Genomic DNA, 237,209 nt, shown 5'->3' on the forward strand with positions numbered 1-237,209 from the left:
TGAGTAAAATTGACAATCCAGGAAAATGGCTAGGGTTCCCCAGTTTGAGAAGCAGTGGCTGTAAAAAATTTTAAAAACTTGATTGTGAAATCAAGATAGCCTCTTGAATGTAGTAGTTAATAGCACTTTAGTTCGACAAACCATTACCTCCAGCTTTATCACAGATCTATATCAGGTGTGTGAACGTGGTTTGCGAGGTTTCCACAGTACCGTGCTAAAAACGGCCGGCTCGCAGCTGCTCAGAGCGCGGCATGGGGGCCAAAGTCACCCTGGGTGTCGACATCCTGGAGGCATTAGCTCCGAGCCCTGTGCTGTCACCAGCAGCTCATGCTGCTTTCCTTCAGAACACCCGTTTTAAAAAATTAAAATTTAAAAAAAAGCCTGGTATATAGATGACCAGGTGCTATAGCCACACATGAAAAAACTTGAAGACAAAAATAGACAATACACGTGGTGGAGCTGTATTTCTGGACACAGAGGCACTGAAAGAAATACGAATACACCGCCCAGCCGCTCCCGTGTCTGGGTCTGCTGGGAAGGGTGGCGGCCGTTTCCTGAAGAGGAAAGAATTCAGACGAGACATTTGCTTTAGTCCCACCACTGGGTTTAACCGATGTGAGTTAATCACATTTCATTAATAATAAAAGAGTCATATATTTAAACTATCTTGTTCACCACCAGTATTGTATATGTTACAAATCATAATTTCTAAATCTTGGTTTATTTTATTGTGGTTTTGACTGTTTCTAAACAACTGTATATAAAAGTGGTCTCTTTTTTTAAAAAAATCATATTTTTAAATAAAACATTTTTATTAAAAAAAGTGGTATCAGAATTTTTATTCTTGGTCGCCTTTTAAGTCTTAACTCGGTTGAGACACCAAATTAAACCATGTACAGCTTTTAAATGGGTCGTTTTGATTTCATGGAGAACAATGATGCTTTAGAGGTATGTATGGTATGTTAATGGGCTCATTCTGATAAAGTAATAAAAACAGGGCAGTGCCCTCAGAACATACAGATTAAGTCTAACACGTTCCACATTTATTTACTCAGTCTTGACGCTGAGTCAGTCACGATTGCACTCGCTCCAGAGCACCCACAGGAGTGGGGCTCTGCACCAGCGTCACCGTGTCTTGGTCACCAGGGTTAGGTGGTCACTCCTGACTCCTCCTCGCTGTGTCCTTTTTGCTGCACCCAGAACAGATTTCCTTCCTACGAGTCATTATAAAAGTGATGCTTTAGTTAAAGTTTTAATGGGATGGATATTTAAATATTAAAGCACAAGCTGGTAATATTTTGTCTTAAATAACAAAAAGGTTTTAAGATAAACAGGCACTTCTCTAAAAAGTCTAGTTTTTTTTTAATGTAAGTGAGATCCTAATTAAAATTGACTTAATTTCATTGGGCATATAACGGATGCTAGGGTTTTTTAAAGTCCTTATTGTATATTTCCATTACCATTTAGTCCCTTTATACCTCCCTCCCCCCAGCAATCACCACACTGTTGTCCATGTCCATGAGTCCTTTTTCCTTATTGCTCAGTCCCTCCACCCCCTCACCTCCCCATTCTACCAGCTGTCATCTGACTCCATTTATGAGTCTGCCCCCATTTTCCTTGGTAGTTCAGTTCATTCGATTCCACATATGAGTGAAATTATACGGTATTTGTGTTTCTCTGACTCACTTATTTCACTTAGCATAATTTTCTCCAGGTCCAACCATACTGCCACGAAGAGTAAGATTTACTCTTTTATGGCTAAGTAATATTCCATTGTGTAAATGTCCCATAGTTGTTTTATCCACTCAACTACTGGTGGGCACTCAGGCTTCTTCCATATCTTGGTGATTGTAAATAACGCTGCAGTGAATGCAGTGGTGCTTATGTTCTTTTGAATTAGTGTTTTGGGTTTCTTCGGATATATTCCCAGCAGGATAACTGGGTCAAAAGACAGATCCATTTTTAATTTTTTGAGGTATATCCATCCTGCTTTCCACAGTGGCTGCACCAATATGCTTTCCCACCAACTGAAAAAGGGTTCCCTTTTCTCCCAGCACTTTTCGTTTGTTGGTTGATTGATGATAGCCATTCTGACATGTGTGAGATGGTATCCCATTGTGGTTTTAATTTGCATTTCTCTAATGATTAGTGACATTGAGCACCTTTATGTCTATTGGCCATCTGTATGTCCTCTTTGGAGAAGTGTCTATTCAGGTCCTTTGCCCATTTTTTAATTGTGTTGTTTAAGTTCTTTATAAATTTTGGATATTAAGCCCTTATCAGTTGTATCAGCAAATATGTTCTATTCTGTAGATTGTCTTTGTTTTGTTGACAATTTACTTTGCTGTGCAAAAACATTTTAATTTGATGTAGTCCCATTTGTTTATTTTTTTTTTCTTTTGTTTCCCTTGCCTGGGGAGATATATCCAATAAAATACTGCTAGGATCAATGTCCAAGATTTTGCTGCCTATATTTTCTCCTACAATTTTTATGGTTTGGGGTCTAAATTTAAGCGTTTGATCCATTTTGGATTTATTATTGTGTGTGATATAAGAAGGTGGTGTAGTTTCATTTTTCTGCACATATCTGTCCAGTTTTCCCAAAACTGTTTATTAAATAAATGATCTTTAGCCCATTGTATGTGCTTGCTTCCTTTGTCAAATATTAATTTACTGTAAAGGTGTGGCTTTATTTCTGGGCTCTCTATTCTGTCCCACTGATCTACGTGTCTGTTTTTATGCCAGCACCATGCTGTTTTGATAACTATGGCCTGGTAGTATAGTTTGATATTAGGCAGCATGATTCTTCCAATGTTGTTCTTCTTTCTCAGGATCACTGTTGGTATGCAGGGCCTTTTGTGGTTCCATATAAATTTTTGAAATACTGTATTTTGCTGTGCATAATGTGCACTTTTTGCCCAAATTTTTGAGGGGAAAAATAAAGGTGCACGTTATGGGTAATGCCTGAAATACCTTGTATCTGTTCCTGTGTTTTGTTTGTTACTTAAAATTTCTTGTACCATAATATATTCAAAAATAAATGCTAAAATTCCTTTATAATATAAAGAGCAAGTATCTAAATATAAATAAATAAATAATTGAATTAGAAAATCAAAAGATTTTTTTCCAGAAAGTTTGGGCCAAAAATGTAGGTGTACATTATACACAGCAAAATATGATATTCTATGAAATATGTCTTGGGAATCTTGATAGGATCTTCAATTTCTTTCTTCTGTGTCTTATAATTTTCCAAGTACAGGTCTTTTACATCATTGTTTAGGCTTACTCCTTTAGCATTTGTGAATGGGATTGTTTTCGTAATTTCCCTTTCTGTTAGTTTGTTATTGGCATGTAAAAATGCAACTGATTTCTGGATATTAATTTTGTATCCTGCTACATTGCCGAATTCATTGATCAGCTCTAGTAGTTTCTTAAGGATGCATTGTGAGGCTGGTTGATGTCCCTAGCATGTTTGTAAATTACCTGAGAGAAAACTTTGACAATGAAATAGCAAACCCTTGGATGGCAGCTTTAAAGATTGCAACACTAGCAATACTTACAGAGTCTGTCTTTAAAGAAAGGTATTTCTCAGAGCTGTGTGGACTGAGAACCATCTGCTTCAGAATCACCTGGAGATGCTGTCTTCTACTGAGAAAATTGGGAAGAAAGTAAAGGTAAGTTGGGGGAGCCATAATGAATTCAGGTCTGAAGAAGGGATGTGGAGGGCCATCCAGGTCAAGATATTCATCTGTAGTATATAAATCCGGGTCTCAAAAGTGAGACCTATGGAACACTGGTGCTATATTTCATCAAGGCACATATTTTTCACATTTTTGACATCTCTGAAATAGAGCTGCATCTTAAAAACAATGCTGTGTCATAGTTTAATTGCCTTTCTTAGTAGATCATAAAATAATTGATTACATACAGTATAAACAAGAGAAGTGGTAAGGGAGGGACCCCCTTACCAGGAGAAGATCCAATCAATGGAAAGAAGGTTCTATCACAGCATTTGGCTCAAATTTCATATTACCAATATTTATTTAATGGGCTAATAAAAAGTGAACTAACAAAAGATTCCAGTTTAAAAATAAAAATTCACTGGGTCGAAGTTGGCAGTTCTAGCAAGGTTGCCAGGTGATACAATGCATACTGAGGGTGAGCACCAGTAGAGTCTGAGTTTATCTTCAGTGTTTCAAAAACCACACTGTTCAGTACACATAAACCCAGAGAAATTTAGTTAACCAAAAATATATACATGTGTTTGTGCATGTATGTATATGTGTATGTATATGGATGTACATATGTGAATGTGTGTATATATTTATATGTGCACCTTCCAACTTTAACAATTGCAGACACAACTTTCTCATCCTAAACAAGGCAACATCATCTGGAACTTAAGGGAAAAGAAGTCACAACTTGCAATCAGAGTCTTTATAAGTAACTTTATTTTTAGTGACAGAAAGAGATAACTCCTTGCATGTGCAGCTTCCTATAATACAACACCTTTCTTCAAATGAATTATTTAGCTCCCACTCCCCACTCCCCAACCTTCAGCACCTGAGATCTGAAGAACTCAAATCTCAAACGTTTTAAGTGTATGTTCTATAATAGTGCTATCTAATAGAAATACATGAGCCATACATGTAATTTTTAATTTTCTAAAGGCCATATTTTAAAGAAATCCAGGGGATATTAATTTTAGTAGTATATTTTATATAACATTCAAAATATTTCAGCATTCTATTTTTTTAATTTTTAAAAGTATGTTTTATTGATTTTGCTATTACAGCTGTCCCATTTCCCTCCTTTATTCCCCTCCGCCCTGCACACCCCCTCCCACCCGCATTCTCCCCCCTTTAGTTCATGTCCATGGGTCATATATGTAAGTTCTTTGGCTTCTACATTTCCTATACTATTCTTAACCTCCCCCTATCTATTTTCTACCTACCATCTATGCTACTTATTCTCTGTACCTTCCCTCCCTCTTCCCCTCCCACTCCCCCACTGATAACCCTCCATGTGATCTCCATTTCTGTGATTCTGTTCCTGTTCTAGTTTGGTTAGTTTTTTTTTTAAGTTTGGTTGTTAATAGCTATGAGTTTGTTGTCATTTTACTGTTCATATTTTTGACCTTCTTTTTCTTAGATAAGTCTCTTTAACATTTCATATAATAAGTGCTTGGTGATGATGAACTACTTGAACTTGAAGCACTGGGAAGCACTTTATCTGCTCTTCCATTCTAATTGATAGCTTTGCTGGATAGAGTAATCCTGGATGTAGGTTCTTGCCTTTTATGACTTTAAATACCTCCTTCTATCCCCTTCAAGTTTGTAAGGTTTCTTTTCAGAAATCAGCTGATAGTCTAATGGAAACTCCTTTGTAGGGAACTCTCTTCTTTTCTCTTGCTGCTTTTAAGATTCTCTCCTTATCTTTAATCTTAGGTAACTTAATGATGATGTGCCTTGGTGAGTGCTTCCTTGGGTCCAACTTCTTTGGGACTCTGAGCTTCCTGGACTTCCTGGAAGTCTATTTCCTTTGCCAGATTGGGGAAGTTTTCTTTCATTATTTTTTCAAGTAAGTTTTCACTTTCTTGCTCTTCCTCTTCTCCTTCTGGCACCCCTAGGATTCAGATGTTGGAATGTTTAAAGTTGTCTTGGAGGTTCCTAAGCTCTTCTCATTTTTTTGAATTCTTGTTTCTTCATTCTGTCCTTGGTTGAATGTTTATTTCTTCCTTCTGCTTCAAACCATTGATTTGAGTCCTGGTTTCCTTTCCATCACTGTTGGTTCCCTGTACATTTTCCTTTATATCACTTTTCATAGCCTTCACTTTTTTCCTGTATTTTGCAACCATACTCTGCTATTTCTTTGAGCATCCTGGTTACCAGCATTTTGAACTCTGCATCTGATAGGTTGGCTATCTCTTCATCGCTTAAATTGTATTTTTCCTGGAACTTTGATCTGTTCTTTCATTTGAGCCATTTTTTGTCTTGGTGTCTTTGTTATGTAGTAAGGGGCGGAGCCTTAGGTAGTCACCATAGCAGGGTAACCCAGGTCACTGAGTTGTGGTGCTGTATGTGGGGGAGGGTCCAAAAGGGAACAATGCTGCTTGCTTGGCTCTCAGCCAGCTATCAGTCACTTCCCCCACAACCCGCAAGCAGAGTTGGCCCTTCTGGTGCTGGTTCCCATGTGGGTGGGTTTGTGCATGTTCTAGGACCCTGTGGGTCTCTCCAATGAACTCTCCTGTAAGGCTGGGAGTTTCCCCCACTGCCACCTCAACCCCCACAGGTGTTTTCAGTCAGAGGTTTAAGGCTCTATTTTCTGGCTCTGGAGCTCTGGGTTTTGAGGTCTGTCTCACTCCCCAGTTGTTCCTCCCTGTTTATCTGTACTCGAATGTGGGACCACCCAGTACACAAGCCACCCCTCACTGGGTCTGCCTGCCACTGTCTTGCTGCAAGTCCTTTCCACCTGGCTGCGCCTCCTACCAGGCTGGGTGAATGTTTCTTCTTTAACTTCTTGGTTGTTGGACTTACATACAGTTCAATTTTCTGTCAGTTCTGGTTGTTTTTTGTTTTTAAATTGTTGTTGTCCTTCTTTTGGTTGTCCAAGGAGGCACAGTGTGTCTACCTACACCTCCATCTTGGCCGGAAGTTTCAATTATTTTTTTAGTTTTTTTTTTTTCATACTAAGTCTTTAAAATCTGGTGTGTATTTCACATTTAACAGCACATCTCAATTCAGACACTGTTTCATACAAAGTGCATTATATGCCTGTTGTTCCAGATATACCAAAGAGTTTTCTAATAATTGAACTAAGGATAAGTTTTCGAATGTAAAGAAATTAAAAGAAAATATAAGTTAAAATTCAGTTTCTCAGTCATACTGGCCACAGTCTAAGTGTTCAGCAGCAATGTGTGGCTAATGGCTCACACACTACTCATCCCAGCGCTGGCTCAGATGGTTCACTTTGCCACCTGGTTGTCTGCAAGGCATTCTAAGAGTCAAACAACTCCTAAGTGATGTATGACACCAAGCTGACAGTTTAAAAACTGTCAGTAATACATCTTGTAAGTAATATATTCATATTTTTCTTTTTTAAAAAAATGCAATTTTACTTTTTTGTTTTATGTCACACATCTATTCAGGAGTAGTCAAGAAGATAATTTTACTGAGAACTTAATTTATACTCTTTTTTATCCAAAATTTTATTTTTTTGCACATTTTTTGTTGTTTAAGTACAGTTATCTCCATTTCCCCCAAATCACTCCTTTTCACCCCAGCCACCCCAGCCACCCCAGCCACCCCCACTTCCTACCCTTGATCCTACCCCACTTTGGTTTTGTCCATGTATCCTTTATACATGTGCCTGAAAACTCTTCCCTCTTTTCCCCCTTATTCCCTTCCACATCTGGTTACTGTCAGTTTATTCTGAATTTCAATGTCTCAGGTCATATTTTGCTTGCTTGTTTGTTTTTTTTTATTAGTTTCCAGTTATGGTGAAATCATATGGTATTTGTCTTTCACCACCTGGTTTATTTCACTTAGCATAATGCTCTCCAGTTCCACCCATGCTGTTGCAAAGGGTAGGAGCTCCTTCTTTCTTTCTGCTGCATAGTATTCCATTGTGTAAATGCACCACAGTTTTTTTATCCACTCATTTACTGATGGGCACTTAGGTTGCTTCCAGCACTTGGCTATTGTAAGTTGTGCTGCTATGAAGATTGGGGTGTATAGGTTCTTTTGAATTGGTGTTTCAGGGTTCTTACAGTATAATCCCAGCAGTGGAATTGCCAGGTCAAAAGGCAGTTCCATTTTTTAGTTTTCTAAGGAAATTTCATACTGTTTTCCACAGTGGCTGCACCTGTCTGCAATCCCACCAACAGTGCATTGGGGTCCCCTTTTCTCCACATCCTCCCTAACATTTGTTTGTTGATTTGTTTCTGATGGCCATTCTCACCAGTATGAAGTGGTATCTCATTGTGGTTTTAATTTTCATCTCTCTGATGGCTAATGATTCTGAGCATCCTTTTATATGTCTCTGGGCCCTCTGTATGTCCTCCTTGGAGAAATGTCTGTTCAAGTCCTTTGCCAATTTTCTAATTGGGTTGTTTGTCTTTCTGGAGTGCAGTTGTGTGAATCCTTTATATACATTGGAGATCAAACCCTTGTCTGAGGTATCATTGGCAAATATGTTTTCTCATTGGTTCTCTTTTCATTTTAATGCTGTTTTCTTTAGCCATGCAGAAGCCTTTTATTTTGATGAGATCCCATTTGTTTATTCTTTCCTTTATGTTCCTTGCTCTAGGGGACATATCAGTAAAAATATTGCTGTGTGCAGTATCTGAGATTTTTCTACCTATATTCTCCTCTAGGGCTTTTATGGTGTCATGACTTATATTCAAGTCTTTTATGCACCTTGAATTTATTTTTGTGTATGCTGTAAGTTGGTGATCAAGACTTTTTTTTTCATGTACTTGTCCAGATCTCCCAACACCATTTTTTGAAGAGGATATTTTTACTTCATTTTATGCTTCTGCCCCCTGTGTTGAATAGTAATTGACCATAGACACTTGGGTTTATTTGTGGGCTTTCTATTCTGTTCCATTGGTCTATGTATCTGTTCTTATGCCAGTGTCAGGCTGTTTTGATTACAGTGGCCTTGTAATACAGTTTGATGTCAGGTATTGTGATCCCTCCTACTTTGCTTCTCTTTCTCAAAATTGCCGCAGCTATTCGGGGTCATTTATGGTTCCATATAAATTTTTGAAATGTTTATTCTATATCTGCAAAATATGCCATTGATATTTAATAGGAATTGAGTTCAATCTACAAATTGCCTTGGGTGGTATGGACATTTTGATGATGTTAATGCATTTAATCCATGAATATGGTACATGCTGTCATTTGTTTGTGTCTTCCTTAATTTCTTTCTTCACTGTTGTATAGTTTTCTGAGTACAAGTCTTTTACCTTCTTGGTTAGGTTTATTCCTAGGTACTTTATTTTTCTTGTTGCTATATCAAATGGGATTTTTTTTCCTGATTTCTGTTTCTGATATTTCATTGTTGGTATACAAAAATGCCTTTGATTTCTGAATATTGACTTTGTGTCCCAATGTTTTACCATATTCACTTATTAGGTGGAGTAGTTTTTGGTGGACTCCGTAGGATTTTCTATGCACACTCTCATGCCATCTGCAAACAATGACAGTTTTGCTTCTTCCTTTCCAATATGGATGACTTTTCTTTCTTTTTTTTTTTTGTCTGATTGCTGTGGCTAGGACTTCTAATACTATGTTGAATAGAAGTGGTGAAAATGGATGTAGAACCTTTCATCCCAATGAAGCAGAATAAACATTCTTTTCAAATGCACATGGAACATTTTTGAAAATAGACCACATGGTAGGACACAAAACAAGCCTCAACAAATTCAAGAAAATTGAAATCATATCAAGCATTTTCTCTGACCACAAGGGACTGAAACTAGAAACCCACCTCAAGAGAAAAACTTGAAAACACTCAAATTCATGGAGATTGAATAGCATGCTATTAAACAATGAATGGGTTAAGCATAAGATCAAAGAAGAAATCAAAAAGTTTCTGAAAACAAATGAAAATAAACTCAAAACAGTCCAAAAATTTTGTGTCTGAAGATTTTTTTTTCAGAATTCAACTCTGTGTGTGTGTGATTGTGTGTGTGTGTGTACACAAAGTTTTGTATACAAAATTTTACATAGTATACATAGCATATGTATATAAGAAAGATCCTTCTATATGTACATGTGTATGTATATATATGTATGTGTTTATATATTTATATACATAAATATGCACATACACACCCATACATATAGAAGGATCACCATAAGTATGTATACTTGACCTAGTATCTTCAGATATTGCTACTTTGTGAGGATAGTCTAAAAACATAGATGTAGAAACCAGTGTAGTCTGGAACATTCTGGTTTTTAGAACCATGGGGGTTTGTGTGTTATCTAAAAAGCTACTTCTCCTGAGGCCACTTTACTTGATGACTGGAGAACCATAATAATGGATTCATCGTTTATCTGAGCTTTTACTTCTGAATAAGGACATCATTTGGATTCTTGTGCATTTATCCCAAGATTTCCCTTTATAGCACATGAATCAGTAATTATCCTACCACTGTCTAAGCCTTCCCTAATCACAAAAATCTTAGAATAATGAGATTTTTCAAGCTAGAAGAAACCTTAGAAATTAAATATTCCATCCTAAGGAGAAAAAAAAAACAGGTCAAGAAAGGTGATGCTTGAACTCCTGCAGCTAGTCAGCAGCTGTGTTAGAGTCTTTCTCCTTCCATCCCACGATCCAGCCTCCTCTATGAAATCCCACTTAATGTGTATTTTTTAAACTGTCAAGTTGGTGTCATAATCTTTGTGGCTTCCAGCTGGCTCTCTCTGAGTTAAGTGGTTTAAAAGAAATGTTCAGCTACTTAAATCATAATTATTTCATCCTCCAGTAAGACAACCAGTAGCTGAAGACATCCTCGCAGCCTCTTCCATTCGAGCTGGGCCCCCATCCATCACCTCATAGCTACTCACAAGGACGTTCCTTAGTCCTACTTCAGATGGTTTGAGAACACAATACCTTTTATTACCTTGTTTTGACTCTTTGAATATCTGTTTTAACCACTTATGTAGAAATCCTGGTCCCTATCCTTGGCATAAGTAGCCTCACATCATCATACCTTCCTTCTCTCATAAACCAAAAAACATTCTCCAGGCTCCTGGGAATTGTGGTTTTATTCACTGACTCTAAAAAGTTTGTTTTCTGGGAATTGGTACAAAGAAAGGACACTGTGTTGGGGTTGTGAAGTGAAGATTGAGGTTTAATGTCCTGGGATATCTTCCAGTAATAATTGAGCCTTTGATTATTATTGTCTTTATTCATTCAATTATTATATACGTTTCAAGTCCCAAGAAAGCTTTCCAGGTTAGCACCCTCTGCTTGGAAATGAGGACTACCAGAGACAGTACAATAAACAACCATGTCAAAAAAAGGGTAAATTGTGTCTAAATTTAAATTAACCAAGATGAAAGACAGTGGTACATCTAAATTGCAAATATATTTTTAATGCCAGAAAAAAAAGTCAGTAACAAATGCTGATGAAATAAATTCACTGAAAAATCCTATGTGAAATAGCTTTCTTTATTCGTATTCAACCAATATTTATTGAGCACCTTTTACCTAGCAGGCACGGAGGCTACAGACTTGACCCTCACCCTCATGGAGCTTACAGTCTGCTGGGAAACACAACCATTACATAAGCAGATATGTTAAATTACAAGGCTTGTGAAGATAGGGAGGTTAGAGGGCAGCACAGAGACACATAGCTGGGGGCCTTTAATGGGAGCGAGGTTCCCTGAGGAGACCATGTTTGATGTGACATCAATCCTTGAGAAATAATATTGTCTGCACAAATAATTGCTTATTTTCGACACAATTGTGGTTTCATTAATGTTATAGAATGCACTTGGGCTTTTGCTCATTATATATACTCACCCAGCGCTGATATCAAAATATCCAGCAACCAGTAACATAGGACGTGAGGCAGTTAGAATAGAAGCTAACCTCTGCTCTGGGGCAGAGAGCTGGAAGCTGCCTAGTGTGCTGTGCATTAACTGCTCAACCGTGGAGAGGTCTAGGCTTCCTGGGGAAGGGACTACAGTGAAGGAGAATGACTGAGGCCTGCAGCCATTTATCAACCACGATTGCCCCCTAGCACATACTGCTTGCTTATCTGTCCTGTGTGTACCAGGCTCCTTCTATTGAGAGAGTCTACATTAGAATTCAAACTTGACAGGAAAAAAAAAATCCCTTATTGTTTCAGATCATCTTATTGCACAAAATCAATCACTAAGAAAAAGCTTAAAATATTTTATACAATAAAATGAAGTTGCCAATTTTACAAAGCACTAGTTTTAAAGTATTGAGAACTAACATTTTTCTATATAGTGCTGAACATAAAGTTTGACATTAAGCTTGCCTGATATATTTTTTGAATAACATTATTTCGAGAATTTCTAAATTTAGGTAGTTTAAGAATATACTGAATTCTGGGGGTATGATTTCATGTGATAAGTTCAAATACCTCTTTCAATGTAAGAAAAAGGAAGACATTTTTAGCAGAAGGTTAAATGTATTACTGAATTCACAAAAAGCCAGCAATGGGCTAATACAAAAAAATTATGCTATTGCTTAAAAGGCAAACACAAATTTATGTCCAGAAGAAAAGAACAATTATATTAACTGAGCTTGGAGGTACCACTGTATTGTCAAGTATAATAAACTATTTAAATGAGGCCTCCATTTTTAATCTGGAAAAATATGATGAGGCTAATTTTCTGGTATAAATCCAAGCTTTGCTAACTCCAAACACATAATGCTTAAGAAATGCAAATCTTGTGCTGTATTTACTACATACTAAACTTTTACAGCCAATTTGAATTAAACACTGTAAATTCATGAATTTACTTTTGTTTTACTCTGATGTAAATATTAATGGACCATCAATCAATTCTAATGGAAGTGTGTTTACTTCTCCCTGGCTCTCTTCATGTGAACATTTCAAATACCTACAAATATTTATAAGATAACCTACTATAACGTCACCAAATGCAATCACTCTAAGAAACAGGGAAAGGGAAAATTGTTTTTCTTTGACTTTAATCTCAAACTGTAACAGAGTTTGTGCTGAAAGGTGACCTCTAAATCTCTTATATCCTCAGAAAAAAAGAATCTTACTTCCTGAAAAAAAGGGCAGTTTTTAAAATCATTGGATAAGAGCATTATCATTTAATTTGCACTTTCAGATTCATTTATGAGCATTGCTCTGGTAAAAGTTAATTATGGCACCAGTATTCCCATCTGAGCTCAGTTATCCAGGATCGAAAACATGTGCAACAAAGGGAACTGCACTTCCGAGTGGCTGTGCCCTTTCTAAAATCCAGGAGGAAAAGTGGCAAGTATTAGGACAAGCCTGGGCCAGGAGTCCCTTCCAGGGCCTTGCAAGAGCTTTTCTGGCAATCTGAATATATTCAGAGAGAATATTTTTTCAGTAAGCCTCCATTTGGCAGGCATATTTTTATCAAATAGATCGTTTAAATTAAACCTGCATGCTACAGAAATAACCCCCACTCTAAGAAATTTGCAAGTCTAGTCTTAGTATATTTGTAGGTTTTTCCTCCCACTTACTAATAGGGAGGCACAATTATGTCTTTTGAAAGTGGCATCTTATATTTGCTAGAAGCCATTGAGGCAGCATTGTGGAGGGACCAGCACAGGCTTTCCGATCTGATAGTCCAAGATAGGGATTTCTATTTAACCTCTCAGAGCTTCCTTACCTGCATATGTCACTGGGGAAACTACACTGCTTTGTAGGTTGTTGGAAGAATTAGGAATAATCTATGACAGCGCTGGGCACATAGTAAATGCTCAGTAAATAGTAGCTCTTGATTTGGTGTTTGTTTGTGGTGGTTTTGCCTGCTCTTCACCAGCAGGATCTCCCCAAACACCAGTGCCGTGGTAACCTAGACCGTTTCTCATGGCCAACACCAGTTCTCGGCCATGGAGGACTCTGCCCTCTAAGGGACATTTGGCACCATCTGGGGGCATATCTGGTTGTCACAACTGAAAAGGGAAGGGAGAAGGTGCTCCTGGCACCTAGTGGGGAGGGTCAAAGAGGCTACTAAACATCCTACAATGCACAGAACAGCCCTTCCTCCCCCAACAAAGTATTATGCAGTCCGGAACGGCAGTAGTGCTGAGGTTAAGAAACCCTGGCCAACACAGTAATCACAATAAATTCTAGAGGCAGAGAAACCATAGCAACAGTCAGAAAATTCATCATAAATTTCAAACTCTCCATAAAGGGAATGAAGGACAATCTTAGAAATAAGCATAAAATCAGTACAGATAACTCTTGAGCAGGTGCCTAGTAGGTGGGTGTGGGTAGGTGTGTTTGTGATTTATTTTGAGTTTGTCTTTTTTTTTTTTAACAGTACACCCACCCTTGCTTCAGATACATGCATGTGTGGTATGCTGAAGTCAGTGTTCCGTACTACCAATCTGGGATAACTGGTAACTTGCCCCATACAAAGGGGGTTTTCAGTAATGCCATGAACCTTCAATCCCGTGAATTAAAAATCTTGATATGGCTGTGTACATATCTAGACACTTAAGATCAATATACTCCATACTTTAGTGTATAAGAAGGTTTAACATGTTTAATGCATAAAAAGGTTTGTTGTATATGCTTCAATGCATACATTTTTAGGAAACAAAAGAAAAGAGAGTCTGTGGTATAAGCCAAACAGGAACTGTGCTAAAGCGAACTTTGTTTTGGAGGCCACGCCATGCGAGCCGACGGTATAACTTTAGAGTGTCTGTGGATCCTTTGTACTTTTGAAGCCCCTGTGGGTGATGAAAGCGACTGAACTGCTACCACAAATCTCACTTATTCGACCGGGTCCTCCCCACTCAACAACTTATTAGTGCACTATGGATTTTAAAGTAAAAACCTCATTTATATTTAAAAAAAATCATTGCTAATTCAGAAAGTCTTGTTTCTTTTGAACCCAAGTTAGTGAAATCATACAACTCTAATAAATTTTGGTGTCTCACTTGAGGAATGGTATTTTCAAACCATTGCAAGAAACAAAAAGCCCAGGGATTATCTGGGGTAGAAATAGGTAAAAAAAATGAGAAAAAAGGGTATAAAGTTTAGTACTAATCGATATTCTACTCCTGTCCCAAATGTCTTGAACAAACATGTATATATGGTTTTTCTGCTCTGGCAGGATGTAAAAAGTGTCAGAAAATATACTTAACTTATAATAAGGTAATAACTTGGTTCACTTTATACTACCGTATTTTTCAAACTATAAGATGCACCTTTCCCCCCACCCCCCCCCACCCCTGGCCAAGTTTGGGAGGAATTATGGTTGTTAATGCTGCTGTTGAGTTCTGTTTACATTTACATTGGTGAAATATTATGTTATTTATGTTATTAAATATTTTACCACATTTTTTGCTTCAATTTTTTTTCCCTATTTCCCTCCTCTAAAACCTAGGTGCATCTTAGAGTCTGAAAAGTACAGTATTTAATTAATTTATTTGAAATAGTTATTTGAAAATTATTCATAGGGGTAAATGTCTAATCTGGCAAATAAAAATGAAAAAGATTATTTGAACGATTGAGAACCTTAATTTTCTGCTTAATATGTTTTTAAAAAGTGAAAAGGATTGGCACTACGGAAACACTGTGTAACCACCCCAGGAAAGAAACTCTGGCCCTCAGACCACCACATACCAACTGGCAGTAAAGAAACACTCACTTACTCTTTGAGATAATATATTTGGGGGGGAAGAATCGACAGCATAGGCAAATCTGTGGTTGAGAAATCAGGTTTGAAGTCAGAAGAGGCAGCAATAGGGACTCAAATTCTCCTATGTGCTTAGTTCATAGGCGCAGAAGGGGACTTAAGGCTCCCAGGAAAAGGACGCCGAGGCGCAGCTCTTGATAGTCTACTCCTAAGCTCAGTGAGAGAACTTGGTGCACCTCAGTTCCCAGATACTAGGATCCGTGGGTTTTATAAAACCCTGGCATGGCCTCAGCAAAGGCTGAGGAGGAGTGACTGAAATCTACAAGGTGGGCAGAATGTTATCACCAGGTGAACAAGGTGAACATGAAAGAGGTGAGTTCAAGTCAAATGGAAGATCCTACTTTAAACAGTGGTCTGCAAACTTAAGAATCTCATCAACCCCATAAAAAAGGAAAATTTGTGTAATTTCCTTTTTATGTTGGTGAATTCATGGATTATTGATACATAATGAATTTTAGAGAAAACTGAGGTAAGCGGAGGATCATCTTCCAAATCGAAGCGAAGGAAGACGGGCATCCCCACTCTGTCGGAGGCACACAGCACAGAGCCCGGGTATGGGCGGATGAGGGCTGACTCCGTGTCCACCCTCGCCTTAACGCATTAATGCACCCTGGCCACGTGGCGGGCACCCGGCTGTCCGCACCACAGAGGCAATGACCATGTCTGCCTCAAGCAGGCAACAGCCTAGTGGGAGACTGTACACGTAAAACAGTAGCTAGAATCATGGACGTACTCCATTCTGTAAATATTTCCTCGAGTTCTTGATGAGGTCCTGCAGCCTATTTCCACCTTGTATTCACCCAACTGAGAGTGTAACAGCTACTTGCATTGAAAATGTCTTTCTTCAGGAATAGCTGAGGTTTAGATAAATCTTTGTAACTGTGAAAAAGCCTGAAATCCTTTAGTTCCAGCTCTTTGAGGAGGCTGTACCAGAACCGCACTACACTGCTGTCACTGCCACTGACCTCAAACCCGGGCCAGTGGAGATGGATCTCGAAGATGAGCTGTCCGATTTGCTCAAGGACATCTTCCAAAATAAGATTTTCCAAAACTTTCCATTCTGCACTTTCCAGATCTGCTTTGAGAACATCAATCTGTGAAAAAGTGATAGAATGAGATTAGCAGATTCAATAAACATTGTTTAAAATGCCATCTTGGTATCAGAAGCATTACTGTTTGACTACCATTCTAGAAAGCAGAATTTTTCTTTTCTTTTCTTTTCTCTTTCTTTTTTTTTAGTTATTGATTGTTTTAGAAAAAGAGAAAGAAACATTGATTTGTTGTTCCACTTATTTGGGCATTCATTGATTGATTGTAGCATGTGCCCTGATAGATCAAACCCACAACCTCGGCATATGGGGACAACCCTCTAGCTAACTGACCTACCTGGGCAGGGCCAGCAGAATTTTTAGAATTTTAGATTTAGAAGTCTTTTTCAAATGGCCATTTATGAATATCTAACCTCACTCCACACTGAATATTGATACACAAATGATGAAATGCCAGTCAGTCAGAGTGGACCCTCTTTCTTTCTGCCCAGTGGGAATGGATGCCTAAGAAGGAGATGCTGGAGCGTATCATGAAGCTCCATGTCCACAGCCTCCCCCAGAAAACTGCATGCTGCACAGGGGAACTCATGTGTGCCCAGACAGAATGGTGGCCTGCAGGGGGGACTGACAGGACCACTGCCTACAGGGACCACCTCACTAATCATGCCCCCTCCCACTTCACCAGGACTGGAAGCCAGGGAAAGAGTTCTCCGGTATCTGAATATTGGACTTGAAAAAAATTATTATTTCATGATTTCTTTTAAAAAAGTATATACAAGTATAACATTCTAAAAAGAAAAAGACAAAAATACCATTCTCTGTTCATCTAATGAATATAAGTTCACATTCCGGGTGAGACAGAATATAGAAAAAAGAGTAGGATGGGAAAGATTTTAATTAAATTATGAGAATAAGCTCCTTTTTGCTGGCTTTGTATAAAATCTATTAGAACAACAGAACTCCATATACCCCCAGAAAGCAATGAAAGCTAATCACTCACCAAGAGCCTATATGTACCTGGCATTATGCTAAGCATTTCATCTTGCAATATCCATTTAGTCCTCTTAACTGTTCTGCAAGAGTGATTCTCTTAGCATCCCTCTTCAGAGTTTAGGAAATCAGACTCACGGTGCCCCATCCCACCACACTGCTGGAGAGGCAGCGGCGAAATGTGAACCGAATCTGTGTACGGGGCCTAGATTCTCAACCACTACATGATGTTGAGTCCCCATAAACCACAAAAGGAAAAACAGTAACTCAGAGTCCCTAAAAGGCTGTTGGTTTGGAAAATAAGGTGCTATTGCAGAGAGAATGGGGGTCAGTGAGCAGAAGTATTGTTATCGACATTACCATTTTACATCTTCAGAGCACTTCCCAGCTTAAAGCATTATAATCTCAGTGAAACAGCCCTATCCGTAGACAAGGATTTGGTAAAGACGACTTTCTGTTGCCAAGGAATGGAGGGACAGTGGGAGTGGATAAGTAGACCACACTGAGGAAGGTGACAGCATTCAGACCAAACTGGAATAATGAGGATGGAGGGAATCGCTGCGATAGAGCAGAGGCCAGAGTCCCAAGAGGTGACAGCACACACAACCCTAATCAGCTCCTCAGGAAGCAGCGGACCAAAGTCTCTGATGCTCTGTCCATGCAAGTAAAACATCTTTGTGCAGCAGGATGGATAAGGAATCAGACCAACTCCGTCCCAGCCTCTCCTCTCCCAGCACATCTCTGATAAGTTTCTCAGATACAGCTGAGTCACGAGGCCCTCAGAGCAGTGATAACATTTCTTGTAGGATTTCAGAGTGGGATGGAGAAGCAGCATTGAGTTTAGACATAATTGCTCCAAGAAAATGGTCTCTGCCCAGCATCCTGAGATCCTGTGGGACATGCTTTCATTCTCTTGTGTTGGATAGCACCTGCTGGTCCATCAGGAATAGAGTGATAACAATGCCAATATTAAAAGAGGCTTAGGAAAGGCTAGATCTCTATAAACCAGCTGGTTGATTCAATGGCTCCAAAATCAAAGAGAAAAGTGTAAAACAAACACAAAACAACTTTCTTTTCTGAAAGGAACAGAGAAAAGGCAGATTCCATGTGAACATACACAAGATTAAAATAATTCTTGTCAATTGGACACAATAGAATTAATTCACCCTTTTTTTCATCTCTGCAGTCCTGACACTTGCTTGGCTTTGTTTAACTTTTGAAATCTTAAGCAAATATTCCTGAGTTAGGATAATTAAGCTGCCAAAAAAGATAATCAAAACTTCACACCATTTTTCTAATTGGTATAGAAACTATCCAAAACCCAAAATCAACATTTGTGGGGACGGTTCACATTGCCAAGAATTTCTTAGGTTCCTTATAGATTTATTTTTTACTGTGGTTTTCTGTGAGTTTGCATAGTTGAATGATCAATAAAGTATTAAAAGGACAGGTTAAAGTTAATCAGCCTAAAATTGTCCTAAAAACTATAACTATGAGGTGTAGAAGAATATACTTAACATATTTTTCCAAACATTTGTTTTAAATAAGCTGTTAATCAGAAGTTATGAGCAACTGGAAAATTACCAAGTTATTAGGCTAAATCATAGCAAATGTATGCTTCCTTTGGAAATCCAATTTTCATTCACAAAATGCTAACCCATTCTAAAGAGCAAAAAGTATAGTCAAACATGACAACATCCCCACCCCCTTTTGACTTCAGTGACTGAAAATTCTCCCCATCAGCCAGAGCTGCACGGGCTGCTCCAATGCATGCAGCCCTGGTGTGGTGTGGCGCTGAGAGAAGTGCAGGCAGCCAAAGTGCTGGGGATGAGGCATGGTTTTCTCTTACAGTGTGTTTTTTCTGTTTTTTGCATTCCAGAATATTCTATTACTGCTATTTTGCAAATATAATTTCCATTATTACTGCATTATGCACCCAATATTATTGTTATTATAGGCACTAAACATCTCTGAATAAGATATGCCAGTTTTAATATTCTAATAACAACTTTCAACAATTACGGCACTAAAAATCATGCAAATGACTATATTGGAATAGTCAAGTGCCAGTCCTAATACAGTTAGGTTAAATCGAGCTTATTGAAAAAAAGGAAACAACTGAGTGTTAACTCTCTGTAATCTCTGAAATGAAGACCTTCTTGGGTAGAAGGGTCTCAAAGAAGTTAAATGAAATGGCTTTTGAGTGTCATTTCAGAGGCATTAGAAGGGTCCTCTTATCAAAAATTATCTCCTTTTCTTTATGCCTGAAATACACATAAATCACCTTTCACAGACTTTTGAGGGAAAGGGAAATTTAACTTTAACTGGATTAAGTTGCGAGGCCATCTGGCAGCTTCCTCACTACAGGCACAAGTTTACCCCTGTGTTCATCCACCTGCAAGCAAGAGCTGAGAGGAAAGAGGGGTATAGAGAAGGGGCACCAATGCTTGTATTAGTTTGCTAGGGCTGCTGTGTAACAAAGTGTCCCAAACCGTGTGGCTGCAACAACAAAAATGTGTTGCCTAGGCTCTGGAGACTAGACGTCTGGAACCAAGGTGTGGGCTCCCCTGGGGACTGTGAGGGAGGGTCTGCTTCACGCCGCCTCCCAGTTCCTGGTGGTTTGCTGGCAAGCTTTGACATCCCCTGGCTTCTGCATGACTCTGATCTCCGTCTTCATGTCCACACTGTTACCCCGGTGTGTCCGTGTCCAAATGTACCCTCTTTATAAGGATACCAGTTATATTGGATTAAGGGTCCACTTTACATTAGTATGACATCATTAAACTAATTACACCTGCAATGACCCTCCAGTTAAGGTCACCTTCTGAGGTACTAGGACTTCAACACAGGGGTTTGGGGGATGCACAAGGCAGCCCACAACAGTGTTTGAGGTGGCTATCACTATAGAGCTTTGGCAAGACAGTATGAGTTTGGGAGCCAATTCCCCAGGCCAGTGCCTAGGGAAAGTGTGCTGGGCCAGGGAGCCGAGGGCCAGCAACCATTGGAGACAGTTATTGGCAACTTCCTGCCAGTTCCTACACCAGCCAACACTGACAGCTCCAACTTTGCTAAGTGTCAAACCCAGAGCAGGTCAGCAAGCCTCCAAGGCCAATTAAAGCAGCCATCACAAAACCCCTGTGCTACATACCCTGGTTCCATCTAGGTCACACAGCCAGGCCCAGCAGGTGCCGCTTGTCTTTGGCACTTTCCCATTCCTAGCTGCACCCCTCTTCCTCCTTCTGGAAATTCTTCAGGCACTCAGCATCCTCGTGCCCACAGCTCCCCATCTGAGCCTGTTCTCCTTCAAGGGGGCTGTCATGCAGGATAGGAGACTTTGTTACATGCCGGCTGGCTCTCAGGAGGGTAAAAATGGAAGCTGCAGCACCTGTAAAGGACTAGGTTAGGACTCACCAGCATCACTTCCACGGCATTCTATTGGTCAAAGCAAATCACAGGGCCAGTCCAGATTCAAGGGGAGGTGGAATAGATCCCAGCCCTTGAGGGTAGCAATGGCGAACACAGAAAAGATGAGATGAATTGTTCATAGCCATGTGTGCAGTTCATTGACCCCAGGGTTAAAAGCAATGTTACTTTACATACACATCCATGAATTAGAATGAACTGAAGTTATTACAGTAGACTTGAACCTTTACTGGACATAGGCAATAGTCCAGGAAAAATAAATTATAAAGCCTTTATTCATCAGAATATTCTTTAGAAAGGGAAATTAATTAAAACATGGCATTTACTATTAGATCTGGCTTTCCTTGAAAGTTGACAAAGAACTTAGATATCCAATGGATTAAGGATGACTAATAAAAAATACTGAAAAGGACAAGTAAATATGTGTGAGCCTTAGATAGTGTATTAATCTATTAGAGATGCTATAACAAAATGCCACAGATGGGTGACTTAAACAACGGAAATTTAGTTTCTCAGAGTTTGGGAGGCTAAACGTCCTAGATCAAGGTGTCAGTAGGCCTGGTTTCTCCTGAGGCCTCTCTCTCCAGCTCACTGACGGCTGCTTCCTCCCTGTGTCCTCACGTGACCTATCTCCTACAAGTGAGCACTCTTGGTATGTCTGGTTATTCTTACAAGAACACAGTCCTGTTGGACTAGGTTCCCACTCTCATGACTTCAGAACTTTAATTATGTTGATAAAGGCCCTGTCACCAAACACAGTCACATTGGAGGGTCAGTGCTTCAACCAATGCATTTTGGAGGGGACACAATTCAGTCCACAACAGATAGAAAGTAGGTAGGCACTCTTGCTATACTCTAATTAGAGGCAACCAGTATCTCTCCACAAAGAGTTTCTAAATGCATGCCTATTTACTGCTGCAGCAGCCTGGCTTCTGCAGAGCCAGCATTCTCTCCTCTGCACTGAATGGCTAACTCTAGTTCCGGGCAGTAAAAAACGTGAGCCACCTAATTCACTGAAGGTGAGCCACAGAGCCTATGGCACATTTTATTTTCCCAAGGATGGTCTCACCATTAACTCCCATCTCATAATATGGCCTTGGCACTCCTCCCATCAAGAGATAGGGCTGGTGTCCCCACCCCAAAGATGGCTAAATAGGGTGCGACCTATGCAACCATACCAGGCCCTGCATTTAGAAGGCAACTTGATTTAATGCTCTGTTGTCCTGGACTTGAAATTCTTAATAAGTTTTGAGCAAGGGACCCTGCATTTTCATTATTCACTGGGCCCCACAAATTATTCATCCTGTCTGTGACCTCCCTTGAGTTTTGCTGGCCTTGAGACTATTGACTAACTGAGTGTGAGAGAAGCGACTCTAAGTAACATCCAAGTCTAGGCATAAAAGGTGGTGCAGCTTCTGTTTTGTTCGCCAGCACGCTCACTTGTGGAAACACCGGCCGCCATGCAGGGTGCCTGCCTGCCCTGAGACCACCGCACTGTGAGGAGGTCTGAACGGGCCTTTGCAGGGAGACCACGCCAAGGCACCAGGAATCAGTATGAAGCAGGAGATGCCTGGACGACCCAGCTGCCGCCAACATCATCCGACTGCAGCCGCATGACAAAATCTGAGCCAGACCACCCAGCACATCCTGTCCCAGACACTGACCCCAGGAACTGAGACATGACAAAATGACCAGTTGTCATTGTTTCAAGAAACTTAAGTTTTGGTAGTGATTCATTATGTAGCCGTAGATAACTAGAACAGGCACCAGGTACTGTTTATGCAGATATTCTTTTTAAAAGTTACTCATATAGTATCACAGGCCATATATGTCAAAGCTGTGATTTCCAGAAATTAATATACAGGGTCCTGCAGAAGTAACACCATTGAGTGTGGTCAGTAGGCTAGATGAATGTCTCGCACGAGATGGATGGCAATTTGAACATTTCACCTACAATGTAATAAATAAATATACACACTCGTAATTATACACATTTGGTTTCCTTTATTTATTAAGTAATTATTAAATATCACACACATTTATTAGGGGCATTATTTGTGCTGGACCCTGTATATTTAACCAGAAGTATTTTCTTATTGAAAAGATAATACATGGTCATCATTTAAAAGTTAAAACTACAGATAGGCAAAAAGAAAAGGAATTAAAATACCCATAATCTAGAGTGTAAAGACAGTTAACTCTTTTTTTTAAAGATTTTATTCATCCATTTCTAGAGAGGGGGAAGAGAGGGAGAGAGAGAGAGAGAGAGAGAGAGAGAGAGAGAGGAGAGAGGGAGAGAAACATCAATGTGCAGTTGCTGGGGGTTATGGCCTGCAACCCAGGCATGTATCCTGGCTGGGAATCGAACCTAGGACATTTTGGTTCCCAGCCCGCGCTCAATCCACTGAGCTACACCAGCCAGGGCTAAAGACAGTTAACTCTTGAACACCTGGTGTATGAGGCTTTGTTTTTCTTTGCTGTAAACACACACAACACACACTGCAGCATGCACGGGCGTAATTCAACACGCATGATGTTCATATGATCAGAGTGACACTGTGTTTTCAAGCCTGCTTTTAAATTATCTTTTACCTTATTATTTTTATTGTTTTTTATGCTATTACAATTGTCACCCTTTGCCCAAATCTGCTTTTCTATTGAAGATTTTATTTATTTACTTTTTAGAGAAAGAGGAAGGGAGGGAGAGAGAGAGGGAGAGAAACATCAATGTGGGAGAGACACACTGATGAGTTGCCTCTTGCATGCCCCCAACTGGGGACCTGGCCCACAACCCAGGTATGTGCCCTGACTGGAAATCCAACCAGACACCTTTTGGTCGCAGGCCAGCATTCAACCCACTGAACCACACCAGCCAGGGCCAAATCTGCTTTTTAAAGTAACAGACCATGAACATCTTCCCAGGCCAATACATTTTCGTATAAAGTGTTCTCTCAAACACTGTCCCTCCAAGCTTCCGTAAGACAATACTCACATCCCACAGGAGTGAGGATCGTGGGGATGAGGCCCCAGGGTGCCTCCTCCATCCAACAGGACTGACTCCACTGTTCTCTTTCTTATATTTGGAATCTCTTGCAAGTTTTTGCTGGAAAAAGAACTTTCCTGCTTAAGAAAAAAAATTTGAAGGCCTCCACCTATAACCTGTTTTTTAAAACTTTTTTAAAACGAGACAAAATCCATGTGCCATTTAAAGAAAGAGAAAACAAATCAATTTTAACTACATGTTAAATCATCTTTTTATAACTTTTCATTTAAGACATTGTAATAAAAAGTGCTTTACCTATTGTTTTAAATTACATCTTTAAAAGAATATAGATTCTTTTCCACTCAGGAAATGTGTATTAAAACTTAAAACTGGCTATTACCATCTATTGTAAAGCTAATTAACCATTATATTAATAAAAAAAAAAAACCCTGGCTAACAGCCAAAGCTACATGAGTTACACCAACAAAATGTCAGTATTAACTACCCAGCCTTTCTCTCCGCTGACGCAGGAAAGGACTTCCCCCGGAGGCCACGGCAGACCTGCAAACACAGCTGCTCGCCTCTGCAGCAGCCGTCTGTCTGGGGCCAGAACCGGGCACTGCAGGGCAGCGACAGACACGGCCCACATTCTGTAAAAGGTAGATTCCTGAAAGGAGTATGGACATTGAGTTTCGTACTTGGGCTCATATTTCAGAGAGTATTATTTATTGAGCACTCATCTAGTCATTTATGAATAGTTTTAAAAATTTTATTATGATCAGTGATTCCCAAAACATCAAGCTATATTCATTCTCCATGTGCATTACAGTCTGGATCACTATTCAGTCATAATTTTAAACTTCCTATTTTTTAGATTATGAAAAATTTTTAATGATTAAAGCAAAGTAAATCCAAGCCTGACATGTCAAATCTACTTAAAGCAAGATATGTATATCTGTGCCTATAAAACTAAAGCTGAACACATTAGAAAGAGGATCATGCTTCTGTAGAAAAAGAGAAGAAATTAATCTGTCTTAAATGAGCAAGAGGATTAAAAGTCTCTTTAAGAGCCTTAGACTTTAAATACATTCAGTCCAGCCCAATTATCACTGTTGGCTGCCAGAACTGTAACATTACAAGGGTCTGCTGCCACCAGGCAAAGGGAGATAAGACTCACCCTGTGTATCATGAGAAATATTAAAGGCCACTCTAAGCTAATATATGACCGATTCTGAACTTAAAATAAAAGAAAATAAGTTTTATATAGTGATCAGCTCTCAGAAACAACCTCTGCAGGGGAGCAACACTGGGCAAATGAATTTAAAAAATAAGGAAAACACTTCCAAACAAAGACTTTATTTTATTTATTTATTTTTTATTTTTATTTTTTTTTTTTGCCTGTTCCAAAGAATCCAACCTGAAGCTGCTGAGCAAGACTCCTTTGGGGGTCAGGGGGCCAGGTACAGGTAATTGGTGAGATCTGGCTGGTGACAAGTCAAGAAGCCAGATGTCAGCAAGGCCATGGATGACATACAACAACAAGGAACCAAGTGCTGCAAGTTCAAGCAGGACTGAGGTGGCAGCAGGGGATTTTGCCAAAGGCAGAGGCAGCAGCAAAGCAGGCAGGCAGCAGCAGGACCAAGGACAGCGCCAGGCAGTGGCTTCAGTTCTTCATTTCTACCCTGCTTCCCTGGGCAGCTGAAAACAACATGCCAGTCTCTGACCTTAGATCGCAATCCTGTGCCTTAAAGCTACAGTGCCTTGTTAATTTATTTCTCTGACCTTACCATATTTATGCAAGCATTTTCAAGTATTTCCAGAAAGATGAGACACAAAACACAAACCTATATAAAGTATTTCTAAACAAATGGATGTGTAAACAAATAAATGACCAAGTAATCGCCCAAATAAAATGTTCTTCAGCCAGAAATGTTCTTGAGGTTCAATAGCAGGCCTTAGAAGAGGGACCAGGTCCATCCAGGAGCACGGCGAGGCCAGCGATGTGGCTTCAGCTACTTAAAACATCGTCCAAGTGCAACAAGCAAGCACTAATTTAGGGGGACACAAAATGAACCCACTGGGTTATTAGCTGTTTTTCAATATGCTGAAATATGAGCTAAAAATAACACTGTGCTGTGGGAAACTATGAAAGGGTCAGCAGAGAGTGAAGCCAGAGTTAGAAGATGGAGGAGAGGCGATGAGGGAACAGGAAGGGTCTCAGGCTGCAAGTCAGGGTCACCTTGACGTCCTCCATTTCTGGGCCCTGCATTGACTTCTAGGGAAGTCCATAGCACGGCTTCCACTCATTTGCTGATATGTCTGATTCCCTCCCCTCACTTGGGCTGTAAGTTCTTCCAGGGCAGGACCTAATTCTCCTTTAGTATCAAGTTTCTATGAGAGTTCCTGCCAGGCACTCCGTGTAATAGCCTCTCAGATCACAAGTCCTGTCCCTTCAGCCTCGGCAACATCTCACACCTGGCCCCTCTTTCCACACCTCACCTCCACCACCGTGATCACCTTCCTGAGACCCCACGGATTGAAAGGGAGGAGGAAGGAATCAGAGATGGGAAGTCAGGAATGAGGGCAGCCACAGATTCCATCATCCCATTTGGCATGAATGGTGTCAGGGTCTTATCAACACTTTATGAACCCTACACTTTAGCCCAAGGCAATTCTTTGCTGTTCCTGAAAATGCCATGAAATGTCCTGCCCTTGATCCTTTGTTCATGCCACTTTCTCCGTGTGGAACACCGAACAGAAGTTTCTGCTGGTCCTCACCTCTCCCCTTCACCAACACACAGGGCCCAGGGCTGTCCTTGAAGTGCAGGCTGAATATCATGTTCTTTAACATACTTTGACTGGGCTTATTTTAAAAATCCTTACCCTCCGGCTCCAAAGCAGAAATAATTATCTAAGGAGCCATTTACCATAATCTGAAAAGACTTGGAAATATATACAAATTGTCTTTCTCTTCTGGAATATTTCACTGGCATTAAACTGCAAGGCTCCCATCCCAGACATTTTCTACTTAAATGATCCCAGCCCTGGAATGAGAAAATAGAGAACATCCACACATGATTCCGTATGTGGCATTCATTTTTTTTGGTTGTTTTGTGTTGTGTATAATGCAGTGAATGGTCCAGATGTAAATGCACAGGAATGTTTAGGGATGCTATGGGGCGGAGCTATGTTGTCCTACACAATAGCCACACACCATGTGTGGCCATGTAAGTTTTAAATTCATTAAAATCAAATAAAATTCAAATTTCACTTCCTCTGCCACATTTCAAGTGCTCGACAGTCTTCTGTGCTAGTGGCTACCATGCTGCACAGTGCAGCCACCAGACATTCCATCATCACACAAAGTCCGACCAGACGGTGCTGCTCAGGGTGTCCCGTGCATCAGCATCACCTGGAGGGCTCGTGGATACGCAGCTGCTGACTCGGTAGATCTGGAACGGGGCCTGAATGTTTGCATTTCTACCAGAAGCCCAGCTGGTGGTGAGGCTGCTGGTCCAAGGACTGCACTTTGAGAACCACAGGACTTGGCTGACACTCTGGGTGAGCTGTTTGTGGTGTGTAGGCGCAGGAGTCAGCCTCAGCACAGGCCAGATTTTCCCTTCTCATAAACAGATGTAGAACGTATCTACACTCTGGTAATCTTTGGGAAGGTATACGATGGTTTTCCAGCACCGGCTTTTTTTTTTAATGAGGGTACAGTTAGATCAGACTTCCCTAAATAATCACCAAGGTGTCAGTGAGGCATATACTCCCTGGGACTGTGAGCAAAAATATGTTTGTGGCTATGAGCACTTTTCTAAGAATATTGAAGTTACTGCAACCTTGGCTCTGAGGCTGATGCCTCATCACATGAGCCTAGGGCAGGTTATTTAGCCTCTCAGTGACTCAGGAAAGATACCAAGGGCTACCTTGAGGTTAAAGGAGAAATTCACAGAAAGCACCAGGCACAGCGCTTAAAACACCGTATGTGCCCCATCCATGGTAGCTGCTACTCTTTTCACAAATTCTCAGTGAGGTCCATAGCCGCCTCTCCCAATTAAGATTGCCTTGTTTAAGCTAATAGTGAAGTGTGCCGTCTTTGCACCATAGCCGCTATGTTTTGGGAGATGATTCAGGGGAAGAATTAAAACTTGGCTTAGGAAATACACAGAGGTATTTCAAACACAATAGCCGAGAACCACCTCTGTACAGCACATTGGCAGGTGACACCAAAAACAGAGTTTCCGCAACTGCATTTCCATCTGATGTGAGGCATGAGAGACATACATTCCCTGTGTCCCAGACTGGACTTATGATCCATGAATGTTCATCAGTTATTTGTTTTCGAATCCTCAGCTTCTAGCACACTGCCAGGCACTGCCAAAAAATAGTTGACAGCACTGGATGGTGTGGCTCAGTTTGTTGGGCATTGTCCCACAAACGGAAAGGTCACCAGATAGATTCCCAGTCAGAGCACATACCTGGGTTGTGGGTTCGGTCCCCAGTTGGGGCACATATAGGAGGCAACTGATCCCTTACATTAATATTTCTCTCCCTCTCTGTTTCCCTCCCTTATCCTCTCCCTAAAAAAAAAATAGTTGAGACTCCCATCAAGATGGTAGTATCGGCAGACATGGATCACCACTTCACACAATCTCATCAAAATTACAACCAAAATATAGAACAACCATCACTCAGAACCATCAGAAATTGAGTTGAAGTCTGACAACTACAGAATTAATGAAAACACATACACCCACACTTGTAGGAGAAGCGCAGGTGAGAAAGGGGCTGCTGGACCCTCCCTAATGTGTGGTGAATAAAAATTCAGGAGAGATATCTCGGGAGCAAGGAGTCCCAGCCCCACACCAGGCCCCTCAGCCCACCAGGGTTCCAGTGCCAGGAAGATAAGTCCCCACAGTTTTTGGGTACAAAACCCAGTAGGGATTGAGTCAGTGGAAGAAACTTCTGGATCCCCCAAGCAGTTCCTCTTAAAGAACCCACACATGGACTCACCTACTCAGACTCGCTCCCCCTGAGCTCCAGCCCCACCAGAGAGCAGCTTGAAAGGCACCAGTGTTATTACAGGGAGGAACTGTGAAGTATCTGGCATCCAGGTAAGCAGAGGCCATTGTCCCTTTTCAATACCCGGCCCCCACAGAGCTGACAAGTTTGTGCCATATCTGAGACTCCGTCAACCTCACTAACACTGATTGACCTGCACTGGAGATCCCTAGAGACTCTGCCCCACCCAGTTACCAGCCCACCCAAGAAGCTTGTCCATAAGAATGGCTACTCTTGGCTCATGCTTCACAACTTCCTAAATCCTTTCAAACAGCAACGGCTGGCCTCAGTGAGCCCCAGGCCCAGAACTAGCAGCAGCCAGCCCACATTCACAGCCTGGCCTCCCCTGGGAATCTCCAAGCCCAAGGCAAGTAGCAGCCATTTCAGGTTGCTTTCCAGCTTAGGCAGAGTGGCCCCAGGCAGAACACAGGTGGGGCCTAACCTTGGCCTGCACCACCTAGGAAACCCCAGGGGTTAGCACACCCAGTGGACAGCTACAGACCACATCAGAGCACCACCACCCTGCCCCTGCACAGCTGATCCTCCACAGAGAGCAGAAGTTGCTGGCAAATGGTCATAGCCAGTTCTTGCTGTTGACTAGCCTGGATAAATCCCTCCCATCGATCTGCCATCAATAATCAAAACTCAATTACAAGAGGAGGGTGTACCCCACCCACACTAAAGCCACACCTCAAGAAGGGCACATCTTGAGTACCCAGGGATAACCCTTGAGATAACAGGGGAGACTGTGCCACTGGACCCTATAGGACACCTACTATGTTAGGCCATACTGCCAAGGTAGGGAGTCATAGCAATTCTATGTAGTACACAGAAACAAGCACAGGGAGGCTACTGAAATGAGGAGACAAAGAAACATGGCCCAAATGAAAGAACAGATCAAAACTCCAGAAAAAGAACTAAACAAAATGGAGATAGGCAATCTATTAAATTCAGAGTTCAAAACACTGGTTATAAAGATGCTCAAGGAAATTAGTGAGGACCTCAGCAGCATAGAAAAGATTCAATCAGAAACAAAGGATACACTAATTGAAATAAAGAACAATTTACAGAGAAACAACAGTAGAGTGGATGAAGCTGAGAATCAAAAGATTTGGATCATATGAAGCAAAAACACCAGTCAAAACAACAAGAAGAAAAAAGAATCTAGAAAAAATGAGAATAGAGTAAGCAGACTCTGGAACAATTTCAAGATGTCCAACATTTGCATCATAGGGTGCCAGAAAGAGAAGAGAAAGAACAAGAAATTGGAAATCTATTTGAAAAAAATAATGAAAGAAAACATCCCTAATTTGGTGAAGGAAATAGACATGCAAGTCCAGGAAGCACAGAGAGTCCCAAACAAGATGGATGCAAAGAGGCCCTCTCCAAGACACATCATAATTAAAATGGCAAAGTTTAAAAATAAAGAGAGAATCTTAAAAGCACCAAGAGAAAAGAAGTTAGTTACCTACAGGGGAGTTCCCATAAGACTATCAGCTGATTTCTCAAAAGAAACTTTGGAGGCTAGAAGGGATTGGCAAGAAATATTCAAAGTCATGAAAAACAAGGACCTACAGCCAAGATTTCTCGACGCAGCAAAGCCATCATTTAGAATTGAAGGGCAGAAAAGAGCTTCCTAGACAAGAAAAAATTATAGGAGTTCATCACCAAACCATTATTCTATGAAATGTTAAAGGGACTTATTTAAGAAAAAGAGGATCAAAACTATGAACAATAAAATGGCAACAAATACACATCTATCACCAATTGAATCTAATAAACAAACCTAGCAAAGAAAAAGAACAGAGACAGAATTGTGGATACAGAGAGCATTTTGATGGTTGCCAGATGAGAAGGAGGTGTGAGAGGAATGGGTGAAGAGGTGAGAAGATTAAGAAATACAACTAGGTAGTTACTGAATATATCCATGGGGATATACAGTACAGTATAGGAAATGAAGTAGCTAAAGAACTTATATGTATGACCCATGGGTATGAACAATGGTATGGGGATTGTCTAAAGGAGCAGGGGGTGCTGGGTGGAGGGAGGTAAAGGTAGAAAAATTGGGACAACCATAATAGCATAATCAATAAAACATAAAATATAAATAAATAAATAAATAAACTCTTTTAGTGATTGACCTAGCATTTACAATATATTGTCCATTTTTAAAAATTGAGTTATTTGTCCTACTATTAAATTATAAAGATTTTAATGCACCCTAAATAAAAACTCTTTATAAAAAATAAAAATAAAAAAATACTTGAGAGGTGGTTGGGAGGATGGACTTATAATGAGTGCTACCCCTGTTGAAAAAGCTAGTCAGAATTTAGCCTTCTGTGAAGAAGCAGTTAGCAGCAGTGCAACAGACCAGCCACCCACGTATCGGAAGTTACAGTCCCCACTTAAAAGTTTACTGTTCCTATTCAGCCCTTCCTGAGATGGTAAGCAACTTTCTAGTTCCGGGATCGCCACCCTTCCTCTGGATTCCCCACATATTTCCCTCTTGCCTCCTCTTTTTTGCTCGAGATCCTGGGTGATTCTTCTGCCAGAATTCTCATGACCCCCACATTGCCCTCTCCCTTTCTCTCTGGGCCTAGAAATGTACACGGCATGCACAAAGCAGGCACGCAAAATCACTTACTTAGTTCCTTGTCCTGAAAAAGGTAGGATTAAGGCATCATGTTCATGAAGTTGGCTCTCTTCTTCCTCTATCAGATACATTTGAAATTCTAGTACATACTTAAGAAGACAGATACTGACATTATTTTCACCACTCAATGAATTCTACCTATCTGTGTGTTTTTACTGAAAGCAGAGATGTTTTTCTTGAAGATGCAAGTCAAAACTCAGTCAGGCCTGAGGTGGGACAAGAAAATAAAGATATCTTTAGTCTCATAATGCTCCCATAATAACAATTTTAAGTCAAATGTGTCAAGTCTTTCACCCAAAAAAGAAATGTACTCTAATTGGGGCAGCTCCTGGCTTGGTGTAGCTTGAAGCTTATTAAATTCAAGGGACTGCTTTAGGAAAAAAAATACAAAATTATAAAATACAGGATTAGGCAAAGTCACTTCTGATTATGATCAAAACATAGGCACAGGTCCTGACCCAGGAGTAAAGAGAGGGTTAAGTGAAAGCCAGTATGGCTAAAAGCCAGAAAATAAGGCAAAAATAAATAAAGTGAGATTTTTAAAAACCTACAAGAAAAAAATATAAGCAGTACCACTTTTGAGCCTTTAAATTTATATAGCCATGAAAATGAGAGGAGAAAGAAACTTTACGCACACAAAGATCAGTACTGATACCATGTATGGGTATCACCCGTGCAATACTCAAAGGAATATGCTAAACACTCAGATAAGGTCATATCTAAAAACTTCATCTCAGAAAATGTGCTAAGACAATGACTTACAGAAATAAGTATTCACTGGCTCTCACTACCTATCACATGAAAGCCCCTAACATTTGCTTTGGATGTGCCATCCCTCAGAACATCTACCTCTTTTTTTATATTGTATCAACTGGTAACTTAAAAACACTAATAGCCAACTTTAATTTGGCACATGCTGTGTGCCCAGCCAAGCAGCATGCTCATCACTCTACATGCAAGGCCCCAAGCAATCCCCAACAAATGAAGGAAACACATCTTTTACTATCCTAATTTTTCAGATGGAGAAACGCAGGCCTATGTAGGTCACACAGCTTGTGAGAGGTGAAGCCAAAACCAAATCCAAACAGTTTCCACAGAAACCTGAGATTCAGAGAAGTTATCCAACCAACCCAGGTCACACAGCGAGTGAGTGGTAGAATCAGGATTCTAACGGGGTCTGACCTCAAGAAGTTCTCAACACCATATTCTTAAACTCTCACCATATTAATGGATCCAAACACAAAAATACAACATTGTCAAGGGTTTCTGGATTTACAGTTCCTTTTGCCAAAATGACAGACAGGAGAAGAGTAAACGTGGAGTATTTATTAATTTAATAAGTTTTTGTATTTTTATTTTTCAATTACAGTTTATATTCAATATTATTTTGTGTTAGTTTCCGGGGTACAGCGTGGTGGTTAGAGTCATAGATACAGGGAACAGACTAATGGCTGCCGGAGGGCCGGGGCTTGGTGCAGGGTGAGAAGCCCAGGGAGGGTTTAGTGAGCCTTTGCAGGGCTCCCGCAGGGGGTGGCCCACTTGCCGCCATCCTGGGGGCGAAAGACAGCATCGGGTCTGCCTTCAGACAAGGCACATGCATTTTAGCAGTAGTAGCTCATTTCTTCCATTGCAACTAGTGCCCTCTCCCCTTTATTTCATGTACTTTTTCTAGAATATTCATTTCATAGCTTCCCTATGACCAAAAGGCATAATTTGGGGCTGGGACAGTTTCTTTGTCACTTCATGTTTTACCAAGTATCATACAAATGAAGATGAATGCATAAAAGAAGAAAACCACCATTTGCATGTGTGTGGGCTAAAATAACTGCCACACAGCCCCTGTTCCTGCTGAAGAGTGGTTTCCTCCCACGAGTTCTTTCCCCGCCCCCGCCCTATGCACCAAAAGCGGATTATGTATTCTGCCCAATTCCTAATTCCAGAGTCAGGCCCAACTGGGAGGGATCCGGTCTACAGCCAACACCATACCTCATGTTAAATTGTCAGAAGGAAAAAAATTATTTGACACCTAACAGCCCATGAAACAAACATCTGACACCCCACCCCACCCCAGGCCTCTCAGTTCCCTCAAAGATAGACGGCAGTTTGGAATCTGTTTGTTTACTTCTGTTTATAAAAACAAGACTCAAAACTATTAAAAAATAGGAAAGTACAAAAAAGATATAGAGAGGCAGGAAAAAATGTTCAAAATCAGTCCCAAGAAGACATGACTACTAACATTGTGGTTGTATTTCTTTCAGTATTTTATCCACCTTTAAAAATAACAGATCAAACGGTGCTGCAAAATTCTGAAATCCGTTCCTCGTGGGGCTTGTCGTTGTTACTGTTGTTTCGCTTTAAAAGGCCATCTGCTTAATACGCATGTACAGCTCCCTCATTTTCTAGGCAAAGATAATTGCAACATCTTGACTTGAGCATTCTAGAGGAGTCTGCAAACAGCCCATGCTTCTTTTAGGCATCATTCAGTAGGCTGTCCTGGGACTTTCTAACCCCGTGGTGGCGAGGATGTGCCCACTCAGTTTGCCCTACATACAGCTACGTGACAAGATGAGAACTGACCTTCCTGAAAAATATGACCTCTCACTGTCCTTTCATGCTAATACGAATTTAGTGATAAGTTTGTATTTTTTCATGTTTCACAAGATATACTGATTTACACCTGGCAATGTCTGACTTGCACAAGCAGGTGGGATTGCAAATCAAAAAGAAAGGAAGGATGGAAGGAAAGAAGGGAGGGAGAGAGAGAGAGAGAAGGAGGGAGGGAGGAAGAAAAGGGAGGAAGGAAGGAACACAGCACATGTGGAGGAGTGGGGGAGTCATTTAAACGTTATCAAGATGAAAGTATGTAGGAGCCTCATCCATTTAACGAGGAGGAGGGGAAGACCAGACTCAGCTTGTCCTCTGACTGCTGTGCCCTGCAGAGGACTTCTGGTTGAGAAATCACCCCTGCACCTGCACTCACACCTTTCCTACTCCTCAGTCCCACAACGCAAACAGTCAAACGGCTGCTCAAGGCATCTTTCCTACTTGGTTTGATACAAATTGACATATGGGCAATTTGACAGATGATTATCTTTGAAAATCATTCAAATCCACGTACTTCTAAGTGAATCAGAGGGATCAATACATATAATGGATTTTTTTAAAGTCTCTGTGTTGGCCCAGAACAGAGACAGTGGAGGTAATTGTGAAAATTTTATGGGCTGTCAACCAGGGACTTCATCATCTTGCTTGATTTCAGTGGTGGGTGTTTTTGTAAGTATTAAATTGCAATTCCCAGGATTCTCTATCTTCCTTCTTTAAAAGAATTGCTGGTGCCTGGGAGGCTTCCACCATGGGGACATTCAGTTTTACTGGAGCTGGAAGAGTTTTCCAGATGGCATTTTTTTTTGAGTCGAAACAAAGGGTAGAGGCAGTGTCCCTAACAGGGTGTTGTCAGCCTGTCACACGGACACCGTCCCTTGAGTGGGTGCTCTGTATTCGGGGAGCGGGTGGTTTCAGACAGACATTGTTCAAGCTCTGAGTCATGTGACAGGATGAGAATCACTGTCTCACAGCCTACCCGTTTCTTCCCTGAAAGTGGAATAACATTTGACTCCCTGGAAAGCCACACCTCTTCCACAGCATCACTGTGGCAAGTTTAAGTTCCTTTATCTATGAATGATCCTCATATTGGTGTTTTTCATAAATGTCTAAATAGAGAAAATATATTCTACTTGTCTTATTTCTGATGAGAGAAGAAAAATTTGCAGCGTCTTGGTTCTTCTGAGGTGAGCTGCCAAATTGTATTGAGCTCCTCAGTAATGGGAAGTTTTAACTAATGAATTCCTGTTGGAAACAGCTCTTAATATTGTATCTTCAGAGAAGAGCACACATTTCCAATGTGCTGTTTCCATAGATCAGAACATGGTGAACTGGATGATTTCGACTGTGAGCATCTTGATCTAGGCTGGAAGCTGTCATCCAGACACACATTTGAACTTGAAAAAACAGTGTACAGGGAGGCACCAACAAAAGAAGAGTCCGTATTCCACGCAAAACATTTGGACTGTTTTTTAAGTCAATTCTCAGTTACCTATGGGGTAATTGCCAAATCCACATTTATAAGCAGTTATAAGTGCTCAGCTCATAGCTAAGTATCAAATATTTATTTTGAGCTATCTACAATTTGGATTAACTAGATCCCTGGAGGAAAATAATAAATTGCTGATAGTGCAAAAACAGCTTTCCTCACTTGTGGAGAATGTGACATATTTCTGTTTTCTTCATAGACAAAAATCCCAGGTCAAATTTGTTTATAGCAAGCCCCAGAGGAACTTTAAAAGGTTTTAGTAATAAATATTTCCTTTTAAAATGAATTATTAAATAGAGCTTTAAAATGTGTTGTACTGCAGCTTTAATTTTATTGCACTGGGATTTGACTTTCTTTCAAAAGTAAGTTTTATTAAAAAGTTGGTTGTAAAAATGAAACTGAGAAAGAAATGTATAAAACAAAGTATAGAAGTCTCTTATTTCTGCCCACATTTTAAAATTCTTGGCAGGACTCGATAGCCATGATAGCTATTGCTAAAATAGCGTGGCTGACTAATGCCTCCCTCGCCAGCCAGCACCGGCTCTGACTGATCTTGTTAACGCTTGCCCACTCAGTGTTTTCCATGGACCATGTCTACCCTCAAGAGATCTTAGCCTTGAATTGTCCACCTTCCACAATGTTCCCAGGATTATCTACCTCATTTAAAACCTAGTTAGTTAGGCCCCTTGTTTCAGGGCCTCTGCAGGTACAACTATGAAGTGAAATGCAAACCCCTTGACAGAGCTCACCAGGCCCCTCACCACCTGGGCCCGACCCCCCTGAGTGCCAGCCAAAATGTTTACCTGTTCTGGAATTTATAGTTCTCTTTCTCACTTCTATGCCCTTGCATTTACCGTGTCCCCTCCCTTCTATCTCTGATAAACTCCCATTCAACTTTCAAGAGCCCGATGAAATGTCATCTGTTCTGTGCCACCTCCCTGATCACCCAAGAAAAAAAGAGCTACTCCTCTTCTGTGTCTCCTATGGTTGCACTTAGTACCTTACTGCAGAATGTTTGTACAAATGTCTGTCTCCCCCTTTTGACCCTGATGTCTGTGAGGGCCAGGGCCCACATCGTTGCTTCCTCATCACTAGCTGAGTTCTGTTGAGTGAATACCTACAGTGTTCTACAGCATCCAGCAAAAGTAAACGACAAACAATAAAAATCCAGCCTCTCTTCATCTGTTGCATGGAATACAAAATATTTGAGAGTAGTGTGCACGTAACAAGGGTTAACATCCTGCGGCTGAACTGTAGAGGGAAAGCACCCTGTAAAACTCTGTGGGTAGCCCCTCCATAGCCTCATCCCAGTGGCAAAGAAGGCAGACCACACCCCAGTGTTTCTCCTTCCTACCTGCCTTCTGCCTTCCTCTTCCACTTCCTGTGACGTCACACCCTCAGCGTCTGCTCTCAGGTGCCCTCTGGCTGGCCAAAGCTCTTTATTATACTGCATATACTGAGCCACACACAAAAATTTTCTCCTTTACCACCTCAACCAACTTCCTTTCCCTCTGCCAAGTATCACGTGACACCTGCTCAAGAAACAAATAAGATTATACGATATATACTCAGGCAGTACACTCAGTCTTCCAGAGAGAAATATCTTTTTAAAAGATTAGCTGATTAACTCAAATGAACCCAACCAGCAGAATTTACTGAAAAGTTATTTTTTATTGGAAGGCCTCCAGAAGTCCCTTGGACTTTCTGGGTCAGTAGAGACCACCAGGCCCAAGATGGAAGCAACCAGAAGCCCATTTTCTGAAAGGATGCAGGAGTTTCCCACTGTGCCTTCCTCAGAGAGTCAGTGCCTGGAAGATCACAGTCTCTCAGGCTTTCCACTTTTGGCCTAGTGGAAAGAAATCATTAAAACACACACACACACACACACACACACACACACACACACACACACAGAATTAGGGCAAGGAGAGCAAGGAGAAGAGAGGAGAGAAAAGACATGTCAATACTGGGGGAACTGAAGAGGGGATACAGTGCCTATGCAGATGGCACTCATCGCAAAAGCCAAATAGAAGAATCAGAAATGCACCCACTGCAGCATTTTTTTTCTATTTAAAATGGTTTCCCCCTAAAGAAGCTGTGTCCTATATTTTGTTAAAAAAAATTACAAAAGATTGAGTGAGTCAGAAAGCCCAGAGCACTTTTCTTCCTGAAATCATGAAAGCCTACTGAATCACTGAAAATGTCTCTGCACTCCCCTTGCTTCTGGTGATATTTGTTTCCATCCCCAATTTGATCTTATTTCCCAGCCAGCCATTCCTCTTATTGCTACACACGCTGAGATCAAAGGATGAAGAGGCTGTTAACATGTGAGACTAATGTTACAGAGAGAAGAGTCGGAAAGGGCTCAAACCTCATCACAGAAAAAAAATTCAAGGGATCAAAACCATTTTCAGAGGAAGCCAAAACCAGAAATAGTAGCAACTCTAAACTTCAATTTAGGAGCTTGAGGGATGTTGTACCCCTCCATGTGGTTGCCTAGGAACAGGATTCATTTATCCTATGCTATCCAATAATTTCTTGGAAATTGCAATTCTATATTATATCTATGATTGTTATATTTTCCAAATTGGAAAGCACCTCCAAAATTCACTGTAAATGGGAAAGCCCCTCAAAGAATGCAGTTTAGGGGGGAGGGGAAGGGCAAGCCAAAGAACATGAATAGAGGACTCAGGGGCACAAACAGCAGGTGGGGATTGACTGGGGGACAGAGCAAGGGAGAGCAACATGGGAAAGGGTGGGACAACTGTAACTGAACACTAAAAAAAGGAGCGCAGTTTAAGTTACAGTTGTGGGATCTTTGTCAAGAAAACATCATAGAAAGCTAAAGCTCCTTTAGTATCTCTTGCTTTCCCAAAACATTAGCATCCTTCTCCTTGAACAGGAGATGTTCTTATCCATAATATCTTAGGCTTCACTTTGATTACTGAACCGTGGAGTCTTCTTATAGATAAGTGAATTTGTCTTGATTAGACACACTGTCTTAGTATGTCAAAAAATATAAACAGGAATATTCTAATCTGAATTAAGCCAGGCAAAATTATTCTGATTTTACCCCTAAGCATGAATAAAAGAATATCCTTGATTACAAATGTGTAAGAAGCAAAAAGCATGATTTTTTTACCCTTGTTGGGTGGCCCAGTTAGTTAGAGCATCGTCCTCTACACCAAAAGGTTGCAGGTTTGATCCTTGGGGCACATGACTAGGTTGTGTGTTCCATTCCCCAGTTGGGGTGCTTGCCAGAGGCAGCCAACAGATGTTTCTCTTCTCTTCCCTTCCTCTCTCTCTAAAATCAATAAACATATCCTCGAGTGAGAATTTTTTTTTAAAGAATGACATTTGGTTTTCAGTACATAATAAATTTTCTTAGGTTCTTGCCTAGTATAGGCCCAATCATGAGGGTGAAAAGTTTGAGTAATTGTCACAGGGAGGCTTAGTGAAGGTGCCATCCATGATACTAGCACGTTCATTGTTTAGAAGAGCAACACTGCTGGCCAAATCCCTGTCCTCTCCACTTCCCGTAATTCTATCAGGCCAGAGTGATGATTTCACTGAATGTGCTGAGCCTTCCGTTTCTGGTTCCCTTGTGTTGTCAGATGAATAAAGGGCATTCTGAGAGCTAACCCTCCAGTGGGTAGAATATTCCTCCTGCTTATGTTCCTTGCTAATGCTTTTGGCTTCTGTACACATTAGCACTTTTCACAAGGATCCTTGATGAGGCTAAACTTCCCCTCTTCACTTTCCTCTTTGAAACAGCCTGTGTTGACATCTAGATCAGGGAAAGAAACAGACCAATGGCTACAGAGGGTGTAATCATGTGATTTGGTGAGTTCAGTTTTCCATAAAATTTTAAGATCCTAGATATCCTGTGCCTGAGATCAGAGACTCTGTAACTCGAACACATGTCCTCTCGTAGAACCATCTATGAAATGATAGCTATCAGCTGAGTAGCAAGGTCTCAACTAACCGGGATTTAATCACAGGAGAAATATTCCTATTGTCAGGAAGCCTTGTCCTGGGCACTCTGGGGCTTGAAAATATGCCCCAGTAATTTTTTTTCTGCAGCTCAGTTTTAAGAGAGTTGAATGGTAACAGAACAGACTCACATAAAAATCTTATTTAAAAATCATTTTAAAATTTCCAGGAAAGTCCTAACATAAGTCCATGCCCAGTTCTACCTTCTACAACTGCATGAATAGAATGAAGTTCAGAATGACTTTACAGGATACTAGCTGCTAACTGTCAGTCTCTCACGTTGTCCCTGTTTACTAACGAGGGACTGTCAGTGACTGTCTCAGGCTCCGGTGGAACACTGGATAGAGGTGTTTGAACACTGAAGTGCTGAAGTAGATTAAAGTTAAAAACGAAGTCAATCAACATATTCTTATCAACTTCAGGTTTTAAATTAGTAATGTACATGTGTTACTTTATTCAAGAATGTACAATTCTGCTATGGAAAATGATATATCAAATGGGATAGGTGAAGCTTGCAAGATGTGACAAATAACTTATGAGCCATTGGGCCTAAATAAAATAAGTAGTGCAGACATGTGCTGGACATAGGAATAGAAATGCAGACTGAACACAGAATTGTCACCCAACCTTAAGTATGCATGAGGCACAAAAGTCACTCAATATTTATGAGACCTTAAATGGGCCACCCACTGGTTACACCCACTCTGGCCCCATGGACCCTCTGCCACACAGACTCCATTGCTCCTCAGAGACTAACTGGCGAGCTCACAATTGTGGCCAGACCCACCTGTCCCTGTGTCCCTCCAACTGAGCCTCCTTGCTCCAAATCTCAGCTCTGTTCTCTTAAACACACCACAAGGAGGGAAGGCTGGTGAGAGAGCAGGGAGAGGGGGAAAAGGGGAAGGAGAAAGGAGTGGGGTGAAGTGGGGGGGAGGCACAGGAGGCGGAGGGGATGGAGACTGACCAGGCCTCACAGTGCGGTCCTCCCACCGCACTGGTACCCAACCCTAAGTACATAAACCTACTCCATCTCTTTCCCCTTGCTTCTCACTGTGTGTTTTAAATGGGTTCAATAAACCATGTAATTCAAACATCTTAATTTGGGAATAGCTTGCCTGGTAGTTTAAATTTGGAGGCTACATTGCATCAAGGTAATTTCCCACATGACAAAGCTCATCAGTGTTTTTTAGGCCTTCATACTATCTGCTAATTGTCTGTCACCAAGGGCCAATGGAAGAAAACTAAATGAAAGGTGGCAACCAATTATTAAGGGGGAAACTGCAGTAGTCAATCCTGCTTAGTCTTGTAGCTTGGTTACATCTGATCTTTGTTGTGATTTTATATCACACACATTTAAGTAGTCATGTTTCCTCCTAGTAAAATTATCCCTAAATCAAATCATTAAATTACAGATACTGGTATTTCATAGTGTTCCCCGAAGAGTATAGTGTCTATAAGGAGAGGTGTGATCTCAAGATGCTCGGCTGGCTGAACAAGTCTCACCACCATCATTTAGAAAGATGCTACCAACTAACTCACTCATGTCACTGCACCTGCATTTATTTACCACACATTTCAGAGGGGCCAGGCACTGTGCTGTGGGCTGCAGTGGAGCAAAGGTAAATATGTATTTCACTATTGCAGGAATTTCAGAGCCCATTGCAGCGGTCATACATGGTATACTACAAAGATACACCGAGTACCCAGGTAATTGTGATAGAAGGAGCTAGCTGCATTTCATAAAGACATGCAGACAAGCCTTTATGGAAATTCAAAAACAGTCAGCAATCACATTTACTGGAAGAATCCCAGTAAAGTGAAATGATACAGACTCTCTTGAGGGTAATTTAGCAATGTGCACGGAAAGACTTAAGACTGCACATTTACGGTAGTTAAAAACTGGAAATAATCTACATGCCTAACACTTTGGGAGTGGTCACCTCCATTCACCAGGACATATGCAGCTCTTAAAAGTACATTGCAGACAGCTACTTCATAAGATGTTATGGGAAACGTATAAAATACACTCGGTAAAAAAAAAAAGGTATTCAAAACCTTTAAAAGGACAATGGAATATTTCTCTCCCATCATAGGATCCCCAGTACCTTTACCCGTAGACACCATTGTTTAAAAGTGCACACACCTCTATTTTTAATCAAATAACCTCTATTTTTATTCAAATAATGGATATCATACTATATCTATCCACTGTTGGGCACTTTGTTTGGGGCCCTTACCAATTTATTTTGGCACTTTTTCCATATTAACAAAATATAGATATACAGCATCTTCTTATACATTCAAGAAGTATGCATTTGTATGGGTTTTTATTCAGTCCCCTATTAAAGAACAATTACATTGTTTACAAAATTTTGCCATGAGAAACAATGTTGCAATGACTCTACATAAAATGTTATCAATAATATGTTAAAATGTTCAAGATATTTTAAATTTAAAAAAGGGCAAATGAACATCTGGTTTCCAATACCACACTTAAGGAACTTAGAAGTTGCTAAGTTCTCCAAGTAAAAAGGTACACAGACTGAAAAATCAGCAATTCGTCTTGGATCCGTATGAGGGGTCACACCACGCACATGGCTACCCCCAGGACTAGAAAGATAGGAATCAGAGGGGGAACACACGGAGTCTTGGCCCAGAGCAGAGGCCGGCAGGGGAGCCCCCAGGAACTGGCACTGGGGCGGGAAAACCAGGACCGTCCTTGACAAGTTGCTGGGGATGCAATACGGTCAAGTCTGAGAGTGAAAAACCCCAGGGGGACCCAGTCATGGGTGTCCTCACAATACTGTGAGATTTACCTCAAGGAATTTGGCCATATTTCCACAGCAAATATCAGAAACCCCCCCGCAGGCTTCCTGCAGAGAGAAGGGTAAAGGAAGCATTTTGAAATATGCCATCGTACTCCAATCTTCCTAACAAGGCCTGCGCTCCAGAGAAACTAGCTAACTGAACCCAATCGGTTGGGGTGCCCTAGCACCTAGCTGACCCAGGGAATGGGAAATACCCAACCCCAGCCTGTGCCAGCCATCCTGCTCCACCTGCAGGGGAGAAAAACCTAAGAAACTTCCGTGACGTTTCCAGAGGCATAGGCTCACTGAAAAAATGAGTCCTAACCATAGCATTTCGGGACAGGGACCAGCCCGGAGCAGGTCTGCCTCAGGCCGGCCTTGGTGTGTGGGTTCTTGACTTTGTGCAGGAAAGATTTCACAACATGAGCCTGGATCACTTTATGAGTACATATATTAAGGCTGGGGACAGTGGAACAAAGGAAGGACTCAGGCTAGAAGGACAGCAGGGAGCCTAGGTGGTGCTCTGCTTGGGCTCCCTAGAAACGTGACAGGAAAGGACCGAGCCTAGGCGGGACTGCTGTTGTTAGCTCGCTGGGGAGTCAGAGGACAAGGGGGCCATGGACACAGAGCCGGGAGGTAAGCCAGGGACCAGCTGCCAATGCCCATTGCTCCACCTGGTGGCAAGGCTCATGGGGACCCTTAGAGTTTGGGAGGAAATGAGAGGTCCAGGCCCGGGAAGGCGCAAGGGCATGCTTTAGAGAGAGCCAGCACTGAGGCTTTGTCCTGCGGGCTTTCTCTCTTCTTTTTCTGCAGGTGAAAATCTTAGGGGAGGGTTTCTGCAGAATATTCATTAGCTTCCTATGTGCGTCTTTAATGTGCTGATGCACCAAGAAGAGTGTATAGGGGAGTTTGGGATTATTCTCTGGTCTGCTTTACTGTTTTAATGTTATCTTGGGTCTGTTTGGCTCTAATTGGGTTTTTGTTATTTGTTCCCCTGACTTCATCTGTCCTTGGGTTTAGCTGGCACAAATGGCATTAATTGGGTCTCTGTTCTCTCTTTTCCCTGACTAGGGTGATTTAAGATACATATTTTCTGGTTAGGGAGGACAGGTATAAACCATTTGCTCTTAAGAGTCTTTGGTTAGGGGAGATAAGGTCTTGTGATTCACTAGCTGGATGTGAGCTGTTCAAATTGTTTGGCCTTGTTTAATTCCCTTGTCTCAGCTTCCCTATGCCCCTTGCCCAGGACTTCGCCCAGCTTCTTACTCTCCTGTCACAATAGGACCACAGAACATGGCACCCCCCCAACCCCACCCACCTCCCCCTTACTAAAGGTCTACTTACACCCCATTCCTTTTATGTGGTATATCATGTCTGGCTACTGAGAAAAATTATAAGCCATACCAAAACACAAAAAATACAATCTGAAGAGACAGACCCAGCATCCGAATTAGACATGGCAGGGATGTTGGAATTATCAGGCGGGGAATTTAAAACAACTGTGATTAACATGCCAAGGACTCTAATGTGTAAAGCAGACAGCGTGCAAGAACAGATGGGCGATGTCAGCAGAGAGATGGAAATCCAGTGAGAGAACCAAAGGAATGCTAGAGATCAAATACACTGAAGCTGAAATGAAGAATGCCTTAATGCACTTAGGAGATTGGACACAGAGCAGAAAGAATCTCTGAGCTGGAGGAAATTTCAATAGAAACATCCAAAACTGAAAAGCAAGGAAAACAAAGGCTGGTAGTGGGCGGGGTGGGGGGAGAACTAGAATCAAATGTCAAAAAATTTCAGGGCAACCACAAAAGGTATAATATATACATAATGGGAAAACCAGAAGAAGAAGAGAGAAAGAAATAGAAGAGATATTTGAAATAATAACAACTGAGAATTTTCCCCAAATTAATGTTAGACAGAAGGCCACAGAGAGAAGAGACCTAGAAAACATCAGGCAGGATAAAAACAAAATAAAACAAACAAATCTATACCGAGACATATCATTTTCAAACTATTACAAATTAAAGATACAGAAAAAAAATCCTGAAGAAGCCAGAGGACAAAAGACACCTCCACTAAAGAGGAAGAAGGGTAAAAACTATGTTCTTACCTCTCTTCAAACACCATGCAAGGAAAAAGAGTGGAGTGAAACATTTAATGTGTTGAGAGATAAAGACCACTGACCTGAATTCTATACCCTGCAAAATTATCCGTCAAAACTGAAGGAGAGCCCTGGCTGGTGTGGCTCAGTTGGTTGGAGTGTTGTCCCATAAACAGAAAGATTGTGTGTTTGATTCCTGGTCAGGGCACAAAGCTAGGTTGCAGGTTCGGTCCTGGTCAGGGCATGTACAGAAGACAACTGATTGATGCTTCTGGCTCACATCAGTGTTTCTTTCTCTCCCTCCCTTCCCCTCTCTCTAAAATCAACAAATGTGTCTTCTGGTGAGGATAATAAAAAAGTGAAGGAGAAATACAACTTTTTTAGACAAACAGAAGTTGAGGGAATATGTTGCCAATACACCTGGCTTGCAAGAAATGTTAAAAGAAGTTCCTTAGAGAGAATAAAAATAATATAGGTCAGAAACTTGAATAAATAAAGAAGAGCACTGAAGAAGAAATAAGTGAAAGTAAAACAAAAACTTATTTTTCTTATTCCTTTTTCTTCTTAATTGATCCAACAGATAAATTTTCAACATAATATCAACAATGTATTTGGTTATATATACATCTACATATGCTTATATATATATATGTTACATATGGATGCATTATACAAAGTTAACATGGACTTCAGGTGATTGTGGTGAGGCCATGCAGGTTCATCATTTGTAAGGAGGTACCACACTGGTGGGGATGTTGCCAGTGGGGGAGGCTATGAATGTGTGGGGGCAGGGGGTGTATGGGAAATCTCTGTACCTTCCTCTCAGACTAGAACCTAAAAGCGCTCTAAAAAATAAAGCCAACAACAAAAGGGCAGATGATAAAATAGCATACCCAGTGCAATCCCACTTTAATTTAGTTAAAATACATGTGCCACAGGGCAGAAGAGTCGGAAAGGAGAAACTACATATATAACTACTAGTTATCTTAATGGTGGAATTACAGGCAATTTTAATTTTCTTCCTTTTACTTTCTGTGTTCTATATTATATAAATTATCTACAGTGAACATATATCATTTATGTAATTGAAAAATTAAAGTAAATTGTTTAAGAACAGCTTTGCGGATGAGACATCCTTTGGAACAATACTTGGAAGAAAGGTGAAATTTTGACTCATTCAGATACAGAGAAAATATTAGCAATGAAAAGAATTGTGACTAAAGCTACAAGGAATGAGAAAGTTTAGGCAAGCTGGGAATACACTGTCTAGTTAGGTTAGAACATAGAATGTCTATCTATAACAAGGTGTTGGAAAAGAAAGAGGTCGGAACAATGAGACCTTGCCCCTCAGAGGAGGTGTTGCTACCTGACACAGCAGGTGCCCAGGGGAGGAGCAGTGAGGACAGAGGTGGACAATTGCACCTCTTTGACAGATAATTTAGTTATCCGGAATATTCCTAGGTGTTTAGCAGTTAGTACTAAATTTTATATGTCTCAAAAAAGAATCTAAATTAGCAGGCAGTTTCAGAGAGAGGATACTCAACCTAGAGGAAATACAATGTCATAAGTCAACTGTAGGAAAAGCATTAGAGAAACATTGTTACATAAAATACCTTCAAAGGCATCACTACTCACCACACAAATGGTTTCACAACAATATACTTAGTAAGCCTGTGCAATGTTAGTACTTATGCCCAAGAGATGGACATGGGAAAGATTTCTACCAATTCCATGAAGCAGGTAGACTACCTGAAATGCACACCAATCATAGCCATGGTTGTCGCTGAAGAAAGATTGATCCCAAGGACATTGAAAGGGTGTCTGGACATCAGGCTCACACTGCTGCTATGGTAAACACTGCCCAAACCCACTCCAGAATACTGACTCTCTGACATTTTCTAGAGTAAATGGTTCACCTGTTGGAAATTTCCCACTATTACTAAGAAAGCAGAGAGCAATAAAATATGCCAAATGGTCCATACCATAATACTCCATGGCAAGTGTTAAAATATTGGCCTAAAACAACCCAAGCCAACCCAACCCAACAACTGTTTAATAAACAGCTTCCAAATGGGGAGCAACCTGCCAGGCACCATGCTGGTTTCCGTATAGCCCTCTCTGTCTTTCATCCCAGCAGTCTTGCACAGAAGGTGTTATTGCCCCCATTTTACAGAAAAATAAAACGTGGCTCAAAGGGCTTCATTCACCTGTGCTATTCACACCACCAACAGGAGATGAAGCTGGCATCGGGGTCTTGTTGGCTGAGAGCCCATGACCCTTCCACCGAGCAACATAGCCTAATTTTGCTGCCTGCCCCCAAACAGCCTTCTGAAAACGTCATCGTCATTGTTTTCTGTGCCAGTACCACAATCAGAGCAACCTGGAGAAACCCTCAAGACCCGTTTCAGACAGATAACTGGGTCTCTCCGGCTCATCAGAGTAATAATGCCATGGCAAACAGCCAAGCCATTTCAAATTTCTAAGCAAAGAGCTGTGCCAAATAAAAGCAAAGAGCCGTGCAAAATCAAACACCGGACAGAATAATAACAATGTCTTTCATTGGTTTGGGGATCAGGTAAGCAGATTCCTTTAAGAAAAAAAGACATTTAAACCTCCAAATATAATGCTTATGCATTTTAAATATCTGAAATTCCTTTTAAAATCTCAAGAATGAAATTTCAATTTAAAATATCTATAAATAACATAGAATGGAGCACAATGTTACTGTTTGAGCCAAGTGAGAAAGAAGCCCTTTTGCTATCTTTATAGAACAAAACTCTTCAGGGAATAGAGGCAGTGTTCTGAGAACAGAAAGAACATTTTCTCCCTGAATGCTCACCACTCCCGAACATCACTACACGTTCATCTTACAACCACAGGCAACCTTCTTTTTTTCTCCCCCAAAGAAAAGACAGAAACATAGCTGGTGGAAATACTTCAACATCTCCGAATACTTGATGATATTCAGAATTAGGAAAAGAACATTACTGGGAAAATGTTTTTTGTAATCTCACCAGAGATCAATACAGGCAACCGAGGAAAAGCTAGTAACCTGTTAACAAATCCTCCTGCTGCTCTCCAGAGCCATCGTTGGAGAAAGGAGGGAGCTGAAGAGCAAGAAGGAAACCAAAGAAAGGGGTCTACCCAACAAGGGTCTGAAGGGCTCACCCACCCACCCACCCACCGAACACTGACAGGGTCCTTGCTATGGACTAGGCGTCAGGAATACAAAAATAAATGGCATGTTCAGTTGTTAAACACTCCCAGAGCACATGGTACTTCTTCTTTGTAGCACTCATTACAGAATCACATTTCTGTGTTTTTAGCAACATGTTAAATCTTAGGAGGTTTGTTTATGGGAATGTAGAATAGTACAGCCACTATGAAAAACTGCATGGGAGTTTCTCAAAAAAAAAAAAATAGAATTACCATTGGATCTACCGATTTCATTTCTGGGTCTGTATCAAAAAGGACTAAAACCAGAGTTTGGAAAGCCATTTGCACCTTGTTTCACAGCAGTGCTACTGGCAATAGGCAAGAGGCGGAAGCAACCCAGTTGTTCGTTGACAGATGAATGGATAAAACGTGGTCTATACCTACAAGGGAATATTATTCAGCCTTAAAAAGGAAGGAAATCCTATCACATGCTACAACATGAATGAACTTTGAGGACCTTATGCTAAGTGAAATAAGCCTGATTGGTGTGGCTCAGTGGACTGAACACCAGCTTGCAATCTGGAAGGTCACTGGTTCAATTCCTGTTCAGGACACATGCCTGGGCGTGGGCTGGGTTCCCCAATTAGGGGCATGTGAGAGCCAACTGATGATTCTCTTACACATTGATCTTTCTCCCTCTCTCTAAAAATGAATAAATAAAATCTTTTTTTGATAAAAGAAAGAAAGAAGCCTGTCTCAAAAAGACAAATACTACATGATAGTTGCCAAGGACCAGGGGAAGAGAGGAATTAATGTTTAATATATACAGAGTTTCAGTTTTGCAAGAAGGAAATGGTTTAGAGATTAGATGAACAACAATGTGAATATACATTACATTACTTAACTATACACTTAAAAATGGTTAAGAAGGCAAATTTTATGTTACATGTATTTTACCACAATTAAAATTTTTTAATTAAAAAGAAACTTGTTTATCTCTGCATCTTTATTATTTAAGTACAGGTCCTTGCATACAGAATATGCTTAGTACATATTTATTGGATGGATAGATGGACAGGTGGATGGACTGACTGAACATACAGATGGGAATGTGAACAGAAGTGCAAGATGTAAGCCAATAATTACTATGCCATGCGAACAAGAGAAATGGGCCCTGTAACTTGAAGAAGTTATTTTTACAGTTGATTTTGATACACCGTTTATCATATAAAATTACTTTGTTTTATCTACCAATACCACAAAATATTTTTTCAGTTTCTGCATATTAACAACTTATTTTTATTTTTGGATATCACAAAATTCAATCAGAATTCCTTAAAAATATTCTGCATGCATTTAACAAATCTGACAAAGGACAATATCCAGTTTACTCGCATTATAGGTTCTTCGAATTCCGCTTCAGCTGTAGCTTCTTGAACATTCATGGTAGATGTGCTAGGGTGCTCCGAAAAATGCTTTAGTCTAGATTCTAGACTAAATCTAATTTCAACTCCCTAACAGTTAAGGAGTAGTTATAGTTACACAGTCCTAAAATTATTTTGGCCCTTTGAAGGCAACTGCAAGGCTGACATGGCCCCCCAGTGAAAATGAGTTTGACAGCCCTGGTAGAAGGCTCTGCCCTTTCCGAAGCACATGTAGAATTTGAACACTGAAGACCTTTATTGGCCTCAGGAGTACTGAGGAAAGCCTCCCATCCTTTCAGCCTTTCCTCCCTTTCACTTGTGGTCTCCTCCACCTGATCATCTCTAGTTCCATGCCATGCTTGGGCAGTGATTTGGTGGCCACCAAACCACCGTCCGTCAAAGGCTTGAAAACAATAATCAGCTTCCTCTGGATTCCTGAAGGACACAGAGGCCACGCCATCTGGGTGTCTATCAGAAAGAAGGAGCTTCCTAATTTGTCCAGACTTTGAACACTCTGCTTGAAGATCTTCTCTGGTCTCATTCAGCACCAATGGATTGCCCTCAAAATCCACAAGATGACCACTCACTCATGGTGCATTCGGGATGGCCCACCCCTTCTCTTGGGTCTCCAATCCAAATGCTTTTGTTGCCAAGACAGCTTTTTCTTGTAGTCCTTGCAATCTTTCTTCTTCTTGAAGGCGCCATATTCCCCCTTCAGTTGAAACTTTGCTAACTCAACATGTAATTTGTAGCCTCTAATTTCATCTTCATCCAAAAGTTTTCATGTGAGATCCACATATTCTCTTTTCAAATAACAGTAAATCCCATCTCCTTTAAGATTTCCTTGATTATCTTTGTAAAGCTTGACCTTAAATGCTTCTGTTTGAAGATCTCTCATAATAATACCAAACCTTGACCTGAGCTATATAAATTCATCCACTGTAATGTCCGAAGGCAACCCAGACACATACACATTTATACTTTTGTCTTCTCCAATATGAAACCATCCTGATTTGGCCTTTCTCTTTTCCCCCCTCTTTTGGGGATCAGTGGGTTCAGGGACTTTTCTTTGTGGCAGTTCCTCTGTGGGCCTAGCATTGACACCTTGTGCATTTAAGGTAGAGCTTGATGCTCCATTGTTAGAAAAGCCATAATTGGCTGATGTGTAGCAATGAAATCCTCAGTGATCTTGGGTAATCAAGCCTTCTTGTCCAGGTCCCGTTCGTAGGGGGTGTCATCTGGCGGCTGCCCAAAAGACTTGGTTTCGCTACAGGCATCTTTCTGGGTGTCTCCATCCTTGGTGTCTCCATACAATTCTTGCATTTGCAACTGCTCGTCAAAGTCATTTTTCCCATCCAAGTTGCTGTGGCTCATTTTGACGACTTAGCCCACGGGTAGAGACCGGGCGTGCAGAAAGGCCAAGATGAAGCCAGCTCGCTCCCCCAATACCACAAAAAATTTTTAATACAAATTTAGTTCTATCTAGTTGAATGATTTTTTTCTTCTTACTTCTTTTCACTACAATATAGCCTGTTTTCTGACCCAGGTGATTCCTATTAACACAGGAAAATCCAGCACCCGTGCTCTTTCCACCACCTCTTGTAATTCAAAAGGGTAACGTGAAATAAAGCTTACACTCAGCACTGCAGAAGATGAAAGCAGGTGATAAGTAGCTTGCCCATGGATTATTAATCAGCTGTCCTCTGGGCACAGCATTAGGAAGCTGTGTCATGTAATAAACAGCAGACAAAAAAGAATAATCTCCCTTTTCTGGGTCTGAAGTGCAGGCATGTGCCATAAAACTAAACTGACATCTGTTAGCAGGCTTGTCACATGGATGGTTTTTTTCCTGCAGAATCTGGAATAAATTACATCTTAAAATAAAACTTGGAACAGAGAGGCTGCTTTACATAATTCCCTCTAATGGTGTGCTGTGAACTCATCGCACTGAGTTCTTATAAGAAATGTTGCATTATCATTTTAGGTGCAAAACTGTTGAATGCTGAGCCATGCTAGGAAATTTGTGTTTTTAAAATGGTCCTTATATTTTTAACTAAAAAGTGGCAAATGAAACCATCCTTTCCTGATATTTGTACAGGGTGGAAAATAAATCAGGTTTTACCTCCCAACGAAAGTATGGCCGCCTTTGCCCCAACCAACTCCTGCGGCCTGTGCCCGGTCGTTTGTGATGCCTGGGCACTGAGGGGAGCTGGCAATGCAGAGCAGAGCTCCCAAGGCCGCCGGGCGTGCTGGTCTGACCTCGCAGGATTCGCTCAGGGGGATACTCCCTCAAAGGGTTCACAAGTATGAAAGTAAGTTCTGAGAGCTTTTCCTGTCCAATGGCATGAAGCACTTTTTAGCACACACTGAGGAACTTGCCGAGCTGCACGACCCCGAACATCAGAGCGGTGCAGCACGGGACACAGCATGCCTCTGTCGACCACAGCGGCCTTTAGGAGAAGAAGCCACACAAAGGGGAACCCTCATGGGCATCTGAAGCTTATAGCCCCTCTGCTCCCTTGGGACTCACTTGGCTCTTAGTCCCCAAATTTTGTCAAAATGGCAAGATTCTCAGACACATACACCCACCTCTAATTCACAGCAAAGAAGAAAAATAAATGTCAGCTCTCTGGAGGCTAATTTCCTCCGTATGTGACATCTCCCTCTTTTGTAATAACACTGGGCCACTTTGAAAATCTCACAGAAGTGATTTTTGTCATAATGCTTTCTTTTCTATAAAATCCCAGTTCTTGTCTCATCAAAACTTCTCCTTCATTTCTCTCACTGACATGAGTTTATTTACTGGATAATTTTCTCAAATGGCAGTTGTTATGCATCATCATACACTGTACAATAGCAGAAACCGAGGCAGGGAGGACACAGCAACTGGGGAAGGAGACACGGAGGGAGGCTGCAGAATTGGATAGCCAGGCTCTGGACCAACTTTGTGTTTAAAGGGTTTTATGCACAGCAGGGGATGAGGGCTTGCAAATGGAAAGCAGAGCCACTGACATCCTCACTGCATGGTGAGGGTCATCAAAAGGTGATCTGCATATCACCTGGGTTAGAGCTGGGGGTAGGGAGTTAAAAATGCATGTTCCGGGGGTCCGTGCAGACAGCTAAATCAGAATCCCCGAGGCTGGTCCTGGGTTTGACATTTGAATCAAGTTCCCTAGGTGATTAGATTCTTTGCTCGTGGCCTGATGCTGTTATTTTTTGGTCTGTTTTCCGGTGTTCCGAATCCTAACAGTAAAATCTGAGAACCACTCATTTGCACAGGTAGGAGTGGGTCTCTGAATTCCAGAGCACCGTTCACACAAAACACCCGTCTTGGCTTCTGCCCATGGAAAACCTGGGGGGGAACACACCCAAGAGAACCCATACCGCTGCTGCTAATTGCAGATGGACCTCGTTCATTCTCAAGTGGACTTCACAGCTGATGGCATCTACCTGCTAGCTAAATACTGAATGGTGCGGAATTCATTAAGAAGGGCCCAGGCCTCTCTTGCTTCACAGCAAATCTCAGCATTAGATAAGAATGAAAAGGATGAAAAGCCCAAACTCATTTCCTGAACATTGAGGGAGAAAGTTCTTGACTCACTTTTCCAAGATGGCTTGTCCTTAGGGTCCACTGAAGATTGATGGAGACAGGAAAGATGTCTCTGCATTTCAAATTTCAATTCAGGACCGTGAATGACTCATTACTCCTCAATCGCCACTGGCTTATTTCACAGAAACACAGCACCGTGGTGATTTAAATTCTGCAAGATGAAGCTGCTTTCAAATACACAGAAAGACACCTCTCTCTGAAACGGACTTTAAACAAATCCAAACAGCAGACTGCACTGGGAGCTAAAAGAGTCACGCGAGCTTCTCCCTTTACGGCAGCACATCCTCTTTCCATGGAGTTTTCGGCCCCAGTGTTCTTCTGAAACATCCCTGACTAAGGCCTCTGGATGCTCAAGTGGATGTTTATTAATTCTGAAATAGGTTGTATAAAAATAAAGTATTCAAGCTTTGATACCTGCATTTTTTATAGGAAGGTACTGATGAGAAACTCAGGTTGGTAAGTATCACTTATTTCCTGAGTCTTTCCCTAACCGGTTGGGATGAGATTCCACACAAGCAAGGGTCTCTGGCCTGGAGCTGCACAAGACTGAGTAAGGAACACACATCAGAGAGCAGGGGTCCAGCTAACCCATTAATCATCCAGGACTCGGGCAGGTCTGGGCCTTGCGTTGGTGTGGCAGACAACCAGACAACATTTTTTATAAAGCAGCTTCCTCCCTGAGGAAAGAATGGTCCCAGGAAAACACCACATCTAGGACAAAAATCTGATGCAATAGGCTGGGGCAGAAATGGGAGGGAGAATGGTCTGGAGCACAACGCAGCATCTGTGCCTCACGCCACATGCCCTCCCTGGCAGGAGCTCAGGCTGAGCCAGGAGGACATCAGGGGAGCACCCAATGGCCTCAGGCTGGGCCTCTGGAGGAACACCACCCAGCTTCGGGCCCCAGCACTGCCATTTCCTACTAAACATCCTCCATGTTTCTCAGGCTGTGGTGCTGATCTTGCTACTCAGTGTATGGTCCCCAAACAGCAGCAGCAGCACCATCCGGGAGTTCACTAGAAATGCAGGATCTGGAGCCCCACCCCAGACTCTCCAGAAGGTTCACGTACACATTCAATGTGAGCAGTCTTGGTATAGAATATGATTTGGGGCAACATACATAAGAATTTAAAATCTTTCATTTGTTAGGGATTTTTAATATTTATTACAAAACATAACTAGAACAGTTGACTCCTGAGTCCATGTATATTATTTCTCCAGATAATTCTAAGCAAAAAAGATGAGTCAAGTCGACTTAAAAGTATGAAGGCAAGATGCCCCTGCCCCACGCCAGCACGAAGCAAAAAGGGGGAATTAGCAAAGAGAGAGAGAAACAAAAAGGACAAGGCAGGGCTCAAACACTGGACAGACAACTCTGAACCAGCACACCAAGCAGTAAGCAGGACTGAAGCCAGGACGTGCTGGGCTCCTGCCCTAAAGCAGGTGGCAGAGGTCCTAGGGTTGCACGACCTACAGGGGCCAGGAACTAGAAGTGTTCCCGTGAGAGAGCAGCCGAACCACATTCATTCATTAAAGCCGAGGGCTAGTGGGGTTTCCTGGGTCAGAAAGGGGCTTGAAATAAACTGCCGACAGCCACTGGGGCTCAAACTGCGGACAGCTAGTGGGGCTCAAAGCCAACTACTAGCCTACAGAGATGGGAGGAAAGAGGCACTCTAGCAAATAGCAAGTGAGCCAGACCCCGGGTGGTTCAGGGACTGAATATTCCCTGTCACACAGGGAGGAGCAGGTGCCCTCCAATGCTTATGTAAGACCAGGTCTCGAAGGTCACTGCAAAATCAGTAGGCAGAGGAGGGCGAGCCACAAACAAAAGGAAAAAGCAAAACCAAACCCAAAGCCTCTCATTGAAAATGAGCCAGCAAGGGCAAATTCCAAAACACACACAGAAATCAACTGATGAGAAACAGCCAACCAAAGCAACAATTGTGACATCATTTCATTTGGAGATTAAAGTAATTTTGTTGAACAATCTGACTAAAGTTTAAAATAAGTATGTTTAGAATACTCAGAGCAATCAAATAGAATAATACCTACTTTCATAAACATTCAAGCAGTGGTAATACATTTTTAAATAAAAATATGTAAAACTAAAAGAGAACAGATGGACAGGAAAAATACCAATTCAAAATCTTGGAAGTAAAAAATATCGTCATTGCAATTTCTAAAAATATCAATAAATGGTACAAATTCTAGCCTGGACATAGTTAAAAAGGAAATTAAAGAATTGGAAGTGGTACTGAGGAAGTCATCTGAAAGTAGAATGGTGAATGACATTTTAAAATATGAAAAAGCAATTAAGAGACAAGGAGGATAAACTGAGCAGTTCCAAAATATATCAAAAAGGAACTCCAAAAGTAGAAAATAAACAAAATGGAAAAGAAGCTACTGAAAATATTTTCACTTTTAAAATACCCACAAAATACAAAACTCAAAAGATACAGGAAGTACAGTCACTTATTCAGCCAATCAATTCTTCTGCCTGGAGTCAACTGGTATCACAATTTTCTTATGTATATGTTCAGAGAGTTTTCATACATATAAAAATAATTAAATGAAACAGTACAACGATAAAAATATATACACATTCTGCAACTTGCTCTTATTGAGGTATAATTTATATATAAAAAATTCATACATTTTAAGTATACAGGTGAGTGACTTTTGACATAAGTATACACCCATGTACTCACCAACACCCCAAAGTGTTCCCTTGTGACCATTTCAATAAACCTCCTATTCCATCACCCCATCACATATTTCTGGCTACCACTATCTGATTGCTAAAACTATAGAATAGTTCTGCCTCTTCACATAAGTAGAAAATCACACAATATGTAGTCTTTTGCATCATTTCCTTCATTCAAGAGAAAGTTTGTGAGATTTGTTCACGTTGTGTGTTGTGTATTGCTAAGGTTGTTTCTTTTTATCGCTGTGTGGTGTGCAATCATTCGTGGATACAATGGTATATGGTATGTTATACATGGTATATTTATACTATAACTTCTCTACCCATTAACCTGCTGATGGACGCTGGGGTTGTTTCCCGTTGGGGCTATTATTAATGAAGCTGCTATGAACATTCAAGTACAAGTCTTTGTGTAGACACATTTTCAACTTTCTTGGGTAAGTACCTAGGAGTGGTTTGCTAGGTCAATCTTTAGAAAATCTACATTTAACTGAATAAGAAGTTGCCAAACTCTTTTCTAAAAAAGTTACCTTACCATCCAGAAATGTTTGAGAGTTCCAGTTTCTCTACATCATCATTGTTGCTTAGTGTAATCAATCTTCAGACAATTTCAGCCATTTGGGATTTTGTGAAGTGGTATTCCATTGTGGTTTTAACTTCCATTTCCATAATGATTAAGGATAGTGAGTATCTTTTCATGTGTGCTTTGCCATCTCTGTATCTTCTTTGGTGAAGTGTTTGTTCAAATATTTTGCCCCTTTTTTATTATAAATTCAATAATTATATATGGGGTTATTTCCAAATTCTCTTTGTGTTCCATGGAGCTACAGGTCTATCCACCGACACAACACTCTCTGGAAGGCCATCACTTTATATTAAGTCTTGAAATCAAGCAGTGCTCTAACTTTGTTCTTTTTCAAAATTGTTTAGCAATTGCTTTGCATTGTAAGTTCCTTTTCGTAAAAATATATCTCAGAAATTGTTTCACATCAGTATATAAAGATTTGCTTTTTCCTTTTTTTCATGGGGCATTGTAAATAATCCTTGGAAAGATGTACACTCATTTATTCAAACATCTCCACGATGGCAGATATGTAGATATGTAGATAATTTTTTATCTTTTGCTATTTCAATGAGTCAAACAATAACCTTCATATATCAGTTCGCATGACCATATGGCACATTCACAGAAGCAGGATTGATGGATCAAAGGATATGCGCATTTGCAATGTAATAGATATTGCCAACTGCCTTGCATAAAGATGGTACCAATTTACATTCATGCCACTTTCTATCTTTGATAATTTGATGGATGAAAACATTGTATCTAAGTATAGTCTCATTTGCATTTCTCTTAATATGAGCAAGTAAGAACATTTTTTTCAGAGGAGCCATCTGTATTTCTTTTTCTGTGAACTGTTTTTTCCATTTTTATCCAATTTGGTATTAAGTGCTAATCTTTTCTTTATTGATTTGTTGAAGCTCTTTACATACAAGTGAAATTAGCTCTCTGCTTATGAAATGAGTTGTAAATATCTCCCAGTTTTTTATTTATCTTTTAATTTTGCTTTTGGTATTTTTACCATGCAGAAGTTTTATACTTATATATAATCAAATTAATCATCCCTTCTCCCATGACTTCCTTATTCCAGGATTATTTTATCCTTTATAGCATCAGCTTTTTAAAATATTTATTATTTGCTTTTATTTTCTTTGGTAGAAGACATCAAACAAAAATCAAAACTAATTTGTTTAACAAAAGCCTGCCCAATTGTCCACATAACTTTTACTGAACTAAGCTTTGGCGAGAAGAAAAACAAGGTCTGGAAAGAGGAATAAATAAGCTTTGGCAAGAAGAGAAACAAGTGCAGAAAATCAAAAAAGCCCAATTTAAAAGAGTGAAAAAGAGTCCAAATATGCCAGTGGTTACAAGAACTGTGAACACACCTGCTTACAGACAAGGATTATCAGATTGAATTTAAAAACACAATCCAGGCATATACTAAATGTCACTCTTATACACTACCTAAACTAAAACTATATTCAAAATTAAAAATAAAGGAATCTATAATGGCATTTCATGAAAATACTTATCCACAAAAAAAAGGAAAAAAAGCTGGAATGGCAAAACTAATAGCAAACAAAATAAATGTAAAGCAAAGATTTCATCACTTCTCGGCCTTTTGGCTAAGATCAAGTGTAAAGCAAAGATTTCTAGGAATTAAAAAGTGACATCATATATACACATGGCTGAAATTTTTTTGCTGAAAGGGTCTACCATTTTCCATTTCCCAAAGCAAAGCATGAGTACTCTTCCCAGCAAGCACTCCACTGTAGGGCAGTATCAACCTCTTGTTTATATTTGCTGACTGGATAAGCAAAAAGAAAAAGGAATCTTTCTGTAGTTTAATTTCAAAGCCCATATTCTCCCTAACAGAGCAGCAACCATGCAACAGAACTGATGTTGCGTGATCAATGGGGAGCCCTCAGCCCAGGGAAGCAGAAACTCCTCCTGTAAGGGCCCACAGGGACACTCAGCCACTGTGCAGCGTCCAGAGAGAAGAAGGGCCCTCCAACTCTTTCCTCAGCACTGAGCTGGCTGGAGGTCCAGCTCCACCCGGGTCGTCCCCCTTGGTCTACATCTACTCTGTATTCATTCTCAGCAGCTTATTTCATTTCTGCACAGCACAGAATTTACTTTCTATACACTCTCAGCAAAGCTGTTCAGGACCCCGAGGCAGCAAACAAGAATAGCTCCCAACAAGCATGCCGAAGGACCAATTGCCCTTCAGTTTCACACAAAACTTTCATTAAGAACTCTTGACTGGAGTCAGGTGCAGTTAGCAATTTCCAGAAAAATCTCCAATGTATTTTCCCTTAAAGCAGAGCAAGAAAATGGTTTCTATGAAATTCAGTAGAAAATTTACTGAAATTGATAATAAAAATTCTTTGAATTTATGAACAAATGACTCATCCATGCCAGGCACCTTGCTGGAGCATTTCACAGTGTGTTTTCTGATCTAATTCTCAAAAACAATCCATTTGGGTAGTATCATTGACCCAGTTTCACTGACAGTCTAACTGAGCACCAGAGAGTCATCTGCGCCTTGCCCAGTTCCAAAACCCAAAAAGAGGACAAGCCTCAAACCCAGACCAGTGCATCTGCAGGGAGCTCCGACGCAGTCCTGTCATTCATGTCATCAGCATGGTTCGGAGTGAAAAAAACAATTTATCATTAACCTGCCGGGATCATTTAGCATACTCTGTGTAATAAAGACCTTAGAAAAAAAGCACACATTATGATTAATATGTGCAGAAATTTCAGATTCAATATTTCTAGTCATATTCTGGAAAATTCTAATGTGCAGTTACAGCAACAAGCAATTCAGTAAAGACCGTTAATCATTTCAAATGGTGCTGGGTTCAGGTGATATTATTCCCTGACAGACTGGGCTCCTGGTTCCCGTGCTTTTGCTGAGGCAGCTGCTCTCATTTGATGCTTTAGAAAGATTTTTTTGATTTATAGTTTGAAGCTAAAATTACCAAAGAGTTTTAAAAGCAGTAAGAAAGCCATATGCATCTTTCTGTCATCATCTCAAAACACTTCCTTTCATTTTGCCTCCATTTTTGCCTGAGTGGCTGGAATCACAGGGTCTGATAAAAAGAAGAAAGATAACAGCTTACCATGAAAAACATCACCAAACAATATGAGATGTTTTAAAATCATGAAGTGACAACAACACAACCCAAACCCCTTTGGTTTCTATTCTCACTTCCAGAAAAATGAGTGAAGAAGGCAAGGCAAAGAGCACCGCCGTGTGTGCATGTGTGCATGTGCGTGCGTGCATGTGTGTGTGTGGGGGGGTGTTCTATCTGCTCTCCCGCCAGAGCCACGTCCTATTTACCAGGGCCTGTACCCATGCAGAAAAATGAAAACAGACTCTGCTTGCCACAGGCCAGAAACCAGGTTCCTTTTATCTGCCATTGCATAACTCCTAGAAACATGTTCCTCAAGGAAGTCATCACTCACACGGATGGGTTTAGTTTTGCTTTTGTAAAGCATTCCCCCCAAAGAAAAAAAGAATATCAGTCTCTTTTAAATTCTACAACAAGGGGCTTTTTTTAAGCAGCAAAAACATACTTGGCAATTTTGGGCCAGATCACTTTCATTATTACGGTTTTTTTTCTACTTTTTATTGTGGTAAAATACACATAAAAATTACCATCTTAACGACTGTAAGTGACATTATTCAGGTTTTTAATATAAATAAGTAGCTTTAAGAATACAAGAAATTTTCCAAAACATTTCTCTTTTCCAGGTATGTAAATGTTCCTGCTGTTTCAGGAGCCGTGAAGACTTCCTGCTGCATCCTCAGCATCAAGGTTTGCCTGCTTCAGCTCCCGGGGCGTGAAACAAGCTCAGATCGAGTGGGAACCTGCCGTCTGAACACTCGGTTTTTCCACAGGCAGTGTGACTTAGATAAATTACTTCCGCAGATCGTTTTTCAAAGTCTTATTTTATCCTCACATTTACCAAATCTCTTACTAACACATTATTGAAAAAGGCAAACTTGCTTTGAATTTCACATCTATTCAGTGTTTTCTTTGAAGAGTGGGGGTGGGTAGATAGGGCCAAGATGTAAAAAACATTAAGGACGAACAGAAAAACGCTTAAATGAATACAAAGAATCAGTAGTTAGTTCTTTGAATAATCTAGAGTTGACATATGAGAGAATCAAGCCTGTAATTTTCAGCTGTAAAAAAACAGCTCTATGAAGGTAACAAGCAACAAAAACAAGATAAAGTTCTGAAAATTGTTCTCACTCCTTTGGGTCCTGTTCACAGACCTTACCCCCCAAATCCTATAAATTTTTCATTAAGGCTTCTAACTATTAAATGCTAGTACTTCCCGTGGCAAAGAAAAATACAAATCAATAGTTAATCACATGTTAAAAGCACAGCAAATTCTTTGAAAAATTCTAAAGAAGCTCCTGCTGTTGAAATAAAGGCAGTTTTTTTGATGATGAAGAAGAAGAAGGAGGGGGGAGAGGGAGGAGGAGGAGGAGAGGAAGAAGAAGAAAAAGAAGAAGGGCGAGGGGGAAGAGCAATGCAGAGGTAATGCACTTTGATTAAAGATCAAGCAGTAAACTGAAGTTTAAAATTGAGCTCCATGTACACTGTTCCTCAGACATACCATTCTGGCATGTTGTAAATTACAGGGCACTTCTGGCTGGGAATAATAGGCCAAGATAGGCCAAGCCCAGAAAGGGCTGGTGGTCAAACATAAGTCAACTACGCTCAAAAGAATTTCTCTAGTATCTGCCTACAAAATGCAATTAGCTTAGCTCTACACTAAAATTTGCTTTTAAGAACACAGTTCAAAGTTTGAGTCTCTTTTCTTGCTATCCATTTACAATAAAATATTTGTAGAGATTTGACATCCTTTGAACATAAGTATCTCAGTTGCAACACGCATCATGTCCATTCAACTTTACAAAGTACATTTTAATCAAAGCTACACATATTTTCTGACTTTTAAGCGCCTGGAGACTCGAAATAGTTGTTACAACATGGAAAAACATGATACACAAGCGATCTGTTATCAAATGTAAGCCTGAGTCTGATTCCTTTTTGTATTTGAGGCCCATTTGACATAAGTAGTTTCCTCTGCCTGGAAATTTTAAATCAAGTACCAATCGGAAATGGTGCTCTGGAGTCTCTGCCAGAGTAGGCTTCTTAGTCTTCCTGTCTGGTCTTAGCCAAAACCTTACTTAGCACTACTCAGCTGCAACTAAATCTTTCAAAGCAATTTTAACATCTCTCTCCTTGTCAAAACCTTATATCTACAGAGCTGATGCTATAAATAATAATGGGTGATGGGTTAGGTTAAAACTGGACCTTCTAGTTACAAAATAGTACAGCACAGAGCATATGGTCAATAATATTGTGATATCTATGTACAGTGCCAGGGGGTACTGGGAATACTGGGAGGATCACTTTGTGAAACACATGATTGTCTAACCACTGTGCTGTACACCTGAAACTGGAATTCATACAAAATAATACTGAATATAAACTGTAACTAAAAAATAACATTTAAAAGTACTGAACCTTCAACTATCCAATTCTTGGTTTGCATTGTTCACTTTATTAAATTATGAAATCAAATGAAAAAAATCTCACCTTGTGATGCCCAAATTCATTCAAAATAGTTCCCAATTTTCTGGTGTTGCTGTGTAGTTTCTGGGCAGCAACAGCTGGATGGGGGTCGCGCCAGTTGATGGACAAGCGGTGATACCAAAGGTGCTGACTCTCCAGAATGTGAGCCGATTTAACACTAGGGTCGAAACGATGCACTTCACACCCGTTGTTGGCCATGCTGACCTCAAAATGGGTATCATCACTTCCCAGCCTATAGAAAAAGAGGAGGATGGAAATCAACACACAGACAAAAACAAAAACAAGAGAACACATGTAATAAAGTGAAAAACTGCTGGGTTGATAAAAATGACAGTTCCAAGGCCAAGTTTCTTAGTTATAGCAAGACTTCTATTTTAACACGTGGCTAACTATACATATTCACAAAAATTGCACTCTAACTGTACACAAAAAGCGTTATAGCTAAAAGCTTCTGGATGAAAGAAAGAAGAGAAACTATCTACTAAACAAACACAGACCAGAGAATCACATGCTCAAACATGTAGAAGAATATCTAAAAAAATGTTAAAGATGTAAACCATAGCAGCAGTGAAACAAAGACTATCCAGCTGTCTTCAGAGATTTCCTCATATATGTCGAAAACATAAGCCCTGGGGTCAGTTCCCGTAGGGACAGAGAGGTACCGTCTGCTGATGAGGTCATTTGTCTCCATTCTAATGGCCGCAGTGCTGTGCATGCAGTTTGACTTACAGGCAGCAGCTGTTTTCTTAGAAACTGCATTTTAAAACAGCATGTAAAGCAAAAAAAGACAAATGTCTGTGGTCCTACTGGATCTAGTACTCAAGAAGCAGAAGAGGCACCTCACCTAAAATTCTCACCAACAGGAGAAAGAATTTATATTTAAGTACCCAATAGATGGCACATTATGTGGGAAATTCATATACTTGCCAATTTTTAATTTGTTCAAAAGTATTCCTTATTTAGTGATACATATAAGGTTCATCACTTTGATTAAAGCATCAATTTGAATGATGAAATTAACTGAGAGAAGATTATTTTTTTAGCGGTGAGTATGCCTTCCCTGCCCAAAATTCTATAATTAGATGTGACTTAAGCTACCAATATCCCATGGAACACCTGTAAAACATCCACTGAACCTGGACCCAGTGCAGAAGTGCTCTACTCTCTTAGACTCTACAGTTGCAGATTATTTCATAATTTAGAAATATACCAGTTCTTTGGATAACAATCATTTACCTGGTTCTAGTTAACTATAAAGTAAGTTTTCAGTATGGAGATCCTCCCCTTAGACATTCTTAATACTCTCATTTGCCTCATCCTCTCCCTTCACTCCCACTGTGCTGCTCTCTCTTCACTGGGTCTGCCGCGCGTCAACTCTCTACCGTCCCCGCAGTTATAAGTCTCTCCGTCCTCTTGGCCAGGAAAAGACTCAGCACTCCTCCCACAAAACCTCCCATTCCTTCTACCCAAGACATCCTGTGTCCTACTTTCAACCTCCTACTGAACGCACACGGTTCACAACACTGTCATCTCCACTGAGTTTCCCACGTTCTAATCTGGTGTGGCAGAATGACTGCGTAAGAGTAGGAGAGACGGATGTGGCACTGTTTTAGGCCCTTGTTATTCCTTTTAAAATATTCCTGAGAGTACTAAGGTGAGTGTCCTCTATGTTCCCCGGGAATCGAAAACTCAGAGCATAAATACATAAAAAGATGGTCAAGATCATTAGCCAACAGAGAAAAACAAATCAAAACCTCAAAGAGATACCACTTCCCATCCACTAGTGGCTCTAAGGTGGCTCTTTTTTAAAGCTAGAATCAAAAAGACCAATAATACTGTGTTGGCAATGATGTGGAAAAGTTGCAACCCTCATACATTGTTTCCAGAAATTTAAAATGGTATATATCCAAGAGAAATGAAAACAAATGTCCACACAAAAACTTACACATGCATTTTCATGGCAACATATTCACAAGAGCCAAAAAGTATAAACAACCTAAATGTCCACCAACTGTTGAGTGAATAAATGAAATGGAGTCTATCCATACAATGGAGTACGATTTGGCACTTCAAAGGAATGAAGTTCTGATATGTGGTACAGCATGGGTGAACCTTACAAACTTTGTGTAAAATGAAAGAGCCAATCACAAAAGGCCATGTGTTTTATGCTTCCATTTTTATGCAATGTCCAGAACACGCAAGTCTATAGAGACAGACAGTAGATTAGTGGTTGCCTAGGACTATGAGGCGGAGCGGGGAAAGAGGGTTGGGAAGAAATTGAGAGTGCTGCCATTGGTACAGGCTTCTCTTGGGGGAGTGACAAAAATGCTGTAAAAATTACTACAACAACCAAAAAACATTGAATTGCACACTTTAAATGAGTGAATTGTGAGGTATGTGGATTATATCTTAATGAAGTTGTTAAAAAAAACTTAAAAAATAAAATCAGAGCAGCTGTAGAGAAAGTTTTAACCCACACCATTGAGGGCAGAAGGGTTGAAAGAAATATGAAAATTAGCATTTTTTCCTAGCAGTTTCAGTAGTCCATTCTTCATTCCAGCAGGGACCAGAGAATCTGGCAAATGATTATCTATCTTGATATAGATAATTAGATTATCTATTATCTAATTATTAAAGTGATTACAATTAGATCTATAAACAGCCAACTACTAGAGGGAGAGAAATTGGTTTTCCAAGGCATAAATGACATTGAATAGTGAATAAAAATATTTTATAATTATTTAATTTTCTTAAATAACATGGTATGAAATGCCAAGATTTATTTTTTTAATATATTCTATGATCTTACCCCTAAGGAGGCAAAAACTGATTTATGAGAGAAAAAAATCTTCCTCTTTTTACACATAAAGCACAGATACATATGGTACATAAATAGATTATAGTATATCTATGGTATTAAAATTTCATGGGACTGATTAGGAGACAAATTATCTAAAAGTGTCCTTGGTTCCATGATTTTCCGATTCCTCATTCATATACACTATAAGCGCCTGTATTAATTAAACTATTATAAGATGGAAATTTTGGCTCTGGAGTTCAGTCATTGCTCCTGACGGCAAGTTTGGTCGCTGGACTTCATGGCAATGGGAAGTCCAGGATTTCCTATGTGAAATACTGGCTCTAGTTGCCTTATTGTGTGTCATCTATCAAATCTTCTTCTGTCTGATGCTGAGAATTAATGTCTTGAAGCCAAATGGTGCATGCCACCCTCTGGAGCACTAAAGAAGAGATGAGAAATATTTGCCTGTGTGTTACCCCATCTCCAATTTTTCCTTCCACTCTCACGCCTACCCCTGAAACACAGTCTTCCATATGAAGGAGGAAATAGGGGACGTTTCCCACTTCACTGTAGGCACCGCCCTCGACCCCCCACCCACGCCCACCACCAGCCCCCACGGTCCACACAGGAAGACCGGCAGGCAGACTCGCCTGGTTGATTCTACTGCGGTAGATGACATATCCTCGGAATCCACGGCCTCTTGTCTCTCTTGTCGTTCCCCTTCTCCATAACATAATGTTCCTTTTCAGTGCCTTTCCTTTCTTAGTCCATGTAACTGACATGATCTGATTTTAATTTTCAACTGAACTTCACACACAGGTCACTTTCCCAGAAAAAAAAAAAAAAGCCTTTTACATTAACTATACTATAAAAAGCTTTGGCTCCTAGTCAAACATCAGAGAGAAGGTGGAGGTGACACCTGCTCCAGGCCTCAGGGGTACAGGGAAGGCAGGAGACAGATGAGAAGGCAGGGGGCTCGCCCTCCGTGCAGCCGCACCCGCTGGCGTCCTCGTGTCCTCGTCCTCTGTTAGGACGGAGACGACTGGGCACAGCAGTGGTGCTGCCGCCACAGCCCTGGGGCTTGGGGCACGGACTGCCTGGGTGTCGGGGAGTATGTCCCCTGCCGCACCCCCCTCTCTGCCACCTGCACTCGCACCCACCTCATAACTCTCCCAACACTCCCAGTGCTGGGAACCCACGCCCCTCATTTCTGGAGCACCACCCCTGCCCTGGGTTTCTTTCTTCCTTCAGCATCATTTGAGATGCTGTCAGCCTGGGCTTTATCTGCCCCTCAAGCAGGCAATTCACCGAAAAGTGGGGGATGCTTGTCTAGACCCTAAGCCCTGGGTAACGGTGTGATCAGCACATATATCCACAATCCCAAGCATCCTTTTTTAGGGCATAAGAAATATTTAGCTCCCAGTTTTCAATTAAGCATTTTCAGGTTTTGAATCAAATGTTGGCCCTCATAATCTATGCATTTCTATTCCCAGTAGAATTCAACTGTTCTCATCTGCTCTTTACAAAGTTGATTTTGAATAGTGAACATTTAAATGAAAATAAGAAACTACCCTTGCATGGCATAATGTAAAATCATACAGCAGAACTCTTTTATCTAATAGCTCAGAAGTATAAGGAAAGCAAAAAGAAATTTTACAAATTTCTCCAAAAACAGCCTTCCCAGTTTCATTTTACTCAGTTACATGCTTTCAATGAAATTATTCCAGGGTGTCAAATACCAAGCTGGGCTGCGGGTTCAGTCCCCAGTCGCCCACGTATGGTGTGCGGGCAGCAACTGGCCGAGGCTCCTCTCTCACACCGGCGGCGTTTCTCTCGCCCTCTCCCTCTGCCTCTGCCTTTTCATCTCTCTCCCGTCCTGGCCTTCTAAAATCAATATATGTATCCTCAGGTGAGGATAAAAAACCTCTCTCCTCTCTTCTTTGAGACATATATAATTTGTGACTTCAGAACTGTGTAACTTGAGTACTGGTGTATTTGGTGAAAAAAGTTTCATTACCTTATATTCACCCTTTTACAAAAAGCTCACTAAATCCATTCGTACATTTAGGTAATCTCAGGCTGATAACTGAATATCAACATTTCCCACAGTTTTGACAAAATCTCATGGTTTCATAAGAGGTTTCTTTTCTTTCTTTCTTTCTTTCTTTCTTTCTTTCTTTCTTTCTTTCCTTCTTCTTTCTTTCTTTCTCAACGTAAAAATATACACAGATTCACCATTGTCACAAAACATAAAAATTCAACAGCGGCCATTTGCCTTGGGTCACTCATCATAACCGAGTATGAAATTTCTAATATCCTTACTGTTCTTCCTTGTTTCTAGGTGCATTCTTAATTATTTTCCCTCTCTTTAAAATCAGGATGCTCTAATTCTAGCTGGATATCATTGACTTCACTAAAAGGATTCATCATTGTGCTGAAAATTGAAGTTGCCACCTTCTGACCTGCAGAATGAGAGACATGGTGGCCCTGGCTCCTCAGGCGATCAGCGAGTACCCCAGGGACATCCCACACAGGTGAGCCCGACGACGCGGGAGGAGCAGCATGGCACCTGCTGGGCACTGCATCCATTCATAACTTTGTGTTGCTGAAAGACCTTGGCCACCTGCAGGACTGTTTTTTGTTTTCTTCTGCTATAAAACATACTCACCCTAAAGAGTAGAGACGGCACCGCTTGTTGCGGATTTGATGAGCTAAGCCAAACCTGTCATCAAGACAAACCGACCAGGGCTTCTTCGCAGGGCTGGCGTTGGTGGCCAGGTGGTCTGTGCTCATGTGATCACATGCAATCTGTAGGGAGAGGACATCAATGTGAACAACTTAAAGCGTTGGGTGATAAATGGCAGGTAGGGATTTAACTGCTTCCCTGGTGCCTGAAAACCATAACAGGAGAGTTATGTCCTTCCGCACTGCTAACTAGCCCTTCCCCAGGGAAACACAGACTGCTGTAAAATGTGCAGAGGAATTCCAAGGACCAGATTCTAAATAACCTCGTGGAGACTATAGGCAGGTTTGAAGAGACAATAAGAGCTGCTATAGCCATATGCACAGAGTGCACACGGGGAAAGCAAAGTGGGGGGGCAGACGGCAGGGAAAAGGGAGGGGTCAGGAAAGTCTCTGCAGAGGTGTGTTCGTCTTGGAGGATGAACAGAAGCTGAGACCATGAAGGACAGTCCAGACATGAAGACCAGTGCTCCAAAAGCACAGAGGTCTGTCACCTGGTGTTCCTGCTAGAAGCTGTGAGAGGACCAGGCATGGGTCTCAGAAGGGTAAAAGATTGTGGATTCCTTATCCCAGGCAGATAGGGTGGAGCCACCTCTGGCCGGATAGGTAGCAAGTGTTATCCAAGGTAACAGCTGATAAGGGGTCTGGTGAAATTAATCCATAGTCCCTGCTAAGAGGGCAGGAGCTTCCTGATGCACTGTTCTAAGGAGTGTCTGCCTCGGCAGCGAGAAGAGCAAGGGCCCCAGCCTGAGGACGTTCTCCCTGAGCTAACTCACCCATCAACACTAGATAAGAAAAGCAAAGGGAACAAGCATCTAAGTCAAGTGGAAGCAAGCCTCTAGTTTCAAATGCGCATGAAGTAAACATTCTTTTTAAGGAGTTTATGACTTGTATTTGAGGCTGACACAGTGTGAATGGCTGAGGCTGCTGGAACCAAAGAAAATAAGTCTGGGGCCAAGGTATTTACCTTACTGAGCAAGCAGACTTCCCACTAATCCCTCAAAACTGTCGTGGTCGTCACAAACCACGCAGCAGCTCTCAACTGCCACGTCACAGACAGGCCACTCCAGATGGAAAAGGTGTTTTGAGGTTTACCACTTTAATTCTTTGGAAAACATAACAGCAAACCACTTTCTTCTCAAGAAGTTAGTCTAGGCTTGCTAACCCTTTTATTTAACTGATTTTCCAAAACTGTAATTTGAAAAGAGTTTATGTGTCACCTGTTCAACTAATACATCATCACCCTTACTCTTGTAATCTAGGGCTGGCCTGGCAAAATCACCCTAGCACTATTTATCAAGGACTACGACTGAGTCTTCTAGGATTTGGACATTTTAGAGTGAAGCTTAAAAAGTGAAAACCTATAGCCCTGGCTGGGAGGCTTAGTTGGTTGGAGTGTCATTCTGCACACCAATGGTTGCAGGTTCAATCCCTGACCAGGGCACATACCTACATTGCAGGTTCAATCCCTAGCCGGGGCACACATGGGTGGCAACCAATCTCTCTCTCTCTCTGCAATAAAAATGTGAAACCCTATATATTTATATTCTTTTCCTTCAACCCAATAGCTCTGTCTACAACCACTGATTATGATTAAAGGGGAAAAAATAATAAATGGAATTGAATCTTCTCCCAAGCAACCATTACAGAATACATTTATTAATTGGGTGTATCAACATATTCCTTTGTATAATTCATTCCTATTATTATCCCACAGATAAATGGAAATTATTCTTCTGCCTGCCCACCTCCTAGTCTCTGCCCACCCAATGGAGAAGTTGCTAATCTAATTAGTCAGAGCCTGTGTTTCTTTGGGCCTGTTTTTGCCGGTGGGCAAGTTACTAAGCCTTAACATTGACACCTCCATTGGCCCTCTGTTCATACCCGCCCTCCCGCAGCAGTTCTGTGGGTCCCCAAAGCATGCCTGGACCTCAAAGCTGAGCCATTTGCTCTAGGGCAGCTTCCTGGGGTATTTTCATTAAAGTGTCATGATGATGCTTATCTGCTGTCCTTCTTGGTGTATACCTCTCCCTACCAACTGCCTTAGCCACAGATTAGGATAGGGAAGTTCATGGGTTCTGATTTATAATTCCCTCCTCACACCATTAAAGCCAAATGCTGGCCTGTCCCACAGTGTTTCTCAAGGTGTGGTCCACCTTCATTCGGAAGGTAATTAAGAATGCAGATTCCTGGGTGCCACTCCAGATCTGTAAATTCAGAATCTTTGAGGATGACACATGCATCTTAACAAGCTCCCCACAGTGATTCTTGTGCCAGTGGTCCTGTGCGTTTACTGGAAGCCCTCTGTAGACCCCACTGAAATGTTCAGGCTGGCTTCCCCTGTGCTTCAGCAAATCAAGGGAAGAGACTACACTTAGGCCAGAGATTGGAACTAAAAACAGCAGCATCTTCAACCCCACTCCTAACCAAGATGGAGCAGCAGTATCGACAAGTAGCCAGAGGCCTCTAAGAATCAGGTAAGTATTAAGGGTCCAGATTCAGGGCTCTGGGGTTCAGCTGCTCCTCTTTTGCCAATGACAGGAGTAGAGTTTTATTCTATTAAAAAAAACACTTTAAGCATTTCTTCTTCCACAGACTTCATCTCGCACAGATATATCCCTATTGGAGGCATTCTTTTCCATTCAATCTCTCTGCTAATGTTCCCCTTTCCTCTCCTAGTTCAAAAATAAAGTAGTTTTCCCATTTTAACCATTTACTAACCATCTCGATGATTAACATTAGTTTTTGAAAATAACTAAGAGAACTTGGTAACATTCAGCTCCTAAAATTAATTAAATATTGATTTTTCCAACTTCCTTGTTAAGATTTATGGCTTGGGCTTCCATAAACCCTACTGCAAGCAACGTAAGTGGAGGCGGGAACTCCAGGCTGAGCTTCAACTCCAGTAATTACAGTCTCTCTCTCTCTCTCTCTCTCTCTCTCTCTCTCTCTCTCTGCCTCTCTCTCTCTCATTCTCTCTCCTAACTCCCCGTGTAATTTTGTCCATATAAAAGCAAATTAGCCCTAGACAAAGGAAAATAGACTCCAGGAGGAAAAATGTTTTCTAAAATGCTTGTTAGTTCTTTAACTTAAAGGAATTGAATTTATTTTTATTTTACTTCGTATTGCAAAAGCTTGCACAGCTGTTCTGCCAACCCAGAAGTAGTAGAAACTGGCAAAGGGAGCCCCTAAATTTGGAGACTTCTGGTAAGAGTCATTTCACTGACCAACTGTATATTTACGTAATACCATTATTTTCAAAGGTACAATCTCGAGAGTTGTGCTTTTGCAGTTTTTATCCCAATTTGTGTGTGCACGTGTGTGATAATAAATAAAATAAAGACTACTGTTATGAAGTTCTGCCTCTCCAGAACCTAAGATCTTATGTTGTTCTGAAGAATAGGTATATGGATGGATGATTAGATAGACAGATAAATAGATAGATGATAGTTTAACACATATTTTATTTTTTTTAAACAGCAACTGTTGCTTAGATTAATTTTGTACTGCAAGGCATGCTTGCTGGGGGCATATGGTTTGGGGGTTGCCATAGAAAGCTAGATCTGGAGCTTTTCCTTAGAACAGAGCACTGTGTTTATGATTTAACTGTTAGTTAACAGCAGCATATGAGCGACTTCAAAACTCAAAGATGTAACCATGGTCTTTCACATTAGAAAACAATACCTGATTAAACGAGCTTGGTGTTCTGTACACTTTACCCAAACACCATGTCCTCTGATGTTTCACAAAAATAAAGGCAGGGTCCCTGCCCTGACGGGTGTGGCTCAGGGAGTTGGGTGTCATTCTGCAAAGCAAAGGGTCAGTGATTTGATTCCCCATTGGGACACAATCTTGGGTTGCAGACTCCGTCCCTGGTGGCAGCACATGCAAGAGGCAACCAATCAATGCTGTTCTTCCTCTCTCTCTCTCCCTCCCTTCCCCTCTCTCTAAACATAAATAAATATAATCCTTTTTAAAACTGCAGGGCCTCAATCACGCCCTCAGAATCACCACAACACACAAGTCTAGGAGGGCCATCTCCACTGCAGTCTTGGGCCACGCCCCCCCCCACGCCCCCAGTGCCCTGTGCTTCTGGCCCCAAGCGCCCTGCTCTGCAAGAGCACACACAGTCTCCGGCACCCTGGCTATTTAGCAGCGGGGCGGGGGGGGGGGGGGGGGGGGGGTGGTTAATTCAGGTTTGCTGTTCCAGCCTGTGTCGAGCACAGTGCCAGCCACAAAGCAGGAGCTCAACAAACGTCTACTGAATTAAGAAAGAATAAATCAATGGTGAACATATCACACACCGGGCCTTGCTGCACACTTTTGGACACATATTTGAGGAAATAATTTTTTTTATTTTAAAATGCAGCAGAAGAAGATGGGGGTGGAATTTGCTTTAGTACCTTCAGAGGTTTAATTTCTTTTCCTTGCCCAATATGACTCACTTCTGCTAACTGAAAATTTTAGCTAATAGTGACTGTAATATTCTGCCACTTTTATAAATTTTCATTTTCAAAATGAGTTCTAAATGAAGCATAAGCCCCCAAAGCAGCTCAAAAGCTCTACATTACATAGAAAGGGAGGAGAGCACTGGGTAGTGAACAATTCTATTTAATAACAAGTGAGTGTCATTCTGACGCACTCCCACCTGCTGGTCCCTCAGTGACCCAGAAGTACGTAAAAGCACAGGACTTAACTGGGTAAAATGACTCCTGATTACAAAACTGTTGTGCAGTCTAGAACTTATCTCATTCTTTCTGGAGGACAATCAGTCTAGCCAGCTTCAGCAACCAAGTGTCTATTATTGTACTCATCAAGCTGAATAATCATTGCATTTCCATTTCTCTCTCTTTCCAACTTGTTAGCCTCCTGAGGCTGATATTACATTCCCAGGGCCAAACACAGTTCCTGGCACATAGTAGGTGCTCAAAAAATAACAATCCTACACTACTCTCAGCACAGTGCAAAGTCACCGAACTGAGAGGGACCTTAGCAATAATTTAGTATTCTTCCTTTTTGGGATCAGAATAGTGAGAAACAGAAGCAAAATAAGTGCCCAGGGTCACAACATTGTAGCATGCTTTTCTTATATATAACTTTTCTTCTCTTAGTGCATAAGTCATGGGGAAGATCTAAGAGGCTTGAGACAACCTTTTCATGCCTCAAGAGCTTCTTCTAAGTAAATATGCCTTTTAGAAGTTACAGAACATTAACCTGCAACACATATTAAATGGAATGTAGGGGCTTTCACTGGGTCAATTTATTTGGAGGGGTGGAGCCCATCGTTCTCAAATTCAAGTCATAAATTTAACATCTCTCATTTTCTTCGGGGGCCTTTACGGGCTTCTTAAAGTCGCAGGTAAGAGGTCCAGCTTCTCATCCTTCACATTAAACCAAACTGTAAAATTATAATTTCAGTACTTTAATTAAGTCTGTGTGAGTCCACCAAATTAATCTGTAGCAGCAAAATAAGATAAAAATTTATGGAAGCACAGGGACCAATTTGTCATCCCATTACTCATAATTAATTCAATGAGCTTTTACTTCCATGTCTAGGTGACAAATATTAAAATCCCTGATTGACCGCATCATATTAGAAATGGGACTTTCCTCTATCCCTAAATTAGCCTTCTAAAGATCTAGAAATATATTCTCTCCCACGGGTGAAAAATGGGCTTTGCTGCCAGTGCGATTTGGGAGGAAGAGTGGAGTGCCAAGCGCCAGTGGGCTGCAGGGACATGGGAAGAACTGGGGTCCCCAGTGCCACCCCAGCCCCAGGCGAAGCTCCCTGAGCCGGCCTCCACCTCCCAGGCAGCCCGAGTTGCTAATTCACCCGCACCTCCCAGTTCAGGCGGAGTTTCCCTCAGGCCTCCATTTCCTCTTCTGACTCTCCCCCCAAGCCCAGGCTACTTGAGAATGGAACCTGCTGATTAACGTGTCAAGAGTCATAGACTCTCCTTAATGGACAAGCTCTCTGCCTGCTCGGGGCACTGACTCCGCCTGCGGAACGAGGCGGGAGCTGCCACAACGTGTTAAGTCACTAACACAGGCCAGCACTCGGTAATGACTTCAAGTGCCCTGCAGAATAGACAGCCTCTGGATTCACAGGCTTCTCTTTGCGCTGCCTGCAAAGTCTCCTGTGCTCTCCGGCCTGGCACCTCGCTGTCGGCCAAGGCTCTGTGGCAGGAAAGCAAAAAGGCAGACTCCTCCAGATACCAAATGAGGCCTGAACGTCCAGATGAAGGTTCTGACACACTTGACTGCCTACTCACGGGTGCGAATCTGTCTTTTCAGATGTTTTCCAAAGCAATTTTCTAAAGTGGGTCCTTAAAACATATCAGGATGAATCATTAAGACATTTCAGGATGGAAGGGAGAGGATGCTGAAGTGAATGGAAGGCATCCTTATCTAATGCCTCCAAGTGAGTGGGTAAACTCAAGCAGCAACGCCTCAGAAACCACGTCCCTCTCAAGTCCCTATCACGCATCCCCGAATAACTCCCCACGCCCTCAGCGACAACCCCTTCTTTAAAAGGGGAGATCAGTATCTTTTGTGTCGTCTCCAAACTCCTTTGTACATGAAATACAACCTGGGTGGTGCTGATATATCTCAGGAACCTCAAGGCTTCTTCATCCAGGGACTGGGCAGGGCCTGCCCAAGGCTGGAGGTCTATGTGCCACCGGGGACCCTGCGGGAGAGAAAACACAGGTCGGTGTGTAAGGGGTGAGGAGTTGGAGGGTGGGGTGGGGAAGACCTGGCATACGAGACAGGCAGCAAGGCTGCCCCAGCCACCTGGAAAACAAACTCGTCCTCCGTGGTGGGGAACGGTTGCCCGGGAGCTGGTTCAGAGCTGCTGTCCTTAAGACCACATCAATCACCGGGAGATAAATGAGGCTGAGAAAGCCCAGCTACCAGGCTAAGCAGGAGATTGCAAAGACTTCCCTGGGGACGTCTGACTCTCCTGATCAAAGGCAAACTCCACTTGACCCCATGCAGCTCTCTGCTGCAGCTCTGTACTACACAGTGCTGCTCCCCTTCCAGAAGAAGCACTCCCTTATCGACTCTGGTTTCCAAAGCTCAGTGCGGCAGAGATATGCGCCTCCCTGAGGGTCAGTTTTGTTCTCTCAGCACCAGGAGGCCTGAAACCTTGGGCACTTGGGCACCTTCCCCAGCACAGGGAGACAGGTGGTGCTGCAGGGAGGCGCGGTGGCGCCACCCAGTGTCCCAGAGCCCCTGGCCTCTGGGATCTCGCACATGTAGATGAGGTGCCCAGAGCTATCACCAGCCGAGCTGGCAAGAGTGGCCTGCCAGCACGTGAGGCAGTCCCCACCTTTCATCAGAGGACTTGTGGGGCTCCTATGAGCACAGTGGCAGAAACAGGCCCTGAGACCCCTTTTGTAGCAAGAGTGGGGTGGTGGACGAAGAGCTGAGGGAAGGCAGTGGTCTAGAAGAAACACAAATGGGGATTCTGCCAGTCAACAGGAAGCAATAATTGGTGAAGTCCCAGCTAGAGCTCCAAGTTCCCCACCTACAGTTCTCACCACCTGGAAACTTCCCGGAGGCTCTCTGCGATTCCAGGGAGTGAGCCCGGCTCACAGTGGAGGGCAGGAAAGGGCTGGGGGGCCCGGAGAAGCTCAGCAGCTGGCAGGGTGAAGGCCTAGTGTCAGGAAACACTTGGGTGTCTTGGCACAGGGGTTCCTGCAAAGTACTTGGGGTGGTCCCCTAAACTCCCTTTTATGGTGAGGAAGGCAGCAGGGGAGGGTTCTGGAAACAAGACAAAGGGACCCTTCATGTATGTTCGTGTTCTTCAGTTAGGTATTGTCATGGGCTGAATGTCTGTGTCGCCTCCCCCAATTCATATGTGAAATGCTAATGCCCAACGTGATATCAGGATGTGGGGCCTCCGGGGTGTAATTAGGTCATGAGGCGAGCCCTCATGAATGGGATCAGTGCTCTTAGAAAAGAGACCCTACAAAGCTACCTCGCCCCTCCCTCCGTGTGAGGACACACGCAGAAGTAGGCACTCTACAGCCCTGAACCGAACCGTGTGTCACCCTGATCTGGGGCTTCCAGCCTCCAGAACCGTGAGCGATAAATTTCTGTCGTGTGTAAAACCACCCAGACTATGGTATTGGTGCATTGTTATGGGGGCCTGGACAGACTCAAACAAGTATGATGGCAGGAACTGCCTCTCGTCTGGGGTTCAACTGAAAGCAAGGAGAAGTGGGGGAGCCAGCAGGTTAGTCAGTGTGAGGGCAGGTGCATGGGCTGGGGGAGAGGAGTGCCCTCTGGACTGAAGGTCTGAGATAAATGCCAACTCTTCGTGAGTGATGAGGGGTTGTCCAGGCCAGGCGTTATCGACTCACTACACAGAGTCCCTGGGGCCCACGGTAGACCGTCCAGACAGATCTGCACTGCCTTGCCGAGGCCGAGTGCCCTGCAGGCCCTGCAGACTTAAAGAACCCTCCCTCATTTCCCATGGGCTGCGCCTTTCTCGGGAAGCCTTTAGACAGGGCCAGTTTCAGGGGCTTGCGACCTGCCCGTCTCGGGAAGGCCCGTGCTCAGCTTCATGCTCTGCCGGCACTGACTCGAAACTCTTAATTTCGAACAAGAGGCCCCGCATTTTTATTTTGCACTGGGCCCCACAAACTACACACTCAGAGTGCCCTGAGGGGCACCTTTTCTGTAAAAACAGCCTTTTCTTATAGCTATTCTTGTTCTGTGAAAGTTGAACAGGCGGACATTCTATTCAGAGAGAGCCTGAGAACATTCGCTCATATATCTTCCCAGTTAATGTCTTCTACCCGCCCTGTTTCTTTTCCTTTCTTGTGAATTTATTTTGGGGGGAATACAGGGGGGAGGTCAGGAAATTCCACTGCCCCCACACTTCTTTTTTCCTTCTCTGAATTAGGTGTTGATTATCATTTTGTCAAACAGTATTCATAGAGCGCCAGCTGCTCTGCTCCAGGCCAGGCCAGCACAGACGTGAGTATAACCTGGACTCCGCCCCCAACCCCAGGTGCGCCCCGTCTGGTGGGGGCGGTGCCTATCTATGTACAGAGTAACTTTGATGGAGAAATGCTGGAACACTAGGGGGCGCTGTTCTTTCCAGGAGACTCTTTAATTATAGAATCATCAATGATAAGCACATTCAAATACAAATGCCTCCTAGTTTTGCAGGGTCGCATTCTTTTGCATCAGAGGACAATGAGTGACTTCCCAAGTTGCCTCCTGCCAGCCTGTTTAGGCCTGGCGGTTAAAGCTTCCTGTGCCTTTGTCCCAGGACCACTCACAGGTGCCCCAGCATCTGGCCCCAGAGACTCTTGATGAAAATGGTAAGGTTCACCCATCATGGTTTCCCTCTAAATCAGGCCACACAGTTTCTGTTGCAACTCCTCACCTCCGGCTGCGGCTCACAAGCAGCCTTAGAGAGAAAGTAAACAAGTGGTCATGGCTGTTTCCAATAAACTCCATTCACAACAACAGGCAGCAGCAGGCTGGACTTGGCCCGCAAGACTGTAGTGTGCTGACCTCTGCTCTATTTGATTATAATTTGGAGGCAGACCAGCCTGGAAGACAGTGTTTATTTGAAATAAGGCAAAAGAGACAGATTATGATATCTAGATTATCACCAACTTTGGCATCTGGGTGACTCAGGCAAATACCAGTGAGGGTCGCTGTCGGATCAGTGGGCTCCTTCCAACTGGCTAATTTGGGAGGAATTTAATGGACTATCTACAAAGGTGCAGACAGGTTTTGAGGAAACCAAGAAAGAACAGTGTATTAATATTTGAGGCTGGCAGCACCAAAGAGCCCTTGTAAACCATAAGCCTGAAGGAACAAGGAGGAGGAGGGACTTTCGGAACCAGACAGGAAAACTATACAGAGAAGGCACGCAACAGAGGAACACAGCCCATCCTATCACACCCTGTCCTATTGCACAGCCCCCTAACTGTCAAGCCCAACAGGAAGGCAGAGGAGAGGGAGGCTGTGGTTGGTTGACACGGGTCAGTCTCCCAGGGCGCAGGGCAGGAGGATCAGGGTGCAGAGTGGATCTCGAGGGGCCGATGGAAGTTCTTCACAGCATCCACTGGTGAGTCAATATGGTGGAACTATAGAGCTATCTCAAGGATCCATACACAGTATCCTTCTTGCCATCTGCTCTTTCTTATTTCCAACTGAGCACTGGCCACTACACTATGGCTGGAACAATGAATAATATAAGGTGAGAGACCTAAGGTGGAGATATCCAAAGTGCTTTGGCTGAGCTGTTTAAAAAACATTCTGCATAAAGTAATGTTCTTATTGGAATCGGTCTGACAGTAATTTGTGATTATTTCCCCAAGGAAAATGCTAGCTTTTATCATCTCTTTCAATTATCATTCATCTTAGTTCTGTAGTGCACACATCAATATTTGTCCTTCGAAAAAATCCCACAAACAGAATTCTCTGAGCACCTTAAAACACCAATGGCCAGTCTTTAATAGAACAAGGCAAAGTATATTTTTCTTTTAAAAAAAGTATCATTATGACTTTGATAGAGCAGGCAGTTAGGCAGGCATGAGCAGAGCAGGAATGAATGGCCAGGTCCAGAATGTCACCAGGGCAAAAAGTTCCTGGTGCCTAGCAACAGGCAAAACTGGGAAAACAAGTATTATAGGCGAAAACCTCACTCCCAGGGTGGCCCTTCCTCCCCTAGCACGTTGCTAGTCATGTGGTTTAGACCCCTGCCCTTTCACATCGGTGGTCTTCTAGTTTAGACCCCTTAGAGGAGGAACAAGGGGCCGGAGAAGAGCCTCATAAGATGCCCATTCAAGCTCTCACATGACCACTTCCACAGGAATTAAGCCCTCAGGTCAATGAGGTTCTGATAGGCATCAGGTAATCTTAGGAACAAAGCCTCAGGTCTGCTAACCATACAGACAGAGTTTTGGTCAAATTAGGGATAACATCAAGGCCTCAGCTGTGTTTTAGCTCCAGGCCCAGAAAAAGCAACAAAACCAGACAAGTGAGGACAGCTGACAAGAAGACCAGGTGTAATGACTAATGTCCCTCTCCCCTAGCGCTGACCAATCAGTAGAGACCATGAACCTGAAAAGGCACACCTGGAAAGCCAATGAATATTCTATCAAGATCCTCTCTGAAACCTCCCCTAAAATTCCTGCCTTGGAAACAATATAAAAACTCTTAAGGCTCCCTCCTCTCCCCCACCAACCCTTCCCCCCACCCCCTCCACCCTAGCATGCCAGCGCCTCCCCCCACCGCCTTCTTTCCTCAGGGTACACTCTCTGAAGCACCCCCCACCCCGCCCCGCCCCGGACATTCCCCCTTCTTCCCTCAGGCTGTTGTCTTTGGTTTCTTTCTCCAAAGTTCCAAGAGCCCTTCTTTTGCCTCTGTAACTTATTTCCTGGGTCCCTGAAGCCCATATGGCTCAGTCCTTCTACTTCGGTGACTCCCTAAATTAATTTCCTTGCTCTGAATTCTTTCTTAGCCAAACTCAAGGACTGAGGTCTAACACACTAACTCTGGGGTTAGCAATTTAACGCAAATAATCTTCTAAACTCCAGGGTACACCGTTATCCATGTACTCCAAATATCAAGTGGCCAGAATGATGCTTCACCCATCACTGCTCGGAGGTAGGAACCTGGATTCACAGTCCTGTCTGTGCCCCCACCTCCTCTTCCGATAGTAAAGGAGCAGCTATGCAGAAGGAAGTTAAAGGTACTGTCATTTGGGGCTGGTCTGTCTGCCCCCAGCAGGCTTGAGCTCAACTGTCAAATGTAGCATACACAATGAGTTACCACAGAGACACCATGCCCCTAAGCTCCTGCAAGGATGGGGGTGGGGGCCATCAACTTGTTGGCAATTGTTGGTCCTGCCCCTAAACCATTCATACAAAGGAGTCCCTCCCCCAGCACGAACCAACTTCGCCAGGAGGACTGGGTCCAGATTTCTGAGGAAAGGAAGCAGCCCACCTTTTGTTTGGGAAGGCTTTGTCCAGGAAATGTGCACTGAAAAGTGAGCTGGTTTCTTCTCCTGAGGGACAAATATTTTGAGTACACAGAAAAATTTTCCATAAATTAAGGATGGCAAAAGATTCTATACCCAAGTAACTCATGTTATTTGGGGGCTATTTTGCAGACATCTGAGACTCTGCTTCCCGAAGGGTAAATAGTGATCACTGAGTCAGTCCAAGCCAGTTCACAGAGATAACGGACTCGCCTCAAAAAGAATGCAAAAAGCAAAGCCATGAGGCTTTGGGGTATTTTTATAATTTATGATTTCATCAGTAAATGTGTTTCTCAAAAAAAGAAAATGACTCCTTCAAACCAAAGAAACTGAATTCCAAGATCTTACTATTAAAAGATTAAACAAAGAATAAAGCAGTCTTTAAAAATACTCTTGCCGACCAGCCTACATTTATGCAACATGATAGAATTATATTAATTCAAGACCATAAACCCCAAACAAAACTTGTTGCATTAAAAAATTATAGAATAAAGCAGACCCACCCATGACCTAGAAAAGAAAGCCATCAATACTGCCTTCTGCAAAAGCTTGCTTTTTCTTGAAGTTTGGAATCACGACTCCTTCTCCACGGCAGTGTCCCCACGCCCTTGAATGGCCTCATGTAGCCTGTGCAGAAACTATCAAACTAAGAGCAGTGCCAGCATCAATTACGCAAGCAATTTTTTCTTTCTTTGATTTTGTATAAAAAACAAGTATAAAATAAACCAGAGGAAGGCTTGCAATGGTCCATTCCTCTGTGTTTTCAATGCTACAGTTCTTCAGGGGTGAAACTGTATGAGGAGCGATTTCAATGATCAGTTTCTTTATTGCGATAGATAATTACTAGAGTGTCTGGGATATTTTTGCAGAGTTCTGGTACTCCAAAATGCACATTCCCACAGCTAATAAGCTCCTGTAAAGTTTGAGAACCAGCCGTTTCTGCTGGAGGGATGGCTCACAACTGGTCTCCTGCTTCGTGGTTGTGCCCATGGAGAAGAACTAGGTTGTGAGTTCCTGACTCGAACCAAACAATATGCTGAGCATGTGCTGGCGAGTTGATGTTGGGGAGGCCTAAGCTTCTGGGAGAAACAAATCCGAAACAAGCCAAATATATTTATTTTGCAATTTCGTGCTAATTAAGAGCATCTGTTAGTGGCTAGGAAACAATGATTGAAGAAAATTGTTTATTCCTTTTTAGAGAAAGAAGGGGATTTGTGCCAGTTAGTAGGGGAGGAGGAGGCACAAAATGGTGCCTGTACAGAAATGAATCTGGCCACGGCTGAGAATTTGTGAGCATCAGCCCTTCGATCTCACGGCTGTCAGGCCTTTGTTGGAAAGGGACCAGGAGCTCCGAGAGGCTCTTGGGTGGCAGCTCACATGCTTCCCCTGGACATCCTCATGCAATTAGCCTTCCCTTGGAGGCGGCCTGCTTCAGAATAAGCAAGGGGCAGTTACACATTTTATGGTGATGTTTAAAATTCAGGCACCCCGTGCACAAAATTTATTTAATAAAAAAAGAATCTCAGCTTCAGTTCTGGGTATGATGGGTAAGCGCACGTCCACCCTATGTCTCCCACAGAATGCACCAATAAAAGAATGCACAGAGCAATTTTTCAAGGAATCTGAAAAGTAAATACTAGCAGGCAGATTGGAGGAAAAGACTAGAATTCAAAGTGCCACTGAACGGGTGGTGAGGTCACCGCTGTGTTTTCCTTCTGGTATCCTGCCTCCTGCCCCCCACACAAGCAGAGCCACCCAGACACAGGCACTGGCACAGACCTAGAGCCCCAGCAGAAGCTCTCTTGTTCAGGCCCAAGGAGGGAAGAGGTCTCCTAATACTGAGAGAGTGGGGGAAACCCTCCCCATTTCCCCCTCTCCTTTCTTCATTCTTTCATCCCAACTCCCAGGCAATCCCACTGTGGTAATGGAAGTCACAACAGCAGCCACAAGTACCTAGAACTCTGAGGACAAGGAAGCTTCCTCTCCAGTCTGAAGCCCAAGGCAGTGGGGTGAAGCCCCGTGAGTTCGCCCTGGACTTGAGCACAGTCATGGGAAGTGTGTGGCAAAGCATGGGGAAATGAAAGCCCAACCTTTCTGGCCAAAGGTTCAGAAAATGCAGGAAAATGTACAATACTGGGGAAACTGCAGAGAAGGAAAGCAACTCCGCAAAGTGGTTTATGAATCCCGGGCTCATTAATATGATCCTCGTTAGTATTTTGGACTCTGAGAACCAAGCTAACAGACAGACCTCTCCCGGGTGCCAGGCCAGTCACTGGGTGGCATGGAGGTGGGACGAAGCTGCAACACACTGCAAAGGCTTTGGAAGCAGAACTGATACTGAAACCACAACCCACAGAAGCTAGCTGGAACCTAAGGCCTGAACCCAACCAGGTCATCTGCCTGTTAGGACATATATATCAACTTTATCTGTAGTATTTAAACACAACTCCGAGTCTCATAATATTCAAAATGTCCAGGATATAACTCAAAATTACTCAGCATGAAACCCAAGACAAGGACTCAGGGGAATCCCAATCAGTGTGGGGAAAAGACACTCAACAGATACCAATACAGGCGTGACACAGATGTTGGAATTATTTGGAAAAACAAACAAACTTAAAAGCAACAAATCTGAAAAATGCTCCAAGAAGTCAGGGCACACATTCTTGAAACCAATGGAAAGATAGGAATTCTCAGCAAAGAAATAGGAAGTATAAAAAGCCAAATGAAAATTTTAGATCTGGAAAACCTAAAAATCTCCGTGGGTGGACTCACAAGGAAGAGTCAGTGAACTTGAACATAGACCAACAGACAGTATCCAATCTGAACAGCAAAGAGGAAAAATGACCTTGTGGGACACCAGCAAGAGCTCTAGCACACAGCCATCGGCATTCCAGAGGAGGAAGAGAAAGAAAACAGTGCACACAAAAAAGAAAAAAAAATTAAACATGTAATAGCTGCAAGAATCCCAAATTGGACAATAAATATAAACTTCAAGATCTAAGGATCTCAGCAAACCCCAAACAGAAAAATTCAAAGAAATTCGTGCCCATAGATGTCATGATAAAACTGCTGAAAACTAAAGACAGTAACAAAAAAAGAGATCATCTGTGACAGACCTGCTAGTGGGCCAGGGTCAGAATGGCTGGGAAGGACAGGACAGAGCCAGCCCAGCCCATAGGGGGCCTCTTACCCCACGGTTCCCTCCCTGTTAAGGCCGGGTCCCACCTCCTCAAGTCCATCTGCTAAATGTCTCTGGCAGCAGACAGCACTCATGCTGAAACCCAAATCCGGAGCAGTGTTCTGAATCCTTTTCCCATCAATCTGCCATCTCTTTATCATCAGAGTGTAGGCTGGTAGGCAAGGGACCAGAAATCAAATCAACTCTGACAAAAAAAAAATGCACTATAATTCAAGCAGACCCTGATAACTTTTAGGAAGGAATAAAAAAATGAAAGAAAAACAAAGGAGAGGGAGGAATACCGGTAAATGCTCAGCTCTGTATTTATTCTGTAAGTCACCCCAGTAAGTTGGGAAGAAATGCCGAATGAATTTGAGTTGGGTTTTGTTCTTAAATTGACATCTTTAAATTCAGTGTGTGTTCTGTGTGTGTCAAAATAGTCTAGGAGAATAAAACATAATGTATTTTAGGTTTTATCATAGACTGTAGAAAGGAAAGCCAAATTCCTGGAGCAGATCCTGTGAAATGCAGAGGTTTGCACTTGTTTGCATGACAAGGAAACTATACAGCATCTGAGTACATAGTAGGTGCTCACATGTCAAATCATGGATCTCGCTGGGGTAACGTCACCTGGAAAAGGAGCAAATCATTTAATTTGTCTTATGAAATGAAGGTTATATAAGAATGCTTCCCTAAGAAAGCAAGTAGGAATTTAGAAACGGCATTAACAACATTGTGAAGTACTTCTCTCTCTCTCTGTCTATCCCTCTGTCTGTCTGTCCCTCTCTCACACACACACCTCCACATATTGCGCACCCCATTCAAAACATACAAGGTACCCAGATTTTCTGGGACTCAGAATCCCATAAGTTTAACATCATCGAAATCAACATCCATCAGCTGAGTTCGTAGACTGACTTCAGAGAAAACTCCAGCCAGTTAACAGCCTCCCAAACATTTACCAGCTCCCGAAACATTAGCCCCTGGAGACAGAAGGCCTGCAGCACCCTCTAAACCTATCTCAAGGCTCCTTTGATCCTGAATGCTGCCAAAGCCAAAGGAGCAGTGGAGTTAGCAGGGGGCAGAAAACAGAAAACCCACCAAGAGGGAGGCAGAGGAATGGAGAAGGGAAACGGGGAGTGGGGGGCATGAGAGGGAAGAGGGGTTGCTCCACCAATACCTGCACAGCAATCTCCATGCTCCCCACAAGGTCATCTGGACTCAGGTTGGCCATAGGGGTGCCCAGGACCTCTTTGGGGGCTCTCAGCTCACATCAGTCCCCAAACGTCATACCAAACCATGTTCCTCAAGGCTTCCCTCTCTGGGATCCTCAGGCTGCTGGTCACATCTCTGCAGCTGCCCTTCATGGGCCTCTCAGCCTTAGAGCCTCTAACGAGCTTCTGTGGTGCAACATCGGGCAGAAAGCTCGTCAACAGTAAAGCTCAGTGTTGCTGAGCAGGTTTACAGGGGAAATATTTCAGTTCTACAAATGGTTGCATACAATTATGTGTGTGTGTGTGCATGCATGTAACTGTCAGTTTTAAGTATGTATACATTCATTCATTCATTATTAACTAATTCTTTTGCCATTTTTGTTTCCTACTGTCCATGTTGCCACTCTCTGGCCCTTTGGATTATTATAGAGTATTTGGTAGCCTGAGTGGATCCTACTGACAATTAGAGATAAGACTCTAGTTCTAGGACATTCCTTGCATGATTCTGTATTTATAGAACATTTTTCTGTCTGAGTGCACCATAAATTATAGTGCCTGACAAGTAGATGTAGTGCAGTAAATGTTTCTGTTTCATCTGTGGGAAGCTGCCAGCTCTGTAAAACAAGGCAGAGAGCCGGCTGGAAACTCGGACCCGAAAGCACTTAAGCCTCAAACCTAAATGGAAGGAAAGATCTACCACCCTTATCACTAAGTGGTCTTTTGCAGGAACGTGGAGAACTGCTGAAAGAAGCAGACCTTTCGGAGGCCAATTATTATTGGGTTTGCCGCGAATCTTCAAGGTTAGAAGTGAAGCTGCCGGGGTGGTGTCTGACCTTGGCGCAGTCTCCCTTCCCCATTCAGATGGGAAGTGACAAGAGTAAGAGGACAAATGGTACAAATAAATACACGGAGCCATGATGATCAAAATTTTGACTGTCTTTCTTTCCTTTTTTTTTTATTTAGTTGTGTTTATTCACATCCTTAATTTCAAATCTAAAATATGTACTCATAGTTTGTGGCTGAGATGTCAAAAACTCAAATTGGGTTAGATTATATTTCTTAATTATATGAGAAAGGAGGACTAAGATTCCTTGCACTAAGGAAAAGCCAACTTCCTTTCTCCCACCTGGAAAAACTTAAAAAGCAAGCAGGTTATAATACCCAGAAGACACACTATTTCTAGCTTTAAATTTTACTTGTATTGTACTTATAGAGAATCACTGTATTCAAAGATACTTGAAGATACTTTGTGTTGGTTTAATCTATACCAACTCCTTTGTAATTGAAGGGTGTGAATCTCAGAGAGGTTCACACAGGAAGGAGGATCAGGGATGCAACTCAGACCCAGACCCCTAGGCTGCTAGTCCTGTCCTTGCTCTGCTATGCCATGATGCCGCCACCCCAGGCCTCAGAGTTTCATCTTCCCTGTACCTAGTTTTCCTTTTATTATATACATTACATCCGCAATAGCAACCTCAGAAGGGATTCCGGATAAAAGCCACAATGGCTGTCTTGCACTGATACATCCATGCAATAAGTAATGCATGTATGAAATTCTTTATATAAAAGATAAGAATATACTAAAAAGTTCACCAGTGGTACCTTGCCAGGTGGCTCAGTTGGTTGGAGCACTGTCCCATACACCAAAAGGTTGTGGACTTGATCCCCTGCCAGGGCACATACCTAGGTTGTGGGTTCGATTCCCAGTCAGGGAGCATATGGAAGGCAACCGAATGATGTTCCTCTCTCTCACCAATGTGTCTCTGTCTCTCTCTCTCTCTCTCTCTCTCTCTCTCTCTCTCTCCCTTTCTCCCTTCCTCCCTCCCTCCCTCTTCAGTAAACATATCAGTAAATCAGTAAATCAGTAAATCAGTAAACATATCCTTGGGTAAGGATAAATGCAAAAGTTCACCAGTGGCTCTGAAAATGTCACGGATGATGAAATCTCAATGTGTTAGAAGGGAGGATTAGCGTATGTCAGGGGAAAGATTCAGGCCTTTCAGATAAATGGCAATGATACACCTCAGCTGACACTGCGTTCCTGAATAACAGCAAGAGATGGTCCCCGATTCCAACTCCTACTGGATGGAGCAGTAGCAAGAAACAAAAGTTTGTTATTTTAATCCCCCGGAATTTTGAGGACGTTTGTCACTGCAGCATAACCCAGCCTATCCTGACTGATATGGGCACCTCAAAGGCACTGGGTAACAGATGGCTGCCATTATTACAAACACACCCCCACAGAACTTTCCCAGTGCCATGCCATCCGAGACTGAACAGCAGACTAGAACAGACTGCTGGTCTGATGGAGATTCCCAGGTAAGGAAAGAAGAGAGTAGTAACTGAAGACAGAGATGAGACTCAGAGAATGGAGGAAGTGCTCAGATAAAGGCCAGAGGACACTCAGATGACAAAACAAACCCTTCTGTCTGGTCTGCTTCCTCAGTGCCGCCTGCCCCTGACAGACTAGGCCAGGGCTTCTTCCTCCCGCCCACAGCCCTCTCCCTCATTCCCCGGTCAGTTCAAACCCCAGGTTTTCTTCAGAGTGTGGGTTGAGCCCCACCTAGCTCCCCCAAGTATCCTAACTGCCAAGCCTCTACTACGTGCAAAATAAGCTATGCAGAGCAGGGGCCTCACAGCCAGCACTTGTACTTCTCATGTGACGCTCAAGCAAACGATTGGTAAAATCTGTTTCCGGCATGTCATTCTTGCTTCTCCAAGCAGACTACAAGCCTTGCGAGGACACCATGTGTTTTACTTGTTTTAAAGTCCCCCACAGAAATGACTCCAAGAGACATTTTTATATTGATTTAAATGTCAGGAAGGAAAGAACATGATATAATTCTTGGGATTCAGGACAACTTTTTTTTTATTACTCTGGCAGAAAGTAGGGAAATGTACTAACGAGGCTTTACAGTGACACTTTAATCTAGCTAAATATAAACACTCTTTATGTATTTAGGTGGAAATAAATTATTATAAACACTAAATGTTTTGGACTCAGCTTTGTTCAAATTAAAACAAAACCAGAGATGACAAGTAGTTTCGCAGGAGCCCTGAGAGAAGCCGTAGGAAAGCACTGTGGAGAACTTCAAACATTTCATTCAAAATTAACATTTGTTTTGATAGATGAAAAGTTAATAAATACTTCCATACCAGTTATTAAATTTAAGTGAAATCTGTGCATATTCTATACTTTCAAATTGTAAAGTTAGGTTTATCCAAATCTATTTGTGAAGAAGTGCACAGAGTTTTTCTGTAAAATGAAAGTTTGTTTTCATAATTCCAAAGACTGTTGGCATGTAACCCTATAAATATTTGTTCCTGTAAATTTTATTTGTTAACTGCAGAGAAACTAATTGGCCCTGGCTGGTGTGGCTCACTGGATTGAGTGCCAAACCTCAAACCAAAGGGTTGCTGGTTCGATTCCCAGTCGGAGTACATGCCTGGGTTGAGGGTCAGATCCTCAGTAGGGTGCACGCGAGGGGCAACCACACATTGATGTTTCTCTCCCTCTCTTTCTCCCTCCCTTCCCTTCTTTCTAGAAATAAAAGTAAATAAAAAAGAAAAACTAATTGTTCAGTAAGGGCGAGAACTGTGTTTCCACGGAAGGTTGGTCCCTGAAGCCCGGCAGACATGGCCCTTGTGATCACAGCCGCTCTCTGCTCTAGTCCGTTCGCTCAGCCGGTGCAGCACTGAGCAGGGGCCGCAAGGGTGAGCAGGGCATTCCTCCTTGTGGGAACTTACTTTACAGACAAAATTAGGTAACTCCACTGTACTTTAAAACATGGTGCACACTTTTGGTCTTCTTCAATATGTATTAGAATAGAAGCACTCTTCACCTGTCTCTACAAAACCAACTTGTCAGATTAACTGACCCATAGTACTTCCGCCACCCCGTACTCGTCTCCTGCTACCAGACTAGTTATATACCTTCACCAGGAGTCATTTAGTTTGTTCCCAAACCAGTTTACATCAGTTGTACAAGTTACTGAAATAATATAATTTAATTAAAATGTAGGTACACCGATGAAATCTGTGCATGGAAAGCAAACGATTTCTCTATAAAAACCAACTCTACTAAAAGCTAGGTGCTATTTTTAAATACTGTTGTGTTAGGTACCCATGAAGTAACTGTAAAAGAGAAACACAAAGCCGCTAAAATCCAGAGGTGTTCTGCACTGGAACTACTTCACAAGTGTCAAGTTCCAGCCCCACTTTGAAGAAACTAAAACTGAAAGTGGCGGGTGATGCAGTCTGGCTGGGTTTTTTTGAGAAAGGCCAGAATTCCAGCCAGGGGCCAGACTCACAACGAAAGATTAGCAAATAAATGTATATGCATTTGTTCTAAGTTAAAATAGACTGTGTGTATACTTCTGGTGATTCGCTCTTTTAACCATCACTACCATAACTGACCAATCGCTGCAAGCCAGCAACTTTGGAGAGGAGGCCTCTGCTCAGCTTGTTAATTACACGGTTGTGGAGATTCCACAGCTGCATAGTTAGAGACGGTGCAGCATTTCAATCAGCTCACATGCTAGACCAATGTCGGTGCGTAGCCGGAGAAACCCAAACATCAAGCAGGACTGTGGATGAGGTGGAAGACTAGAAGAGATAACCCATTACTTCCTTTATGTTTATTTTCACAAGAAGCTATACATTGTTCCACCTTTAAAGGGTTTTTTTAGCCTTCAATATCTTCACAGCATAGAACAAGAACTTATTTACAAATGACATAACATAAAAATCAATGGCAGGGAGGAACCATCAGCTACTACTCTGAAAACGAAACACGACTGTTCTTCAAGGTAAAGCTTAAGGAGATCCAGGGGACAGGAACTGGCCATTGGTAGAACTGCCCTTCTCAGCAGCACATCCCAGCACCAGGCCAGCCAGGAGCGACCCCAACTCTCCAGTCTGCTGCCAGGACTCTGGGTTCTACCTCCTGAGGGCCCAGCCCAGCAGCAATGAGGTGATTCCAGGAGAGAAAGGCCATGACACTGGCGGCTCTTAGTTAAGAGTGAACACCAGTGTTTGCGGCATCTACCCCAAGTTTAGGCATCGACCTTCCCAACCACAACTGACAGGGAGCCTCCCTGAGGGAGGGAAGGGTCCTTCGTGGGGGCCCTGCAGTAGGTGACACTGAAGTACCTGTACTCAGAAAACTCCCAGGAGTGACTCCGGTCTACTTTTGGATTAAGAACGTAGGGTTCACAAACTTCCCGAAATCAACTGCCAGTGAATGTGTCTGCAAACAGGTGCCTGGTGTTCTGGGGTGCTTGCCCGTGGCTTCCCGCACATCGTTTCTATCAAATTTCCAGAAATCAGAAAGTGTAAAGAACCACTGATCTGACCCCAGTGCAGGCCATCACGGCCGGGCCAGCCCCACAGCCCGGGCGGTCTGACAGGGGCCAGACACGAGCTCTCCCCACAGAGCTCCGTCCAGCCCCCGGCCCATCCCGTCCTCCTCCTTGCTCCAGCTTTCTCCGCTCCTGCTCCTCGGCTCTAGTCCATGTACCTCTCTCAGCTTCTATTTTTAAACTGAAAAAGCTTGGCTTCAAAATAACTATAATCTAAGAAGTCCTCAGATAAAAGACACAGAAAATTAAGTTTCCACCTTCCTTTTTCCTACTTCTGCCATCCCTGTAAAGTTTTGTTATTTAAAAAATTTCTTTTAAAACTTCACGGCACCTTTCATCTGCTTTTCCTGTTAAGTAAATGACTTGACCAAACATCTGGGCCTTTATTTTCATTATCAGCAACCTAATTTGCTTATATTTTTTAAATAACAAATTATACATCGGTAGAGTACTCTTGTTTTCCCCTGTCCTGTGTTAACACACCCCGTCACGAGACAAGCGCACAGTGTGGCGTGTGTTGAGTCGGCTCCAGTCTGCGCGGGTGGCTCGGCGGCGCGGACCCGAGCACGCCTCGTCCAGGAGTGAGGCCCAGGCGTTGGGGTTTTCCAAAACAGTTCTCAGTATCCAGGGCGCCCACACAAATCCCAGCACTTCAGTTTCAAAACTAATGTGGCTGTCTGCTCCTGATTGGGGTCAATATCCTCTAAGTGTACAACTAAGCCATTTTTTTTTTACTATTTCTGTACAAAATGAATATTCACTATTCAAAAACCATTCCCTATCATAATTATACAATCAGTTCAAATTTGTTCTTAAGAAATGTAAGTCATGTTTGAAATTCCAACCTGACAAAATAGCTAAAATTAAGCTCTAAAATATATTAGTTGACTTGGAATATATCTAAAATGACTTAATATCCAACCTAAAATCTAGAGTCATCAAAATATTTTTCTGAGATCCAGATTTCAGCATGGGGATAGCCAGAGTATACAACAGAAAAAAATACTAAATCTGACCTCAGCCAACCAGGGTTACAATGTCTATTTACCTTGAACCAGTTATTTAACAGATTCCCTCTTGGTAGAATGGAAAAAACACGAGTCTCACTCACACGGCTATTATGAGAACCTCCTGGGATAACAGCAGAGCCAGTCTCTGCAAGCTGGGAAGAGCTGTAGAAAAGCAAGGTATTGATATAAGGACTGTTCTCTTTAACACAATTGCCCTCCAAAGTGTACAGAATGCACACATCTGTACAAATGAGGTGACAAGGGTCATGTGGGTAAGAATGAAGACAAGAAAGAAGAGCGAAGGTAGCTGAAGTCTATGCAGAAGAACTCACTCATAAAAGGCACAACAGGCTGACAGATGCACGGCCACATCTTTTGACAAACCCCTGGTTCTCTGTGCCAGTGCTTTGTGCAAAAAGCTGACACACTAGGAGGCCAGCAAGCTCACAGTGACAGCAGCTTCAGGTTCGCACTTATCTGCTAAAGAGCAAGCTCCTGAGTTCCTAGTGCAGGGCTGCCCGTGTCCACCTCTGCAGCGGGGCGGCCGAATCTGAGAAGCTGTCGGGAGAGGGAGCACCCTGCAGTTCACCAGGTGAACCACTCCTGAGGGGCCGGGCCAGGTGCCTCCTAGAGAAGCAAACATGTGGACTCCACATTTCTGCTAAACATGTTCATCAGGCCGGGGCCCCAGGGCTCTCTCATGGTTGATTTACTTATATCTGAACAGAGCAAAGCATGTACTTTCACAATGGTCATCCAGGCTAAGGGCTTCTGAAAACTGTTTAATTGATATATAATTCACATACCATCAAATGTACCATCTCAAACAACTGGATGGATTTTAATATATATGCAAATTATGCACTGATCACCACTGTCTAATTCCAGAATATTTTCATCACCTGAGAAAGAAACCCCCATCCCAATAGCAGTCACTCCCTATCACTTCCCTCTCCTATGCCCCTGGATACTTCATTAAAATTGAGTGATGCAATATGCGGGCTTCGTGACTGTTTTCTTTCACTTGGCATGATATTTCCAAGGTTCATCCATGGTGCAGCATGCACCAGGACTTCATTCCTTGTCACGACTGAATAATATTCCATCATGTGGATATACCACATTTGCGTATCCATTCATCAGTTGATGGATGTTTAGGCTACTTCCGACTTCTGGCTATCATGCATAGTGCTGCCATAACCGCTTGTGTACAAGTCTTGTGTGAACATATGTTTTCACTTCTGTTGGTTATAAACCTAGAGGTGCTATTGCTGGGTCATTTCCAGGCAGTCTTGAACCTAATGTTCATGTTGGCACACTCGGTGTGAATCATTCCCATGACAGATGGATACAGTTCACCAGGAACCCCAAAAGTCAAAGGAGTAAATGAAAACATGTATGAAAGGAAAACGGGGTTCTGCATGAGACAACACATTGCTGCTTCCAGAATGCCACTAATAAGATGTTTCCCCTATATCATAAAACAGCAGGAGCCACAGCTAGGGTGAGGGTCTAGGGTGTTGATCTCATCATTAGGATTGTACCAAGTAGATCTAAGCTGGCACAATCCTAATGATAAGATCTACATGTAAATAATGGCTTCTACCTCACGGCACCGTGCTGAGCACAGTATGTGAATTGTCTAACAGCTGAGAGGATGGGACAAATAGATTTTTGAAAACAAACACTGATTGCAGCCAATTGTGCCTTCCTACCAGAGTGGTATACTCCGTCTGTAGCCAGGCCAGTGGGAGAGGGGAACACAGGAAGCTAAACTGTCTGAGTAAGAAAAGGACACGTATTTGGAATTTGTTTTTTGAAAGCTCAAGAGAGTCGTGTGGGCAGCAGGAGGTTGAAAACTTGAAAATTGAAGAAAGGAGTTGATGTGTAGATAAGAGAAGGCAGGATCAATGGTTCAGAACCTAAGATGAAAACACAGCCATTTCATATAATAAGGGCTTGGTGATGATGAACTCCTTTAACTTGACCTTATCTAGGAAGCACTTTATCTGCCCTTCCATTCTAAATGATAGCTTTGCTGGATAGAGTAATCTTGGATGTAGGTCCTTGCCTTTCATGACTTTGAATACTCCTTTCCAGCCCCTTCTTGCCTGCAATTTTTTTTTGAGAAATCAGCTGATAGCCTTATGAGAACTCATCACCAAGCCCTTACTATATGAAATGTTCAAAGGACTTATCTAAGAAATAAAAGATCAAAAATTATGAACAGTAAAATGACAACAAGCTCACAACTATCAACAATTAAACCTAAAAAACAAAAGCAAAAACTAAGCAAACAACTAGAACAGGAACAGAGTCACAAAAACGGAGATCACATGGAGGGTTATCAGTGGGGAGTGGGAAGAGGGAGAATGGGGGGAAAAGGTACAGAGAATAAGAAGCATAAATGGGAGGTACAAAATAGACAGGGGAGGTTAAGAATAGTATAGGAAATGGAGAAGCCAAAGAACTTACATGTACGACCCATGGACATGAATTGTGGGGAGTGAGGAGATGCTGGAGGGTAGGGACAGTGGTGCAGGGAGAGGGGAATAAAGGGGAGAAAAAATGGGACAACTGTAATAGCATGATCAAGAAAATATACTTTAAAAAAAAAAAAAGAAAACACAGCCAGAAAGAAATCATCAATGGCCAAGAAAACTTCAAGTAATCAATTTTCAGTTGATTTCTGTTTTGAACTGTGTTAACATCTCCCTCTATTACCTGGAACCTTTCAGTAAGGCCTGCATTGGCAGCCACTCTGGGAGATAAAAGGAGTGGGCTGTGTCAAGCAGAGAGGAGGAAGCAGTGGCCAGAGATGAAACACGGAGCTGGGCGCGGAATTCACAGACAGAGACCAGAAAATGTACGCCCCAGACACTATCAGAACACTGGAGGGGAGGAAAGGCCCCGGATCTCTCCACATGGCTCCAGCCATTCTAATTTAGCTGTTAAGGGAAAGGGTGACTCAAAAAGCTGGAAAAGACGGGGCCAATCTACTCAGCAGTCCCAAACTTGTGTTAGAAAAGGTGGGCGACAGGCAAAAGTATACAGACACCAAGATTTAAACCACTTTAATGCTCCCTCCAGGGCAATGGCCTCGTAACAAAAACGTAAAGACTTCATGATGACATTGCCCATGAAGGGTTAGAGTACAAAACATTTTTTCAGTGCGTCCCTGCTGGAAATCTAGGACCATTCTTTTCAGGCTGCAAGCGGGAAAACTCTAGCACAAGACTCTCATAGATTTGACTGGGTCCACAACAGGTCAGTGGTCACCCCCACCTGTGACAGTCACAGGTAGGTGGCCCTGAGCCCACTTCCACAGCAGGGGTTTGCTAATATTTTCTGTAAGAGCCAGATAGTAAATATGTTAGATTTGGTGAGACAAGAGGCAAAGTCAAGGATATAAGTAGGTATCTATACAACCAGAAAGAAGACAAGTTTCCACATTTTTAATGAATTCAAAATAACTGCACACATTTTTTGTGATATAGATCTACTAATGAGAAGAATAAAAAAAATTGGATAGTATTTTGCTTCATTGGGATTCAAAGTGAGTGTTTCCTAACATCAAATCAATTGTCAGTGTTCATCTATAGAATCCATTCTTAGCTCACGGACCACACAGAAATAGGCATGCGCCAGATATGGCTCCGAATTTCTGCGGTGCAGTTACTGCTGTCTGAAGCGGTGTGAATGCGGGCTGCTCTGTTCCAAGAGTCTGTAGTGTGCTAATGCCCTCATTCGGAAGTTAGAGACCTGGAGGGAACTTGGAAACCGTTCTTGAAAGATTCAGATGTTCCTCAAACACATCAGTCTAGTACCCAGTGATTGAAATTCTTTCAGCCAGTATTTGCTGAGCACCTACTATGTGTTGCTGCTATCCTAGGCACTAGGGATACAGTGGTGAGCAGGACAGACAAGCTCCCTACCTTCAAAGGGGACAAGACTGCAAACAAGAATTTAAAAAATTTTAAATGTCAGCATGGGAAAGCCATAAGAGAAGGTAGTAGGAGAGAGACTGGGATAAGAAGTTACTTTGAATAAATTTAGTAAGAATTCCCTTGTCTCAACTGTCATCCTTGTCAGTCCTTGTTTTACCAGACACTCTGCACTGTTCCCAGTGTGACAGGGAAGGCGTGAAACAGAGCGCTGTCGTGTCTGGATCTGCCCCCTGCTTATCGGCAGGATGCATCTTCTCTCCGTGCCCTCATGCTCCTCTTTCCACAGATACCTGTAGCTAGAAAGACAGTCTTTCAGTTTTCCTATTCTGTTAATTCCTGGTTAGTTTTCGGTCTGTTTTTCTTTTCCACTTTTCCTTACTCATAAAATTTTAGATAGTAATAGTCCTTTATTGGTGATATCCACTGGGAATATCCTCTCCAAGCCTATGGCTTATCTTCTAACTTTGTGGCGTCTTTGTTTACAGGAAGATTTTAGCTTGTAAACATCTGGTAACTAATCTACATTATGTGTGAACAGGTAGCTGCCTCTCCTGATGGGCAAATTGAAGAGTCACAGGTTTTGAGGTTGAACTTTCATTCCATCCCTGTCAGCTGTGTGTTGTCCAAAGATATAATGTCTCAGAGCCTCTGCTTCCTCATCTACAAAATTAGAACAATTCCTCCCTGGTAGATTCGCTGTGAGAACCACATAAAAGAACATATAAATGTGGCTCCCCCAGCGCTGTGGCCCCCTCTCTTGTACTCTTCTTGAAGGTCTTTTATTCCCCAAGTGCTGTGTGCAGGGTCAGTACTTAGATTTTGTTTATTGTGTTGGTTAAATTAAGTTTATTTTTAAAGTGCATATGAAGTGCCAAGTATAATTACATGCACTTAATTGACTAAAATGTGGAAGACAGGACCAAGAAAACAGTTTAGCAAGATTAAACTGTTTCTCTGGCCTCACTTGAACTAAAGAAGTAGCAGTTATAATAGTAAGTGGCACAATTAATGAGATTTGTAAACATTCTTTTGAGGGAAAGTTATATTTTGAAAGCTTAGAAACACATTTATACAGTCAACTCTAACACAGACAAAAATTATCTAACAGCATGCTGTAAAAGATATTTGTAATTAGTTTTCAGGGGAAAGAAATCACAAACCAATGTGAACAGGTAAGCCTCAACCATTCAATAAAAAATGAGTTTTATGGGGAATAAATTTATGGTGAAAATGTTAATAAAAATTTACTAGTTACTGCCAGCTTTTATTTAAGATTTTAAAAATGTATCTTCTAGCTCCTCTGATTGCTGAGCATGTTACATACATATGCTTTAAATTTAAGAATAAAAAGGGAGCTGCTAAAAATTGCAATGGCTGTTGAGCTTTCTACCCGCCCCCCCCACCAGACATGCATACCTGTATCTTTCTGATGCCCAGGGGCCTGCATCCCAGACAGCAACCCAGGGCTGAACAGACAACCTTCCCTTACTGCACCACCCCACAGGCCCGCACCTTCCCTTGCATGCTCTTGTTTAGCCTGCAAAGCGGCCCTGGGAGTGAGGTTCTGCTGCTCTTCACAGAGGAGAAACTGACATTCGGACAGGGCATCCCACTTGTCCACATCCAGGAACCCAGGGAGCAGAATTTAAACTTCTGACCTCAGGTGTAAAACTATGACACCATCTTCCCCCAAGTAGGAAGAATTAAACTAAAAACATGTGCTGTGATATTCATACAATGGCAAACGCCCTACAGCACAAATGCTGCCTCTGATATGTGGCCGGATTCTGAAAACATGTTTTGAAAGTCTTTCAACTTGCTCCAGCTAAAAACAAATGAGTGATCGCCATGAAGATGGACTTAAACATGGAGTTCGAGTCGCCTCACCAGAGGCCTTTTGCTCATTTGCACTCGTGGCTTTATTTATTCAAATAACTTGGTTTTCCTTCCCCCACCCCCCGAGGGCAGGGAGAGTCCTGCATCCCATCCCCACTCTGTGCGCAGACTCTAACATAAATCATGTCAACAAGAAACATTGCATTTAACAAACTGCAGGACGCATCACTGTGCTGTTTATAACCTGTAAATAGAGTCTTGTTTTATGTCACTGTTCTGCTAAATTCAGATGTCTGCTTCATTTTAAATGTAGGCCCCTGAAAGGGCTTCCCATGCTTTATTGAATACTGTTGAATGTGCATATTCAGCAAGACATTCAAGATGGCAAACCTGAAATATGACCTAGATGGTGTCCATTTGGGTACAGATGATGGTGGCTATAAGCACTCACCAAATACTTCCAGCTCTCTGACTTCTGTCCTCTTGCACTGGGTAGGGCCCAGCGCCCGGCTCTGGCCCTGAATTGTGAGCAGGAGTGCTGTGTGTGGCTTCCAGCCAGGGCATTTAATAAAGCCATGCAAGACCCTCAGGGCACTCACCCTTCTGTGGAGGTGACAGGCAATATTCCAGACAGTGACTGCACTGCCAGCCTGGGGTCCAGAGAGAGGACAATGACCACACAGAGCAGCACCTCATTCCTGCCAGCTCGCAGTGGATACAGAGCATGAGCAAGAAATAAATCTTTGATATGATGAGCCCTGAGATTGGAGGGTTGTTTGTGATTGCAGCATAAACTAGCCTCTCCTGCCCTTTACCCCAAATGGTGCCATGAGAGTGGGCTTGGTGTCTCTCATGATAAGTTAGCAGATTTGTGTAATTGAGTATCTGATGCGAAATGCTATTATCTTGTCAGGGAAAGGTCCCTAAGTCCATAGTTCACTTGGACCCCAATTGTCATGTTCCAAAATCTGAATTAAATAGGCCAAGCAAAATTGAAGAGGGAAAGTTACGGCTGTAACCTTCCCAACTGCCAGTTCTAATTTATTGATCTGTCCAAGTTCTTAGTTGTAAACAATAGAAACCACTCCGGCTGGCTAAGTAGAAAATAGACTGATTAACGATCTATTCACTTACAAAATCGTAAGCACAGAAACACCCCTCTACATGCCAGTGCAGACTGCACTGCCCCCCACTGGGCACGGACACCCCTGGGCGCTGGGCGCCTCTGCTAGAATCCTGGCCACTGTGCCACTCCGGGGACCTCGTGCCACTCGAGTTTCTAAGGTGCATTCCAAACTCTCACATAGCTCTTTCTGAATGGTGAGGCCTAAAGTGCAAGGAAAAATTGGAAAAAAAATTTCTTGGCTTTGTCTTGGGTAGGTAGAGAATTTCTCAAACACAGGAAAGAAATTCAAAGGTGTGGTCAGAAAGAATGATAACTACCCACCTCATCTGTGGGCATGTGTACTATGGGTAACTAAGGTCTCCAGAGCTGATGTCAGCCCATAACAAAGTACCCAGAGCCTTCCTGGTTTTCGCAGCTCTTCCCTCAGTTCTCTACCCCAGGACCCTTCCCATGAATCCCTGTTTTCACTAGTTTCAGCTGGGTTCCTTCACTTGCAACCCAGGCAGTCCCCAAACAGAAGTAATCATACTTAAAGAATCCCAGACTAGCCAGTTGCAAACAGGGCTGTAAATATTCAGATGCTCTGAAGAATATTTTAGGTGTGTGTGTGTGTGTGTGTGTGTGTGTGTGTGTGTGAAGTACTTTTCTGCATTTACAGGAAAAAAAAATCAAACAAAAAACACAAGACCCTAACCTTGGTTTGAGATTCCTGATTGGGATCTGCACACTGACTATATTTACGTTCTGTACTAAAATTCTTCACCCGCTCCTGTAAGCAGAGGTACAGCTTCCTGAAGCAGTGATGATATCAGTTATGTGAAAAGTATTTTAAAAAATTGGTCAGTGAGTAGCTTTTCCTGTCAACTGTTTTTGAAATAAAACCCCCTTAAGAGGCTGAAACTTAATAAAAAGAAAAGGCCTCCCAAGTAACTTCTCCTAGACAAACAAACAAAACACTGCAGCTGCATCAATCTTGAGTGCATATCCCACCTGAATAAAAATATCGGAAGTATGGTGCCAACTTAGTGCCAAATGCTACTTGGAAGTAAGGTTATCTGTAAGAATACATCTAGATAGAGAAATAGTTAATCAGTGAAGAAGTTCACACACAGAGAAGCACAGATGCTAGGCTTGGATGTTATTAAAAACAAAACCAATGTTCAATATTGCTAGCTATCAGAGAGATGCAAATTAAAACCACAATGAGATACCACTTCACACTCATCAGAATGGCCATCATAAACAAAGCAACAAACAACAAGTGTTGGAGAGGTTATGGAGAAAAGGGGACCCTAGTCCACTGTTGGTGGGACTGCAGACTGGTACAACCACTATGAAAAGCAGTATGGAACTTCCGCAGAAAACTAAAAATGGATCTGCCTTTTGACCCAGCAATTCCACTGCTGGGACTATATCCTAAGAACACTAAAACACCAATCCAAAAGAACCTATGCACCCCGATGTTCATAGCAGCATAATTTACAATAGCTAGGTGCTGGAAGCAACCTAGATGCCCATCAGTAAATGAATGGATCAAAAAACTATGGTACATTTACACAATGAAATTCTATGCAGCAGAAAGAAAGAAGGAGCTCCTACCCTTTGCAACAGCATGGATGGAGCTGGAAAGCATTATGCTAAGTGAAATAAGCCAGGCAGTGAAAGACAAATACCATATGATCTCACCTTTAACAGGAACCTAAACAACAAAACAAAGAAACAAGCAAAATATAACCAAAGACACTGAAAAAGGGTACAGACTGACAGTGACCAGAGGGGAGAGAAGAGGGAATTTCAGGGGAGAATGGGAACGGTTTACAGGAACAAATTTAAAGGACACATGGACAAAAGCTAGGGGGAGGGTGGTAATGGGAGGGAAGTGGGGAGGGTTGGGTGGGTGGGCTGGAATGGGAGTAAATGGGAGAAAACTGTACTTGAACAATGATTAAAATAAAAAAAAATAATTGATGACTATACATATATATTCAAATTTATGTATACATACATAAACTCTGGGAGATCACTACTATCTACTCACTGTCATCATTGTGAATAAAATATTTACTTGTTACAGTTAAAAAACAAAACAAAACAAAACAAAAAAAAACAGACAAAAAAACCCCTACACTCTATTTCTAGGTGTTCCCATCCAAGATCCTTTAACTGGACTCATTAAAATGATAGAATTAATATGGGAAAAGCAAAAACCTACGAGAACCATGTAATAATTATACCAAATAGTTAAGGAATGTCAAGAACTTGATTTCATGGGCTAACTTAGAGGTTTCCTCTTTCCCAAAAATGGCTTCGAGGACAGGGAGGTGGCTCTTGGGCTATTTATGGCTTGTGGCTTCAGCTGGCCGGACTGGCTAGACTAGGGTGAGTATCTAAGAGACAGACCTGGGAGTCAAGCAAGGGAGATGAGCCTTGTTATGGTGGCACTCTAGGGAGAAGGTCAAAGAAAGCTGGGCATTCCAGAGGATTCCAGAGCAGCCCTCCCTCTTCTCTCGAGCTGGACCACCGTGCAATCACCAAGTTCCCCTGACTGCGGAGTCAGCCGTGAAGAAAATGGAAGACAGCAATACAGTCCTGTTCATTGTGGATGTCAAGGCCAAGAAGCACCAGCTCACACAGGTTGCAAAGAGGCTCTATGACATTGACGAGGCCAAGGTCAATGCCCTGCCCAAGCCTGAGGGGGAGAAGAAGGCGTAGGTTTGACTGGCCCTGATTGTGATGCTTCGGTGTTGCCAACAAAATTGGGATCATCTAAACTGAGTCCAGCTGGCTAATTCTAAATACAAACATTTTTCACTGTAGAAAAGAAAATTTGTATAAATAGAACTATTTTTAGATGGAGTCAGAGCCGCCATCCCAGAGGAAATGTCTTACTCCTTGACACTCTGGAATGTCTGACTTGGGCAACATGGGCTTTGGACAGGGTCAGGCCAACACTGTTTTACAAACAACTGTCAGCAAACCTAACGGGCCAGCCGACCTCCCCTCACAAGGACTAATGCTTAAGAACATCTTTGGCATCAGGAACCAGCCGTGTACAGCCAAAGAGTAACTTAGCTTGTTGACACCAATAGAAATCCCTTTCTTCTATTCATGTAATTATTTCCCTTCCTTTTCTAAAAAAAAAAAAAAAAACAAAAACAAAAAACCCTTGCCTTCACCCTGTAACCAGAACACTATTTGGGTTTCTGCCTAAATCTGCGTTTTCCAAATAGCTATTCTTTGATCTCAAACACTTATTGCCTTTCACTTTGGATTTTATTTTTAGGGTTAGGCTGGTAGATTCCAGCCTTAGTGTGTGTCTCCGGGTAAATGAAGCAGGCTCTTATTGCTTTCTATGAATCACAGAAGAAAGAGCCAAACTACTTATAAGCACAAGGACTCCAAAGGTATCGCAGCACAGATGGAAAAACTCAAGTGCCTACAACCCTTGACAGTCTCCAGTTTAACTACATAGCTCCGATTCTCTTCACAGACTAAAAAGGAAACCCAATTCAAGAAAACTGATAAGGCTTTCTTTTCCGTGGGGAAAATGGACAGGGCAAATTGCTCTCAAAAACCTGAAAGCTCCACCGCCAATTGTTGAAAAACAATGGAGCCTCCACTGGCTGTTCTTTCTGCCCACAGAATGCTCTCAGAGGAACTGCAGGGTTGGGAAGCAGTGCAGAGGCCTATTCCCCATCTCAGGCACATCAAAGTTTTAATCAAAACCTGCCTTTCTCTTTGTGAAACTAAGCAGCTGCTATTTCACACCCACATATTGCTGGAGAGCATTCAATTACCCTCAACGACTTTGTTTAAAATGAAAAGGCTTTGCCTCCTGAGGACAGTGTGAGAGGATTGATTAATGTTGGGCAGAAGTGTAAGTACACAGAACAATCCTAAGTACTGGAAGCTACAGCTGGGCCATATTGTACAAGCAACTCAAACCTAGCTTCACGTTTTTGGTAAGGAATAAGGGCTTTTAAGGCAATTGGATATGTCAAGGGGTATACTGTGCTGTCTTCTTCCCTCTTCCTTTCTGACGATAAACACAGAACTAGAAAACTAAGAGGAAGATGAGAAGTGATGAAGAAAGACCAAATTTTGCCATATGGTTTTTCAGGAGAAGAGGAAACATTTTCTTTTTCTTTCTGACACATTGTGCCAAAGGATCCGTGACTAACAAACCAAGCCAGCACATTGCTGGGTTCTGTGGCTCTGTAACTCCGAAGTCACTTTTCTATCCAACATATTAAATGTCAAGAAAAATATCTCCGATGACAGAGAAGAAATTTCTTCAGGGAGCTTGGCCGCTGTATGAGCGCCTTCCCTGTGCAAATGAGCCACATATTTTGCTGCTGTCATTCAGGTGAGCTGCCAACCTGTAAGGGAAACATCTACCTACGACGACATAAAGATGCATAATCATGGAGAACTGTATCTTGGTCCTCTATAAATGCCCTCCAAAACAACTTTACCCATGTAATCATAGTACATGTCTATTTAAGAAAAAAAATCAGAAAGACACACACACACACAAAAAAAAAAAAAAACAGAGAAAAGAGAAGAGGAAGAAAAAGAATCACAGAGGTATTTCGATGCATGCATAGTATGCAGAACCAGGACACTAAGAGCTCTGACGGAATGCTTAACGCCTCTGCAGTATACAGGAAGGTGTGGGCTCCAGGCCAGTCCTAATCGAAAAGAGCAGTATTTCTCCATCATGTGTCCCGAGCCCTCACCTCATTTCACAATGCCCTGGGGTTAGAATCCCTGATGTGAAAGAGGATTTCATACTTAGAGCGCATTCTTGCATGGTTTGGTGAAAGAAAGGGAAAAGAATTACCGGTGAGGGCTACACTTCACTTCTCTTTCTTATAACGATTATTTTCTTTCAGAAAAGCATAAGCTATGATCAGTGTGGCAATATAATGACTGATTTTTTGTTTTTCTAACACCTGCAAAAGAAGCACATTGGCAAGAAGAAGCAGCAAACCAATTATTTCATGCAGGTTTTCATCCACCCAGATAGCCATGCTCAAAATAGATGGAACTTGTTCTCCTTCACCAACCAATCTGGTAGGTGCCTACGGCAAGAACCCAAGAACCTAAACAACATTGTGTGTCATTATTCTCAACAGACCAAAGTTAAGTAAAATAAAATCCAAGGAGTTTAACACATAACTTCCAAACTTTAACTACAACAATTATTTAACATTTCAGCACATCTCGATAGGAGGCTAAGAAGGAACAAGATTCGTGCCCCAGGGATACCGAGCTCTGTTCCCAGAAGTAGGAGAACAGATCAGACAAGTCTTTCCAGTTTTGAGGAACATTTTAATTCAAACTAAAAGCAAGTGGGAGGGAGAATGAAGCAAATTCAAGAGTCCTGCTATCTAGGAACTTGGGACGGTTAGAATGTATACCCTGAAAATAAGTAAGTAAATAAATAAATAGAGCTAGGGAGAAGGAAATCCAGGGAAATTTTTTCCTTAGGAGGCTAAAAATTTAATAGTTTAAAAATAGCAATAAACTCACTTCTGTCTTATATTTTTCAACCAAAGACATTTAGAGTTACGGACAACAGGTTGCAATAGATTCTTCTCTCTTTCACACATTGGTGCTCAGGAGTAAGCATTTACTAGATGTCACTCAGGGAAACACCATCCTTTCCATCAAGAACAACTCTGGAGACAAAACATTCGATGGGAAATGGATTACCAGGCCACAACACGCGCAAAGCAATCACAAATTGGGAATGCATTTCTGCTGCCATCTCAAACTGGGGGAAGATCAGCATGGAAGAAGGACCGAAATGGGGAGGTTTCCAGGCAACATCCTTGATCTGAATGTTCAAGGATGGAAAGGAAATGGGTTATAACAACAAATTACATATGGGAACAGCTGAGGCTAACGACTTGGGCAGATTAGTGAAAATTAAAGCTACCATTACCGAGTGCTTACAATGTGCCACACTCCACACAAACGTTTCCTGTTGCTTTTTCTAAGCTAATTTAAACAAAGCTGAGTCCCGGGGTGCAGACTCCGATCTCTCATGTTTGTGGCCCCCTCGCTCCCTAGTTGACCCCTACACTCTCATGGCTTCAGGGGCCCTGAACTGATGACACCCACATTTCTATCTTCAGCCTGGACATCTCCTCCAACTCCGGACCTGTACAGCCAACTGCCTGTTGGACATTTCCACCTGGATGTCTAAAGAATATCTCAAACTCACCGTGTTTAAAACCAAACTCCTGATTTCCATCCATTCCCCCTTAAAACAACAACAAAAAACTAAACAATAATGACAACGGAAAACTACTTCTCCCTCATCTACCACCAGAACACATCCAAAAGCGAACACTTCTCACACCTGCACTTCTTTCGCCGGCTCTGAGCCACCACCACCATCTCTAGCCTGGATCGCTGCAGCCTCCTAAAAGTGATGCGAGTGAACTTCCCCTCCAGTGGCCCTCGGAGTCGGTGCCCTCCAGACTTTAACACGTGGCACTGCCAAACTTTTACATATGTAGGACAGGCTCCAGGCACAGACCGTGTTGTCCAAAGGGGAGACCAAGAGTGATTCTTGGACAGGTGACAACAGAAACAACAGAGGATGAGAGCCGATGTGAAAGGGAGAGTGCAAGGTGGGGTTGAGTATATCAAAAATGGGACATCCAAGAACACCCAGAGAGACAAAAGAATCTGAACTGTAAGACATATCAAGTCCTAGGTCAAATGTTCCCTCTCCGTCAGCCTTTCTTGAGTGTCCAGGTAGAGTTCAAGACCTTGATTATAGCGTCTGTCACATTACCGGAGGCCTGTGCTGAGTGCCTCCCCAACTAGGCTTTGAACTCATTTTGTAACCCCAGCACCTGATGCAGCACCTGGGACCTGGTAAACCCTGGGCCAAAGTGCACTGGATGCGCAACATAGTATCGTGGAATGTGCATTAGGAGCATGGAGAAGGAACAGGCTGCATTCTTCTGCAAGACCAAGTTAAGACTTTACACAGGAAGTGAGGCCTTAGAGATAGAAAAAAAGCATTCTGTGTTTATCTAGGAAGAAAAATAACGCTGAAGGGACGACAGTGTGGTGGAGAAAGATGGACGACAAGGCCTGAGAGGAGGTGGAGGGAAGGAACGCAGAAGAAATAATTGGGGCATGGGGGTGGATGTGATATTGAAAAGTAGGTTAGAACTAGGAAGCTAAAGAATGCAGCAGACTCAAAGGAAGAGTTTTTCTCTCTACCCCAGAGGAGGGGTGGTGGGGAAGGGGGAGAGTGATGTTTAAAGCGAACAAGGGAAAGCCAAGCAACTAAGTACTCGGTTGGGGCTGATTCTTGGACCAGGCAAGCTCATACCTGCAGTTCTGAATCTTTTCATTCCCAAGTACCAAGTAAATTTCTGAGCTCCTAAAGGAGGCTGGGAGGCCAGAGGCTCAATCATCTGAGGTTAAAACTGGACTATTCAGTGAGGTGTGAGCCAAGAGGTTAATGAGGTAGGAAGAGCAACACTGTGGAGTGTTGTAAGACAAACCCAAGTTACTACTTGTCTTCCAGGTTCCAATGAACTCCCCATTAAATGGTGCTGGGGGCTCAATTTCTCACCCCACACCAGCCACCCTGCCATCCGCGGTGTAATTCAAGGGAAATTCGGCTGGACAGTGGACCTTCCTCACCGCGATGAAGGTAGTATTAAAGCAATTCGCAGTGGATACCCACCCAGCTTTGTCCAGGCCTCGAGGAGAGAACTGGGGAGAACACAGGATACAAAAAAAAAAAAAATCACTTCTTTTCTTTCAGTACCCATCACCCATACTCTCCCCTCACTCAAGTGTAAGGAAGCTCGGTGAGAGCAGGGCTTCGTCCTTCGCCGCTGCGGGCCCGCGGAGCAGCGGGGCTGGCACAGAGTGGACGCTCAGCAAATAGTGGTTGCATACTGAATGCGCTCTGCTCAGTTCCACTTCGTTATATTGAAGGATGCCACCGGTGGAGCCGCCGAAGAGAGCGCAGGGTTAAGACTATTTTGAAGGTCCCAGTGGGACGGCCTGCGAAGCCCCGTGCCGACGGCTCTGCAGGGCGGTCGAGAAGGGGATTCGAATCTAGGGCCCAAGACTGCGCGGTTTACAACTGACCTTCCAGCGGGGACGTCCGCGCGGGGCGCAGCAGCCCGGCTCCGGCGTACCGCTCCCGCCGCCCCGCGGCGGCGCTCGGCGCCCGCTGCGCACGTAGGTCACCTGCCTCCTGCTGGCGCCACGCGGCGGGCCAGGCGCGGGCCGCAGGTGTGCCGCGGGCAGCGGAGGGGCGGGATTCGGCGGGGCGCTGCGGGCTGGAGGTCGGGGCCCGGCGCGCCGCAGCTCCGCGCCGAGCCGCAGGCCCACTAGCAGCGCGGCGCCCAGCAGACACCGGCTCAGTGAGCTGCAGCTCCTCCCGGGCGACTTCTCCCTGGCCATGGCCGGGGCAGACCCCAGGGCTGCGTTCGGCGGCCCTCGCGCTGCACCCGGCCGACAGCAGGGTTGTGGCCCCCGCTGTCCTGGGCTGCCACTGTGGGAACACCCCCGGGAGCCAGGGCGCGGACTCAGACCCGCCTCCCCTCCTCCTGTCCAAGGAAGCCTCGGCGTAACCTTATCCTGCCCAAGAACTCCCCGACGCTGAGAGAGGCGAATCGCGGAGGGCCGGGCGGATCCGTGGGGCAAGAACCTGAGCCTAGCATCACCTCGAAGGTCCCTAAGGAGCCTCCCTCCACCCGGGCCTCCAGAGCCCGCGGAACTGAAAGCTACATTGCCAGAAAAAGCGCGTTCCTAACGGGAGGGATCCTGGGCCGCAACTTTATTTTCTAGTACTAGCATTGCTAAAGACACACGGGATAGGTGAGCCGCCAGGTTTTGCTACGAGGAGCAAGTTCTGATTGTCAAGCAGTTTGGGCCATTAAGGACAATATAAAAATATATTGCACTTATGCCCAGGTTTACAACTTCTCTCCCTCGAGAAAGAAGGGGGAGGAGGGAATAGCACTCGCTCAGTGCAGAATAATCAAATTAGAGTTATTCCATTTCTAAATTCTGCCTGAAGCCAGTCCGTGCTTTCTCTCCGTGTTATGAAATGTGTGGGGGTGACGGAGGAGAGAGAAAAAGCCTGCTAAGATAAGTGACAGCAGGGAGACAGAACAGAAGATACTGGCATGATGTAAATCAAATTAATTTAGCTACACACGCACACACACACACACACACACACACACACACACACACACACCTCCCTGCTGTCTTGCAGAGATACAGAGGGACAAATTTATCTTTCAGCAAAATGCTCCCCAGCTGGTATTTTCCTCACCACCTTGACCTTAATTAATCAGGCTGAACGCTCACAGCCTGAAGTCCAATGTTGGCTGTTCCATTTTCAATTGTTAATAAAATTCTTTCCCACAACCCTTTTACAGTTTGGGTTTTAGGTTTAGGTTTGGATTTGGGTTTGTTTTCTTTAGCGGTGGCCACGTTTGTTTGTTTTTTTTGTTTGTTTGTTTGTTTCATGCTTTACACTTTCATTTTTTCGTGTTTCTGTGTAGACTACCCCTGCTGACCTACCTACCCTCTTTACGTAAGAGCCAACAGAATGAACAAGAGAGGTGAAATGTGGAACCCCCTCCACGACACCCCATTTGATTTTCGGGAATTTTCTATAGGGAGCTTTCCTCTCTAAAACCCTTCTGGCTTAAGAAAGACCCAACTTATTCCTCGTCACTGTACAGAGCGCTTGGCCTCTTTCTCTCGGGTAACAACACTCAACCCAATCTAGTCCGTTCGCTGAGCACGTCCAGTCCTCTGGCTCCCGCGTGTTTCATGATGACTGATTCCTTTTCCCTTAGATGCAGCCCTCCAGCCACTGCAGATGGGCTCTGTTTTAAGGAATCCAAGCAAGTGCGTTTTTCCTGACACAGGCTCTAAGAAAAAAGTTGACGCCCTGCGTCTGTTTAAATAACATGTGTGGCAATGCCAGCCGTGCGATTTGTGTTGAATGGAGATTCTGCCTCACAGAAGCTGTTAGGCCTCGGACAAAGTACTCCACCTCTCAGTTTTCGGCTGGATAAATAGACCTATGTATCCGGTAAAATTACAGAGATCACATAAAGTACCATATGTTTAGTACCTAAGTAATACCTGCTCCACAGATGGTAAGTAATAGCAGTTATTTTTATTACTTACCATTAAAGAAAATCGTGGATGTTATCATGGAAAACATAATTTAAGCATTGGTTCCAAGGGGGGTGAAGCTAACAAAGTAAAAGGACATTTGTAAATGACTTTACACAGGCTTCCCTGGAGTTAGGAGGACCCAGCAATGAAGAAACAACCCTTAAGACTCAAGATCCCACAAGTACACTCTATTAAGTTGCAGTGGTATTTGAGGCATGATTTGTATTTGCTTGATAAACCTGGGTCACTGGTGTCTGATGTAGACTTCAGTAGAAGCTTTATTTTTTCATGCAACCTACACAGTGTCACTAACTACAGAAGCAATCATTTGAGGGTTATACCACTAAGTTATGCCCTCTGCTCATCTGTTGAGTTACTCTCCAGAGGGGAAAAATGAGGAGTATCCTATATTAGTAAAATGGGGATATTTAATAAGACTTTGGACTGGGGGATGGAGAGGGAGACACTAGAACAGTGTAGCTCTTTAAGAGAATGGGCAAAATGACCTCATATTTTCCCTTCTGTCATGTCTCTGGTTCTCTAATAATGTTTCCATTATGAGGGGAAAATCTAAATAAAAATGCAATATTTAAATGCCCTTTTCCCTTTTGCAACAGTCTGTATGTGTGTATTACTAATAAAAAGGAATTGTTTATACGTATATAGCATCATTAACTTTCTAGGAAGAAATCTCCCACTTTTAACTTCCACACAATATTTCCCTGTGTCATGGATGAGAATGAATAGTGAGATGGGTCAGTTAGTAGGCTAGAGAGGCAAATCCAATCACCGTCGTAGCTGAAAAGCAGTCTTTCATGCACGACCTTTGCTTTTCGCATAGAGTTGAACTTGTCTTGGTCGTTTCTGGATATGTTTCAAAAATGCAGATAATCATTAGCCACTGAGATGTACATTGGTTAATTAAACTTGCAGGTCAGTAAATCACAAAAGCAGTCTTCATTAGATCATAAATTACATCCTCCTTGAGGTTTCAGCCAACAAAATGAGTAAAACAGAACATTTTTACTGCTATCTCCTAGACACCAGACATTGCAAATTGCACACATGCTGTAGTGCACTGCCTCTCACACTGGGTTAATTTCGCCTCTCAGGGACTTTTGGCAAATTTCTGAAGACATTTCTGGTTGTTACTATAGGAGATGGCGGGGAGAGGATGCTACGAGCATCTAATGAGTAGAGAGCAGGGAGGCTGCAAAACATCCTCCAATGCAAATGATAGCTTTCTGCAAAGAATTATCCAGTCCAAAATGACCAGAAAACTGAAATTGAGAAACCCTGATGTTATACAACATAGATGTTAATGTAGCGACTTTTTTTAAAGATTTTATTTTATTTTTTTTAAAGAGAGGGGAAGGGAGGGAGAAAGAGAGGAAGAGAAACATCAATGTCGATGTTCAAGAGAAGCATCTATCAGTTGCCTCTCAATCCCACCCCCAAACTGGGGACTTGGCCCACAACCCAGGCAGGTGCTCTGACAGGGAATCAAACTGGCAACCTTTCGGTCTGCAGGACAGCATTCAACCCACTGAGCCAACTTTTAATTCCAGACTGTCCAGAGAGAAAATAGGCTGACAGTCAAGGATCCTCACCTCCACTAAGTAGTTATTTCTGCTCCATGATGTGAAGTACTCAGCCTGAATTAAAGTAATCAGATTTAGGGAGGAATAGAACTGGAATTTCTGGCATTAATATCTGCCTTTACCCCACCTATGCCCATCATCATTTCCCCATGTGGTGCATGTTCATCGTGGAAAATGCACACAAGCAACAGAAGATATTGGCAGTCGTTTGCACAGTGTGATTTAGAGACAGCCACCCTCTCGGACATTTTTCTATGCATATACATTGTTTGCAAAAATGAGATCATATTCTTATGATGTCTAGAATTTCCTTTAAAAAATCCAGTTGGGAGGTAAGAGATAACTTGGGGAATAAATGAAGCAAGAATGGCTGAGTTTATCATTGTTATAGCTGTGTGATGGGGTCACAACTCTCTATTGTTGTGTTTGAAATATTTCATAATAAAAATGCCATTAAACAGTAGCTTATTGGCCTACATTAATTTTTTATTGTAGCAACATTGGTTTACAACATTATATAAGTTTCAGGTGTACAATGTTGTAATTTGACATCTGTATATTCCATACCATGCTCACCACCAAAAGTCAAATTTCCATTCATTACTATGCAATTGACTCTCTTTACCCATTTGGCCCTCCCTCCAACCCCCTTCCCATCTGGTAGCTACCAATCTGTTGTCTCCCTCTATGAGTTTGTTTTCGTTTTGTTTTGTTTGTTCATTTGGGGTTTTTTCCACACATGAGTAAAATCATAGGGTATTTGTCTTTCTCCAACTTATTTCCCTTAACATAATACCCTCAAGATCCATCCATATTATTGCAAATGGCAAGATTTCATCTTTTTTTTTGGCTAAGTAGTATTCCATTGTGTATATGAGTGTATTCCATGTCTTCTTTATCCATTCACTTGTTGACGGACACTTAGGTTACTTCCATGTCTTGGCTATTGTAAATGGTGCTGCAATGAACATGGGGGTACACATAACTTTTCAAATTAGTGTTTAGATAAATACACACAAGTGGAATTACTAGATCATATATATTAGTTCTATTGTTAATTTTTTTGAGAAACCTCCATACTGTTTTCCATACTGGCTATACCAATTTACACTCCCACCAGCAGTATATGAGGGCTCCTGTTTCTCTGCATCCTTTCAAACACTTGTTATTTCTTTTATTTTTATGAAGGCCATTCCAACAGGTGTGAAGTGATATCCCATCATGCTTTTGATGTCCATTTCCTTAATAACTAGTGATGTTAACACCTTTCATGTACCTTCTATGGCATTTTTAATGGCTACATTTACCATGATTTAACCAATCTTCCACTGTTAAATGGTTAGATCATTGCCAAGTTTCATTTTATAAACAATGCTGTGATGGACATCTTTTAGCTCAACCTGATAGGTCAGATGTGGACTGTGAGCGAAAGAAAGCAGTCAAGGATGATACCAAGGTTTTTCCAGAGTATTGGAAGAATGAAGTTGCCATTAACTGAGAAGGAAAGGACTCAATTAAAAATGATTTGGGGTGGAAAATTAAGAGCAATTTTGGTGGTCTTGTTAAGTTTGGGACTCCATCCAAGCTCGGGAAGATGTCCAAGTGGAGATGTCAAATAGGCAGTTGTGTTGAAAAGACTGGAATTCAGGAGAGCAGTGAAGGCTGGAAACATACACTCGGTCATCAGCACGTTGACGTTTAGTGAGGCAGGGGAGAAACATTTGAGGACTTAGCCCTGGGTCCCCCAATATAAAGTCAGGAAGTTGAGGAGTAACTTCCCTTACTCTACTTCCTTTGCTGTACTGGAAACCGAGTGAAGAAGGTGTTTCTTGAAGGGACTGAGAGGTCTAATAAAATGTGGCCTGAAAATTGCCCAGGATGTTTGGTGACACGAGGCCTTGTTCATTATCTGTCCCTACTAGAACGTAAATTCCATGAGGTCAGGACTTCGTCTGCCTTGATAATTGCTGTACCCCTAGTTCCTAGAATAGTACTGGCATGCATATTGTATTCAATAAATAATTGTTGAATTGAAGAGTGAAAAATGAATCAAACCTGTGTGCATTCATTATTTCATTATGTTAAATTTTAAGAGTAGAATCACTAAGTTAAAGCAAAATTATAGGTCTTTTGTTGTGAAGTGCTATTATTAATTTTTAATGCATAAAAAATGCTGTATTACTTTCATTTAAAGACCATCAAATATTCCTTTGTTTTCAGTGGGAAACCTCAAAGGAGAGCTTGAGCCAGCCTCTGACAGGCAGATAAACGAGCAGTTTATTTTTAGTTTCCCCTGCTCCTTCTATCACTACACTTGAACTCTCCTCAAATGCCCACCCCAAACTGCATCCCACACGGGATTAGTGTTCACTTGACTGTCAATTAGTTTCCTCCTCCCCACCCTGAGGATGTAGCTAAATATTAAGATACTAGATCAACATCACTTAAGGCCCCATCAGAAATATCCATGTTAAAGGAAGAACTTGCCAAGATGAAAATTTTCAAGACCTAGAACAAAGTTATATTAGAATGACAGACACCGGACCCACTATTTGTGGCTGGGAGCCCTGCCTAAAATCACACTACTGCCTAGTCCACAACCTAATAAAGCTGTCTCTGGGCTGGTTTTGTGGAAAATGCCTGGGGAATGGCTTAATGCCCTGGCCTGCTTGGGAAAGAGAGCTTGAGCCTTTCTTGCCTCTTTTGAATCCCTAACACAGAGTTCTTCATCCGGTGACTAGCATTTACTTTATCCTTCCTCTAAACAGACAGTTTTTCAAGCATAAGGATGGGGTCTTACTCACCTATGGACCCCCTGCAATGCCTTACGTGAATGGGCCTCTCTCATGTCTCTGGAACTGTGGACAAGCAACAGATATCACACTCAACCCTACGGAGATCAGACACCAGAGAGCACATTTATTGCAGCAACCCTGCTGTTCATCCATCCTAACCAACAAAGAACCATACTCAAACCTGTGATGCCTCACAAGTAACATCTCCAACCTGGTCCATTTTTTCCCTCAAGGAATAGGTGAAGAATTGGAGAATGCCCCATACAAGCCATTGGGGAAAAGAACTAAGGTGAAAGAGGTGGGTGGGTATCCGGGGAGCAGCTGTGGCAGCTGGTAGCTCCAGAAAGTTCCTAGAAGATGCATCTCTCTCCCTCTCTCCCTCTCTCCCTCTCTCTCTCTCTCTCTCTCTCTCTCTCTCTCTCTCTCTCTCTCTCTTTCACACACACACACACACACACACACACACACACTTACTTTCCTGGATTCTGAAAAGACCTCTGAGGCATTTTAGATAGGCTTATCCACACACATTAACTCCCACGATGAGAAATTCTTGGGTTTTATGACAGTAAAATAGTTTAGGTTAAGAATGAGCAAAACACTGCCCAGTCCGCAGGACCACCTATGGAGCACTCCCCTCCCTCCCAGTCAGCGCATCTGATCACCATGACACATGCCAGAAATAATCTCCCAGCTACAGACCACTTTGAAGTCAAAGGCATTCCTGGTTGAAATTTTCCCAAAGTCAAGGGCTTAAAAACCCTTTTAAGGTCAGAAAAGATCACCAGGAAACTGACAGGATAAAGTGAAGCACAGCATGCCCAAGGGCAGAAATCTCAAGGCGCTGTCATTGCAGCTTAGCTTGTGAATATATTAAAAATCCTGAGGTCAAAAGCCATTTTACTTTCTCATCGCATCACTGCTCCAACCCTAGGGAAAGCATAATAACCACATTATTTTCAGATCATAACCAGGGGCTCTCAAGCTTAAGTGTGCATGGGAACCACCTGGGGAGTTATGTAAATGTAGGTTCAGAAGCCCCACCTCCAGAGATTAAGTCAGAGGTGAGTCCCCAAGATCTTTATCTGAGTAAGTTCCAACGTGTAGAAGCCTTGGCACAGAGGTGCCCCAGCCACGGTGATGGCTGTGGGGCGGGGAATGCAGGAAGCGGTTATTACAGGGTGTTTGTGTGTCCATCCATGGATGGCTGCACATGTTCTCTCTCAATCCTCTAAATGTAGTTGCTAACAAAGTTTTAGGCATGAACAAGGGGTTCCCATATTCAAAAGTTCAGGAGCCCCCTTGACGCCCATTCTTTTCTCCCTCGTGACTACTGATGGAAAGGCGAAGGGACTTCAAAGAGAAGAGACTCCTTCCTCTCTCCCCCTCTTCCTTCTTCCCTTCCTACCTTCCTTGCTCCCTCCCTCCCTCCCCTGTTTGCTCTGGGACTTTCCAGAGCTCTTGAATGAAGTAGAAGGGAGCTGGGGTCATCCACAGTATATTGTGCAGCCAGAGTTGTCCCAGGCTTACTCTAAGTACGGCCATAGTGCTACACAGAGATCTGATCAGATCACTGGGGAGGACTAAGGAGGAGCTGTAGGAGGAGGTTGCCCAATTAAACGCTTAACAGTCTAGGACAGCGTTTGCCTCCAGAGAGCATGGAATTATGGGCAAGAAGATCTGACATAAAAGGAGGGCAGAGACTGACTCTCAGCTCTCTTCCTTGCAGACGCCTGGATGGTTGTGCTGCAGCTGCCTGCGGATGTTATTTTGGATGGTCGAAAGGAACTCTGGGCACAGCCTGTGATGGGGCTGGCCTGGCAGGGGGTGGCAGGGTTATTCTTTGGGTGTTTTAGAGGGAACAGGCTCTGAGGCAGAAGCCTACCATTCTTCCAAAGTTGTATACCTTTTGTATTTTATGTTGTTTTAGTTTGTAAACTAAAAGTTTAGTCTCAATTGATAGGCTTAAGTGATTAAAGCTATAACTAAAGAGTTAAAGGTTTTAGCCTTAACTGATAGGCTTAAGTGGCTAATGAGTGAGAAGAGCTGCTATTCCAAAATTACATAGCTTTTGAATAAAGACTCCTTTCCTTTATCACCAAACCTCTGCCTTTGGAATTTTGCCTGGAGGGTGGTGGCAGGCAGCAGGACCCCACCTGCTGTTTGGTAACAGCCACACCTTGAAATCTGCAACATCCTGTGTTGACACCCTTCAGGGCCAATTAGGTCCATGGTATTCGTTCAGACGGAAAAACATTCACAGAGCCATTGGGATGTCTGGCCTGCCTTTATTCACGGGTGGGTGAGCTCTGCACGCTGCAAGCTATGTGTCTCTCTGCATGTCTCATGTCGTGGACCTTGCTCCCCAGTGTGGCACCCAGCGTGGCCCTTGCATGTGTCTCCCACCACCATCACCCCAACAGGGAGTCCCTACCTGTTTAAGTACTAGAGTGGAACAAAGCCAGAAAACTGCCAGAACATTACATAACATAACAGAACATAGCTCTGTGCATGCGAGCCCACTTCATGTTATAGGAACGGTTTATTGGACCCAGTCTCAAGGCTAAGAGAGCACTAGTTCCCCCCCAAGGCTGTGGGAACACTGCTCCCCTAGTTACCCAGATACCTGGGCAAAGAAGCCAGACTGCCTCCACTTACCCTACACAGCCTCTCTGGGAGACAGTGCCCTTCCACTCACTGTGGGACCCCCGAGAAGTCTGGGAGACGTAGACTCGGGAAAGCAGACTAAGGAAACTAAGGCGAAAGGTCAGCCGAAACAGAAGACCAGAGTCTCAGCTTGGCTTCTCTCCATTCAGCTGCTCACTGGCCGTGTGGCCTTCACCAACCTCTCTGTGCCTCAGTTTCCTCCTGTATAAACTAGAGACAGTAACAACAACTTTCTCATAGGGCTTTTGTGGTCATTGAAAGAGGTAATGTATTCGAAGACGCAGTGTGGGTGTTGGTGTCGTTCTTCTGGCCCAGAGCAAGTGCTGTCACATGTGATGTGTGGTTACTGGTATGCACAAGAGAAAAGACGTTTGTTTTAATTTCGCCCTGGTTTCGATTCCTCTTACCCTCAGGCTGAATCGTCTGTTGGGGCTTGGGCTGAGTGGGTCTTCACTCCACTGACATAAGAGGGGAAATGAAAACCATGGCTCCACTTTGGTGTTGCTGCTGAGCCCACAGTCTGTCTTTTAGAATCACTGCACGCCAGGGCCTCTCTCACTACGGTTTCCACTGTTACTACGGGAAGCACACTGATCCGACTTAGCCAGAGGGTCTTTTCCTTGTCCCTTCGATCGATTGGCAGTACTCTGAACCGTGCCCTTCTCCCCTGCCATTCTGATTTCTATGGTTTGGGTGCCGTGCAGCCACACCACTTTCCTCCCAGTTACCTTTCTCAGCCTGTTTGCTCCGCTCACTTTTACACTTTGTCTCTAAAGCAGGCTCTGCACACTGCGCTGGCTCCAGCACCTGTGATTCCCTGGAACCCGCCCCTCAGAATAACAGCCACAGCCTGATCACTGGACTATGAATTTGCACCCTGCATGTAAGACACATACCCAAATGCAGAGCACTCATCCCTAACACCTCCGGGAATGTTCATTCTGCAGAAGGAGAATTTCCAGAGAGCAGACTCCTCCCAGAGGGGATAGAGGCCAGGAGCTCTCCCTCCTCACCCCCTTCCTCAGTAGCTTAGGGGGTTGCTCAGAGAGGGAGAGGAACCCTGTCTTGAAGGAATGCGGCCGTTGCTGGGAGAGAGGCAGGAGAAACGGCTCCCTGTCACAAAGGGCGGCCGGGAGGAAGGCAGCTGTAGGCCAGACGGCAGAAGAGCGGAGCCCAGTTTTGGTGTCTGGCTAATATTGTGTAGCTGCCATTAGGTGCTTTGACTGAAAAGTATGAGATCACTGGAACAGGCTTTTAATAGCTGCAGTTCTTATTGTAATGTCTTTGTGGGTTTTTAATTCAGCCTTTAGTGTGGGGAAATTGTATGTAAAAATCAGGAAACAAATCCCCATTATTGACAGAACTTCCGCCGATCAGGAACCGCAGCATGTAACTGCCTCTGAGCGGTTGTTTACCAGCCTCAGTCCCACAGCAGATACAGGGATGGGGGGACATGGGTGGTGACGCATTTATTTTTGGCTCCCATGTGGTAACCAGCTTCTGGCAGGGAGAGGAGCTTGGGGGAAATGTGTGCAACTGCGGATTTCAAGAACCCTGCGATACTGGACTTGGCATACAGAGACCCAGCCTTCAGGTGCCCTACATGCCAGCCGGCCTCTCCACTGGCGATACCCCAAACACCGCTGCACTCTCCTGCCTCTGGACCTTTGCTCGTGTATTCCTCCCGCCTCGAAGGAGCAATAGCACCCTGCCCCAGAGGTGAGAAGATCTGGGCAGGTTTGAAAAGAGCAAGCTGAGCAGTTTGGATTGTATTTAATGGCTAATGGGCAGTCATTGATGGTTTTTTTGAGCAGAAAGCACTGGTATGGATTCCAGGTTGAGCCTGCTCCAGACCTTCACAGACCTGGAGAGTGCAGATTATGTCACTGCCCCACCCCCACCTCACGTACTTCAGAGTAAAAACAGTAGCAAACAGTAAAACACAAAACATCAGCTATATTCACGTTGGAAAAGCTTGATTCTACATCTTCTGAATGTAAAATTCTGAAGGCAAAAAGAGGATTCTTTTCCAGGTCTTTCTCTCCTCCTCACCACTCAGGACTGACACAGATCTTTTTCTTTACTGTTGAACATTCTCCCGGAGATGGACTCGATTTTATAAGGTTTGAACACAGAGGTCCAACAAAATAAAGTGGTCATTGCCCATCTACGCATTTTCTTCACCCAAAATTAGATAGGGGTGTACACAGCACCATTGTTTCAGGATAAACCCCCTCACGTTTGCTGCGGCCTCACAGAAGGCACTGAGAATAGCCTCGCAGCGCCGCTTCGGTGCATCTGATGTGTCTTGAAACCTTTAAAAGCTCCACTAGTGAAATTTTAAGGGAGTCTTCCTTTTGTATAGTGTATTAGGTTAGAGGCCTCCTGAGTTTGGAAGACAATAATGAAAACAGTTTGCAAAGCACACAGTCGTGTTCAGATTCAGTTTCAGCATGGGGGGAAATGATGAGCACTGGAGACCACATAGGACAAAATTCTTCATTCTGCCTGTCAATTTCACAAAGGGTCCTTTAAAAAAACAATTAAGCTAAATAACTGTCTTGTGGATAAGAAATAAAAATCAAAACTAAATCCACAGCCTGTCACAATCAGAGGAACCCTCTCTAACACAGAGGTCTTCACCTCTGCGTGGACCGCCGTGCTGCAACAAAACACAGCTCTTTCTCTGCAGCACGCTTCAAATCCCATGTGAAACAAAGGGGAGAAGTTCCATTATTTTTCGGGCTTTAACATCTCAGGATAAATTGGCTATTCATCTATTATTTATCTGCCATTGTTAGAAATTAAGTCTTTGTTACTGAAAGGGGAAACTTAGCTGGCTGGGCAGGTCAATAGAATTATTTCTCTTCTCAGACAATAGAGGGTAGGAATATAATGATTAGCAATGTCTTTTTTAAAAAGTCTTCCTTTCATTAGTATTTCATGATCCAGAAAAAGGCTTTTTGAATTTATGAAAAAAAGACAGCTCCTAAGGTTCAACAGCTTTGTGTATCAGAGAAATTTTCTGCAACCCTGAAACCTAAGTACCTACCAAAAAAAAAAAAAGCATATTCTTTGCACAATCTACACTCAGATCCACAGGAAAGCCTTCATAATTAACGCTCTTTGACTCCGTGTAGGGCAATGCTAAGCCCTGCGTTACTGCACTGAGGGCTGTCAATGGCTGGAAGATCAGGGAGAGAGGGAAGAGCTCCGACCACAGACAGCGCTCCAGCACTAGGAGCAGCAGCTCTGCTCTGAGTAGGCAGACTGCGCCGACTGGCTTCACGCTTTGGCCCCACGTGGTTTTTTTGGAAACTACTTGTCACGAAATTTTATGATCTGTTAAAAAAAAGTGTAAGAACATTCCTTCTTACCTACCTTACAAGGACGGTGGAAAGACTATAATTAGACAGTTGTGAAATGCTTCAAATTCTCCTAGGAAAGCCTGCAGAAAAGCTTTGTGGATAAACACGTGCACTGGAACTCCAGAATGGTGAGAATGCCCCCATCTCACAGCCTTCTCCCGTTAAAAGCCCAGGGTTCTGCTGACCAAGCAGTCAGTTCCCTCGCCCCTGAATAGCTCTTTAAAATCATTTTACTTGAAGCCCCAAAGTATTTCATACATGAGTGACAAAAAGAAAAAAGAACTGCACCGCCTATCCAAACCCTTCCTGGATTAGTCAGAAGAGAAATTCCAGCAGCCATGCCTTGTTTAGGAGAGAAATATTCCCATCATCCCCGCCCTTTCTATCTTCAAAACACATTTTCCTTTGTCTCCTTCTAAGTGCAAGAACTAGCAAATGCACTGCCTACTGTTTACAATCAGTACATATCACCATACTCTGTTCTTTCACTTAAGCCGTAATGGGAAAAGCATGGCCCACCCTCAGAAAAACTGTGTCTTAATACCTCCGTGCTCTGCACATCAAACCTCAGCAACAAACACTTCCACCTCCAACAAAGACAAAACATTTGTGTGTTTCCCAAACATTCCCACCTTTTACTCCACCACCCTGCCCATCCCCAGTGCTACATTATCAGAATCAACTTTCATCTAAGACCTGATACACATTCACATTAAGTTGTAAGTCACTAGTATCTGCTGAAGCAGATACGCCTTCCTAAATATTTTCACTTCATATGCCTCTCCTTTTCGGACTCTGACATACCTTCTCTTCCCACAACCTATGCCCAGTGAACATAGCAGAAGGGAAATTTCATTACTGTTTTTTTTTTTAAATCTGTATATACATCAAACTAAGAAGCTTCTGCAAGGCTAAAGAAAACACCAACAAAATGGAAAGGGAACCAACCGTATGGGAAAACATATTTGCCAATGATACCTCAGACAAGGATTTGATCTCCAAAATATATAAAGAACTCACACCATGCCACACCAGGAAGACAAACAATCCAATTAAAAAATAGGCAAAGGACCTGAACAGACACTTCTCCAAGGAGGACAGACAGAAGGCCCAGAGACATATGAAAAAATGCTCAGCATCACTAGCCATCAGAGAGATGCAAATTAAAACCACAATGAGACACCAGTCAGAATGGCCATCATAAACAAAGCAACAAACAACAAATACTGGCGAGGTTGTGGAGAAAAAGGAACCCTAGTACACTGTTGGTGGAATGCAGACTGGTGTAGCCACTGAGGAAAACAGGATGGAATTTCCTCAAAAAAGTAAAAAATGGAACTGCCTTTTGACCTGGCAATTCCACTGCTGGAATTATTACCCTAAGAACCCTAAAACACTAATTCAAAAGAACCTATACACCCTAGTGTTCATAGAAGTGTTATCTGCAGTAACCAAGTGCTGGAAATAGCTTAAGAGCCCATCAGTAAGTGAGTGGATCAAAAAACTATGGTACATTTACATGATTGAATACTATGCAGCAGAAACAAAGAAGGAGCTCCTACCCTTCACAACAGCATGGATGGAACTGGAGAGCATTATGCTAAGCGAAATAAGCCAGGTGGTAAAAGACAAATACCATGTGATCTCACCCGTAAGAGGAACATAATCAACAAAAACAAACAAATGAGCAAAATAGAACCAGAGACCTAGAAATAAAGAACAAACTGACAGTGACCAGAGGGGAGAAGGAAGGGTGATAATGGGAAAGAAGAGAAAGGGACAAGCAATGGAACATGAATAGAGAAACCATGGGCACAGACAAAGGGGGAGATTGACTGTGGGAGTAGGGAGGATGGGGTTGGGGTGAGCAGGGGGAAAAAGGTGGGACAACTGTAACTGAACAACAATAAATTTATATATATATAAAAAGTTTAAAAACCTGTATATAATAACAGAGGTGTGATGTGCATAGGAACAGTTTGGATAATGAAAAATAAAAGGACTTGGGTTAAAGAAAGGAAATCCTAAGAGTGGAATTTCAGCTGAAATTTGAAGGCAGGGAACCCAGGCAGCAGAGGGCATCCCCCGATGCTCCTCCGGCACCTGGTGTGGTGGGTATATAGCATTCAGTTGCAGATAACAGATGCTACGTTTACGTTAATGTAAGCCGAAAAGTACTTATTTCCCAGTATTTGTGGCTGCCTAATCAGGGAAAAGTAGAGGAAGAGGTAGGTGCTGACTGAGCGTGTGTTGGGGAAGCAGCTGCCCCTACTGTCAACTGCAGCAGCTGCGGAGCCACAAGGTGTTGCCGCCACCCACTCCAGCGGTGTGGGGGTTTCTGGCCCCGCCTCTTTCCACACTTTGCTCCGTTCCAGGCCCACGCTTCATGCAGATGCATCAGTCCAAAGGAGCCTAAGCCACAAGTGGAACCCTAGCTGAAAGAGAGTATAGGAAATAGAGTTTTTACTTTTCAAGACTCTGCAGCACATGCAGAAAGGCACATTGTAAAGAGAAATGTGCTGAGCAATTCACAGAACCTACTCTTGTATTCCTAATGAGGGAAGTTCCAGTAAAACTGAAGACCAATCTGGAAGTAAAATACCTTTATTATAACTATTCCATGAAACATTTTTTGTGTGTTTTCCAGTTTTCCTAGTCTCTGTTTTAAAAAAGCTAAATGCAATTTACTTTTTCTCAATGACCCAAAATTATAGCCATAAATATTAATTACCGTGCAGCAAAGAGCAGCATACGTACAGTATATACACACATATACACTCATATGTGTACATATGTACATTAAATGCATTCATAACAAAATAAGGAGGAATACAGTCTTTGTTCCTATAACTGGTCACAAGGTCAAAACTGACAGTAGTAACTACCTTCTTCTACTACCTCAGCTGTGTTCTCTTCAGTAAGCCCTGCAGCTAGTCCCAGTTCTTACCTGGCGGGTGACATAAACCTCCATTCCTGAAGGGTCTGGACCATTAGTAGTTTTGTAGTTCAGCTTGTAGTTTTCCATTGGCCTTAATCACAAGGCATGGGTAATACTAGGAGACACCCTAAGGGACCTTCTGTTTTCCAGACATACTCTTCCTTACCTCCTTGTGGAGCAGTAGTCCAATCTCCCCTTGGTAGTCAGATATCAGTCACCCCAGCCAGCACGCTAACTCCCTTCATTGCCTATTGATTCAGAAGTATGAGGAGCCCAACGTGGCTGGTGATAGTCTTTACTTCCAGTTCAAAGGAACCATTGTTGCGTCTCTTCGTAGAAGCATTCCTCCTTCTGGAACTAAGACTTCTAGGCCAGTGAAGCGTTTGGCTGTGGGAGCAGTGTGCAAAATTTTGCTGGTAGGTCACTAGGTGCAATAGTGAGTGGTGCCACTCCCATTTTTACCCCTTGCTTCCTGGACCCATGAGCTCCGGCTGGCAGAGAGATAGCACCAGGCACTGGATACTGACTCAGAGCACAGACAGCCTTCTGGAGAACCTTGCCCCAGCTCTGCAAGGTACCTAGCTGGGGCTACACCTGAGTTTTCAAAAGGCTGTTCCACCATTCTATCACACCAGCTGCCTCAGGATGGTGAACAACATGGTGAGAACAGTGAGTTCCCTGAGCACAGGCCCGTTGTCACATTTCTTTTGCTGTAAAGTGAGTTCCTTGATCAGCAGCAACGCTGCATGGAATACTGTGATGGTGGATAAAGTGTTCTGTAAGTCCACAGATGGTCGTTTTGGCAGAAGTATTGGGTGCAGAGCAGGCAAATCCATACTCAGAATGAGTGTCTATCCCAAGAAAAACAAAAAGTGCCCCTTTCATGGTAGAAGTGGTCCCATGTAATCAGCCTGCCACCAGGTGGCTGGCTGATCACCGCAGGCAGTGGTGCCACCAGGGACTCAGTGTTGGTCTCTGCCACTGGCAAACTGGGCTTTCCACAGCGGCCACAGTCGGCTTGGCCTTGGTGAGTACAAGTCCACGTTGCTGAGCCTGTGCACAACCTCCATCCCTGCCACCAAAGCCACTTTGTTCATGAGCCCATTGGGCGATGACTGAGGTGGCTGAGGAAAGAGACAGATTGTATCCACAGACTGGGTCATCCCGTCAACTCAGTTATTAAAGTCCTCCTCTGCTGAGGTCATCCTTGGGTAAGCATTCCCATGGCAATAAGTGTCTTCTCATTCTGTGCCCATTCAGAGAATTCAACCCACATGCCTCTTCCCCAGAGTTCCTTGTCACCAGTTTCCAGTCGTGTTCCTTGCAAGTCTCTGGACATCCAGCCCAACCATTAGCCATCACCCATGAATCAGTATCTAGTCCCACATTGGGCCATTTCTCCTTCCAAGCAGGTTCATTGCTTGAAGTTCTGCCCACTGGGAGATTTTCCTTCACCACTGTCCTTCAGGGAAGTCCCAGGAAGGGGCTCCAGTGCTGTGCCTGCCCACCTTCAGCTGGTGCCTGCGTATCGTGCAGAACCATGTGTAAAGCAGACCTAGGTCTTCTCTTCCGCTAATCATTGGGAGTGCCCATGAGGCCACAGGTGAGGGCTGGGGGCAAGAAGGCAGCATAGCATTCAGGCCATTCTTCACGTAACTTACTTGTGCCTGCAGGACCTGCTTGGACCCGATCACTTATATTCCACTTCCATCTCATGATGGAATGCTGCTGTGTGCACTCAATAGCACGGCTCGGTGGGTCGGATAACACCCAGGTCACGCCGAGCAGCTCAGGCCACATGGTGACTTGGTAGCCCATGGTCAAGTCTTCATTCTCTGCTGAGGTCCAGTAGCAAACCAAGAGCTGCCTCTCAAGAGGAAAGTAGTTATCTGCAGATGGCGGCAGGGCTTTGCTCCAAAATCCTAAGGGCCTGTGCTGGATTCACCAACAGGGGCCTGGCAAAGGCTCCAGACAGCCTCCCTGTCTGCCACGGCCACTTCAAGTACCAGTGGATCCGCTGGGTCGTACGGCCCAAGGGGCAGAGCAGCTTGCACAGCAGCCTGGGCCCGTTGTAGAACCTTCTCTTGTTCTGGAACCCACTCAGAACTAGCAGCGTTCAGGTCACTCAGTAAACGGGCTGGGGTAACACACCCAAATGGAGAGTGTGTCGCTTCCAAACCCAAAGAGGCCCATAGATGCTGTGCCTCTTCACTGTGAGAGGGGCCACATGCAACACCTCCTTCACCTAGAAGGAGTATCTCGCTGTGCCCCACACTGCTGGACCCCCCAAAATTTCACTAAGATAGAAGTCCCCTGAATTTTTGTCAGGTTTATCCCACCCTCTGACATCTAAATGTCTAACTAATAAATCTAGAGTACATTTATTAGAGTAGATTTATTCCTGCTTCTTGATCACGAGGTCCGATCAGCATAGTGTCATCAATGTAGTGGACCAGCGTGATACCTTGTGGATGGGAAAGGTGATCAAAACCCCTGCGAACTAAACTGTAACACAGGGCCAGAGAGCTGATGCACTGCTGAGGTAGGACAATGGAAGTAAGGCTGGGGGTGGTTTACAGGCCTGAGAGCTGATGGTGTAGATTCCAGTTGCACTCCTCATGAGATCTGACCAGACAGTCAGTTCCATATTCCTCAGAAACCTCACTTTTTAAAAAAAAGTTTTTGTAAAAATTAATTTAAAAATTTTTAATAAAAATTATTACATCAAGGAAAGAAATGCAGTGGGGGCCCTGGCCAGGTAGTTCAGTTGGTTAGAGCATTGTCCCCATATGCCAAGGTTGTGGGTTCAATCCCCAGTCAGGGCACATAAAAGGAGCAACCCATAAATGCATAAATAAATAGAACAAGAAATCAATCTTTCTCTCTCTCTCTTCCCCATCCCCCCTTCCCTCCCCCTTTCTCCTTTCTCTCTAAAATCAATAAGTAATTTTAAAAAGAAAGGCAATAGGAAATGGAGAGTTTCAGATTCCCCCAAAAGTTATTTTTCCTATAGTAATTTCAATAATAAGGATAACTTTTATAGCTATAAGTAAAATCTAAATACCATGGAACAAATGCAGCATTTAGTGACTTCTAGCTTTTAATTTAACATTTGTCTTTTTTTTCCCCTATTACCAACTGGAGACATTTTATATATCATAATCTCCTTTATCATTATTTACCCATTGTTAGGGTAAACGAAGTCCAAACTACCCAAGCAAAGCTCTTGTGTTGCTCAGGCAACAGTTTTTCTTATACTGGAGCTAGCTCCTGGGTATATTGTTAGTTCCTGGCCAAGATCTCATTTAAACCAAAGGTGCCCTTAGTAATGCAGATTATGTTCTTTAATTAATAGAATGGACTTATGGCCAATTTGTACAGCAAAACCTTATGCCATAAGAGCAATACCTGTATTTAATTTCCTGTCCCTGAATTCCATCATGATATATTTTATTGTAATTTTTATTTCCCTTGAGCACATTTAAGTAGATTCTCTCCTTTCCACCAAAACCCTTGTCTACCTTAAATACAAGTGGATTCTGCCCTGGCCAGGTGGCTCATTTAGTTGGAGCATCATCCCGTACACCAAAAGGTTGTGTGTCCGATCTGCAGTCAAGGCACATACTTAGGTTGTTGGTCCCATCCCCAGTCGGGACGTACTTGGGGCCATCAATCAATGTTTCTCTCTCCCTCTCTCTCTCTCTGTCTCCCCCATCCTCTCTCCCTAAAATCAGTTAGCATACCCTCAGGTGAGGATTTGAAAAAACAAGTGGATCCCTGTGATGGGAGAACATTTCAACTGTTCACTGGACAAGGGGTCTGCAAACTGCTTCTGTGAAGGGCCCGAGAGGAAATATTTCAGGCTTCGGAGCCGTACCATCTCTCAGCTTCTCAGCTCCGCCACTGCAGCCTGGGAGCAGTGAGACCACACGTGGGCAAAAGTTCCAACAAAACTTTACTCACACAATGAGGCATTTGGCCAGAGGGGCTGTGATTTGCTTTGCACTAAATTATAAGTTCCATGTGGGCAAAGACATGCCTGCGTTAACACTTTATGTCCAAAGACTGGCACCCCCAAAATATCAAGCCTGCTATTAAAAAAATTTTTTTGTTGAGTGACTGGGTGAGTAAATTATCAGTGCCACATCAATGAACAAATCATCCCATCTTAAATGTGAAAAAACTAGTAAGTCTTATTCAATACACTCTCTTTTGGGCTTGCTGATTGATTTTCCTTAAAACTGCAAAATCTATCTCCTGATAAAATCTCACAGTTTGAGTGTACTGGAAAGAGTACATTCGTGGCCTGGATTCTCAGGCAGTTGAGTTATCTAAACGGCTAGAAGGAATAAGAACAAAAAAATTTTCTTAGGAGCAAAGCTAGTATGTCCACACCCCCACCCACGTCCACACACCTCACTGGCAATGCTCTGCTGGGACCGTGCAGGAGTGTAAGGCCGCACCCTCTGGTAAGGGAGCTGCTTGAAGCCCTGTCTCATCCCTGCTTTCTGGTCTCTGCAGCTTCCAGGCATGTTGTGCCTGGGATTTGGCTCCTACTAGGAGAGGAACAAGATAAAAGATAAAAACATCAGGCGTGTGTCAGGAAACCTTCTGATGAGAATGGTTTCTGGTGAGTTGATGCCTTGTCTCAGGGCCGGCCCTTCCCGCTCTGCCCCTTGCCCCCTGCTGTTCACCCACCCACAGCACTTTCAATGCATCTGGTCTCCCGTGGCTTGCCTCACCCTTGCTCCCACTCAAACATGCGTTAACCCCCTACAACAAAATCCTGTTTGACTGGACCAGAGGTCTTCGACCCTGACTGTGCATGGGAGTCACCTGCAGAGCAAAACAAAACAAAAACTTGATACTTGGACCCACCCCCAGACCAAAGGAATTTGAATCACTTGGATGGGGACAGTAGACATTGACATTTTTAAAAATCTCTCCCCTCACCCCCACCTCTGTAATTCTAATGTACATCCAGGATTCAGACACACTGGTCCTGATATTTTGCATCAGAATTACCTGGGGAGCTTTTTAAAAATATAGATTTTAAACCTAATAAATCAAAGAGCCTCAGGGGGTGGTCAGACTGTGATTCTCTGCTTCTCTCTGCCTCCTCTTTCCCGCCGGACTTCCTCTGTATAAACCTGAACAACTGGGACCATCAGCTCAAGCCCTCATGTATCCAGAGCCTGCCATTACTAGGAAATGGAATCCCTTCGTGCAAATTCTTAAGACTCTGCCTGACTTAACCCAATTTATAATTTGATACTTTTGGCAGAACCTGCTAAAACCTTGAACTTTGCCTTATCAACAAGCCAAAAGACTACATTTCCAGTTTCCCTTGAGCCTCAGTGTAGTCCTGAGGCTAAATCTTATGCAATGAGATATAAGCAAATGTGCTATATGAGTCTTCTGGGAAGTTTCTTTGGGAGTGGATGTGATGATGTGATGGCTGGAGCTCCTACTGCCATCTAGGAGCCATGCACACAAGAGCCACATCTTTGAGAGAGCGGAATGTGAGCAGGAACAGCCCGGGTCATTGATGAAGACCTGACACCAGCCCTGGACTGCCTACGTCTTTTATGTGAGAGAAAAATACATGCCCATTTTTTTAAAACCTAAGGTGCATACCCAAGGATATGTTTATTGGTTTGAAAGAGAAACATCAACTGGTTGCCTCCCATATGCACCCCAACTGGGGGTCTAACCCACAACCCAGTTATATGCCCTGATTTACCTGAAACTTTTTGGTGTACAGGGTGGTGCTCCAACCAACTCAGCCACCCAGCCAGGACCATGCCCATTTTTTAAAGCAACTATGTGGGGGTGTTTCTGCTACTTGAAACTGAACCAAAACCTTACTGATAGTTTCCTGTCATCCAATAAGCTGTGACCAGAGAGGCGGGGCAAGGAGACACTGACCAGGTAATAAATCTCCAGGCCAGAGCACATTTCCCAGGAAAGGGGGCCTGCAGAGTAGACAAGCCACAGGGCATACCCACCACAGCTCCCGAGTGCCATTGCCAGACAACTTGGGTCTGTACAGAAGGGAAATGCTGGAATGCATGGCAATCTTTGGCATGGGCTGCTGCCATGGAACATGTACCAGGGTGAAATTACAATTCAAGGGAAGTGGGTTCTGGGTGGGGGGTTGTGGGGACCGTGGCTTCAGGCCAGGGTGGCAGGTGCTCTGAGCAGATGAAAGTCAGTTGTTCCGCTAATAACTGGAGAAACGCTGGTTACAGTTTTTCAGGGATCTGGTTAACTCATTTCCTTTGGCTGCTTACAGCTGTGATTTATAGGCCGAGAAGCCAGTTGGGATAATAAAGCCCCTAGGCCTCGTGGCAAACTGCGCAGATTTTTCAAGAAGAAAGAGGCCACTTGAACATCTCCATCGGCTTTTCCTGAGTGCATGATACCCAGGGAAAACAGGTTTCTGATGTATCTCCATTACTCACAACCCCAAGAAGAAAGATGAGCGGAGTCAAGAAACATCACTATGCCATGATTTAAAAAATGAAGTGTTACATTCACTGCAGATACCTGACATGTTTTGAGAGACCCGGAACAGATTTCCCAGAACTGCAGCTCCCAGCAGACACTGGTCCCACCATCATTTTTTCCCTTTTCTCTAAAAGCTCTTAAGGGGTTAAGAAAAATTGGTTCAATTATCAATTGGTTTGAATGATTCTATTCAATAAAAGGAAGACTATAATATATATAATTTTATTTTTATTTTAAGATAAACAATAAACAATTATATTTCATTGGTTATGCTATTACAGTTGTCCTGATTTTTCCCGCTTTGCCCCCCTCCACCCAGCACCCCCCACTCCCTCAGGCAATCCCCCCACCATTGTTCATGACTAGGGGTCATGCATGTGAGTTCTTTGGCTTCTCCATTTCCTATGCTGTACTTTACATCCCCATGGCTATTCTGTAACTACCTATTTGTACGTCTTAATCTCCTCACCTCTTCACCCATCCCCCACACCCCCTACTATTTGGCAACCATCAAAACGTTCTCTGTATCCATGATTCTGTCTTTGCTTCTTGTTTGTTTTGTTTGTTTTTTAGATTCAATTGTTGACAGATAAGTATTTATTGCCATTTTATTGTTCCTAGTTTTGATCATCTTTTTCTTAAATAAGTGCCTTTAACATTCCATATAATGTTTTTTTAAAGATTTTATTTATTTCTTTTTAGAGAGAAGGGAAGGGAAGGAGAGAGGCAGAGAAACATCAATGTGTGGTTGCTCTCATGTGCCCCCAACTGAGGACGAAGCCTGCAACCCAGGCATGTGCCCTGACTGGGAACTGAACTGGCAACCCTTTGGTTTTCGGGCCCACACTAAACCCACTGAGCTACACCATCCAGGGCTTATATGAAAATGGTTTGATGATGAAATCCTTTAGCTTTGTCTTGTCTGGGAAGCTCTTTATCTGCCCTTCGATTCTAGATGATAGCTTTGCTGGGCATCTGCTATCCGACCATCTCCTACTAGGCTATGGTCTTCTGTTCAACTTCCTAAGTGAATAAATCCTGAAAGTATGTACATAACCTCTCTCTGCTGACAGAGCACTGTGCCTGAAGCACTGGTGCCCTCAAAGCTGCCGTGTTGCTCTGGGTCACAGGAGCAACAGGTCTGAGCTCAGCCACAAACGCTAGACACTATGTCAAACACAGGGACTTAAGAAAGAAACCAGTTGTTCTCCACGTTCAGAAGAAAGGAATGTAATGGTCTGTGATAGAAAATGAGGAGAGAAAACCCCATCAAAGTATAGACCATTCTCAGGCTTTAGCACAGACCACCAAAGACATCCACTTGGACAGGAAATCTTTGTTGGGGGTAGGGGATGGGGCAGAGAAATAGGCCAACTGAGTGAGAAAGGCAATGGCTATTTACTCAGAACTTGCTAAAGCAAAGGTGCAACATCACTGCAAGGCAGGCAGAGGAGTTGGGAGCTTCAGAGTGAAAAGTGGGGAGACTTCAGGTGTGCCCTGCAGGAGGCTGTCATCCTGGGGAAGATGCAGACCGGCTAACTAGAATCACGGTGTCCCGTGTGACTGGTTAGGACAGCATATTGAGCTTTCTCTGGCTGGTCCTGCATTACAAATGGGACAAAAATTAGGGGACCTGTCAGTTATTAAGCAAGTCCCTCGCCACTTGGAGCCAATTGTTTCAGAAAAGATTGCTCAGCTTTCTGGGTTGTTACTAGTGATAACAGTCCGGGTTCCTCCAAATCTGATCTAGAGCAGGGCAATGCTTAGGACTGGTTATTGTAAATAATGGTTTGGTTTACTGGACAGGCTGTTGCAGCTTGCAGCCAGCGTTTTCTTTTTACATATGGTCTGGCCATTGTCTGTATGCTGTCTCTTATCTTTCAGACAAAGACAGATCCTGGCCTACAGGCAGCGGACGGACCTACAGCCTGCAGAGCGATTCCCAGTGTTTCTAGAGACCCGTTTTGGGAGACAGCTAACTCCTGTTGGCCCCCTTGACCGGAAGTGCCTGAAGACATCCCTGCTCCTGTGAGCACATCCCCAAGACGATGCTTCCAGGACGGCGAGAAAGGACGGAGAGGCTAGGGGTTGAGGTGGCAGTGGGGCCCTGTGAGGGGGCAGGGAACAGTGCTCAGGGATTCTCAGCCCTGGATGTCGGTCAGAACCCCGTGGGCAATTCTGAACAAATACTGATGTTATGGCCCACCCTCCAGAGCAGGGCGGCATCACTATTTCTCCAAAACTTCCCAAGTGATTCTAACGTGCAGCCTGGCTTGGCAGCTGCTGACCGAAACCTTCGAGAGACACGGGGAGCAAAGACTGACCCGTCAGTGAAAGTGAAACAGGGCGACGGCTGTGACCACTTTCTCGAGAGGCCTCCAGTCTTTCCGTCTTGTAGTGTTGGGCGCTAGAAACATGAAATGCAGAGGGAGACCAAACTCTGAAAGTAGCAAATAGACAATGCCATAGAGTGTGAGCCTACCTGCATGCCACGAAAAATGCAGTGGGATCGAACGAAACGGGGGCAAAAGTAACAAATTCAAAACACTTCAAATCATGACAAAAATGATGGAAGTATGGCCTATTCCAAGCAGCATTCTTCATTTTTACTTTTTACCATTACGATGTATTTTCCTGCTTTAAAATGCCATTTTATCATAGCATATTATTTCTCATAGATTTCATGTAATGAGAGGGTGTGCTCGTGTGTCTGTGTGTATTTTCAGTCTAAACGTGTACATTTGTCAACTACTTTACCCGGAATTCAGAGCAATAGGCATTTGGGGGCATATAAACTCAAAAGAATCACAGTATTCACTCAACACACATGGTATCCTGTTTTTATTTTTAGTCATTTCTAAATTTTCAAATTTACCAATTTATCTGAATTTGATACAATACCGCCCCCTGGTGGAAATCTATAGAAAATAAACCGCATTCCAAAGTTTCTCCTTTCCCTCCCTCCCTCCCTCCCTCTCTCTCTCTCTCTATCCCCCCTCTCCCCCCCATCCCCCCCCACTCTCCACCTTTTATTCTCTCCCAGCAGGATTTTCTCTCCAAACAAAATTAGATGCAAAACTCAATGAACAAAACAATAAAAATAAAGTTGTCCTAGGAGCTTTCTCTCTCCAACATTGTCACTCAGAATATCCAAAATAAAACCATCTCTAAATGTACACCATTTCCCCCAAAATTAAAATTAAATTTAAAGTACCTCTGTTTCTCTAAAGCGTCTTCATCTCAGTAAATAGCACCTCCTGTACCACTCCCCTGTGGGAGTCCATACCCTCCTGAGGCTTCACGATGCACAGGAACGGATAAAAGCTCGGGGTGGTAGGCCTAAGTCAAGAAACCGGTTAGATATATCTGATTCAGCAATTCCCAGACTCATTTTATCACGAGATGCATTTCCTTCCTCCACAGTACTTTTTAATGACTTGCAGAAAACTCAGGTTATATTTCATTCAGAATGATTGTTCCAGCTTAATTAGCAAATTAGCTCTTTGGCTGCACGTGCTCTTCAATCTTCAACACCGCCCAGGCGCAGTCAGCCAAACAACAAGCCCGTGTGTGACCCTCGGAGAGCTGACCGCAGGTAGCTACTGAATTGATGCCAAGTCCGCAGGTAACTTCATCTGTGTCTTCTACCAGGAACACCGGGAATTCCTCTGTCAGGAGCTGTGCTTTGTCTTCCATTAAATGTAACAAACTTGCACTGCGTGACCACCGTGTACTTGTATTTACAGGGATCACAATGTTCATTCAGCACAACCTGTGAGCATCACGGGCAGCTCAGTGACTGATAGTGAATTCAGTGATTTCCGTACGTTATCTCCTCCTGTGGATTTATGAGCAAAACTGTCAAAATCCCAACAGCTTCCAGCATCCGTGTAAATTAGCACAGGTCCTTGGACACCAGATCTAAAAGTAATCTTTTTTAATCATAATCTCTATTTTTAACAAAAATAGAGCTTTATGTCCTATGCGATTAGTACTAGATGTAAGTCTAGTACCAGATTAGTACTGGGCTAGATCAGTACTAGTCCTAAATTTACTCATACAGATTGTATCATTTCTAATTTTGAAAGGAAATTATATTTTGATCAATAGTCTCCTGGGCCATTTGCTGTCATTTCACGTCTCTTACAGCTTTGACTTGGAAGCGGGGGTCCTGAGGGTTTGCACACACTCACTCAGCAGCCTGGCGGCCTCCAGAGCAGTGCCCCAGTGCATGCAGAAGCCCCCACCCCCGTGGCCGTAGTGGTGGACCACAGGCAGCCTCCGGCCATCCCGGGCTAGAAGCTCTGTCTGCAGCCGAACGCCTGCCCTGGAGGGCCGCAGGCCCACCTTCTCCTGTATGTCCCAGGCTCCCTGGAGGGAGGGCTCCAGAGCACAGCATCGGGAAAGAATATCTCTGCTCATTTCTGCATCTGGGGTCAGATTCCAGTCTCCCTTCTGCCTACATCCACCCAGGGTTACGTTGAATGTGCCGGGGTAAACATAGGTCAGCCCACTCCCGTCTCGGATGAAATGCTTCACCCAGGGAGCCTGAACTTTGAGCACTTGGCCCCTCACAGGGAAGATCTCCGAGTCTCCTGCAAGCTGTCTGCTTCCGAGGCCTGAACAGTTGACCACAACGTCGAAGGACGGGCGAAGCTCCCACAGGTCTTCTATTCGCCGGGTGACCATCAGGCCCCCACTTTCTCTTACCCTGGGGAGAACAAGAGACCAAGAGGTGAGCTTTAGCAGTAGCTTCCTGCTCCACCTCTTACAGGCACAAGGAGGTCAAAGGCTGGCCATTGACCGCTTCCCATTCTTGGGAACTGGGGATTCCTAAAGTTGAACCTAAATAAAAACCTATTTCAAAAAGTCAAAGCTAGGGAAATTATAGGTAGGGTGGGGCAAAAGTAGGTTTACAGTCGTGAGTGCGTGAAACACAGAGTTTATTCTTGTGTTATTATTTATTAATTATTATATTATTTTCCATGCAAACAACTGTAAACCTACTTTTGCCCCACCCTGTACTTTGTGTCCAGTAGGGTTTCTATATCATTTTAGTTGCTGAATAAATACCAAGCTAATCTGGTACTTTAAATACCCAAGTATTTCTTGTTTATGTCATTCACTTAGCACCTTAACTAACTGCCTTGGACTTTTTGTCACATGGTGTTAACTCTCGCATGTTCCTCTGTATGTGTCTGGTCTCCCTAACTAGACGGCTGGCACAGGGGTTACCTGTCCCTCCCCTCATATCTACCACAGGAGGTCAGCATGAGAGGCTAACCATTAAGCATCAGTTCTGTGTTCCAGGCATCCCCGTTAGAACTCAGAATTATTCTTCTCACTCAGAAAAAAATAAGGGAATTTACCAAAGCCTTGGAATTTGAGCAAATTACTTAAACTCATCAAAATTGTTTCCTCAGCCATAACCAAGGGACCAGAGTGCCAAACTCACAGGGTGTCTTTTTAAATGACAATATGTAAAAATTCTATAACTGTAAACATCCTTTTCCATTTCAAGGGCACCTTGCTGGCTGAGCTGTGATAAAAGTCCACCCTTTGCCTGGACTCTTCTTAAATCATCACAGCGGACAGGTTGTTGGGAAGCCCTGTGGGGCTTGCTGTGCTGGGTCCCTCCCAGGTCCCCACCCTCAGGAGGAAACCCACAGAATGTTTCCAGGGACCAGTCACCTGCAGTGTGACCATGTGGTGATACTCAGTCATTGTTGTACGTCCTGTGGCCAAGGCATTAAGATAGCACAGAAGTGTAGGAGGAAACTGTACCTGGAGGCCGGATGTTGAATTAGGTGACCAGGCACCTACAAGACTGCCTTTATGACCATAGGAAGTAGTTATTCTGGAGGTTTTGAGTGACATGGTTGGGGGTATAAAAGCTTGGGGACTTTGTTCTTGGGGCTTCCTGCAACTCAGCAAGACCTCACCCTGGGCAGGGAAAATACCATTGCCCCAAGTACCCACGAGGAAATGGGGGGGGGGGGGTGGCAGGACTCAAGAAGCTGCGCTCACTGAAGAGCCCCAGCCCAGTGTCCTCCGATCATCACCCTAAAACCTGAGTGTCCGTTTTTACCAAGGCTGAAAGCCAGCTCTCCTCTGGACCACATCAGCTGGACCCATGCACAGGGAGAATGATTGTCTTTAGGGCCCTTCCTTGCACTCCCTGGGAGTCCCACTAAGCACTTGTTCACTCACACACACACACACACACACACACACACACACTGCACCTCCCTGGACTAAACGGGAGTCCCCTCTTTCCCTTGAACTTGGGAACAGAGGCAATATCCTGCATCCCACCTGCCACCCCTTGCCCCAGCCCAGGCTGGTGAGAGAGGAATCCTGAGCAGCACTAAAGGGGTAGCTGAGGTTTCTGGTGTGGGACCCATCCGAGGAGAAGCACAGGGGACAGGTAGGTCCCTGGCGAGCTCCAGTACAGACGGATGGGGCTACTTGACAGCAGCACGCGTCAGGGGGCTGCAGGAAGGAGGCGGGACCTTGGAGTGAGAGGTCGGGGCAGGAAGGGGGCGGAGTCAGCCCAGCAGGGTCAGACAAAGGGTGCAGCAGAGTCAAGACCCTGCCTGGAATCCTTGCTCGTGCACCTCGAGTTCGCTGCTGAAAGTCAGACCCTAATTGTTTTTGAAATCTAATGAGTAGAGACTGGGAAAAAGACTCTGGTTGTCATTTAAATTTCTAAGCGCTTTCCATCTCGCCCAAGGTTAGACATTTTAACGCTCCTCTGTTAACATTCTAACGGCTCGTACTTTTATTCTGGGAATATTATCCAAATACGTCTCTGAGTTATGCAAATAAAAGGAAATCTTCTTCCAAGGACCTGAGACAACTTTGGGGCAAAAAGTCACAAAATCGGCTGTGTGAAGGCCAGGGGCTTCTCTGCAGACGAGATCGCTTTCAGAAAATCTGTGTCTGGGCCAAGGAGGGTGGAGGGAGGAGAGAGGAGGTGACGGCTCAGCGTCCATTCCCCCAGCTGGCTCCTCAGACTGCTGGAACTTTCTCCATGAGGAGAAGGCCAGAGGCTTTGAAGACTGATTCTAAGAGGACAGGTGAGACGCGGGGCCGAGCAGGGCTGGAGCTCGGGGATCAGAGCAGGGATGTTCCCCATTCCCCGCCCGCCCCGCCTCCCCGACCTCCTGGAGCCCAGGACCAGAGACTGCTTGAGGCAGGGTCTAGAGCGTAAAGTTTGTTGGGATGAAAAAAAAAAAAAAAAGCACTGAGTTCTGAGTCACTATCTGAGGATAACCTGGAGAAGAAAGAAACAGTGAAGAGCTAGAAAGCAGTTGCTAATGACATGGAAGGGCAGTGAGACAGTTGAGAGGACAGGGTCAAGGACGGGGGGGGGGGGGGGCGGCAGGAGGGGGGCCTGGCCCGGCGAGATGCTGTGTATTATGTATGTATTATTACATGTAGTCAATTAAAAAATGTAATCAATCCTTGCTTCAAGCCCGAAGCATGACACCTTAACCGCGATCAGTCTATTTGTCTGAAAATAAGGGGGAACAAAAGGAAATTAATTTTAAAAACCTCAGTTGGCAAATAGTTCTGTGGTATTGCTTCCCAGGAAAAAGTGCACTGTTTCTTCACAGGGACACTTGAGGCTGCTACTCCTAAAACAGCTCCTAATAGTTAAAATCACATAGAGGAGTCTTTTGCATGTGTGGGGATGTAAACAATTTGCACTCAGAGGACCAACGGTAGTGTTTAAAAAAAGTGACTAGGTTCGTTAAAAATATTTTTATTATTATTTTTGTAGCATGATTCGGGATTTTCTTCTACTTTCTTCTACTTCTAAAGCATGTTATTGGCTCAATGGAAAAATCTGAGCGAGATCTGTAGACTTGAGAAATGTACCTATGTTAATGGAACGCCCTCATACTGATGACTTGACCTTGGTTATATAAGAGAATGTGTTGGGTTTGAGAAGTACATACTCAGTATTTGGGGTGAAAGGGTGTTATAGCTGCAGCTCACTTTCAAAATGTGTAGGAAAAATGTATATTTGGAAGAGAAGGATGAAGAAATATGATAAATTTAAGATTAGGGGAATCTAGGTGAAAGATACGTGGGACTTCTTGCATTTTATAGATACTCTAATTTGTCTAATTTATAGATAGTCTGTTTGACCCAAGACATTTTCTCATCTGATGCCCAAGTTCCTTGTTCATTCCCTTGCAATGCATATGCTCATAAAGTCAAATGCATTCTACCTCCCACTTCTCAGAATCCCCATCCCTGCCTTGGCCACTCCACGAACTTGTAGGAATCGCTGCAGGCCCTGTTCAGGTCTGGGGCAGCCTCTGGTCTCTTTGGGAAAGGGGATGTGGACGAGGCCCCTGGGGTTCAATGGGCGGGGTGGGAGCAGCTGGCTCGCTTAGTCAAGGAACAATTTCACCTCTGCCGCCACCTGAGAGTAGCTGCAGAAGCCCCCGTGGAAAGGCCACAGTTATGGAAGCCCCCTGAGGCTATTCCCTACTACACCACGTTGCCATCAACAGAAAAAACAAACACTATCACTTTCCAGCTTCCCAGCTGGTCCCATCCCACTTCATCCTTGCATAGCCAGGGAGAAAGGACAGTGCTCCCATTAGACCTGTGCTGGGGTCATCTCTTCCCCTTGCTCCTCTGGTTCAGGAGCTGGGCAGCGGATGCTGGCAGGGGGAGGAAATACCTAAAGGTGCGGGGAAAGGAAGGCTGTGCTCTAGGAGGCCTGGCGTGTGTTGGGCACAGAGGAGCAGAGGTCTATTGTACACCGGGAGGGACCTCTGCAAGTGAGACATTTATAAGGCAGGGACAACCCCATCACATTCCTGATATAGAATCCCTATTTCAGTGCAACTGCTGAGGGAACTACAGGAGTTTCTTTCATAGGCACTGCTGTGGGTCAGGCCAAGAGGGAGAACAGAAGACAGAGGAGATAGGAGACAGAGGGCTCTCCCAAGGACAGTAGCAGAGGACTCACTAGATGAGTGGGAAGGACAGCACAGGGGGAGAAGCCCCATGTGGTCAGTGCTGTGGTCAGTGCAGGCCTGAGTGGGGCCACAGAATGAGGCACAGCCTCCTGAAAAGTAAGCAATGCACCTCAGTTACAGGGCCCCCCAAGACAGACACGGGACACCCAGCCTTCTGGATGTCATCAAAGGCAGGGCAGTCCTGATCCAGCTGGGATGATTTATTTAGTAGGATGCCTGGCGAGGAGACAGGCTCAGCTGACCTACTGCCTCGATGATTCGTTTCCTGGAAGGGGCAAGTAAAAGGCAGCAGAATATGACTCCGTTGGCCAAAGACATAAAACATGATCTGCTTGGCTGATTAAACCTCAGGGTTTTTGTTTGTTTGTTGTGGATTTTATTGGAGACATATATTTTGAGAGGGAGATGAACCCGTCTCTTCTTTGAAAAATGATAATGATCTGATGTGTGGTTAAAAACATTTTTTCCCTTTTCTGGCTCGCTGAGTGCAATGCCTGTTTTTGAATCCGAACAGCGTGCCCGAACATTCACATTGTGTAGAGGGGGCGCAGGAGGCAACAAAACAGGCCTGGGGTGTGGGGGACAAGCAGGAGCTGTGCAGCTTCCGGTGGAGGAGAGGGGGTGGCAGCCCACAGAGGGAGCCCCTGGGGCGTGGGCACACCCTCACCCCCCACCTGGCCTAAATCCTTGTCCTGAAAGGTTTGCCTGGGGATTAGAGGAGTCCCTGCCCCACAGAGCCTCCCCCAAGAGGAAAGGGGACTGTGGCTCCTCCCTTCTTCACCTTGGCCTTCTGGCCAGATGCCAGGCCCTGAGGGCAGGGGGACAGCCAACCTCTGCAGAGGAGGCCCCTGCCAGTTTTCCATGCTGGCCCCATACTGGGCTGCAGGGGGGCATGAGGGGTCAGGGACCCAGGGGAGCTCCCAGGGGGTGGGGTGGGTTGCTAGAATTTCACGTACCAGTCCATTGTCACAGTGGGCACATATCTCAAACAAATGAACTAAAAAAGCCCCCCACCCCAGACTTGGGATAAGAACACCTCCTCAGGCTTCTCCTCCCTGACTCTGTCACCGAAAACACAGCAAGCAGCATGCTCCAAGGCCCAGACCCTAGCTTGCTGCTCACCAGGTCTGCTGGTGTTGCTCAGGTGGTGGCTGCTGCTCACACAAAGTCCACTCACTTGGGGTTGTTTTAAGTAAAGTGAGGGCAGCAGGCTCTTCCCCATGCCTTTGTCCCACAGTTAGAGATGAGAACTGAAAATAAGGTTATTATGGAGATAAGGGGCCTGTTTTCTAGGAGGGGATACTTTAGAAGCAAACAGAATAAATCATCCAGATGACAATACAGTTGAGCCTTGAACAAGGCGGGGGTTAGGGGAGCTGACTCCCATATAGTCAAAAATAACTTCTGAGTCCTCAAAACTTAACCATAGTCTTTCAGTATCCATGGAGAATTGGTTCCAGGACTTCAGCAGACACCAAAATCCGCGGATGCTCTAATTCCTTACATAAAATAGCAGAGAACATTGCACAGAGCCTGCCCTCTGCATCGGTGATTGACTGGACACACAAATGCAAACCTGGGGATATGGGGCATGCAGGGGAAAAGGCTGCATATAAGTGGTCCCATGCACTTCTGCCCCTGTTGTCTGAGGGTCCTCTGTATTGGTTTTGTGTGAAATGGTTGAGGTGGGCCCCAGAGCCAAAACATTCATTCTCAGCAGAATGGGAGAAGAGCTGAGACTGTGGCCATACTGGGGACTGGCCATCACCCAGAGTCCAGTATGGGGACAAGCCCACCCACCACCTCCCAGGGAGAAGCTTCTCACTGCCCAGGGCAGCCCCAGGCAAACTCCTCAGAAGAGGGGACAGGGACACTGGGGGTGACCCTGCCTCCACCCTCTCTTACATGACAGCCCATCTGCCGCATCTCCAGATGTCCTGAGCTTTCAGGCTCCTTCTCTGCCCCTTCAAAACTCCCCATCTTCCAAAGATCGTTTCTATTACAATGAAAGCCACGTGCCCTCTCTCCCAGGGAGTTTCTGTTAAAGTCTTCTGTCTATATTGAATAGCCAAGGCTTCAGTGAAAGATTAGGAGAAACTCCTCACACCCTCACCCCATGAATGATTACTACTCCCAGGACTCAGAACCCACCCTGGCTCATCTGAGCTGGACCTTTCTTCCTCTGGGTCACCTGGAGGACCCTACACTTGCCCTTCTCCAGCCGTGCATGAGAAATGAGTAGGTGGGCAGAACCTTTCCCTTCACTTCCAACCTGTGAGCTGGGGACGCAGGATCCCCCATTCCCTCCCCACTTCCAGGTCCTGCATCATCTCCTCTGATGGACAGACAGACTATGCCACTGTGTGCACCCCTGAGCCCAGGGGGTGGACGAGGGAGAGCTATTTTCAGGGGTAAGTAGGGCCGGAGCCTGAATGTACCAGCTAGGGTGCCTCCTGGCATGCCCCCAAGGCCCCTGGCTGCCGTTTTCAGGTGCAGCACTCCCGGGAATCTAAGAATTCTAAATGTAAACTTGGCCTTCCGATAAATGCAAAGCATATTTGTTAAGGTAAAGAGATAAATTATATCTTACTTAATGGTTCATTAGCTTGGTTGAGAACTTTTAAATATTTACACATTCTCATGTGGGCTTCTGTTTTTGTTCCTGTCCCAGGCTGGCTAGGCAGAGAAGCTTCTGTTTGATGTCAGGTGTGCTCTCTAGATACACACCCAAAATTACAGGAGAGGGAAACGTCAGAGGATGGAGGGGAAGACAGGGAAGGGAGAAAGAGTAAAGTGCTTTATTTCTGCACTGAGCCCATAAATTTAAACTGTGACATTACTTCAGGTTTCCACTGAAAAAAAAAATGGAGGCAAATAGTCATAAAAAAATGTTTTTCTTCTCATAATTGGGATGTATGGAATCTTGTTGTGCGTTAAAGTAAGAAAACACCTTTTAAAAAGGATACAGGCATGTCAAAAACACCCAGGAGCAACTCCAAGGAGCTCCCATTGGCCAAATCTTGGACAATTTAAACATCAAAATAAATAATAAAAGTAATAGACCAATCTATTGAATAAAATAGGAATCCACGAGTTCATCCTGATATAAATAAATACTTAAATAAATAAAGATAAGAAAAGAAAAAGTACTATTTTTATAGTAGAAAGCAAACTAAGTGTGGAAGGACTTAGAAAATTATCACTTGTCAGGCATTATTATGGTGATGCTTCAGCAAGAAGAATCAACAGATGCTAAAACCAGTGAGTGAAATTTAGACAAGAACAGCACACTTACATACCCTCAAGGTATAATCTGACAAAGCGTTTAGTAATTACAAAAGACAGAAAGAGCAACTTCACAGTGGAGAGGCCTTAACAGGCCAGGTCCTCATAGTTAATGTCACCAGAAGATGACAGACACGCTGACACCACGCATTTCCTGGTACGGCACAGTAAGAATTTGACAGGACCTCTATGGTGTCCTGCCAAAAATTCGTAACTGCAATGTAATCATGAGGAAAAATCAGGCAAACCCCAAGTGAGGGACATTCTGTAAAACAACTGGTCTAATTTCATGACCTTTACAACTGTCGAGGTCATAAAAGACAAAGATGGACCACAGACTAAAGAGACAAATGCAATGTGTGGTGTGTGATGGTGGATTGGATTGTGGATGAGAAATATGTGCATATTGCTATAAAAAAAAAGTTATTGGGACAATTGGCAAAATATGACTAAGGTCCATAGGTTATAGTATTATACCAATTTAAATACCTGGGTTTTATCATAGTACTGTGTTTAGGTAAGAGAGTGTCCTTGTTCTTAGAAAGTACATATGACAATGTTTAGGAGTAATGTGGTATCGTGTCTGCAACTTACTCTTTGATGGTTCTGGAAAAAATATGTATAAAGAAGCCAGAGAGAGACAGTGATAAAGCAAATGGTAGAAATCCAGATAAAAAGGTTACAAGATTCCACTCACTTCCCTTATTTCTGCATCCCCGGCCCTCCCGGCCCTGCCTGCTGGCCAGCCCCACCCCGAGAAGCCCTCGGCCAGCCCCTGACAGTCTCTGCGAAAGAACTCCCCGGGGCGGGGGGGCGTCCCTCACCCACCTCTTCCCAGTCCGCCAGAGACCACAGAGCACCAGCTAGGTTTTCGTAGACTTTCCAGAACACGGAACCCAAGGGCCAAGAAGAGGAAGCCGAACAATAGATTTGGGGGTAATTATGAAACTTCAGCCCAAGAGGGCTAAAAATGCCAAAAATTATAATAAAACTCTCCAATGACACCTCATCTTTTATACCCAATATTTTGTACATGGTCCTCCATGTTGTTTTTCATCATAATTTTACAATTAGGCAGCACATTGACCGCAAAGCTCTGTTGCTTGAGGCGTGCTCACTGACTTCCCTGCGCGAATTCAGGATAAAGCACAGGACTCCGCAACTTTGCGTCACTAGCATCAGCACTTCCAGTTCTTCCCACTCGTCTTTGTAACAGAAGGACAAAAATGCAACGCTGCCCAGGGCTGCCACCCAGAAAAGACAGCGATGCTGCTAAAACCCGAGTGTCGGCTGAGGAGCGACACCACCGTGTGACGGTTCAAAACGTCCGTTTGCCAGCTGGTGATTCAGGCCCAAACCTCACCCACACACGGTGGCTTATGGGCCGGTGAACAAAGCACCAAAATGTGAGCTTTGTGAAACTGGGACTTACAAAAGGAAAAGGACAGATATAAATTACTGAGAGGTAAGAGTCAGAAGAGCGCTTACAGAGCTACAAAAATATAGCACGATGCTCCTGACCTGTGTTCAGCGGACGTAGGTTTCCTCCTCCCGGCCCCCATTCAGCTCTCCTGAATCCGTACTTACCCCTCACCATGTGTGTTACTGAAATTATTAATCAGTGTAAATATAAACACACACACATACATATACATCCTGAACTAAGGTGGGGAATGCTGGTGGGAGCGGGTACAGGGTGGAGGGGAATAAAGGGGAGAAAAATGGGACAACTGCAATAGTATAATCAATAAAACATATTTAAAAGAAAAAAGAAAATGATCGTATTTTATCTTTCTTTTTGACCAGTTTCTAGGTGCACACAGGTGTTCAACACAGAATTGTGGAATTAATGAATTATCTGAATCAGTTATTCTATATCCTGTATCTGGCCCAATCATTACTGCCCACTTACCTCAAGTCACTCCTCTAACATTGTACAGTAATTCACAGTGTTCCTGTTCACCCACCAAATACATAGATTTAGAGACTGAAAAAGCCGATGTTTCACAATCCCCAACTGCCTGCAATTTCCTGACTTAACTATAGAGAGATTTATTTTATGTTTTTCAAATAAAGATGTTCTTGATGTGTCTCCTAATGAAATGGAAATAGCACGTCCTGAAAACCAAGCCAAAATGCAAATTCAAGGTATTTGGGCCTAAACTTGGTGAGGAAGCAATTACGTAATTTAAGTAAGCCCTTAGTTTTAGAGTTCTTATTTATTACAAAAGAAAATAATGAAGCTATAAATATCTTCTCACTGATGAGAAAAAATATTCAAAAATAATTTATAATAAGCATAGGATTCTCTCATTCAAAGAACTAGAGTAAATCATCTCATATTTTAGACAAAAGCATATTTTCAAACTTCTCCCACTTCATAGACAAGGAAACTAAGATACTATTTCCATAAGCAGGTTTTCCTGGTGTGCGGTGTGGCGGGGTGGGTGGGAACCAAACTGTGCGTCAAGTGGTAGAAGACAGACACGTCACCACCAAAACGATGTGACCCACGCCTGGGACTCCAACACCGTCTTCAAACTGCTCACGTCCAATGCCCTGACTATTTGTGAGCAACAAGACACAAGCAAGAGCCTCAAGGGACCACAGAGAACTTTCAGTATATGTTTTATGAATAGCAATAGAGTTACCTATGGCTATGCCAGATGAACAAGACAGCAAAGATCCGTTTAAACTGACCTTTTCTGCAGCCACGGGAGGTAGGCGGAACCTTCACATTTCAGGGTGGTGAACGCCTGACCGAACGCATGTTCGGGAAACTTCCTCAGCTCAGCCTCAGTCATCTTCCGAAACCCCAGAACCACGTCCGCCCAGAACGGTGCTTCCTCAGTAGGAATGCTCCGAAATATCTGCCAGCTCAAACATATTAGGGGAATTAATTTCCTGAAATTGGGTGAATTAACACATTTCTGGTGAACCGCATGTGACACTCTCTAAAGCACTGGAAAATTCACACTTCTTATACACATAAAAAGAAAAGGATCTATTCTCCCATTCTTTTGGGTTCCTATAACTCAGTAGCTAAATTTAAAATGTTCATGATGGGGAGGAATAAGACATTTGAAAAGTTGTGTCTTTTAGAGATTGAATTTAATTTTCTTCTTTCCAAAAAACTCTTTCGCAGATTTTTTTACTTACTTACGACTACATGTATTTGAGGAAAGGATATTTTTCTGCTTTGCATAATGCTTTACATAAATTATAAGCAAACCATCAAAAGTTTAAAGGCTGGCCTCAATTCTGAACAAAATACCTAAACTGGAATGAGCAATGGTGTGGGTGCCGGAGGACAGTGTGTAAATTCTGACGTATGTTGTAGGTCATGCATTCATTAAGGTCTTGAACAGAGAAGCCAAGAGTTGTCCGGAGGAGCCCTGGCACCAGTAAGTCATGGTTGGGATGGATGAGGCTGTAATGGTCCTTCCAATAGCTGCTGGGCATATGTTTGGTTTATGACTGTTGGATTGTTTTCATCAATGGGAATAAATGTTGTAAATCATGCTTGCTCTAAAATAGCCAGGAAAATCATGTGAGTGCTATACATGCTGGTGATGTGATATTAATATACCAGAATTTAAGTAATTCACAATTAAGTGATTACTTCAAAGCAGTCCTTGTGGAAGGCATAAATGCTTGCTGCAGGGCTACAGTGGGTGCTCTTTCTGTCTCATCTGCACACTCTCCCTGGGCTGCATTGCCCTCCTCCATTTCTTCACCATCATCTGTAGGCCAGACACTCAGAAGGCTACATCTCCAGCCCACTTCTCTCTCATGAGCTCCAAATCCAGACCCAGACCCACGCTTCCTGCTCCCCATCAGATGTCTACCTCCATGTCTCATATATTCACTGCCCCCCACACACTGCCCCTACCCTCCATGTCTCATGCATTAACCCCCTGCACACACTTCCCCAACAGCTCTATCCAACTCAGAAAATGGGACCCATCCACACAGGTGCTCATGCCAGAAACCTAAAAATCATCCTTGACTCTCCTCTCTCACCCCCTGCATGCCATCATCCATCAGGGTCCATCAGTATCTCCTCTTAAGCATTTCTCAAATTTACCCACCCCCTACCCTCACCATCAATAGCTAATCTATCCCACCATCATCTCTCTCCACAGATCTGTTCTCACACTACAGATGGAATATTTTAAAAATGTAAATATGGTCAATTACTTCACTGTGTAAATCCCCTCAGTGGCTTCCCATTATGCTGGAATTTTTCAATCCCTCCACCACACCACGGTCACCCCAGACCCAGGTCTGGGCGTGCGCTTTTCCCTCTACCCAGAGTGCTGCCTCCTCTGTCCCCTTCACCTCTACGCCTCACCAGACTAACCTACCCACACCTGAATGGTCTTCACCAAAACCACTTTTTCCCTAGTGGCGACTCATAAAACCCCAGAGCAAGTTTATTCTCCAGATAAATGCTTCCATAGCACCTGCCCTTTCCCCTCGGGAATGTGTGTCTCACCTGTAACTCAGCAGAGTTAGGGCACTCCCCACAGACCATGAGCTACGCAAGGGCAGGACCGCATCGGTCTTTCTCAAAAGTTCACTCCACACATAGTTATTGAGAATCTACTATATGCCAAGCAGTATGTACTAAACTGCCCATTTACATATCCCTGATACCTAGGACAGGACCTGATCTGATGAATGCTAAAAAGTTGTTTTGGAGAAATGAACAGATGAATAAGGATATATACTAAAGCCACAGGTGCGCAGGACACCGTGACCTGGTCGTGCTTGATGGACCCAAATCCCGTTTGGAAGCCAGTGGACTAAAACTCATTCATGTGGGGGAAACAAATAACTAACTCTCTTTTAGAATAACTTAAAGTATGTCCTTTTTAACATCCTCAATGGTGACAAAGTCTTATTCTTGAAAGGATATTTGAATTTTGAACATAGCTGTTTTTTAAAAAAATTACTTAGAGCCCAAGTTTGTGAATTAGACTGGACCACATTGGCTTTGGACAAAAACAAAGTGTTTTTATAAGTGGCTATATATTGACAAAAACCTTTTTTCTACGTGGCTCATCAGCTGACTTTGGAGACAGGTATAGTATCCGTCCATCTTCAGAAGGCAGAGAAGTGAAAGAATTCCCCACTGCTTCCGGCGAAGACTGTGGGGAATTAGTGAGTCAGCATCCTTCGGTGTTTGTGGAGGTGAGGGCGGGCAAGAGGCGGGAAAGGGCAGAAATCCGCCTGAGGCAGGTGTGTGCACCAGCAGAAAATGCCAGCACACAGCCTGATCTCAAAAGAGGAGAGAGGACACTTTGTGTTTTATCTTGTTTTTGTTTTAGAAATAGCACAGAAGGTGCAGTGGACTTCAGAATTTAGCAAAAGGACAGGGATGAGTATAAAGGACACATGGACAAAAGTTAGGGGGGTGGAAGTGGGAGGGAGGTGGGGAGCACTGGCGGGGTGGGCTGGGATGGGAGTAAAAGACAGAAAATTGTACTTGAACAACAATTAAAATAAAATAAAAAACCACTAATACTAAAATTCACAATAAAAATAATATGGAAGATGCTTAGAGAAAATTTAAAGCATATAAAAAAAGAATTTAGCAAAAGACAGCATCTCCCCACTCTTCTGATGGCAGAAGGGCATGACTGCATCACAAGGCAGGGCAACCGGACAACACACAGGTTCCGTCACAAACTGAAAGTGATAGAATGGTTTGTGGTCTCAATGTAATGTAAGAACTTATTAAAAGATACTGTCACATGTCAAGTGCTCATTTGTGTTAGAAATGTTCCATGGGATTTATTTTTAAACTCCTTGTTGAACTGTGTGCCTCCAGCAATCAGATATGAAGAATCAGATGGGACTGTGATAACCATTTCAGAAACATTTTTTCCCAAGTGGCACTTCAAAAGGTGACTTCGGGGACCTACAAAATTCACACTTTTGGAACACAGCATTCTCCAAGGACAGTAAATGTGTCAGATGTCCCCGTATTTTCAGGCTCTGCACCCATTCCAACGTCCCACCTGTTCACGTCCCATTGGCCACACGACCCTCACATAACCCCCTCACTGCTTACCTGACATATTTTTGTAACTGTAATTGCAAGTCACTGCACAATCCCCGAGGAAACTCAAAATAGTATTTGTGATGGGGAACTGTAATGGTTGTTTATTATTTAAAAATCTAATACTGTAATTTGTCTTTCTTGAGTTCTTTGGAGTAAAGTCTAAAACGTTCCTCTAAACCCTCCCACATCCAGGTCAGTGCTCCACTCGCAGCAGACTCTCCATGCCGACTGATGTCACACTCTGAACTCTGTTCGGATCATTCTGAATTCAAAAACAACTTCAGCTTTGCTCTCTTACCCAGACACGAGATGAATGCCAGCTTCTCCAGCTTCTGCAGAATTGGCGACTGCAAATAAGTGGTCAAAGGTCTCTCTAAACCACTGCTTCTGCTTGTGAACGGGTGTGTCTGTAATCACGGAGAAAAGCAGAGTGGAACAGAAAGGAAAATAATGATAATGGCGATGCTTCAGATAAGCTCCTTCATTTGGATCAAGTACCACACAGTGGAGGATATATCCGCAACCAAACTTTTGAATATTGACATATGCTGTAGTCATCTGTCCGTGTAATGATTGACCTACAAAGTGGAAACCAGTCAACTGGGGCAAACTCCAATAGGTGAGCCTGCTGGCAGGTGGACTTGGGCCCCACGTACATTCTGGAGGTCCTCGAAGGGTCTGTAACCCACCTGAGCAGAAGTCTGTCGTGGCTGAGGCATCTAGCAGGCCATACAGTTCAAACGGTGGGAGAAAAGGAACCCAGGGCCACTTTCCTGGAGACTGAAAACATGGCGGACGACCAGGGAAGATCAGTGTGGGGGGCCCAGCTCTACCAGGACAGAGAACGGAATGCATATCCATGGGAAGCTCAGAGAGCTCGCCCTCCTGCTGCAGGGAAGCAAGACCTGTATTATGAAGTTAGCTCCTCGGGAAGCGCTCCCTGCAGCCCCAGCCAGGGCTCCCATTTCTTCCAGCCCCGCCACTCCATGAACTCATGGGCCAGCTTGGAGCAGCACCTCAGGTCAGCAGGGTCTGCTGGACCACGCTGGGCGCCACCGCTGGCAGAGTCCTGTGGACCAGTGCTCCCTATCCCCCAGCCCTCCCAGCCAGAGCACCAGAGATGGGACCAGGACGCAGCTTCCGGAAGGGTGCCAGGCCTGTCAGGGAGGAAGTAAGGGTCAAGGTTCAAGCCCCCAAATAAAAATGTCCAATGCAGGTACAGAGAAATCCAACTATGGGTAAAGCATTTGGCCCTCTGATTCCTGTGGAAGAGTCATGAGGGAAAGTCCAGGGTCAGGCCAGAGACCAGAGTGCAGTAATTCTGAGGGGTTGCCATGGGGACAGCCACAAAGGAGATGAGAGAACTGAGGCAGAGAAGATTCTGGATGAGCTCTGCTTGGAGGGATGTCCCTGGAGTTCACAGAGCAGGTGCGCAGGCCCCTGGAGTCATCCTGCTCCCCAGACAAAGCCCCCAGGTCACTGAAGGCATTTCTTTCTGTAGCAGCATTTAAAATGCATTACAGAACCCACAAACATTTCTTTAGGGGTAGGCCTGGGCTACCTTTAAACATGGGCCTCTGTGAAATAACACTGCATTCCAAAAGGGCAGACTGGGCTGCCAGTGTAGAAATAAGGAAGAAATAAATAATAAGCTGCAATGAAAACTAAATTTGACCTCTAAGGATCAGACCCCAACAATCACAGCCAGTGTATGGGGCTGTACTGAAATGCATTCCCCCTGTTCCCACCCCAAAAGTTAAAAACAAAATAGTGGGTGAGATCCGCCTACTGCAGAAGTCATCCCAAAAGAACCAACAATTCCAGTTCAACAGTGGGCAGAGCAAGCCTGGTGAGCTAACTCATGTTAAAGTGCTGGGAAAAGGAAAATGTAGCTAGAATGGAGGAGTAACAATAGCAAATACGGACAGAGCACTTACTATGTCCCAGGCACCGCTCTAAGTGTTTTTACCTAATTAACTCACTTAATTCTCACACGACCCTGTAAGACCGGCATGGTCCCCATAGGGTGATGATACTCATGAGCGCAGAGGACATTTACCACCAGGCCTGGTCTGAAAGAAGCCCAGAGAGACCAGAGTCTTTATCCAGCAATACCAGAGAGAGGCCCCTTTGCAGGGCCCCAGCCACTCTGCCAGAGTGTGAGCTTGGGCCTCGGTGGCCTGGATGAACTCTCAATGAGCCTCCTTTGAAGATGATTCCATGACTATCAGGTTACCTTCTGGCCACTCACCTGGGCCTGGTACAAGCAAAGGGGCTTCTGGAAAGGGGACACAGAACCCTGGTTACACAAAAGGCACCCAGAGTGAACTGGCATTCTGCAAACACATCAGGTGCCTGTGCTGGCTCCCTGCAAGGCAGCACCCAGAAGATACATCAGCATCACAGGTGCTGAGAAAGCCACATTTCTGCAATGCCAACGCCACTGCACTCCCTCCCCACCCTGGCAAATAGTGGGTTCATTCTCTGTTAGATGAAACAGGGGGTCTCTGGGCTGGGAAACACCAAGCACAGGTGAAGGCAGGGATACCACACAGAAACCGGAGGGTTAAGGAAACACATGTCATCCAAATGCTAAGACCCCAGCCTTCTTCCCCCGCCTTCAAGGATGAGGCCAGCCCAGGCTTCACCTTCCCCAGCCAGGGGGCTAGAAGACTGTTCTCTGAGGAACATGCTGGTCAGAGAAAAGACTTAAACTTGATGACATCACAGGTTCCCCAACTAAACAGCCCTGCCATCTCTCTCCAGTGAGGCTCGAGGCAGCAAGCCCTACACAGCGCTCAGAAATTCCCACTGGCTACTTAGGGCCTCACTCTGGGCTGTCCAGCAGGTGGGTAAAGATGACCGCTGGCCAAGGATAACCTGCAGCCTGGAAAATGAGAACACCCAACAGCACAACACAACTTGGGACAACAGAAATTTTTCAGGGAGAAGAAACTTTTTAAACTATGATTACTATCTTCAGAAAGATAAGAAAAGTTACTACAACTATAGAACACGAAAAGGATGCCATATCAAAGGAAAATTCAGAAAACAAAGCAGAGCTTCGTAAAGTTAAAAATGCTGCAGTTGAAATTAAAAATTCAACAGCAAGGTAAAAAACAAAACTGAGAAAAATTCCCGGAAAGTCAAATAAAAGAGAAAGAGACAGAACCAGGAGGGCGGAGGGGACGGCGCCGAGAGAACGGGAGGACCGCCCTGGAGGCCCAGCGCAACAGCGACTCCACGAGGAGAGACAGAGACATTGAGGGGAGAGGTGGGCAACGGAGTGATTCAAAGACTGCTTCCCGAACTGAAGAACGTGAGTTTCCAGATTAAATAGTCAGGGCGATATTCAAAGTATAGATTGCTATTTTTAAATTAATCTTGTAACCACTTGATTGTTTAAATTATGTGCAGGTGTAATTTTGATAAAGAAAAAAATTAAAATGAAAGGGAAAAAGGGCAGTGGAAATGAGAAGCTGGAAAGAGTAAGCATAAAATTGGCTGCAAAATGATTTTGTTTGCTGCTCAATGCTATTTCTTTTCTCCCATTTCATGTGGAAAATCCCAAATAGAAAGGATACGTGGGCATGTTTTTAAAAAGCAGTGCATCTTTAGGCCCGAACACACACTGACTGATGGGTTCTATACTGGCTTAGAAGTGAGGGTCTTAGTCCCATCACATACGGGTGGGTTCTGGCTTGATGATCATAACTCGCATCAGTGGAAGGACTTAGAGTTCCCGACTGTGGCAGTGATTAGTGCTCTTCACCAAATACTTTCGGCCATCCGCCTCCTGGGAGCCTTACAGAACTGCACTTTCTGGCCTCCTAAGGCTTGAGAGCATGTGGGTAGTGCTGGCCAATGAGCTCCCATCACAGGTGACAGAAGTGACTTCCTGGGCAGAGCGCTTATTGGGGAGGTGAGACCCCTGGAGTTTCTTCCCTCTAGGTACAGATACTGATGACATTCAACATAGCGGCTACTCCATCATCTTGGGTCCCTACTGATCCCTTGCTGATGCTCAATCAACACACAACATACACCATGAGCAAGAAATAAACCTTTATTTCTTAAGCTGCTAAGACTTGAAGGTTGTTCTTGTCTTGCAGCATAACCCAGCTTTCCCTAACAGATGGACCAATAAGATGTTAAAAGTTCACATCACACTTACATGCACATCCTGCTGTCATTCCCAACAGAATTCCACAGACATCATTCAACCTGACGTCTGCCATGTCTGACAAAGGAGCGAAAATCCCTCTCACCTGGATACTCGTGGGGAATAAGTATTCCGGCTGCCACGTCACTCGTGGTGTCAGGCGAGAACTTGTCTGCAATGACCGTGACGGAGCACCGAGGGGCCAGTGTGGATATGCACAGAGCGGTGGACAGTCCCATCACACCTGCCCCCACCACGGCAACCCGGGCTGCATCCATGGGCCTGTGAGGAGAGACGGTGTGAGCTGTAAGCCTCATGTCAGCAATTATTCCACCCAGCACAAAGTCTGGCCCTGAGGGTCCTTTCCTGAGGTCCACAGCCTCTCAGAATAAGACCTTTCCTTTTGGCATTTCCTGTGGGATAAGGAGAGCTCCCTGGGAGCTCTCTTTCTATCAAGTATCGGCATATGAGCAGTAAGGTCTCAATGGAGTTGTTTGTTTTTTTTTGTCTGATGATTTTTTTAAAAGAACTTATTTATTTATTTTTAGAGAGGGAAGGGAGGGAGAAAGAGAGAGAGAGAAACATCAATGTGCGGTTGCTGGGGGCCGTGGCCTGCAACCCAGGTATGTGGCCTGACTGGGAATCGAACCTGCGACATTTTGGTTTGCAGCCCGTGCTCAATCCACTGAGCTACGCCAGCCAGGTCAATGGAGTTTTAGACAGAATTGCAAAACTAGCCTGGAGTTGCCTTTAAAGCACACAGCAGGTAAGTAGGTTTGCATTTTGGGGGAGATTTCCACTCATTCTGCCCCCTTTCCTAAACCATTTTCCCTGTGGGCAAGACCTAGGGGAGGTTAGTGAAATAAGCACAGTAGGAACAAGAAGCAAACATAACAACATTTAACATAAAGTTTAACGACTGAACCTCGGCATCTCCTCTGCCGTTCCCCACTCTAACTGGGGACCAGCTCTCCCAGCTGCCTTTCCTGACTCCATCACTGCTCTCCCACCCCCACAGGGCCACCCTCAGTCCACCTCAACACCAGAAACCCCACCCACTGAGGGCAGGCTTCTCTGTAACCTGGGGAGTGACTCCCGGTCTCCTCATCTGGACTCCCTCCTCTGTAAACCAGGCCACACAAATTCTTTATTAGTCTTTATAGGGGGTAAATAAGAGAGACCCACTGAGGTTGCCTCATGAAGAGGGCTCTTTCTGTGAGTCTGTCTGGAAATGCAGCAGCCTGAGCTGGGCAGGAGCCTCCACAACTCCCACCCCACCACCACTGAGCTCTGTTCCCCTGTCAGCTGCTGTGTCCACCCAGGCTCTCCTGCTTGTCCTCCCACCTCTGTTCCTGTTCTGTCTAACTTTCCCTGTAGGTCTCAGGTTGAAACTCCAGAGAGAGAAAACGTGGTTAGCCCAGGTGGTCCTTGCCATTCCTATCAGACAGTATCCTAGCACCAGGCCTCCTTATTGAGCTAAACCAGCCAGTACAGTTGCCCTTCTCTGTCTGATCTGCAGTAGCCAGGGCATGTGATACAAACCGTGGCCACAAAATTCACCTTTCCTCAGGAGGGGGCGGGGCGTTCCCTCTGCTGGGAGCTGTCAGCAGTCTCCTCCGGCCCGGAAGGTCTCTGACATTTTAAAGTCCTCCAGTGAGGTTTGCTGCATGTTATTTCTATTTCTCAAGCAGTATATGCATTTCCTCGGCCATTAGTTACTCTGACTGCTCCCCAACAGGCTGGCTCACTAGGAAGGAGCAGGACTGCCAGGGCAGAGGGAGAAGGCAGGGCCCAGGACAAGGGGCAGACCAGTGGAGGGGGTGAGCCCGAGGAGTGTGACACACATGTGCCCCAGAGGTAGAAGCTGGCCACCTATCCCCTTACTGGCTTTCCTCTTTCACACTGACCTCCCTGCCCGACCACTTTCTCAACATAGTTCTCATAAATTAAGTTGAGGAGGAAAAGTAATGTGTGGCTGAGCATAACCAGCTACCAGGGAGAAGAAATGTGAACCAGCAAAGGGGGTTCAGCCTGGCCCAGCAGCTGTGAATCACTGCCACCTGATCCCACTGAGACATGCCCACCCTGGGAACTCCTCGAGTGCTACAGCGTGACCCCTGAGCCGCAAGCAGGAAGATTCTGGTACCTGTCTCTGGAAAAGCAGCCTGGAACTCACTGGAAGCTGTGGCACCACCACTTGTTTTCCCAGTGAGAGGTTGGGCTAGTGCCCTGAGAGACAGAGGGAAAGCAAAACTGCCTCCCATTGGGGCAGTTATTAAGGACACTCCCCTTAATCTCCATTGGTCCACACGCCTGTGTCTCTGTCACTTACTTCCCTGGAGAAAGGAGCCACTGACTTCATCTTGTAAATCGTGCCACTGAGGCTCTGCCAAACCCTAGAAGTGGGTCTACCCTTAGCAGCTCTTCTCTGTCTAGTTCACAAAACCTTCATCTCGCCGCCAGCTTGGGATTCCTCCAGCTGATTTGTAGGCACGGTAAATAAGGGGTGAACCTGTCCAACTTCCGGCAAGTTCAGCCAGAAGCAAACCCTGGTTTCCTCGTTTGGCTGCCTCGAGTTAGCTGCAGTCTCCCGTGGGTGCCTGGCTTTGCCAGGTCAGCTGTGCTGGGGGAGGGGAGTGAGGGGTGTGAGGGCAGAATAATGTTGATCGTTTAAATGATAACCTGATTGTAGTTAGAGAAATTATTTAGGGGATAATCTAGGACAAAAACCAAATGATTCTTTAGTCCACATATTTAAATATTTGCTGAGCATGTGGCAGACACTTTACAGTCAACAAGTTTGTTTACAGGGAAGCAGTTTGAAGTATCAAAATAATAATATTGCCTTAGCCATTTGCTAGGCACATGTGTGACACCATTAACACAACCGCCTGTGAGGCAGCTACAACTATTATCCCCATTCTCTAGGTGAGTAAACGGAGGCTCCAAGGGAGTAAGGAAGGGCCCAGGGTCTCTTACATGGCAAAGTCCAGTCTGAATGTCAGATTCCAAGGCTCAAGGTCACCAAAGCACCTACTTAGGAGCCACAGAAGATCTGTTTTACCTTGAGCAAGTCACCTAACTTCTAAATTTCAGTTTCTCCATTTGAAAATTGGGAATGAACTAAGATTTCTCTTATAAGTTGTGAACATCTGCTGAGGTGAGGTATGTAACATTGTTTGTAAGGTGGGAGGTATGCTTTATTGAGCACCTACTATAACATCAATCAGCAAACATTTATAGAGCAGCCACTCTGCCCAAGGCATGTTGCCAGGACTATGAGAGATTCAAGGATTTCTAAAATGGCCTTGTCTCCCTCAAGAAAGAAAACAAGGCAGAATAAGACTATTAGGTAGCCTAATAGTCTTAGGCTATTAGGCTATTAGGTCCCCTAATAGGTTGCATTCTAACTGTAGGCGCTGTGAGGACTCGGGGGAGAGGGAGTGTGGTGGACCTAAGTGGCCAGTCCAGGATGGACAAAGGAGAGGAAAGCAGGAAACACTGGGAGGGGAGGTGGGGGGGCGCCAAGTCTCAGTGGCAGGACGTTCAAAGGGAGCCGAGGCAGGGGTGGGTGTCTGCACGGGGAGGTCTGCGTGAGAGCGGGTGCGGCAGGAGCGCCCTGGGTCTGGCCGGGAGGGAGGACTGCATCTGCAAGGTGACGGCAGTCGCGGAAGATACCTGCGAGGGCTCCTTCTTCTCCCTGCGCAGGCCAGGGCTCTCCTTGCCTCTGAAAGGAAAACGGGGAGGAAACATTTGAAACAAAAGAAAAAAGAAGGCTGTGTGTGTATACCGCTAACAGGCCCTTTGTTTGCTGCTGCACGGAACTACAGCAGCGTGACTCAAACGAGAGCTCGTTCAGAAAGCTGACAGGAAAGCAGACTCAGGCGTCACGGAGCGTGAGAGTTAAAGGGGGCCCCGGGGACCATCTAGTGGGACCTTATGTCATCATTTCACAGGCCAGTGGCTGAGGTCCAAAGTTGAAGTGATCTCCCCGAGACTGCAGGCAGAGCACACCTTCTCACTCCTCCCCAACGCCTTTTCAGAGACTTTTGCCCTGGCTCTGCAGGAGCCCGGAGCCTCACCTGTGCAGTGCACCTGGGCCTCCCTGTGCACCCAGCACCCCGCTGCTCTGCACTGCGCTGCATGGCTGTCAGTGTCTCGGGAAGTGTTGGCCTCACTGCTGTGTCAGTCTGTCAGTCAGTCCACAAAGGGCCTCAGCCAACGGAACCTGAGCTTTTCAGAAGGCTGTCGAGGAAGCGAGGCTCCAGGGATTCAGCTGCGTATATGCTCCAGGACGGTGCAGGGAAAGGCAGAAGGGGTGAGCTCCAGGCGCCCAAGCCTCTGAAGCATGGTGAGCCCTGGCTGAGCACTCGGAAGCTGGGCAGAATCCATAACTGAACACTTTCCCTATAAAGTGAACGTACCTATCGGAACATCCATAAAAATCTCAGAAGTCTGGTCCCTAACTGGGGTAGGTGAGCCGAGGGAGAAGCAGGGAATGAATGAGGGAACGAATTCACTTAGGGAACTGGTAGTTGTCGGTAAATACTGGTACCACGTGGGCTTGAGAGAGAAAACGAGCAGCCCTCCCCGACCTCCGGTGAATTTGGATGAGACGTGAACTCCCACGTGTCCCAGACACTCTGCTGGGAGGAGGGACCAGAGACTCTGGCTTCCACCAGCTTAACAATCTTAAATGAGAAAATAGTCCTCTGTACCGCCTGTAAGAACGCAGTACCCTTTCACACAGGCCATTTTACAGAATGAACTCTTTGTGTGCAGTGTTTTCAGTGAGTATTTGGTAGGGGTGAGAGAAGGGGGACAGATAAGCCCCTCAGCACTGAGCATTCAATTAAGTACATTGAAAGTATATTTTTAATATGAACTATCCTAACTACATACCTTTTAACAGCAGTTCGGAGGGGAGGCGTGCAGATTCGGCTCCCACGGGGTCTGGAGTTGGTCACATTGTAAAAGCCCTCTTTAAGAACGTACACACGCATCGGACAGAGAGGAAAGAACGTCTGTGACCACTCGGACGTCATCCGACAGAGGGGACGTGGGATGGAAGGAAACAGGAGGAAGGACACAGTGGTCTTCACTGGTTGCAGCGACTATATCTTACTTTTGCAAATTCACAAAATTCAGATGGTTCTGGTGATTTTTATGCTTTTCTCACTGGACATTTACTGATACCGAAATACATACACGGGTGTTATGGGCTAAACACTTGTAGGGCTCGATGAGGTGATGAGGACCCTCACGGTGGGACTAGTGCCCTTATAAGAGATAACAGAATGCTCGCTCTCGCTCTCCTCCTTTCCTCCCTCCTGCATGAGCACAGAGAAGTCGTATGAACGAACACACAGTGGGATGGTGGCTGCCTATAAGCCAAGAGGCCTCAGAAAGCAATCTCCCTTGATCTTGGACTTCCAGCCTCTACAACCGTGAGAAATCAATTTCCTATGCTTCAGCCACCCAGTCTGTGGTATTTTGTTATGGCAGCCTAGCAAACTAATACAAAACATAAAACAGAAAGTCAAAAAATACCAAATATTAGCTTAAAAGAAAAATCTAAAGGACAGAAAAACAGGCTGAAGATGAAAAAAGAGACAAAATAAGAGATGAGAGGAAGGTTGTTTTCCTCTCTTGTTTTATGGTCCTGTGTGTTTTTTTCCTTTGCCTTACAAAAGGGAAGGGTGTTTGGTTTCATATCTTATTGTACAAGTGGAAAGACCAACTGAGCAACTATCCAAGGAACTGAATTAATATAAAAAGTCTAAAGAATTCAGGTCAAATCCCTCTCGCCTTTTCTCCCCAAACAGTGATTGTTAAACGGCATCTTCTCTACCTAATTGTCTTCGTCCTTTTCCTGCCTCTCTGCAGACGACACTGACACTTCACTGATTCTAATATGCTGGACATAGGCATATCCAACAGCTAAGTTTCAAGAGCAAAGAAAAATATAATAAACTTCTAAAGAAACCATAGTAAAGAAAAACCCAAAACCTATGGTAAATTTATCTGACATATACTCCTCTAACAGAGATTAGGCCATAATTTTGCAGTTGAAATGTTTAGGATATTAAACTGTTTGGGGAAAATATGGTTTTAAATAAGGCAAGAGAACAAAATTTAATGCTTAAAAAAAAGAGTAAAAAGCTTCCTGTATAATAAGTGTAGATTTTCTTTAGAAGGCAAGAATATTTAAATTTCTTTTTATACCAGCAACAGATCCTCATGATGCTTAAAGTCAATTTCCAGGATGATCTGCAGACTTTAAAAATTGACAGTGTTCTAAAAAGCCACAGCGTCTCTGTCCCGTGAAGAAGACCTGCAGAGAGAATTTCGTAAATTCGGAGAAAGTAAAAATGTCCCACTAGGATGCTCTCTCCCAGCCTCCAGCAGATGCATATCTCTTACCTGGACCAAACATGAAAACATTTTGCCCTGGCTAGAGTTGCTCAGTGGATTGAGTGCTGGCCTGAGAACCAAAGGGTTGCTAGTTGATTCCCAGTCAGGGCTCATGCCTGGGTTGTGAGTTGGGTCCCGGGTGGGAGGTGTGAGAGAGGCAACCAATACATTGATGTTTCTCTCCCTCTCTTTCTCCCTCCCTTCCCCTCTCTCTAAAAATGAGTAAAATCTAAAAACAAGAAAACAAAAAAAAGTTTTGGCTACACATTCAAGCCCTCTTCACTCTTTACTGGAAAGCAAGGCATATATATATATATATATATATATATATATGCTAAACTATAAACATTTTTGACAGGGAATTACTAAAAAGACTTGAATTTAGAGTTATGGTTCTCATAACAAGGGAAGGAAAATCAGAAATAGAATCTTCAAGGGGCTTTGGCAAAAGAAACACACTTTCAGATCCAGTTAAGACGGCAGAACAGAAGATGCTGTGCTCACCGCCTCCCATGACCACAGCAAAATCACAGCTAAATAACGGAAAATGCACCTGGAGAACCATCTGAGGACTAGTTGAACAGAAGTCCTATAATAAGGCCATGAAGAAGCAGCCATATTGAGACCGGCGGGCGAGGCAGAGTTGCAAAACGGGCTGCCCCTCACTCACACGTGGTGGTTGACAACCCTAAGGTGGTTAAAAACCCTAAGGTGGTTGAGAATCATGCCTGCATTGTTAATTAATATTTTACAAAGGAGGTAGGAAAATACAACAGGATAAAGACAGTCTATTCAACAATAGGTGTTGGGAAAATTGAACAGATACATGCTAAAAAGTAAACTAGACAAGTACAAGAGTAAACTCAAAATGAATTAAAGACTTGAAGGTAAAATTCAAAACCACAAAACTAGAAGGAAACACAGGCAGTAAGCTCTCTGACATCATTCTTAGTAATATTTCTTTTGATATCTCTCCTCAGGTGAGGGAAACAAAAGAGAAAAATAAACAAACAGGACTTCCTCAAACTAAAAAGTGTTGGCCCAAGCAAAGAAAACCATAAACAAAACAAAAAGACAACCTCCTGAATGGGAGAAGGTATTTGCCATGATACATCAGATAGAGGGTTACTATCCAAAATTTATAAAGAATTCATACAATTTAACACCAAAAAACCACACACAATCCAATCACAAAATGGGTAAAGGACCTGAATAGACCCTTGTCCAAAGAGACATACAGGTGGTCAGCACACATGTGAAATGATGCTCCACTAATCATCAGAGAGATGCAAATTAAAACCACAATGAGATATCACCTCACACCTATCAGAATGGCCATCATCAACAAATCAGCAAACAAGTGTTGGTGAGGACATGGAGAAAGGGGAACCATGTGGCACTGTTGGTGGGACTGCAAATTAGAGTAGCCACTGTGGAAAGCAGTAGGGAGATTCCTCAAAAAATTAAAAATAGAACTAACTACCTTATGACTCAGCAATTCCACTTCTGAGTCTATATCCAAAGAAACCCAAAATACTAGTTTGAAAAGATATACGCATCCCTATGTTCATTGTATCATTATTTACAAAGCCAAGATATGGAAGCAACCAAAGTGCTCACCAATAGACAACTGGGTAAGATGATGTGGTATATATGGGCAATGGAATATTACTCGGCCATAAAAAGGAATACAATCTTACCATTTGCGATAACATAGATGTGCCTAGAAGGTATTATGCTAAGTAAAATAAACAAGACAAAGACAAAAAATGTCACTTACATGTGGAATGTAAGGAACAAAATAAATGGGCAAATAAAACAGGAAGACTCATGGATACAGAGAATAAACTGCGGGTTGCCAGACGGGAAGGAGGTTGGGGAGCTGGATGAGAAAGGCGAAGGGATTGAGATGTACAAACGGATAGTCACAATGTGGTCACAGGGATGTAGAGTGCAGCACAGGGAATGTAGTCAATAATATTGTAACAGTTGTGTATGGTATCAGGTGGGTAGTCGAATAATCAGGGGAAACACTTCGTAAATTATATAAATATCTAACCATTATGCTGTAACCTTAAACTGATATAGAATAATGCTAAATGTCAACTGCAATTGAAAAAGAAAAGAAAAGAGAAACGCACTCTCACGTGCACCCTCTGCCCAGGCGCCAGTCCCTGGGGGAGGAAGGGCCCTGGCACTGACCCGAGTGGGGGCATCCCCTCTGGTGGTGAGGGGGGAGGGCTGAGAAACAGTGACACAGAAGAACAAGTGTGAAAAAACATTTCATGGCAATAAGAAAGCAGTCTAAAAAATGAGCATTCTCATCTCAGCTTTTATTTCTTTTACAAAACAACTTTTAAAACTTTCTTACAAAAAAATTTAAAAGACATAAAAATGACATGCAGGATTTGAGAATAATATTTCTCTAACACAAAGGCATTAAATAAACAATATTTCAGGTGCTAGAGAATACATGCAGCACATTTGTTCACCGGGACCAGAATCCCCTGAATTAACCTCTTCTGTTTTTGTCCGGCACCAGGATGGTTCGTGGTGGGAAATAATTCACCTCGACTGCTGTTTCTTTTCTGCATCCAGTTTCATGGCCTCCTCCCAAGTCGTTGCCAGAGGCTGCCCGAGGGTTTCTGGAAGCTTTAGTGTTAGGATTCCACTCACTAAGGCCAAAATCCCAACGAGCAGCTGGAAGGAATTTTAAAAAATAGTAAGTGATACATCAAGAAATAAATGTCCTTGTCAGAGAATGATAATTCTGAACCTTTCTCGAAAGAAATAGAATTGAATTTGACATATGGACATTTTTATTCTGTGGTGAGACCTTTAGTTACTTAGGCTGGCCTGGGAATTCTTTAACTCATGGTCTGTGCTTAATCTGGTCACTCACTAATTCATTCATTAACCACTGTGGAGCACCTACTCAATGAATCCCAGGCACTGCCTGCATTGTCACTCTTGCAGGCACTGTCCTAGGAGCTGCTACACAGAGGGAAAAAAAGGCCCGTCCCATTTTCCCACACTCCATTCATTGTGTTGTGGAGAAACACAGCAAGTGAGCCTTGGTTGGGACTGCCTGGTCAGTGACTATCATAACCAACCCTGTCCCTCGGGCCCCAGGAACCAGCATGCATCGGCACTCACTGACGGCGGGGAGTGGATGAATGCAGACATGTCTGCACGAATGCACGTCTCAGGGAGCCGCAACCGACGGGACTGAAGGGGAAACAAAACAAGAGCAAGGGAAACTAACTGCTACTTTGGAGAGGGGGTCCATCTGATTTCCTATTTATAAAAATCAATTATGTCTTTACTTCCCAAATTTTGACACATAAAAGGCAACCCTTGAGAACAGCACCAGGTTTTGTCTTTAAAATGCAAATCACATTAAAAATTAAAGTATACGTATCTGTTCTATGTTGATCATTATGAAGATGTCGGGTGCATTTCAGAACTAAATCTTTATACAGTCTGTAAGAATGTGTTCCATCCTTACATAATTTGAATTCTTGTAGCAAAAAAATACTGCCTGGGAAGAGCCCAAAAAAGTAACCCAAGACATGGTTTTTCTGATAAATCTGCACCCTTGGGGCTTGCACAGCCTCTGAGAGTGAGAAGGATGAAACAGACAGGCCACTCACTCTGACGTGAAGGTACGTCAGTGACAGATGTGACCTGGGAGGTCAGCTCTTTATGTTGTTCTGCAGAATGCTGATGATCTAATTCTCAGAAATACCTGAATAAGCCTAGAAGCAGCAGTGGTGACATTCCAAAGGATGTGGGAAAGAACTTCCTGGTGCCTCAGACACAGAAGACACAGACACTGATGTCTGAACCCCGAAGAGCCCTGTGTCAAGGTCTGAAAACCACTGAATAAATCTAAACAAGAAACGGAATCAAATGGAAAATCCAAGACAGAACTGGATTTATTTTTTTTCAGCTCGGTAGTAACAACAATAGGCAATAAACAAATCCGTAGCCCTGCACTCTCCCCTCTCACTCCAGGCAGGAGGCCTGGTCTCCGACAGCCCCGGCCAGCTCCTTCCACCCCACAAACACTCCTACAACATCCCCTCCCCTCCTCTCCCTCCTTCCTACCCCCCTACCAGGAGGGGCCTTCCATCCTCTCCAGATCCCACTGCCTCCCCCTTCCCCTCCCTCCCTCTCCCTCCCTCTCCCTCCCCTCCCCCTTCCAACTCTTCTTTCCCCCCCCACTTCCACTCCCCTCTTCGCCTCCTCTTTCCCCCTCCCCCTCCCCCTCCCCCTCCAATTTTCCTCCATCAGCAGCAACCCCTCCCCGCCCCCACACACACATATTTTTTACCTTTTTCTTGACACTGGCTAGTAAAAATAAAAGTTCTCAAGCCTCTTATAATCTCCAAGCCCACTCTGCCCAGTAACTCACTACCTGTGTAGCCTTGAGTAAGTTACTTTTCTGCTCCTCAATTTCCTTATCTGTACAATGTAAATAATGGTAGCCATCCCAAAAGACTGTTGAAAGGATTAAACGACACCTACAAGGTACATAAAACTGCATCTGGCCCATAGTAACTGGTCAATAAATGTTATCTTTTAGAAGAACCAAAAGAGGCCCTCTGCCTGGCCCACCACCACTGCTCCCCTCTCTCAGCCCTCCCAGCCTGGCCCACGCCCCCCACCCGAGGAGCTTGCTCTTCCCAGGCCCCTGGGATGTGTTCCTGTACTGCTCTTTCTTAGCCACTGTCCTCTCCTGCCTTCCTCCCCTCCCCTCCTCCTCTGGGGTGCTCACCTCCCTGGCTGCTGTGCCTCAGTCTCTGACCTGGACTCTTCCTCCATCACACCTTAACCACTCCCCAGGCTCTGCCCTTCAGTCTTCCTCACTCCTTCCTCCCCTTCCTATGAGCTGACTCCCACACCTGTACTCCAGTGGGGGCTGTCCCCTGCCCTGCAGGCACCTCACACTCATTGCATATGGTCCTTCCCCACCTCAGCCCAGCCCTGCTCCACAGTTCCCTCCAACCCCAAGAACTGCTCTTACATCCCTCCAGTTCCCCCTCCACCACACCCAACAGGTCATCAGGTCCTGTGGGTGCGACTTTTCCATCCTATCCTCTCAAACCCACCTTTGGTCCAAATGCTCTTCCTTTCTGACGTCCCCTGAGACCCCTGTCCATCTCTCTAGACTTACAGTACCTCCCACAACCCACCCTGGGTGTGAGCAATAATACTTGCATCCAGATCCAGACTGGCCAGGTTCCTTTTCCCTCTAAGCCTTCGCCTCTCTGGTCCCTCTGTCTAGAGTTCCCTTCCCCACCAGGCTGATTCTTACCGGCTCCTCCAGGAAGCCTCCCCTCTGGGCCTAGCCCGGGCCAGCATTTCCCCACTCCAGCCTTCATTTCTGAGGCTTGTGACAGTTCGCTCTTCTGCCTTCCCCACCAGACTCTGGGGACAGAGGCTGTTCCTCTCATGTCTGCCCCTTAGCACCTAACAGAGAGGTTAGTTCAAAATCAACACTTACTAAATCTTTGCCAAGTGCATGGATGAATAAAAAAATGGTATGAATTAGGTGTCCACTTTTCTTTAGATTACTGGCAAATAATGGTTGATAATAAAAGCATCAGAACGAGTGATTTCCATGTGCTCCCTTTCGAAAGGGAAAACGTACACGTATCTGCTAGATCAGCATTTCCATTCCTCAAAATGCAAGCGCTGGCTCCCAGGCAGCGTGGCAGCCATAAATAAGCTTAATGAGAAACTGAATAATCTACTTTACCCATTAAAAAACAAGCAACATCTGTTGTCTCCAAGGGAAGCACATTCACAGAATATTTCCGTGAACATACACAAGGCCCTGCTGACAGAGGCTGTCTAGGGAAAGGGGGACGGGGCGGTCAGGGTCAGGGTGGAGGAGGAGACTAGTTCTCTGCAATCCCTTCTGTACTGTTTGTTGGTTTAACAGGGTAAAAGGTGTGGTATTTGGGTTTGAATCCAACACTGTACCTTAAAGGTGAGTGACCTTTGGCTGATAATGACTTTCTGCACATCAGTCTCTCCACCTATAAAATGGGGACAGCAATAAGCAGTATCTGCAGTCTATGAAGACCAAGTTCTGTAAAGCACTTAAAGAGCGTGCCCCATACCAAGCACCATTTAAGTACCTGTTACATAAAATTAAAAATCCATTTTAACTAGTCCTTAATTGACCCTTCTAGGAGTCCTTTAAAAAAATCTTTATTTGGTTTTAGTAAATTTATAGCAGTTTGCTTTGAGAGATTTAACTATCTTCTGTGTGTTTCAGCTTATCGTTTTAAAAAACCTCTCCCGTTTTTATATTTTATTTATTTAATGAGGACTATCAAGGGCTGGCACAAAGGAGATGCTCCTAGAAAGGTCGATGCCCTAACACGGCCCCCTCCGTGCAGATCAGACAGCCCGAGTCATTTCACCGCCCCGCAGTCAGCGGGTCACAGGGTCACAGAGGCCGGCGCCCCCACACGAGCCGAGCAAACGTGCTGCGTGCCGCTCTGGGGCGGGAGGGAGGAGCCCGGGCCAGGCCAGCAATTCCCGAAGCACAGATGGACACCCACGGACGTGTGCAAGGCGACTTTAGGCAGGATCACACACTTCGTCTCACTACTTGTGAGATTCTGTTAATGTGTTTTAGAAAAACACATAACTAGTATAAACACCCATGAGTTCACTGTTACTGTTTTAAAAGTCAGTCTATTTAAATAGTAAGTACATTAAAACACGAGTGGCACACAAGGTGAGGAAACGCTTTGCCGGACCCAGTGGTGGGGGTACAAAAGGTCCCATCCTGAAAGAGCCCAACAGTTTAACCTGGAGGGGTGGGGGGGCACCAAGACACACGTGCGAATAATAAAGGCACTGGGCGGTGAAAGGGACCCACAGGGAGTGCCACGCAGACACAGGAGAGGGGCAGTACTGAGATCCCAATGGCCTTCCTGGAGAGGCGGGTCTTCTGTGCGTCCTCAAAGACACCCGGGGGCTGCCTCCTGCAAACGCCCACACTGCTTGGCCCCCCAGCAGTCCTCCGCGGAGGCTGTGTGGGAGGGCGAACCGGGGAACCCGCTCCGGGACAGCCTCACCCGCAAGTTTCTGGCGAGGCAGCGGCTGTCCGGGAAGCCTGGGAGGACCCTGTGAGAGGGACTGTGTCATGCCAACAGCCCCGGACCTCACGGAAGTACCGAGAGACCCACTGCCCTGACTCGTCTTATGGGCCTGGTGGCCCCTCCAGGCTCTGTCCCAGGTGGGCTTCACGCTCCTGAGATGTATGAGGCCTGACAGTTCTTGCATTTACCTCTTAAAAAGGAAAAGTCGATGTCTGTCTATCTATATATCATTATAAAATATGATTTAAGTATTAAAAGGGCATCCAACAAATGCAGTTTAAGAAGTAATTATGAAGCAAGTGCATCGCACTCTGAATCGCCCACAACAATACCGTGCCTGCATCCCAGAAGCCTCTGCTTCCCACCTCTACAAGGTCCCGGTCTAGTCACTGAGCCTCATCTGTTTTCCTGCTTTTAATATCTCTGATATCCCTTTCATGGCTACCTCGTGTCCCTGCAAAACTGTTCCCATTCTCTTAAAGAGAAAGAAGAAAAAAGAAAGAAAGAGGAAGGAAGGAAGGAAGGAAGGAAGGAAGGAAGGAAGGAAGGAAGGAAGGAAGGAAGGAAGGAAGGAAGGAAGGAAGGAAGGAAGGAAGGAAGGAAGGAAGGAAGGAAGGAAGGAAGGAAGGAAGGAAGGAAGGAAGGGAAAAAGAAAAGAAAAAAGAAAAGAAAAAGAAAAAGAAAAGAAAAGGAAAAAAAAAGAAAAAGAAAAGAAAAGAAAAAAGAAAAGAAAGCCCTGGCTGGTGTAGCTCAGTGGATTGAGCACGGGCTGCGAACCAAAGTGTCCCAGGTTCGATTCCCAGCCAGTGTACATCCCTGGGTTGCAGGACATAACCCCCAGCAACCGCACATTGATGTTTCTCTCTCTCTCGCTCTCTCTCTCTCTCTCTCTCTCTCATCTCCCTCCCTTCCCTCTCTAAAAAACAAAAATAATAATAATAAAATAAATAAAATCTTAAAAAAAAAAGAAAAGAGAAAGAAAGAGAGAGAGAAAGAAGTTAGTTTGGCAAGATGGGAGAGAAGCCCTCTACAGAGGTGTTTAGGAGGAGAGTGGGCTGGGGGGAATGTGCAGGGGAGGGGAGGTGGGTGAGGAACCAAAACAGACTAGGTTAGATGGGCCAGGATTTCCATCTGGAAAGGACTTGAATCAAGCAGAGTCTGGATTTTACTCTGAAGATGAGGGGGCAATTGGAGCAGAGCTGTGGTTGAACAAACTACTCTGGGGTAGGGGCTGGATCACAGGGAAAACACTTGGGAGGTGGAAGTTGATGCGCAACTGAATCAGAGGCAGCCATCTGGGTTGGTTTTGAGAGAGAAGAGCAGGATCTACTGTCGTGGGTTGGGAAGAGAAGGGGTAAAAACCAGGGCAAATGAAAAGCTGATGCTAACGTGTTGTGCTGCAGGCCACTGGCTCCTAATCCAAAGTGGGAGAGGGAGGAGGAAATTTAGGACACCAGCCACTTCGGTTTGGGAAGCAGTTAGTTTGCTGTAAAACATTCAGGGAGAATAATCCATGAGCCTGGTGGAAACATGGGTTTGTAGCTGGCAAGAGAAGTCAGAATTTAGGAAAGGTGACCCACCCAGAGACTGGGAAAGACTGCTGGGGGCGGGGGGTGGGGAGGAGGGTGCTCTTATTTAAGAGCAATCAGAAAAAGAAAGAGGAGCACTGAAAGAGGCCAAGAAGGAACAGCCTAGAGAAGCTACAGCACAGTTCAAGTTTGAGAGGCACCTTGGGAGAGGAGGGGACAGCAGACCCAGGGCTCTCCTCTAAGTCACTGTGGCACCTTGGGCCACCCCTCACCCCACACTCTTGTCCCTTCCCTATGTAAGAGGGTGCAGCCAGGGGCCGCCAAAAGAAGGATTTGTAATGGGGTCCAGAACTCAGGGTGTCCAGGAAATATTACAAAGATGAGATGTCCTCACCCCCACAAGTCTGAGCTGGGGATGGGACCCAGGGAGCAGGGCCATTGAGAATTGTTTTGAATAGCAACAGCTTTGCAGATAACCCCTAGAGTGGTCATTTAACACATCTATAACCTTTAACTGGTTTCATAGGTATGTTAAATAGCTTTGGCCATGCTCTGAGCCAAGGAGAAGGGAGTGGCTTCCACCCAAGATGTTATTGGGAGGCAACTTCCTCTAGTTACAGCACCTGCGTGAGAGCTTGGAGATGATTGGCTCCACACTACAGGGCCACACCTGCCCAGACTTACTATGGAAGCCCAGAAAAGCTGGAAAACACAGGAGTGCTGGCAGGTGTAGCTGATTGTGGGAGGAGTCGGAAATGGGGTTGCAGAGGAAGATCAGCGCTGGGATTTAAACCCAGGTGCGGCAGCCATGATGAGAATCACCACTCGGCTTTGGTAGGGGAGAACCACGCGACTTTGGGTCTCCCTTTGCCACACAGCTTAGGAAGCTGGAAAGCAAGATGTAGCAACGATAGCAGAAATCTCCCTTAGCAGATTGGAAAAATGCAGGAGAGACACTGCAGGAAGGAAAGGGGTGAAAGGACTCTTGCTGGTGGGCCATGAGAAGGTGCCATGTGGTTTTGAAATAAGAACTGGAGATCCTGGAGACACACCTGATGGTGCTGGGAACTGAGGGAGGCCTACCATCCGAGCACAGATTACTGGGAAGAACCGGGGGCAGCCTGAGCCACAGACTTCTATTTCTTTCCCTGAGATACGATACCCCAGACCAGGCAACAGGGGGAAGTAAGGACTGTGTGTGTTTGTGGGTGTTTTAAGGGACTTTGGGATTTTGACGAAGACATTAAGTCATTGCTTTTAAGTCTGTATAACTTGAATAAATAATTCCTTTCCTTTTCACCAATCTCTAACATGGAGAGCTATAATTCTCTGGCGACAGGCAAAGTGAACCTAGTACAGGGGGACCCCAGGAGAAAGGGGGTCCATTCGGTAACATTGTGGGACCCCCCTTCTCTGGTGGCTAATCAGGGAAAATCATGGGAGACACATGTGTAGTAGCTTTAAAGTAATACAACTACTTGCACATGAGCAGTAAAAGCCCACCAAAACTAGCCAGGAAGGATCCACCCTATAAGAATAGAGTCCCTCCAGCCCGTGAGGTCAATCTCTGCTTGGAGTTGGCCTGCTCCCATGTTCTCTGCTATAAACTCTGGGTGTTCAGTTCAATTCTTTGTCCCAATCACCAAGAACCTGGTTACCTGTGCCCACCTGTGACACCTACTCCACCCATTCCTCAACTCTCCCATCTTCCTCCTGACCAGGGGGTCTGAGGAAACCAAGAACAGCGTTCCCCAGGACTTCCCAACCTCTCAGCACCCACCTGAGGAAATCTACAAACACAGCATAACTGCTTTCACTCCTCATAACCACACAAAAAGCTTATACCACCAGAGCCAGAAGGAAAAGGTGTTTTATATCTGAACGCCACAAATAGCTAAACCTCTTCATCAGGCACCACAGAGTCCTCCGGGGAACAGGCAGCTTCCAGAATTCTCCTTGACCAGGAGGCATGCGGTGGGAAAGCAGGGGCAAGGGGCTGGAGGTGATGACAGCCTGGGCATCCAGATGGAGGACCACAGGCTGGGCTGGGCAGGCGACAGAGGCAGAGGCACTCAGAGACCAGAGACCAGAGCTCTCCCTGGGTGGTCCCAGCTTCATGCCCTGGGTCAGTAGTATTCAGCTCACTGGTGGATGGAAGGCAATTGGCCAACAAGAAAACAGCAGTTACCACCCTACTTACCACGTGGTGAGCTGTTAATAAGGTTTCTATAGACCCCTATCATTGAATGACAAATTAGCCTCCCATAAATAAAAATACAGAAGGCAATTAGCTGGTCTGCCTTTCTGCTCTCTCAGTAAAGTTCTACAAGCCAATTAAATACCTGAGGCATGAAGGTCCAAATGCCGGAGAGGTAAAGGGAGAACGGAGCGATGATGCTTCCTGCACGGGACACCATGCTGCCACTTCCTATGGCCTGCGTCCTGAAAAGAAGACGGGAATTAACGCAGGTGGCAGCAGGAGTAGAAGACGAGAGGAGCACGGATGACACAGACTGAGGGACACAGACTGAGGGACTGACTTCCGGGAACCCTGGTCCACTCTCCAGCAGAGAACAAATGAGAAAACTTAAGCTTGGATTAATATACTTGGAAATAATTCTACTTTAATTTTTCAAGTGTCACTTGTGATTTAGATCCACATTCTCCAAAACAGTGGTATATACAAGCATGAAGATAATTCAGGACATAAAAGGGTAAAATAAACCATTCTCTGTCTGGTATGCAGATGAGGCCCTCACGTATATTCATCCAGTCTATTATTGAGGATAACATCAATCTTCTAGAACATGAATTTGTTTGGGGTAGGGAATGGGAGTTTGAGAGAACAAAAGATTTATATCTATGGAACATTTTATTTTTTAAAAATCAAGCAATATCTCAATGTGCTTTTTGTTAAAAGGTATTTAAAGAAACCTTATAACATGTCTAGCAGGAAGAAAAGAATGTGCTTTTAATGTGAGCAGATATATCTTCTTAAGCCAAGGAGAGAGATTCCAGGAGAAACCAAACCTGCCAAGCACCTTGATCTTGGACTTCCAGTCTCCAGAACTGTGAGAAAACAAATTTTCCTCCTTTCTTTGAGTCTCCCGGCTTTGGTGGTTTGTTACAGCAGCTCTAACAAACTCATACAACATCAGAACATCAAGACACACATCTTCAGAAAATTAGCCTGAGCCATATGGACAGTTGATGTAAGTCAATTAGATTCAAGATTTAAAATGGTTTTAGGATACTTGAGTGTTATTTCTTTACTATCCTTGCCAATGAGGTACAGACAAAGCCTCAGATTCAGAATTAGCATCTTGTAACTTCCTCCTAGCTCGGAGCTCCAGGAGCATCTATGAAAATAAAGCACTTATACACAAAGGCCAAACATAACGAAATGACACGTAAGTGAAATCTAATAGAAAAACAACAGAAAAATAAGTTACTCTTACCGTATCATGGTTGGATACAGCTCTGCTGTGTAAAGGTAAATGAGGCCAAACACGGATCCTATGGCAAATTTTCCAACCATAGAGGTCAACATAACCCAATGATAAAAAATCTGAAATAAACATATTAGCAAAATAGACCATCATAAGTAATATTGTAAAGAAAAATATGAAATCTTTAAAATAATTTTAAGACTATTTACTTTTAGAGAAGGGAAGGGAGGGAGGAAGGGAAGGAAACATCACTGTGTGGTTGCCTCTCACATGCCCCCTACTGGGGACCTGGCCCCCAACCCAGGCATGTGCCCTGACTGGGAATTGAACCAATGACCCTTCGGTTCTCAGGCCGGTGCTCAATCCACTGAGCCACACCAGCCAGAGCTAAAATTATTAATTAAAACTTTCTAGTCCTCTAGTATTTTCAAGAACAATGAAGAGTTTTATTTTTCTGTTTGAATTTATTTTGTAAACTCTACTCATGGTCTGCAAAAGCTTTTCAATTTACAGGAAAGTTTTTACTGTGCCTGCCCCCAGCCTTGAAGATTTCAAATTACCAAATAAGAAAAAAAAATCTCTTGGGACGACTGCTTTGGAATGAGATACATCCAAACACGCTGGTTCCAACAATGGCACTGAGCCAGCAGAATAAATCAAAGAGCCATAAAAACAAAATTGCACCCTTTGCAGCAGTAATCCCATGGCTTATAAATTAACTCCAGAAAATAATTTGCACGTGATAACTGAACTATTAGTACAGACTCTCCACCCCACCCCCCCTTTAGCGGATGTATTCCTCAACAGCAAACCGCTCAGTGGGAGCCTCCTGCATACTCTCCGCTTTCCCTATGGCACCTCACTTCCATCAGCAGCTCACAAAATCCTCCTGTGCTCCATCTCTTCTCTTCCCCCCTAGCAGCCAGATGCACGTTGAAACCCAGGTGACCCTGGAGTTCATGTGATGAGGATGGCAGCACCTCTGTCAACCCGAGTCCCTGAGTGACTTCATGGAGCTAACACCCTCCCCTCACCACTCCCACTGGCATCAACTACACACACACACACACACACACACACACACACACACGTCAGGCTTTCTGTGAGCAAGAAACAACACCTGTTATGTGAGGTCACGGAGATTTGGGAACGCCTCTAGTAAAGCAGCCAGTGTCACCCTGTCACCTTAATTACTGTAGACACTACTGATTGAATCAATTAACATGACTTAAAAAATGTGTATTGTATTAGCCCTACCATTTGAAGAGAAATTTTATTAGGGGGGAGGAATTTGTGCTTAGGGGATGGTGCTCTATTGCAAATACCCCATCGGCCACTTTCCCATTACCACTGTGGCTCGACCACTGTGGATCCTGAAGGGCCTGGGGTTCCCCTAAATCTTCACCAACTCAAAGTCACCTGCCATCAGCTCAACTACTATCACTGCAAACTACTTTAAAACACAGACAAAAACAGATGAAGCTCCCTCGAATTGGCAAAGACCTCCTTGTTCTAAGCAATTTTATTGCATTCATATCAGCTATGTATCAATGACCTGGAAATTTCAGTTACATAAAACACCTGATTCACCAACCCTGATAATTAAGTGGAGTATCAATCTAAAAACACTGGTTAGCTTAAATTCAATGTCAAACAACACACAAAACTTAAAGCACCTTGTCTTGCATGTTAAGATACTATCACTGGAGAAAATTACATAAAGTATTTAAAAATGTTGTTATAGTGACATATTTTTCAAATAGGGAATGAAAATACAGGTTCTGATAACATTTTGCGGGGGAAGGGGGAGCACTTCTGGATGCAAGAGGTATTCTGGGGGATGAGGTTTGCCAAAATAGGGGGACATGAAAGTCCTTTCAGTGATTTAAGGCAGTGCTTCTCACCAAGAAGCTGCATTTTTAAAAGCAGGTGCCTCAGGGAGAACAGTAGAGATTGGCAACTGCTAATCTAGCACAATCGAAAACAAGACTACTTAGGTAGAAACAATCCTGGATATAAGACATCATATCCCTCGGATGTCTCCATGGCTCCCTCTGTCTCCCGGGTTTCTGATCAAATGGCACCTTCTCTGAGAGGCACACCACCCTTGGTCACCCTAGAGGAAATTAAATAGCACACGGGTGTGCTCCCCGCCATACACAGTCATTCTCCACTCCTCCTCCTGCTTTTTCTTTGTTATACTGCAGAAACTTGATTCACGGTGTGCCTTCAGCACCTAGAACAACACCTGGCACGTAATAAATGCTGGATAGATCTTTGCTGAATGAATAAATGTTTGTGGTGATGATCGCTGGGAGGTATCTGCTCTCCTCACTCAACATGACTGCGCTTAACATCGCTGGCCAACTCTGGGAAGTGGGATAAAGGGCATTTTAAAATACATTTCTTTTTTCCTTAAATGTTCAACAAGGAGCATGTTCTACATAACAGAGACAGAATAGGTTTATAAAGAAAATATATTGTTAAATATTATATATGTACTCTGTCCATATATCTAAATTGATCTTCATACTTACCGTAATAAGCTAAAAGTTCTCCCCAAATTGTCACAGTATAACGAATCATCCCCTAAATAAAACGTGAAAGAACTCACCCTGGGGATTAGCATGAACAGGCCACAGGAAACTGCACAGGAGAGGAGGGAGAAGGTCAGAATAGCTCTTCTGCCCAGGGTGTCCATCCCCAAGCACACGAAGATGTAGGCAGGGATTTCCACAGCACCTGTCATGGAGCAAAGGGCCCTCTGTGAACCATGGTGTCCAGCCATAAGAGGTGACCCCGCCTGCCTCATTGCCCATCCCCCACAAGGAAGATCAGCAGTGTCTCGGCTTCCAGGGGCCTCTCAGAACCATCAACTGCCCCAGAGGCAACCAGCCCCAGCACTTTTAAACTCCTGAGAGAGTGTTTCCTGTGAAATGCACTAACACTAACTTACTCCGCCCAGCACTGACCACCTGTCCTACAAATCTTGGCCCCTACTGATCTGTAAGCTCCTGAGGACACAGCAGGCTGCCTGGAGGACAGGTCTGCTAAACGAATAAATAAGTAGAATTAATAGACAATACTGATAACTTCTGATCTTCTTTTTCTAAGTGTTTATTTCTTTTAATGCCGATGATTGCATGCATACTTTTAAAATTTAAATTATGGTTTATTGTTTATGTCATTACAGTTGTCCCAGTTTTTCTTTTTATGCTTGACAGAACTAGGGAGAAATTTTTGTAGCAGCAACTTCAAACTTAGAAACTAAAGTAGAAAATCCAGTGTCAGCTAAGTTCACAAAATAATGATAACTGTTTGATGGATTTTAAACCTAAAAGTTAACATTTTTAATCTAATATGAATTTAATCTAATAGGAATATGAACAGGGGCTTTGTTTTGGACTTCTTTGTACTCCCCCACAACGAAAATTAAAGAGCTGAATCCATAAATGACATAAAAGTCCTTCCCTTGAAGAACCAAAGCTTGACTCATAGTGCCAGCACAAAAAAAGCTTTATCATCCATCAGCCAGAACCAAACAGGTGGCAAGCAAGTTCTCTCAGCAAAACTGAGTCAACCCAACAATCTCCTTTGGGAAAGGAGCCAGCCCAGATCTTTCTTTTAGTTCAAAGCTCTCTTCTCTCCTCCCTCCACAGCTCATCTCCTCCCAGGGCACTGCCCGGCACTGCCCGGCACTGCCCGGCATGCCCTCAGAGCTGTGCGCACTTGTGCGTTCATCAGCAGCAGCTGACGAGCACCTGGAGAGGCGGGGCTGGGTCTACATGTCCCCCACAGGTTCTGGAACACATCACAGCAGGTGGGCACATGTTTTCTGAGTGAACATTCTCAGTGGTACATCTGAAATTAAGTTCAGTTGAAGCTGCTCAGATAAGAAAAACGGCTCAGACAAAAACAAAATAATGATAACAACAACAACATTCTGAGCCTTATTTGAGAGACGGTCTCTCTGTCTCTCATTAATGTGAAAAATAAACAGCTTTGGAGGCAACGCCTCCCTTTCATGGACACTGCTGTCGGGTTCATGTTTCAGGTTAGAGCGGCAGGGACATCCACACCTATATTCTGAGGGTTTTGTTTTTTTTTTAAGAGTTCATCAAGCACTTTTCAAGATCAAATAAGACAGTGGGCTTCAAAAGAGCCTCATGGGAGCCCTGGCTGGGTGGCTCCGTTGGTTGGAGCATGGTTCCACGCACCAAAAGGCCCCAGGTTGGATTCCCAGTCAGGGCGCATGCCCAGCTTGTAGGTACAATCCCCAGTCAGGGAGCACACAAGCTATGAGAAGGCAACCAATCAATGTTTCTCTCTCACAATGATGTTTCTCTCTCTCTTTCTTTCATAATTAATAAACACATCTTCAGATAAGGATAAAAAAAGAGCCTCATGGGAGTAAGCCTGGATTATTATCCCCACTTAACAACTACGAGTAAATGATTTAAACCAAACAGCAAGTAACATCTCAGGGATGGGAAGCGAGGTCTCGGTGAGCCAAAGCCCCTGCCCTTTCCTCCCCCATGGCCTCCCTTCATGTGGGACTCAGAGCTCTCCCCTGCATCGGACCATGTGCAAAGCCACCAGACAACGTCCTGGAGTCTAGCAAAGCTGGGCAGCAACTGTGAAACAGCTGAAGCAACAGTGAAAGCAGGTTACACCGGTTTTCCCTGCGTTGTTGCCTCAGGATGCTGACACCACATATGATTTTTGGCTTCACTATGGCTGGGACAGAAATGGGGCAAGCACTGAGGCCCAGCCCTTCTGGGATTAGGGCAGTGGGCCATTACTTCCTCCACTTTATAATGTATAATCTCTCTAATCGCTTAGACCCCCTTCCTCTCCTATCTGCACATGACCCTAAAGGTTATTTATCACCTGCAAATGGCACAAAACTGGAGCTGAAGTGCCCACCAGCCCCAAACCATCTCAGGAGATGAAAACGTCTTAAAAAATTTCACAGCATGGAAGTAAGTACTTGCCAGCAAGAGGAGTACCGGAAAGGGTAAGGACGTGAAAAATTGAAGAAAGCAGAGAATATAATACCATGTAGATATGGTCCTGGAAACTTTTTTATAGTTACAGGATTGCCCAGTTTCTTGAGAAGTTATATCTCCATCAAAATTAAGAAACCATATCACACAGATCTAAAACTCCAGCTTTCCTCAGCCTCCTCAGACCTGCCCTGTCCCCGCCTCAGCCTCCTACCGTCCGCTGCTCTGTTCTAGGAATATGGCCTCATTTCCCAAACTGACATATGGAATGCAGGCGACAGCAAGACAAACTTGTTGGTTTGCCCAAAAAGAGAGTAAATGTTTTTTTCTCCCTTAAAATGACTTTTCTCACAATTCCTAGCAAAAATAAATGTGTTATCAGAGCACTTTAATAAGGGGATGGTTTCTATGTAAAAAAAATTGAAAGCAACATTTTCTGAGGAGGATACCAAACACAGGCAGCGACGCGGAGGTGACCAGGGGTTAGATGAACAAACACCTACAGAGCTCTACTGTGTCTCTCACGTTAGGAGTGAATTTGGTGTGCCCCAGGAGTCACGCCTCAGGCCATCACTGCACTGTCTGAAGCCAATTTTAACCTGCTACTAAAAAGGAAGAACCTCAGCAACATCAGTGATAGTCTCATGCATTTAAGTTATTTTACTAAGCAAACTTTTTAGAGTAAGGACATTTAAAGAAAGAAAGAGACCAGAAGATCTCCAAGACATATTCCATTCTAAAAGCAAAACACTGTCCAAAGAGCAATATGGAATGGATGACTTCACTTATGTCAAAATATGAAAAGTCTATGTGCACAAACATGCGAAAATGCATGGAGGTCTGAAAGGGCACGAAATCGAATGTTACAGCAGTTACCCATGAAGAAGAGTTCTGAGATGGGATGGGCTTCAAGGAAGGAAACGAGCAAGGAGAAGAGGCAGAAAAGAAAGAAAGGGCTAAATTCTTCAGACTACTTGCATTTTTAAAAAAGAAAACAGTATATGCATGTTACAGCATATAATACTACAAGAGATCATAAACACGCAGTTGACAATATTGTTCCTGGTAAGAAAAAAAGGCACTAAAAACATGGCAGAAATTTCATTTCATTGTTACACTTAAATATAATTTAACTACTTACCCATGAGAAAGAGGTTTAAATATTCATTGCCTCCTAAGTTAACAGAACTCAAGGAGAAGGAATAGAATCCCAAACACCCCGTGAACCAAATCAGCCAGACAATAAGTGTTCTTGTTCCAATACTCCAGTTATAAAACAGATCTGAGAGGTTGTACCCCTGAACTTCAGAAGGCTTATTATGAACAGGACTATAGACATCCAGTGACAGCAGTTCTGACAGCTTACAGGTGCTTGCCCTATTCCACTTGGCCATCGTATCTACTACCGCTTGTGCCTCTTCATGTCTTCCCTCTGAAAGAAGCCAGAAAGGTGTCTCCGGGAGCGCCCAAAAGCAGAAGACAAAGGGGATCGTCACTGAGGAGAGGATTAGCTGGTAGCTCCACCAGGTCCTGACGAAGTAGCCCGTCACAGCCACCACCATCGTTCCCAAGGCAAAAAAGGAATGCACTTGCACGGACGCCCACGTCCGAATCTTCCTGCCGACAAATTCAGTCACATAGACAAACACCACCACGAGATAGCCACTTGAAACCTGGAAAGCAAATGGGGGGATGGTTCAGATTTAAGATCACATTTATAATGACTGAGGGGTCTGATCTCTCTACAAATGACACATACGCAAGAAAGAAAATGACAAAAGAAATGTTTTTTGGAACCCATATCACATTTGTAAAAGGGCATTTAATCTGATCCATCCTTTGACTTTAAATGGGTCCTTTCATCTTCCTCTACCTTTTCCACCCCCAACAGCAAAACTTGAGAGGTTATGGATGAATAAATGTTAAACACTACCTTTGTTTCATGTAAATATTCCGTTATACTGCAAACTTATTTCTCAGTTCCTTGTAAGTGTACATATCAATTTATCCCTGTGTAGGAAGTCCTTATTATTAAATCCTAAATTTTAAACAGGGACAAAACATTGTGGTAACTAGTCAGAAGAAAAAAGATGTGACTAAACCTTTATTTTAACAGGCAACAAAGAAAAGACAGACACATTGGACTTCATGAAAGTTTAAAACTTCTGTGCATCAAGGGACACGATCACCAGGGTGAAAAGGCAACCTATGAAATTAGACATTTGCAAACCATACATCTGATAAGAGAAAGTTATCTAGGGTATATAGAGAACTTCTAAAACTCAACAAACAATTATACAATTCAATTCAAAAATGAACAAGCAAAGAACTTGGATTTCTCAAAGAAGGTATAAGAATGGCCAACAAGCACATGAAAAGATGCTCAACATCACTAATCATTAGGAAGATACAAAATCAAAATCACAATATATCATCTTATAGCCACTAAAATGGTTACATCAAAAAGCAGAAAATAGTAAGTGTTGACAAGGATGTGGAGAAATTGGAAGCTTTATGCATTGTTGGTGGGAATGTAAATTGGTACAGCCACTAAAAAAAAAAGTATGAGAATCCCTCCAAAAATTAAACATAGAATTACCATATGATCCAGCAATGCCACTTTGGGTATATACTTAAAAGAATTTAAAGCAAAGACTCAAAGAGATACCTGTACATCCCTATTCATGACAGCCTTATTCACAGTAGCTAAAATGTGAAAACAACCCAAGCATTCATAGACAGATGAATAGATAAGCCTCATATGGTATATACATGCAATGGAATATTATTCAGCCTTGAAAAGGGAGGAGGAAGAATATTCTGACACATGCTAACACATGAGTAAACTTTGAAGACATTATGCTATATGAAGTAAGCCAATCACAAAAAGACGAATACTGTATGACTGCATTTATATGAGGTACCCAGACTAGTCATATTCACAGAGAAAGTAGAATGGTGGCTGCTAGATGGGGCAGAGAGGATGCGGAGTTATGAAATGGATGCAGAGTTTCAGTTCTACATGGTGAAGTGTTCTGGAGATGCCCGATGGTGATGGCTGCACGGCGGTGTGAACGTGCCTGACAGCACTGACCCACACACGTAGAGAGTCAAGGTGGTAAATTTTATGTTGTGTGTCTCTTACCACAATAAAAAAATGGAGAAAATGTTATTTTGAAAATAGGCCTATCTTTAACAAAATTTAGATTACAACAGCAATATGCAATCATTCTTGGAATAAAAAAATAAATCAAATGATAGATTTTTGGGGGGATGAAAGGATTAGAATTTTTACTGCACAATTATTTCACATTTGGCTTTTATAACACAAATCATAAAATTAACTTTTGCAAAATTATTCTAGAGTACCACCAATTTCCCAAAATGCCTCTCTTTATCCTCTAATATTTGAATTATACTCTTTTGAAACTTCTTGTGGATATCAATTTCTGAGCCCTTGGATCATCCATCCCTGCGAGAGGGACACCTGCCCTTCTCCGTGCTCAGCAAAATTACAAGCTTTCCCGCAGGTAAAAACTGTACTCCATCATCCTCGGCCAGTGACCTTCAAACAGAAGCACTGCTGCTGTTGTTTAGTGATCTGGAACCTGTCTGAAAGCCTCACCAAGTGTGGAAGCAAGGTCCTCACTCGCTGCTTTCCTTCCAGTGACGGTCCCCATCGTACACAGTGCCTGCCCCTTGCTGGGTGCTGTACCGCAGATGTTTGCTTGAGTCCCACTGAATCCTGATAACAGCCCTGTGAAGTAGGGGCTGTTTTGTACAGCTTATAGTTCAGAAACTAAAACTCAAAGAGGATACCATGGTTTCCCATGGTCACACAGCTAAGAAGCCAATATATGACAAAGCTGTATTTAAACTCATGCCCTTCCCACTAGAATCCCCTGTTCTTCAGAACAGAAAGGCCTGATGCCTTCCTGTTTGCATTCTTCCTGCACAATACACAAATGACTTTCTAAACAATATACCTTAACCATCTGTTTGGCCCATAAATGCAGGGCCTGACTAGATGAATATAATTAATTGCTCAGAAATAAAATAATACCTTAGTAATTGTGGAATGTAGATCATGTGCCAGGCATAGAGTCGAACAAAGCATTTCAGCCTAGTAAGCAACAATTTTTCATTTTAATGAGTTACATTCTAAACAGAGTGCATTAATATTCCACAGAAAAACTTCTGCCAAGAAGAGAACAAAGGTTAATCCTTGATCTCTTGCCCTAGGTTCTAAATAAGCACATCTAAGAGAATTAAGGTTTAATGTGAAAACACTGTGGCAGAATTAATGAGGTTAAAAAACACAACTCACAATAGCAAGAAGAAAGCGCGCAAGCATGAAGCTGTAATAATCCAGCATGAACGCCGCCGCTATGCCGAACACATACATGCCGATGCTTGTGGACAACAAGACCATTCGTCTTCCCACCCTGAAAAAGAAGGAGCAACAGAGGAAGAGGCAAAGTAGAGTTGTAACAGTTTGAACATCCACCCAGATCCATGAACAATGAAAGTTACCGATATTTTTAATAGTTTATCTATTTGATTGTTGTTATTCGTTCGTTTTGAGCGGATCATGAGTAAACACTAGGTTTCTTCCAGAGGCCAGTCTTTCCCAGGAGAAGAGAGGCTTCGGCCTAAGCTGCCAATATACATGTATGATCACTCTGGGTGATCCCCAGAAGACCTCTAACTGGGGTCTTTTGGGGAAGAGGAGGGAGGATTTGTCCTTTCCCTCCCAGGGTTTCCACTCTGACCTGCTGGATCATCTCTTCTGTGGGGCTGGCTCCGCCCACCAAGGGTGCAGCAGCTCTTGCTGACCCCCTAAAGACAAAGGTCTTGCTACATTCTGCTCATAGAACAAGGTGTTTGTACTTGCCCTATATTTTTATAATTTGGATGGGTATTTCTTTGTTTAAAAGGCAAATAAAACACAAATTATATTCCTGATAAACTTTTTAAAATTGAGATAGAATTCACATGCCATAAAGATCAGTTTTTGAAAAGATACGATTCAGTGGTTTTTTGTGTATTCCCAGAGTTGTGCAATGCTTATTACTATCTAATCCCAAAAGGAGCTGCACCCAGGAACCATCGCTCCTCATTCTCTGATCCCTCCAGCCCTTGACAACCACTCATCTAGTTACTTTCTGTCTCTGTAGAGTTGCCTATTCTAGACATTTTATACAAATGCAGCCACACAATCTATGACCTTTTGCGTCTGGCTTCATTTACTTGGCATTGTGTTTTCAAAGGTCCAGCCAGGCTGTAGCAGGCATCAGCACTCCAGTCTTTTTCATGACTGACATTCCATGGTATGGCCACACCACATTTTGTTTATTTGTTCATCAGATGATGGACATTTGGATTATTTCACTTTTTTATTATTATGATTAATGCTGCCATGACAATCCCTGAACAAGATTCTGGAGGAACTTACGTTTTCATTCTCTTGGGTATACGCCGAGGAGTGAAATTGCTTGGTCAAATGATAACTCTTAAGTTTTAGCTTTTTGAGGAACTGCTGAACTGTTTTCCAAAGTAGCTGCCCCATTTTTACAATCCCACCAGCAACGTATGAGCATGTCAATTCTCCACATGCTCCACAACTCTTGTTATTGCCTGTCTTTTTGATTACTGCCATCCCAGTGAGTATGCAGGGGCATCTCATTGTGATTTTGATTTATATTTTCCTAGTGATTAATGATGTTAAGCATTTTTATATGTGCTTATTAGACATTTGTATATATTCTTTAGAGAAATATCTATCCAAATCCTGTGCCATTTTTAAATTGGATTTTTTTAATTGTTGGGTTGTAAGAGCTATTTATATATTCTGGATACTAGACCCTTATTAAGACATATGACTTGCATATATTTTCTCCCCATGCGCTGTCTCTGACAGAGAGTTTTAAGGCAAAAGAATATAGTCCCAAGATTCCAGCCAACAGGTTTGCCTGATATAGCGGAAGGCATGTGAGCAATAGAAAGTGTCATCTTCACACCCTTGGTCTTCTCTGCTCCCACACAAGACTAGGCTAGATTGTTGGCCCTTCCCATTAATGTTCCCCGATCTCATTTGAGCTTTGAATGCCATCTTTTAAAATTTTTATTTATTGATTGAGGGGCGGGGGGAGAGGAACATCAGTTTGTTGCTCCACCTGTCCATGCATTCACTGGTTGGTTCCTGTGTGTGCCCTGACTGGGGAGCGAACCCACAACCCTGGTGTGTCGGGACGATGCTCTAACCAACTGAGCTATCCTGCTAGGGGTGGATCTTTTTGTAGATACTTGTTATCAACAAAGACATTCTTCTATTCTTAGTTTTTATCATGAATGGATTTTAAAATTTATTAAATGCTTTTCTTGTGTTTACTGAGTTGGTGATAAGAATTTTGTCCTCTAATATGTTAATATGGTCATTTCTACCATTAGCTTCTAATATAAAACATGTTCCACACCTTGTTCCTCTGCCCCCATTAATTCCAATCTCATATATTGTCCAGGTCTTTGTCTCTCTGAGTTTTATTATTGACACTTTTTTCCTGAACTATCATCCAGTTTACTAATTCTTTCTTTAGCTGTGTACAAAAGGTTGTTTAAAGTACCCAGAAAGTTGGTTGGTCACTTTTTAAAATTTTTCTAGATGTTCTAAGTAATTATTCTTCAATTTTATGTCATTTTAAAATACAATTTCCAGACTTTTATCAATGTTTTAAAACTTGTCTTTCACTTCTTTGAGAAGAGCAAACATAGTTACTTTATTATCTATGCCTGATAATTCCAGCATGTGAAGTCTTTGTGCAGAACTAAGCTACATCTCTTAAACAGCAAGCTATTTAATGAAAAAAGAATATTCAAAATAATAACTAGTATCTGTTGAGTGGTTCCTATATCCAAAGTATTTTTTATGTATTAATTTCACAATAACTCTTGGAGGTGAGTGCTATTATTTTCATCTCCAGCTTACAAACAGGATTCTTTCAAAATGCAGGTCAAGCAATTCACCCAGGGGACCACGGCTAATAAGTAGAACCAGGATTTGAACACAGGTGGACTGTCTTCAGAACGCATCTTCTTACCAATATGTTATTTTGTGAATGTTATTTAACAGATCAGCAAAGAGGCAGGTATTTAGAGTGGAAGCATGAAAACAACTGAAATTGTTAACACAGTTCTCTGTCCCCTGAGAAAACCAGACAGGAAAATAAACCCCGCACTAATGCAACAATGCTAAATATTTCATTTTTACCTGTCAGAAAGGTAGCCAAAAATCAGCGCTCCCAACAGGACTCCGAACATAAATGTGGGCTGGATCAGCCTTGCAAACCATTCTCGGTTACAGACCAGATCCCACTGAGTCACCACGGTGCTGTACCACTTGCTGTTGTCGTAGATGTAGCCATCCAAACAAGGAAAGCTACTTTTAATGCCATTGTACTCATTGTTCAAAAGTGACACATTTTCCCACCGGTACCTGTGACAACTTTTGAGCTCCCAGACCTCACCATCCTCTTGCAGCACTACAACGTGATATTCCTCTTGTGAGGTAAACAGGGTCCAGACATCCTCCAACCTCCAAATAGAGGTATTTTGGAAAAGGACCTGCCTCACTTTGCCTGGGGGCCTGCAGGTGTGCTTGGGGAGCACTGTCATAAACACAGAAGCCAAGTAGTGGATACCACAAGAGATGTTCTGGAAGGCACATGTGAAATAGATAAATATCTGGTATCTGAAAAGAGAAGGAAAGCAAGTTATTATATTTGGTCTATGGACTTAAAAAAAGAATGTAAGCAAATATGAATGGTCTCTGTCAGGGTTAGCTTAATATATGCACAGATAAACACAGAAATAACCTTGTAGGGTTACTGGGAGGATGAAATGAGAGCCTACATGTGGAAGACTTACAATAAGCATTTGTAGTTCTATTGTCACCTCCATTATACAGATGAGGACGCAGGAAGTAAAATGCTCAGTACCATATAGTTTGTACTCAGTGGAGCCAGGATTGGAACTCAGACATCCAACCCCAGAGCTGATTTTTTATCCTTCTGCTTCCAGAAGGATGAACTGAGATAATATATAAAGGGCCTGGCTGAGCACCAGGGCGGGTGCCTAACTGTGTCCAGGAGAGCCTCAGGGTTGAGAGTGAGAGCTATGGAGATGAATGGATCTCCAACGACATCCAATTCTGCTCTGTTGTTACCCGATCTGTGACTGAGGCACACACCCCAGTTTTCTCGTGTTTTCTCGTGAACAATGAGAGTGATGCTACCAATCTCATAGCTGTAGCGACCATTAAAGAAGCCCAGATGTGCTGATGACAGAGCTGGACACAGTCCAGCATTCAACAGTGCAGGTATTAGGAGGAAGCAAGGGACAGCTGGGACCTCCTGCCCCTCTTCACTGGCTCAGTAACTTCCTTTTTGTGGACACTGGGAATCACAACAAAAAGTTGTGCAACTATCCACCTTGAAGAGCAGCACCATGTCATTTCTTCACTACAAACTTGGGAACAGGAGGTAAGGCAGATATTATGACTCCCATTTTGTGGATAGGAAACTGAGACACAATATTCCCAGAATCGTGTTGGAGGTAAGTGGCTGGCCGGGATGCAGACTTGCCTCCAAATCTCTGATCAGCGTGCCGTACGGCCCCTCACCCAGCCTCCTCTCCTCCCGAAACATTCGGGATCAGATAGACTACGTTTCTCCATAAATGAATGAATGACCGAATGAATGACTGAATACATTTTAATATTTTTTATTAATTTAACAAATGAAAAGAGGGTACCAAGTGTAAAAAGGTGAAACCTAGGTCCCACCAGGTGAGAGCTGTGGGTCTTTGGCCCTGCCAGCCTCCTTTGCAAGATCGCAATGGGCATCAAATAAAGCACTGTGTGTAACTAACTACCTGGCACAGTGTAGCTGGCACATACTAGGTTTCTATAAATAGCCACAAATTCTGCCTAACGGTTGTTCCTAAGGGTCAAGGCCTGCTCAGGTACTAAGAGAAACCCAGGGCGCGGTGGGGCACAGTAGCAGGCACACTCGGGAAGTGAAAGAGGATTAGAGAATGGGCACGGGGTCAGGCACTCCTCTGTCTGTGTGGCCGGGCCTCTCCGGCTGGCTGAGCCTCAGGACTCCGGCTTCCGCAGAGCGCGCGTGCCAGGTCCCACCTGCCCCGCAGCAGGAGCGCCAGGAGAGCCCGCAGCCGCCGCTGCCGAAGTGAACCCCCAGCGCCTTTCTCCTCGCTGTGGGAGGTCCTGCCGCCAGATTCCGAGAGTCTGGACGGGAGTCTCCCAACTTCTCTGAGACACGTGGGGTGAAAGGTGTTTTCAGATCTCGAGCGCAGCGCGAGGACCTCACTGCAACGGAAAGAAACAGACCCCACCGAAGCCTCCACCCACGTGACTGCCGCTCCGCTAGGCCACCCTCCCTCCTCACTCCCACCCAGCTCCCTACCTGCCGAAGTGCCCCAGGCGGTCAAAAACTATCTCCAAGTGGCCGGACTCCATGGTGCTGCCGCGCACTGCGCTCCGAAGCCGGACGCAACCCAATCTTACCCAGTGCTGGGGCTCTGGGGCTTCGGGGCGCCCCGCCCCGCCCAGCCCAGTGCTCCGGGCTCAGCAGCCGGCCTGACCCACCCGTCCCCAACCCCCCTACCCCGGTCCCGCGCCGGCCGCGCTCCGGGGGCCGCCTCCGGCCTTCAGCGTCCCCGAGCGTCCAGGTGCTTGGTCTGGCGCGCGCGCGGGGCCAGACTCTGTTCCTCGGTTACTCAATCCCTCTCTCTCGCCAACCCTTGCCCGGCAGCCCCGGCATCTCCCTACCACCAGGGCCTCTTCCCCAGCGTGGTGTGGCCCCGGAGCCCACCTTCAATTCGTAATATTCACGGCATCCGCGTGCTTGCGTGAGGCAAGAATGCAGAGGGGCTCGGGTTCTGTCTGGGGGCCACAAGAACCTAGCATCTTCAGAATGGCACGCCTTATAATCGTGACTTTCAAACTTTCGTATTTTAGTCTACTGCAGGACTTGGTTTTGTGTGTACATTTCTGGACTCTACTCTGATCGCGAGTGTCGCTTTCTCAGAGAATCCAATAGTTTGACCGCCAAGACAGGTTTCCACAAGACAGAGCAATGAGGATGGATTCTGGTCACTCGGACGGGGCAGGATCTCGCAAGGCTATGTCCAAGATTTCAAGGTAACCAAAAAGCAATGGAAACTCGCTTGGTGGAGACTTAAGCACAGCAGTGAAAATAAAAGTGTAATAGATTAGGATTTGAAAAAGAGAGGAAAGCCCGTTTCCCGAAGTACCTCACCTACTCCCCACAGAAACATTTTCTTTTGAAATGCAAACACTCCTGGACTGATTCAACAATAATTAAGACACAATTTGGAGTGAATTTTTTAAGTGGGAAATGCTGGGGAAATACAAGTGGTAGGGAGAGGAGGAAGGAGTAGTTTTCCAAAGGCTGACCATAAAAGGAAAGGTGGGGACCACAGGTCAAGACCCAATATTGCTTCAAAGCACCAAAAGGAGAGTTAACTGGAAAAGACAGGGGAGAAAAAGACTTTCATCTGCTATTCTAATTACCACAGATAGAAATGCCACAATGTAGATAACACAGAAAAATTCCTTGAAAGACACAAACTGTGAACACCCACTAAAGAAAGATAACCAGAATAATTCTATATCTATTAAAGAAACTGAAAATGTAGGTGAAAACCTTCCCACAAAGAAAACCCCAGGCCCAAATGTTTAAGGACGAAATAATACTGATTCTGCACAGCTTTGGACAATTGAATAGGGAATACCTCCCAAGACGTAAGAACACTACAGACCTATATACCACTTAAACATAGATACAAGCATTCTTAAAATTTTAGCAAACTGAACACATCTTTCCATAAAGAGGAGAATGCATCATGGCCATGGTAGGTTTATCCCAAGAAAGCAAAAGTGGTTAACACCTGAAGAGCAATCAATATGCTTTACCAGATGAACAGACACCATACTATCATCTCGAAAGATGCAGAAAAAGCATTTGACAAAAACCCAACATTCTTTCATAATAAGAACACTCCACAAACTAGGAATAGAAGGTGCTACAATCTGTTTCTGCCTGTAGAACACTTCTGACACCAAATGTGTGGGGTCTGGCCTCAGACCAACAACCAGTTCTCCTCCAGCTCTCCCAACACCAGCCGGATGACCTACGATGCATTCCAATTCTGACACTGACTACCTGGAGTTAGCACCAAACTCCGCAAGCAAAGGGCGCAGTCCCACCCTCTGTCCCCTACTTCAGATGCCAACCACAGGCCCAGGCCTCCTGTGCTTCTGATCAACTGGCTATAAATCAGGGGTTCCCACAACCCCCTCCTCAGGATTTTGTTAAAACAGCTCACAGAGAACTAAGGAAAACACTTTATTTACATTTACGGTTTATGGTAAAGGGTGTTTGTTATAAAGGATACAGATGAACAGCCAGATGAAGGGGCACATAGCACAAGGTATGGGAGGAGGGGCATGGACCCTCCATGCTCTCTTCAGATGCTCCACCTTCCCAGCTCAGTGGTGCATTCCAGAGGCTCTCCCAACCCCACAGCTCAAGGGTTTTACGAAGGTTTCATTACATAGACATGAATGATTGTATTGTTGGTTGATCATTGACAATTAACTCAATCTTCAGCCCATTCCTCCTCCCACAGATTGGGGAGTGGGGCTGAAAGTTGCAACCCTCCAACCGTACCTTGGTCTTTCTCAAAACCAGCCCCCATTCTGCAGCTACCCAGGGGCCCCCAACAACCAGTTATTGCATCAACATAACAAAAAGACACTCTGGAGATTACAAGGGTTTTACAAACTCTTGTGTCAGGAACCTAGGACTAGGACAGAATATGATAATAATAATAATAATAATAATAATAATAATAATAATAAAGACTCTCCCATTGCCCCAATTACACAGGAAATTAAAAGAGTTTTAGGAGCTCTGTGACACAAACTAGGAACAAAGACCAAATATATATTTCTTATTATATCACGATATCATAGGAGGGAATTTCCTCAATTGCTTAAGGACGGCAACAACAAACCCATAGCTGCCAGTGTACTTAACGGTGACAGACTGAATGCGTTCTCCCTAAGATCAGGAACAAAACAAGGATGGCTACTCTCTCTGAGACTGTGCAGCTGTGTACAGGGGGACTAACTGGGGCATTAGGCAAGGAAAAAGGTAATAAGGCCCATATGGGAGAGGAAGAAGTAAAAATGTGTTTCTTCACAGGTGAGGTCATCTAAATGGAAAATCTGATGAAGTCTCCAAATAAAAACCATTAGAATAAGTGACTTTAGCAAAGTTGCATGATATAAGATTGATATACAACAATTAATTGTACTTCTTTATACCAGCAACGAACAACTGGAAATTAAAAATGTTTTAAGTATCATTTTAATAGCACTAAAAATGTAAATGCTTAGGGATAAATTTAACAAAAAGATGTCCAAGACACTAAAAATTAGGTATGTTGCATGCATTCTGGAACTTGCATTTCCCCCTGAATATTTGTTTGTGAAATCTATCCCTGCTGGTATCTATAGTTCTACTTAATTTCTTGTTCATTGTTATATAATGTTCCAACACACCACAATTTACTTAATCATCTCCTAAATGATAGACATGTTTATTGTATTCAGATTTTTGTTGTAAATTGTCCCTATGCACATATATTGGAGTTTTTCTAAGGTTTATATCTAGAAATGGAGTGCTCTGTTGTACAGTGTGCACATCAACTTTATTAAATATTGTCAAATTGCTCCCCAAAGTAGTTATACCAATTTGACTTCCACCCAGGAGGATATAAAAGTTCTACCCTCACCTTTCCCCACACTTTCACCAATACTTGCATCATCAGACTCTTAAACATTTAGTCAACTTCAGAGATGTGAAATGGTATTACATTGGATTTTCACCTACAGTTCCCTAATTACTACTGAAGTTGTACATCTTTTCACATGTTTTTGATCATTTGGATTTCCTCTTCTGATAACTAGCTATTCATATTTTTGCACATTTTTCTATTAGGTTCTTTTTATTGATTTGTAAAATTTTTGCACGTTCCAGGTACCTATCCTTTGTCAGTTGTTATAAGTAGTTGTGTTTTCAATCTCTTTATGCTGTTTTTTGATGATCAGAAGTGGTATACTTTTTTTTTAAAGATTTTATTTATTTATTTTTAGAGAGAGAAGGGAGGGAGACAGATAGAGAGAGACATCAATGTGCGGTTGCTGGGGGTCATGGCCTGCAACCCAGGCATGTACCCTGACTGGGAATCGAACCTGCGACACTTTGGTTCACAGCCCGAGCTCAATCCACTGAGCTATGCCAGCCAGGGCAGAAGTGGTATACTTTTAATGAAGTCAAATTTATAAATACTTTCTTTTACAGTTTGTGATTTTGTGTCTTGTTTTTAACATTCTGTTTTATTACCATGAGGTCACAAAATATTCTATTATATTTTCTTCTTAGGTCTTAAATCCACTGGAACAAACTGGTTTGTGGTAAAGATCAATTTTGGTATTTTCCATTCAGATAAAAAATTGTCCAGTACCACTAATTTGTTAAATACTCCATCCTGTTCTCAGCTGTGCCTCCTCTGTCATCTACAGTTTCTGTTCATGTGTCAGTTCGTTCTGGGCTCTCTAAATCTATTCCATTGGTTTATTTATTTTTCCCTGTGCCCATGTGTCTTTAATTTTATATTTTCATACAAATTTTTCCACTTAACCTTTTATTACCCTTGGTCCAAAACAGCACTTATAAAGTCACCATGATCTTCATTTTGCCAAATTCAGTGCAATTTTCAATTCTTGTTTTACTCAATCTCCACTGTTAAAGAATATTTGTTTTAAAAGGTAAAATCATGGCTTGCATGCAAATATAAAATGAATACATCAATGGTTTTATTTTACTCATAAATTAATGAGGGAACTAATAAGATGTTACAATCAGTTCAAAGAATTCAATGAAGCCCACATATAAAAGTAGCAAGGAACACTAGGATGAATTTACAAGCAGATGCAGAACTAGTCTACCCACAGGGCAATTGCATTTCACCAATTCAACCAATGCAATTAGTTGCAATCCACAAGATGAAATTTATATTTATGGAGAAGAGTCATTTGCATTATTATCAGTTTTCTACAACTTACAAAGGTGTAGCTTAGGGACAATAAAAGAGGGAGATAACCCCCAAAATTATGTTAGACAGAATTCTCATTTCTTTGGGGGGTGCATGTATAAGTCTTTCACAGTGTTTACTGGCACCAGAATATCAGTTTGTCCCTCTTGAAACATCTTTCTTGGCTTCTCTGCCACAACTTTCTTGATTATTTTTCTTGCCTTACTGTTTGCTATATCTCAGTCGCTTACAACCTCCTCCTCTTTCTAATTTCTCTAAATGTTGGAGTGTCCCAGGGCTCTGAGCTCATTTCTCTTTTTACATTCTCCCTTCATAGCGTGATGGAGTCCAAGAGTTGGCAGACTACAACCCGTGGGCCAAATCTGGCCTGTCACCTGCTTTTTGCAATTAAAGTTTTATTGGAACACAGTCATACTTATTCATTTAGTATCGTCAACAGTAGTAGTTGTTACAGACTGCACAGCCCACAAAATCTCACATATTAACTATCTACCCCTTATAGGAAAATGTTTGTCAACTCATGATTTACTGCTATGGTTTCAAAACATGCAGCAGCCCCACCGTATCCATGGGGAATACGTTCCAAGTGGCTGCCTAGAACTGCTGATAGTACCAAACCCTATACAGACCGTGTTTTTTCCTATACATACATGTGTATGATAAAGTTTAATTTCTAATTTAGGCACAATAAGAGATTAACAACAATAACTAATAATAAAATAAAATAATCATAACAATATACTGTAATAAAAGTTATGTGAACAGCTTTGGAGCTATTATTAAGAAGAACAGGGGTTTGCTTGAATACAGACTGCAGTATTGCAACAGGCAACCTAACGGCCCAGAAGGTTACCAAGAGGCTGATGTGTAGACAGAACATGCAGCACGGATGCACTGGGCAAAGGATGGTCGATGGCCCGAGGGATGGCATGAGATTTCATCATGCTGCTAATAACTGTGGGTGACTTAAAACATATGAATTGTTTATTTCTAGAATTTTCCATTTAATATTTTTGGAACATAGTTGACCACAGGTAACTGAAATCTGGAAAACAAAACTACAGATAAGAGGCGGTTACTGTACCTTAATGACTGCTGAACTTACATATGTGTTCAAGCCAACCTTGCCCCAGCGCTCCAGATTTGTTAATACCGCTGCCTTCTCCATGCCTCCAACACCTCGATAACATGGCCCCCTTCAATCCTGCTCCTTTCCAGCACTGTCCACCTCAGTACATGGCAGCAGTTTTACCCAGTTACTTAGACTAAACTTTTGGTGTCTTCTTCTACTCTAATTTTGTTCTCAACTCCACATCCTTTTCCATTAGAAAATTGTGGTTGCTCTGCCTTTATAATACAGCCTGATTCTGAACACTTCCCTCCACCCCCAGTGCTAAACTTTTTGTCCAAACCATCATCTCTTGCCTGGACTGTGCAACATCCTCCTAACTGGTCTCTCTGCTTCCTTCCTTGCCCTACACAGCAGGCAAGTGCTCCTTAAAAATATAATTCAGGTCAGGTCACTCCCTTGCTCAGCAGCTTCCTATCCTCTCAGATTAAAATTCTAAGTCCTTACATGGCCCAGGCTACTTCTCTGACTCATCTACCTGTTTTTTCAATGACTATTCCATTCCAGCCACACTGACCTCCTTGCTGTTGTTTTTCTTTAAAGGTTTTATTTATTTATTTTTAGGAGAAGGGAAGGGAGGGGGAAAGAGAGGAGGAGAAACGTTGGATAAAAAATCTGTGGTACATTTACACAATGGAATACTACACAGCAGAAAGAAAGAAAGAGCTCCTACCCTTCATAATGACATGGATAGAACTGGAGAGCATTATGCTAAGTGGAATAAGCCAGACAGTGAAAGACAAATACCATATGATCTCACCTATAAGTGGAACCTAATCAACAAAACAAACAAGCAAGCAACATATAACCAGAGACATTGAAATAAAGAACAAAGTGACAGTAACTGTGGGGGAGGAGGTAATGGGGGAAAACAGGGGAAGGTCCATCAAGGAACATGTACAAAGGACACAGGGACAAATCCAAAGGGGGTAGGTTCGAGGGTGCAAGGTGGGGATGGGTGGGGTGGGGGGGATGTGGTGGGGTGAAAATGAAGACAACTGTACTTGAACAATAAAACAAAACATCCATGTGAGAGAGAGAGAAACATCCATCAGTTGCCTCACGTATGCACCCCATCCATGACCGAGCCCACAACCCAGGCATGTGCCCTGACTGGAAACCAAACCAGTGACCTTCCACTTCCCGGCCGGAGGGCCAGCCAATGGAGCCACACTGGTCAGGCTCCTCGTTCACCTTCTCACACAGCAAACACACCTACTCCCCACACCTTACAGGTGCCGTTTGCTCTACCTGAAACTTCTTTTTTTCTTCCACTTCGACTTTATTTTTTACCTTAAGAATATGTCTTCCCCAATATTGCATATCAACTATACTTTAACTTAAAAAAAGACTACATCTCCCCATGTAAAACAGTCACAAAAATAAAACAAATAAATCACCCCACCCTCTAGTCTGGAGCTTCTGTAATTTTTATTTTCCTGCTTCATTGAGGTACAACTGACACATAACATCATGTAAGTTTAAGGTATACAATGGGATGGTTTGATATATGTATTATTGCAAAATCATTGCCACATAAGTTTAGTTCACAGTAGTGCTCAGAGAGGTGGGGGCGAAGGCCAGGGAGACCTTGGAGCCAGGTTCCCAGCAGGTCTTCTCATGGAGGGCTTGACTGGGGTTGGAAAGGGGCCCTGACATATGTCTAGGTTTGGAGAACACAGGAAGGTGAGGATTTTGATGCAAGGGCTCAAAGAGTCCTGTGGAGTAAACATGCTTTCTAATGAAAAGTTGAAGAGGTGGATGTTCGTTTAGGTGCATTTGAGAAGTTCCTGAAATGAACACCAAGGTATTTGTAACCTTCCTTTTCCTTGACACTAGTCTCCCAGATTAGCAAAATGATGGCAATGAGTGCAGTCGACCATGTGAAGGTAGATGGTTTCGGTTCTCATCACCTGTCCACAATGAGCTCTGGACGCTTCTTCCCAGTTCTCTGCTGGACGACTTCATCTGGTCATGCCTCAGATTACCAGAGTAACCTCCTTAAAGTCCTCATGTAAATATGCCATGCCATCAGAGAAATCGTTCCATGCTCCCTGGCTTTCAGAATTAAGTCCACAAAAAGTGTGGTGTTCTGCAGTTATGTTCAAATGACTGGAGCAAAAATTTGATGACTTCAAACCACTAGTACCCACCCTGGCCTCCCTAAGAAATGCCTATAAGTTAGTGTGCCATAGCCTTCAAAGACACCCAGCTGGCCTGTGTTCAAGTTGAAGTCCTTAAAACTCAAAGGAATGAGCAATTGCTTCTGGGTGGGGTAACCTGGAAGGCTTCCAGAAGGATCTGACTTCTGATCCAAGATTTGAAGGGTAAGTGAATATTGCCAGGCAGAAGTGGAACAGGGAGTGCGTTCAGATGGGAAAACAGCCTGAGTGAGTACCTAGAAGTGGGAAGATCCAGGACCTGTGTGAGGCCAAGGTGTAGAGCAGCCAGCAGATGGGACGAGAGCAGGCGAGTGTTATGCTCAGCCCCAGGAATCTTGTGTGTGTTTTCCTGAAAGGCCTGGGCGTGCGCCATGAAGAAGCCGTGCTCTGCAATGGGACCGACTGCCTGGCTGTAAATTCTGTCTCCACCACTTAAACACTGAGGGACCTCGGGTGCCTCACACTTCTTTGGTGTCACTTCCCATCAAAATGGTTGGAAGTAACAGTCCCACCTCACAGGGCGGTGGTGAGAAATCAAATGAGTCAAGCCATGTAAAGTGCTCTAGTCACCGGTTCAGCTGCAAATAACAACAAACCTACAACAAACTAAGTAAGAAAGGGAATTTTTTGACTCCTATGGGAGAAGTCCACAGGTAGAGCTATCTGCCTGCATGGGGGGATCCAGAGGGACAATGTCATCAGCTCTCCCTTTCTCTCTCATTCTCCCGCTCTTCTCCTCCCTGCCCTTCTCTGCTTCTTCATGTACACTTCAATCCTAGAAGAGAGAAACCTGCCCTCCCACACCTACAAGTCAAATTTCAGAAAGCTGGAGAATGCAGGTGGGAGAGAGTAAAAGGCTCTGGTTGGCCTGCCTGTGGCCAGGGGTGGTGAATACTGTGATTGGCTGGCTTGCTATCACATGTTCAGCTCTCATCAAGGACTGCCCAATGGGACCTCAGGAGGTAGGAGACGCACACCTTTCCTGGAAAGGGATTCCAGATGGACAACTAACATTTAGGAGCTTCTGACAGCATGCCTAGTTTGTGGTAAGTGCTTAATAAAAGTTAATGCTGTGAAGATAGGCCAAGAAGGGTAACTAAGGGCCACAATGCTTGGAGCCTTGAATTCTAGGCTAAGACTATTGGGGCTTTTGTTACTGGACAGTGGGGCGCCCCTGAAGGCTTGTCCGATATGGCAAATAAAGTGTGTTTTAGGAACATTGGTCCTATAATGGGGGTGTGACAGCGGGTGGAGGAGGAGGGGGAAGGTGGTGGTAGGAAGATAAGCTGGGAGGCTGCTGGGTCTGGAGTGTTCAGGTTCCCGGGTAAAGAGATGAGAAAAGAAGCAGAATGATGGGGATTCCCACTCAAATGGCAGGGAAGGAAGAATGGCAGGCAACTGGCTGCCTGGGGAGGGCTTAAATGTGAGGACCCCCAAGGCTGCAATCCTGGATGACTGAGAGGATGGTGGCCTGGCCACTGGCTTCCTTCTTTCCTCCTTTTTTTCATATCCCCCTTCCCCCCACTCTCTTTCAGGAGAGAAGCAGGTTTCTCTCATCCCAGACAGCACGGTCTTTCTCTGGTGCGTTTCCTTTGCACACCCAAACACGACTCAACCGGGGGCTTGGCTTTAAAAGGATTGGTCCACAAACAAGAAAATCCATAAAAGAAACCATAAAAGCAAATCAAACAGGGGATTTGCAGAATGTACAAAAGATGTGGAAAAACTACTGTAGGTCTCTTTAAGAGTGTGAAAGGAATGGGAGTGTTGGCTAGGAGCCATGAGTGCTACACGAGTGTTACACGGATCTGTAAGCAGCCTGCCCATGCCCCAGGACGTCCTCACCCACAGCAACAGCTTGGCCAGGCAGTAGCCATGGTGGTTTCTTTTGTCAAACAGTGATGAAAATTCGCCTTATTTTTCACCTCTTGACTTAGGTGTGTGTGTTACTGAGTCTTGTGAAAACCTCAGGAGGGACTCCAGTCCCTGCTCCATGGTATGGAATGTAAAACTAAGTCTAAAACAACTGAAGAAGTTATGGCATGGCCTGTTACTTATCTGCCACTTTGCATTTTCTTTCATAAGATAACCCCTTGAATAAAAACCACCACACAGCGGGTGGCAACAGTCTGGTGCACACCCGAATAAGCTGATGACCAGCGATGTTATCCAAAAGGTGTTGCAAGATCCTCTGCCCAGAAGTGTCTGCCAGTCAGCCACATGCCACCGTCATAGCACCCTATGTGTCCTGTTTTTAGGGTGAAGCCTTTTCTCTTGAGAGCACTAGCTTCCCTTTCCTTATACCTACTCGCCCTTCCTAGTTCGACCTCACTATGAAGCTTGCCCTGATCTCTGCCCCTAGCTCTCTGCCTTCTTGCCTCCATCTGTCTCTCCAGCTGCTGACCACACAGCTCTCTAAGCACTTATCTTCTCCAATGGCTGCACCCCCAAGAGGACAGGAGCCACATCTTTTCAATATTGCACCCCAGTGCCATAACCTACAGTAGATATTCTATACATGAAGGAATGAGTACAATGTAGCAGGAAGGTCACTGAATTTGGAGCTAAGTCATCATGCTAAACGGGCTTCTTGGTGGGTAATCTTGGGCAAAAACTCAACTCTTCTGAGCTTCAGTTTCCTCATCTGACTAAGAGAAACAATGCCCCCTGCCCCTCCCGCTCATCCCAGGTTTCTTGTGTGAGCTAAGGTATTTGAAAAACCTTTCAGCCTGAGCAAACCCTGAAGGAAGGAAATCTGAGGATGTACTGGTCCAGCCCACTCATCTTACAGATGATAAAACTGAACCTCAGGTGTTTCTTCTTTATCAAAATTTATCATCCATAGCCCTAGTCCTGTGGGAGCTAGCTCCTGGAATCTGACCTGACAGTAGGAATCTAATACATTCATTTTTTTCAGGAGTTAATAATGGTTGCTGAGAGTGTAGATGTGCCTCTCCTAGGAGTATTTTCACCTCACTTAGGAGATACACAATAATAGGGTTTCTTCCAGGCCTTTGAGCAGACAAGTGGAGAGGTATTTTAGAGGACGCTTTCCAGGTCTTTCCCAATTTGCATGATATAAATGGTTGTGTCTCTCTAGATACTATGTTTTGCATTGACTAATGGAGAAAATCTATGTTAATGTTGACCTCCCCCAGGTGCCCCAAAGTCTAGAAGATTCACCTTTTTAAAATATGGAAACTGGGATGCTCAGGCCCCTTGAAGTCACAAAAGCAGTAAACATTTCAAACAGATGAAAAAGTTATCAACCCATTGGAAAGAATTCTTCAAACAGAAGTGAGGGAATCGGAGGTGCACCTTAGTGAGTTATGTGAACTTGGGTACTTCAGGCTTTCTGAGCTTTCCCCTTTCTCCAATATATTAACACTTTTCAGTGTGTATGTGTGTACACATCAGAGTTCAAAAGCTGCCATGGTATTATAGGAAATATATATTTGGTCTTTGTGTCCGCCTCCCACCCCCTTCCAATTATGTCAGAGTTCATGCCACGAGGTGACTTTGCAGGGCCTGTGGACAGCATCCTGATGGAGGCCGGCCTCCAGAAAGACCAAGGCTGGACCAGAAGGTTGGAACGTTCAGCCCACCACCCCACCAGCCTCTGGGAAAGGGAGAGGGGCTGGAGACTGAATTCAGTCACCAGTGGCCAGTGGTTTGACCAATCATTGGCCTGTGTAATGAGACCTCCATAAAAATCCCTAGTCAGGGTTTGGAGATCACGCAAGCTGGTGAACATGTCCAAATGCCAGGAGGGGGTGGTGCAGCCCAACTCCACAAGCAAAGAGGCTCCTGCACTCGACACCTTTCCAGCCACTCCACCTGGCTGTTTATTGGCATCTTTTATGTTAACCTGGTAAATGTAAGCCAAGTGTTTTCCTGTGTTCTGGGAGCCATTCTTGCAAATCATCAAACCTGAGGAGGGCGTCACAGGAAGGCTCAGTTTGGTTGGTCAGAAGCCCAGGTGCCCCAGGACTTGTGACTGAGGGCCATCTTGTGGGACTGAACCCCTTCACTGCGGGACCTGATGCTAACACCAAGGTGGTGTTGGACCCGCAGTTGTTGTGGGAGAACAGGAATTACAGATGTACAGAGAGTAAACAGTGAGAAATCACCTTTACAGTCCTCCTGCCTCACTCCTGTTCCGCCCCCCTCCCCAGTCCCAGAGGCAACTGCTGTTGTCAATTACCTGGCGCTATGGACTGAATTGTGTCCCCACTCAAAGTCCCTGTGTGGAAGCCCTACCCCCCACCGTGATAGCATTGAGGAATGGAGCCCCTGGGAGGTGACTAGGTTTCGATGAGGTCATGGGAGTAGGGCCCTCAAAATGGGATTAGTGCCATGATAAGCAGACACCAGGGAGTTGGCTCTCTCTCCACCATGTGAAGATGCAGTGAGAAAGCAGCCACCCACAAGCCTGAAAGAGAGCTGTCACCAGTAGGTGACATGTGTGCACCCTGGTCCCACCAGCCTCCAGAACTGTGAAAAAATAAATGTCTGTTATGAAGCCACCCATCTGTGGTATTTTGCAATGGCAGACCCAGCTGACTAAGATACTCAGGTACATTTTCAGAAATACTTTATGCAAAAATAAGCAAAAATCAACATATTGATATTGGTTTCCTTCCTTTTCTTGCACAAATGGTTCTGCAACTTGCCATACTCTACCTTGGAGAACAGTTTGAGTCATTACATTGCTTTTTTAATAGCTGCATGATATTTTTCCATTGTATGAGTGTACTGTAGTTCACTTAACTAAATTTTTATTGCTAAATATTTAGACTGCTTTTAGTATTTTTTGTGAGTGCATGGAATGCTACAAAGAATAACTTTGCACATATGCTATTTGCACATGAAAACTATTTGTTGGCTAAATTCCTAGAAAAGAACTGCTGGGTAAATGCACACTCACATCCATAATCTGGATAAATACTCCAGATTGCCCTCCGTGGTCACGGTGCCGATTTGCACTCCACTTGGCGTGTGCAACAGCACTTGTTTTCCCTCACTTTCACCTACGTGGTGTGTTAGCCAACTGCTGAGATTTGCCAGGTTGACATGTAAAATGTTACTTTATAGTTTGGGGTTTTTTTTGCATTTTCTTATGATGTGCACGATTGAGTATTTTTCATATATTTAAGAGCCCTTTGTGTCTTCCTTCCACTGTAAACCTTTTTTGATTGTTAGTATTTTTCTTATTGTTTTATAGTTGCTCTTCATTGTAACAAAAATAAAATCATTCTGTATAGTAGGGATTGCAAACTTCCCCCCAGTTTGTTGTTTGAATTTTGACTTTTCTTATGGTGATTTTTGTCATACTGAACTTTTGGATTTTTATATAGCTCAATTTAACAACATTTTTTATACCTTCTGGGTTTCATACATACTGAGAAATTCTTTTCCCACTCCAACAGGGAAATATCTCCATTCTTTTTTATACTTCTCTTTACTTTTTATATTTAAGTCTTAGACCCATCTGAAATTTATTTTGGTATAAAGTATGAAGTATGGAACCAACATAATTTATTTCCAGAGAGTTACCCAGTTTATCGAATGCCACTGGCTGAATAATTCATTTTTCCCTTCTTTGACTTGAAGTGCACCTTTATCATATGCCAAACAACAGTAAATATTATATACTATGCCATATTTAGGTTTTGGGTCTTTCTCAGAATTTTATACTCTGTTCCACTGAGCTGCCTATTAGGTGCCAACGCCGCACTAAGTGCCTATGACTTTAGGTTTTAATTGTCTACGTTGGCTCCCCTTCTTCTTTTCAACAATAATCCTGGCTCCCCATGCCCATATCTTTTTCATCGTAACTTGAGAGGCATCTTAACTGGTCTCAAAAAAAATTCCTTACAGTATTTTTACTGAGATTTCATTAAAGTAAGGAAAATTTACATGATTCTGAGGTTGAGTCTTTCCGTTCAAAAGCAGAACATACCTTTCTATTTGTCCACATGCTCTCTGGTACTCCTCAATAGTTTTACGTTTTTCTTTTTATTCATTTATTTATTTATTTGAACTGAAGTAAATTAAAACATAACATGATATCAGTTGCAGGTGTGCAACACAGTTTGGTATTTGTCCATATTGTGGAATGATCGCCACAAAAGTCCAGCAAACGTCTGTCACCTTGAATAACTACACATTTTCTTCTGGTGGTGAGGCCGTTGAAGGCCACCGTGCCTCAGGCCCCCTTTTCCCATGCCCTCTCCAGCAGTTGCCACTGCTTGTCTTTTTGATGACAGGCGTTCTCACAGGTGTGAGGTGATATCTCACTGTGATTTTGATTTGCATTTCCCTGATGATCAGTGATGTTAAGCATCTTTTCCTATCACTGTGGGCCTTAAGGTTTTTTAAATTAGAACTTCCATATTTTTAAGTTTAATTTTTTTAATTAATTTATTTACAATGTAAATAGGGTCTTTCATCACATCTTTTGATTATTGGTTTTATATTTAAAAGGCTATTTATTTCTGTAAACTTACATATATTTTACCAGACAATTACTTCCCATATTGTTAGACATCATTTTGGGACTGATTCTCTTAAACTTTTTTTTAATATTTTATTTTTAGAGAGAGGGGAAAGGAGGAGAAAAAGAGAGAGAGAAACACCAATGTGTGGCTGCCTCTTACATGGACCCCACTGGGGACCTGGGCTGCAACCCAGGAATGTGTCCTGATTGGAAGTCAAACCAGTGACCCTTTGGTTTGCAGGCCTCAATCCACTGAGCTACAGGAGCCAGGCCCTCTTAAACTCTCTAAGTATAGCATTACTTCATCTGCAGATAGTAATTATGTTACCTCATCTGTTTTCAATATACTTCTAGTTTTTCTCTTTAATTGAATGATCTAGCCTGCAGAATAATGTTAGCTAATTATAGTGTTGCTAGACATCCTTGCCTCATTTCTGACTTTAATGGAAATATACATTGCTTCTCCATTAAGCTCAGTGCTGGTTTTTAGACTTAGATTTAGCGACGTTGAGAAAGTATCCACCAATTGCCAGCTTACTGCATATTTACCATGAATAGATATTGAATGTTATCAAATGCCTTCTTACTACCTATTCAAAAGATAATATTAATCTTCTTCTGTCATAGTAATAGATTTCTCAATATTGAATAGTCTGTGAATCTTTGAATGCCTAATTGTTAATGTTATTATTCTTTTAATGTGCTAATGAAATCTAATTGCCAAAAAGTCTGCTAATTTTTTCCATAAAACAAAAGACACATTTTCACCAATAACTTTATTAATTTGGATATTTTCAGTATGTCAGCTATCTCTGCCACATGGTATAACATTGATTGTTCTCAATGTCTTGATTTGATCGCTATCAACTTCCACTGGTCTACCAGGCCGTGGAGCATTGTCTGGTAAAAAATCTCCAGCACAGAACTTCTCAAACCACTTTTGACATGTTCAGTCAGTCATAGAACCTTCTCCATACACTGCACAAATCTTTTTCTGCATTTGAGTTGCATTCTTACCTTTCTTGAAATATTAAAGCATAATATGCCAAAAATGTTGCTTATTTCCTTCCATCTTCAATATTAAAATGCCTACACAAAAAAATTCAATTTTAATAAGTTTTTTAATGCATGCTAATATGACAGTTGTCACAATACGATCTAATAAAATTGCTTCAAATGAAGTTTAAACACAACTAAGTGCTACTAGAGCCACTTCACAAAAAAAATAACAAACAACTTTTTAGCCAACACAGTATTTATGTTGGACTGTTGGATCATTACCCTAATTGTCATAAGTGAGATTGTGCTATGGTTTTCTTGAGCAATAATTGTTGCATATTATTGCTCAAGAAAATGAGCAGTGTTATGTTGACTGCTCATTGTTACCAGTGTTATGTTGACTTCATATGAAATAATTTGGATGCTTTGTTTCTCTTTCTTTGTGCTAGAAGTTTAAACACCACTAGAGTCATCTGTGTCTTTCATAAAGTTCCTTTACTTTTTTTAAATGATTCCTTGTTTCCCACCTTTTTAATGTAATCAACCATCTACTTCTCAGCTGCCTTAGATAAAAATGTTTATTATTTCTAAATTTGACAACCATACATTATAACCATAAGGATGTTAAAATATCATTAAAATGAAGAAACGACCAATGTACAAATGTCTATGTGCAAAATTTCAATGCTGTATTATTTATTATAGAAGGAAAAAAAGAAGCAATTTAAGGGCTAAATGTTCTCAGGGGACCAGTGAAATTACAGTGTTTTCTATACAATAAAGTACTCTGCAGCTATTGAAAATAATGTTTTGGTGTGGGAGAGTAGGACTGTTATTTTTAAATATATTTTGAATTGTCTAGTTTTTAACATTAGGAACTTGTTACTTTCATAGTCAATACCACATAATTTAAAACTAAAATTGTGGAGCATTTGTATATTTATTAACGTGCAAAGACGTTTGCGGGTGGTGGTGATGCGTGTTTCCGAGCAATGTGGCCCCATTTTTATGATGAGTGTTTCTGTAGCTACAGGGAAAGTCTGGAAGTGGTTTTCTTGGGCTAATTGGATTTTGGATGTTATTTATCTTTTCTTTACATTTACTTTCTAGTTTTTCTAGGGTGATTATGAATTATTTAGATGGATAGGTAGATGGGCAGATAGATAAATAAATGGATAAAATGCAATATTTTGGGATTCAATAAGAGCCTTGATAAAATTAACTGGACGAAAGGTCAGCAATGCTAGCTGGCTTCAGGCCACCCAAATCAGAAGTCTCCAGTACAAACCACTGGCGAAAAAAAAGAAAGTGTTTTCTAGTCCCCTCCATCTTTCAGACCAAAGACTGGAAATCGAGAATCCACTCTCTGGCCGGACTGCCGACTATGGTAACGCTGAGTTTCCTGGCCTGGGAGGGAGGAGAGGGGGTATCTTGAAGGACATAAATAGACCTCATCCTACATAATGGCCACAAACCTTAAACGCCCTGCCTCCTTCAAGGGAAGGGTCAGCCAGATGGGTGGATGCTATAGCTCCATGGTTCTCTGAGTGGGTCCTGGGGCAGCAACCGCACCCGGGAACTTGTTGGCAGTGCCGATTGCCGGGCCCCGCCCCAGAAGCTCTGGGAGTGGGACCCGGCCATCTGTGTGTAATAAACCCCCAGGTGATTCTGAGGCCAACCGACCAATTACATAAATATTCCCAATCCACGACGATTGGCTGAGGTGAGCCGGTCTAACTGCCGAGGGGGAAGAAAAGTTTCCTCCCCTTTAAGAAATGTTGGAAGACACTACTTATTCCCAGCAAACTTCCAGGAAAGATTCAAGTCAGTGCATTCACAATAAGCTGAGGAAGATTCCTGAGTTTCTGGGACCTGTTTCCAGCGTTAAATCCTTTAACATTTGCAAATATCTACACGCTATAGTATAGAACCTATAGAATATAATGTATAGAATGTATGCATATCCTATAGTAGGACACCAGAATAACAGTGCTGCAGCTGCTTGCACCTTGGAGATCATTCTGGAACAACTCCCTGGTTTCTACAAATGAAGACACTGTGCTGAGAGAGGTGACTTGGCAAACAGTTACAAACAAAGTGGCTACTGGCATATTTGGATTTGTTCCCAATAGACCCCAAGAGGTCTCAAACTAAGGTTACTTAAAACTGTGCCAAACAGCCATGACTGGTGTGACTCAGTTGGTTATGCACTATCCATAAAACAAAAGGTCCCTGGTTCAATTCCCAGTCAAGGCATGATCAATGTTTCTCTGGCATGGCACATGGATGTTTCTCTCCCTCTCCTTCTCTCTTCCTTTCCCTCTCTCTAAAAATTAAATAAATAAAATCTTTTTTAAAACGTACCATAAAAGTAAATAAACAAACCAAAATGTCCCCCTTACCTACCAGATGAAGGAGCTCGGGAGGAAGCAAAGACTCCACAGGAGGAAGACCTGTGCCTCTCCAGATGCCCCGACCTACTCCATTCTCACACGCTTTCTCACCGAGAAGGAATTTCATTCAATGACAAAACTCAAAATGAATCTCAAACCTCTCCTGGAAATGCCAGGGTGAGCAGTCTAATTCAAGTGTCTTCCTCCCAACTAATTTCACATCAGTTCTTTTCTAACACGCATTTTCTACACGAACCTTTAAAATAAACATATGCTCTTCAAGAATGCTAGGAAACACTGGGTTACATTTGGTAATTCTTAAATTAATGACAATCATACATCTGGCAAGATTTCTTTGGTCAAATACCAGGGAAATAGCCAGTACATAATTATTTGAAATAAGTGGGTCAGTAGCCAAATCTTTCATTATTGTTTTTTTAATACACATGTTTTGCTCTTGCTGTAATGATATTTCTAAAAGGGTCCTTGAGGTTATGATTTAACTCCTCCATGGAACTTGGAACCCTCTATGAAACATTTGTGTATGGTCAAATAAAAAAAGAGTGTAATCATTTTGGAATCGCAGTTCTGGAAAGAAGCATTAGAAAATAAATGTTTTTACATACAAATTACTTTTCTGATCACTGGGGCTAAAACCAGAGAAGTTGAACACATAGCTCCCACCTTTAAATAGCTTCACTACCAATAAAACATTTATCAGACTCATCTAGACAAAACTGAAAGCTAAAAATTTTCAAAATTTTTTAGAACCACCAAAATAGGTTTTAGTGGTTCTGTCTTGCTTTTGTCATTAGATCTCACTTCACCTTCATTTTCATAAAATATTTTCTTCTGGGAGCAACCTTCTCGTCCTCTCTTCACCAGGAACAGATTCAGGTTTTCTGAAACCTGAAGTTATACAGTTTATGCAGAAACCACTTTAGTGGATAAAAATTATGAATACAAAGTTATTTAGAATAAGACCAAAATCAAAATGCATTATACACTTCAAAAAGTTGACAGATATACAAAACTTCACAACATCTCAAAAGCTAATCTTATAGTTTTATTACCAGATGTTCTGACACTCTCTATAATCCTTTCTCCTCCATGATGTTTGCTGGATCAAACCTTACCTGAAGTCAACTACATTTGTGCTTTTCTGTTACAAAGGCCAATATTTCTCTTTATTGTTTAAGGGACTTCAAGTTATTTGCAACATAGAATACTAATTCATACAAAGATATGTGAAAAGCCCATAATAAGCTTTAAGAATAGATGGGCTTCAGCTCATGAATAAAGGCACTTCAGGATTTATTCCATCTTGCAAAATACAGAATGATTCATGCAACCACACACCAGTTCCCTCCAATAACAGAAGAAACTTAAAATCACTTAATTTTTCAAACTGTGTGATAAATATAATTGAACCACACAAGGATATGTGAGAGAATAATAATATTTGTAAGGTCAGTACAATAAAACAAAAAGATTATTATTGCCTTTACCAAGTACTTAGTAACTAGCCCTTCATGGAAAGTGGTTACACGGCTACTTTGATGCAGTTGCTTAGAACTGACCATCGCCTAATACTGCTCTTTTCCTGTGGATTAAAGAAATAGTCAGTCTGTGTAAAAATGAAAAGAAATAAGGTGGGGAAATGTTCAATTGACTAAAAACTGCATTTACTCAAAATCCATTAAGGAAGGGCATTTGAAAGAAGCACACAGAAATCCTAACATTCAACGAGCACTAAGTAATGTAGCTCTGATATAGAAACGGGCTGTGGGAAAACAACAAGAGGTCTGGGAAGACCTGGCACAACTTTCTGCAGTGTGGGGAAACAAATGGTCATTTTGAAAGTGGATGAGCTCAGCGTGGTTCTGTTTGGAATAGCAAAGAAACAATAATTGCAGAATAAGATTTGGAACAGAAGCCCGCTGGGCTTCCTGATTTCATTACTGCCATCTAAAGGGCAGAGTAGGCGAAGGACTAAGTTTCAGCATGCCTGTGACAATGGTGGTTCATTTACTGATGGTCTCCTTGGACTTACCTAGAACCATAAAAGAAGAAATGGGCAGGATGATCTGAGAGGCCTACAAAAACAGTTAATATTTGGGATGGATTTTTTTTAACAGCAGTTTGACAAAACAACTTCTCCAGTTACTACTCTTAGTGGAAAACTAGGTTCCATGGGAGAATCATGGCCCCGTGTGGCCGAGCCCTGGGGAGCACGCCATCCGGGATGCACTTCACACGGAAAGTAAGGGATTTGTTGAAGACCTCAGAGTCCGTGGTCTTTGGGTAGCAACTAACTCTGCATGACTTTGGTAAAAAGGAGAGTCAAGCTTTAGGAGGAATTGTCTGTGGCTGTTCTGAGTTATAAAATCCATACCTCCCACCCCCCTGCAAATTCATTCATCAGTTCTCATTGCTGTCCTTCCCTTCACCTCCTCTCACCAGATACCCAAGAACATCTTTCCCTCCCCAGTTACTTCAGTTACAAAACTGAGACTTATCCTCACAGAAAAGTATATCTTCACAGGTTGTATGACCCATGATGGACTTCATCCATCATTATACCTTGACCTCCTCTCCGAGTGCTGGCTCTCAGCCAGTGTTCGTGTTCGTTGTGTGAATGCAATGCCACAAAGGTACTGAATTGTTCTGTAAGCCCCCCACCCCCACCGCTGGTCCCCACTTGCTCAGCTGGCCTTAAACTTCTTTGGTTTTCCTGAGACAGCCCAGCAGCCTGCCTTGCCAGGAGGCACAATGGACTTTATTTGCTGGTTCACTTATCTTTTACAGCACAACTTTGACCAGCTGTCCTATATCCTAGGCAAAACTTCTCACTCACCCTTTGCATGACTGCCTTCAGCCAACCAGCCCTGCAGTTTCAGCTGACTGTTACCTTGTGTTGCACTGAGAACAGAGCAGAGAAAAATTAGTAGAGAACTTGCACATACTTCCAGCATCATGTCTAACCAGTGTCCTGCCTACATGCCTACACACTCTGCCTTCCCACTGCTGTGAAGGAAAAACTCTGTTCTCCTAACTCAGGCCAGCCCTGCAACTTGTATGCTGGGCCCCCACCCCCTCTGCCACCTCGAGGACATCAGTCATACCTCCTCTCCCCTCCCACCCCCACATTTTCCTCTCCTTGGGATCTCCCATCTGAATACAAGAATGTTGTGATATCTTGATCAGAGCATCCTCACTTGATTCTGCAACCCTTCAAGTTACTGTCTGCTGCAACCAACTCGGAGTGGGGGGTCCCTGAGTGGGGACCCCCGAGTGAGGGTGACAGGAGATTAAGAAAGACACAACACAGACAGTTTAAGGAAAAGCGGGGGCCGGGGGGACATTGTCCTCTGATGGAGAGTCAATGAGCCACAAACATGGTCTCTGCATTTATTTTATAGGGGTTGGTTAGATACAGTTCAAGGATGTTTTGCAAACTTAGTGAGACGCTGCAGGCACAGATTGTTTCATTCCAGGCTATCTAACTGATACATATGTCTTCTGCAAAAGTTACAGCGCATTCAGCTGAAGCTTGCAGCTATCTATTTCATTCCCAACCCCCACAGGTTCTGGCCGCTGTCACCACAGGCTCGGATCCGCCTTGCAGATGCAAGCAGTCAGGTGTGGTTTTACCAAGCATTCAACCTTAGCTATGATGCCAGCCTTCACCATCCCCCACAACTGTCCCCTTTTCCTGATTCCTTATATAGCAAAACTCCTCAAAGGGTTATAATTACGAGCCTCCGATTCGTCTCCCATTCTCTCTTGAACCTACTGCAGCCAGGCTTTGGCCCAGGTCAGCGGGCTTCACGTTGTCAATTTCTGGCCACCGATACGTCATTTAACAGACGGGCAGCCCGGCCTCCACCTCCCCTGGTTTCCTCCTGCCTCGGTGCCTATTCTCCTCAGTGTCCTTTACTGGACCTTTTTCCTTTTTCCAATTTCTAAATTTGGAATGCTCTAAGAGTCTATGGAGCTCTTCTCTTTTATATATATGAATATACACACATGTACAGGCTTTAATATATATAGAATATCTCCAGAAGGGTGCCCAAGAAACTTACAAATTGCTTTCTCTCAAGGAATAGAACATGGGGTTCAGATGAAGAAGGGGACATTGTTTTTTACTTCACACTCCTGGGCGCCGCAGAATTTGTGTCGTGAGCACGCACATGCACGGAGACACACACATACACATGTATATATGTTGCCTTCTGGCACTTTACGGTTAATCGGAGGGTTTGTGTCTTTGTATTATATTTAGAACTTCATGGGGAGTTTTTATTGGTGTAAAGAGCAAGGTAAGGATACATTCTTCCAAAGGACGGGCAACTGTCCCACCCCATGTGCTTACTAACCCATATTTTCTCCACTGATTCACATGGCACCTTTACCACAAGTACATTTCTGTTGCGATTATTTTGATTATTATCTTCATCAGCATTTCTCTTTTGACTCTGAAGATATTTAACCATGGGAAGATGAAGGTGTCCAGCGGGGCCACCAGAACGCTGAAGCCAGAGCAGCCAGCACAAAGCTGCGGGATTGCCCCGCAGAGAACAGGGGTGTGAGGGATGCGAATGCCAGCCTCGCTCTTCCCTGTGGGCTCCCCTAACACGCGCAAAGTTTGACACAAGGGTGGCTGCCCTTATAACTCCAATACATAGACTTACATTGTGTGCCTGACACGAGCCATGAAAAGGCCACTCATCTTCCACAAATATCCCAAAAAGGGGTGAGGGCCATGGCCTTGATAGGCGACTTTCACCCAGCACCCTGATGTGTGGTGCAGTGGAAAGACTGGATTCGGCATTTGGCTCAAGCCTCATTGTAGCCATCTCACCAATGAAGTGACCTTGAACAAGGTCCTGTGGTTCACAAGAGAATGGAAATTCTGCTCATCATTGTGAAGGTTCAGCTGGGACCATTTATATAAACTGCCTGGTATAGTATCTTGGGCATAGTAGGTAGTCGAAAACTGTTCATTATACTTTTTATGGAAAAAGTCTAGATGCTTAATTTTCAGACTCTGAAACTACAGCCAACATGAATTCTGCTATTTAAAGCAGGGAGATCAGTGGCCATCGAGGGGTGGGGAGGAGGATCCACTGGATTCACATTATCTTTCTTTTCTTTTTACCCCAGGCCATGCTTGCCAAGGTTGCCATGATGCTTGGTCATTGTTATATAATAGCATATGCACATGAACAAAAGTTCAAGCACCATGAAAGGCTGTTGAATAAGATAGGCCACTGATGACCCCACTTAGACTCCCCATGGGCGGCCAATGTTAGGTTACTTTTGTTCCTTCCAGAAACTTCCTGTGTATATGCACACAATGTATCTTGCTCTTTACACAGCGGCAGCAGCCCATCTACACTCTTCTGTACCTTCCTTTTTTTTTAACTTCATATTACATCAACACTGAATAATACAAAGACAAATTATGTGGAAGGTCTTAGAAAAAATGGGAAGAAGAGGTAGCTCAAGGCCCATCAGCATGTTTTTTAAACTCAAGTGAATTACAAGAATTACTAGTTCAAAAATTTTTCCTTCAGGTTTGTGCTACATGCTTGAAAAAAAAAAAGAACAAAACCACAGAACATAATGTATATATACTGTATAAATTTTGTATTAATTTGTTTTAATAAAAATGTGTCCCAAACTGTAAAAACATTTGAACAGAATTTTGGCCTTTTCCTTTAAAAAAAAAAAAAGCACAAGGAGATCAATTCTTTTATAGCCATATTATTAATCCTGAGAAACTGTGCCCACCATGCTTATCGCCTGCCTACCTGTTTTCAGTCCAGCTCTACAGGCATGAAACTGTGAATTTAAGAAGCACTCCCTAGATTTCTATGTAGTCACTTTGTAGGACACTGCCTCAGAGCCAGCGTGGGGCCAGGGCTGCTCAGCTCCTGTGGAAGTGCTGCTGCTCCGCACTCCCCAGCTGGAGGTGGGCTGAGTGCCCACAGGAGCTAATGTCGGTGTTGAAAAGGCTTTGGAAGTTTTCAGGTTTTACCAGGTCTGAGCACTTCTCTTCTTCTCAGTAAAGTCTTGTTCTATTTCTCCTGCCCTTCCAAGTAGGAGAGTTCAGTCTGTGTTCTGCGATGCAATTGCACTGCAGAGAAACCATTTGTCCATTCTATCCAAAGAACCTGTAACTACAGTGGTAGCCAGAGGACAATAGCAGCAATTATGGGGTAGAAAACCCTTGTAGACTTCTGTTTCTGCTAGTATTGTAGACTTGATCCTCTGGAAGACCCTCCCCCTTTAAAACAACTAAGTATACCATATGAAATTACTTAGTAAAAAGGTGAAAGATTTATACAATCTGAAGAGAAATCAGAGTATGAAAATATTTAGAATTAAAATTAGACATCCAGCCAAGATAGAGGTGTAGGTAGATATACTTTACTTTCTCGCACAACCAGAAGAAGGGCAACTACCAATTTAAAAACCAAAAACAACCAGAACTGCCAAACTGTATGGAAGTCCAACAACCAAGGAGTTAAAGAAGAAATATTCATCCAGACTGACAGGAGGGGCAGGGATGGGCAGCTGAGGAGGAGAGGACATGTGGCCAGGAGGCTGGTGGACCAAGCAATCCCACATTTGTGTGCAGATAAACTGGGAGGAACAACTGGGGAGTGAGACAGACTGCACCACCCAGGGTTCCAAACTAAAGCTCAAGACCTCTAGCTGTAAAAACCTGTGGGGGTTGAGGCGGCAATGGGAGAAACTCCCAGCCTCACAGGAGAGTTTGTTGGAGAGCCTCACAGGGTACTACAGTATACAGAAGCCCACACTCGGGAATCAGCACCAGAAGGGCCCATTTGCTTGTGGATAGAGGAGGAAGTGACTGAAAATCAGCTAAGAGCCTTCCCTCTCTGACCCCTCCCCCACGTGCAGCATCACAGTGCAGCCACGTGGGTTGCTCCACCATGGTGAATACTTAAGGTTCTGCCCCTCACTACGTAACAGGCAGGCACAGGCAAAGAAATATGGCCCTAATGAAAGAAGAGATCAAAACTCCAGAAAAAGAACTAAGCAACAAAGAGATAGCTAACCTATCAGATGTAAAGTTCAAAACACTGGTAATCAGGATGCTCACAGAATTGGCTGAGTGGTTGCAAAATAGTGGAAAAAGTGAAGGCTATGCAAAGTGAAATAAAGACAAATATACAGGGAAAGAGAGGACTCTCAGCCAAGATGGAAGCATAGGTAGACACACCGTGCCTCCTCACACAACCAAAAGAAGTACAACAACAATTTTAAAACAAAAACAACCAGAACTGACAGAAAATTGAACTGTATGGAAGTCTGACAACCAAGGAGTTAAAGAAGATATACCCAGCCTGGAAGGAGGGGCAGAGACGGGCAGCTAGGACAAGAGGTCTCGCAGCAAGGTGGCAGCTGGCAGACCAGGTGGTCCCACACTCACGTGCAGATAAACTGGGAGGAACTACTGGGGAGTGAGACAGACCACACAACCCAGGGTTCCATCTCCGGGAAATAAAGCCTCAAAGCCTCTGACTGAAAACACCTATGGGGGTTGAGATGGTAGCAGGAGAAACTCTCAGCCTCACAGGAGAGTTCGTTGGAGAGACCCACAGGGTCCCAGAATGTACACAAGCCGACCCACCTGGGAATCAGCACCAGAAGGGCCCAATTTGATTGTGGGAAGTGGGGGGAGTGACTGAAAACAGAGCAGAGCAAGTGGCACTGTTCCCTCTGAAATCCCTCCCCCACATACAGCGTCACAATGCAGCCAAGTGGGTGTCCGCGTCCTAGTGAACACATGAGGCTCCACCTCTTATACGTAAGAGGCGCGCAGAGACAAAAAGAATGGCCCAAATGAAGAACAGTTCCAAGCTCCAGAAAAAATACAACTAAGCAACAAAGAGATAGCCAACCTTTTGAATGCACAGTTTAAAACACTGGTAATCAGGAAGCTCACAGAATTGGTTGAGTATGGTCACAAAATAGAGGAAAAGTTAGCCTTTTATAGCCTTCAGGCTATAAAAAGTGGAAAAGGGAAAATGTGCAGGGAACCAACAGTGACAGAAAGAAAACTGGGGTTCAAATTAACAGTTTGGAGCAAAAGGAAGAAACATTCAACCAGAACAGAATGAAGAAACAAGAATTAAAAAAAATGAGGAGAGGCTTAGGAACCTCCAGGACATCTTTAAACATTCCAACACCCGAATCATAGGGGTGCCAGAAGGAAAAGAAGAGCAGGAAATTGAAAACTTATTTGAACAAATAATAAAGGAGAACTTACCCAATTTGGCAAAGGAAATAGACTTCCAGAAAGTCCAGGAAGTTCAGAGTCCAAAAGAAATTGGACCCAAGGAGGAACATACCAAGGCACATCATAATTAAATTACCCAAGATTAAAGGTAAGGAGAGAATCTTAAAAGAGAAAAGAAGACACTTACCTACAAAGGAGTTCCCATAAGACTGTCAGCTGATTTCTCAATAGAAACCTTGCAGGCAAGAAGGGGCTGGAAAGAAGTATTCAAAGTCATGAAAGGCGAGGACCTACATCCATTGCTCTATACAGCAACGCTATCATTTAGAATGGAAGGGCAGATAAAGTGCTTCTCAGATAAGGTCAAGTTAAAGAAGTTCATCATCACCAAGCCCTTATTATAAGAAATGTTAAAGGGAGTTAGAAAAAGAAGGCGATCAAAACTATGAAGAGTAAAATGACAACAAACAACTATCAACAACTGAACCTAAAAAAAGCAACAAACTAAGCAAAAAACTAGAACAGGAACAGAATCACAGAAATGGAGATCACACGGAGGATTATCAGAGGGAAGGGGTGGGGAGAGAACAGGGAATAAGAAGCATAAATGGTAGGCACAAAATAGACAGGGGGAGCTTAAGAAGAGTATAGGAAATGGAGAAGTCAAAGAACTTGTAAACATGACCCATGGACATGAACTAAGGTGGCGGGGAATGCTGTTGGTGGGAGGGGAGGAGCAGGGCGGAGGGAAATAAAGGGAAGAAAAAAAAATGAGACAACTGTGATAGCACAGTCAATAAAATATACTTAAAAAAGAAATAACTTAAATGTTTTAACTTTTCTAAATTTAACTATTTAACAAATTGTTAAATTGGAAATTTTGAATGAGATGTTAAGATATATTAAGTTTTATCCACAAAGCAAGTGATGAGACAGACGAAGGTGAAGATGTTCAGCACAGGTGGCCAAGAACACAGCGCACACTGAAGACACCACACAGTTCAGTGACTTCCCCCCTGGGACCCCTCCCGGGTGGGCGTGTGGAAGGAGCTGCTGCTGTGCTGTGAGGAGCAGTGGCACCCACCTTCTCAAAAGTCTGGTAGAAGGAGCTTTTGGGAAATCTCTCAGAGAGCTCAATGTGAAAATCCCCTGAAATTGTAAGACACAGGGGACAAGTGACCCAGGGCTGAGGAAGCTAAAGGCAGAGAGGCTGTGAGGGCAGGACTTACAAATGTGATGACCGGAAGTAACCACACATACAAATTCCTACCCGGGCAGGCCATGGTGTGTAGCCATGTCCAGGCCTGTAGCTTCTTTAGCAAAGGTCAGCCTTTAACTTAAGCGAGCCTTGTCCACTGTTCTTGTGCATCTAGGATGACATACCTTTGCAATGTCAGAGTAATTTTCTTTGAACCCGTCTTTGTTGTCTTGTTCTGTGCATAGCATTTCTATGTGAATGTTAATGATTAACTATCCTGTACCCATCAATGTAAAAGAAGTATGTTTCTCCATTTTGCTTTTTATCCAATCCCAGAGATTTCCCTCCTTTGCTTTCTCCTACTGCCTTAATCTACCACAGGTGGATTTCAGGTAACCCTCCTTACATCTTCTCCTTTCATTCTCATGTATAAAACAAGATGCAAAACTGCCGTTCTCCAGAGCATTTCCTCAGCCCACTGAGATCGTGTTTCCAGGCATGTCCTCAAATTTTTGGCTCAGATAAGCTCCTGTGAAACTTTTCTGTATGCTGGACATTCTTTCGCCCACAATCCTGAAACTTTAGTGGGTTTATTTATCAGTTCTGTATATAACATATCATCTGCAAATAGTGATGGTTTTACTTCTTCCTTTCCAGTATGGATGCCCTTCGTTTCTTTTTCTTGCCTAATTGCCTGGCTAGGACTTCCAATCTATGTTGAATAACAGTGGCAAGAGTGGGCATCCTTGTCTTGTTCCTGATCTTAGAGGAAGAAGAAAAGCTTTCAGCTTTTCATCATTGAGTTTTTCCATGTACGGGATGTGGCAAAACTAGGCTTAGAGTCGTGAGTGTGCAAAACAGAGTTTATTCTTGTATTATCATTTATTAATTATGGTATTACTTTGCACACACACAACTGAAAACCTGCTTTTGTCCCACCCTGTGCATTTTTATTTCTGTATTTAGGCCAAGACCTGAAGGGTGTCTTGTATGTTATGCGCCCCAGGGTGCCCAGCTGCAGCATCTTGGGTGAATTAAGTATTTAAGCCTGGAACAGCGGTAAGTGCACAGGCTGATAGAATCAGGGGAAGATGAATTCAGATCCCAGCTCTGCCATTTACTAGTTGGGGGCACTCAAACAGTTCCTTAATATCTCCAAACCTAGGTTTCCCTGTAGTGTTGAGCTAAAATGAAATAATATGCATACAATGGCTGACATAATAGCAATTACTGTTATTGATAGATGCAGATAACTATAAAATATTACAAACGAGTAAATTTTAACATTCAACAGAAACTTAAAATACCGGCCTTCTGTGATGGTCATTTCTTTGCATTTGATAAAATACCAAGATTCCTTTCACGGCTGCTCCCCTTGAGTGAGGATGCCCCCTGCCCCACCCAGACATACCTGCTCTGAGGTGCTCCAGCAAGAATGCTTTTTGCCAAACACCTTCTGCAAACCAGCTTGTCCCTTGAACAAACTTTCCCAAAACAAGTCTGATCAATTAATTACTAATATAAAATACACCGGAGCCTCTTCTAAATTTTAATTGTAATATTTCTGCCACAAGAGGGCACCATGTGACTGTGCATACTGTGCAAAACGAGTGAAAACCCTAAAAGTTACTATTACAGGACAAAATACATTGTACTCCAGAAACTGTTTTCATTTGAGTATTGTTTTTATATACTTGAATTGTATTCATTAAAGCAGGAATAAGTGAAAGCAGGAAATTTCCACCATTTCCTTCTGGAAATATCTTTCCTCCAGCTCTAATTGGCTAAGTACAAATTTAGCATCATTCTTCTCTGTTTAAAATACTGTGATTCATCTCTTTTTCTGGGAGTCATTTCTTGTAGGGCCTTAAGAGGCCTTTTTTTTGCTCCAAATTACTGTACAGTCTTAGTTCTTATTATGTTTCCTGCAGGCCATCAAGTTCATGGATTTTATTATAGCCTTGCAAATTAGTAGAAAAAATTTACTAGCCCATAAACATTTTATCAGCCTCATCTTGCTCCTGGGGCAGACTGGTAACAAAATAACTGAAAGCACAGTTCTGCATAACTTACTCAGCTATGAAGCTAATAATTGTTATGCAACCATTAGTAAAAAAGATTCCAGCTTTTTATTTTCTCCTTGCAAAGAGTGCGAGCACAGTGCATGTGGTTATAAATGTAACCAAATAAACCCATTGCCCAACACCACATGCAATCTGTGCCATGCATGGCAAAACCTACACATTCCCAGACAGATTTCACTGGCAAATGGAAATCACCCTCCTTTGAAAAGTCCCACTAGCCCCTGCTCAAAAGAATAGTTGGCCAGAAAGTGCCGGTTCCCTCCTCCTCCTCCTTGCTCCTCTGCTCCCCTTACCCTGCCCCTCCCTACACACACCCACAAAGACACTGGGTAGAACCTTGGAACACTGTTTTACCAAGTTTCTGATCTCTGGGCTGAGATGGGTGCTTCCACACACAGGAAGCTGGTGCCTATGTGGCGTGGTACGGTGGTCCACGTCGCCGTCTACTTTTCCCCCTTTGCAAAGTTATAGGAGTTTCTTTGTGGTTGCCACACCTATTTCAACTTAGACTTCATGTTCCATGCTAGCATTAACATGGCCAAGGGCAAATACCCTTATCCCTATATTTGGGGATGCCTAACCCTTTCTATAAGAGAAGCTATGGTTCTGCATTACTTTCCTTCACAGCAGTTGTGCCTCTGCCCACCACACTGGTCCACCGCCTGGAATGGGGTGGCAGATGAGCCGTGCAGTTATTAATCATGGAAGCAGATGTACCACAAAAGGGAAGCAGCCCCTTGCAAGCAAGGGGGCAGGTAAGGACAACCATGGAGAGGAGGCCAATTCTTTCCCAACTGTCGGCACTTCTCCTCTCTTAGTTCAAGGCCCTGAGGAAGTCAATGGGAGTCTGACTGGTCCCATTACTGGGCACAGGCTCCTGATTTTAGCCGGCTCGGTAAGCAAAGGGTGTTGGGGAGGACAATGGGGTACTGGCAGTGGCATAGGGCAGTGGAAACCAGAATCCCCTGTGGTTTCCAGTCCTGAGCTGCCGAGCAGAATGTGAGGATGCTGAAAACATGGACCTCAAGACAGATTTCAGGACCAGTTTTTCCCAGGGATGTACTGAGACAGGGTACGAGATGCCCCATGGAAACAGAGTTCCACGGAGTTTCTGTGCTGCAGGACTTTTCGGAACCTGTGATATACAGAAACTTGTATCTCCCAAGGAGATATTATTTTACCACAAAACCGTTCTTGAAGTAATGTCGTATAAACCTAGTCTTTTCCATTACACACACAGGAACTGTTTTTCTAAGCATTTCATTTGGGCTGATTATTCTAAAAGAAAAAAGTTATAAAGTGTTTTTCCTTATTAAATAAGAGCAAAAATTGTTTGATCATGTGTGACCAAAAAAAAAATAAGATGGAAGCGTACCTCTCGGGGGTTGTTAGGGGAGTGGAAGTGTCATCGTTACTGTAGATTCGCAAATACCTGGGGTCCCAGTGAGGGCGCAGGGGCTGCCTCTCACCCAGGTGCACCCGCATCTTCACGAGTCTGCGGTGCTTCTCGGAGGTCACCTTGCAAAAAGTCCCAAGCCCGGGGCACTGGCGTGGGGAAGCCTGGCCCGTGGTGGATGGGCTGCACGAGTTAGTGTGCGCTGTCCCCGGGAGGCATCCTCAGCCACCGTCCATTCTTAATGAAGCACAGGACGCTGGCCTTTCTAAGCATCATAGGCTACACTATTTCCCCACATACAAATCGACACAAGTTGACGTCCTGAAAGAAGCTAAATTGATGAAAAAGAAGCAGCTTGTGGGCAAACAAAGCCCCGGGAAAACCTGAAGTAACAGGTAACCTGGTGTTGTTACTGTTGCCTCGGGGAGTGAGAATTGTCGTGGTAACACATGAGATGAGGAGGCAAGAAAACATCTCGGCTGGATCCTCGTGTGGGTTAAGGAGTGTTTTTTACTCATCTGCAAGTCCCGCGGGAGCCTTGCTGATCTGGCTTTGCTCTGGCCCGTGAGGGTGATGATGAAAAACAGTGTCCTTAGAGCATGTCTGAGGAAACGAGGATTGGCAAGAATTATCTTCTGAAGTCCAAATAAGGGAAACGAGTCATCAATGTTCGGGGCTCCAGACAGATGACAATAGCTTACATCCATATCTATTCTGTTGATGTGATCTACCCACACACCTACAGGCACTTTGTGCCCAGAGAAACTTCCCCTGGAGTGTCTTTAGAGGACCTGTGTCAAGTTGGCCAGCAGACGACCTGCAGAGTTCTGACCTGGTAACAACTCAGCCGTCTATTCTGGGAAACCAAAGTCTGACTTCCAGACAACAAAACAGAAACCGAAGAGAGAAATAAAGAAACCCTTAATCTCCTCCAGAAACCCAGGGGGAGAGAGGAGGTGCATACCAATACTCGAGGCCACACGGAGAGAGGACTTAAATGGCCCAAGAAAAAAATGTGCCATTCTAAGCCGAGAAGAAAACAGCTATTGTCTTACACTTAAATAAAAAATACCGTATAAACAGCTAACAGCTGTTTTTCAGCCTTTGCTTTTAAGAGCAAAAGCCAGTAAAAGAAAAGGCACACTCTTTCAAATGTGGTTTTTGTCCAGAGCCCAGATATTCTACGACTAATTTCCAAACCAGAAGTAGGCTCTGTTTCGGATCATCTTGTTTTGAAGACTAGAGAAATACAGTGTCCAGGACAGCGCCGCAGATTCAGGTGGACGCCGAGCCAGGAGGACTTTGCTGTACTGGGGAGAAGGCCTATACACGTCGGTGGGGGTGGGGCTGGGGCGGAGTTCAGTGTTAAAAACAGAAGCCATTACTCTCAAAGCCCTCCTTGGTAAGTGACTCTCGGAAGGAAAAAACATTATCTTTGCACACAGAAGTAAGAAACAAGATGCCCCTCTTTGAGCTACTGTTGCTTGGAATCGGCACCTGTAACTACAAACTCATGAAGGGGAGTAAACGTCCTGGCCATCCATTCATTGTCCACGTATCAAAGCCACCTGCTAAGACCAGGACTCTAATGAGCACCCATCTGGTAAATAAATGATAGGGGACTTTCAAAGGGATATTCTTATGAAAAATTACTAGCTACGTCTTATAATTATGAGGGATAAAATAACAGTAAGACGAGGTCTGTTTTATAAACAGAGACTCAAAGATAAGACCTTACTTATTCCCTCTCGGTGCCTCTGTTAATGCTGTTGACTCTACCCTGAATACCAGCTTCTGTCCATAAAGGAAGTCTTATACTTACTTCAGTTAGCAGCTCTTCATCCATTTGTAACTTTTTAAATGTGTGTGTGTGTGTGTGTGTGTGTGTGTGTGTGTGTGTGTGTGTGTGTGTGTGTGTAGTAATAGTATGGTTTACAGAGGTCTTAAAGGTATATTCTCATGTAATCTTTATTACTACCTTGTCACATACAGGTAGTGTGACTCAAAGAGATGAAATGATTTACCAAAGGTCATGAAGAGCAGGAACTTGAACACAGTTTATCTTTAACTTTAAATCCCATCTTTTTCTACTTGTTTGCTTATGCCTAATTAAAATTGTGAAAATAAAATATTGTAATTCATTGAGTAAAAAATACGCCCCCAGCTGGTGTGGCTCAGTGGATTGAGTGCCAGCCTGCAAACCAAAGTGTCACTGGTTCAATTCCCAGTCAGGGCACATGCCTGGGTTGTGGGTCAGGTTCTCAGTGAGGGGCATGCGAGAGGCAAGCACACATTGATGTTTCTCTCCCTCTCTTTCTCCCTCCAATCCCTCTCTCTAAAAATAAATAAATAAAATCTTTCTTTAAAAAACTCACCTTTAAAAAATGTGTGTGTGTGTGTAGCATATATGTACAAGACCTGTCCAGAAAAGGTCTAGCCATTGTTAATAAAAGAAAACAGTTTGCATAACACCAATGTAACCTGGAACCGAGGAGAGTGGACTGGAATGCACATGCGTGAACATTGATGACGTCACTCTACTAGTCAGTGGGGGCAGTGGATGCCACTGAGTGAGCATGTGTACTGTGTGGCTATTGCATTCAAAATGACTGAGCAAGTAGACCAATGAGCTGCATCAAATTCTGTGTTAAGCTTTAACACTTCTCCTCAGAAACTATTTGCATGATTCAGCAGGCTGCAGTTAGAACAACTGGTGATTGGCAGCTTCATCATGACAACGTGCCTGCTTATGCATCACATCTCGTGCAGAATTTTTTGGCAAAACATCAAATAACCTAGGTGACTCAGCCCCCTAGAACCCAGATTTGGCACCCTGTGACCTCTGGCTTTTCCCCAAACTAAAATCACCTTTGAAAGGGAAGGTGAACACACACACAAAAACCTCTTTTTCAGACACTCTGGAAGAGATTTCAGACTGTCAATGAGATTCATGAAAATACAATGGGGCAGCTGATAGTGACTGGGTGAGGTCCCAAGGTGCCCATTGAAGGGGACTGAGGCATCATTGTCCTGTATACAATGTTTCTGATATCTTCTTCAATAAATGTCTCTAGTTTTCATATTACATGGCTGGAAACCTGCTGGACAGAGCTTGTGTGTATACCTAGAGAGACAAGAGAGTTTTGAAACTTTCTCTAGTCATTTCTTATCTTTATTTTATCTTAAAATTTCTAAGCTCAAGCTGTATCTCCTGCATGTATCTGTCTTGCTGCTGTGTCTGTGTGGCCATCCATTCTCAGCATTATGGCAGAGCCAATCCCCTGAAGGCTCTCCTACCACAATTCTATTAGATCCTGAACACAATGTGGTTTTTAATGTGTATGGCTGAGCTAGCAGATGAGATGGTGAGGGAACCCTCCAGAGTCCACAGAAATGAGCAGGACAACGCTGAACACTAAGTTCTGGGCCCCCTGTAAGGTGCAAAAGCCTGCTGCTGTAAACCATGACTCTTGAAAAGGACTAAGTCAGCCCTTCAGGTCCTGAAAGAAGCAAATGAAAACCTCTTCTGGAGTAAACAACCCCAGTTTAGGCCCCCGGGACTCTCACAAATGGAGCAAAATGAGTTCAGATTCAAAGATCACCAAACAGCAGAAATATAAGCCACCATATATCATAGAAAGCAGAAACAATAAACAATACATTTATAGTTCCAGGACTTCAGTACTGGAGTTATCAAGTGCAAGATTTTAAACATTATAAATAAAATGATTTTTTAAATCTAAGATGGAATCATCAGTGTGTACAAGAGACTATGAAATACGACCAGGCAGATTTGAAAAAGAGCCAAGTTAAACATTAATAAATGAAAAATGTAATTGTTGAAAATAAGAATTCAATGGCTGAATTAAACAATAAATAAAGCACAGTTGAAAAGAGAATCACTTAACTAGGGTGTCTGAATTGATGACCCAGAATACAGCACGGGGAAAGGCAGGAAGATAGAAAATGCAGAAGGGAGGTTGGGGCATGGAGGACAGAAGGAGGTTTCATAGACTGACTGCAGGAGTCCCGGAAAAGACAAGAGGGAATGGGAGGAAAGGCAACACTGAGAATAATGAACGAGAAAGTCCAGAACTGGTGTGCAATATGAATCTGCAAACACAAGCAGATAACACATACCTTGCTGGATAAATTTTTAAAAATCTACACTCAGACTCATTGTAATTAAAGTGCAGCATGCTAAACTCAAAAAGAAAATCTTAAAGGCAACAAGCAGGAAAAAGGCAGATCACTTACAGAGAACCAATTAGGTTGTCAGCAGACACCTTTATAGAGCAAGGGGAAAACTGGAGAATATTATCTTCAAAGTGATAGGAGAAAGTAATTGACAATGGCATGTGCAGCAAAACTCCTATGAACGAAACAAACAAGCAAGCAAAACAGAACCAGAGACATGGAAATAAGGAGCAAACTGACAGTGACCAGAGGGGAGGGGAAGGGGGGAAACGGAGGAAAGAAGGGGAAGGGCCTGGACAAGGAACACGTACAAGGGACCCATGGGCACGGACAACAGGGTGGGGATCGATTGTGGAGGGGGTGAGCGGGGCAGGGGAGAGCAACAGGGGGAGACATGGAACAACTGTAATTAAACAACAATAAAAAAGAATGAGAAATAAAGAATCTATAGATAGATATTATAGATGAACAATGTGAAGGGTGCGATGTTTAAGCTCCCTTCTGGATATCATACCAGGAACCCTCTTTTTGTGAAAAGAAAAGATTTAAGTATGAGGTTAACATCCACTTAGTTGAGTCAACAGAGAGGTTTTTGTGTGTGTGTTCCCGACACTCTGGGAATTCAGAAAACAATTGAGTTATTGGTGGTTTAAAATGTCAGAGAGTAGTAATCACAATGTGCTTCCCACTCTCAATTACTTCAAGCACTGCTTGATTTTGTGGCTATTCTTAAGCACTAAAATGTTTTCCTAGTGTATATTGTACAGTTTCCACGTGCTCAGTATGACTAATGCATTAGTCACAAGTGATAATATGAGAGACTCGAGAAAAGACAGCTTGGTCTCTGCAATGACTTTCTTCCCAAGGCTTAGTTCCCCTCATTCCCACCAATTCTCGCCCCTGCCGCTGACGGTGGTTCTGTTCCCGGCAGGGGGTGCTTCCTGAGTAGCACCTGCTGCTTCTTGAAGCCTTGACTTCAGTAAAAGCTCCATCTTCCATCTTGGGCAGACACTCCCCCGCCCCCCACCCCGTGCTTCTCATCCCTTTTCCTATAATCTCTTGTCTCCCTGTGGGGAAGTGCGTGCGCCCACCTGTGAAGAGGAAGGAGAAAGGGAGAGGCAGATGAAAAGTTAGGTGAGGCTGCTGCAGCTGGAGCAGAGATATTTTAAGGTCTGCTTTTTGTAATGTGGAAAGGCAGGAGCCAACCCCAGGATCCATCGGTTAGGAACTAGCTAAGCAAATGTTAGCATATGAACAAGTGGAATGCTATATCGCCACGAATGATGACAAATGAAAGACTGTGTGGACAGGGGCCCCAGGAGGGCCGTGGGACGGCATTAAACTGTTTTATGTCAAACGGATAAACATGGAGCACAGACTCAGTTCTGCCCAAGGGCTACAACTAAATAAGAATCCTACAGATAGAATTAAGAATTAAAGAGAGAATTCTCTAACTTAGTAAATTTATTATTTAAGCTTAGTATGTGTTAGTAAATTTATAGTGAAAGTGTTTTCACGTTTTTATGTTGTTTTTATGTCTCCCATGACTCTTACATGTTTTTCATGGAAAGGAGGCTACATTTTTATTTTAAATGATAGATCAAGGAAAAAACATGCTGAATTTATTAGAGTTTAAACAGGAAACAAATCACACAGTAATTTCTACAAGGAAAGTTAACTATAAAGAATTATTAACAGGGAATTGGAGCAACAAGAGATTAGCTACTCAGAGGTAAACAGAGCGCTAAGGAAACCAGGAGCACAGTGAGAGCAGCTCCCTCCCGGCTGAGCTAGAACATGCAGGCAGAACTGCCTCCTCCCAGGGCTGGGGTCTAGGCCTCAGTGCAGAGGGTACAGCCACGGCCACGGCTCCCTGGAGTGTGGAAGAGTTCACAGCGGGCCGCGCTGGTGAGACCTTCCAGAAACCTGCTCTCTGAAGTGCTGAGGAAGCCATCCGAGGGGTGGGATACCATGGCCCAGAATCCACTGCAGACCTCCCAGTGGCGTACCAGGGAAACCATCCACAGGAAGGTACCGCATTTTTGGCACTCTACTGGGAAGCCTCCTGTGGGGTCTCAACAGAAGTCATTCACAAGGAGGTCCCCAGGGAAGCTGCCCCGTGAAAGGCCGGCCTGCTGCTGGCCACCCAGCACGGCAGAAACAGCTGTGCACGCTGCAAGAGCCTGCCCAAGCAGGCCCACAGGGACTGGGAAGAGAAGCCCCCTCCTCCCACCGCATCACTCAGGATCCTCTGCTGACAAGGCTGAACACCACGCTAGCTGACAAAGGAGAGCTGTTTATGGGTCCAGGTCCATTATCGCTGAGCAAGTAATGAAGGGTGAGTTTGGAGCTGAGAGGCAACAAAATAATAGTTGTCACAGTGAATTAAGCTAATGGGTGGAGCTTGAGCTATCCACATGTTCATTCCAGGCTGGAGATCCTGGATTTTCTAATCGGAGAACCAAGCTCATTCAGGAAGCCTGAGCCACTGATCAGATAGCTGAGCCAGCTGGTTCTTAGCCTCCTTGGGTGCAATATCTTCTATGAAAGCCCACTGACTTTCCATAATAATAATAATCACTTCTTGTCTGTCCCAACACAGGCTGGATCAAATGGGTCTCCCCAGGCTTGTGATTTAAAAATAAATAAAACAATAAAACAATAAAACAAATACAAATGTGTCTTCCAGGTGTATTAAGGAAAATAATGAATTAAGAATACTGTAAATATGTTTCATAGCTAAATAAATGCCAATCATGGTTTTAAAGTTTCTGCAACATAGCCTTTGACAATGTAGCAACCAAGAGCCTGGGCTCTGAGCCACTTACTAATTGTATGACCTTGGGCAAATTATGTCACTCCTCTGTGCCTCAACTTCTCCATCTGTAAATTAGAGATAATGACAGTAGCTACTTCCAAGGACTGTTGGGAGTATTGAGTTAACCTATGTAAAGCTCTTAGGACAGGATAGCTCGGAGTACAAAATAAGCATTCTGTTTGTTAGGCATTATTATGAATATTGAGAGCGGTGACACCCAAACCCATTTGTGCTAGACCTGTCTCAAGATGCCTACAATCTCTCCCACACGCCTTCCTCACAAGCACTGCTCCCCAGGGGCACCCGGGCACAGTGCACCACTGAGTCATGCTGGGCAGCCCATCAGGTCTGCTGGTCATGCGGGGCACTGGCTGGCTCTTCTATCATCAACACTGGACAGAAAGGCCGAAAGCCAAAAACACGTGAACTGGCCCCCGCATAACTGATCCAAACAGCTTGGGGCCTGGCAGTACCAGAGCAAGAGCCTGAAAAGAAAAACAACCAAAAACAACGCACAGGCTTGTCTTTGTCGTGGCTGACCCAGCTTGCAGCCGGGCACGGAAACAGAGCAGCTTTATGAGAAAATGCCTTTCTTTCCACACAGTAATTGAATCCAGTTGTGGCTTGAGGTTGTACATTAGCAGGGTTTAAGAAAGGTTTACCTCTTAGATACATCGACTCCAGCTGAACAACCTTTGATTTCTGTTAAATTCTCATTAAGCCGGGTGCTAAAGCATCCGTAGACGACATAATCTTTTGGAATCTGGCTCTTACACTCATTCTAGAGATATGCTGGGAATTCTTTAGGCTTTTCAGAAACTAACCCTCTTGGGTGGAGTCCAAGAGGGCCCCTCCACCCCCACCCTCCACCACCACCCCCTCTACCCCGCCCCAGAGCTGAATTCTGCTTTGTAGCAGGCAGGGTTGGGGGCAGTGCTGGGCGGCTAAATGCTCAGAACACTTTAGGCTGACTGCAACTTAATTCTTCCGCAGGGGGCTCTCCTGGTCCCACGACCGACCCTCTTTCTCCTGGAGAAACCCTGAAGGAGGGAGTTTGCTTGTGACCAGAACAGGATGCTTCAAAGTCAGATTTGGTTGTCTTGTCCCATGGCTGCTGCTGCTGCCTGCTGACAGCATGCCCTGCTCTGTTAGAGAAACGAAACAGTCCCCGTTCTAGCAACTGCCACCCACGTCAGGACGGCAAGCCTGACGGCGCCCAGCTGGAGAGCCCTGCCTTGGAGCCCTCGGGGGCACAGATCCAAAGATCTCTCAGCCAGAGGCTCTTTAGTAAAGCATGCTTCTTAAACATTTTAATTTCTTTGGTAGCTTTACAATGGTGGAATGCTCCATGTGGGAAGTAGAGTGAGATATGAGTTTAAAAGAGTAAAGTTTCTTTCTTAGATATAAAGGCCAAAAAGGTTATTCGGTGTCCACTGTGTGCACAGGCTGCTGGCATGCGGAAGCTACACCATGTCCTGTCCTATCCGCAGGCACTTTATGGGCTTCGGTCCATCTTTCAGGTTCTCCCTGGGGAAGGCTTCTCCACCCATATAGGTCAGTGCGCTGGGCAGGGAATACAAGGCCTGCTCAAACGCAGGGGAGAGGTGACTAAAGAGATGGTCATCTCTCCCTGCTTGCTGAGCACCCACCCATCGGAGAGGCCCTCTCTGTCCCTGGAATTCGGAAGGACTGAGACAGTCTAAACCAGTCACTAACATGTTCCAAGGAGAAGGCCCGCCTCCCCGGAGATCTGCCTTTGCCTCCTGCTGCCCAGCTCCGTCACAGGCCCCTGCCACTCGGCCTGCGTGGCTGAGCACGAGGTGCAAGCTCCCAGGGGCATTTCCCCCTAGCAACCCCTGGGGACCACCACGGGACTCTACGGTCGGTTTACAAGCTGGAAGGTGGGAGAAAAGAACAACAATACTGAAATCTTTGTTGATTTTCTACAAAGAAGTGGGAAAAAGAAAACAAAAAAGTGAAGACAACAGGAAATTACTTCTGTGAATGAAATCCTGTTGTGTTTATTTGATCCCCGAGTTTCCAAACTAACAATTGAACACTAGCTGTGCTGGCCCTGGGCTGGGCAGCACCGAGATGCCAACACACAGCCCCAGGTCTGTTCCCGGACCTCAAACACTAGCCAAGTACCCTGCCCCTGTCCCAAAGCCCTGAGCCCCATGTTGTTTCCTAGGCTGCTGTAACAAATAAACATAAACATGGTGCCTTAAAACAATAGAAATGCACGCTCTTATAATTCCAGAGGGCAACGTCTGACCTCAGCGGGAGGGCAGGGCCATGCTCCCTCCCAGAGCTTGAGAGGAGACTCCTTCCCGACCCCTTCTAGTTTCTCATGACATGAGGCATTCCTGGACATGTGGCTACATCACTCCCGTCTCCGTTTTTGTCTTCCTCACATGGCCTTCTGGTCTCTCCGAGTCTTCTCTCTTCTTTTCAAGATTTTATTTATTTATCTTTAGAAAGAGGGGAAGGGAGGGAAGAAGAGAGTGAGAGGGAAGGAAACATTGATGTACGAGAAAAACATCAATCAGTTGCTTCTCGCACACCCCCAACTGGGGACACTGCCTGCAACCCATGCATGTGTTGAACCAGTGACCTTTCGGTTCACAGGCTGGCATTCAATCCACTGAGCCACACCAACCAGGGCTCTGCTGTTTCTTATAAGGGTCTTTGTCTTTGGATTTAGGACCCACCAGATTGTTCAGATGATGTCATCTCATGATCCCTTAATTACTGGTACATCTGCAAATATCCTCTTTTCAAATGAGGCCACAGTCGCAGTTCCAGGGATTGGGACATGGACATACCTTTTTGGGCACCACCATTCAACCCACTGCATGCCCCTCACCTTCATGCCCCCACCCCCTGGAGCCTTACAGTCCACCTAGGAACATATTCAAGTTGACTCATGAAAAGGAAAATAAGTTTGATCTGTCTCGTTATTCCTTCAAGCTATGCCATCTAACCCTCCGTTCCTTCACTCAGCTCTCAAACGTCTCCAACGAGGAATCTGTATTGGCTACCTCCATTTCTGACTCACCGCTTAATTCTCTCTCCACTTTTTATGCACTTTAGTATATATTTCAAGCATAGAGAAAAGTGTAGGGCAGTGATTTTCAACCTTTTTCATCTCATGGCACTCATGAACTAATTACTAAAATTCTGTGCCACACCAAAAAATGTTATATTTTTTTGCCCATCTGATCAAAAAATTAAGTATAAAATAGATGGAACAGCTAATGTTGCGTTGGCTGTTCTCAGGCTTTTATTTGACAGTCTAAGGGAGAAGAGGTCAGTGGCCCTGACTAAATAGTCAGCTATTGCGTGTTTTAAAAATTCTTGCAGCACACCAGTTGAAAATTGCTGGTGTAGAGAATATGATCTTCTAAATGTTTACATTTTCTCTCACTTTTTGTAGTTCGACATGACATAGAATTTGCCATTTTAACCATTTTAAAACGTATGGTTCCGTGGCATTAATTGCGCCCACTTACTTTTCAATGCTTTATGATTTGGCTCCGCCCACCGCTCCCACCCCCTCCTGTAGTGGTTCTCTCAGAGACCACCACCCGCGTCCATCCTTCATCTTCCATCTCGGCTCCAAAGTGGATACTGCCGACCACCCCCTTCTTAACACTCTTCCCTCAGCTTCCCAGGCCCCTGTTCCTTTCCAGTGAGACTATTTCTCAAACTCCTTCTCTCCCTGTTCCCTAAGTCAGGATCCCTCAAGGACCTGCTCAGTTCCCCTTAGTTTTTACCACTCCCTGGGAAACCTCCCATGTTTTCCTCCAATAGTATGGCTTCAGCAGGCTCCTCAATGCAGGTAACCCATGTAATCTGCAGCCTGGCCTAACATCTCAGCTAATAGCGTAAGCCTCTGAGTGCCCACCACACACTTGCAGTTGTCTCCTGTTCTCCGCCTGTGTGCTCCACTGACATCTCAAACTCAGTGTGTCTGTTTCTTCAAACTCACGTTTCCCTCACATCTCTACATGGCACACACACCCCCACTCGCCCCGTGGAGAAAGCCTGGCACCATTTTTGCCGTCCACATCCACCTTAATCCTGTAACTTTTGTCCCTACAGTTGCTTCCCCCCTCCCCCCTACTCCCCCCTACCCCACCCCTGTAACATCTTTTCCATTCTGACATTCACCTACCCACTTCCCTCCGCCTGGAGAACTATAGTGGGCCTTCCTCAGGCTTCCCTGTCCCCCCTTTCTCTATTTTCCATTCCACTTCACGCATCATTAACACATCATTCTCCTTAAAACACAGTTCCAATCCACTTTATGGAAACCCCTTCCTTTTCTCCCACTGCCTTCAGAATCAGCCTGAGCTCCTGCACCGCCCTCCCTGCGCTGGCATTGACCTCTCCTGATGCCACACGCCCTTGGCTGCCGCCAGAAAGATGAACTGTGTTCCCTGGACACATCCCACGCTTCCTTCCTTACCTTTCCACGTTAAAATTACAGGTTTCTCATTCTTCTTTAAAGACCTCTTTTCTTTCAGTTAAAATATGAGTAACAAAATAAGAGATACTGCCTGAAGACAGGATTGCCAAATTCCACAAAGTGGAATCACCCACCTCTGGTTTCCCGCACCAAACAGAGAACATGCCCCAGATTGCTCCTATCAGACAGGGTGACAAACAGAGCTTTGTGTTTGTGTGGAATTCACCAGCTTGGAGTGGGACCATCACCTTTTGAGAATTCAGACGTTTTGTTGGTGACTCAGCTTCCCCGGGGAAGCATCGACTTTCCTGCCCTGAATTTCTGGAACAGAAAAGGGGCTCTGGGAGCAGATGAGATGGTAACAAAGACTCTCATTGCAAACCTGAAATCTTGTGAGTGAGAGTTACAGGAAGTCAAACAACTGCTAAAGACATGATGTAAACATTGAAAGGAAACTTTCAGAAATAATTGGAGGCATGGAGAGGACGGCATGCACTGTGCTCCACAGGGTGCTTATTTCTTGTGCGTTTCAGTTCCAAGCCCTTGACCTTACCAGGAGATGGCATCAGAATGCTTTTAAGAAGCCTACACACACCCCTCACCCACCCAGCCACACCAGAAGCAAAGAGTTACTTTGTGAAAGCTAGGTATGGCATCCTTTAATCCAGCGATTTTCACCTGGTGAGAGGCATACTGGTGTGCTGTAAGAATATTTAAAACTTGCGATACCAGACTATTTAGAAAAGAGGCACTGACCTCTTTTCCCTTGGATTGTCAAAAAAAAAGCCGAACCTACACAACAATAATTGTCAGGTGTGAATGAATCAAAATTATACCTATTTTTTGTCAGGTCAGCAAAAAATATAACATTTTTTTGGTGTGCTGCAGAATTTTAGTAATTCGTTTATGTGTACCGTGAGATGAAAAAGATGAAAAGTCACTGCTTTAATCCATTTGAAAAGACTCATGTAGTATATCTTTCTGTCTACACAATATCTGAAATTGTAGAGTCTTTTTTTGGATCCATTCTCCATTTAGTGCTATTTTCGTCCCGGTGTCCATTGAGATGTTCAAAGCAGCCTGAAGCTGCAATTTTGGAAGGTGCAAAAGCACTTTGAGGAGTAAAATCCCTCTGAGATTCAGCTGAACACCACCAGTTTACGGAATGCAACATTTTCTTAGCAGAGAACATATTCTGTGGTAGAGGAATCTGCAAGGCTGTGACTCCGAGGCCACTGCAGCCACGTGGTGAGTGCGTGGCACACGGTCAGGAAGGCAGTGCCAAAGGTGGGCAGGCTGGGCAACGGAGAGAAAGTTCAAAAGAGCATGGGACTTGAGCACAGGATGGAAAAGTTCAGAGGTGAAATGGTGGGGCAGGGGGCGGGAGGCAAGAGATGAAGGAGTTAAAGGGGAAATGAGATACAGAGAGAAGGGGAGCCAGATGGGAAGGGGAGGATTAGCAGGTAAGCAGAAGTAGGAGAAGCACAGGAGTAGCTTCTCTGGCCTTCTCTGGGGTCCAGTCCCTCCTGTTCCTCCACCTGCTTCCCAAGGTCCTTCTCCGTCACTGAAATTTGGTCGCTAGCCATTAAAAACATACAACCTCCCTGGTAGAGCTCATTTCTGAAATTTATTCAAGGAAATTATAAAGAATATACACGAAGATTTATGTGCAACGGTGTTCAATGCACCTCATTTAAGAGAACAGAAAATTGTGACCAGTATAAATACCCCACAATATCTGCGCACAGTATTATTCCATTCTGTGTTTGTGTGAATATATTTGTGTATATATGTAATGGGTGTATGTATATGTTATATATATGTGTGTCAGACACCCAATCTGAGATGAAAAACACAAAAATGTTATTAACAGTGGCTGTTTTGTGGCAAGATCGTGGGAGGTATTTACTTATCTATTTTTTTTATTCATTTGCTTATCTGTATGTTCCAATTTATTCTACTAAGAACACATAAAACTTGTGGAGTGAAAAGGAAAAAATCAAGTGTAAAGGCTTCAACCCAGGTGAGGCTCAGCTGCAGATGACTTGTGGCCAAGGGCTTTCCTCAGGAGACTCAGGTAGGGTGCCCACCCCCACCCCATCCTCAGGCAGACCAACGAGACCTCTTGTGGGACCACCTTGGACAGCAGCTTCCAGGGCCTAGGGATGGCTCCCAAGCTGACCTTGGACCCAGGAACCACCCCTCTGCAGGGAAGAGACACACGACACAGAAGGCCTTCACTCACAGCTAGCCCAGGTTCTCCTGTGTCCCTTCCAGGCGGACAGGCCACGCCCTGAAGCACAGCTGCAGGGAAAAGGCACCGGCTCCAGACCAGCTGTGCAGGGAGTTCACCAGAAGTGCATAGTGAAGGGACCATGGTCTCCTGGGTCCCCCCTGGCCTCATTAGCTCCTCACTCGCTGCCGGGAACCACAGCACTAAGACGAAAGCATCTTCACAAAGGTAATTGTGCCTGTGGGGGAAAGACAGTTTTGTGTTTTTTGTTTTCAAGGCATAAAAGCTTTTTATTTTTCTTATACACTCCTCCCAAATGTATTACCAAGTCTACCTTCTCCAGTGGGCTATAGTAGATCTCTTAATGGTGTCTTAGGAAGAGCCATAATTTTCCACTTGTTTCCAGATATTAAGTCTCAGTACAGTTTAAAACATTAGTTCCAAACTTCATTCTATTCTCACTTCTGCCCTTCTCCCACCCTGTGTAATGTGAGCTTGGACCTGGAGCCTGGCTAATGGGACTAAAATTTCCAGGAGTTCCCCCCACCCCTCTTCTTTTTTCCCCTTCCAGGGCTGGTTCTTCCAAAGTGTTGGACTGAAAGGCAGTACAGGGAGGAGCAAAGGGTCTTATAAGAACCGACCATAGCTGTAGCCTGGTGGTGGCCAGTGCTTCTCTTGCTGACCTGGACTGACTGCCAATGCCCTCTAGGGGGCAGGCATCCAAACGCTGGCTTCCTGTGGAGGATTCCTGTGCACTCTTTAAATGGACTTGCAGAACAGGACATGGAAAATCCAGGTTCAGTCCTTCTGTAACACTGAGCTCCCATCACTGGATGTATACTCCACAGACTCTTTGAACTCGAACTCCTGGGGCATCAGGGAGAGCTGTCTTGGGGTGGGGATGGAACAAATTCAACTACTTTATAAGTAACGTGCACTTGAACCACAGGGAACTCACTCCCTGACCTTGACAAACCGGGTACATTCAGACTGCCCCCTGCAACCCTTCCTTCTGCCTTGTCTTTTTTCTCCAAGACTCCTCTCTCTGCTCCCGATGATGTATGGGTAAATCCGCAGATCTTTTTCATAATCAAATGTTCAACTGGAGAATGAATTTACATCCCAATCTTTATGAATGATTTTCTCATATCTCCTCCTTAGAGGGAAAGTACATTTCCTATCCCCCCAGGAAGGGGAGGAATCACCTGTCCCCTCACTATACTCCAGTGACCCTTAGATTGACTTCTCTCTCTCCTTTCAGTCTTGCTAGGTGGAAAATGGTGGCTGGTGGCAACAGGGTCACCTCTGTCTCTTCACAGGAATTCTTGGTTCCCTGATTCTGATGGACACTTGCTCCAATGCTGAGAACTCTGCCTTCACCCTTGGTCCTAGTAGCCAAGCCCAGGGCAACAGAAAGAGTCCCACTAAATAGCTTGTTACATGTTTCATGTTTAAAGTAAATAAAGTTCCACTTCCAGAGCTTTTCATTCCTTTGTGGAAAGCCAGAATTTTATTTAGTATCATTTTTCTCCTGCCTGAAGAACTTCTGTTAACATTTGTTATAGTACAGGTCTCTGAGGATTGATTCTTTCAGTTGATGTATGTCTGAAAAAGTCTTCATCAATTTTTTGACATTTTTTGCTGGGTATAGAACTCTAAATTGACAATATTTTTCTATCAGTACTGAAAAAATTATTGTTCCCCTGTCTTGTTATTTGCTTTGTTTCTGACAAGAACTCTACTGTCATCCTTACCTTTGTTCCCGTTTTTATATCATAATTTTTTTTCTGTGACTACTTTTAAGATTCTCTCTTCATCACTGGTTTTAAGCAATTTGATTATGATCTGCCTTGGTATAATTTTCTTCATGTTTCTCTTTCTTGAACTTTACTCTGTGGAATGTTGGATATTCTTTTATTTTTTAAATATTCTTAAGTGTTGTTCTGGGACATTGTTAAGTTACTTGGAAGTAGTTTGATCCTTTGAAGACTTACTTTTAAACCTTATTAGAAAGGACCAGAGCAATAGTTAGTCTAAGTCTAATTAGGCCCCATTACTGAGACAAAACCCTTCTGAGTACTCCATGCCCCTGCATTATCAGGTTTGCAACTCTGGCTGGTGGGAACAGAGACCATTCCCTGTCTTGCGTGAGCTCTAATCTTGGTGTCCTCTAATCCTTTGGGTGGTTCTTTCCGTGGCCTCTGTAGTTTCCTCACTTACATGTGCTGATCAGTACTTAGCTGAAAACTCTAAGAGGACCCTCCGTAGAACTCTGGTTTTCTCTCTGTGGAGCTCTCTCCTTTCCAGTACTCTGCTCTGTGAATTCTAGCTTCATCGGTCTCCCTGGGTCCCAGCTCCACCTTCTCTACTCAGGGATACTGCTGGGCTCCACTGCTCCTCCTCCTCCCAGTGCGGTGGCCTAGGAATCGTTGCCGGGCCGTAAGCTGGGGACAATCATGGGACCGGCCTCATACGTTTCCACTCTCTCAGGAATCACTGTCATGCACTGCCTGTGGTCCAATGTCTGAAAGTCATTGGTTCAAATACCTGGTCTGGTTTTTAACTAGATTCAGAATCCATGTTTTAATGTGTCCTTTAGGTAATTCCTGGAATCATGAATGTTAGTTCTTAGATGGGCTTTAGAAATCGTGTGAGTCCATACCTCCTGCTTTCCGATGAAGAAGTGACCCGGCTGAGTGTGTGGCAGACCCTGAACTGGGCCGGGTCTCTAGACTTTAAGTGGAAGTTGTTTTGAACGAAGAGAGCTCCCAGGAGTGACAAGGGAACTTGGGGCAATTCACATCAAGGCTCTGTGTGTCAAAGAGTGAGTGGAGTCAGCTGTCCTCAGTGTCTTACTGTCTTCCTTGTGTTGACATCTACCATGTTTTGTGCCCTTAGTGATATTAACCCCTTCCCTCGGTTTTGGCATCGGTGATGTAGAGACTTCTGTTCCCTCCACCTGTCCTCCACCCAGTCAACCTCCTAGAATAACTGATGGATATTATGGAATCTCAGAATCAGGAAGAGGCAGGTAGCAGGCCTGGCGCTGAGCTCATACTCCAAAGCCAGAAAATTGTCTGAGCCAACATATCACTTTAGAGACAAGAAAACGGGGACCACACAGTTTCAGTGGTACCCTGCAGCAGGGCTGACATCCTGATTTCACACTCAGGGAGGGACCTGGGAGGTCCCACCTGGGAGGGACAGCGTGCTTAAGTGTTAGCTCCTGAAATCATGCTGTATTTTCAACACACATTCAGCTCACTACATCTTTTACCCACAAGAACGACTTCAATTACAGCTGGAATTTTGAATCAGAAACTTTTCCAAGTCTTTTTGTCCAAGTTTTCAGAGCACTTATAATAGCACACTTTGCTTATTCATCTACACAGCAGGGTGAGAATTCCCAACAGAAACCTAGGGTCACGAAGAGAGGAAGTTTTTGGGGAGGAGAACAAGTGTCAGAGAGAAGGCGGAGGAAGAAGGAAGGGAACAATGAGAGCAAGAAGCCCATTTCTCAGGTCATTTCAAAAACCTCCAATTTGTATCACTGGGCAGATAAGTATCTATTTTTCTTTGTTTTAGGTCCTTGTTGAGGAACTGGCCCCTCCCCATTTACTTCAACACAATACTAAGCACATACTTCTCAGCACGTAAAACCCAGGTTTTGATGCTCAGGGAAACTTTGCTTTGCCTTGTTGACTAGGCGTCACAATGGGTCCTTTCATTGCAGGACCACACAGTTCCGGGCAACGTGACCTAAGAGCTGGCAAAGGCTCTGGAAAGCACAAAGGAACGGAACTTGTCTTTGTGCTGTGAGTGCAGCGTTAGTGTTTGGAGTTACTTGCAATTGCTCCTTGGTTCAGAGCTTGGGCGACGGTCTGAGCCGCTCACTTGCACTGCCTGACCCCTTTCCTACACGTCTGCGGTTCACCGGCCGCCAGAGCTGAGCTAGGCTCCCAGGGCAGAGGGGTGTGGGGGCCAGGATACAGTCCACTGGGAGAAACGTTTGAAGAAATTTGATGTCAGAAAAAAGCAGTCAAAAAAACACCCCTTTGTCGATACTGTGATAATTATTTTAACTTCTTTTACGAACTTGTACGTTTTCAGAGACAGCTGAATTAAGCAGAGTATAAAAGTGGAGAATTTTCTAACAGAAAAAAGAGTGGGAAATTAAAATTCGGTCATCAGGAAGAGCTTCATGGCAAAATATACTTTGTATCCAGTTGAAGGAAAAACTATTTCAAACATGTCTCTTTTTTAAAGTATTTTTTAAAGATTTTATTTATTTAATTTTAGAGAGAGGGAGAGGGAGGGAGAAGGAGAGGAAGAGAAGCATCAGTCGGTTGCCTCTCACGCACCCCCAACCAGGCACCTCGCCCGCAGCCCAAGGCGTGTGCCCTGACCGGGAATCGGACCAGCGACCTTTCGGCTGTCAGGCCAGCGCTCAGCCCACTGAGCCACAGCGGCCAGGACTCAAACATGTCTTTAAGGCATGTTTACTGGGTGTTACTTAATACTCCCCACACCGCCCTCCGCGGGCTTTAATCTCAACCCACAGGAAAGAGCCTCGGTGTGGGCGGGCAGGAGGCAGCAGGAGGCAGCCCAGCTGCAGTGCCATTGTCCGTCCACCGATCAGCCCGCACCTCTTCCCGAGGGCAGCGAAATGTCAGCCAGGCCTGCCGTGGCCCCGAAGCACAGTGAGTGCTGACGTGCTTTCTAACGCGCCAGCGATTCAATGTGTTCAGCACAGTTTGGGAGGCTAACTGAAAACGGTGCTCAACACTTGACGTTTATTGAGTATCGGTACTATGCGTACTCTGGACACGCTGCTAACCTCCATGATCACAGCTGCACTGAGGACCAGTCGCCACGAACATCTAGAAAGCTGTGAGAACATTGATGACAAGATAAATGTGGTTTATCAAGTGCTTATTCTGCACAAGGCTCTTCACATGCAATATCTCATTTAATACGGAAAACGATACCATGAGGAGGGGCCAGCATATCCTCCATTTTACAGATAAGGAAATAAGCTCACAGAGGTCAAGGAGGTGATCCAAAATAACGCAGCTAGAGCCAGAATTCAAACCCAGGCAAAGTAGACCCACAGACCATGCATTTATCCACCAGCAATTGTGAGCAGGCAGGGACCAGGAGGCAGAAGAAAGGAGAGGAGTGGGGAGTGAGGTTGTCCTGGAGATGAGGCTGGATTGACATCCTCTGTGAATCTCCCAAAGCCAGGATGGAAACTACTCATGCACTGCAACAAACTGAGAGACTATAAAGGAAAAGAAAAAAGAAAAAAACCACACAAAACAAAACCCTGCTCCAAATGAGAAGAGTGAAGGGTGTTGATGGCAAAAATATCACTGAGATGCTGTGGTTTATGCTCTTTGTCTTTTCTCTCTGGCTCCCCTAGCAACAGTTAAGTAACATCAGCGTTAACGTGCAAAATGCGCTGACTTGACTTCCTCCGGGCAGCATTGCTGCTAAACAGGAATGCGTGCTGATTTCTGCTTCGTTAAGCAAGGGGAACATCCCCAGGGTCTGCCCAGTAGTGGAAGACAAAAAACAGACAGACAGATGTTCAAATTTCAAGGTTAGATGAGAAGAGAGAAGACAAAACAGGTTGTAAATTATTTCTTTGAAATATTAAGCCACTAACAAAATCTTAACGCTCACCAAGGTGGACAGCGTAAGTCAATAGAATGCAGGGGAAGAGATCTGAAGCTGTTTTGCTACAACATATTGCTGCTGCCACATTTGTTTTGTGTGTGTGTGTGTGTGTGTGTGTGTGTGTCTGAAAATATCAGTCTTTGAAATACATATGCATTTTTTTTGAGACGTGTGTCTATAGCCTGAGGGTTGAAAAACAAACAACTTTATTGCCATGAGCTCATGCTAGAGTCTGTGTAAATTGTTTCCCCTCCTTATGTATAATGTTTCTAATTAGGACTATAATGGAGGATGAGCTTGTGGGCTGGTGAATTGGCTCTTTGTGCTAATTACAAACAGAGGGCTCTGTGCCGGCCTGTACTGGCTGACCTGCTTCTCAGATATACGAGCAGCCAGGGAGGGTGCCCCAAGCCCACTCCCAATGCCCCATGTCCAAGGAATACCTAGGGGACGTGTTCCCAGCCCCTCACCTCACCTGTGGGCAAGAACAAGCTGTCTTTCAAGATTTGTGAACAGACAATGACTCTGGTTTCTAGTTTGCCCTTTTATTCCCATAACACCTTTTATTAACTGAAGTCCATTTTGAGGTCATACCTCAAAGAAGGAATTATTTACCAAAAAGGTGGAGGGTAGCCAGTAAACACTGGCTCCTCCCTCTGCATCAAGCATCTTCGAAATGCTCCCCTGGGACGTTCGTGAAGTGAGTGAAAGGGGAGCAGGGCTCCACTTCCCTGAACTGCCGAGGTGCTGGAGAGAGGAGGTACCAGGGTGTGAGTCTCCGTGGCTTGGACTCTTCCTGCTCCCGCCTCTGACATGCCTCTCTGTGCAGGTCAGAGACACTTAGGAAATCAGTTCTCAACCACGTGAGTAGCTGCGATGAGCAGGTTAACTCCTTGGCACGGGTCAGCTTCAGTCCTCCTTTTAAGAGCTGCCTCATTGGCGCCAGTCCCTGTGCCCTTCCTGGGTCTGGCAGAGGCGAGCAAGCTGCGGGAACACAGCATTGGCCTGACAGAGAAGTCTCCGCATCGTGGTCCCAGAGGACCAAGGAAAGGTCCCTTATTGATCTAGCAGAACAATTCCATGGTGGGACCTGAAAACTCTGCAGTACCTAAGAGCTGTCAGAATTCGGAGGAGGATGGGAGCTGGCTCTGAAAATCCTCCCCCGGGCATTCTGATCAGTGGAGATGGGGTGATGGTAGTGATCTCAGGCAGGCGTCCCACTGCCTCAGGCCGGTCGTACCACTGCCTTGCCCAGACCTGCAGAGGCAGAACAGCCCTGCCCACAAAGCCAAAGCCACAATGGAAGAAGCCCAAGTGGGGGCCTGAGAGCTTGGCACTGCCAGAAAAATGTCCCATCGTGGCTGCCCTGAGGCAAACCCCAGACGTGGTCAGGCAGATCCTTCTGCCTGTGAGACCACTGGCAGTTCCCTGGGGACAGGGAATCGAGCAGGGCAGCGAGTCTCCAGAGCTGGCAGGACGTAGGGTTCACGGGTAGTCTGGCTGCAAACCAGGCCGGGGCGGGGGGGGGGGGCATGAACTGCTGCTCTGAACCACAGAAGCACTCATGCCTTAGGCCGGTGGTTTCCTGCAGCCCTTCTGGATGACCTGTCCATCACCTAGTTTTCTACCTGGGCTGAAACGAGAAAAACAAGCACAGCACAGTGAGTTTTTCAGTAGGCCAAATGTGTTCAATGTAAAGAACTGCCATTGTTCTGGAACTGTGTCCTTTTTACGTTTATTGGTAGGAAAAAAAAGTAATTTTAAGAAACAGATTGGATAATGTAACAGATAATAATATTTGGGGACTTGCTTTTTCGTATTCCTATTTATCAAAATAAAATATGGCAGTGCTCTGCTGGTCCTCCATTTCGTTGGTGAGTTTGTTTTGTGTATGTGTATAGCAGATCAAAAACGGTCACAGGTTTTCTGGTGCTTCTCTCATTGAGGGTGCATCTGATTTGCCTCCTCTTGAATCTGGGCTGGCCTTACTCACTGACTCGGCTAATAAAATGTGGTGGATACAACAGTCTAGAATTTCTGAAAGGGGGTCACTGGAAGTCTTGCAGCTTCCTCCAAGGCCCCTGGGAACCCACGGCCATGCCGTTAGGAAGCCCAAGCAGCCGCAGGGGGAGGCCCGCGCACAGAGGAAGCAAGGCCCCTGGCCAGCAGCCCTGGATGGGCTCCAATGGAAGCAAGGGCCAGCACCAACTCACCAGCCACGCAGGGAGCCCTTTTGGAAGTGGATCCTGGAGCCACAGCTGAGCTGCTACAACGGACACCACATGGAGACAGCATGCGTCCCACCAAGCCCCACCCAAATTGCAGATTTGTGAGGGAAAGAAATTATTTTTGTTGCTTTAAACCAGTAAGTTTGGGAGTGATCGATTACACAGAAACAGATGACCAGAACAGCTTGTTTGTTGAAACAGTTTGTGAACTTGAGAAGTCAGAGGACCGCCGGCACACACTGTTTGTTTAGCACCTGTATTAAGCAGAATAATGCCCTCCCAGCGATGCCCACGTCCTCATCCCCAGGATCTGTGACTGTGACACACTACGTGGCAAAAGAGGAGCTAAGCGCCATGTCAACAATAAAGCCTGATTCACGTCCTCTTGCAGAAAGAAGCCCCCAAGATTAAATTTAAGGTCTAATTTGTTCTTCTCTTTCTAATTTCTTTTTTTAGAGTAAGGAAACTTTTTTATTGATTGATTGATTTGAGAGACAGAGGAAAAAAGACACCGATTTGTTTGTTTGTGCATTCATTGGTTGCTTCTTACATGTGCCCTGACCGGGAATGGATGCACACCCTTGATGTGCTGGGGCCCTGCTCTGAACTGACTGAGCTGCTCCGCCCAGGCTCTCCTCCTGTGTCCTGGGGACAAATGTGGAAGTGACTGGCTTGTAATGTTAACATCTTAATAAAGATCTTAACATCTTTATTCTATTGATGATTTTCTTCAATGTTCTGAATTTCTCCCAACCACTGCTTCAGCTGCATCTCATAATTATTATGTTGCATTTTAAGTTCAGAATGTTTTTAAATGTTTTTTAAATGTCTTCTTTTGCCCATGGGTTATTGAGAAGTACATTGTTTAACTTTCAAATATTTGGAGATTTCGCAAGTTTCTTTCCATTGGTGATCTCTAGTTTAACTTCCCTATAGTCAGAAAACATCTTTTGAATAATGTCAATCATTTTAAATTTATTTAGATTTGTTCTATGACCTAACGTATGATCTATCCTGGAGAATGTTTCTCCAGGATATGGAAAATGGATATCGTGGAGAACATCTCCAGGATGTTCTGTACTTAAAAAGAATGTGTATTCTGCTACTGTTGAGTTAGTTAAGTCTTTTCCACCCTTATTCATTTTCTGTACAGTTATTCTGTTAAATATAAAATGTTGGGTGTTGGAATCTCTTAACTATAGCTATGGAATTTCTTCTTTAGATGTTGTCAGTTTTCTTCATATACAATATTTTGGGGCTCTGTTGTTAGGTGTGGATATACTTATAATTATTATATATCCCTGATTTATTGACATTTTATTATTATAAAATACCTCACTTTATCTCCAGTGTATTGCTTGTTTTATAGTCTGTTTGTCTGATATGAACATAGCCATTCCAGCTTTCTTATGGTTACTGTCCATATAGTAAATATTTTCCCATTCTTTTACCATTCTACCGAACTATTTTTATTTTTGAATCGAAAGTTTGTCTCTTATAGACAGTTATTATTGGATCTTGTTTTACATCCAGTGTGAGAATTTATGCCTTTTCATTAGATGATTGCTAGTGTAATTTAATGTAATTTTAGTTTAATGTAATTATTGATAGTATTGATTGTCTATCATTTTGCTATTTAGTTCCTGTATGTTCCAGACTTATTTTGTTCTACTACTACTCTTTTACTGTCTTCTTTTGTTTTAAAAAGTATTTTAAAGCCCTGGCTGGCGTAGCTCAGTGGATTGAGTTCGGGCTGCAAACCAAGGCATCGCAGGTTCGATTCCCAGCCAGGGCACATGCCTGGGTTGCAGGCCACAGCCCCCAGCAACCGCACATTGATGTTTCTCTCTCTCTCTCTTTTCCCCTCCCTTCCCTCTCTAAAAATAAATAAATAAATATTTTTAAAAAGTATTTTAAGCTTAACATCTTTATTCTATTGATGATTTTAAAAATGTATTTTATTAGTGATTGCTCTAGGGATTAAAATATACATTTTACCTGGTAACAATCTAGTTAAAGTTAATACTGACTTAATTCCAATAAAATATAGCAACTTTGTTCCAATATAATTCCATTTCACCCCTTCCTTGTGCTATATATTCCTTGTTGTTTATATATTATACAGATATGTTTTATAAGCTTAAAAATAATGCTATAATTATAGCTTTACAGAATATTATGGTTTTTTAGAAAATTTAAAGGAAGAAAAGAAATACATTTATAAGCCTTTTATATTTGC

General features: G+C 43.7%; 3 protein-coding genes and 2 pseudogenes across 3 annotated transcripts; all 5 read right to left on the minus strand.

Moving 5' to 3' along the window:
* Window positions 1-15,076: 15,076 nt before the first annotated feature.
* Window positions 15,077-105,431, minus strand: METTL24 (methyltransferase like 24). Its single transcript, XM_045843464.1, has 5 exons — window positions 105,012-105,431; window positions 73,784-73,882; window positions 67,121-67,260; window positions 61,656-61,884; window positions 15,077-16,516 (listed from the first exon to the last, which is right to left on the minus strand). The coding sequence occupies exons 1-5, from the start codon at window positions 105,327-105,329 to the stop codon at window positions 16,202-16,204; spliced, it is 1,101 nt and encodes a 366-aa protein (XP_045699420.1). The 5' UTR covers window positions 105,330-105,431; the 3' UTR covers window positions 15,077-16,201.
* On the minus strand, window positions 24,343-50,535 carry LOC123821420 (annotated as a pseudogene).
* Window positions 105,432-120,804: 15,373 nt separating the features above from the next.
* On the minus strand, window positions 120,805-124,970 carry LOC123821842 (annotated as a pseudogene).
* A 4,999-nt stretch (window positions 124,971-129,969) lies between these two features.
* DDO (D-aspartate oxidase) lies at window positions 129,970-151,707 on the minus strand. The gene is made up of 5 exons (XM_045843371.1): window positions 151,614-151,707; window positions 149,574-149,749; window positions 145,604-145,712; window positions 141,936-142,112; window positions 129,970-131,659 (listed from the first exon to the last, which is right to left on the minus strand). Exons 2-5 carry the CDS (start codon window positions 149,743-149,745, stop codon window positions 131,092-131,094), a joined length of 1,026 nt encoding a protein of 341 aa, XP_045699327.1. The 5' UTR covers window positions 149,746-149,749; window positions 151,614-151,707; the 3' UTR covers window positions 129,970-131,091.
* A 6,620-nt stretch (window positions 151,708-158,327) lies between these two features.
* SLC22A16 (solute carrier family 22 member 16) lies at window positions 158,328-182,545 on the minus strand. Its single transcript, XM_045843921.1, has 8 exons — window positions 182,469-182,545; window positions 180,257-180,736; window positions 177,317-177,434; window positions 174,131-174,662; window positions 170,598-170,725; window positions 167,993-168,102; window positions 166,877-166,976; window positions 158,328-158,581 (listed from the first exon to the last, which is right to left on the minus strand). Exons 1-8 carry the CDS (start codon window positions 182,519-182,521, stop codon window positions 158,447-158,449), a joined length of 1,656 nt encoding a protein of 551 aa, XP_045699877.1. The 5' UTR covers window positions 182,522-182,545; the 3' UTR covers window positions 158,328-158,446.
* Window positions 182,546-237,209: the final 54,664 nt, after the last annotated feature.

The sequence above is a fragment of the Phyllostomus hastatus genome, unplaced genomic scaffold (assembly GCF_019186645.2).
Source record: "Phyllostomus hastatus isolate PE091 unplaced genomic scaffold, TTU_PhHast_1.1 phas_contig_40, whole genome shotgun sequence".
Classification (NCBI taxonomy): Eukaryota; Metazoa; Chordata; class Mammalia; order Chiroptera; family Phyllostomidae; genus Phyllostomus; species Phyllostomus hastatus.

Excerpts from the sequence above, each read along its gene's own strand:
- SLC22A16 (XM_045843921.1), bottom strand. The coding sequence starts at position 182,521 with ATGGAGTCCGGCCACTTGGAGATAGTTTTTGACCGCCTGGGGCACTTC. Across the intron at positions 177,435-180,256 it reads TTTGGCTACCTTTCTGACAG|GGTGGGAAGACGAATGGTCT; the intron begins GTAAAAATGAAA and ends CTTCTTTTTCAG. Across the intron at positions 166,977-167,992 it reads CTGTATCCAACCATGATACG|GACGCAGGCCATAGGAAGTG; the intron begins GTAAGAGTAACT and ends TCTTCTTTTCAG.
- DDO (XM_045843371.1), bottom strand. The coding sequence starts at position 149,745 with ATGGATGCAGCCCGGGTTGCCGTGGTGGGGGCAGGTGTGATGGGACTG. Across the intron at positions 145,713-149,573 it reads TATTCCCCACGAGTATCCAG|ACACACCCGTTCACAAGCAG; the intron begins GTGAGAGGGATT and ends CCGTGATTACAG. Across the intron at positions 142,113-145,603 it reads GGCATTCATCTCGTGTCTGG|CTGGCAGATATTTCGGAGCA; the intron begins GTAAGAGAGCAA and ends AATATGTTTGAG.
- METTL24 (XM_045843464.1), bottom strand. The coding sequence starts at position 105,329 with ATGGCCAGGGAGAAGTCGCCCGGGAGGAGCTGCAGCTCACTGAGCCGG. Across the intron at positions 73,883-105,011 it reads GCGGACGTCCCCGCTGGAAG|GGTCCCCGGTGGCACATAGA; the intron begins GTCAGTTGTAAA and ends TCTCTCCCGCAG. Across the intron at positions 16,517-61,655 it reads ATGAATTTGGGCATCACAAG|ATTGATGTTCTCAAAGCAGA; the intron begins GTGAGATTTTTT and ends ACTTTTTCACAG.